This window comes from Aphelocoma coerulescens, chromosome 10 (genome assembly GCF_041296385.1).
Source record: "Aphelocoma coerulescens isolate FSJ_1873_10779 chromosome 10, UR_Acoe_1.0, whole genome shotgun sequence".
In the NCBI taxonomy this organism is placed as follows: Eukaryota; Metazoa; Chordata; class Aves; order Passeriformes; family Corvidae; genus Aphelocoma; species Aphelocoma coerulescens.
The window spans coordinates 4,685,597-4,973,954 of NC_091024.1; the positions used below are offsets into that span (position 1 = coordinate 4,685,597).

Sequence of the window (288,358 nt, forward strand, 5' to 3'; positions counted from 1 at the left end):
TGATCACAGCTATAAAACCAAGAGAGATTCCAGGCCAAGCTAGGTCCAAGGGTATCCATTAGAACATATCTGAAGAGTTTAAGGAATACTTCAGAGGGCAAGTGCTTTTCTTGTGGCTTCTGGCCCAAGTTCTGACTTAGCAAACTTCTCCTTCTGTGATAACTCAAGAGAGAGCTGCTTCTGTAGGGGCTGGAGGGTTTGTAGGAGCCCACAGTCCCAGGAGGGGTTTTCTTACTGTGCAGCAGTCTTTCATAATCCATGTCCCACAAAGAACTGTTGGGATATTCTGAAATAATCATAAATACAGTGAAACCTATTAAACATAAGCAGCAAAGAATCCCAGAGAGTTTGTTTCCTCAAAATATACGTATACATAACTACATTTAATACATAACTACATTTATGGATGTTCTGCTGCAGCCCTGGCTACAGATCACTGCACTACTTTGACAAACACTGAATGTTTCAACAGACCAATAGCTGTGTGATAGATAGATTTTTAGATACTACAATGTAATAATGATTATCTATAATTTTTCATTTAAACTACTGCTTTCTTTAATGCTCAGGAAAACTACCTTCGTTATTAACACAAACACTCAAAGAGTGCACAGATTTCCCCTCCAAAAAATAACCAACCCATTCCCCAACAGAAAATTTACTATTCCATATTAATTTTATGAAAAAAAAATAAAAATTAAGCTGTTAAAGTTGTTATTCTTGTAAAAGACTTTATTATACTTGATTAAGGAAGGAAACTTTTACACTCCCACTGAGCCATTTGCACTTTGGGTCCAGCCCCAGGGTCCAGCCCAGACTCTACTTTTCCAACAGATTAAGGTTGGGTTTAAGGCCCCGTTTTGCTTTCTAGCTGCTCCTTGTCTCTGCCTGCTGATTAAAGCCATTAGTCTGGTTTAACCAGGTGAAGCTGTGGCTGCTCAAAGGCCACAGCAACTTCATCCTACTGATAAAAAGGTGCTGGTAAGGGACAATTTGGACTCTATGGAGCTTGAATTTTCTTCTAAGGCAGTGCCCCTATCCAGCTCTCCTTCCTCCAGGCTGAGAACAAAGGTTCAATTCACACTCTGGGAATTGATCAATAAAACAATTACATGCAACACAAGTAGGCTGGGACTTCATGATAAGTAGGGCTGCAAACACTAAAGAAAGCCCTGATAATTAAAAGGGACAAGGAACCCAAAACTCAGCGGCATATTGCCAGAAGTGTTTGAAATGGTGAATGCTTTAATGCAAGAGCACACTGCTGAAGGCTGGAGGTCATGTCCTGGGAGCCCTGGAATGTGCCTGAAGCCTTCCCTTTCATTTCTAAGCAGAGAACAAAAATTTTTAGACTGTGTTTCTGTTTCCTAGAGGGGCATCCCAGACCAGCATGCTTGAGAAGCTTTAGGTTTGTTGTTTATTCATTTGATTCAAGATTAAAGTTACCAACTTCAAGTAGTTGTGACTTAGGGTCCAGGGGATTGCTTGCATATTCTAATAGCATTAGTTAAGTGTTCTACGATTATGTTGGAATTTCACATATCAAAATGCCCATTTATGGCTGCAACTGACCCCTGGAATATAACACTGTATTACTCAGCTTAGTCCTAGCAGTTATATTTTACAGATGGTCCACACAGAGGAGGACTTTAGGCACCACTGCCATCCCATTGGGTCCTGGTTTGAGCTAAAGGGAAAGGGTTTTGGGGCAGATCCAAAGCATTCCTAATGGCACCACTGCAGCAGAGTGACTAGAAATGAAAGTGATGTTAAATCTTTTAGCAGGTCTGCAAGTTCCAAGAATAAACTGCCATGAAAAACGTTATTTACAGTAAGCAAAACTTTGGACCGATGTCTTCTTAGTTTAAGGCAGCTCTTAAACTAAAAAAGGCCTAGAAACAAAAGGAGAAAACAAACGAAAGACCCTCTGCACGCAGTCACCTCCAAAGGCACAGCAAACCAAGCCACCTATGTTTGCCTCGAAGTCCAAGTGTAATCCAGAGGCGTGTGTTCCTTCCGCTGGTTCTCCTGATAAAGCAAGGCTCAGATCCAGCGGCTCCGCGCCTCCTCCTGCTGTCCCGGCCAGCCCGGGCTGGCAGCAGGGCGCGCATCCCGCGGGGCTCGGACCCGGGGCTGCAGCAGCGCCTCCGCCGCTCCGCCTGCCCGGCAACCCCGCTGACCGCAGCGCTCGCCACCATCGCCACCCTCACCAGCAGCCCCGCAGAGCCCCCTGCCCGCCCCCGCTGCCCCTGGGACAGCCCTGCCCAGCCCTGCCCAGCGCAGCCCGGCCGCCGCTGGGCGCCGAGCCCGGGGATCCCCCCACGGACACAACAAAGGCCGGGGCTGCCGCAGCCGCCGCGGGCAGCGGGGATGCTCCGGCCGCTGGAGCGAGGGAAGAGCAGCCCCGTCCCACGCAGGGCGAGCACAGCCCGCAGGGACAGCCGGCTATACGATTTTACTCTAGAAAGCGACGTGATGCGCTCCCAGCCCCGCAGCCCCGAGGACACCCGGACCAAAACACCTTTCCCCTTACAGGAATCAGAAGGCAATTTAAAATTGACCTACTAATGGTGTAGGGGTCTTCTTGGAGTTGTTGTTTTGTTTTTTTTTTTTTTTAAGACAGCAGGCATGTTACCTTTACACTTTCTGCAAAATTAATTTGATTACTGCAGAAACCCTCTTCAAAACCAGACATCGGCAGAGGCAAAGGAGCAGGGCTCACTCTCCTGCTGCAAGGAGCAGCTCCTGCTTTTTACTGTTGTACCAAAGTTATGAGAACCAAGTACAACCTCGTGCTTTGACATTCACACCCATCTGACCTCAGTATTACCACCGGACTTGGAAAGCAACACAGAGTGAGCAGGGAGTTTCTGTGCCTGACCTCATTCCCAACAGTGGAGCACCCACCATCAAAGAGCCACCCTACCCTTACCCAGTGCTGGGGTACAAACGACTGCATTTCCAACACGAGAAATTTTAGAGCTGAAATGCTTGGAGAGTTCCACATAGAAGGATATACAGAAATTAATTAAATGGGCTTAACTGAGATCATCAGTTTGCATTCACAAGAACGGACCTGGGGAAGAGAACATTTTCCGAACGAGAACAATCAAGGTTTACGGCTGAACGAATAACCAGAGGAAGCAAACACATTGGGTCTCTACTTCTATGTTTAGCACCATTTAGAAAAAGCAAATGCAATACAGAGTTTATAGATGTGTACAATGCTAAGCATAAATACAGGTTTGGGTATTTGGAGTTCCAGGGCCAGCACCCTGAGCAGAGCTGGCACAAGTTACAGGAGTGACATGGAAAAACAAGGAACAAAACCGCAGCAGAGGCAACACAGGTAACAGGCCTCCATGTGAGCACAAGTTAAATCTGTAACAGTTACATAAATCTTAAAAGGATACATATCAGACTCCTTGGAAAATGACACCTTTGAAGCTGTAACAAACATTCTTCTCTGGCTTTTTCAAAGTACAAACACTTGACAACTATGGATAGTAAACAGATGTACCACATCTTACCTTCCTGCAAGCAAGCCATACATCACCTGTGGCTGCACTACATGAACAAAAACAGTCAGTCACACAGGAAAAATGGACAGAGCATCCCCATCAACAACAAAACGTTAGTGATCACTCACACCTTCGGGAGACCCGTTGCATAATTTATCCAGGCACACAGAGCCATTTTTACAGTGACACCTTGATAGCACTAAAATATGCATTACAAGTTCTTGTAAAGGCCCACATTATACATTTAAATTACAGAATGTTAGCAGTTTGCTGGAACAGACTACTTTTTTAGCCCAGATTTGTTTTTCATAACTTCGCATCATCCCCTTTCCTATAATTTAAAAATTAAAATATTGGGGGAAAAAAATAAAAAAAACATTTTTTCCATTAAAAAAATGAGGACCTGAAATCCACTGTTGTCATGGATGAAACTGCATCTTCACAACTTGGCCACATTTTTTCAACTAATAGTTCCCAGGTTGACCAGAAGTATTTTGAAATGCTTGAAACTTTGACACAAGTTTATAATACAAAGCAGCTCACTATTAGCAATTATTTTATACAGAGCACACATCAGAAAATCGTAAAAATTTCAGAATTCACTTAAGAACTATTGGATGAGAATAGGGCTACAAGGAAAACTATTTAGGGGAACAAACAGGTTAACAAATTACTGAATTAAAAGAGAGGGAAGATGATCCATACCAGTGGATCAATGATAGGTCATTAACGTTTTAATTAAGAGCAAAACATCTGTGTTAGTTTAATGCAGATGAACTTCCCAAACCAAACCAGACAATGCAGAAGCCAGAAGAGGGAGGCCCCTCTGAGAATTAGTTAAGCAGGAATTCAGGCAAATAAAAGACAGTACAAGTGGAAATCCATGTTCAGTCAGAACACCATGAACTGGGGCTGCAAGTGCTGAGACCATGGGACATAAATTATGCTGAATTCATATTCAGGGTTCTCATTAACAGAGGAATACTGGCAAAAAATAAATTCAAATGCAAAGACAAGTCACAAAACGACTGGAGGACTTGGAAAAGTAGTAATCAAAAAATTGATTTATAGGGAAAAGGTTAGAAGAAGCAGTTTGTTAAAGTAAAAGGGTAGCTACAAGGGGTCATGAGGAGAAGAAACTTTCTGAAGTTTCAGAGCAACACAAAGATCAACGTGGGCACCAAAAAACAGAGCTAATTAGGTAAAAATCCCCCAAGTCACTCCATGGACAGGCTGACCCTTCCAACATTACCTTGAATACCTGTACCACACACAGCAGCTTGGTTTCCACAGGGCTACAGTCCCAGGGAGAACACAGGCAGGAATGGAAGAAAGCCACTGTGGATTTGTGAAAGTACAATAAATATATACAAAGTCAGACAAGTATCTGCCTATTTATTTAAAATACAGGAGGGAAGTGCTGAGCTTGAGGTCGTGATTAGGCAAAACCTGACAATTTTGGCTGGAAGAGTCACCAAGAGAACTGCTGGGGGACAGTTAAAACTCACAACTAGACAGTACAGATGCCCAGATCCAGAGTCTAAGCACCCAGGTGATGTGGATCAGGATGCATGTCCTCATGTCTCTGAAAGTGAAAAGACAAGTTTTTCCCCTTTTGCACTAACAGGGGCAAGGCAATAATCAAAGACAACACACACTTGCAGCACTGAAAATTAACTGCAGGCCTGTTATAAGAATTCCTAATAACTATGTTCCAATATTTCTTCCAGGCAATGAATCATAATTTTTCATTACTTAGAACCAGCTGAACACCACTTAAACATAATCTCTTCATATTTCAGTTACATACCCAGGTTACTCTACCAAGAAATCTGTTTTTACACTTTCCTCACTTATGAAAATTATGCACCAAATAAGATTCCAAACTTGAGCAAGCTCTAATCCATGCATCCTTTATTCCATTACAATCACTGTGTTGCTTTCTAGCAACAGGACACAAACTGCAATCAATCGCGATCAATTTATACAACAATCTGAGGCTTACAGTACATTTAAGGCCTTTAAATTTGGAAAAATTAGACCTATGCTAGTAGTGTAACAATTTTTAAGTGTTTTGCATTTCTGATGCATAATCTGTGCGATTCCAGTGTCAAAGAATCAAATTACTTCTAAACGAAAAAGATCAGCTCAATGAAAATTTAGTTACATAATTCATCAAAACATAAATGTGTAAATTTTTTTTTTTTTTTGTCCTGGAAACTTTATAAAACTTTAATAGCAAAATAATATAGGGATAAAAACATATTTTAACAAAATGTATTCAATCATATACAAACCAGAATTTTGCAGTTTATTGTAACTAGACTTAAATTAAAACTACCAATTAAGAATCTATGCACAATGTAAATTCAAATATGTACAGTACTTTTAAAAAGTCTACAGGAATGCTTTACAGAAGGAAATGTCTGTTATGGCTATTATTCAGACAATCTGAATATTAAAATGAGTTTTCTAGTAGTAAATTTACACATTTATTTTTAAACAAAAGCAGTTTTGTCCCTAGATCCTTTAAGAATATTCCAGTTATGTTTCTACACGTAATGGAGAGGTCATTACAGAGTTTAGCCCCATATAGTAGTTTGTTTATTTTCAGGTAAAAGTATATTTAAATAATTCACTTGGGAAGATCAGTAAGTTAACAAAAGAACACTAGAAGGGAGGAGGGGGAACTTCATCACAATAACTTTCCAGTTACAATACCACAGCTAGAAACTGCACAGAGAAAGTACTCCCTTAGATTGAACCCATGATTGTTCAGAACAAGCTGTAGCTCGTAACAGTTGTGTTCCCCACACTGAGAACACAGTGGGGAAAAAGTCTTTGTAGGACAGAATTATAAATGATCTGAAGTGAGACAGAGAAAACTGATCTTCGATTAATACAGCACTAGGTAAAAAGTGTCCCCATAAAGCAGCTAGGATTCCCACTTCCTTCAGGGCAATGAAGCTAAAAATTGTTGGAATTACAGTAGTTGACCATATTTGTGTGCATTAGTAGAATCATTTCCAGATATAAAAGACAAATTTCATCAGATGTTTGATTAGAACACCCTCAAGACAGGGTATTTCTTCATAGTATAAAGCTATTACAGCTATCCAGTTAAAGCATGTGCAAAAACAGGTAATTTCTTCCGTTCACAGTAACTGAGGTAAAATCAGGTAGGCTTCTTCAGGAGTTGGGAAGTTCATGAGATATGAACTGTTTTAGTCTCTCTAAGTACTGTGCATAAAGCTCTATGTCATTATGCCCAGCCCCTTCCACCCAGAGGGGCTCTACTGCTCGTGGACATCGCTCGTACATGGCCAGGCCATGGGAGAAATCGATCACCTCATCTTCGGTACCGTGGATGACCAGCACAGGAGAGGTCACTTTAGAGATCTTGTCAATGCTGGGGGAAGGAAAAGAAAGACACAGCTCAGCTTGGGGGTTTCTGTTTCATAACATTAGAGAAAGCAAGCTTAACTATTGACACAACCCAGTTAACACTTCATGTTTTTAAATGGCTGCGGACCATTGGAATTGTGCACAGCTGATATGAGACAAGGCTCATTCCCAAAAAAAACTACAAAAAGGAGCCTGCACTGCCATCACCACCATCCCACCAGTGCTAACAACTACAAGTTTGAGTGGGCAGCATGCAAATAAAGTTTGGCACCCAAAAAACCCCCACCAAAACAGTGACTGTATCCATCACCCAAAGCACTGTGAGGCAAGTAAGATTCCCTGGGACACTCTGCATACATGGACTCTTCTCAGATGACATTATTATCACCTTCCAATTTAACAGCTTAGGAACTAATTAACTACATTCCAGTAGTAAGATTTCATTAACAAACAAGCAAAAAAAAAAAAAGCCTTGGCTCACGGAACTTGAACCTGTCTTTAACCCCCAAATTAGGCAGACTCAGCTAAAGGAAATCAATCTAAATACTGATAGTTTAAGTTCAAACAATGAAATAGAAAACTGGGAGAAGAGCATTGCACAGGGATATTTAACTGCAAACCACAGAAATCACACAGGATTTTACTTTATGGAACCAGCCTCTCTGCCAGCTGTGACTGCAAAGTGGCCTTAGAGCAATATTTTTCCTTTTGCCCAGCTACCTGTAGCAGACCAATATAGCTTGAGACTACCTGTCACAGGAAAACGGGTTCTGAGGGAAGGGAAGAGTGACAAAGGCACCTTCCCACCTAAGAGGTCAGGCCAGCAAACCCCAGTTATGAAGCACCCTGGTAGCACAGGAACTTGCAAGCAGTGAACAGCAGCTTTCCCTGACTCTCCTCATGCAGGCGACAGCTTTTATTTCCAGACAGCCATTTCACGCTGGTAGTTACCAGTGATTCCAAATCTGGGTACAGACACCACGTCCTAATGAACTCTCAGCTTCCTACCAGCTCCACTTCCATCAACAAATGGAGGAATGTGGAAAAATGAGTTTTGGTAATACTCGATTTGGTGGGAGGACAAATCTATTTCTTCATGGTAGCTAATAAAAGGTGTTTGGATTTTCCTGCTCCTGAAGAACAAGCAGGCATGCAATTTTGGCATGACCATCGATTTTACTAAATGATCAAGACTGCCTAAAATGATTTAAAAAATAGAGATGCCAGCATACCCTGACTTAAACACAGGTTCAAAAAAGTTTTACAAAAATATAAAGTTAACTAGAAAGATGTAAACTGAAGCACTAAGCCTCACAGTTACAAACCTCAGCATTTAGTATTCTAGAGAACTGCCACTGGTATTCCAGTGAACAGCTGAGTGTAAACACATTTCTGTCTCTCTCTATACCTCTCAAAAAAACTCCACAGGTTTCATGCCATTTAAGGTGCTATTTAAAATTAAAATGCAGCCTATTTCACTTTTCCTGCCTGAAACTTCAGCTGTGTGCAACTATGATGAATGAAAAAAAAATCCCAACGTAAAAGAGGTATCAGAATAACACAAATTTCGTTTTTCCCCATAATTTTCATCCCAAAATTAGTATCATAGCCAAATGTAAATACTTTATAATCCACATGCTATATAAAGTGACGTTTCAAGCCCATGAAAGGTCTGCTGTGACAGACCTATCAGCTACATACAGCTACAGAGATGTTCATGCATGATTTTTGTGGCTAGACACTAAGTTCTCATTTATTGTAGGAAAGCCCTTTCACTTCAGTATCCATATAATGAAACCATTTTTTCCCCCATATATTCACAGACCATTAAGCCAGATAATATTTATATTTTGCACAAAATTGGAAGGCGTCCCATTGCCAACTCAGCGACTCATAAAGCAGTATTTAAACTGCACATTAGCCTTACTTAGTATTCTCAGCCACACAGCTCTGCAGCTAGAAGAATCTACAGAGACCAAATTCTCATGGAGTCCCCAACATAAAACGAACATAATAGCAACTCACTGTAGGTGCACACAGAACTGTTTTGTTTCCCACTGTGAAGACAGACAGTTGAGCTGCACACATTCATAAAGTGCACTGCTGTTTATTTTCACTGCTCCCAGTACCAGGGAAGTCAGAGTGACAGCAATGAACAGCTCAGTAGGGCAAGAACAAAATACTCAAGTGCTACAGCACATCTGCTGTCACTGTTCCCCTTCCCACTTGTCTTTTTTAAACTGTTATTTGATTTGGCTGGTAACAGCTAATCACTGTTACTTCTGTAATCAGAGCTATGTTTAAGGCTTTGTTTTTTCCTCTCTCGCAGAAGCATTTGTAAATATTGGATTTCAGGTTTGATGATGATGAATGAGCTGCAGTGTAAGTGCTTCAAATTCAGTCTGCACCTCCAACAAGTTAATTAATTAACTAATAATCTATTTCAAAGGATTCTAAACATGGGGACTGGGAGAGCCACTACTACTTCATCACCATTCCTTCTAGCTGTTCTGGCATACAGATTCATACCTACAGCCTCCCACAGCTGCTAAATTTAATCTGTTGTAACCAAAATAAAACAAACATAAGAAATGCAATGAATATTCCTTACTATACTTATCACAAGCATGACTTCTGAAGCAAAGCCAAGTTTTGCCCAAGACTTCAGTGTGTGTTTTATCTTCTCCCTTCCATGGACCACTACACTTTTTACCTGTGCTTCCCCCTGCCCTGCTATCAAGAGACTGGCTTCCCCTCTCATATTCTCCCATAATGTAAACTGGATCAAATGAGAAGTTCTAAGAGATTCCTAGAATATCTCCTCTTCCCATGACCTCTCCTACTCCCAAATACTTGGGTACTCTTAAGTCTGTTGCAATTGCTTTTCCAGTGAAAACTGCACTATAAAAGCAAACGTTTTGTCTTAAAACCAGTTGTATATAGCTTTCTAGAGCTTCTCAAAACAAGCTCAAAATCTTCTAAAAGATGGGACAGAGACTTTGTTTTGGTCACAAAATCAGGATCCTACAAGATCTCCACCAGAGAGGAACAAATACAAGTCTCAGTATCTACTTACACCACCAGTCCCTTTTAAACACCTACAGAGCATGGGTGACTATAGGAACCCCCCCTTGCAGCACTGATACATACCTTGGGAAAGCATCAAAGCAATAGGTTTTCCTGGTGTCAGGAAAAGCTACCCGTAATCCAGACATCAGGGGAGAATGGAGGATCACTGCTGCGCACTCGTACCGAGATGCCAGGTCTACTGTAGGGACAGTACCAATGCTCTGACCATACAGGATAATGTTCTCAGGACTAACACCATACCTGCAGAGAAAAGAAAGATCCCTTTAAAAAAAAAACAAAATGGCCAAAACACATTTCACATCACAGATGCAAAAACCAAACCAACCAAACAAAAGTAGAGGAGGATAAAACCCAAAGCATCCCTCCTATCCTTTGTGGGTCTTTATCGCTAGGAGACATGAAGTTTAAATTTTAAAACAGTCCAGCAAAGTAAACAACCCAAATATTACACAGGCTGGAGAGAGCTATCTTCAAAGAAGGAATGGCAGTTTGGTCATTAATTTTTATCTTCTTTAGGAACAGCTCTTGTTGTTCACTCCACAGCATAGCAAATTATAAATGAGACTTCCCCCCTATCCAGAGTCACTCTCAGGAATTTCAGCTGGATGTCCTAGAGGCTAACAGCCCTTCCACCATTAAACAAGACAGTTACTCCTCTGCCCACCTTTCATTCCATGCAGTTGGAATAAAAAGACAAAACTGCCTTGCTGGTGACACCAAGGACAACAGGTCTGTTCATTTTTCCAAATTCTGCTCAGTATAAAATATTCCTCATTTTCCTTTTCCAGTTTAAAACGTGTCAAGTTTATTTTGTAACTATAAAAATACATCATTCCATAAAATGCAGGGTTCATAGGGAGTCCTGGACGGCTCCCCAATATTCCCCTCCAGTCTATAAAACTGTCCCAGCCTGTGTGCTGCTTCACACTGCAAAAAAAGCTGAGAAAGAGACTAATTCAGTTTTCATTTAAAGTATGCAAAATAGAAAGGAATTTGGAAGGGGCACAGGAGGAGGTGACAGTGGATAGGAAGAAGTGAAGAGTATTTGCCCACCACAACTTGTTAGGAAAGCTGCAAATCAAAGCTGTTACTCAATTATAAAGTATTTACCCAGAATACTTCTCTCTGTGTAACTCCACCTCTCATTGCAAGCTGTATAATTGAACGCAGAAGAGAACACATATCTAATAGAAAATTATTTGTGTAAAACATGTCTTTTGGACAGCCTACACCATCTACAGTCCTGTGGTCACTGCTGTGACAATGAAAATCAAACCCTGCAGTTCAGGCTATACCCCATGTACACCTGAAAGGTTTCAATTTCCTTGCAAAGCTGCTTGCAAGGTGTATAGCAGGCCTGGAGAGTACTCGACTTTCAAGCAGCTAAATGATTTGGTATGTGCAAAAGAGAAAATTACAATGGAAGAAAGATCAATTAATAATTAAAATTAAGAATAATCCAGTAATAATCGTCCAATTACAGGTTGTCAAGATTGCCTCTTTTTATGATGAAGTATAACTAGACTGGATTGTAGCCTCTGTGAAACTGAAATTTTCTTAATATTTTTGTACAGCTGAGCGTAAGGGTGCTTTTGGCATCTACTGTTATATGAATAAGCAACTGTATAAAAATATCTCCTTGGAGTAGAATTTTATCCTCTTGGTAACCAAGCAGCAGCTCGTGCTGGCGGTCTGTCACCACAGCCACAGCCTGGTGCTTTTGAAGAGATGTTGTGCAGCTCTTTTAGCAGACTTTTTTCTCCCTTAGTGTTAGATATGGTCCAGCACACAGCAGGGCCTGGCTGGCTCGGTTAACAGGACCTTGGAACAAAGTCTTGTCCTCACAGCCTATTCCAGCTGCTGGGTGGGGAGGGCTGGAGGCATGCACCCCAAAGGCACCGCATGCATCCAGTCTATCTGCCAGCTGTTGCATGATATTAAAGACAGGCAGAAATGCATCAGCATCAGGGATTATATCCAAGAAAACAGGACTGGAATGTGATCATCTACATGGCACTTCAGTGGGAGTGGAATGACATTAATGCTGGTAGGTTTTGCAATGTCATCCTGAGCTGCGGTATCATGATAAATGTGACGTTCCCTTTCTAAAATGTTTACAATATAAGCAGAATCTGGAAACAGATGTTTGAATTAGAATCACAGGATAATAGGACAGCATAGGGTGGCAAGAGAATTCAACACATCCAATTGCCTTAGTATGGCAATCTTCTTCAACACTGATCTGGCTTTAGACTCACTCCTTTTGATGTTACTTTGTTTCTGAAAACATCTCACGTTGTAAGGGGACTGGGTACCTTGCTATTGGGGCAATAGGTACTCTAGAGAAAAATCTGTTTCATTGTATGCCAGTTAAAGTCAGATACAGTCTACAGCATCATTTAAAAAGCCCAGAGATATGTCTAAACTTAAAGTAGCTCTTCATCACCACAACTATTCAATATCTAACGCCAAAGAAAGGCAATGTGACAATTTGGACAAAATTAGTAACTGTAAAAGGGTATTAGGACACTGAGTTAGTGCACTCTTAGCCTATTAGAGCAAATGTCTTTTCTGCTTTACACTGCTACTGACTGACAACTAAAAGAATCTCTGGGCCTGTTTTATTTAGGGACACTTCCCCTTTCCAAGAAGGAAGAGTTACTGTAACAGATTTATCTTTTTAAGCCCTTTACCATCAGGTCATCACTCAGCAAGCGAGACATCGAGCTTACCGCAAACATCAGCGGAAACAGCTACATGTAATATTTATTTATTGTAAGGCCAAAGGACACAGGACAACTCATGAGCGAAGGCCATTAATAATCGAGCTGTGCAAAGTCCTCGGAGCTGAGGGCCAGGGCTTGGCTCCGTGGTCCTCTGCACCCTCAAAAACACTGCCCAGTGGTGACTCAGCAAGCACAGCTCAGCCCAGGTACAAACTCACCTGGGGGCTTTATCTTTAAAACACAACATTCTTAAAGCAGAGGCCGGGTGCCTCCCTCACTTTCTGCAAACTTCCTTGTATCAGATCCTTGCACAATAGAACAGAGATACAGAAAGTGAAAGAGAAGAGAGGAAGTGCAGACATGGGTAAGAAGGCGGCAATGAACGGGAAACTGGGTGACACAGAAAAAGGGAAAGAATATGGTAGAAAAAGGCAAAAGACAGTCTGGAAAAAGAGGAATCCTGTTACAGTCTGCTCTCCTATTAAGGAAGAAAGTCTTTCCACCAGCTAAACAGCAGCTCCTAAAAATAACTTCCCTGAAACACACAAGCTTTGGTCTCTGTGGTAACAGAGCTCCATCCGACAGAGCAGGAGAGCCAAGCAAAATTTCTGGATATGCTTGGACACTCCTCCTGTGGAGCCCATCAGAGAGTTCTAAACAAGCAGGGCAACACCGCAGTATGGAAACCAGCCTTCAGCAAAAGCCAAAGCAGGAAACAACTCAGTTACCATGGGCATATGCAAAACCCTGATTTGACAAAGGGGGGAAAAAAGAGAAGAAAAAAGGACAGGCATGCTTTTTTCCCCAGAGGGAACTCCATTACTGACAACTGCAGCTACTGCTGTATAAATGATGCAAACATTTCTGCTCCCCTTTACCCACAAATACTTCCAGGTGGCAAAGCTCAAAGCTCTCCAGCCTATTCCACTCTCAATAACCCACAAGTACACTCTGTGGCATACAGATTACATTTATTTGTGCAGAAAACCCCCAGCAACCTTCACAAGCAGTACAGCCCTCTGTACCTAGAGCTTCAGGCCAGGTCTAGCTAAGGCCCCAAAACACTCCACAGTCTATAGTAACAGTAGTTTGGGTTTTTTTTTTCCCCCATGTTACTGCCTCAGTTAATACAAATGAGGTTTACAAACAATTCTGGTCTCCCCATAAACTACGTGCACAGAAGCTGGTTATTAAGAACCCACACCCCAGACTCTTCTACTTATTCCTTCACAGCGTAATGAGAGACCTCAGTCACGCCAGCAGATCAGTGGGATACAGAAGACTGGCAATATTGCTGACAGAGAGCACAGCAGAGGATGAGACAGCTACTTCTGGTTCACCTACTTGGCTGCATGGCTTGGGCCATGTCCCTCCTCAATTTCCTCATACAACAGCAATGATGGCACCAACTGCCATGCAAAGTACCTCATACTTTCTGGCTGACAGCACCATGTGCAAACTATGTATTATCTCAAAGCATCTTTAATTATGAGCCCAAGATACTGAATCCCTCCTCCCCACAGGGCTCCAGCTTTGAGCCATAGAGCTGGAAAGTTTACCATTGCTATTTTTACTGTCTCCTTGCTCAGTGGAGAGTGCCAGTGGGATGCTGCTGCAGGGACTAGAGACGTGTCACAGGTGAAGCCCTGCAATGTTCATGGCCAAAGCATCAGCATCTGTGCCAGTCCTCAAAGGTGCCAAATACATATTCATTAACGAGGCCAGTCCTTTTTTCAGCCTTACTGAATCCATGAAGTTAACATCACCTTGCACTTTCAGTTTGAATTTTTGTATTTGCTGTCCCATTATCCCTTACCTGAACTGGAAGGCATAGAGAGCAGCATGTATTCAGCAACAAATTAGTTTTCAAGAATGGCCACAGAAACTGTCTATGCAGAGCATTTTGATGGCACAAACCCCATTTCATAATGCTGTTGAGACCTAGTGTTTAACTGCTACTAAACTAAGGCAGCGACTGATGGGCGAGTTCTTCCTTACAACACACAAAGTACATAAATTTACAAGGCCAGGAAAATGAGGTAATCAGCTCCTGCATTCTCACAAGGGGACTGAGGCTGAAACTGGGCACTCCCCTCTCCAGCAAACACTAATGAAATAAATCATTTTCAAGACACAAGAAAAACCAGCATATATCACGAATGAGACAAATCATGCCACAATTTGGAGGAAATAGTGACTTCTAGAGTACCTTTACTAGAATATACATGTGCTCAGCTCTTCATAACCTATTCAAGTTTCTGTTTACACAAACCCATTTGTCACAACATACTACTCATCACCTTTTCAAAATGCATTATCTCTAAGTTTAATAGTCCAGAGAAAGTTACATCACTTGTTAAGAACCACAGATAGATATTGTCCAGCATCATTATACACTTCCATAAGATACCCAATGTACATTTTCAGAAATAAGTGGCTATTTAATCCTGTATGAATCTAAAATTCTAATTTTGGGGGTAGAAAGAAAAACAAAAATCCACAATTAAATAAATCACACATGCAGACTGCATATCTTGACTATAATTTTATGTTGTGTGACTTTTACATTAAAATACATCAACACTAGCAACTCAGTCAATTATGATTATTGAAAGAAATTGACAATATCAGAACCAAACACAGAATTCTGCATTGTGCTTCAGCAAGTACCACTCCAGCACTTCAGCCAAAATACCAGAGAAATTACAGCAGATTTTCAGTCTAAATGCCAACATTAAATTGAGAGGAAGGCATTAGATTAAGGATTTTTCGAGTTAAACATAAAACGAGAAATGTCAAATGAGAAAAATCAGATTTCAAGATTCCCAGGAAACCCTGGCACACAGCAAGTGTCCCTGTGCCAGTTTCTTTGAATCCACACAAACATTGGTCTAAAATTCTTCACTGTTTTACTGACACTGACACTTTAAATCATGAGATTTCCTCCTTCTCTACCTTATTCCTCTCCAGGCCTACAAGTACTATGCAATTCAAGTTCAGGTACATCACACTCTCTTTCACTTCACGTTTCCATGGTGCTGAGAGCCAAAACCGGGTTGTACTCTGGGTTATGAAGCTGCAAAAAAGAGAGACCAATTTTTCTGGCATATGTCCCTGCACAATGTCACAGGAGCAGACAAGTAATTCCACAAATGTGTTCACTCTCAAAATAATTTAAATGGCTGACAGAGAAATTTAATCAAGGAATCCACCACAGTTTTATATCACTATTACTTTTACTACCACACCAGAGAGTCATTTGGTTATGCTATGGGGAAAGCCCAGTGCTAACCAATATAAGCTAAGTGACAGCAGAACTGCAGAATGAACCTATGACTCTTGAAAATGCCCTCCTAAAGGCAATTTTGGAAGTTATTAGCAAATACCACACTACTACAGGCTTGCTGGACTCTGTGACTGTAATGCTAATCCAGTGATGTACCAGCTCCTCTTTTCATATAAATAATAAATGGATCAAGTGGAAGCAACTTCTAGGTGCTTCTGAGGGTGATCATTTGCCCTGCAGTAACTTAATTATACCAAAGCATGAAATCCCTGCAAATGGTTCTTGACTGCTGTCCTGTGACAATCAGCAGTCTGTTATCAAACACTGAGAACTGTGCTCACAGTTCAACCAAGTCCTGACAAGGATACTGAGTATCACTGGAGATATTGAATATCACGGGAGAGCTCAAGCATCCATGACAAAAACAGGGATCTACACACTGCTGAGTGGTGAAGCCACTGCAAGTCTGCCCTGAACAACCAGGGTAGGTAAAGGTTAAGTGGTATTTCATGGCATTCCCCACTACAAACTGTAATGAGATTACATTTCAAATTAACTGAATTATGCTAATCTGCACTGAGTAGCTTTAGGGTGACAGGTGTATGACTTCTTTTTTAATCCAAATAATGCCAGTTTGACTAAAAAATTGCTCCTTTTTCAAATACAGCCTTAAGTTACCTGTTGTTCATCTGCCTCAAACATAGGCTCCTGAAGATGTCATGTTTCAAAGTGGGAAACACCTTCTCTGACTAAAGTAAAACTGCTCAGGACTCAGAGCCAAACCAAGTGCTCTTGAACAGTAAATCCACTCCCCTCCTTTTTTTTTCCCCCCCAGCTTCACCATTACAAGGAAGTTCCTTTTCCCCCAGGCAAAAAATAGGCAGTCTGTGTTTGCAGATCTATTTGTTTTAAGGAACTAAAAAGTAAAACCTCCTTTGTTTTCTCTTGTACTGAGGAACTTCAACTGTATTTATAACATGACTTTTCAGCACCACAATAACCCAGGATACTGATTTTGGTAGATGATAGATTGCTCATCTGTCTACCACATGAACTAGCAGTTTTATGTATAAACAACAAACAGATTTGGAGCAGTTGCTTCTGCCTGACAGTTTGTTGGGGTTTTTTTGTTTGGTTGTTTGGTTTTTTATTTCCCTAGATAGCAGGCAAACAGGAAACAGAGTTTTCATTAAATGTGCACTGAAATTTAAACTGGAACTTGTGCCACAGGCATGCTGATGTAATAGAATAACTTGGCCCCTAAAAGCATTAATTCTTTCATACTGAGTGAAAGCAAGAAGGCCACTGGCAAGCAAAAGGGACTCTCATAAAACATCCAAGACAAACGAGCAATGATGTGGCTGAGCCATCTGTTGAACTCCTACCTTCACCATTCCACTGCTTTATGACAAAAGGAGAATAACACTCCAAACTCAGTGCACACTCATCCAATGAGAGGGAGTGAGCACCTTCCTAAATTAATTCCTAAATAATCCCCTCTAAATGTTGGGGGGTTGTTTTATTTCTCTAATCACAGGGGCAAATACAAACCAAACCCACTGTAAGTTGAAATACAAGAAGCTAGTGGAAATAGGACCTAAACATAGATATATTCAAACATAATTCCCACTGCCCCCAACTTTCTTTGCTTTAGCACCCTTAAAAATCCACTGGGGTTCTGCAGTCAGCCCTGCCACAAGATTATAGTTTTGAACAAACATGGAAGATCTCTCCTCATAGTAGTTTCTTGCTTCTTCCAAAGTGCTTTCTTAGAGCAATCTTGATTCACACCATTTAGTCCCAAGACACAACAGGTAAATGGCATACAAAATGAATTTTTTACTCCAGTTATTTTAAAAATAGAGCACTGGAGTTAACTTTAATGAAGTATTTTGCATTAAGATGCTCTGTAGCAAATAAACCTGGAATACAGAAGACTGGAAACTTTTGCTGGCCACTGAGAACCATCTTTATGACCACAGCATCAATAATTCACAAAAACTCAGTCAGCTACATTCTAGTATATACTCTTTACTGCAAACAGTGTACAAAACCTATACAGTCATTCTCTGAGGTACATTTAAATAAACAGAGAGCAGAAGAAATTCAGCTACTTTCACAGAGAAGCTCAGTCTACAGTATCTTCTGAAGGAATCCATTATCTTCACCCTCACTGTCTATCTCATCTCTCTCCTGCTGGGGTGTTTTTACTTCAACTGCACACATATCCTATGTTCTAATACAGCAGAGGGAAGAGAGATGAGTATACTCCTCACAACACTTGATGTGACATTAAAATTTCAACCATTTTTTTACTGTTGTAAAAAGCCTGCACTTTCACATTGGACATCCTACACTCAAAACCTGAAAAATAATGTAAACTACTTCCTAAAATTGTGCTCCTAATAAGGGCTCTTATCAAAACCAAGAAAGGCTTGATGATACGCACTTCAGTTAAAACAAGTATGTGTCAACTAACACAGAAACTGATTCCCTAGGAGACATTAAGCAAACCTGAGTACAAATACTAATACTGATTATTAATTCCCACAAGTTTTGTGCCTTCATAGCTGTTTCTTCGATTTCAGCTACTTCCAAACTGGAGAGCCTTGCATTACTCCTGAGGCTGAAATTTCACAGTGAGCCAATGCATTTTGGCTCACCTCCCAAGCCCATCACATAACCCTCCTCACCAGCCTTGGCTCAGCACTGGGGAACTGAGGGTTTACAAGCCTGGAGGAAACAACCTTGTGGCTCTTCCACAGTTCTCAAAGCATTTTTGTTCAGAAGCACTGTATTATTCTTTTTCCAGCATTTCCATCTGTTCATTGAAGCCCCTCTGACACCTCTCTCAAGCACTGCTCTTGCCAGGATTCTTCACATCAAACTCCAACTTCCTGATGTACTTCCCTTACCCCTACACACCTGAAGCACCACACTGAGGTGAGGCCACCCTGCTGTGGCACTAATTGCCATGAGCTGCACCTATGCAAGGCCTAAACCTCTGACTCATGAGCTGGGATTATTTATGGGAGGAGCACAGTGGCTTTTGACCAGAGCTGCTGCCTGTTCCACCCATCTCCGACATTTCTCCCCTTCCACCCGCTACAGCCCAGCTGCCCATAAAGCAGGGAACAACTGCTCCAGTGCACAAACCAGGACAGTCAAGACAAAAAGAAATGTCCTTTTCTTTCAATGTACCACGCTGTATTAGCTGAAAATAGTTATCACTGTATAAGCATAGGATGAAACAAGACCAACCTAGAGGGTAATGGATCAAACTGCAAAGCTCATGCAAAAACATCACACCAGAAGGTTTGCACAGCTGGTTAGTTACACACACTGTAACTCATAAAAAAGGTATTCCTGACCTAAGGATCTTAAACAAGAAGTATATGTGTAAATTCTGCTGAAGGCAGTTAGTTGCCTGGATGCTGGAGAAGCATTAAATGGTTTGCTCATGCTGGAATTAACACGTTGGAGACTAATATTTGGAAGATTAGGTGAAAAAATTCAAAGCAGAGCACTCAGAAACTGGTATCTATAGATCTTGGCCCTTGAACTGCTCAGGTAATGAATCCCACCACTGTTTGAATGCAACTATTTTCTTTTGTGTGGGGGGTTTCTGTTTTGCAGTTGGTTTGTTGTTTGGGTTTCTTTCCATTCTTGCCTTCTGTTTGCATTCTCTTTCATCTGTTTATTGTTTACGATTCAATCTCTAAGTAAAAGCTATTTCATCTACAGGTTTTACTAAGAACTTCACATTTTCAAATATTAGCAGCATTAAATGACTTGGTTTTGCTATGATTATTTGATATAGCTGGCAAGGCATTAAATGTGAAATACGTAGCACCGATACAGCATTTTCCTTACATCACTTACAGACAACTGTAGCTGTATCTAAAACACAAGCTGGTAGAAAAAAGATTCAAGTGTTATCTCCATAATGCTAACAGAGGAGAACAAAGAAAAAATTGAACTGTCTACACAAACAGCAGGTGCTTGTAGCCAAAATCCTATTACAGCCGACATTTTCACACTGTTCTTCAAAGACCCCTGCAAATCTGAATGCTGTCTCTCCCACAGAGCACCAGAGCTGGAGTCCAAGAGGATTACATGGGAGCTGGAATGGATAAGGCCTTGCAAGAATGCAAGCAGACAAACTGGATGCAGCATTTCTTCAACCCAGAAGCATTAGTGCAGCTCAGGCAGTGATTTGAGTCTCCAACAGAAAAGAGGAGAGAGAGCAGAAAGGCAGGATTGAGAACAAGAATGGCAGAGAGGTCCTGATACAAAGTGGTCCATGACAGTGAACTGGTCCAGTGCTCCTAAAAAGAACCAACAGCAGATGAATGCATCTGTCCCCAGAACATGAGTCTTTCAGCAGCCAGCATTGCATGAAGATGACTCAGCTGGCAGTAGGACTTCTCTCTCCTTTATAGACTTACATTAATATGCTCAAGCACTGTAGAAGATATTAAGTAAGAATGAGCTTCTCTCAAAGAAATGCAATACCTCATAAACACTGAAGAGCTCTATAGAGAAGCCCAGTGAAGAAGTCTCATGGCCTGTGCTATCCAGGAGGCCGTACATCCCACTCAGATAGTCCTCTTCAATTCCCTGGAAACATTTCATGTCTCTTTGAGCTACTCTACCCATTTCCACAGACTTGAAGAAACGCAGTATTTTCTTTTGATTTAAGAATCAAAACAATAGGCGCTTCCTCTGCAATTACATGTCTCGTGAATTATAAATAGGAAGAAATCCTACTTGGCTAAGTGACACTGTAACCTCTATTTTTTCCCTACCCCATGGTAAGTGGAGAAAACACATACCAATTTTTTATTTGCTCAAAACACTGAGCTTTGTCACAGTGTGAATCTGCATACATTTAAACATCTGCTTTCAAAAAGTGCCAAATTCACAGCCTTACAGAGAAACACAGCTCTCTGATGAGTCTCTCCCGTCTCTCTCAATTATCCATTTTCAAGCAGATTCATTAAATATTCTAGCAAATACCAAGAATGGTAAGTGGCAAATGTAAGATGACAGTCATTTCATGAAAGTGATTTATTACCTGAAAAGATTCATCCAGCATCTTTTCAGAGAGAAGAAAACCTCAGTGTTCTGTCTTTTTCTTTGCATTTTTATATTGGCACTCTTGACTTTTAAATCAGACTCTTCTTTTCCTTTCTTCCCAAGCATTCTCATCTTGCACATGTTCCTTTAATGAACTTTTAGCACAATCAATGTTCAACCCCCAGTAACAGTCAATATAAACCTAAGATGATTAAAAAATATATAGCAATCACCAGGATTAACAGTACCAGATGTTTTAGAACAGCAGACCGCAGATAACTAGTTCAGAGCTTAAAAATCAAATTTCCTAGCCACAGCCTTTATCACCACAAACCCAGGGGCTAAATCCCTCTTCCCTCCTCCCAGTAAATACTACTTAGAATTGTGTACAATGAAATTTAGTACAAAGTTTCTGCTGTGTACTTCTGTTTGGTTGAAGTGCTCATAAAACCTGCCTTGTGCTCACTAAGGACCTGAAAAGATAGCACCAAAAAAAGTAATTTATTACAGAAACACACATCTGCATTTAATGATATGTAGAAACACTGCACATCAGTAAACTTAACCTGTCTTAAAGCAACAAATGCTATTCTAAAAAATGGGAAAGGCACTTCTGTACATTTAGAAAAGTACTAACTTTCCTATACTCAGATGAGAAAATTCATTCCCGGAACCAGGTCATACATACTTGTTCAGCTTATCCAGCTGTCTTATCTGGGATCATCTGAGTCTATGGAGTAAAAGACATTTTGCCCAGATTGTGTAAACCAAGAGGTTTTAACAATGATCAAAGAGCACACTTGCAGACTTTGTTTTCTGCCAACACACCTAGTTAACAGGGCCAATTGCTTTTGTAGTTTTTTCGGTGAAAGCTTTCTTGCTAGTCAGCTTTTTCCTCCCAAAAAAAGGATGCTTACCAAGCAATCACCAGCTATGCCACAAGAAGCAGAAGTACCTTGCAGTGGATCAAGGACAACTGTTAATGCAATCACTTAAGGTCATTATTTCAGAAGATGCTAAAGGTAGAAATTGATCTGCAGCTGCGTCTTAGAAATTTTAAAAAAATAAAAATGAGAAGAAAAGCAGCTTCCTGATGTTATTCACCCCCCTCTTTCCCTGAATCTCTGATGCAGCCCTTGTAAAGCATGCAGGCTCCCTACTTGACTGCAGTATCACCACAGAACAACTGGTTGTGCAGGAAGAAATGTTAGCAATTCCAGTCCGTGCCACACCGGCACTTAACTGCCTCCCAATAAACCAGCACAGCATAAAGAAGCCTTGTACTGCTGGAGTTTCTGTTTTTGAAATAACAGATAACAGCACAGAAGTGTATTAATGTCATGTAGGCTTTCTGCAGTTCACCATTCCACAACATGGCCACTTTCATTTATAACCTTCTACTCTTTCCTCCCCCAACACACATTTTTCCTATTTATGCACAGTTGTATTTTACAAATGGATATAGTGTTTCCCTTTGTGCTAATACCATAAAGCTTCCAAGAGAGAGGCAAAATAGAAATACTGAATGAGAATTTAAAAAAATATTTAAGGAGAAGTCTGGTCAGGGAACAACATGAAAGAACACAGTTCACTTGGCCCAGAAAAACTGGGAATAGTGGAAGGATAAAAACAGAGTAACAGACAACAAACGATGCCTGCTAAATCCTCCTCTCCCCCTCGAAATTTCAGTAATTAAATGAGCTAAGTTTAAGCTAACACTGCTACCTTTTATTTCAAATTAACACGCAAATCAATGTACTAAAAAAAGAAAAATTGAAAATTGCCATGAAAGTCAACCAAAGAGAATAATAAACTTTAGTGCAATTTCTCCTGCTGCTGAAATGCAACAAATTCAGAACTACATCCAGATAAGAAATATCTAAGATTCTTAGGTTTTATGTTCTTTATTATGAATATTAAAGTGGATTTTTGGATAGAAAGAGTAATTTCCTGAAATAATGGGAAGGTGCCAGATCCCATTTGTGTCAATAGTATCTGTTCAATGCTCTACACAAAATGATCTACAGATCTAAGATGAGCTTTGACAGAAGGACATCCAGTTTGGAAGGTGGGATATTTGGCACCAGGTTCCTTAATCTCAGGATAGAAAAGAACTCAACAAATCAAGGAGACTTTATAACCCACTCGCTCTCTATAAAACTCTATGAACATTCAGGATTTATGACACTATTATCTTTCAAGATCTATCAAAAATTCAGATCCAAATTATATTCAAGTACGTTCCGTCATCTTCATTTTTTATTAATGTAAATACAAATCAGAACAATTTCTTTTTTCTAAAAGCCAACTTTATGCCTGTATTCCTTTACAGATAGTCATTTCTGCATGATCATATTGATTTTTAGTACAAATTTCAAAGAGAGAATAAAGAACTAATTGTACTGGGCTTATGCACAGCAGGCTTTAGAAGTGAACATCACATTACATGAATAATTAGCAAGAGTTCAGGGGAGAGGGCAAAGGGTTTTGCTATCAGAGAAACAGAAGGCTGAAAGCTGGCAAAGATACAGCAAGCCAAAACCTTTTAGGCACACTGGACAGGCTTAAGGTTGAAACCCCACTTAATATCTTCAACTACTGTACTGACTCCTTAAAGGGAGCTGCTTCTTGTATCAGAAAGTGCTGCCTGCAACACATGGTAACTCCCAGTGTATTTATTAACCAGTGTGAGCAAAGGTTACACTTCATACACCCCTATGCATAAAAATAGCAAAACTGCAGCTGAAACATTACCCCGCCTCTTCCCACAACTCTGGTACTTTTACAGTTTGTTAAACTTGATGAGATGCTCATATCCAGACTGAAACAGTAACTTTTTCTGTACCTTAACACACATTAAAGCTCATGCTTTACCAGAAAAAGACAAGCTTTTTGCAGTAGGGAACTACAACAAAAAATACTACAGACAAAATGTGTGATACAACTTAAATATGCAAGTTGAGGTACATGTGAGTCTTAGGGGAAGGAAGAAACTGACTGACTCTTGAGTAGCTGCCTCAAGGTAAGAATTGTCCAGGGAACACCTCCAAAGTAAATATTATACAAAATTAGCTACTTCTTTCAAAAATAACCCAAAACGACACTTAAACATATGAACGCCTTTGTGAGAAATGAAGTTCTAAACAACAAATAGCATGCTGGAGAAGACTTTTGTAAATTTGCCCTGGAGAACATGCTCCAAAACCAAGACCATTTTCTTGAAAGATCCCACTTTTCCTAGGCTGTCCTACAGCCAAAATCCCACTTAAATAAGTTCATTAGATGCTGGGGAAGACTGTTCAGAGCTGGGACAATGATTAAGTTCTGCACAAATTGGTCCAATGCTCATGGCAGCAAATTAACTTCTCAAACTTTCCTTTAAAGTATAGATGGTTCCATACACCACTTTGGTTGCAAAGTGCTCAACAGAAGTTCACTTTGTATTACTACTTATTACTTCACATTATTATTGTCATCTTTTTTAGTTTGCATATTATTAAGGCTTGCAATTTATTGTATAGTGTAATAGTTGAGACGAAGGGTCTTGTTTATTTTAAGGAACTATTAAGATTCATGGGATAATGCTAAAATAATCTGAACCTTATCTCAGTTTATCTGCACACTGGAAAAATACACAGCTGGTTTTGCTTCTTTGCTGATGCTGAACACCATTTTTCCAGTTCTGTAATGACATTCATAACAAAGCTAACTAAAAGTTAGGAGGAATGTTTAGAAAGATTCTATAATCTGAACAAAACCCATTATAAACAACCTTATTAAAGGGGAAAACATTTCAAGTCATATTATTTAAAGGGTGCTTTCCTGAGAAATGTTTTGAAGTTGTTCTCAGAACTTTGAGACTTGTTAGCTCACATTATCCATTACTCCACAGTTGCTCTGCTGCACACAGAAAGAAATGGCCATACCATAGCACAAAGTTAATTGGTCTAACATACTGGGATCTTAAGAAATGTGGCAGTGTTCTGTAAAAAAAAAAAAATCATAAAAAAGAGTATCTTAAAAGCTTCTAGCTGGCACTGCATGCCTTGAGAAGGGTTACTTGCCAGACACTGAGCTATGCAGTTCATTTAGCAGCATGCCTTGGCTGATAAATAAGGCTGCCATGAGTCAAAGTTCTTAAAGCAGCATTTCTACATGCAAGCAGGATTTTTTAAAAAGGCACTGATCTTCCTAAAAGCATAGCCCAAACTGTCTAATCCAACAATCAATTCCAAATCAGCAGCTGAAAACAGAATTTTCATCTTGAAAGGTACACCTAGAAAGAACTTCAAGAGACTGTACCAATAAATAATGCTACTGTCAGGAAAGCATACGTGAAGTTTTTCCAACAAATTTGCAATACAAAATAAAAACCAGAGGCAATACTTTGAGATTACCTCTCATTTAAATTTTTTCCCTCTAGACTTTGAGGCAAGCATACTAACTGAAAACCTCATCTTCCACATCAACATCATTCTTCATTTGCTAACCCACACGGAATTCCCCTTTTGAAAGTTGAGAGGCTACAGATTTATTTCATGATTATAGGGATTTTCCCAAAGACATGCATGTGCTTATCAGGAGACATGAAACCAAGGGTGGGAAGGCAGGTGGGCATTGAGCCAGATCCTGCTGTTTAGCCCAATTTTGTGCCTGTGTATTATTTGGTCTCATAGTCAGCAAATCCAACCACAATGTTTCATTTTAACAGGAGAACCTTTGTTCTGTAAAGCTAACACAGTGGTTAAAAAATATAATGATATGGATACAGATAATGCCAGTATAACTCTGTCATTACACAACTGACCCATGCTTGCACCTTTCTGTGATTGTTTGCGGGCAGCAGAGCTTAATGTGCAAACAACAGTAACCCATTTTTCTCAAATTAGCCCTTGGAATAAAGAATGCAAAGATGTTCCTCTGTCCTTAAGCTGACACTGTGCACTATTCATCCATCCATCCCATTCTACATTCTTAGCCTCCTGCTAAAAGCATCTTTATTCCCCTGTGTTCATATGGCGTTTCCTGGGTTTACAATCCCACATTTCCCACTGCTCCCAAAACCTGACACACTGAAAAAAAACATTGCCAACACTCAGTTTTAGTCAGGAATGAAACCGAGCTTCATCATCAGATGTCAGGCTGAGCACGCAAGCCCAGTGTAAGTCATTCATCTAAAAACTGGAAAGCAGGGCAGTCAAGATGAAGCAGTAGCAAATGGGTCACTGCAGCTGCTTGTTCAGTTCACCAGTGCTCGTCTGCACCAATCTCAATTATCCACCACCAACTGACACAGGAGATACACGAGGTTTGCCTATCAGTTGGTTTGAGTTTGTATTTTAAGCCATACAAACCCAAGCTTTAAGAGTCAGACAAAAAACCCGATTCTTAAACACTTCATTTCAGACACCTAAGAGCCACCAGCATTTAAAAATTGTGAAAAGATTTCTTTTGTAGATTGAAGGACGCACAAGGAACTCCTCATCTTGTACACAGGTAAGCAGCTTCAATTCCTTGAATTTAAGTTCAGTGGCAACTGAAGCTATCTCCTAATCCACAGGAAAAGATTTCTGATCTTCTTAGGGGCTACTTGGCAAAAGCGAGCCTGAATGTGCACACGCATGTTAGGCACAACACATCTGCCCCTTATTTTATGACTCATTTCAACTGCTTCTAACGCAGCCTTGCAATTGATTTACATTTGTGAAGGAGGGCAGAATGGATTCTTAGTTATTCATTAAATTTATTATCAGCTTGGGGAAAAAAACAAACCCCTATGTTATTTGCTCATTTTCTTTACTACTGCTGCATAATTTTGAGATTATTGGCCTTAAAGCCAACAGAGATTACAACTGTGGAACTTAAAAGTGCGGTTGGGGCAGGGAGGAAAAGTCAGTATCATCACATTGGCCTCTCCACCAGGCACATCATATTAAAAGGAAATAGGAAATTCAGACCTTTGTTCCAGCAGTCAGGCTCCAAACAGCCAATACACGGCACTGCCCTTCTACGAGTCTATCTCCACATGAGGAAACATCACAGGAACAAAGAACCCCAGAAAACTGAAAAGGACCTGTTTTCTTCATTCAGTATTGAAACAGAAATATCCAATCACTAACTCAGCTTCTCCCACAAAGCCAACTGCTGGCAGATAACCACTTGCCCACCTTGAAATGGTTTCCACCTACCCATTCCCACAGCTATCTAAGAGCTACCAACAACGTGCACAGGTCAAACAGCCATGGCAGACAACCATCAGCTCAGCCTCAAGAGGTGACACTTCTCTATCCAGAGAAGGAGAAAAAGCTTGCCTTTCTCGTGCACTTCATGTAATTTAGTGCTAAAAAGCAGTTACTTCAGCATGGAGGATTTAACAACATGTTCCTCTAGAAATCTTTTATGTTCAATGCTCTGATGATGTTGAGAACCAAGTCCTACAGCCTTTGTACATCAGGGTAAACCAACATCTCCAGTTCAGGCAGTTGAATTTCAGGACTATCTACACTCAGGAGAGCAAGTACTGTTGGCCAAAGGCTCTTTGGCAGCTTATTTTTCTTCCCAAACAACACCAGTTGCAAAACATTCTTGACAGTGAAATTTTTCCTTTTTAAACAAGCTTTGATCTTGCAGTCCTGACAGAAACAGGGAAATGTTTAACAAAACTACTTTTACTTCAGTGACTAAAAGACGTAATACAACACCAAAGCTCAGTAAACACTTAGAATAACTTTGAACATCAGAGCACCTGTTTTGAACAGTTGTTGGTATTTGTCCCAGGGACGCTCATAATCTGAATTAATCTCTGCTCATTGCATAGACAACAACAGAAGAGGATTGTGTATGCTTCTATTTTTGCTCAAAGTTATATGTAGCCTTTCTCAAAGTATTGACCATGGCAGGTAGAATAAGCTAAGTTTTAGAGGACAGTACCTTTAAACAATCCTTTGGAGACACTGTAACAACGTTATTGAAAAGCTGGTATGACTGAAAAAATCTACCAGGTGATGCTCCATGAAGAAAGGAAACCCTATTACTCCAGGACTATTAATTGTGACTCTGCCAAGCACTGCCTTTGGTCACGTCAGGAGTTTAGGTGGTAACTTTCGATAAAAACCTTTAAGTATCCAATCTAAAGAATTTGGCACAGAAATATAGTGTTGGTGAAAGAAGATTCTGTTGCAAAGAAAACTGATGTAGAAATTGACTATTTTGATTAGGCAAGGTAAAAAAACCTGAAGCTGTTATTCACCTGGAAAGCTGTAACCACCTCATCACATCAGAATGGAGACGAACTAAACTGACACACTCTCAGAAGATTAGTTATCACTCTGGTCTAATCCAATTAGGGCTGTTTCCTGATTTTATTCAATATAAGACTTCTCCACCAGCTCCTACAAAGGAAACAGCAATAATCTCCTGCTAATCAGCACCACAAATAATAAAACCAAATTAAGCTGTATTTTGTTAAATGCAACAAGAACCCCTCTTCTAAGCTATTTATCAATTACATTTTCTTCACCTCCTTTATGGATGCAGAAGATGGACTAACAGCTCCTTGATACTTTTCTGCAGAAGCAAATGGAGTGGGGCAGCAGTGCCTTCTTTCTTTAGACTGGGATTTTAAAACATTTCACCAACCTTCTCCAAATTTTTAGGGACCATACAAATTGATTTTAATATAAATAGCATGTGATCGACAAAGCAGCCATGGTGTTGTGCTTGAGCACTGAACCCAAGCCCTGCATGTGCATCCTGTTTTTAAGTACTGTACATTGTCTTAATGTAAAAGTGTTAGAAAGTTCAACCTTCCCATGTGGAATTCAGGAAAGGGGGGGAAGAGGAGGACAATCAAGTCATTTTGCACAGATGTTGCATTAAGACAATCAGATATTAGGATGAGAGACACATCTGAACAAAAAGCAGCAACTTAAAACCACATGGACAATGAGAAAAGACAGTCTGATATACCATCTCTTCAATCTGGTTCTGATTTTGAAACAAACAGAACAAAACCAGACCAACCTGACTAAAATAAAACACAATAAATATGATCTGTATCGGTAAGATAGAAAATTCTTTTTGATAAACACTGAGATGCCAGATGGAAATTCGTTAATCAAGTGGAAATAAATATATGTAAAAGCCCAAATTAATTACTGATCAATACTTGATATTGGAACAAGAACAACCTCTATTGCTACAATTACAACCTCTGAAGAAAAATCTATGAAAATTCATTTTATGGGAATAAAATTATATGTCAGTATGTTTACTGGGCTGAAAGACAGTATTGAAAATTGGTAATTAGTAAAATTATCACTTAAGAGTATACTTTATTCATGAGGAGAAATACTAAATTCCTTTAAATTAAGGGAAATAAGTTTCCTTTACAAAGACTAAGAGAATGGAGAATAGTTGAGACTGATCTTACAAAGACAGGCTGATAACTGAAACAGAACAAAGGAATTTGATGATTTTCTTTTCTCATCCACTGTTCTCAGATAGTTTTATAACCATTTGTTATGTAAGGTTTGATTCCTAAATGTGCATGTGATAGCAAGATCCTTGTTTCAGGACCTTGAAAAAATACAAAAATCTGCAGCCATGATGGCAACCCCTGCCAGCTCACCATCATTTCTGAAATTTGACAGCTTCCTCCAAGCACAGGTTAATTCCCACCTTCTTTTCAAAACACACCGACAAATTAATGATTGCTAAGTACCAGCGGTACTTCAGAGGCAGATTTAAAAGGAAAAAAGAAGGAATCTCAGACTTCCAACAATTTAATGATTCCTTTCTGCTGCCAGGTGGAATGTCTGGTGGATTCAGAAGAGCAACAGCTTCCCACAGAACTTAGCACAGATGACTAAATGCTTTTGATGGCACAGTGAACCTCTATTTTAAGACTTAACTTTGCATTACAGTTCACTACCATATGACTGGAGGCCAAACGCCAGGAATTTGCATTAAGAATGAAAGCATACACAATCTCCTGGAGCTACCAAGGAACTGCTGCAGCAGGAATGCTGTAACATGACATTTTACCTCAAGAGGCATACTTGTATGTCTACTGCAGAATATTTCACTTAATTGTGAGCCACTTGGATTGAGGACTAGGAAATGATCAGCCTTGTGAAGTTCACACTGCTATTTGGAGAATTCATCAGCAGAAAGACTAAGGTTTCAGCTCATACCTGTTACAAACACAACAGTCACCTGTTAATAGAATTGATTAACTTTCTACTGAAATTACATTTTGCAGCGAGCGACTTCTTTACTGAACACCTAAAATACTGCAATCATAGAATCACAAAATCGTTAACTTTGGAAAAGACTTCAAAAGAGCATCGAGTCCAACCATTAACCCAGCACCACCATGTTCACCACTAAACCATACCCCAAGTGCCACACTCACATGGCCCTTTGAACTATTCCAAGGGTGGTGACGCCACCACTTCCCTGGGCATCCAATTCCAATGGTTTTTGGCTCCTAAAAACCTAACCAATGATAACTGCTTAAGTATACTCTCAAGGTACACTAAAAGGTTGGATTAATAAACACGGCAAAGTAAGAGTTGGGAAATTTTAACCCCTCAATTTAAGGTGGAAAGGAGAGCCTAGATCTTGTATAAACCACAGGAAAGGACACTAATGGAAAACTACAAACCTGTCCAGACACGCTTCTGTTGAAGAAGCCCGATCCTCTCAGAGCAAGGTGGGCATGTGTTGGCATCACCTACTGGATCAGGTTTCTTAAAAGACTCTAAAAAGTGAAGGAATCCCTTGTTTCTGGACCTACATAGAACTTAACCATGTACTAAATGCCTGTCAGCAGAAGAAGCACCTCCAGGCAGATGTGAAAGTGCTTTTTCAGAGCTTGAAAAGGTTTAAATAAAACAATATCATCAACTAAGTATCAAGTGAAACAGAGAGAAAACACAAAAACTGAAGGACAAACATTAACTAGACTTGGCTTAGACTTATCACTTTTCCTCCCCTGAATCTTATTTACATCACCCATATGTGTCATAGTGGCACTTAATAATTTATTACGCATACAGCATATCAAAATTACTTCTTTACATAAGACCACGTTATTTGAATTCAAGGACACAAATATTTTTTAAAGTCCTGGAAAACGAGCCCAGACTCTAGTCTTCTCACCAGACAGACAGAACACATGCTATGAAAGGATAACTTCTCCCTACACCTTTCTCCCCCCGCTCTTCGCTTGACTTAGGCAGAGCAATGTCAAAAGGCATTTGGACTCCACGACTAACCAATCCCTGGATTCTTGCAAAGCCAATTATCTAAATTAGTAACAACTCCTGTCACTATTTCTGAAGCTGGCATGTATCCCCAAGATAGACATTAAATACGCATTTCACGCAAGCCAAGTTCATCTACACAACGCCAGAGCCAAGAACTGAAAATGTTCATCACTTTTTTCTTCTCGGCTTACTACAATTTAAGCTTTTTAAAGCTCTCTCTTTCAGGACATGTTGTGCGAGGTCATACTTTAAGAACCACTTATGCAACAGCAAAAGGAGCTCATGGTTTCTGTGGACAATAGTGAGAGGCCCAGGGACGGCCATCAGTCGTAGCAAGGAGCCAGAGCCAGCAGCTCTGCTCAGGATTTTCTAGAGGCCAAGGGCTCACTGTTTCCACTCACCACGCTGCTTCTTGCCAAGCCTTCTCACTTGCTCCATCCCTTTGGATGCCACATACTTTGGCATCTCCTGGCAGAGTCCCCAGCTCTACTTCCAGATGTCAACACTTTTTCGTTCCAGTCCTCTACCATATCCATTGGGTAGCAGATTTTTGGAGGCCCAAAGAGAATGACACCTATGTTGCATGAGCTTGCATGAAACTCCAAACATGTCACACAACACCAGCAGTTTCCTGGTAGGCCCCAGCCAAGGCTACTGCCAAATTCAGTCAGAGCTTTGGCTTACCTGGGTTACCTCTAAGCGTAGACAGTGGCGGGCAAGTCTCAAACAACCAGTTTTTTGCAGTCTGCAAGCTCAAACTGTAACCAGTGCAACATATCCTACTCAAGATGGAGATTTTCAATGGTGAAGCAACGGCTAACACAAATTACATCTGAATAATCCTCTAAATCTAGAGAAAGCCAAAGGATGAAGGTTTGCCCATCATTTTAGCAAATGAAGCCATCCAGTAAATCACACTGTAGCTGTTCACGGAACATCTGGTGAGGCCACCAAAGCAACTGAAACCGTCTACAAACCCTTCCCTTCCTCTCAGCAAGGTTAACCGTGCAGACTTACTAGGATTACAGGGAGATACAGAAATACTTTGTCCCCAATATCCATTTACCTTGTCCTGAGGGCCTGCCAGGCTGCATCAATGTCTGCATACAGGTTTTTCTCAGAGGGCTTGCCGGTGCTCACCCCATAGCCGGAGTAGTCATAGGAGAAGACGTTGCAGTTGATGCGGGAGCCAAGGCCAATGTAGAAGCTGCACATCTGGCCCAGGTCCACAGCATTACCATGCGAGAAGAGCAGCGTGTACCGGCCAGTGGGGGCACAGCGAACGAACATGCAGCCCAGCCTGTTATCTCGGGCCGTGCGGGAGAAGAACACTTCCACGGCATCCAGTTCCCGCTGGGAATACTGCCAGTCGGCCCGCTCGCTCAGGTGCAGGCTGCAGGTGCCCGATCCCGTGGGGGTGCCCGCCCCGGCCGCCGCCCCGGGCTCCTGCTGCTGCTCGGGCTGCAGCACGGTGTAGGTGGGCTCCGGGGGCAGGAAGGCCAGCTTGGCAGCGATGCGGCTGGGGCAGGGCGGGCAGCAGAACAGCCAGCACAGCTCGCCCAGAGAGAAACCGTTCATTCTGGGGCCTTGTTCTGGCATCAGAGACGCCGGAGAAAAGCTAAACCTCTCCTGGAAAGAAGTCACACGGAACCGACCCAGAGCCCTCCTCCGACGCGACCTGCCGCCTTCCTGCGAGGCTACCAGCTGCCCTCCCAGAACGCAAACAATGGCAACCTTGGAGGAACTACAGCTCAGCAACAGCAGTGCAGCTCTTCAAAGCCTGGAAACTGCTTATACAAACCGAAAACACAACCCCACGAAATACAGATGGGCTACAGCCAGCCCTCAACCCCCTCCCCACAACAGCAAATTCAACTCTCTAAAACACGACCCTAAACCCCCCTCACAGCACGTGAGCCACACGTACACATTTACAAAATGAATTCCCCGATCCCACGGCTCAGTGCAGCGCTCCAGCACCGGAGCCGGCCCCCCGCAGGGAACATGCAGGATCCAGGGAAGCACCTTCCCGCACACACCGCACCACGCGCGGCTCCACCCGCTCCGCCCCGGCCCCCGGGACGCCCCGCAAGGCAGCGAGGGGCCCCCGCAGCGCCACCACCCCCGGCCCGGCCCCGGCAGCGTCCCCGGGAGGAGGAGGATGAGAAGGAAGAGGAGCACGAGGAGCAGGATGAGGAGGGTCCAAGGGGAAGGGGAAGGCAAGGTCGAAGCTCAGCCGCGCGCGGCCGCGGGCAGGGCCATGCCGGCTGCGGCGCGCAAGCAGGAGCGGGCAGCGGCCATGTCCCGGCTCCCCCTCCGCGCCGCCGCAGCGCTTCCGGGTTACGGGCGCGGAGCGGCGCCGCCGCAGGTGCCGGGGCGGGTGCGGGGCTGTGCCGGGCCGTGCCCGCAGCGCCGCCACCTGGGCGGGGCGCCGGGAGGTGCGGGAGGTGCGGGAGGTGCGGGAGCGGGTCCCGCAGCGCCGGGCAGTACGCGGCAGCCGCAGCCGGGCCCTTTAAGGGACCCCCCCCCAACCCCTCGGCCGGCCGCCCACCCTCGCGCGTGCGCGGCGGGGCCGGGGGCGAGGGGCGGGCGCGCGCAGGGGCCATTTCGCGCCCTCGGAGGGGTCTGTGAGGGGATCTCCGCTCGGGTCACCCTGAGCGCTCACACCTGAGGCAGGGCCAGCCCTCGGAACGGGGCACGGCGGGCCGGGTGAGGGGCTCCCCGTGGCCCTGAGCACCGCTCCTCGAGCCGCCCAAGTTGTGCAGCAATGCCAATGGAGATGCTCCTCCGCAGTGCCCGGCGCTCCGCTCCCCGGCTGCCGAGCGAGCTGCGCGTCCCAGAAGCTCTCCAGCATCTGTGGATTGGGGTGAAACTCGCCCGCAGGTTCAAGACATACCACGGAAAACTTAAAATGGTGCAATTGCAGAAGCTTAAATTCTTTAGAAAATCAGGGTGATGATCCGTATCCCAAACAATTCACTGAATAAATTAGCAAATTGCTTAGAGCATATGGCGGACCCGTGGATCAGTGGTACTGCATTTCTAACACATGCTTCGACCCTGGCAGCAGAGCGCAGAGATTGTGGCCAATTGATGACACGCGTATGTGTAACATTCTGCTGGTAACACAGGGTATAACTACACCCTTTAATGAACCAGCACTGCCTGCTTGCTGAAAAAAAAAGGTCACACAGCCCAAGTGAAAATATAAGGAAAATTACACCTCTGCAAATACACTTACCCTGCAGTTCTTGCGCTTCCAACCAGTGTCCTGACTTGAGACACGGTGAGCATGTTCGCCCCTTCGTGTTGCTCTCCTACTGTTTGACCATTACCCTACATGTTACCTATGAGGAACAAAGTTTCAAAAACTCAAGAACTGGGGTCATTTCATAAGTTACAAACCTGAGATGTCCTTCCCTTTCATGTTCATTGGGTAACACTTGCCAACTCGAAGAAAAAACCTGTGTACAAAAAGCTGGACATATGTGATATGGTTTGTCTTTGGAACATCCAAAATGAGCTCAGCCACCATCCACAGCAGTCTTTAGTTTTGCTAACAATGGGAATTTTAGAAATGCTAAAATCAGCCAGCAATAATTGTGTCTATGCTAACTGTTAAGGGAGAAAATGAAAGGGAGAAATGTATTATCTCCATCCAGCTTGAACTTGTGGCCTCTGGCATGGACAGCCTGTTCCTCTAGAGGACAGAGAATACCCAGTTAATTATGTGTGTCCCAGGCATGCCCCACTGGGAGAGTGACAGGGTCCAGAGATCAGACAGGGTATTGAAACGTGTCCCACCTACTTGATTGATGCTGGGCTCCTTTGGGTGGCAGAGACAGCCAACACAGCCGTGTATGGGTCGTGAAATGATGAAAGGGACTCCTACTCCACAGACTGTGATAGGAAAATCTGGATAAAGGCAACACAGACTACATAAATGAGGGACCCTGTGAAATTCCTTGGGGATGACAAACGCCCTCAAGCACCACCTCAGCTGTTACAAGAGACACTATTGATAATCTGTGGGAAGGCTGATACAACCCTGAGAAAACCCTGAATACACCCTGAGAAGTGATTTGGCTGAGGAGAGCTGTGAAGAGCCTGTCTAGTGCTGCCGCTACGCGTCCCCCTCACTGCACACACACTGAAACCAAGATAAGAGCTGGAATCTGGGCATTAGCACCAACTGAAACGTTTCTCAGAACCCTTTCAAAGGCTGTAAGACTCGCCCAGAGCCAGACAGCAGAAGTTGTTATATCCTAAGTAGATTGCTACTCCAAAGAATAGACAGGTAAAAGGACAGTATTTCCCATGCACCACCCTGGCCCTTCCTTAGGTCATGTTTGCAGTAGTGAAATTAAAGAATGGAAAGTGTCTCTTTGAATCAAAGGGGAAGTGTTATGAATTTGCTCCTTGGGCGAATGGGGCTGTGCAAACTTCATTACCTATGAAATTTTTACTACCTGCCTTTAAGTAATTTTTGATGGACCTAGAAAGATGCCTCAGGTGAGCAGGGAAGATCTTCAAATACCTACCAAAAAGGCAAATACAATAAACAGAACACACTGTAGTTGGTTATGTCTTGATTATTTCCCTGTTCTGTAGCCTCACCATGAAGAGCACTTCACACCGCACTTCCTTTTCCTGAACACTGGATAGACAAAAGAACAGGCCAGAAGACAGTGAGACTGAAGCCAAAGAAGACACCTGGCAGTAGCTCTGTGAAGATTATGTATCCTAAACATTAACCATGCCTGACTTCCTGCTGCCGCTGGCCGACTGTGTGGCTGTTACAGCTGGATAAACAGTCCACATCTCATACCTGCACACCTGCAACTATCATCTGCTTCAGGACTGGTTACGAACACCAGACTCAGACTAGGAAGTTCCTCAAAGCATTTTTGCTTATTTCCTGGACAAATAGTGCATAAAGAGTGCAAGTATTATTTCTGACTGCTCATGTAAGTTAGTAACTGTGTATCCCAGGCCTGTTCTAGGATCTGGTAAAGCAGTAGCAGCACTGACAGGCAATGCCTCTGTCAGCTGAAACACAAGGTGAGAGATCACACCGGAATCTACCAAACTCAGGTGCAGGCCAAATAATGAAGCACTGTTAATGAGCATTCTTGGCTGTGTTCTCATCAGCCATGTCCCTGACAAGTTCTTTGCAGTTTCTGGACAAAGGTATGCTGGAAGGAAGGATTTGAAATAGAAAAATTAATTTGCTTTGGGAGTGGAAGAAGACCCTCTCAAACACAAGGGAACCAAATGTAGTGGGAAGTGGTGTGTCTGGAAAAGAATGCATGGGCAACAGAGGGTGGCATCAAGAACTTACTGGAGACATACCACTCTGGTGCCAGTGAGAAGATCATAGAATCAGGGAGTCATTTAGGTTGGAAAAGGCCTTTAAGATCAGAGTCCAACCATTAACCCAGGACTGCCAAGTCCATCTCTAAAACATGTCCCTTAATGCCACGTCTACACATCTTCTAAATACCTGCAAGGATGGTGACTGAACCACTTCCCTGGGCAGTCTGTTCTAGTGCTTGACAACCATTCCAGTGAAGAAATTTTTACTAATATCCAATCTGAACCTCTCCTGGCACAACTGGAGGCCATTTCCTCTTGTCTTATCAGTTGTTAGTTGGGAGAAGAGGCCAAACCCCACCTGGCTACAACCTCCTGTCAGATAGTTGTAGAGAACAATAAAGTCTCTCCTGAGCCTCCTTTCCTCCAGGCTCTGGTCTCTGTGTAGTCAAAACTTGAAGATATAACACCTAAATTAATCACCCAGGGTAAGCAAGCTAAATACAGTCTTCAGTAGATGGCCCATACTTAATGTTTTTTCTACTGGGTGTATCCTTCCCTGCATTGTGCCAGCGGAAAGAACTTGGATTACTTATTTCTCTTTCTTCAGCTGAGCAAGACTGTAGCAATTTTCTGCCACATAAACCCACATAGCATTAAACTTATAGGTCTATATGGACAAAAACGTTTCAATTACTTTACCAGAATGAATAAATAAAAAGGAAAAATAGAAAATTCATGGAGCTTGAATGATCAATTTCTTCAGATAGATGAGTCTAAGACAAATGACACTCTTCAAGGTTTAAAACAGCTTTCTTCTAGGTCTGCAGGGTTTTATTCAAGACTCAGCTATCTTCAGATTTGCTGTGAATACAGTATGAGAAGAATGTGGAAAGGAAAACAAAGATGTACAAACATCAAAACTTATGGGAGGGATAGCAGGGGGAGGGTGAAGTGGCAGTTATGTGATAATATACAATGAGGGTTTAGAGTCTTGATTTGCAGTGACTGCATTTTATGCCTGTCACTGGCAAATTGACATTTTAAAGATATGTTCTTGACTGCTTTTTCATGTCAGTATCTTTGTTCAGGCTATATCTGGGCTGATGAAAGGAATTTCAATTAAGGATGAAATCCTTTCCATACTGTATTGAAATGCACAGGGTGGGAGCCGAGGGAGAATGGAGCAATGAAAGCTCTGTAGAGAGTTCTTTAAGGCATCTTGCTGACACAGGACAAGATAGTTTAGGAATGCCTGGAGCAGTGCACTCTGTAGTGGTTTACTGTGCCTTTACAAAGAAACAGTGTGCACTCACCTTAGTGCCTACTGCCTGAGGCCATATATCATTCAAACGGGGGGCTAAGCGTTTAATAAATCCCAACCTAGTTTAGTCCTCAAGGGAATAGCAGTCTGGAGTCATTCAGGAGTGGCAGGGAGGGTGGCCACATAAGCTGGCAGGAAAAGGCTGATTTTCACCCTGTGTATGTAAGCAGTATCCTGGGAATTGAAAGGGGTTATAAATCTGCATAGTGAAAGCCTTAGGAAAAAGAAGTGTGAAAAACAGTAAGACATGGATATGAAGACAGTCCATGAGAGAGAGAGGAAAAAAAGAGAAAGACAATAGAAAACTGAGAGCAGGGGGGAAAAAAAGGAATACTAATTGTAGGAAACCATATAAAATCCACTTTATCTATCTACCTTGCAATCACCTAATATTTGGGGTGAAAGACAAATTAGTTCCCACTGAGCACTTTCACAGAGATGTATTTCTCTTTGCATGCTTGTCCTTGTCCACCATTTTTCCAGCCCATGTCATGGTGAGAATTTTTAGTTTGCTGATACATCCAGAATGCTCACCCAGCCCTTCCAGGTGGGCTCCAGCTGTCGTGGTGACCTTCAGAGAGCAGCTGATCCACACTCCGCTCCCACCCGTGCATTCAGCGTGGGTGTAACAAGTGCACTCCAAAGACTCCTTAGGACCTATAAGTACCTATAAGTAGCGCCTTCATACAGGTCTGAAGCTGGGCATTGAGGCATTACTGCTCAACAAAATCTGGACAGAGGCAGAGCTCGGTGTCACTCTGGCCAGACCCATAATCAAGCTATCAATTAAAAGTCAATTTGTATATGTCTACAGCACTACAGAGTCATTAATGTGACTGAGGTATAGACATACATTTCATTCACTACAGTAATTCATCTATTAAGATGATGTGATTTATCAGCAAGAGCCAGAATGATGGTGCACATGGCTTACCCGTGTCCAGTTATTCAGGGATGAGGCTGTCATATATGAAATCCTGATGTGAGCATTTGCATACAACTGCCAAATCCCATGTATGTTACAGGAACTGAAGTGGAAAACTGCTAAATTCTCCTGCAATAATGTGGGAGGTCTGATGGTGTATCACACTGTTTCCTGAAAAAAATTAAAACTAGAACAACTGGTTTTTGTGTTTCCCCACTTTCCAGAAACCATCAGAAAACATACGCTTCATTTCATCATAAACCTCCAGGGCATTTTCAAGGTCAGTGCAGATGGAGTTCAGACTCCCATTCATGAGTAGTGGTCATATAATTAAAATAGAAAAACATATTTTGGCTTCTGCATGCTACTGCATGTCAGAAATCGGCAATGCTTTCTTGAAGCATGTGGACTCCTCCAGCTGTGTGTCAGTCTTCACATCCAAAGCCTGAACCGTATTCTTCAGCTGGAATAAATCTATGATAACCAACTTAAATTTCATTTTTAAAAAGCACAACACAGAAGGGCCAAGGGTGATTAATTAAAATCTATGGAGATCTATCAAATTTCCTTCAATTTTTTTTCTTCTCAACATCACTTAAACTTGGTTTTCTGAAATCATACAAACCAAAACCACCATTAGTCTGAGACCATCCCTCGACTCCCTGAGAGACATAAATTTGAAAAGCAGGACACATTTTTCACCTGAAACACACATTTGAGACTGGAAACCAGACAGCACAACTCTCAAGCATTACCTACTCCTCCCTTCCTTCTCTTCAAATTCTTATCTCCCCTATTCTCCCTAGAAAGCCTGGATAAAGCCTGTTGTTCTGTTAACATGCTTTTATCAGTGCAGGAGGAAGCAGAGAACTGAACTGTGGAATATATTCCCTCTTTGGTGGTGCTGCTGGGGGTTATTTTACCTGTCACTAGATCCTGGTGGCACTCTTTTTGTCTCCTATGGCAACAACAGCAAGGCATCAAGAAATGCCTGTCCCAAGCATGATCTTCGATTGTGTGGCACTCATCTGGAATTCTCCACCCTGATGTTCTGAAAGCAGATAGGGAAAACCTTGAATAGACACCCTGGCACAACGAATCTGAGGGAAGAGGTGAAGTTACCAAAACTGCTGCAGTAAACCAGTGTATACTCCACATGCAGCACTGGCTGAGAGGATCGGGCACGTGTGGCCAGTGGAAGAAGCAGGGTTAAGAGACAGATGAGCAGAGATGCTCCTCTCTGTGAAAGGAGTGGTAGGAGGCAGCAGAAATGACACATTCTGGCTTCAGTCCTCACCAACTGCCTACAATTGTTACTGTTACTTAAAACCAAATACTGTTCATTTTAGCTCAAGGACAAATTCTGAGAAGAAGAGGAGACAGTGAGCTGAGAGACCTCTGTGCTGTCTCAGAGTCATTTTGCGGGCAAACTCAATTCCTCCACATCGCCTTTTAGTCACTGTGGTTTCCAAAAGGTCAGACCCTGAAGTTCATAGTCTAGGGCAAAGTTCCTAGAAAAGTCTTCTGTGTTTGGTCCCTAATGTCTAAAAAAGCAGTACAATTACATCCAGGCACAGAAGCCCACCACTACTTTTCCTACAATCAACCTTAAGATTAATTTCTTTTCCTCTTTACTGTAGTTATTTACATATTTATTCCCCTATTCTGTCATTTCTTCACATTGTTGCAATTCATTCTAATTTTTCCTTCTTCTGTTTCTGAGTCATTCTTGTTCTTCATCTCTCTCAAGCTGACCCACAAGGATTCTCAAATGCTGCAGCTGGATATGGTACCTCAACTGTGGCCTTACTCATAGTAGGATGAGCTCACAGCTTATAGACTGCACTTTCACTGATCTATCTCAGTATGATGTTTGCCTTTTTTTCTTTTTTTCTTTCTTTTTTAAGTAAGATCTGCATGACACTGCTGGTTCCCATAGAGCCTGCAGTTCTCTCTAACCCCCATACCTTTTCAGCTAACTCATGCTTGCTCTGTTGGCTCTTTACTCCATTTCCTTGCAATTGATTATTCCTACCAGCACACAGACCATTACAGTTGTCCTTATCATGTTGCAAGTACCCACTTCTGACACAACCAACTCGGCACCTGCAGAGCTGCAAACAAACACAGCACTGACTACAGAGCCTTTGTCAGGTCAGCCCAGACTTTTTAGGAAGCACTTGATATTCTTATTATCAGACCTGTTGTCTATAAAGGACAAATGCTGCCAAGGCTGTTGGCCAGCCAGGATGACTGAGAGGGTCTCCCTGGGAGCCCCTTACGCTGCCAGGGGTGGGCAGGTGCTGTGGGGCAAAGTGCCAGCCAACCCATATCCCACAAGCCAGCCCTCTGCTCCTGAGATTTGAAACATGACAGGCAGGAGCAAAGTCTCACATTTCTCCAAGAGAACAAATATTTATTTTGGTTTTGACTCACAGTACCAGAAAATAAAAAAACATAAAAACTATTTACCATCTGATGAAAATATAACTATTTTCTCTTTTTTTTTGCTGAACCTGTGATGCAGTATCTGCTGATATATATGGGGTACTTCAGGGCATACGTGCTTACACAAAAGATAGTTTTTTTCTGATGTGTATAAAGCTTTCCACAAATTTTTCCCCAGTCTTCCAAAATCTCACACGGTTTTATATGTGATTATCAGACTGTACCCATGTGAGCGCTGGCAATACAGAACAAGCCTTGTCATTCTTCATACCTTTGTCTGACAGGGGTTTTTAAAGAGATGTGCTGCTACTTCTTCAATGATCCAAATGATCCAAGCTACTGTGATAGCAGATTGATGTTAAGTATGTAATTAGACAAGGAAAAATGAACGAAAAAGGAAACAGATGTAAACCAGCTTAATAGTTATTTTGTATCTATTTGCCAAATAGATCTTATTATGGTTCTGTTGCTGCTGCTTTTAAATCTCTGGTAACCAAAATGTATCAGATATGGAGAGCTATGACATTTTCCTTCAGGGTTACAACCCTGGCAGTTCTGCCCAGCTCAGCTCATTGCAATAACCTGCCAGGATGCTAAATAGTTAATGAGGTAACAACAACTACATTTATAAGAAAGAAAAAATGGTAGATGGTCAGTTCCTTTTGGCTGAAGTCTTTAGGTTTTAAAAATTAACAGCAAGGTACTGATAAAATACATGGTAATTTCCTGAGGAAAGATTAGAGGCTTGGGCTGAAGATAAAACCCAAAGCATATGTTTCCCTGCCTGGGCTTTCATGTATTAATCCTGTATGGATTGATGGTGTAATTAGAACAATTCTGTGAGAGTCACAATTTGATGAGCACCATCCTATAGCTAAGCACGCATTCCTTATTCTCCCAAGACAATGGGAATCTGAATATCTCACTGCTTTCACTTTGTTCAGTATTTAAAAGGGAGTTTGGTGCTCATGTCTGTCAGCAGGTAATAAAGACTGGATTCCACAAATGCCATAAGAGATGATGCCTCACAACCCTCCACTGCTGTGACCAGGCTGACAGATCTTTGTGCCCTGGTTATCAAGAGATGACCCTTCCTTCCCACAGCTCTCAGCCTGATTCACATCAGCAAGGCTTTCAGTGACTGCACTAATGACAGAGCTGCATCCTAGACCAACCTTGTGTCAGCTCTGAAGTGATTTCTGCAGTGAAGGCACTGTCAGTACGTGGTCCAAGACTGCTTCATTGCTCTGTGTATCTGCTGGTCCAACTGCACCATCTCTTTTCAGTCTGACCAAGGCCATTCTCAACTTGCAGGGCAAGAACTGCAGAGCTGGAAAGCAGAGGAGGAAGGTCTGACAAGTTCAGTAAGATTTGGGAAAACTTGCCTTGTGAAATGCAGCATTTTCCTCTTCCTGCACATTGGTCACTCAGGGAGAACAGAGGAAAAAACCCTTTTGTCTGAGTCATTCTCACTATACTAAGAAAAGCACTTGGAACTGTACTCCAGGGAGTAGCATTACACTAGGATAAAGGAGTACTTGGGTGAAGTCAGGTTCCTTCTTTTTACAGCAAATATCACTACCTGAATGCTGTTGTTCATTTCCAGGCATTTTGGTGATTCAGCCTGGGAGATGTCTGTGTTCACAAATTGCAATTACTGTCTATCTTTCGAAAGGGAAACTGATACAATGCACTGCTTTAGTTGTACTGAAATGGGATTGGTTGTTTTCTTACAGAAATTGGAAGAATTTTGGCTCTGAACTGATTAAGTACTTAATCTGGTGCTTAACTTGAAACAGTTCAGTACTTCCATTGACATGAATGAAATTGTCCACATCCAGCTAAGTAACTTTCCTGTTTTTCTGGACTATGTTCTTTTAGAACTGAACAGTTAGCTTAATAAATACTAGACTAAGCATAACTGTAGCCTGATCTAAAAAGAAAGGGGGTTTAAAGGGTAGATCCTGTGGCTCCTGTAATTTTTTTTTTTTTTTTAAGAGAAAGCTTTCTGCCTCCCACTTTGGGCCAAAATGCGATTTTTTGGAGGTATGGAATTCCACTCTCATGGTTCAAATTTCAACAGTGATGGCAACATTTGCAGTTTTGTTTGCAGTAATTTCTAACAGAAGGATTACTTCTCCCTCTTGGATACATTTGTTTCTTGTAGCGCTTGATGCGATGCATCCATTTGGCAATAAACCCCTCATTGGGGAGTTACAATCTGTTGGGTTTTTTTCTGTCTGAAGTTTCTCAAACAGAGGTAAGTCCCAAGTTAAATTTATCTGAACCAACGAACGCATGATTCACAGAGATTTTAAGTCACCAGACCCTCCTTTTACTCACAGCACCTCCCAGGTGTTCCTCCTACAGCAACCAACCATAACTCTGGTGAAATTGGGGTGAAAATGCAGCTTCACGTGTCAGCAAAAAAGGCTCCTCTCTTAAGAGGGGGTTGAGGCAACCTCCCGCTGAAGCCTCAGTGTACATGATGGATGGTGACCCACTTCTCCAGCTTGGAAGGCTTGGCCAGTCTTCACAGAAATCAGTGAAATCAGGTCAATTAACTGCAGTGAAAAAGCTGGCCAAAGGAACAAACAGGATGGAAAAGGGATAAAGTGATAAAGGAGCTAAACACAGCTTGAGCTGAAGTGTTCAGGGACCACAATTCAGGCGGCCAGAGGATAAAGGTGAAGTTCAATGACAAGGTTCCCTGGATCTTCTTTTATTCCCATCTGCGCACTCTTTAGTGTGACCCAGTTTCCCCTTGGCTGTTGGCACTGGGGAGAGCATGGTCCATTCTGATCAGGATTTTATTTCTAACCCCACTTCACTGAAAGGAGGATCCCACTTTACACTGACAAGGTAACTGGGCTCTTGGCGTTAGATGGGGGCTCAACACCCCCTTCCCCTTCCCAGCAGCAGATAGCTCAGCAGGAAAATGGTAAAACAATTGACTGGGCTGACAGATGTTCAGTCTGACTTCAGATGATATAGGAAAGCCTGGATCTGCAGATGTTGATAGTTTTCTGATTAAAAATCCTCCACTGACATACAGATAGATTAAAAAAATAATTCTTTAAAAGCACAGCACAGCCTTGATTTATCTATGCACACTCAAAAGTTGTCACCAGCTTTGATATGTGCTTCCTGCCCCAGAAACCCACCGATTGTGCGGGGCAGAGATCCGGCCTGTCCTCCACCATCAGGGAAATGCTGGGAATCTCATTACAGCCTCTCAGGTCGGGGCACGGGGCATTGCCTGTCAGCCGCGTTGCTTCAGCACCCTGACAGGAACTGCACTGCTGAAACCCAAAGATGATTGAAATGTTAATTGCTTCCAGGACAGTGTCAGCAGCCTTGCCTGGCTGAAAGAAAAGCCCCAGGGCATTTACCTGAGGGCAGATGAGGATCCTCCTTATCCCAGGTCAAAGAAGACCAACTCCATTAATTTCAGCCGAGTCTGGGCTTTTTTTCCCCTGGAAGAGCGAGAGCTCAGAATCTGTTCTCAGTTCATTAGTACAGCCTAACAGAGAGAAACCAACTGCAAGACGGGAAGTTAGCTGTAAAATACACTGTTAATATAAGTAAGGGAGCAATGACAGACTTCAGAATTACTCTGCTATCCTTATGTTCTGGGAGATGCAGAACCCCAGCAGATCATTAGCAGGGGGCAATGAAGAAGTCCTTAGGCAAAATTTTGCCATTGCTCCCAGTAATTGCTTTTTAAGCAACTGGGAGTTTTTAGGTGAAAGGTCTTGTACAACCAGAATGAGCAGTTCATGACTAAATTTTTCTGACTGTAAATCAGAAGCATTGAGACCCCAAATACTCACGGTTTTGCCAATGCTAACAGAGCAACATAGTCCTTATGTTGTACATCCAGTAGACAGATCACACCAGCTTATTGCAAAGATATATTTTCTTACACACAGATGGTATTAGAAAACAACTCTGTATATAAATTCTGCAAATACACTATGAATTAGTGATCTGATACACAATAAATTAGTTTTCTGTGCAATCCTCCCAACAGGAAGCGACGCATGTCCAGTGACTAAAACCAATATTATTACTTGCTTAAATAGAGCAATGCATCCTGTTGTTGTGAAGGATAAGCTTTGATTGAAAAGGGCTGTTTTTGCAGCTTCAAGTAATTCAAAACACTTTTTTTTTTCAAAAATGAAAAAAAAAGTAAAAAAAAGTTTTATTCACTTCTAAGCAGCAACTCCTGGCATATTTCCTTACAGAAGACACTGTTGTGTCCGGCTATTGCTCAACCACTAACATGAGAGACATTAAAGTTGCAGGAAACACAGTTCATCTTTTGCGTAGTTAGAAAGGAGTTGGCTTCCCAATGACCCTGGAAACTGGACTTGGTGCTGGGCAGAAAACCACAATCCACAGCGGAAAATAATAGCTGATATATGAATATCTATCTAAAGGCTAATTAGCAAAACAAACAACGTGTGAGGAAGATGACCCACATGACGTTGTTTGGAGGAAGTTAGTCATCAGTATTCTCTAGCTTCCTTTTGTTTTAAAACACTAAATCACTGCCCCTCACCAGTTTAGATAAGAATGGGTTAATACAATCTGTTGAGGATAAGAAATCAAGCTGTTTTCAAGGGCCAGGCTGTATTTTACAATCACCTGCTGTTGACCATGTGCCTGTCGACTTCCAAGGGTCAGTGCTCCAGGCTAGTCTGTAATTCCAGATGTTACTGCACATCATGGGGTGCTAAGGGTCCTAGCAAGCATTGCCACCATGAAAGAAAGACATGAGAAACTGGGGGTAGAGTTGGCTCAAGTTTGTGCACGGTCCCGACATACCTTCTGCAGTTTCCTGCTGTATTCAATGAGCACACCTTTAGAAGTTTTCTTTTCTCCCACTTCTGGCTTCATTGCACACTATTTAGGGAGGATAACCAGCTTAACAGTGCAGTGAGAGAAACCTCTCTGGATCTGAGGTAACTGCAGTGATTCTGATTTCCAGCTTAATTACGCCAATGCTCAACCAGGAGCAACGGTCCCTCTGAAGCCAGCTGTGTGATGTACAGGCAATAACTCTGAAAGGGTATGTTTGCTTCCTTCTCCATCAGGAGACTACGCAGAAAACATTCCAGAAACCAAGTACTACAGGACATGCTTACCAAACAAACAAAAAAATGCCATGAGTCCAGGACCTAGTGATGTCAGTGGGAGTTTTTGCTGTTCATTCCACCTTGGCCAGTGGTTTTCCTGTCCCCAGTCCACAGGCAAGACAGGGCAGAGTGAAGTTGGTGCTTGGAGCTTCCTGGATGGTGTGACTTCTCCTTCAAGGTGGTTAACTCCTGTTTATTTTCAAAAGCCAGTGCATCCCTTAGTTGTCAATGCATGCTGCTCTGAGGCTACCTGGTAGCCCCTTTGCCTCTTACATTTTAATTAGGCTCTAATCTCTAGCAAATTAGCTTGATTGCAGATGTCCACTTTTATTAGTCAAAGATTTAAGTAACATGTTGTATTTAGAGCTTTCTGGCCAAAAAAAGACCCAGACTCACCACTGTTTCACACTAGGCTTCCCCAGGTCAACACATAAGCTCTGGCGGCTTTAGGCAGCTTTGCCCTACATCCACTATAGTGCAAAGGCATATGGCTCACACTGACTTGGAAACTGCTGCCAAAACAGTCCATTTTGATGTGTAAACCAGAAGAAAGGTCACTGTGCTGAGGAGCAGACAGGCACCAACAGCAGTGATGTGTGCAGGAGCTGGAAAAAGCATCAGCCTCTGAGGGTGAGTATGATGACAAGACAGTCTGGAGCTGGGCTGCTTTGGCCAGTCTCACCCTCCACCCCGTACACTGCTTTGGGCTACCTGGTAAGGACAATCTGAGCAAAGAGCAACTCTGGCAGAAGTTTAGGGGTTGTCACCACTGGGTTTTGTTTTCATGCTTTTTAAAATGTAACTGTTTCAGTGAAAGAAAGAGAAGAACCAAAGAAAGAAAGAATCCTCAATCCAAATGCTAAAACTCTGTTTTAAAGCTTTGAGAAAAATGCTACTTTCTTCCCACCCCCTCTACACCAGGAAATGACTCAGTTCTAGAGAAACATCCAAAAAAAAAATCAGCTTGTCTGTTAGTGTAAAAATCAATTAAGAAACCCCAAAACACGAGATGTGCAGCTGGCTTGGCTGAATATGTCTCCTAGCAGTGGTCTTCCCTCGTCTTGCCTGTTTCTCCTCTGGCCTCCTACCCCACAGCTGCATCTGCTCCACTCCCTCTCCTTCCAACTGCTACTTCTTTGAACAAATCGGTGTTACTGAGTCATGAAAAGGCCAAGCTCCTACTCTTTCACCTCATCTCCTAGTGTCAGAAGCTCCTGTGGAGCTGCCTCTCCAAGCTCTTTCCTCAGCCACAGCCCCCAGCATTGGAACCACAGTCATCTCAGTCCTGCAGGAGTTCAGGTATGAGTCAGGGCTGCTGCCAGCAGACCTACTGGGAACAGGATCTTCTTCCCAGTTTGTCCTGAGGCCATGATTTGCCTGTCCCAGCAGCAGGCTCTCTTGAGCAACTACTTGCTGGTTGTACTCCATGGATATGTCCTTTAAACCCCATGATTTTCACGGCCTGATAAACAATGCAAATATTTCCTCTGATCACTACCCACCCAACATTTTCAGCCTTGGCCGTCCATCAGCCCCACACAGGCCTGGGCAGGATCACACCAGTCCCTATGGATCACCATGCTCCCACATCGTGCTGTGGCTGCCTGTGCAGGGATAGCTGTGTGTAACTCACGTAGCCACCACTGCTCCGCACGGGGCCCGGGGAAGGGGCTGCCCCGGCCCAAAAGAGACCTCTGGGAACGGGCTGGGTCCGTGCCAGGTTTGGCAGCTCCCCCAGCAGCTGTAGCTGCAGACCAGGGTAATGGTCGGGGTAATGAGCTTGTAGCAAAGTGTGAGTGTGCATCTGGTGTGGATCAAGGGCTGACTTCATTTCCTTCCTCCCGGCTCCCTTGTCATGCTCTGCCCGGCCATTTGGCCCAGGCCTGGCTGTGATCCAGAGGGTACCTAGTTTCATCAGGGCAGAGCCACAGATAGCACTGGCTTCCCAAGGTGTGGGACAGCTAGTAATCACTCCAGTGAGCCTTCATGAGCCTATTTTGTTTCTCAGGAGGCACCAGGTCTCCCCAATGGCATCTGGAGAACATCCAGAGCTGACAGAGCAGTAAACAGGCGCTTCCCTGTTGTACCTGCCTGAACCGGAGACCGCAACCAGTGAAACAGAGAGGAAGATTTCCAGTCCCTTGGCCCATGAGGCTCTCTTAAAAGCTGGAGACAGGAAACATTATCTGTTAGGGACTGATCAGTATTTGTACTGCAGTGGCTCTGAAGGCTCCCACTGACATCCTGCTCCTGTTATTCTGGGCACAGCCACCAGATTGAAAACAGTCCTGGCTGCAAAGACTTTGCAGTTGAGCTCACCTATGTGAATAAATCAGACCTGCCCTACCAACAGGCCTGCAGCTAAGGGCTTGGCTCTTCCTTTATAGCCGGGACCACCAGGGACCTGTGGAACCTGCCCAGCCTATTCCAAGCCCAATATACACATCCCCAGACTGGAGGATGCCACTGAGTACCTGCAGCAGCAAAGCTGAAGGAAATGCAGCTACTTTTGGCCCTCTTCCTCCCCAACAGCTCCTCATTTGATGGATGGTTTTACTCTTAACCCCACCACCTTTAGTAATTCCCACAGGTAACAAAGTAAGACCAACACCAGGGCGGGGAGAGAGACAAGGACCTTAACTCAAGGTCACAGCATGCAGGTCCACAGCACAGCCAAGGGCTATAGCCAGGTCATCTGAAACTCAACCCTGTGCCTAGTCAGCTGAGCAACACCACTTCTCATGCTTCTTTGTGTTTAAATGACAGGAAAATTGTTTTGTCAAAGTAATTTTCTGGGGTTTTCAACTTGGAATAAGAAACTTCCAAACTGTGCAGACCTGCCTATGTGGAACAGAGTGCTTCTTGTTCTTGAATGGTAAAAGATGAAGTTAATTGCCAGGAAGTGGAAACTGTGCTATAATATCTTGGCAAAAGTGTATATGATGAAGAGCTGTTTGCTCCACTGGACTTGTAGTGCTAATAACACACGTGTCTGCTGGACTCTGTGCCATCGGGAGTCAGCAGGAACTGGAGGACCTGCGTGGTATTGGATCAACCATTAATCAAAACCTGGCAGCCGAGCCTGGGATGGTGCAGGGAGGAGTCGGCTGGGACAGGCAGAGGGATATGCAGAGGCTCTCCCCAAAACAAGCACTGCCTGTGCTGATCCATCCCTGCAGGCAGCATCAGTGCAAGCCAGATCCTGCACACACACAGACCTGGGACTGCCTGGATCTGGCATCCTTCTGTGGACTGAACCAGGACACCAGGGCAGAAATACCTGACCTTGGGATCAGTCAAGTACATGCATCTTAATTAATAAACTGTAACAAAGTGCTTATCAGTCCCTCATTACTAAAGATTATTCTCCAATGTCTGCAGCACTTGCAAAACCTGGAACTGGCTGGGTTTGTTCCTCCCTTATTCTTCCCAGGAGGTATACGTGCAGTCAGCACTATTTAACCATTCCCAGGAAGAGATGAGCTTTCCTGAAAGGAAGTCAGTGTTTCATCTCCACCCAGAAAAATCAGCAGGACTGGATAAAATCCACAGTCCTGTAAGGAAGCCCAGGGGCATGGCTAGCAAGCAAGGCTTGTACAAGCACTTTTGGTCCAGATGAAAGGTTCATGAAAAAGGACTTAAGCCTCTGAGTTTCCGTACTTCCAGTGTGAAACAGAGGACGCCCGGCCTGGTTCTGCTCCCCCTGATCTCTTTCTTTCCCCTTGGCTTCCTGCCATTGTCTTTGGCAGAGCTGGGATGGCTGTGGGAGCCCAGGGAAAGGGGGCACTTTCTTCTCTTGCTCACCACAGCCATTATCTGTAGCCCTTTCAGGTATTTTCCACCCTTACATGTTTTGCTCGTGTCCACATACACACAGATATATATGTACACATTTATACATGCACACACACCTACTTTGGATATATATTCCTGCATGTGCACACACTTCTGCAGTGACCTTGGTCCTTCAGAAAGTGTGTCAGACTCACTTCTGCCATGCTCACATAATTCCATCAGCAAGCATTCAACTCACAACGTTTTTCCTGCAAAGCGATGACGCAGAAGGACAGGATGAACACACCATGGGAGCGTCGCCAGCCCAGTGCTGCCTTACACACTGGCACCACAACATGAAACTGGGGGGCAATGGGTGGCCAAACAGGCTTGATGGTTGTGTAACACAGCTTGTCCCAGCTCAGCTCCTAATTGCTGTCCCCATCCAGGAAGGACTCGGAACACCTACGTGACTTTTTGCAATAGCTGGCCTTCAGGCCAGGCTCTGGGCTCATCAGGGCTTTGCTTAGTGCACCTGAGTGCCCTGAAGCAGCTTTCAGCACCCTCCCTCCCCTTTTGGCAAATCCTGGAAGCAGTACAGCCCTTGGAAGCTGTTTTATTTGGTGGCAGCAGCTCCAGTCCCCTCCACTGCCTGTACATGTTTTGGTGTACCATGTTTTGGTGTCACAAACACATGTCCTTCCTGGGCTTTTCTATTGCTGGAGCAGGTTGCTGTAACTGCAGATTTTCAGGCTGCTGAGGTTGGTTTTTCCTCCCTTTCCTGTTCCTGGGACAGGCCAAGACACCTGGCTTTCATTAGTTTTGGTGCTCTACTCTAGGAAGCAAATTCTAGTTTGAGAAGGACTTTTTGCTTTTCACCTCTTGCTTTGAAGAAACTACTGTTTAAAGAAAAATGTTTTCTCATGCAATGTCATCACCGGTAATGCTGAAAAGCTGCTTTCAGCCTGCCGGAAACGGCCTCAGGGAGACCTCAGCACCTGCTAAAATCCTGCCCTGAGCTGAGGCCTCTACAAAAACCCTCCACCACAGTCCTCGTCAGCAGAATTCAGAGCCAGTCCATCACCTTGGACAGCTTACGAGGCATCTCTTCCTCCAGCCTCAGCATCAGGGAGAGTGGAGGAGCCTCATGTGAGAAATTCAGGTCTGAGGGACCCACCTGCAGCCTCACACAGCTGCCAACAGCTGCCTGGTAGGGACAGGGCTGGTGAAGCATCTCCTTGTGAGCCTGGCAGGACTCCCCAGCCCGTCTGCTCCGTGTGGGACTCCATTCCTGTGCACAGCTCATCCTCACTCCTTAAGTGTGGGAGAGACCCAGAACTGCCCACCCAGGGAGCAGAACACCTCTGCTGGTGCACTGAGGCCAGGTAAAAGGTTAACCCACCTCATTGCTATGGCTGTCAGCTCCAGATCTCTGTGTGTGGGGCAGGTACCACACTCAATACATCCACAGAGGCATTTTCTCACCCACCGGGTGGGGTCACCCCTGGAGACAAATCCAGCCCAGAGAGGGCTGTGGATGGGAAAGGGAAGGGCAAGGAAGAAGGGGGAAATCGTGGAAGCAGTGGTCCCAGCAGGAAACCCAGATAAGAAATTCATGAGAACTCCCTACCCATGATTTGCTCTGTGAGAAATATCCGCTGTCAGCATTGCCAACCTGGGCGTTTTCTTTAACATCCAACACTCAGACTTTCTTCCTGCCTGTACCAGGCATTCCTGATTCATTAGAACACCTGGAATTTCTGAATCATCTGTGATTTCTTTCACTGTGACAGAGAGTGCCTTTTGATTTCTATTATCCGCTGCCCAACATGATAGCATGAGTGGGGATCGCAGGCTCCAACACGAGCTCCTTGAACAAAGAATAAAATAATTCTTTATCGATGCTCAGACCCCCAGCCTGAGCTGAGCTGTGCCTTTTTGCAGTGCTTGGCTCATTACTTACTGCTGTCATTCAGACTCCAGCCCCTGAAAACCTCTGTGGACTTTGAAGATTGTCAGACAAGTTTGCTGCAGGTGACACAGCAGGTGAGTGTTTCTCTTTCCTGTTGTCACCACGCAGTCAGCAGCAGAGGAACAGTGTTGGCTCTCCAGCCCTGCATGGGTCCAGTTCCCTGGGGAACCAGCATGTAACTGCTGGAGAGGAACAGAGAAAAGTGCTACTGATAAACGCTGCAGAAACAACGGGATACGTATGTTAGAGCAAAGCTGAGAGCCAGAATCTGCTCCTGGGGCTAAAGCATTCCGGTGCTGTAGTGCAGTGGGATCAGGGAAATGCTGTCACTTAGCAACTGCATTAACACAAGAACCAGAACCAAACTGTCTGAAGTGAGAAATGTCACTATTTTTTTGGTGCAGCTGTGCCCACACGCTGGAGCAAAGGGAAGTGATTGGAGTCCTGGGATGCTGGTACCACCTACACAGCCAAGGGAAGGGCCCTTAACAGTGAACAAGGGAGTGAGTGCAGCAGTGGTTTTCCTTTTAAGATGTGAGTCCCACTACAACCTGAAACATTTTGTCAGAGGAATCAGCTCACGCAACTTCTGGGGCACTTGACTTACCCAAACCCATTGCTTTTTATCCTCAGACTGGTAGTAAATGGCAACCCACCCTCTGTTTTTTTTATAACAAAACCCAGCAAAAAATTCATTGTATTAGATGCTGCTACAACTGTGTTTGGGAGGATGGGTCACATTAGTGTTAAATACATCCCTTGTTCTTCTGTACCCTGCGATGCACAGACAGAAAAGAGGCATTTTAATAAAAGAATAAAGATCGCTTGTTGGGTGGCTGGCCATGTCCCACACCAGGCAGTGTTGTCTTCTCATAATACAGGCAAAATGAGACAACACTGAGCACTGAAGGTGCTCAGACTCATTAACTGATAGCTTTGATTCTTACAGCAATGGATTTTTAAGCAGGGGTGGATGGTCATCAGCTGAGGAAACCTCGTAAGGTGAACACAGGTTCCTTTCCTACCTGCTATATGGACACCAGCCCATCTGTCCCCAAAAACAGCTCTCAAACCAGGAACCAGGCTGGAAAGGAGAGTCTGGTTGAGAGGAAGAGGCTCACTGTTCCAGGGGAAATGTACTTTGTCCAATGTCACCCACGGCCCCAAGATCAACATTTTCTGTAATGCTTTTGTTTTTAATTTCCTTACTTTTTGTTTGTGAAAATATCATCCTAGAGGAGGGATTTAGGATTTGTGCTTACAAATAAAATAGACTATAACTTGCCTAATGGGAGCAGTTCAGTTTTACATGGTTGTCTCTTGACATGTTTGCACAGCTGGCCAGATACCATTAAAACATATTTTCTCAAGAGGCAGTGTGGTCTAGTGGAATGAGCACGGGCCTAGCAGGCAGGAACTCCCACGTTGTAATTTTGGGTCACCAGTGGTTTGGTTTGGTGCACAGAGTCATTTAACCCCCATGTATGACAGTGTCCCAAAACGAAACCTCCTCATCACAGTGTGATACAGAACATCCACATGTTAGGGAGAGGATCAGAGCCCTGATGTGGCACCCAGGGTCGGAAACACCCAAACAAAGACTGTGGAGGGATGGATTGGAGATGCTTTTCCATCTTCACCTCTGGTGAGTTTGTGCTAGGCAGTCCCTGAATCAGAAATGATGCATCTGACATGGTCCCGTGCAGGTTGTCCTGATCTGAACTGAGGTCATCCATGAGCACTCTGCAACAGCTTGTCCCTCTTCCCAGCAATGAGCACAATCTTCTTGGACAGACCCCCCAGAGCTCTGCAGATCCCTGGTGAAATGAAAAAGCCACCAAGCAGCAGTGCTACCTTTCAGCTCAGGAATGGCTAAAAAGCATCCATTTCCAAAAAGCTGACAAGCATATCCAGTATTACATCTGAACAGGAGCTTGCAGGACAACAGGATTTTAAGTACCATGGAATGACTGGCTCTAGTTCTAGCTCAGATGGTTAAAAATCAAATAAAACCTAAACTGATATAATTGATAGTTCAATGATACTGAACTAGGGCCTACACTGTGGCACCACTGACACTTAGAACCTTCCTTTTTAGATTACTTTAATCCAGGATACTTTTGCCACAGCACTGAGGTTACATTTGTCCTACAAACTGCATGGACACCAGTCCATAGTTCTGGGTGATGATGATGGAAATAATCCTATAGGAAAACATTTTAGCTGGCAGCTGAATTGTGATCTTACCCATTAAAGATCCTCCTTGTTTACTTCTCCCACTGGTCACGTCTGGTAACTGCTGTGTTTGTGTTTCACTCTGCTGTTAACAAGGGCTTTATTTGATGGGATATTGAAGATTCTCCAGCAAAACAACATTCCAAATCAGGCAACAGCTGTTGTGCTACATCAAGATGGTCTCTCTTTCTTGGTGTCTCAAGGCCTGTAATAAAAAGTTGCTTGCAGAATTCAGGGACTGCCTATGCTGATAGACTCTGTGTCTGGGCTTCTGTCAGCAACCTCAGGGAACTTCTGTCAACAGCTTGAGTCATTTTAGAGAACTGGTCTCCTCTTCAAAGGAGGATGGGTGTGAGAACAGCTCAGCAGCACAACATCTGACAGGCGGTGTGGTACAGAGCACTTTCTCAGGGCTTCTGGATATGGGGAAAGGATGAGTCAGTGGGTGAGGAGGTGGTCGCAGCCCAAGAGTCCTAGGTCCATGGATGTTCAGTCCTGGGGCTGCTGTGCCTGGCTGAGGAGGCCACACAGACCTTTTAACTGGCTCAGGGTCAGTGACCACGTCAGGTATTTGAGCCTTCTCTGACACTGTGGCTGTGCTGAGGGCTGGAGCTGACCCCAGCGAATTCCAGGAACGCCGATGGTACAGCACTTCCACGGACCTCCTGGGAAAGCAGGGCTCTCCCAGCTTGAGACATGGTCAACCAAGGCTCTGGCAAGCCAGGGATGGAGACAGCAGGACCTCTGGCAGCCTTTTCCCATGCTGCACAAACTCTCTGATAGAAGATGTCCAAACTGCACCTCCTGAGCCACGGCTGCGGCTGCAAAGCCCTGCTGTGACCTTCTCCTCCTCCACTGCCCAGCTCCGAGTCTGGTGAGGAGCACAGGAAGCTGGAAACCATTTCAGTGGCATTTCTGGGCACAGTTGAGAACAGTACAGTTTTTACCTCAATTTCATAGGTGACAGGGAATCAACAAATCTGACAAACGTGGCAGTTAGTGTGTACTCTCTCAGAGAAACAACTGAAATAACTAGAAGCTTTTTTTTTTGCTTTTTTTTTTTTTTTGAGAAACATTTTCTCTTCTGGATGGCAGACTTAAACAGCAAAGAAATTTGTGCCTTCAGGGTATCTTTAACCCAATTTTAGAACCTCCTGGAAGTCAGAGCTATTAATGGACTTGTTGCTGGAAGCTCAGCTCCAGTGTTTTAAATGGCTGTGAAACATGCTCCTGATGGGAGAACAAGCACAAAACCAAGAGGAGAACAGGAATCTGTTATCTAATATTCCCACCCCTGCTAATAAAGTTCTCTTTTTCAATGCTGGAATCTTGGCTGGTGTTAAAGAGAGTCTTGTAAAACTGCCTTGACACCTTATCAACATTAGTACAAAAACCCACCCACCCTTCACCGACACAGTGGTGGCAAGGGACAAAATGGGGATTTTACAAACCTGTCAAAGGAAATCTGTTGCCTGAGCTCGACACTCCTGTGATGAAGCATCATGTATCTGTAGTGATCTATAAATATCAAATGTTACCTATCACTGAATTAAGATTTTTGCCTTTTAGTAGCCTTATTTATATAATTGACACCTTCTTCAGTGCGTTTGCTCCAGTATTTCATTACCAGCTGATATATCCAGGTCAGCCTTGGCAGTTTAGTGCAGAACCCCACTCCCTCAGCAGGATCTGAAAATTTAGGTCAATTCGCAGAACTTTGATGAACCTTTATAACTAAAATGATTAAAGTGACAACTTCCATTGACTCCCTGCTGAGGTCTCCGACCTTAAATCACAGAGGTCGCAAAAAATATGTGAAGAATCTAAATAAACTCCAATTCAGAACTCCTTTAGATTAAACATCTCCATGCAGTGGGGGCATCAATATGGCTTAAAGGAAGTGCACAATGCTTTATAGTTTATCAATAATTAAACTTTTCATAGGAATTTCACAAATTTCAATGCATACTTTTTTTTCAATCCCACCAAATAAAGTTTTTAAACAGACAAAGGCAAAGAGAAGCACTTCAAGTTACCCAAGTCTCAGTTTTGCAAATTTTTCACAAAACTGCAACCATCTGCTTTCAGGGTTTTGTAGATTAAAATCCAGTCATTTTTCAGTCAAAAGGTTTGGTAGTTTTCCATGCCGTATCAGAATGGATGTAAACATGCAGTGTTTGAGCTTCATGGGTACAATGACAAAGATCCTTCCTACGTCACCAAATAAATCATCAGACAGGAACTTTTCCTGACTACACAAGACAACCATGATGACACATGGGCTTGGTATTAAAGAGGCCATGACTCCTTGACACTGCATAAAATCACTGTCCAACTCCAGACTTTCTTTCACTGTAGCATCATTTTTTCCATTTTGGAACAGGAGCCGTGCAGGAGCTCTGGTGGGCTGAGCAGCCACATACTGGAGAGCACTGGGAGGAACAGGGAGGTCCAGGAATGCAATCCCACCCCTGCAAGTGGTGCCAAGGGGACACTGGGAGGAGGTCACGAGCTGGTGTTTCCAGGTACCTCTTATGCAGGTGAGCCCCATGCTCACTCCCATTTCCCAGAGCAGAGCATGCTGGAGCAAGCTGACTCCATCTACCCCTCACATCTGGGGACCAGCCTGAATTACCTCAACCAGCTCTAAATTTTCAGAGTACTCTGCACTCTCTTGGAGAAAGCAGCAGCAGGTAACAGAAGGAGGATGAGACACATCCACTAACCGTCCCATCTTGAAATAAAATTTAATTCAGCAGCAGCAGCACTGTACAGTGTTGCCTCCTGATGACTTTTGCTCTCAATTACGTGAACCAGGAACAATGTAACATTTGTTTGAGTGTGATTTACATGAAGGAAGGAATCCCACAGCATTTACATCCCCTCTGTGAGTCACGCTTTGGTATCCCTGGTCCATCACATCCAGGACGTGTTGAAATGACAGGCAGGGAGAGGAGAGCTGCTTTTGAGACAGTTCCACAGGACAAACTCCTTCACTGAGTGGGAAGTATTATTATCCAGCCTTTGTCCCCTGCTACATGCACTGCAGTGAAGGCAGTGGGTCGTGTTTACAGCACCAGGGCAGCGTCTTCTCTTGTGTGTTCATTTAGCAAATTGGAGGCCTCAGACAACAAAGCAAACAGCACCTCAGGTCTTCAAAATCCTTGCTCCTCAGTGGCAATGGGTCTAACAGGCCAGTAATTCCAGTGCTAAATGGAAAATAACTATCCTGTGATTTTATTTTGTAGGCTGAAGCCGCTTCCCATCAGGGCCACACACAGAACTGCTCTGGGCTCCAAGGGAAGGGCCATTAGCCACAGCAGCCAGGGATGGGCAGTGACTGGGGGAGGCTCTGAGAGCCACCCAAAAGGTGTTTGGGATGACAGAGTGCACCACAGTAGTTCAACCTTGCACTGCTTCATGTTTTTAGAAATGCATTTAAGTATTTCAAACCTCCCCTTCCTCACTGAAAAGAGGTACTTGCTATTTCTAAGAGGCAGCAGGACACCGAAGTGTTGGGGGATTCAGTCTCCTCCAACAAGGGGTGTGTGCACTGGGGAAAGCTCCCAGGTGGGGCTGTCTCCAGACCCCAGGCTCTTGCAGTGGTGTGTGTACAGCACTTCTGCCTGCAAAAGCCATGGCAATGCACTTCTGCACTGCTGCATTGCCCAGGGGTGAGCCTAGCAGTGACATTTTTTTCAACTGGGTCCCAAATGGCACATTTTGTATATTGGTATTTAGAGCCGGTCTATAATTAGAAGATAATTTTTTCCAGAGCTAATGAAAAGATGCCCCAGCAACCTCTGGATCTGATCCCAAATCCATTAATACAACTCAAGTGATTCCACTTCATTTTATGTGGGACAGACCACGAACTTTGAAGAAAGATGCTGCCAAGTATTTTCAACCAGGAATATGTTGAAACTTGGTAAAAAAGGATGGAAGAATTCATCCTGTATCTGTCCCTGTTATATACAACTTGGCGAGAAAATGGGAAAATTTAATGAGTAATGCTTCCTGAGCCATGATGGTATTTTGATGGAAATGTGGCTAAGAAATAGCTCCCATGGAAAAATTAAGAAAAATGTATTTCTATCATCATAATGAAGACTTGACCTGTTGTTCTGAGTCATTAGTGTCAGCTGATAGAGGCAAAGATGGTGAGTGTAGGGACACAGTGAGCCTTAGCTGCAACTTTTCCCTGCCTGCCAGCCTGGGTGGATTTCTACCACGGCGTCCTGCTGAGATGCAGCGACCATCAGTCACCAAACACGTGGCTGCATTCCACATCCAGCATCTCCAAACCCAGATTCCACACCAAAATCAGTATCTCCCAGCACTCCCACACCCAGCTGTCACCACGGTGCCCAGAAGTGCACTTGATTTAGCACGTGAGAGCACAGCTAATGATGACCCGTATGAAAGGAGTGCTAGGAGGGATCTTAAAACAGCCCGACCACACTGTACCCTGCTTGGCATGGCTGCAACACCCATTCTGTGTGTGCCTTTCTGTTTGGATAATGTTCTTCAAAAGCAGCTACAAGCCTATTAAAATGCACCGGAAAAGCACCAAAGAGCTGCCAGGATGAAAGCGGCTGCACTTCCAAATGGGGCTCAAGGTCTGGCACGGGGCCCGTTCATCAGAGATGCTCACCCAGCACCTGAGCAAACGCCAAAAGAACATCACTGCGTTGAAAACCCCATCTTCACAGCAAAACAGCACGAATGGCCCATTTTCACTGAGCAGCCTGTGTCTCTGGGATGAGCACAGAGTGAGCAGAGCCCAGCAGAGCAGGGGGGGCTGGTGGCTTAAGCCCATCCCAGTGCCCCAGTTCCCGGCCGGGTCCCAGCAGAGCCCACGCCTGTTCTGCACAGGCAGAGCCCTGAAAATGGAGTATGAGCTGTGGAAACACCACCTACCCCGTGCCAGGAATGCAGGCCCTGGAGCACAGTGCCCTCAGCTCCTGCCATGGCCCAGTCACCAGCTTTTTGGATTTATGAGCAAGGTAAATCCCGCTCACAAAGTATCGAGTCGACAAAGAAATAACAACATAAATGCAATGCAGATCCACAGTGAAAGGCAAATGTGCCTTACATAGGCAATCTGAAAAGGTCAGCAGAATGTTTGTGGCAAGGATACAAGTATTTCTAACTTTGAACAATGAGACCAAAAGGTGGACAAGGAAACCACTCTGATAGCACCCCAGGGAGTGAATAAATACTGCCCCAGACCATGAATTAACTCTAAACCAATTGTGTTCTAATGAAACCCTCTACAATACAGACACCAATTCACACACCTCAGCATCATCAGTAGAACAGGCTGTTAATTAATGTTTTTCTGGAACGCTTTTAAAAGTTGAGCTCTCAAACTATCATTCCTCTCCTGCTCTCTCTGGACAGCCTTTACAAGACCGATGAAAGGGGAATATCCTGTCCCCAACCACACAGCACTGGAGGAGATTTCAAAGACAAAGATCAATGCCTCATCTTCTGATTTTTGGCATTAATCTTATAATTCAGGGTTATTTCTTACTTGACAATTCCCAACAGCATATTTTACTTATTTACAGAAAGACAGGAATTAACAACAGCTCATGACATTTTTATTTTAATGAAATTTAAAAAGGCAGTTATTAGTTATACATACACACAACTGATTCTGTACTTGTTAGTCATAAATATAGAACATTCAGAAGTACAAAATACACTTTATCCACAGCACAATTTCACATCAATATGAAGAGTTTAAACAGATACGTAGCCAAGTGCCTAACAATGACAGAAGCCCATTTTTGGAGTTGTTTTTTTTGTTTTTTTTTTTGTTCCCTCTCCCTTTTTTTTTTAAAGACCATTAATCTACACAAAGTAATCAGTGCCCACAGTCATCAGTTTCATGAAATTCACTCTGGTTTAGAGCAGGAAAAGACTGACCTTTTAAAGACAATTAGATGCCATCACCTTTTCTTTGCCCCATTAACAGCAACAAGCCCAAGCCCACATTCTCTTCTTCTCACAGTTAACAACTGTGAAAAATGGGGCTCTGGCAAAAATCACCTGAAGCCAAACTTGAGCACTGCCAGGAAAAGTGAAAATATCTGAACTAGAAATTAGTCCACTCGATACCTTGCAAACAAAGAGCAACAGCAGTATGACACCAATAAGGCATTAATGACAAAATGGCTGTATTATTCTCGAAAAAAGAGTACACCTATGTATAAAAATATATGTCATAGCAATTGGGTAAATCCAACACTATTTAACACTGTGCCAGAAGTAATTAAGAGTTAAAAAGGCAGTTCTGCAAGAAGTATTTACAGTTTCATACTGTACTTCAAAAGAAAAGAAAAGGCAACAAAGCTACAAATGGAACTATCTGGTTAAAGCATCACTGTAGGTACTGCCAGTAGCACTTGTACAAGTAATGTGATGGAGTCTTGGATTGTTTGTCTGAATAAATGAATAGAAATATTTTAGTATCTAAAATTGTCTCAGTCTACATGTCTGCTCCTTGAAATAACTCACCCAGACCATCACTATTTGCAGTTTCTTGCTCCATTAGTTTAAAACCCAAAAGACTCAGTTTCAAGAAACACTGTGTTTGCAACAGTTCGATCAGAATTCACAGCTTTATTTCCACCTTAGAAAAAAATAAAACCACGAAATAAATCAGAAATCCACCACCTATGAAATTCTGGAAGTTGGAAGCCAAAGTGCCAACAAAGCTACACTGACAGCACGTAATAAAAACATCAGCATTCCCAATGCACCTTATAACTGCAGCTATAGGATAAGTTAAGTCGCTTTAGTAACCAAACACAAGATACAGCACAGCCAAGGCTACACAGCTCTGTCAGCCACAAGACCTGGAGCAGCTGTTTGGGAGCAGCAGGCGCGGACACGGCGAGGGCAGTGCACGGCGCCCCGCAGCACGAGCAAAGCCTCACCTGCAGCGTTTGCTTGCTCAGAAGCACAAAGTTGCCAGCCTCATTGATTGCTCCCTCCTCGCTGGCTCTGGAATGGCAGCCCAACGCCTCCCACCCAGGGTGGGAGAGATGGGCTGGCCAGGAATGGGAGAGGAGCAGGGGAAGGGTGGAAATGCCGAGAATAAAGCGCTGGCTCGGGATGGCACAACAGAAACGGGGGATGGTAACGGCTGACAGGGAAAACCCAAACCTGGCACTATCCACACTGCCCTTAACAGAGCAGCCATCGCCTTTCCCAACCAGAAAGGCAGGAGGAGTCCACAAGGTGAGAAGCAGTCCATGCTCTGATCCCTCAGGCGTACTGACTTCAAAAAAACAACAAGAAAAAGAGAGATGTGCTTAAAATTCTAACAGTGCACTTCTAACTGCACAACCAAAATCTGTACACGGGAAGTCTTCTCCAGTAGTATAAAACCCACGACATGCTGAGGAAGTTATCGTTGCTGATGTCAGGAGAAAGAAAATTACTTTAAAAACCTGATTTTTAAATTGAATTCAGGAAGCAAAATAAACTGTAAATATACTTAGAGCAGTTTGTTGGGTAAAATAGAACAGAGGAACAGCACTTTTTCACTGAATTCATTACTCACTTTATGGAGAAATTTATAAAAATTTCAGAAGAACATCTTCTGTGCAGAGACAAACTGCTCCCCTACTGCTCCCTCCCTCACAATCAGCCCCTTTCAAAACCCTGCCCAGACACCAAGCACCTCACTCACTGGTGCAGCATCCAGGCACATCTTACAGACACCAGTGAATTTTACTCTGAGGCAGCAGAGCTTTGCCTATCCAATTCCATGAGCAGTCACTCATTTGAGCAGCGTGAGGGGAAAGGGAGATGGCTCCAAGAGAGTAAACATCCATGTATTTAAAAGAAGAGTGCGTAAGCACATGGCTTGCTCACCTAAGATGGTATTTTCCTGATCTCTGGGGGAGAAGAGATAGGAGGTTTTTTGTTTGTTCCCAGTGTGATTTGGTGAGGCAAGTGCAGACCAGGAGATCTGAGGCCTCTCCAGTACTTCATCTAGAAATATACAAAACTGTCCTAAAAAAAAAAAGACTCCCTAGCCCCACTTGCACATAGGGTAAGAGATTGGTCCCAGATTTAGTGAGAGAAATAGTAAGGACTCTTCCTGGCTACTGAACACTGCATGCTGATCTGGGAGGAGGCTGGGACAGCAGTGTCAGACGGGCACAGCCCCACCTGTGCCAGCCATGTCCCTGGGCCACGCTCGCCCGAAACCTGCATGGCCAGAGCGGGCTGTGGGGGCAGGGCCTGCCTGCTCTCCAGCACATTATCCCAAAAATATGGACTGTGGTGATATGCACCATGTCCCCCCTCCTCAGAGACACCCCAGAGAGGGGCTATGAGAAGGCAGAGCTTAATCCTGTGAAGTCTAAGAATCGCTGCACACACTGAGATCTTCTGGACGGGGGCTACGCCCTGGGGCTGCTCTTTCAAGGTCCGTGATGGCCCCTGAATGTCCAAAAGCTGAGGGAAGCTGCCCACTCCTCCTCTGCAGAGGCTGGCTACCACCACCCAACCTCAAGGTCATGAACAACCTGCATGCAGGAACTTGGGGCATCGTGAGCAATTCTTTCTCCTCCCATCCCAGAAGAAATGATCAAGATAAAATCCTTACAATCCAGCCTCTGTAAAGTCATCATGCATATGAAATACTGAACAAAAAGATTCCTACCACATCTCTGATGAAGACATAAGGCAGGTGACTTGCCCAAGAGGAAGGTGATTAACTTACCTCTCTGGAAAAGCATACGGCATTCAGAGCAGCCAAGAGTCCTCAACAAACTTGGTAAGCTGAAAATCCCATATTTAATGGAATAGGGTTAACAGGGTTTAACAGAAGCATTTGCTTGGGAATCCAAGCAAAAATTCAAGTTATCACTGTGTATGCAGTGGACAACAGTCCAATCAATATCTATTACCAACTCACTCTAAAAAAATTACACACTACAAAACCTTCTCATTGCTTGCAGCAAATGAGCTTGAATGATTTCCTAGTAACAGGCCACCACCCTGCACTGTTAAAATGTGAGGTTTCACAGTATAAAAAAGTACTTCACAGAAAGGAAATGCAGCTAATATAGAAAATGCAATCTCGATGTGTTTACAGTCATTTTTTAAGAGGCAACATTTTTGGGAAAGCAAGAACAATAATAGTTAAAGCAGCCAGTGAGAAATGTACAAGGTTATAGGCCTCAATTCAGTGCAAAACCAGACTAATAGCTTATGTAAGTAAATGTTTGTTCTGAAGAGAGAACCACCTGAATTAAAAGTAAGAACACCTATGTGAAGTGATGGAGACTTCCACGATATTCAAATCCTTCACATACATCATCAACCTTTTCAGTACACTCCAGAATGGACCCTTTGTAAAGGCAAAAGAAACCAGTACAGGAAATCACTTCATACAGCACAAGATATACATAAAGTACCAAAATGTACACACATTCAAGTTTAAGTTAGAAAAGGCAGAGCTGAATCTTCTGGTGAGAGAGGCCTACATTATGTTGCTTAATCTCAACATTTAAAGTGACCTAAAACCTACAAGAATCGAAGAAAACAGAATATTGTGTCTGCTTTCAGAAACTTAAGCTTAAAGCAAGGCATCGAAATTGAGCGGTAGGCACTGTAACGAGACATGAGCTTACCTTTTCTCTGTTAGTCTTTGTTACTTTGTTATCTATTGAAAAATTACCATTCAAAGGAAATATTATGTATCGTTCACATTCAAATATTTGAGACTCAGAGATTTTTTTTTTTTAAAAACAAGCAAAATTTTTATCTCTGAGGTAGACGACAATAAAATAAAATAAAAAACAATGGAGCTGTCAATGAACACTACCAAGTGCTGGAGCTCCTCTGTCGGCACTGATGTACCCCAAGGAGGAGAGAGCAAGCCCTACACCACTATCTGAAACATGAGAAATGTGTCTTCTGGTTTAGTAGCTTCTATAGAAATGCAACACAGAAAAAGCAGCGCCAAAATTACACTGAAATGGCCTTGGAGAAGAAGAACTTCCATTTCTGCTCCACAAGCTACTCGGAAAATGGTGGAAACATGCCCAGGTCAGCAAAATCTTCAATGTTGTAATTGCCAGTACCCTGTGTGGGATCCCCTGGCATCGGCAGCATGTCCTGCATGATAAGGAAAAATCAAAGTGAAGTGTCACTTGCCAGCACATTATCCAGACACAAACGGTTTCCTGTTCATCTTTTCAGTGTAAAACCAGAAAAGGCCAAGTTTAGATAAGTAAGGTGAAAACCAGACCTGTGCAGGGGGCTGGGCTAAGGTTTGTGTGCTACTTCTGTTTTGCTGCAGTGTTTTTGAACAAGAGGTGGGACTTAAGCAGGACAGAAGGTTTGGATTGCTCCTCTGAATAAAATATATTTGAGCTGCCTCCTACTCCTCCCAGACTGAAACAGCTCCCCTTGGAATGGGCAGCTACATACTGAGAGGAGCAAACACTCTGGTTTCACTGCATGGGGAGTATACAACATCTCACACACTGGATGTCAGGATGGCTTTGGGCAAGGTCTCATCTCCTCAGCAGCACTCTCTAGGTGAACACTGCTCTGTGGAACACCCAACACTGGACATCCACCCCAGCTAACAAGGTGCCCAAGCAGCCTTCATGAATGTACAGAGGCAGAGGAAATTAGGAGAATGGGATTTTGTGGTAATTGCTCTCAAGGGTCTTGAGCCAAGTGAGGTCTCTGCAGGAGCCTTCAAAAAACACTCAACCTTTCCTCTCAGCTGGAGACTGAAGCCACAGGGAAAAGATATCCCTTGCTGAGAAAACCCGAGTTTACACTTGCTTTTCCTGTCAGTCCTTACAATAATAAGCTCTTACCACAAAGCCAAGTCTTGTCAGGGATGGCTCATTATCCTTACAATAAAACAAAACCAAAAAAACAAGTAAGAAGGATCTGCTTTGTGAAAGAACAACCAAGAGCTGCTGCATGCTGTGAAGTTCCCCCAAAATAAAGACTGATCAAAATCCATCTGAAGTCTTCACAGCATCCCTGTCAACGTGGTGAGAGAGACGGTGAACACAACTGGCAGAGTCTGAGCTGCCAGGGTCAACCTTCATTTTCTGACCAAAACTTGCATTTATTTGCTGTTTTCCCACATTCCCTCCCAGCCAAAGGGAAGCTGTAGCTGCCCCCTCCTGTCTACATTTCCATCGCTGAAGGCATTTCTGCTGCTGGGGCCTCTGTGGCAAAGTCTCCTCAGGCACAGATTCAGCAAGGTCTCCTGTCAAGTCTGCCTCTCTCCTAAAGCCCAGCTAACCCATGGCTGGCTTTGGGCACAAACAATCCAAGCAACTTCTTGGAGGCCTTTAAACTCATCCAAGTTTCTTATCACATCCAGCTATTATCCTACTTCCCTCCAAATGCACGCTCGCCTCCAAGAGCTCTGCAGATGAGCCCAGTTCTCCTTTTATCCCACGGTTCTCCTTTCCACTAACTCCATGAGAAGTTTGTTAAGAAACAAGCAAGACACTGGCCATCAAACCATGCTGTCCTCAGCTCCACTGGAATTACCCTGCATATCCTCTTGGATAGCAACTAAACTTTGCTAACACAAAGAGATGCAACAGACCAATCCACCAATCCTGCCTGGGCCATGGCTTAGAGCACACAGACAGGCAGTTATTCCAGATGAAGTTGTTTGATCTTGTGTGGAAGCAATGGTTCATGCACACAGGAGTATTCCCATGCTCACATCTCTTCTGCAGCGTTCCTGCGAGCAGCTGCACACGAGCCCAATCCTGCAGGTGAATTTACTTTCCGAAAGATAAGGAGGTGCCCCACTTCTAAACCTTGCTTGGGGCTTGAACTGTCTTTCCTGCATTTATCTGCATTGTATTCTTGTAAACTGTCTTCTTCATCTAATTTAAAAACCAGTTAGGCAAGGACAGGTATGTTATTAGCCAACTTCTGAAAGCCTACTCTATAGTAGGACTTCACTATGTGTAGTCAAGGCTCAGAATTATAGCTAATTAGGTAGATGAAGACGACTGTTTACCACCTATCTGATATCTGACTGTGTTTAACCTTAAAAAATTATTGGTCACTATCTGCTATGCAGTATCAGACTCCTTTCCTGCATGAACTGTCGAAGAGAATGACATTGAGACCTAATCGAACCTGAGATGTCCGAGGCCAGCACCAGAATGAAAAAGACACTTCACTTGGGAATACTTCACGGGTTCTCTGCAAAAGATGTAAGCCCTAAGTATAGGGTGCAAAGAGAAGGGAAAACAGTGCTTTACATCAGCAAAGATGGTGTTGTGTGGCAGAAACCCAAGCCACCTCAGTAGCTAAGGGCAGCTAAGAGCAGTGCAGGCCTAGGGCAGCAGACAGCAGCAGGGAAGTGCTCCAGGCCCTGCTGCACCCTGATCCTTGAGGGCCACGGCTCTTCTCTCAGAACTGAAGGGTTCTCAGAGGGACTCTGGGCTCGCTGAACGCTCCTCACCTGGAACACCTCGGTCTGGCTGGGCTGCGGGTGCGAGTGCTGGTCGCCGCTCTGCTGGTTGTGGTGCTGGCTCTGCCACTGGGACCACACTTCAGAAGGTCTCCCCTGGAACTGCCCACTGCTCTGGCCACCTTCAGCTGCATGGGGGAGGAAAGGGCAGAAGTCAGAGAGCAGCTCCTCCAAAACATCTGCCAGCTTTGGTACGGCATCCATCAGTGCCTGGATATGCAAAGGAGCCTTGGAGAAAGGCCCTGAGTGACACCAGCCCTGTGAGGAGGAAGCTGGAGGGCATTTCAGCCCCAGAGCAAAGCTCAGGGCCATGGCTGCACAGCCATGAACTGCCCAGAGCAAAACACACAGTGACACGGTGAGCCAGGCACTGGAAGACAATTTTCAAGCATCTCCCTGTTGTTTTTTAATCAATAATAAGGAGTGTTTTCTCATTTCACTTAAAAACCAAACTTCACCATCCAAATGCTCTTTCTCTTCAAAAAAACTGAATTCTTGCAGAGCAGTGGGTGCACAGTTTGCTACTCATCTAAAAAGCATGTAAGCAAATCCAGGATTTTTTAAGCAGATGTAGAAATACTATGATCAACAGACAACAGCCTCACTGATTAAATACAGGCATGGCTGGACTGTCTTGTCCTCCAATGATACAGCTGCAAAGTGATTTATTTAATATGCATTTCATAGCAAATTATTATCCTGCCAGTATGGTGATACTTTCTTAGAAGTCTGAGGACATTTACATTTGACAGAGTAACAAGAATGGCAAGGCTTTATTGTAAATACACTTAAAGTGATGATTTCCAGGAGATTAATTTCTTCTAAATAGTCTACCAGAAAAAAACCATATTGCCACACATTAATTTGGTTACCTATTACACATACATTTTTCATGAGTACACAGTAAGAGATTACACTTAAGTTGGACTCATTTTACCTTGCATTTCTACAGACTGCCACTGAATTACAATATTTTTGGACAATTTTCCATTCACTAGTTACAGTATCTCCTTCTAAGAATTAGCATTTTAGAAAGCTTGCCACCAGGCTCATGCTTTTCTTCCAAACATTTCCTCCTCTTTCTTCTTGATATTTTTTTCTCTATAACTGCTCCAGCTATTTTTGCCTGTTTCCCTCTCACAGCAGAGGATCAAGCTGTGTATGTCTGGTCCTTCCTGATCACCAGCATCCTCTGCCAAGGGTGCCAAATTTCCTGTGCTGAACTTCCACACCTGTGCTGTGCCACACAAGTCTTTGACAGCCAGACTCAATCACGTCAAATCAGCCACTACTCACAGTCCCGACTTCAGAAAATACAACCACATGTGTTTAACCCCATCCCTTTGGGTACCAGCAAAGCCATGCAAAACTGATAAAGGGAAGGTTTTACAGGAAAGTAAACAGGCTGTAGTGATGCATTTCTATCCCATCCCAAGTAGATGACTACAGTTCTTCCCTTACTGACATTACCACAACCAGTAATTCAGCTGACTCAAAAACCCTGCAGACATTTTAAGGGCCAAAATACAATTCATCCAAGCTACTCCTTAAAAGAAAGCTGCAAGTTTGTTTTGGTTTTTTTTCCCCCCTCAGAACAACACTTTGAAATTAACTGAGGGAAGCAAATGATGCTTCTTTTCAGCAGAACAGCTCCTGCCAGCCGGCGGTCGAAGCCATTCGTCTCCGTGAGGGCTGTGTTATTAATAGCACCCAAACTGATGTAGGTCAGGAGATGTTTCTCATTAAGTGAAAGGGTTCTTGCCAAGTAGCTTAAGCCTGAAATACAAGGCTGTCTCATAAACAAATGTACAATGCCTGGTGCAAATGGAAATGGAGGCAGGAATAAGCTGTGTGGGAAGAACTCCATCTCAATGCCCTTTTTCTAGGCACCAGCAGGGCCCGTCTGCAACAGGTTTGTGCCAGAGCTGCTCCCCAGGGACAGGAGGAAACACCACACATTAGCACACTGCTACCTGTGCTTTTTTGGAATTGCACATTATTATCAGCCAGTGACATTTTTCACGGAATCCATTAAATTTTTTACTCTCGAATATTACTATTCTGGTGGAGTGCAAAAAACTTACCAAGGGGTCACCTACTGGGTCATGGTCTGAAAGCCACTAAATTAGCATGTAATAGGAAAAGAAAACCATTTCAAAATCTGGCACCTACTCTGAATAGGTTAGTAGCAGTGGGGGTACAAAATAAATCCCATTTCCAGCCAAACTCCAACACGCAATCTCTGTGCAAGAGGACATCACCATGAGAAAGAAGACAAAAAATGAAAAAAAATGCAAATTTGTGCCTTTTAAGTGTTCTCCTGAGAAGTAGAAAGAAATTGAAGAAGCTGACCACAATTTGGGAGGATGGTTACTAGTGATACAAACAACTTCTGAATCTTTCAGGACACCATTTACTGGGAAAAAATAAAAAAATTCCCTCATACCACAAAATGACACAATATTCTGAAGTGTATTGGAGTGGAGGAGATGCAGCGTGGAGGGAACAGGTCAGCTCTGTCCTCTCTGCTCAGCAGCAGAAAGCAAAACCCTTTCACCACCTGGGTTTCCCACCCAACCCCCCCCAAAAAACTGGCTGGAGGATTTTTAATGGAGTTAATGCTGAAGAGTTTTGTTTTTATGAGCACTTCTGTGTTACACCATTTAAAACTTACCAAAGCCTGCACTTCGGTTTGCTAAGCTGGAGTAGGCATTCCCACTTGGAGAAGAGGTGGCTGGGCTGGACAGGGGGCTGTAGGATGATGGATCAGCTGGGTAGGTGTGACTTGTTCCAATGCCAAAGGGAGATGACTGAGCCTTGCCAGACTGAGACGGAATTTGCTGCGGAGTAAAGGGTAAAAGAAGGAAAAAGTTTTATTGTTGAGGAACAGCACAGCAGAATCACCTTTTGCAACATAAAGCAAAGACTAAATAAACTCTGTGGATGCCAGCAGGCACGTTTTTCCTCTCTCAGCCATATTTCATTTCTGTCCAAGCCAGCTTACTGCTGCAGAAGGAATACAACAGACCATAAACCAACTCTTACAGCTCTCCTGCTGATTAGCTCACATGTACTCTATCAGAGGTATTTGGAAAACCAGGATTTCCTTCACCACTATTATGAGGATTAACCTCAAACGGAACAGGTATGAAGAATTCATCTTTATTTTCCAGGTGCATTGATTTTGCAGTGCCACAGTAAAATCAGTTGCCTGAATGTCTTGCAGGACACATGCAGGTCTCACATGACCAGAGTATTAGCTTGGGACTAAATGGCCAAAGAAGTTTCAAAACTAATGAGCTGCTTTCTCTCCCTGCCTATGAAATACAGGCTCCATCCCAAGTCATGTGCTTAATGCACAGACAGAATCTGCCTATAAACCATTTCCCACATTATGAGTAAGTCCAGCAGTCCCCAGAAAAACTCACTAACCAATCCCACAAACAGAAATTAAAGGTGATTACATCTCTGGATGCCTGTAATGATGTGCACTGTTACTGGCAATCAGTGCATGCAATTGAAGCTGGTTTTCCCTGGAAGAGAGGGACAGAATGAAGCCCCCACAATCCAAGGGGAAGAGGTCAGTGACCTGCTACACCACTCATATTACCACAGGCCTGGGCCCTAGGGTATATCACCATGTCCTGCAGCTGTAGAAGGAGGAGGAGAGAAGATCCAGCAGGTAGGAATTGTGCACCAAGATTGATTTATTTAATTATTTTACAAACTCTTTTATAGACTTTTTTCTTCATAATCTAATTGGACAAGGATCACCCACCCCTTGGGGGTGATTGGCTAAAATCCTAAAACATCCATTGTCAAAATATTTTTCTACTGTACCATAAACAAGACTTTTCAAGGCTGCAGGTGTTTGGTCGTTTACATTCCCTGCTACCTCTTCTGTGAGACAGAAAAGTCTCTCACAGACTTAGAAAATAGCAAGAAAATCCTTGCTAGCAGCATTTTTGTATCCACACACAAGTGCATGGGGTTGGGCAAGGTCCACCCAAGGGCACTGAGGGAGCTGGCAGAAGTGCTCACTGAGCCACTCCCCATCATTTCTTAGCAGGAGAAACTCCTTCACCAAAAGGGTTGTCAAGAACAGGAAGAGGCTGCCCAGGGAAGAGATTGAGTCACCATCCCTGGAGGTGTTTAAAGGATGTGCAGATGTGGCACGTGGGGATGTGGGTTAGTGGTGGAACTGGCAGCAGTGGGTTAATGGTTGGACTGGATGATCATAAAGGTCTTTTCCAAACTTAATGACTCTACGATTTTTGGGCAAATGCAGGGGAGCTGGGGGAGGAAAACAGATCCCAATAGGCATATAACGTGGAAGATGCTATTAAATCTTTAGCTCAGTTCCAAGCTAAGAAATTGTTCATTTCTGAAGGTTTCCACAATGGCAGTGGGCGCTCTGCATGTCACTTCTGCAAGGCCTAACTCTATTTTAGTTTATTTAAGATGGATGAATGAATTCCAATTTCTTTACACTCATATACAAACTCAGTTGACTTGGACAGAATTTGTGCAGTAAGAGGGGTGAGTAATTTGTTTTAGTCATTTTCAGCACCTTCCATATCATTTAAAGAAATGAGTTAATGTTATGACTGGATTTGATTAACCAGGTGTGACAGATAACCATGACACGCTGAGGGCTGGGAATAATCAGTGATTAATGTGGAAACACTTCAGTTACTGAAACATTATTTAGTGACCACCCCAACATGCCATTCTGACCTGCCAAACAATGGGAACTCAGGAGTGATTAGGAGCAGCATTATTAAGATCAAGCTTGATTATTTCATATTATTTGTCTTTCAATAGAGTTTCAAAGCATTTTTTAAATTGTTACACAGAAGAAGAAATGATTTCTGGGCTAACACTGACAAACACAGCACATCTGATGGAGGTATGTGCAGTTTCCTCCAGCACACAACGGTGTGAGCTACACTGGGCAGTGCTAACGGAGGGGCAACAGGCTGAGCAGCCTCTGCTCTGAATCCATGCCTGGATTTGTACGTGCCCCTTCTGCCCACCCTGATAACAGTGGGTAACATTGCTGGGCGCAAGGTGCTGGTCCAAGAAAGATTTAATTCACAGGCTTAATACTAAAGCAGAAGATTTGTCCTTTTTCCTTCATCCAGTGCACACATAAAACAAATGCAGGACAAGACCTTGCACTGGGGTTTGGGTCAGTGCAGCGACTGCCACCTCAATGAACACCGTCCCAAACCAAAGGTAGCTGCACGTGGGGCAGCTGTGTCATACATGAAATCCCTATTTGTGCTTGGTCTTTGCATATTAAGTGCTTTAATTAATTAATTTTCAGTAAAATATTTTTAAATTGAATGTTAAAATTAACCCATCAGCCCAGGTACCAAAAACCAAGTTCCATTAATCACTTGTACACCATAAGAGTTATCCTCCCTGTTGTTACTGTATACTTTTACAAGTGTTTTAAGATGCTGGATGTATTTTAGTACTTTTTTAGCTGTTTTTACTTGTACTTTGGTTCCAAGGCAGATTTCAAAACCCCACTTCCAACAAACAGCCCAGCCCCCATAGCCATTGCCCTGTCAGCTCCATGGCAACCTGAATTTTAATGATCCTTATCTCAACTAATACCACCCCTCTGACAAGGATGAGCCATTGGTGGACAGAGATAATCTGTCAAAGGGAAAGCACCAATCACTTCAAACCGAAGGGGTGGGCTGTGGGTGGGCTGTGGGTGGGCTGTGGGCGGAGCAAAGACACTATAAAAAAAGGGGTCAGAGAAAGACATACCCCCTTCTCCCCAGCCTTGCTGAGGTAGAGATGGGTGCTGGGATAGTCTACTCCTATTAAGGAGCCTTTAGAAATATTTTTTTTTGCTTTTGGACCAGCCAGAAGCCAGCCTAGCACTGTAAGCCCTTTTTCTCTACCTGAGGTCCAGTGCTGTCTCAGCCAGAAGATCCAAAATCCCTGCGCTCCTGGGGCATGCCATCTACCGAGCCATAGGATCCCAAATTTTTATATTTTGCTAATTTTTGTAATTTTTCAATTTTTCCGTTTTTAATAAATTATTTTAATTTTTAACTAAGAGTTGTCTCATTTCTCACAGCTGCTCACACCGCCACAACCTGCCAAGGAACAGAAGCAAGGGACCAGCTCCACCCCAACCACAAATTAATTACACTGACATTATAAATGGGTTTACTAAACACTTCTGTAAAAAGCACAGAGAGTGCAAATCTTTACTGACCATGAAAATTAAGCACTTGAAACCAGTACCTGTCCTGGAAATGGTGGGCGATTTCCTGTCCAGGCCACCTGGCTCTGGTTGAGCTGCCGGGATATCTGTGTCAGGTTCTGGCCTGTTGAGGAGGAAGACTGGATGTCGTTGACACCAGGCACGTGCACCACAGAGGAACTAAAGGGTTCAGAACACACACAGAGCCTCATTCGTAAGGAGCATTCTCAAGGCACAAACCCCAGATACAGAAATAGTGACAATACATTAAAACGAATTATTCAATACATTAAAATGAATTATTCAATCTATCCTGATGAAGGACTGAAAACCATCACAAAACTATGGAACATACTGGCATTCTAAAATGTCAGTTCTAATAGACACAGCAGGCAAAATTACTTTGATTTAGACTTTAGTACTCTCTTGGAAAGGGCTTCTAAGAATAAAAACAGTCTCACACACGGTGCATACACACTTAGCCCCACACCAGTTCAACATTTAATGCATTAAAAATCCTGCTTGCAGAGAGTATTAGAGCAGGTACTTCATCATAAATTTGTGCCTAAAGTCAACAGTATTTAAGCATTTGCTTAAATGCCATTTTAAATGAAGATGGGCACAAAAGACAATACTTACAAGCACTTCCTTATTTGTTTCCTGCCTGGGAAATGAAGTATGTGCTACATATTAAAAATAAGGGCTTTTAATTCCTTTTTTCACCAACTGATGCTAAAGAAGAACAGGCAGTTATATACCCAGGCAAAAGAATAATCAAGACAGGAAGTTAAACTCATGTAGTAACTTTAAAACACTAATAATAATAAAAAGTAATGTTTTTAAGGAACTTTTTTATATGTTAGCTGTTTCCTAATTACTGAATTTCATTAGAGAGAAATACCCATAAATTCCTAATTATAAGAAAAAATTTATGAAGGAACAGCTCCACATCACTATTTTATTCTCATGGAAGTCTTGAGCAACAGAATCTACACAACCACACATTGTGACTGTACTTTTATACATAAAAACATACTTTTTACATGTCATATATAGATGAATAAAAATGAAGACAGTACACAAAACCACTTTTGTGCATCCACTGAAACAGCTTGTTCTTTTCTCCAATCCCTTCCCTATTGTTTATTTTCACAATCTTACACAGAAAAAAGAGAGCAGATTGGGGAAAGAAGTAAACAAGGCTGAACAGAGAGAAAGCAGGAATCTGAATCCTCGGAGAAGGCTGACAGAATTCCTTCCAGAGTGTAAGCAAAACGTGGCAAGCATTTGAATACTGGAGTTGTTATTCTGGATTTCTTAAGCTGCCTAAAAGCGAAGTGTATGTTTAGAAATTCCTTGCAGAGTTTTTCTAATTTTTTTAAAATTTATTTTATTTTAATTTTTTTACTATCACAGAGTCTCCAAAGAGGGAAACATAGACCAGAAAGTCCATCTAAATCTGGCTGGAGCACACAGCAGCTGCAGCGGAGGGCTGGCCCTACTGCCAACATCTTCTCAGCTGGACTGGCAAGTCCCATCATCTAAGGAGTATGTGGAACACATACTTTGAGAGCAGGATTCTGCAGAATAGTGCCTAGAGACTGCCCAGGCTCAGTGACTGCACGGGCCAGGCTGGAGATTATTCAAAGAGGCCAGTTCATTGAGAGTGGAAGTGCTGGCAGAAATGCAAGCCATTACTTGATGTAACAGAATAGCAGTAGGAAAAAAGCTATAGTTAAACATCAGGAATTAACACAGGAAATGAAGAGAACACACACCAAACCCCACGATGGCAAGTCAGCCACCCAGTAGTACACAATAGCCAATTAAAAGACATTTTAGTTTACTGTCATATCTCCCCAAGTTATACTTGGCTTTAATTTGACAAAACACACTCACATGGATCTTACTTCTCCCCACTGAGATTATTAGCAATTATGACTTTAAGAGCACATTGGTTTAAATAAAGTCAGTGTTTGCCAATGTTTTCCAGTTCCTGGAACTGAGAGGCTCTGAATGGCTGCTCCCTCACTTTCAGAGCCTTGGCTGGTCTGAACAGGAGAATGAAACTCCAGTAAGACAGTGGTGGTATCACAAGGCACTAAGGTAAGTACAGTTGCTATTATCACACTCCAGAAGTGACCAGAAATGAAGACAAACTTCAGATTAGGCAAACCTGTACTGCCAGCTGGTAGGCAGTGACACACACTTACAGTAATCCAAAAAAGCCTTGGAACATGCCAGACCACCACCTTATGTGTATTTGGAAGCTGCCTTAGAAAAGCATTCATGCCTCTGTCCCAGTCCTCACCCGGGACTATGGATGCAGCATCCCTCTGTTCCCTTTGATGAGGTACCCACATCAATGCCCTTCAAGGCAGCCTGCAGGAGCAGTGACAGCTCTGAGTGCAAAGCAAATCTTTGCACCTTCCTAGGTTGGCTGAATGTTCCTCAGATCTCTGACCCTGTCACCTCTCAAGTTATTTCCCTTCAGGATTTGTTGATGCTTCTTAGCTTTTTTCCAATTACATTATCACAGCAAGAAATACCTACTTACCAGATAATATTTCTAAGAGAGACACCAAAATCGTCTCAGCTTGTAAGCCCAGAGTAAGTGATAAGATACCAGCAGCAGTGAAGTGTACACAGATTAAAATTCATTCATGTAAAGAAAGCTCTTGCACCTTGGGTTGGTTTTGTTTCCACCACACTGAAGGGAGACAGTCCCCCACTCTCAGACAGAAACTGATCCATTCAGGATCTGGACTAAATACCTGAAAGTCTTTCCTGAGTGTCCTGGCTGAAATGGGCTTCCCTGTGAGTAAAGCTGCTGGTTTCCAGCTGTGGATGCAGAGGCCATCATTTTTTTATCTGCTACAAGAGAAAAACAAATTACAGAAAAAGAATTTATTTAGGGGAGGAGATAATGAAGGAAAAATTATTTAAAGACAATTGCAATATATATATATGCAGCAGGAAGTTTTCTTTCCTTCTTCAAGCTCCATGAAGAAGCCCTGTGGAACACATTAGCAATGACACAAAGGGGCTGTATGACAATTCAGTGTGAAACCAGAGGCACAGCTGGTTTGTGTCTCCTCTATACCCTCCTCACAGGCTGTGCCTCGTTAATGCCATTGTTTGCATGGAACACTGTGCTGGTTGTGTCCTCTGGCCACACAGCCCAGACCTGCTGGAAGCTGCTCCTGACTGGACAGAGCACGGCTCTGGCCAGGGCAGGGAGTGAGTGGTGCATGGCCCCCAGCCACAGAGTGGAAGGGAAACAAAGCTTTTCTGGAAGAAAGGTGTGAGGGTCTGCCCAGGGGGATGGAGGGATGGCACATGAAACAAGCCTGGCCTGAGAAAGGGGTGATGCACGTGCACCTCCGTGGCTCAGGTGAGGGCACATCTCTGGCACCAGGAAAAGCCCTCCAGCCCCACTGCGGTTACCACAGACTGACACCCCACTGGCTCAGAGAACCCAAGGAAGGGTGTCCAAGAGCTCTCTCCTAACCAGGTGCTGATCTGCTTCCCTCGGGACAGCCCAAGCAGCACCCACCTCGCTGGCAGCCTGGTGGCACTGCCTGCTCATCTCGGGGTGACAACCTGCAGCCCCACCTGCATCGCAGTCCCACAGGTGGCTGGAGGCACTCTGCCTCTGAGTGTCACAAGACCTGCATACCTGAGCTGTGGCAAGGCAAAACACAAGTCTCTCGTGGAATGTGCTGTCCCTTTTGTGGCTTGGGGGAGCCATGAAATAGGATGGAAGCACCCCAGAGGGGTGGAAGACAAAGGAGCATAGTGAGTAACATGCACAAAGAGATGCCATTAACTTTTATAGTCTACCCTTAATGTGGCAACTGGAGATCAATCTCTGATTGAATGAAACAAGATTGGGTGAACAGCACCTTAATTTAATTTTCTGGCACTGGATTATTCCAAAGCCCAGGGAAATCTCACTATTAGTTTTCTTAAAATAATTCACACCACCCTTTATTCACTTTCTCCATCTCCCCTCCAAGTGCAAAACACCCTGCAACTCACTGATGGTTTGGGAACCATGTGTTGCTATGTACCTGACAGACCTAGAAATCAAGTCTGCCTCCTCATTTTCCCCTTTGCTCTTTTCAGATTCCCACTCATTTCACAAGATGCTCTCTTGGACAAAAGGCCCACTCAACTCATACGTAACAGAAGTATTTTTTAGGTGTTTAAAATTTTTTTAGCTTTCCCTAGCTTTTAGAGACCTCCTGAGCATGACTCACCAAAGGCCTCCAACACACACCAGCTCCTCTCTGTTACCTAAGTTGTTCTTACATTATGTTCCTAACAAGAATCTAAGCTTGCCTCCCAAAAGAAAAAAGTCACCTCAAATTCCCTCAGAGGAGCCTTGGGGAGGGATTGTGGATGCCACTGATGCAAGCTGTCATTGCTTGTCCTTTGTAATGCAGAAATTTGTAGAAATTCCTCCCTGGCTACCTACTGGCCAGCACAGAAACCAAGGCTGGGCTGCAAAACTGTGCTCTTGTATTAAAAAAAACAACAACGGGGAGAAATGGGCACAAGCCTAGAGAAGGTTGTGTATAGAGTAGGAAGAACTGAGAATGGGTTGGGATAGATCTTAGAAGAAGGACAGATGAATCTATCTTTTTCTGCAGTAATGTCATTCTTGCATGAGATGTCCCATTTTCTAAGGCCACCCTTTGCAGGGACACCAAACTCTCAGGGTTGGAAGAGACTGAGCCAAAATCCTGTGGGTGCTTTAGATATTTGACAACAACTCACCAGAGAAATTGAGAGTGCCCCAAATGAACTGGAATTCCTCAAGTGCAGCAGAGTTGCCATGGCAGCTACCAGGATCTGTGCCACAGGATGAGGCCAAGACAAAGGGAACAGCTAAACTAATAGCAAGCAGCTAATTCTCCTTCCTGAGTTACCCTGAATGCTCTTTACCCTGAATACCTCTGAATCCAGCCCACATCTCTCCCAGCTGTATTCCTACTCAGGATTTTACACACAATTCTCTGCTCTCACCTTTGGTACAGCACTGAACTTTTTTTTTTCCTTGGTATGTTTTACTTGTTTCTCTTTAAACCCTACCACTGTACTGGTCAGTGATGTCCCTTCTCCCAGCAGGACCAGTATTTCCAACATTTCTGCCCCTTGACTGAATCCCTCTCTAAGAACTGCATCATCCCTTGCTTCAAAGCACTTGCATGAATCAGTAAAGCCAGGCTTCCTCTTCCAGCTTTTGGGGTTTTAATTATGTGTGGCCACTACATGCAATTATGGCAGGAATCTCCCCGTGTCAGCCCATGTTCTTACAGAATGAGATCGGGTATCAACATAATGCAAATGTCTGGCAGGCAGCATGCAGTCCTGTCAATATTGGTTTTGGACAGGGTGTCTCATCCCTGACCGTGAACCATCCTTTATCATTCAGAGGAGACCTTGATCACAGCTCCCATGAGAAATTCAGAGAGGGAGAATGTCCCAAAAAAAGCACAGCCTGTAAATTGATAAGAATGAAAAGAGAAATGGCATTTCCAGGAACATAACCTCCCAGCTACCTCACAGCTTGTGACACCCTCAACCCTAACCCCTTCCCACAAACAGCTGAGAGCTGCCTGAAAAAAGAGCCAATAAGGCAGCCAAAAAGCAAGATGTTCTTGCTCGGAAAAACATATTCTGGTGTTTAGGGTTGGAGTCTTGCTACCTTCTAAGGGACCCCTTTTATGGCCTCAGCTATTGACTCCACTGTTGAACAGACAAGGATGAACAGGAACAGCAGACAAGTCCTGGCAACAGGAGGACAGAATATCAAGTATATATTGCAGTTACAATGTCTTCTCCATTTGAAAAAGCCAATCCATACATAAGAAACCAATGGAGTGAGGTCACTTTCCAACACCCCTGGAGTCAAACCCTGTGGGTTGTTTCCTCCCTGCACTGCATGACACTTGCACATTGATTTATTTAAAACAAATGTAAAAATTCCTCTTTTTCAGTGAGGACAGTTAAGAACAATAAACAGTCAATGAATTCTTCCACAAGCAGTGGAATTAATGAGCCTGGTTTCCTACAGATATATTTCAGATGATCCCTTCAGCTGCCAGCCTTAGTGATTTCTGTCTGTTAGGGCAACAGGCAGCACAGGCTGGGGCTACTTTGAGACAGCTCCATCTGTCTGACTGGCAATGGCTGTCAAGTTGGCTGTTTCCTCTTAGAACAGGGCTGGGAAATCCTTTGGTGAGGGCATTAGTAAGGACTCTGTCCTCACAGTAATTTCCAAGGAATACAGAACAACATACTGCTCCTGAGACTCCTATCTCTCCTAGAAGAACTTGCTAACAAGTTTAAAAGTTGTGGGAAAAAGAGTAGGGACTCCTCACAACCAGGTACCATGACTGGAGGTGCCTCAACTGACCAAACAAGTATATAATGACACTTCAAGGCACCATATGCCTCTGAAAGCACTGATAGAAAAGCTGGTGATTTGATAAAAAACTGCAGCCTATCTTAAGACTATATGTAAGTTTCTTGTCCCTATTTAGAGAAATAAATTTACATACTCTGTGTAAGAAGTCAAATCTACACTTAGAAATGGAAAGTTCTGCTCAGTATATTTAATATCTAAGAGCAGTGCCTAAGGTGTCCCTGTGAAGCCAAAAGAGAAACAAAACCAGGTGGCTCTGATGATACAAAAGCCATCCTTCCCTCCTTGAATTTGCTGCTATCATCTTTAGGGGAAACACCAACTAATGACAGATCCTAGGAAACGTCCCAAAGACTGATGGTGCTTAGAAAATCCCCTGCCATGTTGCAGTTCCTCTTCATTCTCTTGAAGTTGTGCTCTACATCATGTAACCAAGCTTAACACAGTATTAAAAATTAAACATCAAGGACATTCACTTACAAGCAGTTATTCCAGCAAACATCTCAGCAAATCTAGGATCTCTCTCTTGGGAGAAGATAGCATCAGGCTTTTCCACAGACTTTCCACCCTCGTGAACATTAGCTGGTATACTTGGAACAGGCACCTGTTGAGATACACAGAGGAAGGTAATTCCCTCTACTGTATTTGACTAAAAGGAATTCAGGGGCAGTCACAATGTACTTTCAGTATGGCTGAAATCTGCTATTGTTTTACATTTCAAATGATCAGAGGCACAAAGAGAAAAATCTGAGAAATTTCACCTGAGATAAGTCATAGGATGACAGCCCATCTCTTTGATGTACTTCAAGTTCTGCTTGCTGTTGCTGAAGTTGTCTGCAAGGGAGACAAAATGACTTTCTTACAAAAACCAATTAAGATACAAAAAGGAATAGTCACGGTCCCCTATTTTACACTCCCAGTGAAACGTCTCTCAGATGATTTACTAAATCCTTCCCTGTGAGATCCATCTGGTTTCACAGCTTTCTCATTGAGAAAGCCTGCACCACAGAAAGCAAAAGGGCACAGGAAGAATTTTGCTGAGAGAGCACAGAAAAGTACGTGGGTAATGGAGGATGGCACACAATCTCTTGAGAAAGGATTTAAAAATTCACTATTTTTAATTCATCGTCTTCCTCGTGTTAACGTCGAACACACCAGACCCCCTCTCTGACTCTGCTGAAGGAAACAGTAATCTTGCTCTCCAGGAAGATGCCTAATGACAGAACACCTCAGCAGCTGGAAAGTTATCCAGATGTTTTGCACCTCCCATTAACAGTCACTTTCTGCTGCTTGGTCACAACAAGCAAGAAAACTTCTGGCCTGGAGATGCACAGGTAGAACACTCATCTCGGCTCAATTAGCAAAGAACATATAAACCCCCCCAGTCATGCTAGAGCTCAGAGATGAGGATAAGATTGAACTGACCAAAATACTTGGATTTGATACTTGTAAATGATCCTTGACATTGCTCACAGTTTGTGTATGTTTCTGGCCTCTTTCTGGAGGAAAAATCACCCCAAAAAATGGGAATGACACACTATGTGCATCTTCCCCCAGAGAGACATGATACTTGTACAGCCAGGAATAGATGAGATTTTGCAAAACAGCAAGATTGTGGATTTGAAACTCTGGAAAACTGCAATATATTTTTAGCCACAGGCTTAAATTTTAGATTTTCATCCAAATCTTCTTTTAAATTTTAAAATTGATTCAAATGCCAAGGGATTGAGAGACAAATTTGCAGACAAAGTTAAATGACAAATTAGACACAAACTGATGGAAACGTAAGGAATCACTCAAACAAGTTAGGGAAGTAAGTAATAGATTTTGCCATCCCTTGAATCTATTCCAGAAGACACTTTGGTCAGTTACTATGCTTCATGGCACAAATCTGTGGTCTGCAACACACTGCAGGTTGGAGTAAGTGGCCAAAAGCCTTCTGCAGGCCCTACAAGTGTGAGAACACATAACACAAGGAATCTCTTTTGTCCTAGCAGTAACATGCAAAAAAAGGCAGTCCTCCAGGTCATTAGAGAGCCATGGATTTTCCCTATTATTTTAGCTAACAGAAAATTCCTAAAAATTACATCTGGAATGCAAAGACATTCTTTGTTCACAAGCATAAAATGCATACTTTTCCAACAGAACTATGGGAGGCAATTTAATCATGGGGAATCTATGGGGAAGTTTCTAAATACCACCCCGTGGACAATAAACACTCATTAAATCCCGTTGTTAACGTGAAAGCTAATTACACTGTTTCATTTGTTTTTATTACCACCGACTCGGTGCGTGTGTCAATAAACAGCACATTAGGTCTCCTCTGTTCCCTATAAAGAATGTTTTCTTGGTTCAGCCATATACATACAAATGAGCCAAACCAAACAGCACACTCACTCCTTATTTGTTTTGTAGGCACTTCTCTAACTTAGTGCTCCTTTACCCTTCTCTATCTTTCATCTCTAATACTCATTAAGCTGCAGTGCAATAAAAACACCACATTGTGTTAACAGCACTGAACTTTGGGAACAACCTCCCCAAATCCACTTCCTATAAAAACCACATAGTTGCATGTATCTTTACTGAACTCTGTGCAAGCTATGCTGCACTTAATTAAGACTGAAATGCAAAGCCAGGATAGCATCTTCTGTTGTTGTTGGCTGCTGCTGTATAAATAGTTTAAATGGTGCTTGAAACCTGAAAGGAAATGTGCAGCAAGTCATGGAGCAGCTGACCAGGGAGAGCTCAGTGCTGCTGCTGTGGCTGCTTCAGACCCTGCCCTTCTGACAGCCAACACAGGCAGGTCCCTTCAGTCACCCAACTGCTGGACAGTAAAAATGAAACAGAACAAGGGATTATCATCAGTTTGGGGCAAAACTCAAAGTGCCTTCTGACTTTGAACCCAAAAATTGTCCTTGGTTTCATTTTCAGTTTCAGGGGTTCAAGGAGTAAATGAAAAATTTCTTGGCTATACAGGATGGCCAACACAGCAAGTGAGGCATTGTCTGGGTCAACAGAGGATTCTGCAGGAACACACCCACAGGTAAGTATGAAACTGGAAAAGCCCCTGGCTTGGACAAGGAATGGTTCAGTAAATCAGAAGGCTTTTATAGTTGCTTCAAATTTACTTTAGTAAATACACGTGGAGGAAGAAGGAAGATACTGTGCAAGTTCTTTTTACATTCAAGATGATGTTAAGCCCTCTCTATAAAAACTGAAGTCACTGGTTCCCTTTTCAAGCATCAGAGTAAAGAAAAACAATTTGAACTTTAAAATTAACAGGCTTTTTGGTGGGAGATAAACAACACTACTGCATCCCTACCAAGCTATTTTTATGTAATACAGGACACGTGCTTCCTGTGGCTGGTTTGGACAAAAGCAGAGTAGTAAAAGCCTTGGGGCTGTGGTTGTAAAATCCTCTTTCAGAAATTCTCAGTATGTCCCTCTTTTAGCCTAGAGCTTCAACTCACTCCTGTGAAAGGGTCTGTCTAACAGACAGACCACAGATGGCACGAGAGCATGAGAAAGTCTTTACCACCACTACCACCAACTGGAATTTTATCAGGATAGTTGATCTCTTTAGTATTTTGGCCCACGAGAATCCAGACCAGAAAGCATCTCTCCCAGAGGCTGATTCATCCAGCAGGCTGCTTCCAGCAGTGACCTGTGCCAGCTCACTCCAACACAGAAAGTCTTAAGACTCAGGACAACCACAGGATTCATAAATTCACACAGTGCAGCACAGGATTTGGGGCTTCCAAAAATGAAAGATCAGATATTCCACAAAGGTCATAAAAGTATGTCTCTTCTTTATTTTGATGTATATACATATAAATATATAAATAAATAAATATCTATATAAAAGACCTTTATATAATCTGCCACCATGGCATTATCCTATTCAAACACTGTTCTATCTGTATATTAAATAAATGCTCATAACAATTATTTTCTCTCTTTGGAAATCAAACAGTCCCAACTACACAGGAAGACGTGGTCAAACAGGGGACTCTTCAGTCGAACACAGCACAAATGCAAAAAGTCAAATGCTTCATTTCTCCAGGAAGTTTCTTTTGGATGACTACACCCAAGTGAAACTGAGAGAAGTTTTCTTTTCTTTCTTTCTTTTTTTTTTTCGCAAAGAACTAAGTGAACATTTGAACCTAATGTTTCCTCATCCTTCTGTACCAAAAGCAAGTTTGGACATTTGACTGTGTGAAGCTCCAAAAGAGTATCTTTGTTTTAAAAAAAGGAAAAAAGAAAAAGAAACAAACAGAAAAAGAAACAGAACAACCAAACCAAGCCAACAAATAACAGCAAAAATCAATTAATCCCTCCACAACTGGAATCATCACTGCCCTCTACAGTCTTTTGGGAAAATGCTGTTCACTGACCAACTTGAGCTGTTCCATTAACAGACACACACAGATGTGTGTATGTTCTGTGGCTTTAGGCTATCCTAAGTTAAAAACTGATTTAAACCTAGATTTTTCAGCTACATTGTCTTTACAGTTCCATGCTGAATTTTTAACTGCCTCAAGCCTGTATTTTATGGGGCTGCCTCGGTTACCACAGTGATGGGCAGATCAAATCTGTCTCTGTGCCTTCAGCTGGGCAGAGCAAGGCAGCCCTGCCTGGTCTCCATGGGAAGCACCTCACTGGACTCAGAACACCTTCCAAGAACACACAGGGGTGGCCACACACACCTGGGCTGGTGCCAAACCCCCAGTCCCAGCAGCAGCTTAATGAGGAGTTGGAAATCACCAGCTACATCATGACGTACAACTCTTCAGGGCAGCTGGGAAATCAGAAGTCAAAACATGACCCCAACCTTGGGAAAAAAGAAAAGGCCAGAAACAGGCAGGAACTTCAGTAACAGGCAGGAACTTTACAGTAAGTCCTCTTTGGAAATCTGAGAAGGGGGAGAGAATAAGGGGAAAAACAAAACCAGTCTGAATGATGCATTCTTTCTACTATTCAAAAGCAGGAGTATAATGGGCTGTATCTTGCCCATTTCAGAACATTTTCAACATGACAGGAAAAAGGGAACATCCTCTGTCAAAGTAGCAGCAGGCAACTTCCATATTAGGTCAGCATTTCTGGGTTGTTATTCAAAGCTAGCAAGAGAGAGGGAAGCAGAGCCAGGAGCTGGCACAGTCCTACTCATCACAGTGAGTGCTGGGGTGCCAAGCTGAACTGTTACAGTGCAGGCTCAGGAAAAAGCATTCCCAGAGTCAACACAGCATAAGCCTCCAGCCCCACTTTTTCATCCGTGGCTTCTCGGGAACAAAGCACAATTAAGCCAGCCTGGGACAAACCTCAGAAGATGTTTTATACTTTGCAGGCCTGTTTTTGCATATACAAATTATTTGGGAAAGTATTATGGGACAGCAGAAATGTGGAAATAGCTATTTTGATGCACAGTGCAGACAAGCTGTCTGATTTCAAGACACAATTGCCTGTTTTTAATGAGCTTAACTATTCGGTTTAAGCCCAACTTTCTGGGTATGCAGAAAAAAGATGAGGAAAACAATCGTGATGCTGGGTTTCATGTAAGTGAATGCACAGCCCTTCCTTCCACTCCAGGTATGTGCCATGTCCAAAGAGGCAAGACAAGGAACGCCCAGAGGCACTTCCAAACTCCAGTGCCAAAGCCCCAGGGTTTGTTTTTGCAGTGGAGCTCTCAGCAGGCACCTCCACCAGCAGACTGCTCGTTCAGCATTTCTGATATATGGCCTAACAGGCTGAGATCTCAAACCCAATAACTTCCTCTCAGCTGAAGACCTCGCAAAAAATCTCTGGTCAGACCAGAAGCAGATTTAATTTTAGGAATAGATTAAGTTTATATTGGAAGGAAGGAATGTTTATTAAAAAACCCCACACTATAAAGCAATCAAGGCCAGATTAGCTTCTGCAGTTACTGGCTGAGAACTCAGCAGGCTCCAAAAGCATCTCTGCTCAGTCCACAGAGATGAACCTCCACCACACTCTGAGTGTTACCTCCTCCTAAGAGGCCAAATGAAAGATTTTTGAAAATACTAATTCCAAGACAGAATGATTTCATTTCTCTCTTAAGATAAGGAGTTGGATCACCCCCATACTTGGGGATATTCTATCAGATCTAAACTATCAGGAACCCTTCCCACTCAAACCTACTAGGAAATAATTTTGCCAGCTTCATTAGGTCCTAAGAGTAGACACAGCTCAAGCAGAAGAGCCCAGAACTACAGAATGGTATGGTCCCAATGAACATGGACACGGAATTTTCTTCTGGCTCAGGAGACAGGCTAACCTTCCTCCAGTATCAGGACAGCTGTTGTGCTGCTGGAAGCTCTGTGTTAGTTCAAGGCAGCCTGGATTGAGATCAATGGCCTTGTTTAATGACATAATAGATAAGTGACGTTTCCCCCCAGCACAGCCAGGTCCTGGAAGCATCACGGGATAACGACACAGAGGAACAGCTACACTGGGAGATGTCCTGATGCAGAAAAACCCTACAGAAACAAAGGTACCTGTTAAAAAATTGGGATGTGCTTCACAGCGGAAAAGAATGGTTACAATTCCCTCAAAACCACGGGGCTGAGCACCCAGGAAGGCACATACTTTACGTTAGTGTTGGTGCAGATGATGTACTCGATCTCATCCGAGTAAGGATTCTGGAACGTGAAGCTGCTGGTTCTGATCAGCATCCATTCCCGGTTCTTGGTGCGAAAACGGTACATCACAGACAGCACTTGACCTTTCAGTTTCACCACCTGCAAGGCCATTTGGAAAGGTTAATAACAGGAGATTGCTACCTGCTGTGCAAATGAACAGTCAACAGCAGCAACTGGTATGTTTTAAACTTGAATTACACAGCAGAGGAACTCTTAATTTGGAGAGAATATGCAAAATCCTATCCATGTTTACAGCTATTTCCTTCAGAATGAAATCCTCATGCTTTGTCATATAAATGCCAATTTCCAGCCTGCTTATTTAAAGAATACAGATTCAGGACAATCATCAGGTTGTGCTGTTATCCCAGCACAGAAACTTTAAGAATGTTTAAATGCAAAACACACATCGAGAGATTGACAGAAACCAAACTGAGGATCTTTTAAATGTTTATATGTAAACCATAAACCAATCACTGCAGCTGAACAAAAGCCTACAAGAAACACCATTTTGAGGTTGACTGCTTTTCTGCTTGGATACCCAGCTATACAATTAATACATGTGATAAATCAGCATCAAATTTTAGGACAATGCTGAAACACAATGGTGTTTATTTTTTGGTTTTTTAGAAACCATCAGGTTCCCCCTACCCCAAACATATAAAAAGACTCTCTAGGATAGCAAATTGCTAACAAGCAACACTTGGTTCTGGCTTTCAGAAGAAAAAAAGAGTGAGCCAGTGTTTGAATGGAGAGAACACTGGTAAGCCACTGTCCATTTTAACACTATGAATTCCTTGCTTGCACAGCCTATTTGTTTGTAACTAAGAATTCAGATGTCTGGGCTTGGTAGCTGAAGTTTTGTTCAGGTCAACAGTTGGGCACCAAGTGAGCATTAAGAAGCAGCCAACTGAAGCACATTCAGAGCAATCTCCACACACTGGCCCTGCAACTGCATTTTATGTGTCATCCAGCAATCTGGGGTTATGCCAGAAAGAAAATTTCATGGTTTTAAGTCATTCAGCTGGCACTTACCTGGCCTATCTCTGTTTATATTTTACAGCTTTCCCACCAAGCTATCTCAGGGCTGCCTCAAGGAAGGAAAGGGAAGGTCTACTGCAAATAAATGCCACATCTTGTGGATTCTTAATCCTTCACATCTGGAATTTACTTTTTATTAGCTATCTGCAGCCTGTATTCTCTAAAAGTAGAAGTCCCACTATTTACTTTCTGTCTTTATTGACAAGCAATTGGATTAAGAAAAATGTTCCAATCCTGTTTTCTTCAGAGGTTTGCACTTCACATTAATCAACTGGATATAGGATTAAATGGAAAGAATGCAAATAGAACGACAATTCAAATAGGAGACACAAAAAACTTTAGCAAAGCCCAGGAAAGTTCAAAATCATCCTGAAGTAAATTACTTTTGGTTGGTTTTGTTGGGAGTTTTTAAATGCTTTTATAGGGTTTTTCTGAGTTTACTGAGCGACATTCTTTTATCAGAAATTTTCTACTACCACACCCAGGGTAGAAACCACAGAGCTGGTGTAGAAGTGTGCAATCTGAATAGTATCCTACTGGGTATCCAACAGTCATATTCTGGACCCTTTGATATTAACCTGTATTTGTTGGCCTTAGCCTTGAGACTATCTTATTCTGGCCTGATTTTTCCCACCCTGATGAATGAATTTATCTTACCAAGGAAGTAAAGCCCTGAGATAGATACTGGCAATTGACCAAAAATTGCAAAACCCTCCCTCCCTTCTCTGTTATGCACCAGCCTGGTTCTGATACTGTCAGCAAATTAGAAGTGTCAAGTTTTCAGGTTTTAGAAAAAAAAAGAAGAGTTTATTCACAATCACAGTTACCTTTTTAATGAAGAGATTTTTAAGTCCAAAGTAATAATAATAAAACAAATGGCAGTGATCTATTACCCTGAAACCTCGATTAAGCAAACAGTAATTCTGTAATAATATATAAAGCAGAAAGATTGCTGCTGGGAAAATCCTGAACTGCCTTAAGACAGAGCACACAAACAAACCAGCACAAAAATTTTCAAAGCTAGTGATTAAACTCTACTTTCTTGTATTCTTTGGAAATAAAGACCACCTGGTGCAAAACTTAACTGTTTATTTCAGTCTTTTATTGCATGATGGGAGTAACAGCCCCAATCACACTGCTACCGTACCAAACAAAAATATACCAAAAAAGGCAGAGCCTGCTAAAGAAACAGCGCAGTATTGTCACAGACTGGACATAGACTGAGGGAGCAGGAACTTTCACTTCTAACTGCACTTTTTCCTGCTGTCTTCCTGTATGACCTTAAGCAGATCATGAAGGTCCCTGATCCAGCAAATCACTTATGCACATGCCTAGCAGGGAGTGGTGACAGTGGAGTCCCCAGCAGCCGAGCTCAGGGACACACTGGCAGCTCCTACAGCCTGATCTCCCTCCCGGTGAACACAGGGAGCCCCAAGTCATTAACTGCAATGCTCATTAGTCAGCCCTGCTGAGACCCAGGCAATCCCTGGATGGATTCACTGTAGGCAGATGTTTGATGGGCCATTATCCAGCAGCTCTCTGCCACTGTCTCTTGGACAGATGAGTGGAATCAATCATTTGGGCACCAGTGAAAAACAGCATATGTGTTCTCACTGCTCCCGCACCGCTGACGCCATCAGGCACCAGCTCAGGGAGCTGAACCAGCCGAAAGCTGAAAGATCCATGCAAAAGGAATTAGTGCCTTAGCCTTCCCAGCAAGTCCATCTGTGCCAGCACCAAGGCAGCAGAAAGGGTGGGGAGGAGGGCAGGCAGGAGAGAAGAGGGGAAGCAGGACCTGACTCCAGCTGACAGGTTGGGAAGGTTCAGCTGCAGTATCACACCCCCAACCAAGGTGGGGCAGAGGAGATGTCTGGGTGTGGTGACCTGTGTAAAGCATTGAACTCTCTCACAGCCTGTGAATCAACATTTTGAATTTTAAAAGGATGCTGTTTGTACTCAGTCTGTGCAAGGGAACAGCTCAGGAGCACTGGTATCTTACACTGTCTCCAACGCTTCTGCAGAGACCATAACCTCAGTTTCACAATCTGTTCTAGGGACACAGCATTTAGTTGTTTTTCCCCAAGAGGCTGTGTTTGTGCATGCCATGCCTGAACAAACAGTTGGCTATACGAATTATTTAGAAGTCACTTCATATTCACGTTTCACAGCTGAAAATACATCTCAGCATCCAACGCAAGGTGGATCAACACAACTTGGTTGAGCTATTGGCTGTTGTTAGAAAATCTGGAACCACTTAGATCAACTGAGCCTCAGCAGTTGGTTAAACATCCTGTGCTGGGCATTCTGGTGCAGCAGGAAAGGCACTGAAAAGCCCAGCAGAGGAGGCAGCTCAGGGAAAGCACTGCTCATGCATGTCCCAGCCCAAGCTGGAACAGTGAGCTCTGAACAGAATAAATGCCATGGATACAGCTGATGTAAATGTGGCCCACGGTAAAAACAAATCCAAACCAGTAGCTCTTCCTGTCTGTTGTATTTCTTTTGTTACTTCCCTCCACATTTCAATTTCTAATTGGGAAAAAGGGCCAAATTACACATTGATGTAAAGTGGCGTAACTCCGTGGAAGTACATGAAAAAGCAAATCACCTGTGCTAGCAGAGAACTCAGTTACAAACAATCCAGTGTCACAGAGGGATGTAACTACTTCCAGAACAACAGCACATCTTGGAAGGCAAATCATTTTGGTTACCACTTAGAATAGTGGGATCAATACAGGCATCTCCAAAACAGCTCACCCTGTGCAGCAAAAATCCCAATATATAACAAGAAGATTTATTTCTGAAAACACTGTCAACCCATGGTGCAGTTTCAACTACCATTTAATATGCAGCTTAACTGATTGCTAACTGACCAACAAATTGATTTGTATCTTGCCACTCCTTCTCCTGCATAACAGAAAAAAAATACCTTGAACTATAAGATAAAAACTACTTCTGTGGTCAAAATAATAACAAAATAATAAAGTGTGGAACAAAAGGAGCAGGACACAGCACCTGTTGGAAACTCTCTCGCAAATGGCTTTGATCTTCAGGATGGCAGAACTCTAAAATATCTTTCCCCAGAAGATCCTAGAATAAAACATAAAGCTATGTAAAAAACCCAAACCACAATACAAATCCACATGCAGACCTGCAAGTAATTCTTGCAAACACAAGATCTACCACCCTTAATGGGGCTACTCAGTTAATCAGGGATGAACCACACAAACAAGGTTTGTAAGCATCATGCCCCATGTTTTTACAAAAAAAGTTTAAGTGATTTTCTAACACCTGTGAAATGGGTGTCTTGAAAAGACTGACATCTGCTACTACAGCTCATTTTATGGCACTAATTTTTGTAAAAACATTTGTAAATCTAAAATAAAAAAGATATGGATTAGCAAATGAACAAGGAATTACTTTTGCCTCTAAACTGCAACTGTTGGGAGTTATCTGAGGGAGAGCTGTGGTTCATTTACTATTCTGCTCAGTTCTGCACTAGCCTCCTGTTCAGAGGAGCAGATGTAAGCCTAAAGGAAAATAGATGCTGTAAATTATGTTTGCTTACTGTTCAAGAGATTGGCAGAATCAAAGGTCTACAGGACTAAAACTCTCTCCAAGCACTGTTAACTTTCTATCACAGAAATGTCTTCATTGGAAAGCTGTGCAAGGTTCAGAACACTCTGCTGTTAGCATTTTAATCAGATCTAGAGGTATATATAAAGACACCCCACACAGAGGCATGGACAGCAAAGAAAAACGAACAGCATTTAGTGCATGATGCATGAACTACCAGCTACAAATAATTCATGTTTGCAAATGGGGTTTTCTTCATTAGCTCAACCCACTCTCCACATTCCCAGTGGTCACAGACCTGGGGCTGGTAGCCAATGACGCTGATGCACCTTGGGTCCACGAAGGTGATGACCCCATCAGAGTTGTGCCTGGACAGGAACTCCGTGGGGACCGACATGCCGTTCATGTCCATGCACACGGGAGAGCTGGTCACCTAGGGCCAAGCAAGTCCACACCACAGTCACCTACAGCCAGATCTGACTCCACAGCTAAGGAACAGAGTCTGCTGGCAGACTGCTAACTGCTAAAGGAGGTCATAAATAAAACAACAGCACAGATAAACGACAGAAAAGCCTTTAGGCAAGTTTGCAGGGCAAGTATCTCACCCTATGGCATCTATCAAGGCTTAACAGCACAGCAGAAAAACAAACACACCACAAGTTCCCAAGAAGGGGGGATATAGTGAGGACAGAAGTCCAGCTGGATTCACCTCACTTTGCAGCACATCAGGCATCATGGTTCCTATCTTTGTCAACCAAGAATGAAAGACTTGCAGAGGACAATACTGGCCACTCATTTTAGGATAGGAAGCCAACCCATTATCTGTAAACATAACCAACAGGACTGTTCAGACTAAACACTCATCTTTCAGGTGACATGAACCCCACCTGAAACACCTACAGAACATGAACCAAGTCCTCCAGAGGCTGAGGTAGGAGATACTAAACCAGCAAGCGGCTGCTCATAATGAAAAACACAGTTCTCTAAATATTTCTCAAATCTCACCAGAGAGAACAATGTGTTTTCAGCTCTCTGCCTGAAATCTGTGCTATCAGGCCACTTCATACCCATTCTTTCCTACTGGAGCTACAAAGGAGACCACTGATTTTCTTACAACTTCCAGAGCTATCTCTGCTAACAATGCAAAATGAGCAAAATCTCATGGTTTTGCTAACTTGGAGTTGATTAGCCAGTTAACTGTATGCAAGATTTCAAGTTGCTGTTACAGAACAAGAGTTTCTAATTTGTGCACCCTGACTCCTTTCTGATTTAACCCACCCACAGAGCTTCCTCCTGCCCTCCCTCACATACCCCAATGGCTCCTCTAAAGTAACAGACATTTTGACATCACTTGGAAATCATCTTTCTTTGGAAGCTGTAACACACAAACCCCCATAACTTCCTTTTTTCCATTAGTGGAATATATTACTCTTGATTGTGAAAGCATGATTAACCTAAAAACCATCCCAGAGTACTTCTGTAGCTCTTGCATGGCCATAGAGAGCCACTGTGCAGATGTGCTAACGCTTGCAGGCTGTTCACCTTGGGTAAGATGGGTTTGGCACCTGTGAAAGGGTCAATCCACCTTGTCAGGAGGAGTGATCCCCTCCTAGCAGATGGCAGCGAGTGCAGGGGATCATGCAAGAGGCTCAAACATGTTCACCCATGGCAGAATTCCCAGACCAGGAAGATAAAAACTGTCCTCCCTGCTGCGGTGGAGGAGATTCACCAAAACTCCTTTAGCTCAGAGCTCTGAACTCTGCTCAGCAATGCACAAAGGAAAGAAATGCACTACAACAATTGCAACTGTCTACACAAAAAGGAAGGAAAATTCTGTTCTCCCAGTTCCTTCAGCTCACATCTGATCTGAATGCACAACACAATACAGGCTGAGAATAAAGTTATGATTCCTGAAGTGCCTCTTGACTACCTTATCTTTACCATTTTCAGAATAACTCCTGCAATCACAGTTTTTCAAGTAGTTGATTAGCTGGAGAGAGAATGAACGGAAAAATGGCAGGGAGTGCATCACTGGCTTTGGGGGCCACTTTAACCCAGCACCTGCAGCACCTGTACTGCCACGTTTCTCACTACCCACAGTATCCCAGCCCTACACATCCTAAAGACTGGCAGGTCTGTACACACTCATCTTCAGGAGCATCCCTGCTGTTGTTACTGGATTAAGTACACATATGCACCAAAATCAGCTTCATTTTGCTCTGTTGACAAGTTCTAGGCAAGTCACTGACCACTCAGACATCAAGGCACTTCATAAACTGGAGGTATATTACAAGTTACAGTCTAGCAGCAAAACAGCGTGCAAATCTTTTACAACTACACCAGAACAATGATCATGCTTTCAGAAATAGTTTGTATATGGAAAGACTGGCATTACCTGAAGCCTTCCTATTGCCACGAGGCAGTATTTACTACCTTGTCCCACATCAGCATCTTCTTCTGGTATCGTCATTCCTGGAGTAAATGATAACAAATACTGTTATAATTAGGAAATTGTGATAAACAGAGATGCTGCTGTCCTGGCTCTGTACTTTTCTAGATGTTCTAACTCTTACACAATAACCTTATTTTCCCCTCTAAGATTCAGTCATTATTTCTGGGTTCAGATCAGATGATCCTTCTCAGTTGTGCTCAATCCTACATACCTCACATGTATATACACAGTACCCACAGCAGCAATTTTGATTGCTGCAGACAAAGCAGATGTTAAAATTCCATTATACACTGAGATGGCCAGTAACACTTCCACAAGTGCTGCTGCACCAGCATGAACCATGGGGTCACTTAATATGGTCAGTGAATGCACACTATGTTCAGTTTTCTTTGTGAATAATATCTTATAATGAGCCTTAAAAACAAGGCACAGCCTAAACTAATCATTAATTCTGTGCTCATATTTAACAGCTGGTTTTACTTTTTTCTACAATGGCCTAAACGTGCGTCGTTACGTTGAAAGACTGAAAAAATGTGGATGCTTTGCTGACACTGCTCGTTCCAGCTGTGTAACAGGAGTAACTACCATAAACACAGGAATAGTTTCAGAACATACATGTGTACTATTTTCCATCTCAGCATTTCACAAATAGGAACATTCAGATTAGCACTGTTTGCTTGCTTGTTGGCTAAGCCTTAAGGCTATTTCCCAACTCCAGTACTGAGATACCAAGTTCGTATGAAACACTTGAAAAAACATCCTCCGGGAGTGACACCACTGACCTATTTTAAATGATCTGTAAAACTCTTTCACAAGGGTTTTTAAGGAACTCAGTCATAACAGGCAGTGAATCATTTAAAAGGCACTTAAAAGCATTAATGGAATTAATTGCAAAGCAGCTACCATTTCTGAAACAACAGCCACTTCATTCTCTAAATGTATAATCCCCAATAGAAGTCAATCTTCGGACAGTGCAGAGGATGACAGCACACCACTTTCTTAAATGGCACCTCTAAAAACAGCTAAAAATGCTGCTGACTGAACTGAAGTCATATCTAAGGATGTTATTTTGTATCAAAACAGATGAATCTTATCTGACAGTTTCTTATCTATCTTATCTATCAGTTTCTAAATAGCACTTCACAGGTATTTTTTGGTCCTCTGATGCCATGAAGACTTTTTGCCTTTTTATACCCCTGTCATACCTTTTTACAACTTCTGTATTCTCAGTGCTTTTTGCCTACATTCTTGGACTTGTTTGTTCACCTAGGAGACTGAGCATTTTAGAAGCTTCACAGGTAGGGGTTAGTGTGCCCCAGAGCCCAAGGTCCTCTCCAGAACACATTCTGTAAACCAAGATAGAACCATCCAGGGGAAGGTTCCTTGGGGAGAGGGGCTCACTTGAGCCTCTCACTGGGGAATCTTTGATAGATGTGCTAATTAGTAAAACCTATAATGTTACACCAGATCTTTTGGGGGTGCATTGCAGTGTGGACTGAGCTGCATATGACCTGGATGTGTGCACCTAAGGATCCTTAAAATAAATACCAAGGTAAAATCCCTTTTCCCCTTCTAACCGTGTATGACTCTTGATTTTAAGACCAGGAAAAGGCATCACTCACTGAACTATAATAAAATAAAATACACCAAGTCTGAAAGAAAACCCCCCATGTTTTTGTATAATATATTGAAACTTGTTGTGCAATAATTTCACAGTCTGGGGGGCACAACATTATTTGCAGTCCCCTACTGGTAATCAGAATTTTATCAAGGGCTCTCAAGAGCTTTACAAAGGAGGAGCATTATTGTCCCATCTAACAAGTGCTGTGTTAAGGACGTAACTCCTGGCATTTTAGCTGGATAACCTTAACCAAAATATCCCTTTCAAATGGAGTTTTCCATTTGAGAAGGACAAATTTTAGGAATACTCCCTTAATTTCAAAAGCTTTTCCAATCATTTCTTTAGTGGCACAGAGTATTGCAAAGGACAGCAAAGATACAGCTGGACAGCTTCCACTTTGCATCATCTTTTTTTTCTCTGCAGCTTTCAACAATGCTTTCCTTTTTGGGAACTTGGTCCATGCTTGCTACTGCTCAAATAAAATCAAAGTAACATAAACAACCTCCAAAATTAAACCTAGCTAAGAAAAATTATTTCTGATGTCACTCTGTTGACAAAGGGAGGCTGTTGTCCTAATTTTCATCTTTTTTTTTTTCCCCTTTTGCCCAAGATGGATTACATTTGGTCGGTATAGCACACTGGAAAATGTATTAGCTGGGTTATGCCACAAGAGACTCTATGAATAAAAACCAATCTGCCTGGAATTAATCAATACCTGACCCAGTGGATTGCTAACCCCTTCCCAAAGTGCCTAGAGAAAAAATATGCAAAATAATTGTCTGCTTCTCTGCAATGTAGGTGCTATTACTGGCAGCATTCAATATAGAAAAATTATTTTCTTTACTCTTCAGCTGATATTTCCAAAGATTCAACTCTGGGTGTCTTTATATGGGAGGGTGCATTTGCAGTTGAGATTTACTTTTGCTTTAGTGCATTTCCTACTGAACACACTCCAGTATGGACAGGTAAGTAAAGATGTGCACTGCACTTAATACCAGTTTGTCCAGCTCTTAACACAACATAATATTGCTCCTTAACATCACCAAGTACCACCATTATCTCCAAAAAAAGTTGTAAGAGCTTGGTCCCCCAACAGCCACAAAACTGATCTTTAGGGGGTACCAACAAAATAAACATACTTCAGTTACTCACATTCTTTATGTGTAACCCTGCAAGAAGCTTTATTTCTCAACACCAAATATGCACCCCTCTTGAATAATAAATACAGCACTGTGCTTCCTGAGTTCATATCAACACTTGGCACAGCTAAGCAGCAACTGAGCATCACAAATAAAACGCTGTGCCGTCAGAGGCTATATTTAATTTCCAAGTGTCCTTCACACCAGCAAACAGTTTCCCACAGGGCAACAGCATGTGTTGGTGTGGACACAAGGAACTTTTTAGTTTTCCCAATGAGCTTCCAGTTGGCTCTAACAACAGAAAAGCTTCATTTTCTGCTTTCTTTCTCTACCCTTCTGCCCCAAATTTTCTGTGAGACACAGAACAGCGTTAGCTGATTTATAGTTTTATTTCACTACACTAAGAAAGAAATTATTTCTAATTCTTTAGAAAGATGGAATTTAAGTATCCAGTGGTCACTAGCAATCCCCTGTCTCCATTAGAACCATTTCTGATAGTTACTTGCCAGGGAAGGAACTACACTGCCTGACTTTATCTCCCATACAAAACAATGGAAAAAGGCTTTCACAAAAAAGGCTGTGGATAGCATACCAAGGACAAAAATGTCATGAAAAATCCCAATAAAAACTAAATTAATCACTCTTTCAAAAAAATAAATAAAGCCTTAAAAATGACAGCATTGCAAGCAATATTCAAGCAACTGTTTTGTTTTGTATTGGAAGAGGGAGTACTTTGCACAAATGTCCAGATTCTGGCCAAAACTTTAAAATAACCTAACAGCTTTGGCATGCTGTGGTTAAGATGTTACCGTAAGTCTGACTTGGAAGACTAAAATGTTTCTTTTTTAACTAAAGAAAAAAAAAAAAAAGGTTTCAACATTATCTGAATTTAACATTATTCTGTGACTTTTTATTTGAAGTTTCTGAAACATGTATCTATCTCTTTTCTTCACTATGTGCTTTCTGCAGATCCTTGCTTTGATTTACAGAAAACTACCAACATCCTGACAGAGTTTATCTTCTCTCTCCACCAAATCCTATGGCATGAAAAAAAAAGCAAAACAAACCTATTAGGAAAGTATCATATGGACCACAGAGGACTCATTTCCTTCCAGGAATGAGATCTTCAGAGGGGAGAAAAACACAGAAGAAAAGCAAATCTTGCTTAAGTTGAAAATGGGAAGAAAAACCCAGAAGAAGGTCAGCACTTCTCAGTTTTATGACTGGTTATGAACTTGAAGCACTGTCTAGGCTGAGGATCACAAGTTCTACCTGTGCTGCTTTGCTGGGAGCAGAGGGACAAAGGCTGGACTCGCTGCTCAGGCAGTTTCACACAAGGGGTCCTTTGACCTCATTCAGAATAACCCAACACCACGCTCTCATTATTTAACCAAACACACAACATGACTGGCTGGAACATCCATCTGAAATATCTGACTCCTTTTTCCTTGGACTTCCACACCAAGTTCACCCTGATTACTCGAGGCCAGCACATAACCCATGGGGATATAAGTCTGTAGGTATCTTATGCCAGGTTTTGCACTTGATCTTAATTTTACCTCTTTTTAGGCACAATGGAGGAAAATGAACAGACCATTAACACATAGCCTGAACGGAGGGCGAGGCATGATGCTCTTCCTGTGTGTTCTCTGCCTTTTCTCAGTGAAGAAGGGGCTGAGGACAGTCTGTCAGTACATGAGCCTTGCTGCTCCACACAGGTGAGAAAAAACACAAAGGTAGGCTGGATGTGCAAAAGTGTTTTCACGCTGAACACAGATCTGAACCACAACACAACAAACCCAGTCCTTAAAATATGCCACCAACTGTCTGTAGCTTATTAATTTTCACCTGTTTGAAGTACTCAGATGACTTCAGATTTGTACACACTCCTCACTGCAGCAGCACATAGTCTGTCACACCAATATGATCACAGAACAGTTCTTCTCTGGATACTTCTGTATCAACACTGATTGTTTTATTCAGTGCAGGACTAAAAAAACTGAACAGTGGCCACAGAAAATGCAATTCATCCCAGAAAGAGAAAATACCAAGTGCTAAAAAAATGAGACTAAGTACAGATTAAGGGCATTTGATAAGATTTGTTGTTTTGCTTATGAACAGGTTGTATCATGTATTAGCTATATAATGCACATGCCACACTGCATGTTTTGAAAGAAAAGGATCTGGAGTTTATATTAGAGTGTCCACTTGGCAATTGAAAAATAAATGCAAATTATCTTTTCAACTGCTGAATTTTTAAACAGCTGTGATTTAGCACAAACCCATTTATTCCCAAGAATCCAGAGATGATGCAGGGCTTGCTGATTTGAACAAAGTAATTTTATTACAGGGTAGAGAAGCCTTGGCAAATTCCATTAATGCTGTGGTTATCTCATTTGCTTTGCAGATTACGGTTGAATTACCACTGGAAATGAGAACAAATGCAGTGATGTTGTCACTTATTTACTCAAACATATAGGGGAACAATTCAGCCCATGGATATTCCCATTCAACTTTGAAAGTCAATGGATACATGACAATCACCAACACAAAGTGGGGAAGATTGGGAGGGCAAATAAACACTCCTGAAAAAGGCCTCGATTCAGTTCTATGTGCCCTGAAAAAGGCACTCAGACATGACTAATAGGAGTAACAATTTCGATGGTAACATAAAAGACCACTGAAATTCCACATAAGGCTGCCAAAATCAAAAACATCTCCTAGGATTGTGCTATAGTTTGGAGGCATGAACATTGTGAAGGAGCACTGGGATATCATAAGGGAGCACCATGTGATTTTGAGGAGTGGAGTAATAGAAATGGGATGAAATCCAACATTACTAAATGCATAAGCATGCACTTGGGGAACAGTAACAGTCATAAGCTAAAGCAACAGAAATAGGATGGAACTTGGTATTACTAATTGAAACATCACACAAATCAAAGCAAGATTTGCAGTTGAGAAGTGAGAAGAAGGCAGCCTGGAAGATATATATATTTATATCAGATGTCTTAGGATGCCTGCAGGATGCACCACACAAAAGAGAAGGATGCTGTATCCTACACTGCCAGGCAAGACAGAAATATTGTTTGTGTTATCCATCTCTACAATCTCATCTGAAACAGGAATGTATAGTGCCAGCGACCTACATTTTGAGAAGGGGAGTGAAAACAAGAACAATTGCAGAGAAAAGTCACAAAGGTAAAGAGAATGAATTTTGAGCATGTAAAGTACAAGTGGGCTGGATTGTCTTTGCAGAGTCCAGGCTGACAGGGTATAACCTCCTTCTGGAAATGCACCAGAACACTGGAGAGACACAGAGGCACAAGGCAGGAAAATTCCCATAAAGCAATGAGGATTGAAAATTAAAGAGGCTGTTAGGCATGGGAAAGCAGTGATGTTTTGGAAGAGATGAGATGGGGAAAAGACCTCACCAATGCCAGCTGGGATTTGCAATGTGATTGATACCTGGGCACTCAAAGACCCAGAAGAAGATCCTTTTAATCCCATGCTGCTGTCCTGCAGAACTGGTGGCTGAAGGGCACACACTGCCAACATCAGGACCTAATGCTGACATGAGCTCTTGCATCTGCAGCTCTGCACCAGCAACACACACCCCTGAAGAGTCAGATCTCTTTAAACATCCCACAACATGCAGCAAGATTCTCATTCAAGCTAAACAAAATCTTATTTGACCTCCACCTTCCTGAGGAGACATCCCATATATCAAGGTTGAAATTCCATTATGTTTGGAATTACCAATAGAAAAGTAAGTCTTTTTGTAGAAGAAAACAAAACAGAAAAAACCCATCCATTTTCAGAGCACTTTACAGACACTGTGCTCTCACACTTTTGAGATAGAAGCAAAATTGAAACATCTTGACTCCTATTAAATCCTATTAGCAGCAAGAGGGGAAGTTTTCCTCTGCTTCCGAAACCGCGTTGCAGCAGAAAACCAACAAGAAGATCACATCTGCATGCTGGTTGCACACATTTGGTACAAACCACCTCTCAGGACTCATAATCCCTGGATCAATGTGATTTATGGCTGTGGTGTACAACCACAAAAGGGCAGGACAGCTCCTGGTTAGATTCACGCCAGCAGGCGCTGTCACATTGCAAACAACCTCTTCAATTCCTGCCAATGCCAAGGTCAAGGAACCCTGCTCATAACGAGCTCTGGATGAGCTCCACTGTCTCCTCTTGGAATTTTTCAAAGGTAAATATTCCCACATGTAACACTGAGTTCCAGCAGGTAAATGTTTTTCTCCGTCGATCAAAGCAATATGCCAAGACTTGATTCCCACAAAAACAGCCTCAAACCAGAATTTATCACAAATACTGAACGTTCTCGAGTAACACCATCACTGTGAACATCCATGTGCCTAAACTGAAATGACATGTTTTCATAGAGAGGTGCTTGCAACTCAGCACTTAAGTACAAAAGCATTAACTGGTGTTTTCTAGAGGTACACATGCTTTGCATCCACCTTTTTAAAATCACACCCTTTCTATGTTGGTTTATCAACATAAACTGAAAACTTTTGGCCCCAGTTTCTGGAATCCTGCATTACTGGCAATTCCTACAGGTGCTCTGTGACAGTGAAATCGAGAAGGGTGCCACGTGGAAAAAGGGCACTGAGTAACATCAGCTGATTTCTTCTTACCAAAAGCTTCTCAAGGTAAGCTTTAATTGCTTACCACACTACAATTCTCCCTGTTTTTCTTGCAGCATGGAAACCTGAGCCAGGTTTTCAGCTGTCCTAAGGACAGTTTGGTGCACACTGCCTTCCACGAGGGATACAAACCTGCTGGTGGCCAAGCCTTGATATAGCCAGTGCAATGGACAACAGCATACTGTGCTTCACCTTCTTTCACCGGGCCCAGGCCATTCCTGAATGAACAAGAAACACAAAAACATCACATTGATTGATATGAAGAATAGCTTTATGCTTTCAAACTACAACTACTAAGGATTTACCAGTATTTGCAAGTTATGTTGGAACCACCCAAGCATCAGCCTAGGGTCCTGTACACTGCCAGCTCTGTTATGCTGCTATTCAAGCTGTACCTGTTTTCTTGTTATACTTCTCTGAGAAAGATATTGAAGACTGATTCAGAGATGGAGCTGGTGTAAGACAAAGAATTGAAGTGATACTTGCAAAGACATTTTGTTTGCAAAAAGATCCAGTGGGTGCAGGACCAGGTAACACTCCTGGAGTGGGCATTAACCCAGTGGCAAGTGAGAAGGCCGAGGGCAACTACAGCTGCTTTGTGGTAAATCAAATAATAGTACCTGTATCTTTTTCTCATGGTGGTTATTCTGTTCAGAGGTAAATGATCCAGAGGAGCATTTCCACACCTAAAAGTAAATTAATACTTTAAAAAGCTAAAAAATTAATATAAATACACACAATGAAAGTTTTGAGATCTTTATTACCATATGTAAGTAGGCAATTATGGATACTTATTTCTGGCAAAAAGTTGCATGTTCATGTTTTTTTAGAATGTGCTGCTTCCATAGGCTGAGCTTTTAAAGTGTGCTACAAATATTTTCTTTGTTTGAGAAAAATAAAAGAGACTAGGAAAAGATTTCCTTCCAAACTCCCCCAGCCTATAGACTATTTGAAATTGATATCCCACGTGTGGCTAAAGAATAGACACACTTCAAAATGCCATAAAACGAGTGTGAAAACTAGAGAAAAGTATGTCAGGTATCCCAAATATCCACACAGACCAATCTCAGTCTTCCTACAGCTTCCCTGAACAGAAAAATTCCACTGCCATCCACCAGCTACAATGTCTGTAGACATTAGGATAATGTTTGCAAGATCAAACTATTTACACTGTCAAGTAACTTTGCTGAACACTTGTTCATGTGTATTTTGTGATATTTGTAAGTATGCCTAACTGTATAATTTCAACAATCCATCTGGAGCTGAGCAAATAGTTTGAAGGGTAAAAGCAGTTCATTTTTAATGGAAAAATAATAACAATGAAAGAAGCAACCACAAGGAAAGTTCACATTATCTGAGGCTCATTCTTCCCAGAAGGTTTTCTTTTTATTCCTTGAATTTTTTTTGCTTAGCAGTCACTGCCAAGGAGAAGAAGTGAACAACTAAAATAAGATTTAGAAATACAAAAACAGTGGGGTTACTGGCACGTGTAAAATCACTCTCATGCACTGGAGTTTATAGAATCAGGGTGCTAGGAAATAACTGCAATCTGAATTGTTTTGAAAGCTGGGGAACAACTGCAAAGAGGACACTAAGCCTGGTTTTCTTTGCACAAACAAGTCCTCTTAACATGATGTGCAGCTTGGAGGAAGAAAAACCAGTGTTCTCAGTGCTGCTCTGCTGGGCTGTACTCCTTCCACCCCAGTTAAGAGGGGGAAAAGGTTCTATAGCTCTGAAGTCTGATCTTACAGATATAAAGCATATAAACACCTCAGAAAGGCACCCAGGAGCCAAACATTCAGCATCCTCACAGGACTGGAAAAAATCCACCATATAACCAGAGTACAGGTATCTGTACTTGAATATGTCAAGTATTTTGCTTCGTGTGTTTCATTCTGTCATGAATTTTGCATTTGCTGTTTTCAGCATTTATACTGGACATAGCCTACAGATGATGTACTTTCATCAGTCTGTAGTTGATGTACAACTGTGTACTTTCCCCACCTAACCACTGACAAAAATTTATTGCAATAGAAACAGGGGTTTTAGCCTGCTAGCACTAAAACAAAAGAAGTGCTCACGAGCACCCCCAGAAAAGCACTGGGACAGACAAATCTCTTAAAAGAAGCCCAAACAATGCAGAAGAAGTTGGAAAATTGCAAATTAAAAACCCTCTAAAAATTACTCATTTATCTAGCATCAGCCAGCTGACATCTGGTTAATTCATACCAGGCTTAGGTTAATTCCTACATAGCTGGCACGTTTGCAACTGAATTCCTGTTTATCTTCAGAATTCTTCTAATATTCTTGGTTTGCTGAACAAATACACAGAGCTGGGCATTCGTTACCCTTGCGAAAGCTTTGTTTCCAAATTGTCAATTTGAGTAACTTTACTAGAAAAGACAATGGCTAACAGTCCAGGGGTGAAGCTGTCATGAAGTTCCCTGGAAAAAGGAACCTACACCCCACACTGACAATACTAACTACAACAGAAATGACGAGCTGTTTCGCCTTTAACTGTAAAGGAAGACTAGGTTCAGTTTTACTCCAGTTCCTAAAGGAAGTATTCTAGAAATACATCATGGGAGCGTGTCATTCCAGCTTTAGCTTGTAATCAAGGTCAAATTAGTGCAACAAACTGTCTGAAGCTGAGGACTGGAACCATTATGGGAATACAGGGTAAATGCATACCTCATCCTGCAAATGAAAGAGCGCCTGGATCCCATGCACATTCTCATTGAGGACTGCTGACCCTCTTTCTTTACTGTCCCAGTCTTCAAGTCCAGGATTCGTCCTAGAAATGCCAGGGAGAGCAACTGGTGTTGAGTACATAAATTTAATTCCATTTACTAGAAACTAAGATAACAAAAGTTCATGAGCTGAATGCCATTATCCCAGTTAGGGGAAAAAATACCAACAAAAAAAAAAATCTTGATCCTGGTCCCACAGGGGAGGATCAGTTATGTGCTGGTTTAACTAAGGATTTCAGCAAGGCTGACTCTGAGTCACAAGAGTGATGGCTCTTTCCTTGGCTGGCCCAAGACCAACTTCCAGGGCAGAGTCAAATGCCTGGAGGCAAACAAGGCAATGACAGCAGGCACAGCTTTTGACTTGGTCCGCTTGCTCCACTCTTTACCAGAACTGTGGATAAAGCAATATTTATCAATCCCCTGACAGCTGCTCCTCTTTCCCTGTGCTTGTGCCTATCTAGAACACTCTCACCACAGCACCACCTCACAGTGGGAGCTGTCAGGATGGTGAGATGCACAAAAGACCAACCTTTTCTCCTTGTTGACAAGATACAGGATTTGTCACAACAGCACTTATGGTGGGGGCCTTTCAAAGCTGATAAAGAACTGACATGTCAACAGCATTTTTAATTTTCAGACAGATCAGTGAGATGATCTGATTCACCACACAGCAACACAAGCCTGTGCAAGGTCCAGGGCCAGACCCTGCTCCCTACAACCCTCAGAAGCACACACCACAGGCACAGCTTGGAAAAGGGACAACAGCCACCCAGCCAGCTCAAGAGAGGACAAGACAGAGGGAATGCAAAGGTAGGAAGGGGGTAACAGATTAATTTTTTCATTTAAAACAGAAGACTGATTACTACAGACAGGTTCAGATCAGGGACTTCAGGACACTGGGTATCACCCAGAATCCTTCTGCTTATCACCAAAGAACTAAGAAAATGGACTCTCACATCTACAGCTCAAATGCTAAGAGATGACTACAAAACCCAGCACAGACTAGAAATGAATCACTGGCCCAGATCCACATGCTCAAGGGCTGGATGCAGCCACAAAAGTGACAGTGGGCAAGAGAAATGCAGTGGGAACAGCTGCCAGGCAATTAAATGCCAGCCACCAGTGCTGACAGCACACGGCCGTGAGCAAACCCACATGTTTAAGGTGGGCATCTTTCAGTAACTGAAACTATACAAGCCTGAGTCTTCACTGTGGTGTAAGTAGCCAGGTTTACAGCAATAGAAGGTGCCTATTCTGTCTGTACTGAATTGAAGACAACATGCAGAATACATTCAAAGACTCCCTCACCAGACCGACCTAAAAGTCTCTGTCCAAAAATTCAGTTCTGAAATAAACCTTCTGCCAAACACTAAGTTCAGAATTATTCTACCTCTAAATATTTACTTCCATCCATGAATGGGAATGAAATCATTACATAATAGTTTAAAGATTAACATTTTACATAAGGAATTAGGCAGCAGCATTTTAGTTTTAAGGTATACTCCAGAAAACTCCTTCCTGAGGAAAGCCACCCCTGCCAACAGAAGGTCAGACCTCATTTGGTGTCATCTCCAAGGTGCATCTCAGATGGTTAAGAAGTCAGCCTGACTGGGGAACAATTCCTAAGGGTGCTTCAATTTAAAGCACTGGTCTATATATTAATCCTGGCCTATGATTCAGGTGTGAGCTGGGAAGAAATCACATCAGACTTCCCAGCTCAGCTGTGCTGACCCCACAGTGTAGGATGGATCTGAAGTTCTAACACTCTTCCCTTCCCTGCACTGGACAGTCTCTCTCTGTCTCTATGGCCAAAGTCACAGTCTATTTCCCCATCCCTTCAACTAATCAGACAATTGAGAGAAATAAAATACCATTGGGCAGGAGGCAAACTTGTTCTCAAACCATGGCAATATATGATAAAGCACATAAAGACAGAATATATGTGCAGGACCCAATGGCTGTCCATGTGAACAGGCCAGAGAAATAAAACCATTAAAAAGCAATTTTCTCTCAGGGCACAATAGCTTTGTCATACACACAAACAAAAGAAAAGTTGTTTGATGTGCACTTTCTTTTTTCATTCCAATACAAATTCTTGAAGAGACACTAATATTAATCAAAAAGCAGTGACAGTAAATGTAACTCAAACAGCTAATAGAAATTTCTGGTTTTATCATCCAAGAGCATCTATTAAAAAAAAAAAAAAAAGAAGGATATTTCACAATTACGTGGCCACTAACTCTAAAATTGCTGACACATGTTCCTTTGGCATGTCTGGAACCCCCAACAACAAGTGTCAGAGTTTTTAAATTTAGCTTTTTGTTTGGCAATGCCTTTGAAATATGTACCAGATAACAAATAGAGTTCTAAATTTTGCCCTGACTTACAAAATCACTGCAGGGGGTATGTGAGTCAGAGAAATGTTTGCTGTCCTGATATTATGACAAAGCTCTCTCAGCAGCTTGTTTCAATAGTCCAGTAACTATTAGTCCATGTGTCAACCTTGCAGAGCTCTAACAATGTGCTACAGATTTTTATACAGAACAAGCAGTTTGTGTCTCATTTGTTATTAGAATCTTATGATCACATTATATTAAAAAGAGGAAGAGTTATAAGATTGTAAGATTAATCATAGCTACATATAGACATATAGAATTATAATTAATTATAGATTAATAGACTAAATCAAGGAAACTGACATAAATTGCACCTCAGAGTCACACAGGCAGCTCAGTTCAAGGAGGTGGAATGTCCCAATGATACCTCTGTCACAGAACCATAAAATATTCCTATCTCTGTTTGTTCCAGCATCCTGAGTGATAAATGTTCATTTACGTTTCTCAATGGACAAACACAAAGCACATCTGATGTCAAACTTGGCAATTATATTCTTATTAATAAGAAATATTCCAGGATGCTCTGACAACTTCTGTTAACTGAACAGTGCATGTGTGTCTTTTTTTAATTTCTCCTTCTAGTTTTCTTCAGAAGAGCTGTTTAACAGCCCAGTGCCACCACCAGCTGGACCCCTTATGAGCTTCCCCATAAACTGCTAATTGCACGTAGCTCATTTTCGTGTTAAACTTTTCCCCTCACCAGCTCCAGACACAACCCTGTGTGCAGCAGCACTGCTGTGACTGACACTGCTGTCTTATTGCCCTTTACAGCAGCTGCACAACTCAGAGGAAACCAGAGTTTGCTCTGCTGAAAAGGAGAAAGCAAACAAATGAGCACAATGCTGATTAAAATGGGCACATAAATCTCTCTGGCTGGTCTGGGTAGAACTGATAATTTGCTGAAATCTCCCCACTACAGTCCCCATCCAGAAGGCAGTATTGATTCAACCTGTAATAAACCAGTTGTTCTCTGAGCAGGAAAACCACTGTGTGATCCAGGAACCTGATGTCAGCTGCTGTGACAGGCAAGGGCTGGCACACAGGGACACGGAGGTGAGGACAATGGGCAAGTTCATCATTTGGGCAGAATCAGAGAAGCCCCATAAAGCTCTTACCAGTAAAAAGATAAGTTGGTAACAGATTCAAGTACTGAGGACATATGCCAGAAACACTCCCTGCAGGGTGTTTGCAAAGATGCTCTAAAAACATTCTCATGATGATCAAGGGAGCAAATGTTCATGTTGGCACTGATGTGCCCCTTGCGTGTGCAAACACTGACTGGATTATGCACAAACCTTCCCCTTTTGGATCTCCAGTTGCTACTGAGAATGTTCAAACTTGTTTTCTGTGCTTGCAATGTTTTGAGATGAAGCTAAGCCAAGGATTGGCCTGGGCCTACTGAAGTTCATGGGGTTTCAAATCTGGGAGTTTGGCTCAGATCCACCTTCACACAATAGCACCAGCCTGTTAGAAGATTTGTTCCCCCACGTTTTATGCACTGCATGCTAAGGTTTATAGCTTGGTAATCAAACACAGTCTGCTCTTTTCACTTTTTTCAGTTTCTCTTTTTTTTTTTTTTTTTTTTTGTGGATTCAAAACTCCATAAACTTCAACACCTAATTTTACCACAAATGGATTTCTCTGCTGGATTTCCAGCTCCTAAGAATGCTGCAGTCTGCAGCTATAAAGAAGGGTGGTTACATAAGGGCATTCTTCTGCAAAAATTTCAGTGCAGGTTGAAATGGTTGGGTCTGAAACAAACATACAGTGCTCACATCCAGTTTGCAGCATGGAAACACCCAGCTCACAGATCTCAAAAGAAATTTGTTTTGGCCTCATGTACACAAATATACTGTTGGCAAAGTACATGATAAAATTTTCCTTCTAGCTCATCAGGAGATGGACTTTTGTCGTGCACAGAATCATGGGCCTGATAGGGAAAGAGTCTGAATTAATATATGGACTCTCACCTCGACCTCAACACCTTCACCAACCCAGCAAGTTTCACCTTTCAGATGATAACATCTTGTCTTAAAAAGTCAGGTATTTCATAATTATTCTCAGCCACCGATCGTTCAAGTATTTCTTTCCAGGCAAAATAAAATAAAGGATAAACTAAGTTTGGTTTGGACAAGGTAACAAAAGATGACTTTGTGCTCATCAAAAATACTCCACAGGCTGCTCAAGGAAGACAAACAGAACACAGGAATACTGCACCCAAAAATCCTTATGAAAACTAAAACCATCTTTATCTTACTATGAAACCGGAAAAAGCAAGACAGGGATGGAGGAAAACAAGAGGAAATAATTAAAAATAAAAACAAAGTGATGATCAAGGTACTGTTGCTGCTGAACACAGCTCCAAGTGTGAGCTCACCCTCAAACTAAAGGGTCAGGGAACAAAGGACTTCTGTGGCAATGCTCTGTATTAGTACATTAAGTCTTTAGAAATTAGCAGAAAAGATCAGCTTAAAAATCTGTGAGTGTTCTACAGTTTGTAGAGAATCCAGATACAGGTCACTGTTTGGGATAAACAGTCAAGTTCAACAAAACAAGGTGAAACTCTTCTTGAAACTGCCATTTATCAGTTTACACATATGCACTGACTACGCTGAGGTGCTCAGCTGACAGAGTTCCTCTTCAAAACAACAGATGCATTACAAATGCATAAACAAAATGTCTCCAATAAGATTAAGTAGCCTAAATTTGAGCAATTTATGTTAAATTACTCTTGATAAGCTTATGCCAGAGCAATTATTCTGCATTAATTCAACAAGTAAAACGAAATAAAAAAAACTTTACAATGTATGCCTTACTAATGTAAGGGATACAATTTTACCTCGTGTTTAGTGCAGCTCAGCAAGAGCTTTATGCTCTATTAATGTAATAAATATACATCCACCCTGTGGATTCCAATATAAAAAAAAAATTACAGAACACATTAGGAACCACAACTGCCATGCAAACACAGTATTGGAAGGCTCTCCTTCCAGGAACTCATGTTTACATAAACCAGAAGACGTTTGCAATATACAAATAGAACAATCTGAAAATGAGCATGGACAGTCTTTTTCTTAGCATTCTGGGATATTATTATTTACATAAAGGCAAGGCTTGTAAAAGCAAAGCTGTACCTACCATGCACATACCCACATCAGAGTACACACCAAAGAGTGCAATCCTAATAAAACTGTACTGACAAGAAGTGCATCTCTCTGCCCCCTCATCGAGAGGAAAGCAAACACATGAGCAACAGGAATAGCATCAATACTCAAACCACAGGTGAACTTAAGACCATCCTAACTTAAAATTACAAAGCTAGGGCAGAACCACAAGACTGGCATCAGTTACCCAGTGCACCCAGAACCAGCGCTGATTTTTACAGCCTGCCTCTCTTGCTCACATCAAGGTTACAGTGCAGCTCCCAAAGCAATACTCACTATCCTGCTGTTTACTGTAACATTCCTCTTTCACATTCCTCAGTGAGTAAATGGTCTGTTGTCCAGACTGTCTTCCCTGTGGTGCAGGAGCCCCTGGTTCTGCCTGGCAGGTGTCTGGTAGCACAGGTCATCCCTTACTGGTACCACAGCCTTTATGGACCAGAATCACCACCTCCATCCCTAGCTTGTGGGAAACTGAGGACCAGGCAGAGGGCAAGGTAGGGGGGACAACAACAAAAATGGACACATTCCTATCATGTGGAGATTGCTGATGCAATCTAAATCTTCCATGATATTAAAATCATGATCCTTTCAGAGGTTTCAAGGAGAAAGAACCACTGCAGGTGGAAATAAGGTCTCCCCATGCACACTTCCCACTCTTGCTTCCCAGCTGGCCTGACTCTACAGAGAGGATAGGACCTGCCCACGTGGGACTGCACCCTACCAACCTGCTGTACAGCAGCACATTTACACCTCTCTCCTCTGCCATACAGGATTTTGTGCCTGGCAAATCCTCCACACGAACAAAGCCAAGGGGACATTGGTACACTAATATCCATTGAGAATACAGTAGAACTGTAAAATCAGCCAGCCTCCCAGAGCCTGGAACAACATCAGGGACCACACAGGACTTCCCAGCTGTGATTATACTGCACACATACCAACCAAGACACTTGTGGGGTGGCAGGGATAAAATGCAGTTGCTCTTGCTCCAAAGCTGGCACTGCCTTCCAATCAAATGTTATGAGACTGCTTCAGCTCTTCCAGGCTGGGGCTTCCCTGCCCTCACATCCTTGTTTTGTCCTGCAGCAGGAAGCAGCCCCATAACCCTACCCCACTGCACACACCGCTCCATTGCAAAGCACTGTTAATACACTGATAAATAAATGTGTTGGCATACAAAATAGACAACTGGCTTGGAGCACGTATGTGCTGTCAGCAGACATCACAGCAACTTCCAGAGGACTTCTACACCTTTACTGTTATTTTGAACATGAGGACACTAAACCCAAAGGAATGGTTTCTCCTGCCTGCAGTCAGTCAGCAGCAGAGGTGCAGCTAGGAACAGGGTCCAAGCTCACATGACTAATATGAGTTCTCAACATGCTGTAGATAAAAATACTCAGTAATATAATGCACACTGATTCTCAGTAAGTCCATATAAATCTCATGACACCTATATGCTTAACAGGGCATAATCAGCTTAAATTTATGCTTCCAAGAGAAGACTACAGGCTGAGTGTCTTATTTATCTTTATATGCCATGGTAACCTCTGGATGTAGCAGTATAAAACCTGAAATAAATTAGCCCAAAGGTCACAAAGATGCTCAGAGGGCAGGAGCACCTCTGCAGTGCAGACAGGCTGGGAGAACTGGATTGTTCAGCCTGGAGAAAGCTCTGGGGTGACCTTGGAGCCCCTTCCAGTACCCAAAGGGAGCCTCCAGGACAGACGGAGAGAGATTTTTTACGAGGGCATTCAGCAAAAGGACAAGGACAAACGGCCTTCAGCTGAAGAAGGGCAGGTTTAGATTAGACATGAAGAAGAAATTCTTCACTCTGAGGGTGGTGAGGCCCTGGCACAGGCTGTTCAGAGAAGCTGCCCCTTCCGTGGAAGCATTCAAGGCCAGGTTGGATGGAGCTCTGAGAAACCTGGTCCAGTGGAAGGTGCCCCTGCCCACGCTGGGGGGGGAGTGTGGAACATAGAGATGATCTTTAAGGTCCTTTCCAAGCAAAACTATTCCATGATTATAAATACAAACCATCAAAGCTCACTCTCCTCACTAGCTTAGCTTCTCGGGGGGATTACTTGAACCTCTCTAAATATGTTAAGGTTTACATCATCTAATTGCAAAAGGCGTTGTATAAGCATTAGAGTCAAGTTATGACATTCCCACAATAGAATGAAGAGTTGATCCAATCAACAGCAAAGTTAAAAAAATAAAAAAGAAGTAATGCAATTGAAATGCACCTATTTTTAAATATCTGTCTGCTTCCTACTTACCAGCTGGAGACACTGACCCACAAGGGGGAAATTGAAAAGCTTTCTCACCCCCTCTTGTTTTTCAATAAGAAACCCCTCATGTTACACAGTTGTTTGCTTAATACAACTTGTTATTATAAAGCTCATGAGGCCAAAAGGTCCCTGCTGTGCCTGCCTTCATGTTTGACTAACCAGTCTGCATCATGTCATTCTCCACAGTGTTGGGCAAATATGCATCATTTTAATTAAATTAAAAAGGAAACTATGTGGGCTTTTGAGCCTTGCTATTCAGTTAATTTTAAGGGACTATCTGAAGGGATAGTGTTACAGATCACATGCAAGCCTCTCTGCTGATGGACCTGGAAAAACTGGACTTGAAACTGGAGCAAATAATTCAAAGCATATGTTAAATGTTAATTTATAACACAAAAAAAAACCCTCAAAAATCAACCCGTAAAACACTTTAACTAAATGTAGGTTGAACTCCCAAGAATGGTTACTTAAAGCATGGGACACTTTCAGAATACTAAATAAAATAGCTTATAGAAGCCCATACAGATGTGTAAGCTCTCCCTAGACATAAATACACAGCATCTATCTGTGATCTCTGCAGGTGTTTTTGGTACCTAAACAAGCACCTAAGACAAAGTTCATGGTTCCATGATTTGGGCATCTGGGGTAGCCCTTCTGTCACAAATATCAGATCTACCTGAAGGAAAGACTGAGCTGGAGAAAACCATCATAGTAAGGCCTGCCAGTGATCCAAGGTACAAACAGTTCCTCAAAAGACAGTTGGACTTTCTCTAACTAGAAAAAGGGATGGAAACCCCAGAAACTCCAAAGCACCATCAGCAGACACTCCCAGGACAGAACAGCTATCCAAATAACACTGGAATACATGATTTATTTTTCTACCATTCACAGCTGCATAATAAATCAATAGATAAAGGTTGTAAGTAGCTCCTAAATTAACCTATTTGCTTCACTTGAATGCTCAGCAAGAAGCTTTACTGAAAAACCCTTTTGCCAAAAAAGCTTCAGCTCCTGGCATTCTATATTATTTGTACTTCATTATCAAACTCAAGTAACTGGGATTTATGCTTTATTAGTAAATACTAGTATTGTCTGGTTCTGAAATCTGGCTGTGGTGACACACCATGGAATAGCTCATTAGAGGAAATAAATAATGACCACAAGATGACCTTGTAAGATATTTTGCTGTGCACAGAATTAAATTTAAACACATGAGAAGGGAAAGAGAGGGAGGAGAAAAAGGCTCAAGGATGCTGCCTGGTTGTTTTTACAGACTACTTCTTTAGTTCAATTAAAATAAGGTGTGAGGGGCAAAATATATCATTATAGTATAGTATTATATGTATGTATATATATACATCATTTAATTCTCTTTTCAAAGACTCAAGACACTTAAAAATCCCAGGCAAAAGTCTCCACACTGCGAAAATAGAAAGAAGAATGTTTGATGATGTAAGTTCACATCCCAGGGACTGCAATAAAACAGATCAAACTAAAGAACACTGCCCATGGGCCATGTTCCCACCCTGGTTGTGAGCTGCCACACAGGAGGCTTTTCCCTCCAGGGCTCCATGCAGGGTATCAGAGAGGAACAAGTGGGAGCTGTGGAAGGCCAGGGAAGGATCAAAGACCTAGAAGTGCTGCCTCTGCTGCCACAGAGCTGAGCCTCAGCTAAGGATGGAGAGATGACAGCAGCACAGGATAAATCAATTATGGGTGGAATACTACCACACACAAGGCACCCCTCCTCCCCACGCCTCCCTAGGCTGCTACTACAACTCATCACAAATAATAAAGTATTTTAGTGCCTTGTATTGACTTCACTGAGACAACACAACATTCAAAGCTCCTGTTCCACAAGGCAGATGTTAAGGCTGAGCTCTCCCAGCATCTGTTGCCATCAAAGCACAGAAGCACCTGAGAGGGTTGCAAGTTTGCCAGTGCCAAAACCCTCCAAGAGGCACACTTGGACTGTTTTATTGCCAATGTGTTAACTAAAGAAGTTGCTTGGGTATTTGAAAACACCAGTATTTTTGAAAGGGGGGAAAAAACCCCACTAACTCCATACATCTCATCGTGTTTAACGAAACAGAGCAGGTTGAACAAATACTGACCATTAAAGAAGTACCTACCACCCTTGAAATCCAGCAAGAGAAAGTGATCCAGTCCAACATCTGTGATAACAGACCCAAGTATGCAGCAGTTCCTGAGTGGGAAACTCAAGGTGAAGACGGAAAAGAAATGGTAACCACAAAACCCACTTGCACGTGCATGTCCAAACACCTGAAAATTCACCCTAGAAGCATTCCCTAATGCTAATCAGGTGTAGTAAGTTTGTCTCAGGAGTACTAGGCTAAAGTTCTTTCCCTGTTTTGGTAAAAGCATGTACTGACCTCTTTAAACCACCATCATAATTACCAAAGTAATTTTTAAAAAATGCCATTTATTATCACTGGTTTTCCTTCCAGTACTATCCACCCAAATGGAATGTGTGAGCAGCAGGGAGACCACTGGACCACTGTGTTTGTGTAGGAGTTGCTTTTGAACTCTTTTATACATAGTTGGCTTCTCCCAGCGTTTGGGATTTTTTTTTCCCCCCCAGAAACAGTCCTAGAGACCAAAGGAAAACAAAATTCTCTTGGAATGTTTGAGAGATTAAATGTACCATACATTTAAAATATGATCACTTGGAAGTACAAATTTTTTGAGGGCAGAACATGTGTTTTCTTTTTTCTGTGTTACCATCTAGTGTGTCAAAGGGCAGGAATGGCACCCGAGGATGCCCTACAGTCACAGGTTCCTCGTTTCCTGCACTCATTCATTTACTTGCAAACAGAATGGGGATGGAAGAAGCAGGACATTCATTTCCTCCAGTAAAAAACCTGCAGGCTGAACAGACTGAAGTTGGAAATCCACAAATTCCTATGCTTGGCACTGCCCAAGTTCTAAGGCCATCTCTGGCTGGCACTGTGACCCTCCTGCTATGAGAACAAACAGTCCACAAAAATGTGGGCAGGTCTTTTTCTCTGGAACAACGGCACAGCAATGGGCTGGTGTGGACGGAAAGTCTCACATCTGAAACATCCTCTTCCCTCTCTGCAATGCCAGTGGGACCACATAACTTTAACTGAAAAACAGGTATCACATGATGATTTGGTAGTTGTCAACAACAAGGCAAGTCTCTTTCCAGATTTCACACTTAAAAAGACAAAAAGATGCCTTGCCAAAATGGGCTTTTTCTACAGTAAAAACAGACTGGAACCTGATATATTCTGTTCACATCAATCACACATATATATTCTATACATGGCAGTATGTTTCAAAAATTGTCCCTTCTTATTCAGGGCAACCACAGTCTTGAAGCATCTATTTTCAAAAATCTCTCTGTTACCTTCCTTTGCAGGTACAATAATCCTGACACAGCTGCCTCCAGCCTCCACCCCTCCAAGGAATAAAGTGGGGGCTGTGTGGGTATGTGTGCGTGGGTGGAAAATCCCATAAAATACTGAGTCAAGTCTTGGACAGTTCTGCAGAGACATAAAAGAATTCAGGACATATCATGTCTATGGAAACTTTCTCTCCTTCCCATCCCACCAGCTTTGCTGTGTGTTGTTTACTGGGTGCCTTGCTTGTCTTCACTCTACAGGTTGTGGTGCTTTGTGGACATCCAGTGAAAACAGCTGATGAGGAACCTCTGTTTTTTCCTGGGATAAAAAGCATGAGTAGCTATTAACTCCCTATAAACAAAATATTATACAACTCATTCCCTACCTGCCCTGAGGCAACAGTCTTACTAGTCAGTCATTCTGTACTAAGATGTTAAAATCAAAAATACTGGGATCTGGTTTTAATTCTCTGTTCTCTGACTTCCTGATCTGCTGGGCTGGGCACGTTTCAGAGACAGATGGTTCTTTAGGATTCATGTACTTAAAAGAGCTCACAGACAGAAATAAAAAAAATAATAAAGAAATCAAGTGCTGTCAGTTGAAACAGCCCTTCACATGCAGAGTACCTTTCTGATGCATAAACCTCTGATAAATGTGCTCTTCAGAACCAAAGGCTACAGAACAAAGTCCCAAAGGAGCTCTACGACAGCTTCTTGTTTAGTCAACTGTCTCAGCAAGAACACACTTCCCTGAAAAAAGGGATTTTTTATTTCTTTTCATTTTTTTTCAAGGAGTGTTAAGAGCTCTGAGTAGAAAAGTATTAATCTTTGACAAGTCTACAAAAGACAGAGGAAAGACAGACCTTCTGACAATATATTTTTGGTATAGAACTTCTGGCACAAATACCTACAATAGACTTTCTTTGTCAAAAGAAAAGGTCAAAAACCTTTTTTGTTTTTTTAATAAATAGGCTGATCCAATTTGTAAGTGGATGTGGAGAAACTAATATGGTGATTTGCCAGTATAGTGCAGAACTCAACCCATACATTGTTTTGACAATATATTACTTTTCCATTAGACATAAGTTTTACTGTTACTGATGATGACATTTAAGGCAGGACAGAACTGTATTTGCCAGGGCTGTGTTTCTTGTCATGCCTCAACTCAGTCTTTGAATTTCTTTGGAGAATTTTATATGGGAAGCCAAATAGGAGTCTCATCCAGCTCTTCTCTGTATCAGCTGGAGTTCTAAATAATTCATGGAAAGTCAGAGTTCAAAACACATTTGCATTCCCTTGGCTGGTTGTCAATATGAGAACCACCCCCTTTCTTCTAAGAAAGATCACGCAGAAATCAGAGCTGGAAAACAGACATGGCAGTGAAAGGCAGCTCACAGACCAAAAAATCCTGTGCTGATCTTCAGGAAGAGTATGTGTTGAGGAGAAAAGTCATCCCTAATCTTCACTTTCACATGGTTATTTATCATCTGTTCAGTGCTGTGGAATGCTTTACTCTGCTTCTCCACTGGTGAGCCTCTGGTCTCTGGCACTTCCCTCTTTCGAGCTGAACACTAATTTTCTCATTTTTACAATTTGACTCTATCTACAACATCTGGATTTTGTGGCTGCTTGGTAACAAGGGTTTGCAGCTGGACAGAAAACTGCCTAAGCTGAAACCATCACTGCAAGACAACGTGTTATTAGAAGGTTCTGTGAGAAGGGTTCCCCAGTCCAAATCTCTGCATGTGTAACATGGAATGATGCTTCCATAACAGACACGAAGCACAGAAAATTGTCACACAATGCTCTTTTCTTCTCAAGGGATACCTATCAGCTCAACGTTTGCTGTGGTCAGTCACCATTTCCATCACGAAGCTCTACTTTGTCGCACTTATAAAATATGGTAATAAAAGATCACGCCAAGACTAAACTTGGCATACAAGTTCTGCCCAGAAGTAACCTCAACTAATCTTTTTCAGTTAGCAAGTGAAGTGACTTAGTCATTTTTGAATCACTTGAAAATGAAAGCTGTAGAGGTTCTGGTTCTCATCATTTTCTTGCAGCCGCTGCTATGCACTTTCAGCACCCCTTAAATGTTCAGCTGAAATGGTTTGCAAAGACTCCTGGGGAACCTGACTGTCCTGAGGAGCCTTTGTCGTGGGTGGGATTACATATCCTGCTGCCTGCCTCGTCTAAGCAGAGAGGGTGAGGCTGAAGGGAGATGTTATAGCTGGATTTCTATGTGCCATGCTGCCTGCAGGCCAGAATTGAAGGTGACAAACCTGGGTGCTTCCCACTTGCACCACTGGAGATGCTGGGTGCAGGAACAGGGATCTTACAGCCCTGACACATCTCAGACACATCATGGAATCACTTGGGGTATTTCCAGGCAACCATACAGAGGTGTCTGTATTCATCACTCTTCTCTTTCATGAACTACTTATGGAGAATTAGATTTGTAGAAATCAGTCTTGCAAAGTGCTCTGGAACACTGTATTTTAACAGATGGACAGTCTACAATACTTGCTCAGTTGTTTTTTTGGAAGTTAATGTAACAGGGGAATTCTTCAAAAGTGTTTTTTCTCTGCACTGAAATCTAAGTTCTGTCTGTTCCCTGCACCATTAGAGATTTGCTGTCTGCAAATGTTGAGGCTCTCACTTGCACTAGGACTGAGCCTGCACCTGAACCCAACATCCACCAAGTTCCACTGGTGCACCCTAAGTGCAAAGAGGTCTCTGTTAACAGATCCTCCTGTGGGATCTGATCTTCATCCGTATTTGAAGTGATTTATTTTGACATCTGCAGATTTTCAAGAACAAAGAAAAAGTGAAAGGAAAGAAAAGGAAAATGAATTATCACTCTGAATAACTGCCCCATTCTGATTAATCACGCACATGACGCACATAAAGACTTCTTGGGAGCGCTGTTTGTTGCCATCATCACGGCTCAGCTGCTCTTTTCTAGATCATTTCAAATCTTTCATACATTTCACAGTTGAGCTTTCCTGTTGCTACAATGTGTTAGCAATTAATGCACCATAAACAAGCAGACAATTGTTCCATTTCCAGGGAATAAAATCTCCAAGGACACACAATGAAATAGCAACTGTCCATCCTTCCCCATATCCTAAGACTTCAAAGAAGAGCAAGCAATGAACTCCCCAAACACACCACATGGTTGAGGCCATGATTAACAGGCACTTCAATCTGACACACATTTTACAACTCCTGAAGTCCTGTCTCCTCCTAACTATCCACTTCCTGCTTCTCCTTGGTGTTAGGACTCAGAAGACTTCAAGAAACCCCAGGATAAGGTGGGCCAAACAGTTGTCTCTACCAAAACCAAGAGGTTTTAGCTTAGTTTAGCTTTCAGCTGGATCAGGCCCTTGATGTGACTCATATGTAGTACCACATAAATGCCAAAGGAGGAGAGGGTGAAATGAGGTGAGGATTGCATAAGCTGTGTGACTGCCAAAGAAATGCTCATGTGAGCACAGCCCCTGTCCCAGTCTTATTCCTGGGGGCAGAAATGTGAGCAGGAGCCTGCTTCCTCCACTGGCTTGTTCTCTGTCGCTCCCCTTTGGCAGTGGCAGCCTCCCAAGTTCTCAGGGTCTGGAGCAGCATCTCTGCGTAGTAGGACTGCTAAGAGATGCTGGGAAAATCCCAGCAGCACAGCACTAGTGATCAGCACTGATAACAAGACAAATACAACCAAGGGACACTGCTCAGATCTGCCACAAGGCAAGTGAAGTTTCTCCTTTCTGTCACTGCTTCCCCAGCTCAAGGGCTGAAGGGGCAGGTTATGGCGCTGAGAAAATGGACCCTGAGAAATTAAGGAAGAGAGTAAAATTAAAAATCATAACATAGTGTTACACTTTCATCTGAAAACCTAGGCAGATCCTGTGCTCAACAGCCAGAGGTCACTAAAAGATGAGGATGTTCCTGATGCCTGAAGGAAACTTCACTTTGAGCAAAAACAATTTCACATGCAGATGACTGGCTTGTGGTTTCCATCACTTTCAAGCTCTACATTGCTCTTTGTTCTGCATGAAGCATGCCTTTAGAAAGCCAATGAAAACTTGGTTTAATAAACATCGAATCAGAGGATATGAATCTGCCTCCTTGACATCTTTTAAAATGTCACTAAGGCACACATTATTTCAGGTCACTGCAGTATTTCATTCAGGACCTGTTACAAAGCTGCTACTGTCAATGTGGCCTGTGTTACAGCAAGGGAAGTGTAACTGGCTGAACTGACTCTAGAATCACCTCTCTCCTAGAAAGGTATCTCAGAGGAGCAAGAGTGGAGTGATGGTGCTGAAGTCCTGCTGCATGCTGCTTATAAACAAATTGAGGCTGGACTGACAGTCCCTATAGAAGACTGCTTCTCTTCTTTAATGGTACCTTATGGAGCCAAGGAAATACAAGTTTAAAATTAAATCTAGAGCTTTCTGGTCATCTATATGCTCCACAGACTGACAGAACTACTTGTATACAAAATTACTGCACTTCACCAGCCACACCTTTAAAACAGAAGGACTCAAAAAGCTGAGCAGGCAACCCTGCTTTGCTCACACTGGGAAAATGTTCAGCTGTCCATGTACACCAGATTTACAGGCCTTCTGTGTCAATCTGACAACTCCAAAAGACTCAGGCAGGGAAAAGATTTCTCTCTATAAATACTATTGAACTTCTCTTTCCACTGGCTACAGATCAATTCAGTGCAGAAGAAAAGCCCATAGCTAAGGCTGGAAAAAATACAGAGCTGGGTTTTCAGAAGTGCTCTGCATTTGTCTAGTCCAGCTCTAGTTTGAGCAGGTTGAGTCCCATAACTGAGCACTTCTGGAAGTCAAAACATGACTGCTCACTGAGGCTCTGGAGTAATCACTTCTTGGACAAGACGGTACGTACGTTAAAATGTATTCCAGGCTACATAATAAAAACAGAGGCTGTGCTCTTTAGCAAGTCTTGTGGTATGAAACTCAGCTGTTCTGCCCTGCACAGGTTCCCCTATTAACTTGGTTTCTATCCATCTGGATTTTCACCACAGAATTTTGCTTTGAGCTTCCAATTTGAATACATGAGAGCTCTGCCAAAACCACATCACATTCAAACCACAGGAAATCATGAATTTGGCACTGTTTTGACATGGAAGCTGTAAACAGTGTGCAGGTTCACTCAAAACGGGATCACTGTCCTTTGAGTTATGAAACACAACAAAACTTCCAGCAAACCAGGTCAGAAATCTTAACTACTAAAGCAAAAAGAAATTATGTGACTTTTGTAAGGAACAGGGTTTTTTAATATTATCCCCTACATTTTTTCCTTCAGCTATAAGCATAATACATGAAGAATAAAAAGAGAAGTCAGGTTTCCTCCTTTCCAAGTCGAGTTACAACAGGATTTAGCTAATTCTCACAGCTCTAGCACACACATATCCTATTAAAGACAAGGTAGTTTCCTACTGGCAGCTTTGAGCATGCATAACTGTGAAAGCCAGAGTTGCAGAGGAGATATGAATATGGTTTAGTTTTACCTGCAACATGATAGGTAATCAACTTACAGGTAACTTACACTACTGCAGAGGAGCCTCATGATTAAAATCCAGTATATTTTCAGTTGCCAAACACTGGATTTTTTCCCCTCAAGACTCTGATTAGCAAACCACAAGGAACTTGTATGAAAACAGAAAAGTCTAAAGTATGATTTTTGACTTCAAATTAAACGCTGCCCTAAAGAAACACATACTTGTAAAGAAGTCACAAGTTCATTGAGGATGAAATGAAAACAATCTAGATTTCCAAACCAAGCCTGAGAACTATCCAGATTCCAAACCAGAGTTTGAATGTAGAGCTAGCATGAAGATGGTTTGACTGAAGTCAGATGAATAGGAAGCAAAATGCAGTCACTCAAAAGATTTATGTTACTGCATTGCCTGCAAGAAAACACAGTTTAATCTTGCTGAGTTTCACTTTAAGCAGATTTTTAAACCAGGCACTCCGAATGTCAGGAAAAGCTCTCCAGGGATGTTGAACACACAGAACCATACATCAGACACATCTGACCTGTCATAGAGTTTTCAGATGTACACAGTTGCTCTCGCAGCTTCTCCACGTCGTCTGGATGAACCTGTTCATACAAAGTGCTGCCAAACCACTCAGACTGAGGCTGGTTTAGCACAGGAGTCACAGAATCTGATACGTAGATCACTCTTCCCGTCTCAGCTGCAACTACAAACAGGAACCCATCTGCAGCCTCCAGGATAAGATGTTTCAGTTCCTTCCAAAGAAAGGATTTGATTAGAATGCCAGCAAGGAAAGGGAATTAAATATAACATTTGTCACTGTTACAGAATATTGTTTTCTTGTGATTTTAGTAGCTGATCAAAACCCAGACAGAAATTTTCACTGATGTAACAATACAACCAAACTCGCAGCAAGGCATAAATTGCCCATCTCAATAACAAACAACATTTTGTTTTCCCTCATTGCCTTTCATCTGGTGATCTCCATGCACTTTAGGAAAATAAACAACTAATACTCACTGCATATACTGTGATAGGCATCTAACATTAAAAAATAAAAAGATATTTCAGAGTACAACAGAGGAAATGAACAGCTCTAACTCATGGCAAACTCATCCCTTAATTAAAGGCACTGAATAATTTAATTGGAAAGAAACCAATAAGACTTTCTAGTTTGGTTCCCCCTGGCCCTGCTCAAGATGAGCTCTGTTTGTAAATCAGTCACTGGATAAAAGGCAGAAAACCTAATGGGAACAAGGAAAGAATCCCCAGGCTCTTCTTCCATTAGGGGGCCTGAGCCACTACACAGGAAGATTCCATCGCTTTTTGCTTTCTTTTTCCAGCCTGTGAGTACAAAGCCTCAGCATCACCCAGAAGTTCTACCTTTCCTTAACAGAGCTTGAAAACCTCTCACAGCAAAGGATGACAACTACCACTCCTGGAAAACAAGTGTGAACAGCCTTTGGTGGCTCCAGTGACCACCAGAGCTTGTTAAGATACTGCCCCTGGAACTCAAACACAGAGCTCTGGACAACCCCAGTCCCATTCCAGGTGAGAAAGCTCAGCAGGGTTAGTGTGCAAGTGGTAGGTATTAGCTGATAAAGTGAGGATAAAAACCTGGCAAGCTACTAAGAAATGGGTAACTCATCTCAATAATCAACAGATTGTCAACTTCTGCTGCTGTGCTATAGAGAAAGCACACTGATCCTGAACCACTGACTAAACCAAAAACTTCATAACACAGCTGGCCACACTATACTGAGGATAATATAAACAGTTTTGCACAAATTATTTAAAAAGAGGGAAAAAAACTCTGTAATTCTTCAAGAATTTATAAAATTTTAAAAAATAATTTAAAAAATTAAAAAAAAAAAAAAAAGAAATTGCAATGAGAAGTGACTAGGGTGTGCCACCAGCAAAGGCACAGTCCCTCCAGAAACACACTTCAGGAGAGCGGGAATAAACAGTTGTGAGCACGGAGAGGTCAGCAGCAGCTGCTGTTTATCTAAGAGAAAGAAGTATTGCCTCCAGCCATAACTTCCATGTGTAAGTGCTTAAATCACTTCAGACCACAAAAATGAACATTAGACCCATAGGACCTCAAAAACAATGGAGGTGGTAGGAATTTTCAATGCACTCAGTAAACACAGGTTTCCTTCAAGCACTGGGTGCATCTTCCTTCTTCCATCAAAAATGCAACCAAGTACAGCCAGCACAGATGGGATTCATCTCTGCCCAGTTCAGCTGCTGGGAACGCCAGCATTAAGACTAAACAAAGTTTTTAACCTTCCTCTAATCCCCAGAGGGAGAGGCAGGTCTTTCCAGACTCATTTTTACTTATTTTAGAGAATCTTTGTTAGGATGGGAAGAACCCAGATCTGGAGGTGAAAATTCCTTTCTGCGAGGCAGCGAGTGACTTGTTCCTCAGGTGGACAGACCATGATAAGAATGCCAATTTGATTCTCCTAAAAGAAAGATCTGTCACAGTCACAAAGATCAAACAGTAACAAAAAAACTATCTGTATTCACACCTTGGATATGTAACTGGTACCAGCTGCTACACTACAGGACGGATCAAGGCTCTACTCCTCTCAGCATTTCCTCACATCTTTTAAGACCAAAAAAAACAGACAAAACCAACATTTTTGTAAATTCTACCTGCTCTGTAAGAAAGGAAGGCTTGTAAGCTCCATCAGTAGATTTGTTTCCAGTGCCCCTCATGGATTTCATGTGGGAAACAGCCATCCGAAGAATGGTCAGCTTGTCAGGCTTACGAGCCAGGGCGCTGCACGTGGGCACCATGTCCGACAGCTCGGTGATGTACTGGGTCATCTTATTCCTCCTGCGCCTCTCAATCTCACTGTGATTCTCCCTGAGCATTTAAAGAAACACCAAAGCAACAGAAAAGAGACATGAGTGGTGTAAAAATCTGAATTGGAGGTAGTGAATCATAATGATTCGCATTTGTTTCGCTGCTTGCACCCCAGGAGAGCAAAGTGCTTTACAAAGCCAACCACTGTTATCTCTCAGTTTACTGACAGAAAATCCAGGCCACAGACAGATAAATATGATTTGCCCATAGCTGTGAAAAGAACCCATATTCCTACTTATTGGCTCGTGGCCTTAATCTCTTAACCAGTTTAATCTCCTTTGGTTTAAGGACAAAAATGAAGTAGAAATGTGTGAGGAACTGACATCTGCCAACTCCAGTCAAACTCCCAAATTTGCTGTGATGCATCTCTCAGCTGCTTATGAAAGGTGTGCTTTAGGGGGAACCTCTCACTAACAACTGGATCAGGTCAGCAGGAAGCATCAGCACTGACTTATGAAAAAAAAACCCACTCAACGACAACACAGATCCCCAACAATGCTGTTTGGAACATCCCATATCCCTGCAGGGAGTCACTACATGCCTGCAGGACCAGGATGCAGCGCTGGGACCATATATGGGATAACAGTACATACCAAAAAAAAAAAAAAAAAAAATCCCAGTAAGTAAATAAAGTGAGTACAAAAGACAGCAAGTAAACATCTGGCTCATCAGACATAGACTGGAATTTATGTTCAGGGACAATTTAGCACAGCAGGGAAGTAACAATGACAGTACTTGATGCTGCCCCAAGTTGGGCTGGGCTGCAATGTTGTCATCCTTTAGAGGAATCATATGGCTGAGGTGGTGAGTCAAATTTGAGAAATCCCAAAATGGACACCCACCAAAACCTTTCAGAAATAAAGATCTCAGAGTTCAGTTTTCCCATTCTGGACATCACCATTGCTTGACTGGCACTAAGGAATCACACCAATATATACATTTGAAATGGTCCAAATGGACCTAGAATGCTTCAGTGCCCAGCACTTATTCTTCTCATACTGTACCTGTCAGGTGGCAGCTAAATACAAGTACACGACAGGTAGATGATGCTTCAGTTGTCAAAGCAGCATCTTCCACTGATTTCAATGAGCTGTGCATGGCATTGTCTTGTGGGATCGCTGGCTGATCCAACAAGATGTGAGAGGTGATCACTTGGAGAGTCCACCAGCATTGACTGATGTGATAACACAACATTAAAAGAAACTGCAACATTCTTTGGAGCTGACTGCTATGAAGACTGACCATGAAAGCAGAAGCAGGGCTTGGCACACTTTTGGGACACTTTTAGGAATGAAGCCTTTTCTTAAAATGCAGGAAAGAATTGTATGCTGCTTCCTGAAACGAAGGAATGCATGGCTTGCCCTGCTTTGGGTATCCTGCCCCTGCACATACAGGTGTTACATGCATGAGGCACTGTCTGCAGAAATACCACTTGTTAGGGCTACATGCAGAGTTGTTATTACTGTGTGGTAAGCAGAAAATCCAGCTGTGACAGCCCATGGCTGCTCAGTAAATTACAGCCAAGCCTTGCCTATGGCACTGTAATAGTGAACCTTTCATTTCACCTGGCTGAGGAACAGCCCTTGTGGGGGTCTGCACAGATGTAGGAGGGAACAGGGCCTGTGGGTGTTGGATCATACACACACCATGCAGAACAGCTGGTGTCACAGCACACACAGCACACGTGTGCACATGTCAGCTGGGACACGCAGATAAAGATGGACACAGGGAAGAAAAAAGCGTTTTTACATGATGAAAGCTTGCTCTAAGTTCAGCATTCTCACAGAAGCGGTGATTAAGAAAAAAAGAGAGAGAGACAAAGAACAGACATATTCAACATACATTTTACACTTATAAGTACATATCACATTGTCTACCACTCAAGTATTTTAGTACTTCAGGATATTGAAAACAACCATTATAGAGAGTAAACAAAGAGACTGTAAAACTTCCTGAGAGAAAAAGAGTAGCCCAACAGTCCATTTCATTTATGATTTTAAAAGCTAGGAAGTAATAGCATGTTAATCTACTGGCTGTGAAAATGTTCAAGCAGACAACACCCCAAAAGCTTCCTGAAACTAGTTCAAATTTAAATCCTTAAAAGAGGGGCTGTGCTCCTCTTCCAAAGTGTGTGTCCTAGGAATCCTGGCATTCATAAATTTGAACAGAACAATGTCCTAATTCTGTCATTTCTGATTTTTTTTTTTTTAATATGGAAATTAATTTATATGGAAATGACGGAGGGACATAAAATTTTGGGATACTGGCGAGCTGATCCAAAACCACTTAGGGTTTGTATTTCTGATTTCAAGCAGTTTTGGAACAGCCAAAAGATTAGTATGAACAGCATCATATAAAAGAAAAATGGGGGCAAACCATGTTTGACTTCCCTTTTTCCTACCTGTCCCTTCTGTGTTAGCAATACTTTGATCATCCCACCTACAGCAAAATAACCATCTCTCTAAGCTAAGGCACACGTACTGAGATTTTTTGGACACGAACATCCCCCTCTTTTCTCTCAGCAGCAGAGCTCTACAGGACACGCCTACCTTGCAAACTTTTCCTTATCACCAGTGATTTGATCACCATCATACCTAGAAACAAAAGATAGTACATCAATCAACAAGGGTTATGCATTGCATGACAGCCAACACACAGCAGAAAGCAAAAAAAATCACAACTGCAAACAGTTACAAAGAGCAGCAAGAGAAACGAGGGAATGAGAATGATACAGCAAAGAAAACACAGAGTCTGATGATACTTCCAAGCCATGCCAATTCAGAAGCTTCATTTGTATATTTAAAAAAATAGAAGACACATTTCAGTGGATTTAAGCAAACACTTTGACATACACTGATTTCTTGGGAAACTTAACGAGCAGCACCAGTACAGAAAACACCAGTGAGCTTTAATCCACGGCAGCCCATGAAATATTCATTGCTGTGCTGGAAGTGAACGGGCTGTATCTGTTCCAGCTTGCAACCACAGCTCCCTCCATTCAGCAGAGGGCACTGATGGTCTACAGATAACACAGGAGGGCAGAGACACGGCTGAAGGGTGATGCCTTATGTAAGGGAGCCTTCAGGAAAAAGTTCTGTAGGTACAGACACTGTACTGACTGCTGTGGAGGCTGGCAAAAGGCAGGCGGGCAGGTGAAAATGCTGGGTAAATAGAAGTGAAATTTAAACTGGCTTAATTCCCTAGAAGTAAACAGGTACCTCATTCCTACACAACTCAACAGAAGCTGGATGCCCAGCCAGGTATGTGTGGTGTTTGAGCAGCACCTTCATGGAAGAAATCCAAACCAATGGCATTTTTGTCCTGTGGGACTAAAGCTTCACTGTTTCTGAAGCATTGTCCCAAAGACAGGCAGCAATGTGACATTTCAGTAAAAAATTACATGCTGCTTCTCTTTCTCTTTCCTAAAAAACACACTAATCATTTGAAATTAGATTTTGAGGAAGACTCATTTGTTTGAAACCAAACTGCTAGTTCCAAACCACAAAATGTACATTTTGGAAAACACAAAAATAAGGTAATGGCTTTTCTAGAAGTGAAGAGTGTAAGTGCTCAAGAACAGTTAAATGAGATGTTGCATTAGACTCACACCTTTCCAAAATGATGTAATTTATTACAACAGACAGCCTATGAAGGTCCCAGGTATTAGCTAAAAAAGTAGTACAGCCTAAACAAGCATGTTTTTCCTCTTCTAACAAATCAATAATGAACTTTTTCTTTATTTCTGTCTGAAACAAACTAAAACTTATCTTAAGTAATCCACCTACGCAAGTTCCTCATTCAAACACTGAAGACAAAGCTTAAACAAGTCTTGAGCCGTGTTTCTTTATGTTGTGTTTAAACACCAGCAGCCTCAAAACATTCAGGTGACAACACCACTTTACTCCCCTTAACTCTGCCAGGAGAACAGGCTGAATCCGAGTAATTTTCAGCAAAAAGACCAATTCAATAAGGAATGGGCACATTACAGGGGAAGCACATGCACAGGCTCCGTGTGAGGATGAGGTGCCATGCAGGGATACCTGAGCTGAGCTGGAAGCCCTGGGAAGCAGAGTGTGTTACCTCCTGTGGAGCACTGAGCTAACACCACTGCTCCTGTGCTCCCATGAGCCTGGAGCTTGTCTGCTCATCCATCTCTGCTTGACTGGGCTGAAGATGTTATTGCCTGCAACTACTGGTTTTTCCCTTCCAGTCTCCCAGCTGAGCTCGGCACACATGCTCCTTCAGGCACTCCAGTCAAAGCCAGCTGGGTTAGCTTCAACATTTAAACAGCAGTTCTTTGATAAATTTGACCGAATTATTATTATTAATCAAGTAATTTTGACCGAAACAAGCTAGGAATAAGTCATGGGAGCAGTGTGAAGAAGGGAGTAACTAGAAGAGGATGTCTGAACATAGCTCTGGGTGTCTCTGCATGGGTTTTCTGTACTCTCTAAAACCAGAACAATCTGGGGTCTATACAACATTTACAACGTAAATATCAGATTTTGATCTGACACCTAAAATCAGCTGTATCTAAGCATAGCACAGCATACCTCTCCATTAAAAGCAATGGCATTATTGGCTAAACACACCACCAAAGTTTGAAGGGCCAAAACCAGAATGGGGAAGGACCAATACACGTGTCCCCGTGTGCCCAGAAACCCTGATGCTTGTGCAGGCACAAATCAGGTTCCATTCCTCACACATCTTGTTCCCTTAACGTGTCTTCTAGCAAATACTAGGACTAAGCCCTCAAATCACCAGTTTTAACACCAGGGACTGGAACAGCCTTTCTGTAAATGATATCAACCAAACAGGAGTGCTGTTGGTATTGTCCAGTAAATTATGATATGGTGTCACAGTGTATCTTCAGCACACTTCTCTTTCGGACTGCCTGGGATAACCTTGTTAATAAACCCTACAGTGACAGCTGTGTTTCAACAGGGCTGCTGCTACAGAGCTGCAATTACAATTTGGATAATCAGCAGTTACCCACAGGCTTCAAAGTACCTACACCCCTCACTGCAGCTGCTTGGTTTCTAATGAACAAAATGCAAACAGTGTGACCAGAAAAAAAAAAAGGAAAGTGAAAAAATGGCAATGAGGCTTTACTGTTTATTTCTGGCTTTGAATATTCCGTGTGAATTAACATTTTTTGGTCAATTTTTACTATTCAGTTACATTTAACGGTACATAATGTAAAGCTCATTAACTTTAAAAAAACAATCCACCTCTAGGATCTGTCAAATTGTCTTAACAAGCAATTAACATCTGAAAAAACTTAGAAATGAAATTTCATTTTCAGTGGCCGAAAGACAACTTCAGCAATGTCAAATAACCAAAGTTCATCTATAGCAGTTGAAATAATAAGCTAAAAATCACAAATTTTCTCATTTGATATAGCTGCAGAGTGAAATTGTGACACACACACTGTCAGCTTTATAAGCCAATAACTACATTAGGCACATTTCTGCCAGAATGCCTAATCTTCAGAGGAAGCTGATAAAGAGTAACTAGTATTTGGGTCAAGATGTTGGCAAGTTTTTCACTCATATTTATATTGCTTTTAAAACATCAGTAATGAGACAGCTGTCTTTCCCCACCGAAAGAAGTCAGTGATTTGGCCAACTCTTTGTACATGCTCACCTTGAAAATTTGCTGGGCCCCTCCCCATCTTCATCATCAAAGTCCATTCTGTAAAAGCAAGATTTCCAAATCAGCAATCAAGTCGTTGGCAATGGTGGCATGAACATTCAAGCCAGCTGTTCTCAATATTGCTGGATTTGTGCTTTGACTAGAGGTGTTAACGACTGAGGAATCCAGTCTTGCTCACACTCTCCAGTCCTAGGAGCAGCTCATTAGCTGATTTATGTCCCAGACCTTCTTTAGGCAGTGGAAGAGAGGAGTCCTTCCTTGGGCCAAATCCCAGCCTGCCAGTTTGGCTCCTCCAGGGAGCCACAAAAAGCAGGAACCTCTTTCTTCACGCCTTACACAGACAGAGTAGGAAGATTATCTTCTTAATTTAGACATCTAAATTAGATTCCTGTATTAGGCAGTGTTATTGTCTCATTCTCATAGATATTATCACTACAAAGTTACACAACAGTATAATTTACAAAGCATTTTAGGCATTTTTATACCTCTAAAAAGAGGTGGATAAATATACATATCCCAAATTACAAGGCTGTAACTCTGCCATTTAAGTAGACAATCAAGCTGATATAAAACTATCATATACAGTTATTGTGTTAGTGTATTTAATAAAAAATACATTAGTATGATATACAGACCTTGATCAGTCACTTTTAATTTGTGTAGACAGGAAATCATAGTTTTGTTTTACAAACACTTTCTCAGATTTTTTCAACACTCTAAGCTTTCTAACCTTTCAGTGTAATAAAACTTCCTACAACTGCAGATTCCATGTCTCCAGCACTGTTCATATTAACAGGTGTAAGTCCTGTTAAAGGCAAAACCCCTTCAAAGTGACAATAATATTTATCTCAGTATTAAAAGAAGTCTTGCCGATTGCAAATTGAGATTTGTACGTCCAGAGTGCAGGAACAAAAATGCCAAAACATTCTCTGAAACTACATCAGCACAGAGAAGTATGAGTGCCAGTCAGGCATGGCCTTCCTTCCTAAATTCTGACAACCAAGACAGACTGGCCCATAAAAGATGTGTCTGAGTCACAGCAACCTCTGTACAATTGGGATGAGGGCAGCAAGTCAGCACAGGAACTGGACATGGCATTAGAAAAGTTACAATAATATTTTCCAGATGGTAACAGTGATTATTCATTTCTGGAGGAAGCAAGGAGAAGACCATTTTCCCAAAAGAGCTTTAAGAAAAGCTGTGTATTTAACTTGCTTAACTTTGATGCAATCAGCATTTTCACTACAAATTACGTCTTTGCTCACCTAATTACCACCAAATCTGGTTCCGAGGTCCGTGACCCCTCAGTTGCCTTGTGCAGAACACCACCGACCTCCAGTGGCCAGTGCCCCCACCTCTGCCACAGGGCTGCAGCTAAGACAGGACCCAGCTGCTGCTGGCACCCCAAATGCAGCCTCCAGTGCTGGCACCAGCAGCCTGGATCCCCCCTGACCTGCAGCACACGCAGCACTCCCAGGAATTTAACATTTACACACCATGGTCTAGCCCAGGGTCTCCTCTCACCTACCTGCTTCCTCCTCACATGTAACAATGTGCCTGCAGGTGACATTCCAGAACAAACTTCCCAGTTATTTTAACTGCAATGTTTCTACCTGCACTGAAAATGTGGAAGTCGGTGTTACAGGAAAGCTGTTGGTTTACAAGTGGAGGGCACTCACAAAAGCATCACATCCTTACTTGGTTTCACTGGCAACTGAAACACAACTGAGAGAAACCCAGTCTCAAACTGGGGGGAAAGGGCTGCAGAAAAAATTATACACCTGTGGGGGAAAGCCTTTACTTCAGGGATTTTATGAGACACTGCTTTAATCTGGGACAGATTAATTTTGTAACTCCTTCCCTTCTCCAGTACACTGAGATCTCATGCCTTGGTGGATATGGTTCTATGATTTACTTTGCTTCCAGCCAAATACTCTAGCTGAGTGCTAAGGGATGGATTTTCCCCAAAATCAAATATTAGCTGTACTGCATTTAATCTAGTTTATTATTACTGCAATACAATGCAGAGAATTAGAGAAGATGGGAGCAGTTTAAGGCTTGATCCTGCTGCCTGCACTGTATCCCCACCTCTGAAGGAATAAGGGGGACTAACACACCTATCTATTTAAATGGTTGGATATCAGCTTCTCACCTTAGGAGATCCTTGATGGGTTAAATCCACAGGTAACACCTCCCACATTAACTGTGGGCTCATCAGAGCAGAACCTGAATGCACAGGGTGTAACATCAGTCGGCACCAGACTAAGTCTTTAAATAACAGCTTTGCTGTGTCAAACTACCCAAACCCCTTTATTCCACGTGGAAATTGAACATAAATTTCATTAAAAATAGCAATACTTTTAAAAAATGCAACAGCAAATGCATCTCTGTCCCATCTTTGTTAATAAACACATTTCCTAATTTCACTGGGCAAAATGAGAAAACCCTTTGAAACATTTAAAAAAACCCCTCAGGTATAAAGTCATTGATTCCAATGTCCTGTCTGATCCACCGTGTCTGCTTTACAGCGAGGCAAAGACAGTGAATCAGTTGTAACCTTTAGCAGAACACAGCAGAACACATAAAAATAATATTCCATCAACCTCCTCATACCCTGACAGATAAGATCTTCTGTTTAGATAGAATATACTGCACATTAGCAAAACAGTAGAAGCAGCCTCCAAGAAGACAAATGACATCATTTCAGAAGATTCAGAAAGACTATCTTTTATGTTCATTTAAAATTCCCATTAAAAAGAGGCTTTAAAAAAGAGCTGCACTATGCTCTTTTGTTTTGAAGAGACAGCATAAATCTTGTTTTCCTCTTTCATACTGTTCACATCAATCGTAAAAAGGCCTGATGCATGAGGTACTTATTAAAATATATTTTCCTCAGAAGATGTGGGGCTACCATAAATACAGCGATAAAAATACTTCTTAAAATTTAATTATTCTCAATTACACACATTTCCATAAAAAACCTCAACAAACCAACAAGACGGACCTGCAAAGGTTAAAAAAATTGACATGCAAGTGGATTTCAACACTGCAACAAAATTAGTATGTAAAATTCCCAAGAAATGTCAAAAGATGCTTGCCGTGATTACACAGTGTAGGAAGGGGGCAGGCAGGAATGGTCAGGAGCAAATGCAGCTGAGAAGCAGATGGGGATCTGTATTACAGCCTTTTATTCAGCACAATATTGGGGGATAGAATGGTGGGATGAGGTCTCTTTTCCCCAGATCTTTTCTCTGGTTCAGAGAAAAGGCAAGACTACACAGTGAACCAAAACAAAACCAATGCAACTGAAACCAACTCATCCAAAAACCCCCAACTCTCCCTGCCCAAGTACAGACAGCCCAGGAAGGTGAAAGAGCCCCTTATCCTCTAATACAGCAAAGCCTAAATTAAAAACACATTAAATAAAGAACTGAGAGTGCATTAATCTAAGCTAGTCATTGACCACTGCAGTGCATTATCTTATGCTGTCACTTTTTTCTATGAAGTAGTTGGTATAATTTATAGAAAGGAAAAATATTTTTCCAAGCTGTCAATGAAGCCAAGTGCCGACACGGCAGAAACACCTTCTGGATAGTCAATGAGTTTAAACTGATCTACATTCAAGTCCACACAGCAATTATTCTGCCAGCTTGCCTCAGCAATTATGAGAAAAGAAACAATTTTCAGAGATAACCAAAACTGGGAAAGCTGGCTGTGTAGGCAAGCTCCACTCCTTTATGTTTGACACAAAACATTCACTTCTAAAATGCCCAAGGATTGAGGTGTACGAAGATGTATCACCAGCAATGAAAGGACCGAGTGTTAGCTGCAACTCTGTTCAAAGAGAAGCTCAGAGGAATTAGACACAGCAGGCATTCTTTCCCTCAAGGTCTGAATACACACACACACTGAACATAAAAAAAAAAAGCAGCACTCTCAGCTCAGGCTTGGAGAAGGGCTATTAGTTCAGAGCTATGCTGCACAGATGAAATACCAGGGTCCGGGTATAAAATGGAATCTGTACTAATTTACTCACTGAATTTACATGTTAAGTACATTTAAAATAATTTGATTTTATGTTCCTCCCACCCTCCCCTCACTTCACCTTCTCACAAATAGATGACAATATTTTAAATGCAACAGTTAAAGCATTTCAATTAATATCAAGTCAGTATTTAATATAATCAGAATATTTCACAGTCAGCAGCATCAACCCTTGGCAACAGTAAATTGCGAACTGATATTCAGAGTTGACATGGTTTATGATCAAAAAAGAGATCAAATATCCTGCAACTCAAGTACAAAACCTTATCTATGTTAGGTAGCAATGAAAAGATGTTAATGCTTTGTCTTTTCTTTTGAGCTCAAGTTTAAAAAGGTTTTCCCACTGAGCAGCTTGAAAATAAAAATGTGATGCCTGTCAAAGACAGATTTTAGGAGTTTCTCAAACCAATTTCATACAGTTAGCTCAGCATAAGAAGGGCACTTAGGGGGGGAGATATTCAAACTGTTCTGTCCAAAGGAACACCCCTCACAACAACCACCCAGAGCATTCAGTCACACCAACTTAGCTCCACGTTCGAGGCAAGGTCAACCTTCTCCCTTGTTAATTCACTCTGAGATTGAGACTCCAGCACTGACACTGGAGCAGACACAGAGAACTGGCAAGGTACCTTGCTGAACAACTCCCAGAGCAGCTCTTGCAAGGAATAATATCTTCCTTAGGTATTCGCCAGTGAAGGTTTTACTCACACTGTCGATCCTGTTAAGCCCTACCACTGTCTTATTTAGGGCTAAATATAAGACTAATCAATCTCTTTCGAAGACACTCTCAGATCAGGTATCTCTGAGAAAGCATCACCCAAAAACCATTATTATTTGTGATCAACCTTTGACAAAAACAGGGTGGTTGTCAACACTAGAGAGTCGTTCTCTGCTCTTCTCAAGCTCTTGCTACACTTTTCTTCTAACACAGAGAACTACTATGAGTTGCCACAGAGCAATCTGGTGTGGGAAACTCCCCCTACACCACATCAACCTCTGAAGCCAGGTAAAACAAATTTTCTTCTTTAGCAGAGCCCTCAAGCTTGTGTAAGGGCTGATTTTGATTCAGGCCCTTCTCCCAGAAGAAGACTGTGCTGCACTTCCAGTGAGACCTAGAATATCGTAGTCCACAAGCTCTGAAGAGTGGGTGCTCATGTTATTTCTGTACCTGGAACTATTAAGAATACATCTTTAACTAACAGGCCTATCTTTAAGAGATTCCAAGTGTAACCCCCAGAGGAAGTTGAGTAAGTCTGCACGTGCAATCTTGCTACCTTATTCACATGATAAATCAGTGTGAGGTTAAGCAGATGTAGGCAATATGCATTCATTGTATCTACAACAGCCACAGGATCCAAACTCCTTTCTGGATGCTTTGCCAAACCTAAAAGTCTTTTTGAAACAAGCAAAACAACAAGCCATACACTGATCAGCAAGTTTCATCTTGCAGAAAGAACAGATGCATTGAAGAGAAAAACAAAACATCAGTGACTAATATCATAACGCAGTTTTCATAAATAAAACATTACATAATAAACATACACATATATACTGGTACATTTGGAGTTTTACAGCACAAGTAATTTCAAGTTTTGGACCTGAAAAGAAGAAAAAAAAAAAGAGAAACAGCTTACCCAGAGCGACGCTTTCCTCCCCTGGAGGGCATGGATCCTGCCATCCTCACTTGTCCACTCGCCATTGGAGCCACTGGCAAGGCCACCGAGCCAGGAATATCTGATGCCATTTCTGTAAGGCAGAGGCAGGGGAAAAGGTGGGGGAAATCCTTTAATCCACTACCTTCAAGGAGAAACCTCCGCTGATAACATTAGAGACAGGTCCTTCCCAAAACAAACAGAGAAAGCTTTCCTTTTTATTTCTAAGGAAAAAAGCTCTCCTACTAAAGCCCCGCAGATTCACAGATCCTTTACAAGAAGCCTAGTTGGGTCAACAGCCATTACAGTGCCTGGGAGACAGAGAGAATTGCAGGTAGGTACCTCTGTAATTCCACTGACCTAATGGTTCTCACTTTAGGTCTCAAAGGGGCTTGTCAAATGAAGGCAAACAACTTTCTACAAGTTAAAGTGCCCTATACAGAAATGCAGAGCTGAATTCCCAAGGCAAATGAAGCTGCGGATCATGGTACCAGGGTACCAAGAAAAATAAAAGTTCAAGAACTCAGTTTGCCAGAGAGGCCAAGAGTTGAGAGCAGAGATGAATGATCAGGTGATACTGGTTTTTATTATTTATATTCTGGAGGCATTCAGAGGGCCAGACTGAACTTAGAAGAGCTCAAAGGCTTCCTGCATTTCTGTGTGGTGTCTTGCAGAACAGAACTGAGCCCAAAATCCCAAAAATTCATCCCTTTGCCAGGGCTCGAGGTATAGACACAGGTTAATGAGATCCTCAAACCTCTGATGTGAGGACTGCAAAAGCTCACCTTATGCAATGGTTTTCAGACTGCTAATGGCAAGTACTTCCAAAGTCTGTTAATAACAGTTCAGTACACGTCAAAAAAGAAAAGTGGAATATAACATATTTATACCCTTTTCTTCTATCCCATTATTAAACATGGGACTAAGAATGTTTTTCCTCTGTGTAACTCTCACAAACTATATGAGCAATTAAAACTTTTTTCTAATGCACATATACTTTATTCACTCTGGAGGCAAAATCTACAGTCAAAACATTTAATTATCTTGAAAGAAAATGCATCTTCCTTCCAACTTTTTTTTAAAAAAATCTTGGCAAGGTGTCTGAAGCTACAGCTAAATATAATTACTAATGGAAAGCAAATCTGTTTTAAAAATCTTGCTATTTTTTCCCCAACAGATAAGTATGAAATAACTTCAATTATGGAAACAGGAATCCATGCTCTTTCATTATGTCTGGAGAGCACTTCCATTTCTGCCACACTTTACATACATCCATTATGCAACATTATGTATTTCAAATAATAACATTTTATCTGTTCACTGATTTCATGAATTTCTTCTAGTACATTTAGTTTTATTAACTCCTTTTCCACTAAAAAGCAACAGAGCACAAAGTCTGCAAGGCCAAAAAATGAGACCTCTGCCTATGCCCCCACACCACAGAAAGTTCCACAGTGGCTAAAGCTGCAGCTGTGTGTGGAAACACAGCATTAATGCACATTAGCATATCTCCAGACAAATAAAAGCATCAGCATGCAAACAACTGGTAAATCACTATTTCCAGAATAAGTACCCTTAGCTGTCTAATGCCCATAATTCACTCAGAACATTCAAACTCATCTCTCATGGGTAGAACCGAAGGTCATTTTGAAATGCTCTGCTCACTCATTTATTAAAGCAGATGGTAAAAACCATAATAAATCTATCTGCAAAGTGTCCCTGTCACTCAGAAACACACTTCAGTATAGATCATCAAGGAGATCAGATTTTAAATCAGATCAGATTTACAGTAGTTACTGTAATACAAAACTGTATTTTAAGAGTAAGAACAATACCGTATTTGATACTGTGACGAGAAACTCTTGTAACCTCACTTTCCTCAATCTAAACCAAAGATGATGAAGGCCAAGGGTTGGATTCATCTACTCTTACAAGTCCAAGAGCCAAAGCTATTTAAGGTAACTTTACCAAAAAAAGGAAACAAAGCCCCCTTGCCCTCCTTTATGCATTCCATGCTTAGAGGTACATCCAAAATAGGTTGAGCAAACCTCTTTCTGTAGGGCCCTTGCTCTCACCACTGACAAGTCAGGGAGACCCAGACACATAGCTTTGATCATTGTCCAATTTAGGTGGTTGTGGATAGGCAGAAGGAGTTGTTTTTCTGCACTTACATTCAGCCTTCCTTGTATGAAGATGTAAGAGGCAAGGGCAGCTAGCAAGATTCAAGCAGGAAGGACAAACAGGACTGTGTATTTTTTATAAGGGGGGAAAAAAAGGGTTAAAGGAACGGCGAAACCAGAGGCATTTTACAACACACAAATCATCTGTCTAACAGGGTATAAGCTAAAGAATTACTGTGTAGATATCTGGAGTCTATAGAATGGCACATCCAAAACAGTGCAATATGGAAAGTAACTTCTTAGACAAATCAGCCTTCAGATACATCTTCACAGTCCTGGGAGAATGAAATCAAGCTCATTGTGCTGACTGCTCTAAAAGGGGGTCTTCAAAAATTTCCATTTCCAAGCTATGAGCACAAGAAGAAAACAAAATTTAATCAGGGGATGCACTGACACTCATCCACGTGAAAGCTCATCTAAGAGGGAGGAAAGGTTCAGGCCCTTCAAATCACAAGACTTTCCATTATGCAGCAGTGTGGTGAAGTTGTGACAGACCTGCACTCAGATCAGTGTGTAAGACACCCAATTTACCCTTCCATTTCAGAGCTTCCCATGCCAGGGACACCACCTATTCTGTGAGCTATTGCAGCTCTCGTGAGGTGCTCAAGGGTGGACATACACTGCTGAGAAAAGCAATCAGCTTTCCAGGCTCTCTCTCCTCACACTACAGAAATACGAGATCTGCAGATGGAGAAAAAAAGGGGCTTTGGTCTCTTTGAGGCCACACAGCAAAGAAAACAACTCCAAGGGCAACAGCACCATGGAGCACGAACACCCTGCAGCTGAACCGCCCCAGCCAGGACAGCAGCAGAGCTCCTCACACACTATCCTGGTGGGCCAACAGTGACACCAGAGCACTACAGGAGGACTTCAGAGATGACAAAGTGACCTCAGTGCTCACCTGCAGCCAGCTGGCTGTCAGCAGCCCTATCCAAGTTGTATGGCTGTGCAGAAATGTAAGCAATAGATTGTGGCTGTAAAGACTTAACTCACACGAGCTGAAGGCCGCAAGAACATCTGCAAAGATGAAGGAATGGAACTGAACTGCTTCCCAAATTACATTCCTCTCTACTCATTCATGAGAATATCAAAAAAAGAAGCAGATCTTGACGATATTTTTACATCTATAAAATATGCCTGGTGAGAAGCCAAAAGCAAAATCTGATGGAACAATCAGCTGCTTCTCTGACTAAGCATCTGTGAAGTTACCTGTCTGTGTGTGCTCTGGAAAGAAAACAAGAGAAAGAAGAAAAATAACACTCATAAACTGGAGTCTCAGATAGAAATACTGTGCTAGAGAGGCATTCCAGGGAGCCTATTAGCATAAACAAAACAAAAAGAAGCATACATCAGACACACACCAAAAGAAAAAAAATAACATGAAAAGTCTTGAGAGTAGCCCACAATTCTGTATAGTTACGTAAATTTAGGGCAGTCCCAGTTACTCCATTGGAGCATAAAATCATATGGAAGCCCAGACCTGCAGCATCAAGTTGGTTACAGATATATTTAAAAAAAAAAAAAAAAAAAAAAAAAAAAAAAAAAAAAAAAAAAAAAAAAAAGACATGCTGGGTCAACAATCATAAAGATCATGTTTTCAGGCATGAAAAATGCAGAACTAAACCCACATCCAAGATACACGTTAACACTGATGTTCACAGAAGTGTTTCAGCAGCAACAAGTGTTGGGAAACAAGCTGTGCTGTGCTCTGAGATTGAATGTTCAAAGAGTGGACTTCCCTTCTGCCAATGAAAATAAAACTAGTGTTGCTTACTTTACCCAAAATTAAAACACCAACATAAGGGTATAATTCTCAGGAAGTAAAACAAGGTCAGGCTGAACATTCATGAAAATCATCTGTAACCATCAAGGCAGCGTTCTGAACAAATTTCTTTAAAATCTTTAAAAGGTGTTCCTCAGTGTCAAATAGAATTTTTTTTTTTTTTTGCTGAAAAAATGCATGCAGTATTTCATCTGGAGGTTAGAAAGTTCCTAGAGATCTGCCAAAGAACACAGAAATGTTATTAGAACAAAACCCAGCACAAGACTCGCAATCTTTAGTGAACATTCGTCCAGCTGGACAACACTTAACAGCTCTTGTCTTATCACTGTCATGCCTGCAAGCAGGCCAGATCCTGCCACTAACATTCATGTTCATCTTGGGGATCCCTGAGGAGCTACACTAATCCAGAACCATGTCAGTGCTCAATGTAAAAGCAGAATTAGTCCCTCCATTTCTGCCCAGACTTAATTTCATTGCTGAACGTTCCAAGTTTGGACATTACACTTTACTTCAGTGCCACATGTAGGTCAACCCCAAAATATTCACGGATGTTTCTGAAATAAAAGACGATCTGCAAATGTACATTGACAATACTGGGATAAAATAGAGGCATTTATGCCCCAAAAATCGACGTTGATCTCAAGCTGTTACATAGATCTGCAAAAAAAATAGCTGCTTCACAAAGCAAAGCACAAAGAGCAAGCTAAATGCTGCACAAGGATACCATGAAACTGCACGAAAACCCAGATCATGGCAGAATTACTAAAAAGTGCAGCATGCCAGGATGAACCTGGACTTCTCTTTTATGGCAGGGAACTATTAAATCACAGCTCTTAAGCCCAAACCTTAAATCCTGAGCCCCACCCCAGATCCATTTCAGATGCCTGAAATGCAGCTCTGTCTTGCTTCTGACACAAATTTGGGACTTGCTGAGGTATCCCCCAGAGAAGGGCAGCTCTTGGGCCAGGTATCCTCACAGGGAGCATCACACAGCTCTGGAGATGGTGGCCCCTGCTCTGCTCCTCTCCACAAACCACAGCCATGCATCCCGCTGGGAAGCTTTGAAATACAACCAGATGCTGTGCACGACAAGACTTTCTGAGTCCATCTGACAAAAGGTCCTGTTAACTACACTGTTTTCAGCCACTCGAGCTATACTCCCCTCACCTAAATACAGCAGACACAGACAGGGCCAGGTTAAAAACCCAAAGTCTACTGGAGAAATGCTTTGGCTGACTCCCAGAGACTTTGAATCCCTGACATTAACTGTAAGGACCAATTCCAGGTTTGCTATTCCATGTCAGGTACCACTGAGCATGCTCTCCACAGGGCTCTTTTATCCTTCAGCATCTACTGTAATAAACAGGATTAAAGTCAGATATCAGCATCTGACTAAACGAGAGGAAATTCTACTTTTATCAATACAAATGTGACAGATTTCCAGCCACTAATCCATAGAACGATTGAGATGTCAATCACTTCCAAGTAAATGTGAATCTAAGGCTAAACACAGAATTATGAACATGCCCAATCCCATCAACAGCATCGTACACAGTGATTTCAAAATGTTCTTTTAAATATTCTAAGAAAGCAGATTTCAAAAACTTCTTTAGAAACTGTATTTTTCATTACCCTGAAGTCATACGGGAGTTAGATGCATCTCAGCTAAATGGTTTTGATTGCAGTCAGTTGCAAGGGGGATTTTCTGCCTAGCGCAGAGACATTTAAGAATATATCATAGCTCTTACTTTAGATATGCCAACAAAAATACAAAGCCATCATGTAGTCAAAAATATTTCACAGAAACACTAATGCTAAAAATCTAGCTGTATATTTAGTCATTGCTTTTACGTGTTAACTACAGAGATGATAAAACAGAGCTCACTCTCAATATAAAAAACCCACATTTTCATTGTTCCTGATAACTCTGTTAATACTGTTTTACTTGCATTCCTTTGCCAGACACTTTAAATAGACTCCACATCAAAAACATCTACTGTATAGAGAGGATATGCAGAAAAGCAAAAACATTCCTTTCCATGCTCTCGACAGAATTACGATTACAAAGAAATCACAAAATATAAGAAATCCCACCTTTAAGGAAGACTCTTACAAAGATGCTATTTCTTTCCTGCAAACAAAACCTTCTTGGAGAGAAATTTTATCCGCATATAAGAAGAGTCAGAAACCTCTGGGAAGAAATGTAGCAGCATTGGTATTCTGCTCAGAAAATGTCATCACAGATCTGTTTACCTTAACTGTGGACCATGATTCAGCCGGTGACAACCGTCTTGCATACTGATCAATTTATTTGCAGCAAAATTACTAACATTTTCTACTTTAACCATTTAGGTTCTGGAAAGAGCTACTAAGACAGGAATAATATAAAAATCCTAATTAACTAAAAACTTTCCCCTCCACCACAATACCCTGTGCTTTGGGGTGTCTCCACCCCTAATCCTGAAGATAAATTAGGGCATATGGTGAGCAGTTACTAGAGAAACGTTCTCTTTTTTAAAATGAAAATCAGAGCTTTACCCTCTGTCTGCATCACAGGTGAATGTTAAGCACACTTGAAGGCGGGGGGGAGATGATGTGATTGAGCTGCTCAGTTGAGGGGGCATGGTCTGTTCAGCAGGGATGGAGACCAAGCATTTAAGAGAGTGGCCTAACTGGTGTTCCAGAGGCCAAATCCAGTTACCTTGCTCCCTGCCTTCTCTGCTGTGACTCTGGAGGAGATGCCAGAGTCAGTGGTATTTATCACATGCCCCATCAGGAGACTGGAAGAGCAGGTTTCCAAGTCAAAGAAGTGAAATCCTCTATGGTGCCTCCACACTTGAATGTTGTGTTCACACAGGCCATCCATGTGGGATGCCCCAGGATCTCACCACAATCCAGACCTTTCTGTGTGCCCCATAGTTCAACAACACCACCTGGATGTGCAAAAGAAGGTAGGATGCAGACACCAAATTGGAAGTAAACTGTGACAAAAGAGAGTTTTGGTCTGCTTTAGGGGAATTCTTGCTGCAAGTGCTCAGCTTGAGGGACAAGGTGAGACCAATCACTGCTGGATAGCAGTCAGTGCTGAAAACCAGGATCCAATCCACTGGAGCATCCAAAATTAGACATGCCGTGCAGAAACCACAGTACCCAAAAAGCCCACTGTGGAAACATTAGTCTTATAATTTGTAAAACAAAAAAATTATTTCATACATTACTACATGATTTTGAATGGGTTTTTGACAGTACTTCTTATGTTTATTTCCAATTTTCATGTTAATCACCTTATTCATTCCAGTCATATTGGTAATTCCATTTATCCATACCTACCCTGTGGTCAAGGCACAAAAATTTCCAGAGACATCATGGAGTAAGGGAAGGATGTGGATATTCACTGCCAAAATGACCAACACAGCCCATATACAACTGAATAAACTCAGAATGCTCTTCAGCACAATCCAGAAGAAGACCTGGAGTCACATCTCTGCACCGACTGCACAGAATGTTATAGACTAAAAATTAAACCTGGAGCACAGACAAAAAGTGCACTTTGCTACTTAAAGTTGGGCTGGGAAGAAGGGAAAGGGTAGCTGCTTCTTCATTACTCCTATCTTCCTGACAAATGGCATGGCACCTGTGCCTCTGCATTTTTCCCTGGCTATTTTTCCACTTTTTATTCCTAATTCCTTATTATCTCTTCTTGACCTATTCAGCCTCTGACTGAGGTGAACTATTTCTTGTACTCTTTAATAAGCCAATACATCCAACTGCTGACAAGTCCTGCCAAGCTATGACCATTTCCCTCAAAAGAGGTTGCTGAAATTCAAAACAGAGAGCAAAGGTTAAAAAAGAAGCCTTAACAGCTCCTGTTCTGAAAGCATGTCTCTAGTCTTGGAAAACAACAAACCCTCTCAGAATTAAAACAAGGCTTGTATCTGCACTGAAGAATGAACATGAAAACTGACTTGAACCTAAGCCTACCCCTAAAATTTGATAATCTTTCCCACTGCAGATGTGGGGGCTTCATCTCAAGCAGAAGAGTACCCAGGTCTCCACCATGATTATGATGGATTGACACATTAGAAGAAAAGTACTTCTCACATCTGAAGTCTGGAAGTGCATGAAGGAGTGAGCCAGAAGCAAATCCAAGGACCTGGGGTAGACTCACGCTGAAAACACAACCTGAGCCTCCAACACTTGGCAAATGTCTCAGGTATAAATAGTCACAAGTGGGAAAGTGCACATGCAAATCGGGCAGGGAAGTAGGGCAGCTACTGTAAAAGGCCAGTTTACAGAGAGGATGAAAATCTGACTTTGAAAGGCTGTTTCAGGATTGATGTAAACATTACTAAAAGAAGAGAGGTGGGTGCTTAGCTTACGTGAAGGGTCACAGTAAAACAGCAGACAACAGCAGCAGGGCCATTTAAGGTGTCTGAATGTGACCCTACCTGGTCTTTGGCCATTATATACATGATAATGCACTCATACAATGTAATTCCACACATAATTGTCTCTGCATTAATTTGCCATGGTTTTATTGACATCATTTTGGCTGACATTACTGACATGTGGCAAAAGCACTAAGCAAATCACCAAAAAACAAGGCTCCCCAAACTGCATCATTTCCATTTGAAAAGAATGGTGATTCTCCCTCCTTCTCTGACATTTCATATTTGCCAAAAGTAACTGCATAATTACAAGTTATGTGCAAGAAACAGAAGGTAACATTCAATGTTATTTTCCATACTTTTTACTTAGCATCAGACCTAGCAAATAGCATATATGGCTGTTCTGTTACATACAACTGCCCACAGCTGACCCATTGATGAACTCACAAAAACTGTGCAAGCACACACCCAGCCTGGGCAAACAAGCACCAGGAAAAAATAATAAACTCCAATGACTTTCTTTTAAGTTTCTCAGACACAGATCATGCTCAGCTCATTAATTCTTCATTTAACAAGTCTGTTTCATTTAGCTTGTTTTGGTTGGCATTCAATTAGAAATTCATGTACAGGACAATTTTTTCCCTTTTTAAAACAGAACACTTGCTGTATTTCATCCAGTAAAACATCCGGAGGTAAAGTGAAAGCTTCAAGACCAGCTAAAGCTACACTAAAGCCAGGCACAATATTCCTGAATTAGGGAAAACACCTGCACATGGCCCTCTCCACAGGATTATCACTAATTGTTAAAAGGGCCTGGTAAAATTTGTTTCTCAGTAAATAAGCAAAGAGAACAAACTGAGAGTTACCCAGATGGCAACTGCAAGTTAAAAAACCATAACCCTCATGGCCATACTATCAGCTTTACTGTGATTTCAGTTATGGATGAGTTTTGTCATATCTGCCTCTACATTCTTAAGATTTATTGAGATCAGGACTTCTGTCTACACAGAAAGAAAAGCCCTCTCATCCAACCACTTCTCATTTCCTGCCTTGCAGACCATCAAGTCTTTTTCTGGCCACCCTCATGACTACATAGACATATATATATATGCATATATAAACCAGAAGAGTTAAGCCTGTATTCCTCCTCCCACTGCATTGCTTGTCCCCTCTTGGGAGTCACCCCAAGCCAGTCCACTCCTCAAAGGCAATGTCAAACTGCTTCAGCCACTGTCACACTATCCCACCACTTCCCCCTTCTCCATCTTTCTTACCTTCCCACACCTTTAGTGTTTTTGCCAAGCTTTCCAGACCAATCACAACTATCTCTGGATGCCCCAAACTCCCTGCAAGGGGCGACTGTGGATGCCAAAAAACTATATGGGTTCTATGCAGAGCCTATCCAAAACTGTGGAAAAGAAATTCACTGAGCTCTATAAATCAAACATCATGCCTGGCTCAGGAAACCTCTGAGTCACACATGGCTGGAGGGTGGGACAGTAGCCAGGGGAAGCACCACACATGCTTATTCTGATTTTTATACTCCTTCAAGCACCTGCTTTTGGTCAGTGCTAAAGTAGATATGCTGGGCTCAAAAAATTTTACTTTCAGGACAAGACAGCATGTTTTTACATCAGGAGCAGCAGACATGGCATTTCTTAAGGGTGTTTCTTCTATAAAGGTAAGAAAGAAAGGAAATTAGCCAATTACCGCTCATACTTTATTTCATTAACAATGAAATCAAGCATTTTCCATTGTATGCCCTTGCTCTAGATCACCAATTATAGTTTTATACCATCACTGCTACTTGTTCTTTCCTAAATTCATCTTCCTTTCCCTCTTCTATAATTATCAAAAAATATTTGCAAGCAAATTTCCTTTTAGAAATTCCTATGTAACTGTTTTACGATAAAGAAATAATAGTGACAGTAACTGCTCAATAGTTTATCTGCACTGTGTCACCATTTGAGGCTTCATTTTTGTTCATTCATCTTCAAACTATTTCTTTTAAAATAACATTTCTGCAATCTTCTATCAAGTAGTCTGGCTTCTTACTACCTATCTAGCACTTATTTTCCAGCAATAGAAGCTGGTTGAGATTTCAAGCAGTTTCAGTGCCTGATCACAAATCTACTTCGTTCATGTACAAGTTCAACTGCCAATTTGTGGAAATTATTTTGAAGCTGCTATTAAAATACTTGCAATGGTATACATAAGAAAAAAATTCCACTGAGATCAATACTCCAGAGTTTACATCATAACAAGATGACAGCACTCTAAACTCCTATCAACTACATAAAACAATAGCTGTATAAATGCAAAGAAATCAAGCTAATTGGTCATAAATCTGTCTAGAACATTCACCAAAATGGATTTTAACTAAATGCAGATCAGGGGCAGCCTAGCTTTCTCACAAACCCAATGTCTTCTCTCAACTATTTCATTTTTTCCTCTACCCAGAAATGCACAGAAAGTCATTGCCAACATCACTTGTCCATATTTTCTGTTAATTACAGGAGAAATCAGCTATCAGATTTCATGAGCATGCGAGGCAGTATTTATGACTATAACTTCTGGTTCACATCCGAAGAAATTTGACAAGATACTTCTTAAATAATGAGCAGAAATATTCATGTGAATTAATAAATTCTTGGTCCCCTCATGTAATCGTTTCATAAAAACATTCTTATACCACACTTTCATTGAGAAAGCACTGTCTAGGTTCACAGGTGCAAGTAGTTATACAAGTAGTTTATCCCAAATGCAGAAATTTGAAAATCCCCAGAGCCAGACCAAAGCAGAAGTGTTATCCTGCCCCTGACCTGTCCACTACAACAGAGCACGGGGCAATCACCAGGAGGAATCTTCTCTACAGACACTTTATTGAGCCAAGTCACCAAGGGGCTGGCGAGGAAGACCATGAAGGATTTGTACATCCTTTTTTCCAAGGAAGTGGCCACTGTCAAACTCCATCACACCAAACCCAGCACTACTGCTCTGGTAGTGGCCCACGAGCTGCCCTGCAAGCCACTGACCACGCTGGGGTCACAGACCTGAGCTCTTTGTGGTGTTCCCACACAGCCCAAGACATTTACTCCCCTTCAGCTGCAGAAAGCTCAGGAACAACACAGTCCAACTACAAAGATGTAAAACGTGGACCACTCTGATTCAAATTATTCATTGAAAATTACTGACTTGTGTCCTTCAAATGCCTTTATTATTTATTACAAAGATTTTTAAGTGTGCCTCAGAAGGGTATGTTAATTTTAAATTTCATTCAGAACAGCAACTTGCATTACCAAATACTTAATTATCAGTAAATTTACAGTGTCCTTGGGCACTGTTGGGTAATCAGAATGCTATTGTTTTCATTAAACAGCATTCTATTGATAGCACTAATGACTTCAGTTCTGCTTGATCAACAAGCAAATGATGCTTATTTGATGTTATGATAATTAATTGGCCTTTCAGGTGTTTTCACACCCCAATTCATTACTAAGAATAAGAATTTTAACATGAAACACCTTAAAAATAATATCAGCATTCATCAAAAACACATTCTAAAAAGTTTAGTACTTCTTCCTTTTCTCACGATTTCTAATACAACATTCTATGCCTAAAAACTGCAGGGGGAAAAAACCACACTTAACTCCATTTCAAAACCCAGGCTGAGCCTGAGCATTGTAAATGTTCAGTTCATTTTATGCCTGTCTGAAATTCCAATAAGTCTAAGGAGATTTTCTGATTGAAACTTTTGTTTTTTCTCCTCTAAAGATTGAAGAAAACAGCCAACCTCACTTTCCCATAGTAGCAAGAAGGATCAAAAAATATGACTTAAATGGATTGTAGAAGTGAACAGACTGCTTGTGCAACCCAGCCACTCCTTCTCCAAACTCCACACCTGGTGTAGGAAATACTGTAGTCCAGCCTTCAGACCACGGAAGAGGGCTGTGGGTAAGAAAATTCCAGATTCAAATTGAACTGCACCTTGAAAAGCCACCTGAAAAGAGTGCACCAGTCTTCCCACCTGTCACCAATGTGGATGTGTTCAGTTTAACCTCCCAACAAGGACAACCTTCAGAACATCTTCCCATGCCTTAACCAATCTGATATACCAACCCACATCAGCAGTTACCCTCTTCTTTGCAGATGAGTTTCTCAAACCCTGGATTTTTCTGCAAGCAAAAAAGCCCCAACACTTCCAATAAAGGTCTTAGTGATTTTTCTACTTTTCACTGCCCCTTCACGTCACTAAATATTTTTAGAACATTCTGCCTTTTAGGTCATTTCACAGATTATATCTTTCATGTCTGCAAATTAAAAAATAAATACTAGAAGTTCACAAGCTTTTGGGTGCTCAAAGGTAATTGTATTTGCTGCTGTTGTTGTTACTTTCTAGAATTTTTTGTTCCCACAAATGTTCCAAATGGCACACCCCAATGTTATGGCATAAGGGAAACCTTCATGGGCATGTAGAAAATACAGAATACTGCTAAGCTCTACTGAAGAATATCCCTTAGTGTTACTTCAGGTTTACTACACTCCCAAGAATTTGTCATGAATTTTTGGAACACTTTTTTTTCTGCTTCTTCCCAGAGCTACTTCTTGAAGATATCTCATAAAACTGAATCTCATGCTTCGCTTTTAAAAATTACCAGTTTTTAAAGAGAGAAAATGCTGTTTCCAGGTAGGCTGTGCTAGATTTTCTGACATGATCAGCTGTAATGGCCTTGCTCTTACTTGCTTTTTCAGAATTACAGAATTCAAGATTTGCTGGATGTTCTACCAGTGAACTATCAAACAACAACCAAAAAAAAAAAGCATACAACAACAACAAAGCATTATTTTTCTATGTCCCCATATTCATATTAAACATGATTTGACAGCCATTACAAGCCACTTGTTCCCAAAAGCATACAGACAGTTCTGTGGATATATCAAATGCAGAAGTGAAGAATGATACTGAAAAAAACCTCACTGTAAACAAACTGGATGTTTGTCAAAAAACAAGCTGATTGTTTGTCTGTAAATATTGACCAAACTAAGGTTTTAGCTTTGCTATTTGCTGACTGAAGAGCAGCACAGGCAAGTACACAGGACACACAAGATTAGTCTGAATTCCAAACTTGGCAATCAGGTTCCAGCTACTACAGGGACCCTATGCAACAAAGCAAACAACCAGTGGCAGCCACATGCATTTACCAAGAAATCACTACAAATATTTTATCATTACATTTCAACATTAGAAAGAATCATGATTTGGTTGCTGAGAATGTATTTACTTCCAGGGACAGCTCATTGATTTGATTTAAAGAGCAGTTTGAGTTAACCCACTAATCAAATACCCACATATGATACATTTTCCTGCTTTTTAAATTTAACTTGCAAATGCACAACGAACACTTCAAAACTACCTCATAATTTTCACTTAGTGTAACTGTGGTTTTCATATAGTCTGATCATCTCTTTGGTGTATGAAGCAATGTACATTTTGTTCTCAATCTTAATAGAAACTGTAACTGGATGAGAATGAACTAACACATTTTTAAAGGCAAATTTAAGCATCAAAAGCAACCGTAAGACAGCAAGACATAAGTTGTAAAACCCATACTAATACTTTAAAGCCAGGTGGATTGTTGCTAGTTCAGCACTGAAATAACTATCTATCGTGTATATTCTGCCGAGACACTTAAAAAGCACATTATCCAAATATCCTACCTACTCTGCAAAGAAAATACAAATTAATGGTTATTCATGTGCCCAGAATAAATAATAACTGCTGTTTCCGGAGAGAAAGGAGCTGTATATTTTCCTTTTGTCTCTCTGTTTCTTCCCAAAGGGAGAAAAATTTTTTGCTAACCCAACATAAACATGGTTGCAATAAAAGTCTATTAATAAAATATTATCAATTAGTACATCACAATGAAACACATTCCCTTCTTGTTCCAGCATAGGCATTTTACACTCTCTTACAAATATGCCATTTTTACAAAAGACATGTATGAGAAAAGTATCTCAAATTAAGCAGGCTTATAAACAGGATTTGCAAACTGGTGGTAAGATAAATAAAAACAAAATTCAGATGACTTAATTATGGCATGTGAATGTTATTTGTCAGAGATTCAGTAGAAAGCCTGTAGTAAACGTGAACCCTGTCCAGTGCCTGTACCACGAGCCTGCCTTCCTGCCCTGGTCAATTCTCAGACATGAGACAGCCAGGGATACACGAGAAATATGCAGCCAGCGTGCAACAGCCAGGAATTTTCCTGCACAGCGACAATTTACTGGTCTCTGAAATTCTTATTCATAATTACCACATTCATTTTAAATTCAGCAATGATGAAAGAGTATTTTGTCCTTAGGACCATCTTGAAAAACCAAGAGAGGGGCGTAGGTGGAGACACAATGAACTCCAGAGCCAAACTCGGATACAACATCATTAACCTCCACACGTAACACTCAGAGATGGAGCCAAGGCTCCTCAAACCCTGAACCATTTACCACATGCATGCCCTTCCTAGAGCAAAGTGAGGATTGGCATGCTGCCTGTGTCTCAGTTCTGCCAAGGGCAGAAAGGCTTTTGCACATCAGTAGATGAGGCAGAACCAATTCCTTAATGTCATATCAACCTTTTCATCAAAGTCGTCAGATACTACTTTAGAGAAGGAATAAAGAGGCATGTGCCAGCTATGAGACTAATGAATAGCTTTCCTCCAGCAAAACATAATTCAGCATGAACTTCACGTTACTGTTCTTTCCACCCACTCACACATCTCCAGCTGATACTACTCAACCACAATGCCAACAAGTAAAACCACACACCTTTTAATTCAGCTGTTGTACACCAGCACTAGGATTTCATTTTACAGTGCCATCCTACAGCTGCCTAACCTCCAACATTATTTACATATTTACGTGCCTCCTTTTTTTAAAACATGCATGGAACCTGGAGGGAGAAACACAAGTGACAAAAGAGAACACTTTGGAGAGCAAAGATACTGAGATTGGTAGCTTCCATTAAAACACTAAAGACCATTATAAGCCTCAGTCCCATTTATAGCTCAGAACCAAAGAGTTCTGAAGCAGAAGGAGGACACCACTAAAACAAAGTATGATTAAGTATTGAGTCAGGAAACGGTTTGGAAATGTATAATATTAGCTTGTCTGAAGAGTGAAAGAGTATCAAGATATATTTAAGCAAAAGACTAATACATCTCAGAAAGGCACATGTTCACTGAGTGTATCAGGAAGAGATCAGAGAGTACAGAAGGTCCAGGAACACTTGGGTTTTATTTAGAAGAAAAACAACCCAACATCTGTGATCATTCAAGAACCAAGCCTCAAGTATGCATAAACTATAAGGAGCCCAAAGACACATATACACCCAAGTACCTCACAGTGATCATCAACAACAATCACAAAATTCCCTACTGCTGTCTTACTCTATAAGTATCCACAATGGAAATGTTAAAGTGTCTGTAATGGGCTATTTTTGATAGGGATTCCATGTAGTCTGATCTAGAACATTTTGTTCTTAGTGAGCATCCAGCTCCAGAGAAATAGGTTCACTTGGACCGACCCTAACCCATAGATGGCAGGGAATATACAGAGTCATTACACATTTTTAAGGACTTGGTTTGGAAAACTGGGAAATTTGGACTCTGCACGCCTCCACACACAGCATTTGGGGAAGCTTGTTATGTTCACTTAAAACATTTTTAATTCCAGCAGTCCACTGTCCCCTTTGCTGGTGATGCAGCTAGAAAGTATTCTTATTTTCCAGTCCTCATAATAGAGTCTGGAAATCCTCCTGTACTTTGCTTAGTGATGGCTCATTTACTTTAATTTCAACAATGAAAATGCATATTTCAAACCTTCACTGGTAAGCAAAAACATACTGCAATGACTGCTCCCACAAACCTGATTGCACAGCAAAACAAAGTTACTTTCTTTCTCTTTTTTCCATAAACCAGAAATATTGCCTATTTTAGATGAAAACTAACAAAAATTAGCAGAGGAACTCTTATCTCTGAAACACTGAAATCTTTACATAGCTTCAATAATTTGCCATTATATTCCTACACTGAAACTCTCATTAAAATAAAGAGAAGTTTTTATTATGCAGCCTTACTTTCTACTGGTCAAACCACTACTTATTAGAGAAAGAGCAAAACATTCCCAGGATGAGACACCTATATGCACATGGCCAGGGGATCTCTTTATAGATGCTTTAAAAAAAAGAAAAATTTAAGACCAAGGAAAACATTGGTGTCCCCATATACTATGACATGAACATGACTCACAGGAGAAGACAACAGACTGACCACGTTTTTCCCAAACTTTCTCAAAGGGCAACCTCCACAGACTGATGCTAAATGAGCCACCTCTCAGTGACTGGGAACACAAGAACTCAGCATTTCAAACTAAGCTTTTCTAGCTATCACTACTTTCAGTATTTAAAGCTGGGCTCAAAATTGAGCTAGGAACTTGGCTAGTAACTTCACTGGACACAACACAACAGAAACCCAGCTCATCCATGGCCCTGCAGTATGAACAGCAGTACAAGTTTTTGTCCATGAAAGGATGAAACATGATGCAGAGGGCAGTGACACACAGCAGCTAGTGCGTTTTAATTGCTAATTTTACAGCTATAATCCACTTCCCACGGCTACTGTTACAATCAGCACCTCATTTCAGGAGCTGACTTCTGCTAGGTGTTGAGGGGTCACTGTGTGTTGGCTGATTAACCACCCTCCATGTGGCACAAGCTCAGCAAATTAAAATACCAGCCTCATACTCACACGCTGGTCCCAGCAAACTTGCCACATAACTTTAGCAGCCTGTCCTTCTTCAGGATGTTACTGAATGACTTGCAGGCACACCAGGTGCAGCCTGGTTTTACTTACTGTAGTAGTTCTGTGGAGATTGGGGATGCACTCTGCAAAGCACAGTCCAGGAAACACGAGACAATCTCTGCTCTCAAAAGAATTAGACAGTAAATTGAGTAAGACCTGAGACTACTGCTGTGATCTATTCATAAGAAGTTACTTTTAACTCTTCTTGCATTCAAAATAATCGGTTCTACCCCAAGTTTTAAAAGCATTTCCAGCTCAGTATGAATCTTCCATCCAGATATTACAGGCAATACAATTTTAAAATATATGCACTTCAAGGGCATTTAACAGTACCCAGATGTCCACCTACCTTCACTAATAGAAAGAGCCAGCAGTAACAAGTTCCTAAAATTACCTACTTGGACAGAATTGTGTTCTGGATTAGTACTGGGAAAGTATTAAAGACCATTTTTCAAAATCAGGCCTGCAGGTTCCTCAGAAACAGGTTTTACTTTTACCTCTGAGGAATACAAATATGCAGTGTTTTTGTTCTTTGCAGCTCAGTGATTTACTGGCATGCCTCTTCCCATAAAATATTTGCATATATCTGAGAGTCAAACTGTTCTGATACATTCTGCATTTGCCAGGAAGTGAACGCTTCAGTTCAGTGTAACTGAACATTTAAAGAACGACAGGCACCAGGACAAATGGCAGCATAATTAACATACCAATGAAGAGCCAGTTGTTAATTACTATCCATTTTAGGCATTTTGTATGAGCAACTTACCTGAAAAGCCTTTCCATCTGCATGCTGGCAAAGCCAGTAATTAAACAATTCAACACCCCTTTTGCTTGATTAGAGAAAAAATTACAATTATTTTATATTATTCTGCTTGTCACATGCAGTTGACATTTAGATGAGAAAAACCTGCAGCAGCCCAGATCCAGGCATTTGAAATGAATACTATGAGCTGTACTTGAACAAAACAGCAACACATCCAGGGCAGATGCAAGCTAACAGAGGCTCCTAAATTGACCCACCTGATTACACCTCACAGTACCTGCTGGGCTGCAGGGAAGGCAGCACAGTTGCTACTCCTAACAGAGAAAGTACCACTTTCCTCTAAGGGGGACTTCAGATGCTCCCTACAGAAAGGAATCTGAATTTATAAGCTGTTGAAAGACTTGGGAGTAGCACCAGCACAATGCCAGGATTCATTTACATTTCAACAACACTAACTGAGAAGTCAACACAAAGCTCAGCACAGCTCCACAGAGAAAACACAGTAGTTACAGGAGTTGTGAGAAAGGTAGAGGCACCTAGGTGTGAAAAACAGGATTGAAACCACGGGATAGAAATACTAAAGACAGGCAAAATGGAAACAAACGCTAACAAAAAAGAGAGAAGAAGCAGAAAGTTTAGAAACATTCATCAGTATGTAGAGTATCCAAAACAAAGGATTTCTCTTTCTCCCTGTGCAGATGGCTTTGCTCAAGGAAAACCAGCGTGCTTTGGGTACAAAAAAAAAAGGAAATTACATTTATCTTGAAAACAGCTTCTAATTCATTACACATCGCATGACTATGGCCACTAATCCATGTAAACAATAAAACTGAGATCCATTTGAAATTCTGACTATCCAAAATAAACTCTGAATCAGCCCTTGCTAAAAAATTGTCATTCCCCATTTCATCCTGCATTTTCAAACCATGTAATTTCTGCACATTAAAGGGCAGATCTTGCCAAAATCCTGTAACGTTTTGTGACAAAGTAGTCTTCCTGGAACAGACAAAAAGTGCATGGTCCATGGGGGTTTACTCAATCTATTAATTTTCATGGGGACTTTTATTTGAAACAATGGAAGACGATGAATTTTTTTTTTTTTTTTAAGTTTTTTCTTTAATAACAATGTGCATCTATCTCACTTGGGTTATAATCAGAAGGTAAATAAAATGTACAAATGCAGCCTCATAGAATTTTTCCTTTCCTCACTTGACAGAATGATTGATGCAGATGGGGTGACAGGAAATGCTTTAGAGCTGAACAAAGAAAACACTGTTAGCAAGAAGTAAACTGTACCAATGGTTTGTAGAGCAAGCATCCACCCACGATTTCTGGAATGTCACATTTTTAGCCTGTGCCGTCCAGCAAATGTGATGTTTTGCATGAAGTAAGTTACAGAATGGTGAAGGAGCACCTCTGACTCTGCAGATTTCTTTCTCACACAACCTTCACTGAGCACATCCCTACAGTCAGAGAAGTAGCTTGGGTTGCTATCTGCTATCTGCACCCAGGGCAGCATCTCTGCTCTCCCCAGAGCTGGCGAGACAGAACAGCTCATCCTGAGCTGATTCATCCATCTCTAAGTACTGCTGGCCAGCCAAAGACACTTTGCTATAGATAGACTGGAAAATCTGCCAGAGATCTACAAGAGCCGCACTCGAAATTCCCATCTCTTAAACTCAAGACCCCTCTTTCTCTTTTCTACTGCAAATTTTAATAACATTGTAATTTCTGCAGGTAGCACTGAATTAACATATTTTCCATTCCTGCTTGTCAGTTATGAAGCAGTAAGCCCCCCAAAATTACTCTGAACGACACACATATCTGATCTTCACAACCATTTAAGCATAATCTGTGAATACATCTTCATAATGACAGCCCCATTTCTGTCCTCTTAATAACAATAATCACTACATCAACAGGGTTATTTTGCCTTGACTATTTTGAAAAGGCTATTTTTTTTCTTTCCTACCTAATCTCTATTGCAATTTTCCTTACTGCTAAGAAATATCAGCAACACCATACGGTATTACAGAAATCAGCAATATCTCTTTTGTTTTGCGTTTTTATTTATTTTGCATGGGGAAACATCATTCTATTGAAAAAAATATTTGGAACTAACCACAAGCTACATATGCAAATTTTAAACAACTATTTTGTGATAGAAGAGATGAAATCTTTTGTATGCCCTATACCTATATATTAGAAATATAAAAATGACACTTTTTCAATGCCAATTACTGCTCAGTACACAGTCCTGAAGGACAAAACATAATCACAGAACAATTCAAGAGGAATTGGCATCTCATACCACAGTTTGACTGAATTAAGGACCAATTCTGCAGTACAAGAGCTATGAAAACACAAGAAGAAAAAGATCTGCAATGTACACCTCCCATTAGCTAATGAGTGTTCTAATTTTGAAACCTTTTTTTTTTAACTTTATCTTAGAATGATGACTACTTTTTTGCATACCAGAAACATCAGAGCTCATTATAACCTCCATCACTACAACACTCCATTTACTCCCCAGGATGCTGTTAAATTGATTTTTTAGTTGACTGGATAGTCTGTACTGTAATGAAGGGCAGAGCAGCAGCAATAAAACACAACTTTTGGGCTTTGAGTTGAACAATTCTGAAATCTGAAACACTGAAGTAGATTCTTTTTTTTTTTAATCATCAATTTCAAAGCTGGATAAAATCTAAAGAAAAGAATGGCCAGATTGTCAGAAAGCCAGTTCCTTTCGGGAATATGGACTGAGCAGCATCAAAAAAATTCTTCCACAGCACTTAATACCTTAGTAACTTCAGCCCAAATGTAAGAATGGGTAACAAATGATTTGGTTCTCAGAGTATCTAGTTCAAGTAGGAGAATGATTTATCTCCACTTAACTCCCAAGACAAACAAACACATAAAAACCAAAACCACCTCCCAGAACCCACTGCACTTGCCTAAACCAAGAGCCCAGATGCAGGGCTGAGTTACAAGTCTTCACAAATAGGATGGAAAATTGGCTGTTAACTCATTACAAACTGAAAGTAAAGAGAGCTTAATTAATAACCTTTCTTCAAGTTAAAACACCAGGGTTTTTTTATCTTGGATTAGCCACAGGCTGAAAGTACCCCTCATGAGCTGCTGTGGTTGCAGTAGTAACATCCTAAGCCCCAGCAACCCCTTTCTCTCGTGTCACAACACCTCTCTCTACACATTTCTAGCAGATGCCCTTTTGAGGACATGTTGCTCTCCATACCTTTGTATTTTGGGCTCTCTGCTTAAACAGAAATCTCTAAAAGGAGCTTCGGAGATTACAAGAACTAGTCAGTTACCTTTTTTTTTTTTCCAATTAAATATAAAAATACAACCCTAAGGATTCATAAAATCTTAAAACATAGCCAAAAATGCATCCTATGGGATCTTGTCTCTAAAGGAACTCCTGATAAACTCCAAAATCTCATGATACTTGACTTATGAGTTTGTGCCATTTTGGCAATACATCTGTGTGTACTACTTTCCATCTAGGGGTATCTCACTGGGAAGAGCTGAAAGGATGCCAACAGTTCATTTCACATCACCTGACCACAACAGAAAGTTGGGTCAGACTGGAACTCCTCACCCAAAACCAGGTAATGTCTCAGGAAAAAAAAAAATTCCTAAACTCATTAAGAGCTTTATGTTTTCATCCCACCCTGGCTAATACAAGAATCACCACTCCATGGATCACACTCAAGTTAAGTAAAAGCTGAACCCAGAGTAGCAACAGTTACGGACAAAGTTTGCATTCCAAAAATAATACATTTAAAACAGACATGGCACTAAGTTACTCTGCTGCAAGCAGTAATTTACGAAATGCTTGCTACACCTCCACAGTTTTTTTGTTCTTAAATCCCATTTAATATGCCAATCTTATTGCAGGAGGAAATAAATTAACTGTGATGCTTTGTGCCAATGCAGATGAGCTTCCCACACACCTGTATTGTGTTTCGCACTTCAGTTCGTCATCCAGAGTACGAGAAACCAAAAAGTGCTCCTAACCAGACCTGTTCCCAAGGCTGAGCATGCAGGAAGAGGAAGCAGCTTATCCCACACAGCCCCTCACTGTGTCAGGGTAATGTCCAGCTGCAGCTATGCACAAACATCCTTCACCAAAAAAGAACCATCAGTGTAGATCTAACGCAGCCCAGGAAACCCACAGAGGTGGCCTTACCCACACCACAAATTCGGTCCCTGACACCGCAGTTCCTGTGAGCTTCAGACGGGTAAGGATGCAAACTGCGCCCACTTCTATGAACTTCCCTAACTCAAACTCTCCATTAAAAAGAGGTCAGCAGGAAAACAGATAAATCTGCATCTAACACAACAGAGAAGATGCTGCCACAGAGCAGTGCATGGTTCTGTAGCAGGAGATCCCACACTGAAAGACCTTCACATGGTTAGAGAACACCCAGCTTTTCTCTCTCTCTGCTAATCCCCATTCCACCATCTAGAATATGACTAAAAGCACATATATTTGTATTGTGGTAGATGCAAGTTAATGTCCTGCCTAAATTACCAACTGTTATTAGAACCCCAGACAATTGCTTAATAAAAATTTAATCATATTGTAATTTCTAATCATCATTAAAGATGCTTAATAAGTTAATCTCTATTGTGCTCCCCTAACATTGCAGATCAGAAAGTCAACTGGTGCAAGGTGGCACAGCTTCACCAGTACTAACAGGGCTACTTTCATGTTACTCCAGCTGAGGATCTGTCCCCAAGAGAAAACAGCAGGATTAAAATCATTGCACTACAGATTTTGACTGGTTTCTCTGCATTGCTTTGCAGCTACTTAAAAAAAAAAAAAAAAATAAGAACAGCAACAAATTATGATTTTAAAAAGCCACAGTACAAGTCAAGGTATTTCACACAGCTCTATCTTCTGCTGGCCGTGGTAGAGCAGAGGCAGCATTATGCTACAGATCGAGGGTCCCCTTTCCTCACAGCTCCCCACTTCGACTTCGCCCCTGGTGTCTGACAACAACGCTCACGCATGGAAAACGTGGGAGGATCATTAACAGGCAGCGAGTTTGTCATTCAGCTCAGAGCCGCTCCAACCGCCCAGACAGGGAGCAGAATGATGCTCTGTAACCTCAGCCTTGCAGAAGGTGATCTTGGTTCACTTCAGGAAACCAACACGTCTCCTCATCCTTCCCACGGACTGGCAATCTGTGCTTCAGAGAGTTTGAGGACCACACTGCAAGTCAACTTTCACCGTGTCACATGCACAGAGATGCACACAGACAACACGCTTGGCTCTTCTTTCCCTTTTTTTTGTGTTTCCTCAATAACCCCATTACACTCCCTCAATTCACAAAGGGGTCACAGGAGAACAGCGGTGAAGCCCTACTCAGAGGCAGGAGCAGTCCGTGCATGCTGTACCTCCTGCAAACACATCTTTTTGTGGCTTCAGCTGCAGGCAGGTGGGTACAGAAAGTGGAAAAGGTTGGTGCAAAAGGGGCACTGGGCTCTGCTATAACTCAGCAGTTTCAGCACTGACCTCTAAGCGGACAGGGCCGTTCCTTCAGTGTGGAACTTGGAGAGCAGATGGGAGAATGGCAAACCAAACCCAAGTCAAAAATGTTGTTTGTATCCTTCTCTGTCTGCAAAACTGATTGTAGCTGAGAGTGCACACAGTGAAACTCTGTTATCAAGCACAACATGGCACCCTGAACGCTAAATAGTATTAATTTAATAACCTTCCATTAAATATTTATTTTCATTTAATATGTAGAATTCTGATATTAAAACTTAATCTGACTGACAAATATCAGTTTCTGCTTACTGTATTGGCGCCTACTGAACCAAATTCATTGTTTATATCATAATATTTACTTTCAAGCATGACAACTACACTACCAACTACAGCAGGATTTAATCTAATGAACAAGCTTTAAACATTAATTGGCATTTACTCAAATAAGCCTTTAATTGTCAGAACTCAATCTGACTCCACAAAAAAAAATGACACAATGCAAGCACATATTAAAACAAGTAAAACTGGAATTGACCTTTAATAGCAATATTCTTCCTTAGCATCGAGCCCAGTGTAAGATCTGTTGTTCCACTTATTTTTAGTGTCAGATACTTGTTGATCCACAACAGGTTGACCCAAGTACCTCTCCAAAGTATCACTCTGTCCTTTCATCCAAACTCACTTTATTCCATCACGCACTAATGTAAACAGATGTTGCATCTCACAGACACGTAACAAAACGTCGGTGAACGCATTCCCTCAGGAAAATTTCAATGGGAAAATGTTTGTAAGTTTCTTTTGTCAATTACTCTCGTACTAACAGCAAACATTTACTGCATCCTTTGGAAAGCAAACAAACCCAGAGCACGTGCCGAGGTGCCCTTGGTCAGTTTCAACACCCTGCCCTGGCTTCACGAGCCCACAATAACGCTGACAAACGCAGAGGCAGGGAAAGCCAGCTGCTACTCATCGCCAGGGCAGGCACGGCTCCGCACGGCGCCGCACTGCCCGTCCCCGCTGCTCTCCTGCCCTGTGCCCGCGAATGCTTATGCACAACTGTTCCTTTCTGCAGGGCTGCACCGAGCGCCGGCAGCCGGGGCGGCAGGGGCGGCGTGTCCCGAGGAACCCCCACGGGCTCCCGGCTATGCTGGCCCGGCTCTGCCCGGCCCGCGGCCCCGCGGGGGCGGCGGGAGGAGCGGCGGGACCGCCCCGGGGCTGCGGGGACTGCGCCGGGCCGGGCCGGGCCGGGCGGGGGGAGCGGCGGCGGGGGCGTGTTGTGCGGCGGGGCCACTTGGGGCGAGACGGCAGCTACTCACCGGGAGGGTTTACCGCCGCCGGCGTTGCCATCTTGTCTCTGAGAAGGATTAAGACAAATGCAAGAGGGGCGGAGGGATGCTCAGAGCAGCCCGGGGGAGGCGCGGGAGGGGGCAGGCAGCTGGCGCCAGGGCGGGCGGGCCGGGCGGCGCGGGGGCGGCGGCTGCTCCCGCCCCGGGACCGGCGGCGCTGCCCGCTCCGTGCCCAAGATGTCCGATGGCCCCGCGCCGCCTCTGCTCATGCGCCGCGCTCAGTGAGCATGTGCCGGGCGGCCGCACATGTGCGCTGGGCCCGCGGCCGCCGCTGCCCGCCCGGGACCCCCCGCAAGAACCGGCGGGAGCGGCTCCCGACACGGCCCCGGAGCGGCCGCCCCCGTCGGGGCTCGAACCCGCGGCCCCGGGGCGCGAACTTCCCTGAGGCGGGGGCAGCCGGCGCGGCCCGCGGGCGGTGGGGGCGCGGCGCCGTGGGCGGGTGCGGCCCGACGCTCCCGAAAGCCGCGGCGGAATGGGGCGCTGTCCGTGACCTCCGGCACTGAGGGGGAAGGTTGGGGTGCTGTCCGTGACCTCCGGCACTGAGGGGAAAGGTTGGGGTGCCGTGTATCACCCGTAAATTGAGGGAGAAGGTTGGGGTGCCGTGTATCACCCATAAATTGAGGGAGAAGGTTGGGGCGCTGTCCGTGACCTCCGGCACTGAGGGGAAAGGTTGGGGTGCCGTGTATCACCCTTAAATTGAGGGAGAAGGTTGGGGTGCCGTGTATCACCCATAAATTGAGGGAGAAGGTTGGGGCGCTGTCCGTGACCTCCGGCACTGAGGGGGAAGGTTGGGGTGCCGTGTATCACCCGTAAATTGAGGGAGAAGGTTGGGGTGCCGTGTATCACCCATAAATTGAGGGAGAAGGTTGGGGTGCTGTCCGTGACCTCCGGCACTGAGGGGGAAGGTTGGGGTGCCGTGTATCACCCTTAAATTGAGGGAGAAGGTTGGGGTGCTGTGTGTCACCCTTAAATTGAGGGAGAAGGTTGGGGTGCCGTGTATCACCCGTAAATTGAGGGAGAAGGTTGGGGCGCTGTCCGTGACCTCCGGCACTGAGGGGGAAGGTTGGGGTGCCGTGTATCACCCTTAAATTGAGGGAGAAGATTGGGGTGCTGTCCATGACCTCCAAAGCTGAGGGGAAAGGTTGGGGTGCTGTCACTCAGCCCCTAAATTGAGGGGAAAGGTTGGGGTGCTGCCAGCTGCCCCCTAAACCGAGGGGGAAGATTGTGGGGCAGGTCACCACCACCCAGAGCTGAGGGGATGCCAAAGGGAAGCTGTAGAACAGTGTTACCGCCATCCGTGGTGTTCCGAGACAATGACATCCCGTCTCCCCTGAGGTGATAATGTCTTTTGGGAGGTGGAAGGGGGATGGAGCCCCATGAGTTCACACTTACCAAGTATACAGAAGTATCCAGGAGTTCAGACATTCTGTGCCCTTCCAGGTGGAGTATATGAATGGTATCATATTCCTCTAAAAACCTTAGTTTGGCTCACAGTGTGCTTGCTCTCACACTATCAATTGCAATCAGTTTGTAACTCAGCTCACATTTCAAGGCTTTGCATCACAAACACAAGGACAAAAAATACGCTTTCAATGAAATTGGAGATTTTTCTCATAATCTCATAACTCAGGTCTTCGAGGGGAAAAAACTCCCAGAATTAAACGGCAAGATTTCTGAAAAGCCACTGGTGTGATAACTGCAGCAGTCGCGTGTAATGTGTGTGAAATACTGGAAAAAAAATAATGAATTTTGATGGCTTTGTCATCCCCCTGGAATGCCGCAAAGTCCTGTTAATCTTTAAATGCCTGCCCATGGCTGTGCTCAGTTGCCCTGAACAGCCCTGCAGAAGTTGATGGGAGCAGTCAAAATGAAAAGTTGCAAATCAATCCCTTGCTTTGCCAAATGAGTAACCTGAACCAGTTTATCCATTAAGATGTAAATTGGCAGAAAGAAGGGGAAAGCATGGAGGCTGTGTTTACTCATTTCCCGTAGAGGAGTTAATCAGAACGGCACTAAACGCCCCTGGTTATCTAGAAAGTTTACTTTATCTTTGATTTATTGTGCTTTTCCCTATCAGATGTGGAGCTGTTTTTCTAAGCATCTTACTGCTTTAGTGCCTGCTGATGCTGTCGAGTTTTGGATGCTCAGCAGGCAATCTTAATTCTTATCTCAAGGCATTTACCCTGCTAATACTAGACTGTTAATATCAGCAGTTTTGTAAATGCAACTTATTTCTGTTCAGATAAAACATCATAATTTGAGGGAATTTTGGTCACAGTTTTTCTAGACCCTCCCATTTTATGAGGAAGGCAACATTTGGAGTGACCCTGCTGCACAGCCATAGCTCAATTCCTTTAAGTTTCTGCAAAGTCTGGTGTTCAAATTGCCCAGGTAATGCTGGTCATGAAAGCTTTTCCATGACCTTCCATTATGTCAGGTTAGATATATGCATAAAGGTTAAAAGATCAAGCTCCTAATACTATAATGATAGTAAAATACCTTCTAAAACCAGAATTTATAGCATTAGGCACTTCTGAAGTGTCCTCCGAAGACCTTTACAAGTGTTCAGAGGTTAAACTTTATCTCTCTCTTACCAGAAAAGCACTAATATTTCTTATTTCGTTCCTATTTTAGAGATAAGGAAGCCACCCCAAAAACTCCGAGAGATATGACAGTGCACTATTGTAGCTTTCAACAGAGGGATGGAATGAGTCCTGCAAAGACTGAATATAAACCAACAAAACCACTCAAGTGCCTGTGCTGTCCCCTTGTGTGATATCCCGTCAGATGTTAGATTAGCCCAGAAAAAACACATTGCAATGTATTTGATACTGTGTTCTGCCTAAATAAGACCTTGGGGCTTAGAATAGAACAGGTTCTGTCAAACCTTCTGTGATTCAGACACAATTATGCAAAATAAAGCTGCTTTCCTTTTTTTGTTTGGTGTCAGCTTTGTTGACTCGCTCTGTTCGGTTTCACACACAATTCTTTGTTCGCTTAAATAGATTGAGAAATGAATTGATTTTCTCTCCTCCCCATCTTCTCTATCTTAAAAGCCAGTATTAGCAGATTCTTTCAGAATCCCTGAAACAATCCATAAATGGATGGAATTATTCTCTGTTTATCTGAAATACACTACTTCCTTGCTATCTCGTCCTGAGCCTTTCCAGATCTGTGGGGAGATCCATAACACTGGCAACTGGAGAGAGAAACCATCGCTGCTCTTAAAATTGTTTTCTAGCTATGGAGAAAGTGCACGCTCCGTGTTTTACTTGCACTGTAATTTCAGAAACACGTACACAGTAAAGCAGGAAACCAATTTAGTTACTGAATGAATTCATGTTGTGTTAAGTTCGTGCTGAGCTGTGTACCTTGAAAGCCTAATTCCTGTGGAATGGGGCTCCTCACAACAAAAGCAGGGACAATGTGACACTCTACCCTGGCACTTGCAGAGAGATTAAAGAGGGCTGTATCAATACCAAGCACAAAATATGATGGATATGCAAGAGAGCAATATGCAAACGTTTCACTGTTCCTGCGTCACGACAGGCGGGCGCGTCACCTTTTTAATAAAGTTACAAACAAGTGTTGACATCATGTGTAGCAACAGGAAAGTAAACGAATTAAGAGCAGTGATTTTTATCTCAATCTTGTTATTATGTACCAGAGAATGTCTGTTAGGTGTCTTTACAATGATTGCTTCCAATTTAGAGGGCTATTACCACTGATAGCAGTGCTCAGCACACATGTGTATTCTGTTTCTTGGCTGGAGAGGCAGAAATAAATCGGTACACTGAAACTGCTCCCCATTAATGCCTTTCCTTGGAATGCTCATCACTGCTCTTCCAGTTGCAAAAAACTGGACTTTGTACCTATGTGTTCATCCCATGCTATAAACTAGTAATTTCTAAATGTTTTTCTTTTAAATAGAGGAAAAGTAGGGGGTTTTAACTTACTATTTCCTTTGGAAACCTGAAGTCTTTCCAAGATGGATGTGAATGAGTAAAAGCCAGAAACAAAAATAATAAAAAAAAAAAAGGAAACAAATTGAAACAAATGAGATTATATATTCAGTGTCAAAAATAGATTAAAAAAATCTTTGGTGTTTTTTACCAATTTATGAAAAGTCCACTTTAATAACAACACTGAAAAACAAGGTCGGAAACCTTGAACTTACAGTTACCCAGTAGAATTTTCTTTTCTGGGAACATGAAGAAGTTAAGTGAAATTTCAGACACTTTAATCCAGTGTAATCAAAACCAGTGACATTTTAATGAAGTCTCATACTTTAATAAGACCTCCCAGCTACATTCTTTGATCTGTGTTTCCATTGTAATTGAGTTAATATATTGTACCCAATTCATCCAAAGGTCTTTGATAGTTTGGAAGAGCATGATATATGTATATTAAGCAACCCCATCCACCCAAGTACTTGAAACTGGAACATTATGTGCCCTTTTTAATTTGTTTCGTCACATATGGGTGACCACACTTGCCTAAATAAGCTATAGAAAAAATGATGAAATTTAAAACATGAACTATCACAGGAAGGTCTTAAAAGCATTTGTTAAGGAAATTACAACCTTGTTCTTTAAACTATCCCATATAATTTAAGAGAAAATTGTATTCTTCCTATAAAATGCAATAAAACACCTCGATAGGAATGTGCAAGTTATATTAATCTCTCTTCAGTCCTGCAGGTATAGAAATGTAATTTCTATTATGTTCTCTACAGCTATTGCTGTTAAATTCTGCAGTGGCTTTCCTTTAGGGAAAATGACATTGAGTATTAGAGGAAACCCTTCTAAAGGTGAAATGTGTGTGGCAGGTGTCTCTTCCCTAGGAAATGTAACTGAGATCAGACAAGTGTTCCTATGCTAGTGGAAGCATGGACTAGGAGCCAAACACCTGACAGACATCTTTTATCTCTTAAACTCAGCTCTATCATTTCAAGCTTCTTCAAATTTTGTATAAATTTAACCCTGTGTGAACAGCCAAAATTTAAACAACAAAACTTGAAAATAAAGCCTCAGAGAGGAATAGCTGGTGCAAGCACATTAACACCTAACCTGTTTTCTTTACAGTGTTTACTAAGCAGATTTTATTTTATTTCCTGACATTAACCTCACTCTCTGGCAGAACCACTGCCAACAGTAGACATCATTAAGCTGATAGAGGCTGTTGGTGGTTACCTCAGGCAGAACTGACCACAAAGCGTCTGGGAATACACTTTCCACAGTGCATACCTAATTATATCCCTGAAACCATTCTCTAAAGCAAATGGGTAAAAAACCAAAATGTTATAAACAATACTGGTTTACTTACATAAACCCAAGACATGAGCAAAAAGATACATCCCAGAAACAGCACTGAATCAGCAACTGAGATCAGAACTATGCAAGTCAAGCCTTTTTCCCCCAAATGCCATATATCTCGTTTTGAACTAAAAGCTTTTCCTTCTGAAGGGATGTGTGGCTGGTATGTTTTAATTTGGATATAATGATTTAAAGCACGACGTGAGTGAGACCTGTTGGATTGGAGACACAGAAATGGAGTTCCACATCAGTAGAGAGTCCTGAATGTCTTTATCTCTTTTGACCTTCAGAAATAAGAAACTAAATTCTGCAGAAACAAACATGCACCTCAGTCGTAGCTGCAATAAGGTGAAGGCTTTTTCTTCAACAATTTTTCCACTGTGTGACATCACTCTACTCTCTAGTGCTGTAGTACTAGCTGGAGTAAAAGATCAGCCAGTTTAGTAAAAATGAGCAGTAAAACCAGAGCTGGTCTTTTGCAGGGAAAAGGGCCTTTTTCTCTCACTGCTCAGGTGGCACCAAAATGCCATTTTCCCAGCTTCCTGCTGCCCCATCTGCTGTACTGCAAAGTCTATGAGTGTAGTAAAATATAAAGACTCAAGTAGTGCAGTGTCCACACTACTCATCTTGAAAAAAGAGTTTCATTCCTTGGTTCGTGATTTCTAGTTTTACAATATTTCTAGACTTGACCTATTTGTAACCAACAAAACATTGTAAGTTGTGACATATAATAAAGCCAGTGGTAGGACCAGGACACGTTTACATTTATGGCAATGCAGTTTAAAAAGCATACTTTAAGAACATGGTACATTAGTAAAATACTGCTGCTAACTAAAGGGGTGCCTTTGCCTTGTTTGAAATGAGAATTTATGAAGAGTGTTTTGGTAAGTTTTATAAACTATATTCTACCGTCTTTACAGGGTTTTCTTTACCTGATCAGAGAGATTTACTGAGTATTGTAAGCTGCAAAGAGACTAAAATAGCAGGAAACCTCTCACAGTTAATTGCAGCAAAACCATTTGAGTCCCATGAGACATAGAAAGCAACCTCTGTCCTAAGGAAAATAAGAAATTCTGAGGAATGTGGAGCATGCTGTGCTATTTCAGTTGAGCTCAGGACAGCTAGAAAAAACAAATATGTGAAGGAAGTGACTGTCTGATATTTGCCCTCTGTTCTAATGCTAATTCTTCTAATTCTTCTCTGCTTTCTTTAGCCTACTTTCTCCAGCTATGCAAGATAATGATTTCCAAGGACCATAAAAGAGAAACACATGCATTTAATTGTCTTATAAATTGAATTATGATTTATGACAGTTTTTACATTTCACAAGTAAGATATTATGCAAATTTTCAGCAGACCCTTCTATTCAAAGAGCTTGCACAAAATATTTTTGGTAGCTTGCTACTTGATTTTATTTCTGAAAACAAGCTGAACACATGTACCTGTGTCTCAAAGACCAGGCAGTACATGCTTAATTATGTTCAAAAATCTAATCCCTGAATGATGGAATGCAGCATAAGTCATTTCTACATTAGCTAAAGTATGCTTTAGAAATGATGGAGCATCCCTTGCCATATGCTGTATGGTTCTTGCATTTGCATTAAAAAGAAGGAACAACCATCTTGAATAGCTGGATATATAGCCATAGATAATTCTTCTTTCTTATCTCTTCTTCCAAATCACCTTGAATATGACACAATTCTTTTACCGTATCTGCTAACATATAAAAATAAGATTGTGTTAGTATGTACTTATATTAAAAACAGTTGCCAACATGTAACAACTAATCAGACCCAAGGTCCACCTGGCTGAGCATTTTGTTTCTGTCAATGTCCACTAACTCTGCAACAATTGAGGAAAGAAGGCAGAGACAAGGCAAATACTGAGCTATACTTCCCTCTGCTGTACTCTTGCAGCTTCCAGCAAACTGCAACTACAAGAATTCATGCAGTAGGAGGTTTCATTTGCAAAATAAATCCACTCTGAGCATTAGCCCAGTGCTCTGAATTTATTGTAAAATGTCACATTGATTAATTTCTATCTATCCAAGTCGGATCCTGTATTGATTCCCCTCAAACAGGAGGCTGTCAGGATTTTAAGCAGTGCAGTGATAGAGTTGGCACACAGATTCCTGTTTGGTAGCTGCATCTTTTGAGGTAGGAAGTAATGGTACAGTGCAGATAGCACTGCAAGACAGCTGAGATGAATGCTTGTAAAGAAAAGACAAGCAAATAGCAATGCCTGAGGTGTGTGCTTGAACTGGACAAAATACTGAGGAAATTTCTCACTAAATGTCCTGGGTATCCAGAGGTTGAAATGCATTTTCACTGTGTTCATCTCATCTGAATTCACAACATCAGAGTATTCACATCCACAGAGTTTTGAGGATAAGGCTTCCAGACAATATTAGGCAAATTAATTTGGGGTGTTTGGAAGCTGGAAAATCAGCGTCTTCTTTTCCCACTCATCCTGGTCTAAGAAAACAAGAATAAAAAGTAGTTAGCTGTTTCACAGTTGTCACCATATTGCAAAAAGGAATGTGATGAGAGCTGAGATGTTATGTTGGGCTTCTCCTGTTTGGCTCATGGGACAATTCACACTTTTGGAAGAGCCACTTACTGCCACTCCAGAGGAACATGTTTCCCTGAGTACACATGGATTTCACTCCAGGGCTGCATGCTCACAGCTAAGTTGGAAAAGACATAGCTTTAAAGCTTTGTTGGTAGAGGGTAAGCAGGGCACAGTTTATTTCATACTGCCTCTTTCATGATGTATTTTATTCTGCCCATTGGTGTGAGGCAGAAAGACAAAGCCAAAAAGACCAGAAGAATGGTGGGTTGTGGACTGATTCCTCAGAGCCTGAGCTACCCTTCTGTAATGTGATGTTTACAGGTTTTGTCAGGGATTTCCCATTCTAAGCACGTTGTGCTTCACCTCAAAGTTACCATCTATCAATTAGAGTATTGAGCGGTGATGGAAGGCAAAATCAGAGAACAGGATTTTCCAGAAATGCCCTTGCTGCATCGGAGCCACAGAGGACCACAGAGATTATGCTAATTCCCAACCCCCAGCAGGGAGGATGTTAAGGTTCTGCAGCTCTGTCTGGACAGGGCCACACATTTCCCCCCATGTTACAATTATGTGGGCAGGGTGCACGATGGAGACAGAGCAGAGCACTGAGCAAGTGCAGGTGGGAGCGGTGTGAAATGGGATTAGTCAGGGCATAAGCAATAATATGGGATCACAGGAAGGGACTTCCCCCAGTGCTTCCTGGAATGGTGCTGGACACAGCTGGTCCTTGTCTAAATTTGCCTTTAATCATTCTCAGCATCAGGGTAATGTTTCCTTCTGCTGCTCCTGTTGCCTGAAACAGATTATTTCCAGGGAGAACAGTAAGACTTCCCAGTCATTATCTGACTGCCTGAAAGCTGCTGAATTTTACAGAGGCACGTGGGTAGAGTCACCTCTGGAATGGGCAAGGTCTGGGAATGAGAAACATGTACACGGTTTAGACATTTTCCAGTGCCAAAATGTGGATTGGTTAAGTTCTGCAACCCCCTGTTTACCCTCAGCCACCTTACTGAATTTGCAATCTTCAAGAGGCCTCAGCAAATCAGGTCTTTGGGATTCTCCTCCTGAAATGAAAGGTAGTAATTAAAAATAGGATGGAATACTCTGTGTCTCATTCCCAATGAACACAATCTTCAGTATGTGTTTGAGGTATTTGTTGTACCTCTCACTGCCTTACCCCTGAGCACAGGTGATTGAATAGTAGGAATGTGTCCTGAAGACCAGAATCTGCAAAATGCATCTTTTCTTGCAGTATTTTCCATGGAAAAAATATTGACACGATGTTTTCATATGACCATGACTAATATCAAGTGCTGTTCTCAGACATTTTTCAAATACTTTAAAAAAAAGAAATGAACTTCTATTACTACCATATGGAATCAGATTAGCCCTGCTGTTAAGGTATACACAAGGAAGGCAAATCCTTCTATTTTCTCCTGCCCAAAGCAATAGCAAAATAGAAATAAGCTGTGTGATTACCAGTCTGTGGGTGATGGAATTCAAGGTCATGTTTTATTACTAATCATCTAAGCATCACTTGGAGCACAAAGCTGCACATGCAAAGCCAACTCTGTGCTACAACAGCATGGAGGTAACAGGGAAGAAAAAGAATTTCTTAAAATACCAATGATTTTTCTGGCACTCACACTGTATGTACCCCACATTTTTATCTACAAATTAACCTTCATCTTTCTGCTTTTCTGTATTGTGTTTTCAGAAACAAAACTCTGCCGCCGACAAATGAAGGTTCAAGTACCCACAATTAAATGGCATGATTCAGTGTTTTTAAATTCTTAAGTGTGGTGCTGTGGGTCATGTCACAGGATTTAAATAGAGGAGAAGAACTCATCAGTAACTGCTCATTTATTCCTGTCTTCACTGCCAGGCAGCAGAAATAACACTCAGAAAATTCCTGTCTTTCCCTCACCACGGGATCACTTGGGGCTGGAGCTTCACTCCCAAACCGCCTGACATCCATTGCATAGCTCATCATCATTTTCATCCAGAGGAGCACAGGAACATGTTCTCTACCCACCTGGGCTTTCTGCTAATGCTTGGGGCTGTTACAGCCTAAGATTAATGAACTCTGAGCTTCTGTTCTACCAGGATTTGGATGTTAGACATCTGCCTCTTGCTAGTGAGGTGTGACCATTAGTAGGAATGGTTTTAAGGGGCTCCTTTAGCATCCAGTCCTGCATAGAGCTTCCCTGGGTTCATCACTTTTCAGGCATACATGCCCACATAAAGAATGAGAATTTGAGTGCCAATTAACAGCTAATATCAAGTACTTGGCACGATGCCACAGACATCCTACAGTGTTAGAGTTCTAGTGTTTTCCAAAATTAATTTCCCTTTAAAAAATGTATCACCAGTCCTTCTTGATTACAAGTGTTAGCTTTTGTATTCATTAAATTGCCTGAATGAGCCCCGAGATAGAGGTTGATGACATTTCTTCAGTGCAACAGCTTTTTCCAGAATCTGCAGTTTGATCAAAGTGTTCCTTTGGAACATAGTGCCTTTTTTTTTTTTCCCTACCCCGAAAAAAGGTTTTTGCTAAAAGGTGGAAGCCTTTTTTACTTACAAATTTTATTTCAGTCATCTCAAAATCATTAATTTCAAAAGTCAGCATTGAATATTTCTGTCCTGTTAAATGAAGCAAGTCATGGCAGCTTTCTGGACTTGAATGCATTGTTGCCACACCAGCCCCTCACCTACAAGTTAGGGGTTTTAAACACATACCAAGGAAAGTCCTAGAGATGCTATAATACCCTAAGGAACTGCAAATTTATTTTATGATCAGCTTTTTGAAAATAATATTTTGGCTATCTTTCCAAATGCCTCTATTTGGAATTGGTGGTGTTATTGAATTGTTGACAATATTGACATTTTTAATTAGTGCCACTAGGTTTCAGAGTGAACAATTAAATTGCTGTTATTTTCAACATGTTTACCTGGCTGCTCTGCTTGTCCAATGGTCCCAAGTGCCTCCAAACTCTGTCTATTGCAGAAAAACAGCAGACATACCTGAGACAACAGCCAGAGGGTCTCCAGAAATTACCAATATGAAAACCTGCACGATAATGAAATGCTGAGATCGTGGCTATAGCTGTAAAATATTAAAAAAGGAAAATGGAAGTACATACAAGTGCAGTGTACACATTGCATCATTCATCTGCATTCAGTGAGATTCTCAGTTTTAAATACATGTATTAAGCTGCTGCACAATTTCCTTTTTACCAGACCAGATTGTGAAAGAACGTCTAAATTCTTCTGCAAAATTTATGTTTCATTCCACTGCAGAGCATGAGGTGCTCTAATGCACAGCACACAAATTGTCATGTTCTTGTCTGGGGAGCAGTCTTGAACTCATTAGTCAGTTTGCCAGCATAAGGAACATAACACAGAACCTGTGAGATGCATATGGTAACAACTTAAGAGTCTTATGACCAATCTGGTTCTTATAACAGTTTGTGAATACCTCTAAAGTGAATTAGATCTATTAATCTATCTGATTTTGGGTGGTTTTTTTAATCTCATGTCAAATGTTTCTTTGCAGATTTGGATGTTCTCCATTTTGAATGTGTGTGCTGTGATTAGAATACCAGAGTGATATGGATCATTAAAATAACATTTATCATCTCAAACTGTTATTGTTGGGTTTGGTACATATCTGGCCATTTTAATGGGTTCTTCTTAAAGAAGGGAAACAAATTACTTCATTTTCCTGGGATAGTCCAATCTGGTTGTGCAAAAGCCTTGCTTCAAGGCTGCCTGGACTGTCTGCTTGGTTCTCATAATCCTTTTTGTTGCTGTGTTTTGGTTTGGCACTGTCCATCTCCAGGAAGCAAGTTTTGCCTCTGGAAGAAGCCTGGCACGTGGCACTCTGCAGGGAAATGTGCTCCTTGCCAGAAAGGCTGAGTCCCACAAGAAAAATTGTTTGTGTAAAAGTGGGCAGCACAGCTTTCATTTGCTCTAATTAAAGCATAAATGTCATTGTTCTCAGGTTCTGTAAATTAGGTTTATTTGGGTCTATGCCACATTTTGGAATGCAATTAATGCGTGCCTCAGCTTTCCGTTCCCTTTAATGTCACAGGGGATGTATTTGATATGATGCTATTAATATTTTAACAGAAGCTAAAGAAACTGAGATTAGGCAAGTTTGTTATAAATTAAAAGCTAAATAGAACTCAGTGAATCAATCTTTTTTTCTGGCAAGAGTAATTTCTTCTGCATGTTATATTCCTTCTATATATAACTTACATTTCAGAATCCTATCCCTGACATCAAGGATTTATACACAGTTCACCCAGTTATGGGCAAGATAATTTTTGTTGGTAATTACATGAACACTAGCATTCACACAAGGGTCATGGGAGGTTATTTAAATTATACAAATGTCATACAGATGTATATGAATGCCCAGATACTGCTTTCATTGTGCAGGGTGGACTGTTTATTAGTCCATCAGCTGAGCACTGGAATCGAGGTATTACTCTGAACACAAGGTGTAAATGCTTAAGTAGAAGAATCAGGTCCCAGAAAATTGCTTAGATTTGTCATTTTAAAGGGCTAACTAAGAAGAATTCACAGACCAGTTTTAAAGCAGGTTAGCACAAGTTCTTGCAGAATCCCATGCCGTGAAATGCTTTCATTAAAAAAGAAAATGCAAGGATGAAATGCCAAACTGCACCGTGACAGTTTGGGGTGTGGCTCTCCCAAGGTTCCCACTCACCTGTGGATGGAAGCAGCAGGATGGAAATGGAGTTCATAGAAGCACTGGACAGACTCCAAGTCCCTCAGTGATGGGAACAAGTAGATCTTCAGGATTAATTCCTTTGGACCTCCAGGAGTTCTGAGAAAACCAAATTACCCAAAGATAATAATACATCAATTTTTGTACCCTTGGTACCAAGGATGAAGACAAGGCAAATAAAAGAACTAAGATGCAAAGGTAAATACAGTCCCAGTGCAAAGATTTCTGACTGATCACTAATTCATATTTGTGATGAAAAAGGAGTTTTAGATCCACAAAAGTAAAGTCTGGCATTGGTTATGTCACCTCTCATATGCTTCTTGGAGACAAATTAGCAGCCTGTTAGTTATAAGAGCTTGCTGAACCAGTGATCCCTAAATAAGAGGAATGCAGAGACAGTGGTATTGCTGTATCACTGTCTTATCTGGGAAAAGGAGGAAATAATGTCTCCCCAGACATGAATTTGGCTTTGACACAGAACTGCACAAAGTCAAAAACTATTTTTTACAGTCCGGTGGAATTACATCTGACCAGCATTTCCAGAAATGCCTTCTAAAAATCCCCTAATAAGCTCAGTGGGTTATGAAGTAATGTTGGTTAGCAGACCCAGAACAGCAAGAACTAATAATATATGTTGTTGGATTTATTTACTTACCACACAAGATTACTGAAATATGTGCTGGGAGAAGAAAAGGCAAGGACAGATAGAGAGACACCACGTTTCTATCCTGTGGATCATGTTAGAACAATCTGGGGATAAAACAGGGAGCCAGATTGTCAAAATAGGGTAAGTGGATGAAAGCAATTGCTTTCTGTGAGGACCTTCTTTGAGAGTGACTGTCAGGAGACAGAGCAAATACAATTTTACCTTGATATTCAATGAGTGTGAGTAGTATTAGATAACTGTGTGAAAAGATATTTTAGAATTTCATTGGAGCAGCTTTCCATAGCCTTCCTTCTGTCCTGCAGTAAAAGCAGAGATCAAAATGAAGAAATTTTTGTTTCATACATATTAAGGTGCTGTGTTTAGTGAGGTAAAGAAACATAAAAGTAGACCCTCCTGATCATGTACTGTCTCCTGGACAATATATTGTTCCTCTTGTCAAAATCTGAAATTAAATTTTTGAGTGGATTGTTAGTCTTAAATATCTTCATCAAGCTGTTTTGAAGTTCCTGATATCTTATCTATTTAAGCACATTACCATTATTTTATCTATTCAGATAATTATTTAACCTTTATCTCTGCCTCCCATGTTCTATGTCACTTCTCAACAAGGCACAGATTTTCAAAAAATGTATATTAACCATTGTGCATAACTTCTTGTCCATTGTCCAGCTATAAATGACACCAGTGTCAATGGGAAGACTCCAAGTGACATCAGTGAGAGATGCTGAGCATTTTTGATGATTAAGAGTGTTTCATTATTTATTTGTAATCCTTTTTTCCCCAAGAAAGAAAGTGGTGAGTTTGAACAATTAGTTACATTTTAAAACAAAACACAATTCCTGTTATGCAGAAGAAGAGTAGAAAAAAACCAAGAGAATTCGTGGGAAAGGGTCAAGAGCTGGAGCCAAAACAAAATTGCAGCAGAAATCCTGAAAATCACTATTGAGAGAACACAACGAACTGCCCTGAAACCAGATGTGCTGCTCCCAGTTCCCACACCCCTGAACTGACATCCACTGGTGCTGCAAAGGAGATCCCCATGTTTGCAGCCCCTGCACAAATGTCTGTCTTGGTGGGCAAAGGTGCCTGAGCCTCACAGCTGCTTCAGGGCATTTGAGTATTGAGGTACCAAAGTCACAGGTGACTCCCCAGCCCTACCCCTGCTCACTGGATGCACTGGGCAGGTGCCAGAGAAGGCTCTCTCTGGGTACTCTGCAGAGCCACAACCATCTCTTTGTTTCAGTCACACTTCAAGGCTCACTTTTTCCTAGCCCACGTTTCTTCCAGCGAGGATCCTGTTGAGTAACAAATCAAAGCTGTAAATCTGTGATGATTTAAGACCTGGCCTTCCCGTGGGTTTCAGGAGGCTGTCAATGCCTCCACTGTGATGGCAGTTTCTTGGGAGCAGTCTGAGCCTTTCTTTTCCCTGCCTTGGGCTGAGCACATGCTTGGCCCTTAGCCAAGATGCAGCGAGTTGCTCAGGTGGATGTTAATTTTGGGGAGGCAGATGAACAAGGATAGTGCATCGCTCTGAAAACTCAGTGGCACACGATTTCTAATAGACTTTATAATCCCCTGCTGCAGGAGCTGCGTGGTTTTATCATCAGTGGAAGCTTTAGGCTGCTTCTCTACAGAGGTGGAAAAACCCAAGCCCCTGCACTGCTCAGTATTCCATGCTAACATTAATCCCTGGGTGGACCTAGACATGGAGACCACACTGGCACAAACTGTTTGGCTCTGACACAACATCCATTTCACTGAGGAGAGGGGGAATGGACTCAGCTACACCATAAGGGCCTGCAAGCAACTGCACAGCAAACTGGGTTATTGGTAAGGTCCACTAGCAGAACTTTAAGCACCCATAAAAAAAACAATATTTATTCCAATGTTCATCAAATATTCAATATAAAATGCTGATCATTTTTACACAGTTTAGGAGCACATTTACAGTTTTATTTTCCAAGAGCACAACGTGGAATTCACTATCTAGTAGTCCCTGTTCTGCTGTGGGCTATGGATGTTTACTGCAGAGGAATTTCCTCTCAGAAAACGTAATATTTTCCTGAAGATCTGAATAATAAATACCAAATTCAAAAGCAATAACTCAATACTTAAGTGAATACCACTTGGATGAGCTGTTATTACTATTTTATAGCAAATATCTTTGTAGCATGTAGTGGCCAGCTCATTGAAACATGAAGATAATGACAATCCACAGAGCCTGAAGCTTGGCTGGCAAGCCACAGCAGACAGACAACACAAATCTGTGGGATGGGGTGGGAGGCAGGCACAACGAGATTTCAAAAAAAATCCCAAACAAACCCCAGTCAGGGAAACAGCTTCCAAAATATTTATTAAGGTTTTCAAGGCTTCAAAGATAAAAGAGTCATTCCAAACATAAACTCTCATCCCACACAGACAGTGCTTGCACTTACACGCTGTTGTCTCAGCAAGGTTTTGTTTTCAGTAGAAAACCTTACTGTTTCTGAATATAACTGCCAGGAGATGAATTTGGAGACGTGGCATTGGCTGCAGGGAAGTGCTGCACGTGGATGATCACAAGTTACCAAAGGGCTGAGTGTGGCTGTCCTGTGGCACAGGAGCAGTGTTAGAGGAAAGAAAGAAGGAGAAAGAGGAGAAAGGGAGGGGGAAACAAAGTATGTCACAATCATGTGCAAACAAAATGCGTTATCCAGAGATGTTCAACTTAAAGGCACTCACTTCCCAAACAGTTTCAATGAAATATGCTTAAATGAAGTAAGTAAAATAATGTATCTTGAAGACTTTTTTTTCCAATAATGGATAGAAACACCAGCTCAGCCAACACGTGGTGGTTGATGAGCATTACTTGATGAACAAAGATATTAACACTCTACAGATCCTTTTCAGTAGAGCTGACAAGAAGTTTCTCCACTGTGTAGAAAGAACAGTCTTGCTAATTCAGAGAAATATTAGCACAAGAAGGGTGAATTCCAAACTACAAGGGAATTCCAGCTCCAAAGTCCAGTTTCAGTTTGCCTTCTTCCACTGAAAACCAAACTCCACCAAAACCCTGGTTATCAGTGCAAGTTCCTGTGGTAATCAGGTGTTTCTGGTTACTGTGTGCCCAGGTGCACTAGGACTTACTTCCACCTGCTGCTGAGCTAAGTTCTCTGCAGGAGTGAGGTTTCAGCCCACATTTGCCCAGTCTGTTCAGTTATCTCCATCTTTGGGCTCAGCTGCATTCCCTTCCTTTTTCAGACCCTTCCTCTCATGCCCAGGCAGCTGCTCACAGCTCACTCCTCCCTTTCTTGTTCCAACACAGTCCTTTTAAGATTCATTTTCTTTTTGATCTCCAGGCTCTCAGACTTGGCAAGCCAGCTGTGTAACTGCCTGGGGCCTGGAAAACAGCATTTTCCCAACTGATTATTGAATTATTGCTGTTTTAACTCCCTTGAAGTTGTTTATCCCAGGTATCATGTCTCGATCACTGCTTTGTTGCCCATTGGTTTCCATCTTCTCCCAGACTAAACAGCTTTCTTGGACTTAACTCTATAAATAATCTTCACATGCACAGGCTGAAGCACATAAACTCTTCATGAAAGCAGTACACTTAATTCCCCCGGTTCTCCAAACCACAGGAGTTAGGATTAGCTATCTAGAACGTTATACTAACAATTCCCAGATTTATAGCTTAGGTCAGCGGTGGAAAAGGCTCCTGTGCTGCAGTCTCCAACTCCTGAATTTGCTTTCCTTTGTAGCTTTTCTCAGCTATTCACATGAATAGGGAGGTGAGGGGATAGGTGAGTTGCCACCTGAGGTATTGTATGAACAAGTATCTTCCTTCCAAAAAATTCCTAGCAACCAGATCTGTCATGCTTTGTACATTCACTTGCTAAAATTGTTCCTTTGTTTAATATTTTCTAGTTTTCCAAAACTTCTGTTTCCTTACCTTTCTTTTCTCCTCCCCTCCAACTCATATTTTCATGCCCCTTCTTTTTATAAACCATTTTATACGAAGAATGTTTTTGCAATATAGCCTGAGGTTTCTTAATTTGTTTGTATTCCTTTTAAAAAGTGGTGGGAACTCCTAGGAGAAAACAGAAAATATTTTTCAAGGCTTCCTAAAATATACTGTTTGTGGGTAGAGTGATGCACTGAAAACAGAAAACACTGCATCCTACTTGTTTGCCTAATTCCCCACTTCTGCTAGTTACAATTAAGATGGCATGCACTTAAAACCTCAGGAAATGAGCATCAATGCCTGGAAGAAGAAAAATAACTTTCAAATGTATTTCCAGTTTTCTGGAAAGATTTAGCTTCAGCCAGTGTGTGTGTCATATTTATCAGCTGTCATGTACCCAGAGCCAGCCCGTATGGTGAACACCTCTGACATGATGCCACAGAAAGCTGTGGTGGGAAGGAAAGAGGAGATAGAACTGCCCCAATTGTCATTGATTCCATCCTGTCCAGGTCCACACAACGCAGTGTTAAAATCTCCTGTGTGTCTTGAAACCTCGAATATGCCTGTGTCCCCAGTCTCTGCTAACAGGGTGATACTGAGAGAAAGTCTTCCTTAAGTAGCTTGGATCCATCTGGAGTCAACTTCTACTAATGCCTGGGGCTCTCTTCATACTTGGGGCAAGGGTAACACTTTTCTCCAATTTTAGCACCAAGCTGGAATTGCAACAGCAGGAGTTTTGTGGTACTCTGTGAGAAACTTTTGGAGCCACTGCAAAATCCACCCAGACAAAACATCCAACTGCTAGATAAAATGTAGTATCCCATTGCAGAATTAGGAAATGTTCCTTTGCAATGCAGGAAAAGCATTCAGCATGCTGGTATTTGTAAACAGCCACACATCACAGTCATGAGCTTCTGGAAAATGCATTGTTTCCAAGAGGAATGTCAGTGTTAATCCACTGAGGAGCGAGTGGGTGAGTGTGAGACACAGTGGGAACATGTGAGCACAGCGGCATTCAGAGGGATGAAGCCTGACTGTCCTGTTGGAGAAGGAGTGAAATTTGGCTCGTCACACAGCCAGCTGTCAGGGCTTGCTCATCCCCTAGCCCCCATGAGGTCCAGCAGCTGAACCCCTGGCACTGGTAGAGTCGGAAGCCTCAGGCATTTGATGAACTGTTCCATCTTGATACAAAAGAGATGGATGAGAACTGCAGCACTTAGGGAGTTTCAGAACCATTTCTGTGCACTGATGCTAGGGCAGGGGAAAGTCCTCTTCCAGCCTTTGAAGGCTTTCATTTGAGAAACGTTTGGGATAGGATGTGGTAACAGATTTTGGAATGCCCTTAAGTCTATCCTATGTCTCCAGATTATCCTAGACAAAGGGACTCATTGAGAAGAATTCATTCTCTTTTCCGTGGCAGATGATGAAAAAAAATCCATCAGTGTGGGATGAGTAGCAGAAAGAAAGAAAAGTTGTTATTATCAATGAGAAAGACTCCTCAGGAAAGGTCAGAACAAGCTCTGATTCCCTTTTTAGCTGAATAGTGAATGAGAAAGTCTGTGAAGGGATTCCCATGAATATTTCCATCAGTCACACTGGGATGGCTACTCTGGTGCAAACTCAACTGAGAAAGGACTCAGATTTTCTGGACTCTGTATTTTCATTATACTGAAATATTTAGCAGCACTAAATAAATAACAAACATCACTTATATTTTCAAATGTGCAAAAAGATTGCAGGTCACTAAAAAAACTAAAAGCTCAAAAGCCTAAAAGACATTGTATTACAATTACAAGGCTGAGGTCTTTTGGCAGAGATCTAAAAGCTGTTTCAGTAAAGGACAGATAATTCCAATATGAGCAAAAATTAAAAGAAATTTGTTCGGTACTGAGCCATTCACAGACACTTGGTCATAAAACAGCAAACAACTCGTCATTCTTAATGTTATTTTTCTCTGGGGAACTGAGTTTTTTGTTTGCTGTAATGAACTGTTATAATTGAGCTCAGTTTTACTGGAGTAGAGCTTTTTTCTAAAACAGCTGAGAGATAGAGATTTATTTTGATTTAAAAAGATGGTTGCAGCAGAATAAATATACAGGCAATATAACCAGGACCTTCTAAGTATGAAAAACCCCCTACATTCAGTTAATTTTATTTTCTGTTTTATTTTTCAGGGAAAGGCATTTAATTTTCATGGCTGATATATGCTGGCATAGAAGATCAGCTGGCAGATATTATAATGAAGCGTTCTTTGTTTACAGAAAAAAAATTGTGTTCATGATTTTTTAATAATGTTTGACAGTCTGATCAGAAAGAAATGGAGGTCTCAACTGGAATTGTTGTTCATCACATGCCTGAGGCCTGAGGTTGATTTATTTTGTCCCCAAGCTGAGCTGATTTTATTTGAACTAGTAACTGAAAGTTTTCTGTGCATCTTTTGCTATGACAGTGCAATGAATGAAGTCCTAATGAATGAGCTGCATTTCTCAGAAAACTCCTCATTATCTTGATGCAGCTTTTCCCTACACTGCCTGGTAATTTTTAAGGCTGTCCTGTTTTATAAGGAGACAGAGGTAGTAGGTAAATCAAGATGCAGAGGTAACTTTGCTCTTCCTTCTACATCTGCAGCTCTAATCAGAGCTGATCATTTGTGCCAAATCGAGCACTGACTTATGGAACAGACTAATACATAATGGGTACAAGAGTGAAATGAAAATCCTATTCCTGCAGCTTCATCTCAGGCCCACAGTGAGGTTTGTGGTGTGGCTGGATAATAAGCCCACAGGTGCAATTTAAGTATCTTACCAAGCACATCAGCAGGAAAACCTCAGAGATAATAGTTCTTATCTAAATTGGGCTTGGCATACTGTTTTACTGCACCCCTTGGAAATCACAGAGGATGAGCCTGGAAAATTATTTTGTCTAATCAACAAAGCTGGGAGCATTAAGTGATGCCTTTTATAGAACTAAAAAATGCTCTGCAGAAGAAACAGGACTATGACAGCAAAACACAGACATGTCCCACCCAAAGCCCATCACCTCTCAGGTAACTAACTCAAGGCCAGTTCCTGGCTTCATTCCACTTCCAGAGCAGCATCAGCTCCACTGAAGGGCATTCCAAAGCAACCAGTCAGTTTGGGGTTTTCTCCATTTGGATCCTAGGTTTTTACATAATCCCTTTGGCAATAGGGCATACTGGAAGGTTTCTGTCTGAAGATATTTTCCCTGCAGTTCTCCGACCTGTATCAAGATGCCTGCTTCCTGCACAGAAACCCCAAAGCATCCATGGCAGGAATGCATGATTTGCTCTCGAGAAAAAAATCAAAAACCAAACAACTTTCATTTGGCATGATGAACCATTTTGTGTTCCAAGTCCATATTTTCATTTTGGTTCTCCTGGTCATAAACGTCTTGTGATGCTGAGTAACAACAACATAATCTGAAAATTATGCCCAGCTGAATGAGATCATTCGTAGCTGTTATTCCTCATCTATGACTTACACATTCCAGATATGATTCATTTTTTACCTGCATGCTGTTCCAAGGAATACATGCCATGGACAATGGCAAACACTTGAAGGGAGCCTGGCATAATGTATGACCCTATTACCCACAGTCTTATGATCCATCCTTTAATAACCCATTTTTGGTTTGAGATTCTTCCCATCTCTTAAGAAGGTCTAACTTGCTGTAATTATATTTTGATTTAGTTTTGTTCCCTTGACATCTTAATTCACAAGTTTTAAGTTGTTGCTTAATACAAAGCATTAAAAACAGATTCACACCCAACTATTAACTGCTTGATGTATTCAGACATTAGCTAATAAGCTAAAATTCATGTGTTGAAACAAATTCTAGTAGTCAGTGTCTGCCCACAGACACCATCTGAGATGACAGATGAGTCCTTCCCATCACTGTAACATCAAGTCCCAGGTCACCAACCTCCCAGAGTAGGACCCCCAGTCATTTTGACTGTTCCACTGAGAGACTGAGCACAGGTTCTGCAAAGCAGCAGGGGCTCTCAGCTTTCATAAGGGCTCATTAACTCTCTGCTCAGCACTCGCAGCCCCACCACACACAGACTGTAAAGACAGGAGCAGTCCCCTTCTGCCCTGGATCAACACTGGGCTGTGAATGTCACTCACAGGTGTTGCTTCTAAATATTTCTTAGTAGATTCTTCAAAGCATTACTGGCACAAGACCACCATCAGCCATGTCAGACAGCTTCAGAGAGCATCATGGACCCTCAGACCCAAATTCCTCTCTCATCCCAGCTCCTGATTAAATTAAGTCAGAAGAACATTAACGGGACAGCACAGGCACTGCACTTGCCTTTCTCTTTGTAGAAGCTGGCTGCATAAAAGACCCATTTTGCTAACTCCTTCATTTTCAGCCAGATTGCTTTCTCTGCTACTGCAATTCTTTTGACCCAGCCTTTTGAGTGTTTGACTTCATCTCTGAGGAGAATAAGAATAAAGATGCACAGATAAGGAGGTCATCAGATCATACAGTTCCCCAAAGACACAGAAGAAAGAGAAAAAAAAATTTCTCAGAAGATCCCATTCAATTTTTATTCTCTTGGAGGCTTTTGGGAACTGGCTACATAAAATAATTTGTTTTATTCCTCTGAATTTTCAATACCAAATGAAGTTTGATAGGTGGAATTAATACTGTTCAAATGGGGAAGGAACTTCATTTTCTCTCACTGCTGTGCAATGAATAACTATCACAGAAGAACAGTAAGAGACCAGTGGCCTGTCCCAGCTCCATCCCACAGCCTATATCAGGGCTGTGAATTCCCAGCCTCTGTCCTGGCATAATCTGGGATAGCTGGGGTTTGTTCACAGACTCCAGGTCTTGCTTTCTTTTTTATTTCAGCATATCGAAGGGGCAGCTAAGCCACTCTCTCCCACATCCCCAGCCCTCTCCTCAGCTGCTGTTCTGGGCTCTCAGTAGCTCCAGTCTCTTGCCACAACCACCTCAAGTTCTCCTCCCCAAGCTGGCAAAATCAAACCTGCACCACGTAACCTACTCTTCAGCCTGTGACTGTCTCGTTTCAAGTTGAAACCACCTCCAAAATGAACACATGAGCCTTCAGGGTCAGTTCCCCAAAAATTCCAGTGGCAAGATGTTGGGAAATAGAATTATTGGGATCAATAAAAGAACTGTGCAAGCAATAGGCCTGGAAGCTAACGGCTTGTGTGTGAGAAAATTCTCCGTGGGAAAGTCCCTGTGTGAAAAGTAACAAGCAGGGCTGGGAACAAAGAGGGAGTTTTGAAACGGTGCAGCTGTACTATCCGGGAGTGAACGAGGGAGATGGACACTGAATTCTTTTAATTATAACAAGACTATGGAAGCTTGCCAATGTAAGTCCAATTATGTAGAAATAGAAATGTGTTTTGATAAGCTTTAAGCCACTTAGGAGTTAACAAGCTGGTATACTGTATAAGTGCCTTTGGACTGCTAATAAACGGAGTTTGCTCTTATCAATCATAATGGTTGGACTGCTTCTCTCTCCCCCTGCCGGGGGCCCGGGCTTCTCGTCTTGCTAAGCTTCTAACATCTGAGTTTTCTCACACACAAGCCTTTAGCTTCCAGGCCTATTGCTTGCACAGTTCTTTTATTGATCCCAATAATTCTATTTCCCAACAGCAAGATCCAAATGCAAAATGTGTTTGGAGAAAAGACACTCTCTGATCTCATGGACAATCAGGGCTTTCTGCATACCTCTCTGTTCACATCATCTGCTTTCCTTGGTAACATTCTGCTCTTTCTCCTCTCATCCTGAAATTCAAAACCACAGCTTCCCATGGCTCCAGAGCACATCCTCTCAGAGCACATACCTTCGCCAAACTGAAGGATTTTTTAGGGCTGGGCTTCTCATCAACTGTGAAGGTTCTAATGCATTTTTGGGCACAGAGACTACAATTTATGTAAATCGATCTTAAATATTCTATTAGATGAAGTTCAAATTCCATGATCCCACTTTCAGTTTTACTGAGGACTGGATTTTCCCATGTGACAGGAGAATTTCCCCTCATTCTTGACCTGAGAGAGAACAACTGTGTAGAAAGGGTAAGGAAAGTAAAGTTGAACTCATGGGTTTATCTGGAAAACATTATGGATGAAAATTTGTTAATTAAATAATGCATTTTATTTGTACAGTAGGAGTAAGAGCATCCAGAGAAGCTAAAGAAGAAAAGCTGAAACAGATTATAGAAGAGTATGGCATCTGTTAATTTAAGAGAAAAATATAAGCTAATTAAGATATTGATCCCCACAGTTAAGTGTCCCATTAAATTAGAAAGCACGTCTCTAATTCAAATGAGATGCTTTGCTGGCTAAATACTCAGTTCCTTTTTCTCCTCATCTTCAAGAACTGTAATATTTCAAAAGGAATACAGTGAAATCAGTTTAAGAAAGATTTGGGAATGTCCTGCTAGAGAAGACAAACATAATTCCCATCCATCCACTTTTACAGGGTCTGACTATGTAGACATATTCAGGAAAATTCATCTGAAATAAGTAGATTCCTAAATGATTAGTTTGTAGCTAAATGCTTATGTTGAAAATTAGGGTGTTTGTCATTCATCTTAGGTTAAATTATTCTGGAATAACAACATACAGATCATCAGCACTAAAGGTAGGGAACAGTGTCTCTCTCACACATTAAACACAATTTAACTGTGACAACTTAATTCAGTGTGGATGCACATCTATCTTACACATAAAAGAGACTAAGATTGTCCTAACTCTTAATGTGCAAATGTCTATTTTTTATAACTACTTTTCTTCTAGGACACAATATCAGGCAGATTCTCCTCTAATTACCATCATGAGATGATGTGTAGTAAGGAAGTCCTTTTCCTAGTCCTTGATTTCTATAGGTTGCAGTGAGCAGCTGATCACAGAGCCAGCTGAAAGATGACGAAGCAACAAAATAATTCAAATTTGAATTACACAGTTTATTTAAATATCTAAGGAAAAAGGATGATCTTTTGCCTAACTTTGGAAGGAAGCACAGAACACCCTTGGCTTTTTGTAACCTGAAGCTGTGCTCTCTGAGTCCTCTGAAGCCTCAAGTGACTTGAGCAGCCTTTGCTCAGTGTCTTTCTCCCCATTTTTGTCTTGCCCAGCTGAAAGAGGAGTGACAAGGTGCTCTTCCTGCAGACACTGGCCTGCAGCTCAGCTTCCCACTGTGCAGGCCAAGCTCCTCACCCTGCTGCACAGTAACTACCACAAGTTATGCCAGGATGTTCCATGGGCTACTGAATGCAGCCACAATTAACCTGTAACACTAATTCAGGCTGCTCCCAAATTTTTTTAAGCGTTGGAGCCTGTTGTTGACACAGCTATGCTGTTACTATATAAATATTTATATATTTATGACAAATAAATAAATAAATTTACAACAAGCGTAAATTCGTACCTGAACTGGTTTACTTTTCTCACAGAGAAGCACTCTGCACTATATGGCTCTCTTCAATAGTACACATCCAGAGTCAATTATAAACCCTTTATATTTCTCAAGCAGGAAGGTTAAAATTCAATTCTCCTTTATTGCAGTTTGCAAATACAATACACTCTCCAGCTGGCGTGGAAAATCTCCTCAGTTAAATCATCTTGTGCAAAGCTGCTTCTTAGTCACTGGTACCTCCCTACACAACAACAACCTGACAGCCCCACGCTTCCAGGCTATTTATTGGTCTGTCCTCAAGTGGGAGAGTTATTTTACAACATATTTGGTTTTTTATTGAAGTGACTGCAAAGACAGTTTTGGGTTTCTTTTTGTTTTGTGGGGTTTTTGGTTAAGGCTCAAGTGTGCTTTTAGGCTTTCCATGTCTCCTAGAGGCTTTGAGTCCATGCTGTCATCCTTTGTGCCTCTCCCCAGTAAATCAGTTACCTGGTTCTTTGTTTCAGGGTTTAAAATACTGTTACCAGCAGAAAGTGAAGTGATGTGTTAGCATAGCAGAGTTCCTGTGTTATTGAACTGAGGCAAGGAGCCCAGAAAACCAAAGGAAAATGATCCACTGAAATCTATAATCCTTCCCTAACCACAGCTCCAGAACATGAGATTATTATGCTTGTTAGAATAATTACTTATCTGCCCGTGGCCAGGGCTGCTGTTTCCTGGAATGTTGAAAAGGTCCATACCTAATTATGGTCCTGACTTGATTATTTTTGTCCAACTCATACTTTAAATAAATCCATTATATCTTATCTCCAACCAAGGAAAGTAAATGGACTTACTCTAAGGATCAATACACTCCAAAAGGGTGAGGCACAAAGAGGAAAATTGGAGTGCCTTTCTGCAGGGTCCTGTAAAAGCTGAGAACCTTCAGTGTGAGTTCATTGTTTCTGCTACCAATACTGCAGCTCCCAGATCCATCCAGGTTTTCCTGCTTTGCTTGCAACAAGGCTGTCACCTGGCAATCCTGGTTGTTACAAGTCTGCATCATTTTATCTGGCCTGACTGGATGCTCCCTGGGACAGGGACCGTGCCTTGTCTGCATTTTAAAAGTAAAGATGCACGCATAACGCATAATTACTATATAAAACAAACTTAAAATTCAAGGCAGCTTTGTTGGTTTTTGCTTTCTATGACTCAACAAATTTGTTACCTTGAGGTGCTAAACACAGTTGTGAGCACAAGAGTGAGAAAAGAAGGTCAGTTTTGCTACTATAGAAATGTCTTCTCATTTCATAGGAACCCACTGGTGCTGACACTGATATGTGCTGGTTTCCCATCTCCTCCGAGGTGTTATTTTTGTGAAAGTGCAAAGCAGCACCTTTCCAGCAACATCTGTCAGCCAGGAAGACTGAGTATTTTTGGCATTTTCACAGGCAGAAATTATAGCACAGAAAACAATAGGTACAGGACCAACGATGCTGACAGGTATCACAGAAAGCTGCGTTTATATAGAAATTCCAGAAGAAACTGAAGTCCAGCTAATAAAACACATTTCAAAGAGGAAATGGGCTCTTTCTAGATGCCTGTCCTTGACTGCCCTTTTTCTAAAGAATCCAATTAATAATCCTGAAAAATTTATTAGCCACACTGGTTTGGTGGCTGGGATTTCCCCGTGCTATCTGAAAGGATAATCAGCCCCTGGGGATGCTCAAAACCTTTGCTAAGGGGGTCAAAACCTTCCCTCACCAACCAAAAGCTGCTGCTCTTCTCATGATATCTTAATGCCCCCATCAGTGGCAGACAAAATCTCCCCTGCCCAAGAGCCCTGGGGGATGAGTGAATCACACTTTACACAGTACCTGGTCTCAGGAAATATTTATTAATGATGCCTGTGTTATCTACTGGGGGTGCCTATGTGGAAAAAATATCCCCATTTTTGCCCACAGCACTGCAATATATTTGTTTTCACGGATTTGCCACACATGGTTAGGCACAATTAGCAATTGCAGGAGGTAACAAGTAACAGGTAAGCACAGCCCCAGAATGGGGCTTTTCTCCTGAGAGTCCCTTTGAAGGTCAGGGTTGGGGCAGGCGGTGGTTCGGCTTCACAAATCCACCCTCCCGTACCCCAGCTGGTTATGGCAATTCCCCACAGCTTCCCAAAGGCACAGAGTCAAACATCTCAGTACAGTGAAAAAATTAGGGCCCCTAGCAGGAACTGAGTGGCACTGTGGCTCTTGGTCATTCTGCCTTTTCATTATTACTGCTCGTTAATTCTGCCCCATCTGCATGCAGGAGCCCCCGTAAATGACAGACACTGCAGAAAAAAGGACAAGGGTGACAGTCCCTCCTTCAAGACTAGAGCAGTGCTTGGAGCCTGTGAAATGTGAGATGTTAATCCATGAAGTTTTAGGCTACTACTTTTTGACTGTAGCCAGCAGGGCTGGTACAGTGCGTTTCAGAGCTAGGAAACCCCTCCCATTCACTTGTACTTCTGAAAACCAGAAAATTCAGTTCAATTGCCAGAGCTCGTTCCTCAACATTTCAAAATGCATTGGCTTGAATTTGTATTCTTAACTTGAGGTCTCTCTGAAACGTATAAATTAGCCTTTGGCTGAGAATTCCACTGTAATTTGCAGAATACAACAACTTGCACGACACAGAACTGTGAAGCAAGATGAAGCATCCCCAGCCCCTTTGCCTTTAAAATGCCATGGAAGCACAGAGGCTCTCGGCAGAACACCTTATCTGCTCTCGAAAGCTGTGACTCTTCATCCTTTCCTTATGAAGACCCAGGGGATTGCTTACTTAGCATACACCAGAGGCAATGGGTAGGGTGAGCAGCCACTGCAGCCAGAAACCCCCAGTACCGAGCACAGGCAATTCCCCTCCACATGCAGAGACTTTGGAGCTGAATTGTGCTGAATAGAGAACCCTCCGGCTGAGCGAGCCATGTGTGCCCGGGAGGAGCAGCCACTTTCGCTCCGCTGAAAAGCAATGCAGTAAGTGCTGGGATATTGCAGCAGGCACCGCTTCCCCGGGCTAATCAGGAGCTGAAGCCTTTGCCGCTTCTGCTGGGAGAGACACAACCTCCAGTCCGGGAGCAGTGTCAGGGCTGCATGATTTTTGTTGCTGTTTCTAAACGAAGTGAGGGGATGGAGTGGATTTGCAGTGACAGGGACTGTATGGTTTGCTTTGTGTGGCTGTGTGGGTGTTGCAGGGGAGTGCTTGCTCTGTGTCCTGTGCTGAACTAGGACTGCTCGCTTTGGGGGGGTTTTCTGTAGTCATGTTTGACAGTGTTTGAACAGAGATGGGGCTTAATAACTTAATGTCAGCGGGCATTTGTGTTCTCCTTAATCATGCAGCATGTTTCCTGTGCCTGGGTGCAAACTATTTTCTGTACTAGTACTAGGTACTCTGATGCTGGGTTTACAGGGGCTGTGCCTTTGGGTAATGATGAATTGTAGATGGAAACTATGTGAATGAGTGCCCTGATGGTGGGTATTACTTTTATTTCACTTCAGCAGATATGGCTGATTTCTAGTTTGTGGTAAATTCTTCACTGTGGTCTGAAATTGCAGATGCTTTTTTTGGTAGATAAATGTTTGTAAGCAGCACTTTATCATAGGATAGCTGTGGCTTTCTTCAGATTCAGATGCTCTGTTTCTGTACTCTGCAGTAGAAGCTTTCTGTTTGTACTGAGTAGGAGAGGGAAAGCATGAGTTAAAGTTTGCTTTGTATGAAGAGGGATTTTTACATAGTTTGAAAGTGTTTGCAAAATTAGCATTTGGGCAGTAATTGCAGGCCTTTGGAAAGATCTGTGCAGCATTTAAAGCAAATTTAACCATACGGTTTTTGTTCTGTTACTTAGGAACTACTACCAAGCTTCATTCCTCTGGTTTCTTGGTACAGCTTCCTCAGTGACTTACAAGCTCTGGCTTTAGGCTCTGGCACTGCCATTTTCGGCTTCAGGCATGTTTTACTCTTTAAGGCAATGTATGGTGATTTTTTTAAAGAGAGCAGTACATGCGACTGCCGAAACTTAGGGATTCTGTTTTTGCTGCTCAGTCAAATGTCGATAATAAATAGCCATTGGTCTCTTGTAAAGGAGCACTAATGAAAGAATTCCTTGGTTCTCCCACTCAATTTTTGTTTAAAAGTTGGGGGTTTTGTTTAGTTATTGCAAAATACTGGGAAACATATTGGAAGTCTTCACATACTGAAGAAAGAAAAATTCCTCTGATTTATCTGTCATTTTAGGTTTGAGCAAAATTTGTAGCGTCACTATATTTGAAGGGATAATTCTCAAAAATTAGACAAATGAAGTTCAGTTTTTTCTGAAAGAGTTTTTGCAGAGATGCTGCTGAAGATCTGTGTAATGTTTAGTCCCAGGCACAGCTGATAACACCAAGAAATACCATAGAAGTTATGGCACCTTTTAATTCCTATGCAACATGCGTGTCTTGGAGAGTTTTCTCCTTGAGATTAATGCTCAGATGCTGAAAAGAGCTGTTTCCTCTTACACTGCAGTCAAGAGGATTTTCTCTTTTTCATCTAAGAGAAGCCTTGTGACATATGGTGCTATTGAGCTGCAATTTCCAAGATAATGCAACATTAATAAGTGATAATTATTCTTCATTAGCCGTACAACTTTGAAGATGGACAAATCTACAACGAGGGTGGATCACATCTGAATCTGAATCTGCTCCCCCCATCCCTTTCTCTCCAATCCCAACTTCTCCCCTTCTGTTTATGAGCACTTGATAGGTGCTACAGTTGCTCTCATTTAAGGACCTGACCCTAAGATCAGTGCAATTTTTCCAGTCACAGGCTCACAATCTGCGTATGTCTCATCTATCCCTGTTTTCTCCATCCAGATTTCCAGCAAAGCCAGTAGCAAACTTGGAACATATGAGGATTTATTATAAGATATATCTCTGACTGAGCATTATAAAGCCAGTGTTGGTGTATCTGTCATGAGGAGAGAGCAGGCGTTTTAGCTGTAACTGGAAGGTGCTCAGAACGCACAGTTTTGATGACATTATCATCAGATATTTTCAGGTAAACTAACTCTGGTAATTTAACAAGCTGCTGTTTTCAAATTATTTTCTCTGAGGAACAAAATGGGGGAGGGAAAGAAATGCAAATAAAGATTTAGATGTTGGAAAGTCACTGGATTCATAATGAGAATCGCAAGACAAAAAGAAAGATTATGTCTGGTGTTATGCTTTCATGCAATTCTGAGTCTCTAATCAAAATGTGTTTCCTGAACTGGAACCTCAGAATTATTTGCCAAATATTATTGTTCACGTCAAAGCTAAAATGGAGAACACTAGGTATAAAATCTAATTTCTCAGTCTAGAATAAGCATATTAGAAAAGAAACATTTTCACCTCATCTTGTCTGTAAGTAACCCTGGCAGGAGCCTTGCCTCAGAAGTCAAGTTCACTTTATTGCATTGCAACCTGAGAGAGAAACACGCAAAAGGAAGTTTACTAATTTTGTCCTACACTGCCAGTAATGAGCTGCAAGTCAATTTAATTAATGAAGAGTAGCTGCTCAACATCTGTAGTCACCTGAACTACTTTAATTTGCATCAGTGTATTTCCATCAGCTTTTGACGTGTAGAAGCACGGACAGCATTCCCTGCCAGTAAGAAATACGACTGTCATCTAAGCACCAGAGACAAAACTTCCAGTCCAAAACTGTATAAAAGGATATACAGTGGGTGGATAAACATGCTGCATAATTTCAAAGCCCAGTGAAAGTGTGTGTCGTAGTTGCACCAGGAACCAATGGCGCAGATGATGTCACATTAAAAGACACAACATTCAGCACATTCTCAAAGAGATAAGTTTAGCTGTGTTCCTACAACAGCAGGGAATTTTTGTACCATGCTTAGTAGAACTGTCATGTTTATAGAAAAATATATCCTACAGCTAGTGACATCCAAAATGTGCCACATGCATAGTCAATGCTTTCTTTCTGACTACAAAAGAAAGGACATTTTCTTCCTTTCTTGTTTTTCAAGGGTAGACTTCTGATGGCGTCAACTACTTAGATATGCTGCATAGTAATTATTTTATTCGTATGTATGAAAGAAAATCTCATAGAATCTTCATTGTACTTATCTGTTGAGAGCATCAGGATTGAATTTAATCGGGATTTTCAGATATATGCTTAGACAGTCCATTTTCAACAACAAAATGAATATGCTATTATTTTCTACTATCACTTCTTACCAAGGGCAATTACTTAATACTGTGTAATAGCTGCAATTCAGGATACTTCATTTGCCACAGTGACTCTCCTCTCTGCACCCACACAAACCCCAGAAACTACTGTGAGTAAAGCAGCAGTGCAGTAGCATTCAAGGAGGATTAAAGGACTAAGATTGAGTATTTCCTAAAGCCTGCTGCCTGAGCTGTCATTTAAAACAGGAGCAAAAATGATGTGCCTGCCTTTCCCAAGTGTTATTCAAAAGGTGTAGATATGCACACAAAACCCACAAAGAAGTAGAAAGATCACACGCTGTGTTTGGCAAAGTATCTTCAAAGTGCACCTGCTAAGGCAGGTCGACCTTCAGAAAGTGCAGAAGAACTGGTCCAGGATCCCATCACCTTCTGTATCCATTCCTTAAAGCTTTAGGCAAGAATTCTGGCATCTGGCTTTTTGAACATGATTCAAGACATTGAGCTTTAAACGAAGGCTGTGGAAGTATGTATTCTAGCACATAGTCAAGAGCAACAAACTGCAAATCAGTATCTGATTTTCAGTGGAACATCTGGAAGAAGCTCCAAATGCTGTGTGCTCAGCTCTGAATCTTCATGAGTTTGTGGAACCTTCAGTGATCTTTTCATTCCTTTTGGACACAAATAGAAAGGAAATACGGGAACTAAACAAGGGTTTGCTTGCACAGTGGCTGCAGAGACACACACCTCTTCTCTGCATTATTTTAGCATTTGAGTTTCAAATCTATTTCATCCAGCCCTGGGGAGATTAAGCCTCTGGGGATCCTATCCATGGGTACTCAGAATTCATAGTAGTCAGCCAGAGGGATTCCTAGACAGGAGGAGCATTGTATCCCCCAGTGTCAGCCAGGGCTTTGTTCAGAGGGGAAGATGAGGAAATGAGACAGAAGGTTGCTGAAAACACAGATGCTCACATTTCTTCTGCTAGAAACGGGGAATGATTTATTTCTTTTTATCATAAATCACAGGTTTTCCTTCAAGGCTTTGCTTTAGACTTTCAATCAGCACTGATGGCTGTGAAGAATCACATGCCCAAGCAAATCTAAACTACCTGGTGGAAAAGCCTTTCATTTTTCTCCCTGCCCCATCTGATTGATTTCATGATTACTGGAGAATTTGCTGCTTCACACATTTAGTTTGTCTTATAAACCAGTCCAAGGCAGCCAATGTCACCCATCAAATTTTGTCTCCATATTCAAATTCAAGCTCCCACTCCCTCTGTCAGCATCACCAATATATCTATGCCTTCTTAGCAAATAACCATATCACACCATACGCTGCAGAATTGTTTTGGATTTTCATCAGTTTAGTTTAGAATTCAGCCCTCAGTCTGAGCATAATTCAGCTGGGAGGAGATCAATTATAGAATCACAGAATGGATTTGGTTGGAAGGGGCCCTAAAGCTCATCTCATTCCAACTCCCTGCCCTGGGCAAGGAGCCTTCACTAGACCAGGATGCTCAGAGCTCCATCCAGCCTCTCCTAGAACACTCCCAGGGAAGTGATTTTTAAAAAGCCTGGTGAGACCCATGAGCCAAAAGCCACGTCAGAGACTATGAAAAATAGTAGGAATGAAAACAAGAGGAAACCTCAGCTTTCAACACAGAGGGAGCCAATTTTTGTCAGTAAGATCTTGTCAGGAAGGTGTCTCCCATTATTAGAAGTCCAAATAATGATAAGTCATGATTACTCAAAGTCAAGAAACTCAAAGTAACCAAACCAAAATTACTGAACTCTGAAAAAATAAACATTGCATTCATCTTGTCTTCCATTTTGAAATATTCTTTAGGATTTATGCTTCAAAGCTTTCATCTTCAAGCATATGAGAGCATTTTTGAATAAAGTATTTTATATCCTTGCACAGTAACCTTAGCAGAGCTTCAAAAGCATCACCGCATATGAAAATCACACAAGGTTAAAATTTAAATAATCCCTATATTTAGAATCACAATTTTACAAAACATTGCTTGCTTTTGGTTTGTTTTGTTTTTTTTTACAACCTTACATGACCATCTTTGTGTCTTACAGCCAGCAGAAAAGTTTCCCAGGAAGAAAAACTGAGAGATTTTCTGCCATCTGCATCAGCAAACCACCAGAAAATGGTGTTTTCTGGATTATATTCTGCCTGTGAGTTCACTGTATCATCACTGCAGTTTTGCAAGTTGCAAGCAAAAGGCAGCCAGAAAGGAAATACCCAAGTAAAGCTGATCTAATTCTTGTTCAGCTGCAGAAGTATTCAGAAATCTCTCTCCTTACTCTTTTCATGTGCTATATTTGGTCAGCACACTGAAGATGGCTCGCATTATATCCTGCCCCATTCAGACTCTGTCACACCATTACAGCATTGACAGTTCTCATCTCCATGTTCACTATGGGTGTTTTCTGGAAAGAAGCAGATTCTCCTGTTTGGAAACACCTGCTTTCACTTCATATCATTTTCCTTCTGCCACATCTTAGTAATGAGCTCTTTTAAGAATTGCCTGGAGAATGGGAACAGGTTGGTAATAGCAAGCAAAAAAACAAACAAAAAACAGAACAAACTCAGAATTGCATCTGTGAAGGAGTTTTTCCCCAGCTGCCTTCTGCTTTGGGTCTTCATCCCATATCCATGGAAGGCAGTGAGGAGACTCCCACTGACTTTGCATCAGAGCCCAAGAGACTTCTGTGGAAGGTATATTGGGAGTATTTTTGGTGATGTTTATGATGCAGAAAAAAAGAAGTGCAGGAGATTGTGACCTTGCAAACCCTGGCCATGGTGAGCAGCCCCTCCTGGGCAAACACCCAGCTCCCATCAGGGCCTTTATTTGCCTAAATCCCACACACATTAAACATTCATAGCTGGACTGTTATAGACAATTAAGTTTTGTGCCATCCTCTTGTTTTCTAATATTGTCTTGATTTAAATTATGTGTGGAACAAAGGAGATAATATTTTAGAAGAGGAATGAAAGCATAATGCAGGCACAAATAAAATTCGGTTACAGATAGAATTAAAGTAGATGGAGTAACTTTTCTTATGCAAAAATGCTGCACCTAGGGAGGGTGTTTTGTATAATACTTCATAGCTTGGGATTTGATTTAAAAAGCCTTTTGGACGTCCTTAGATCTCAAAATGTAGAGAAAACCAGCAAGAGAATGTGTCTCTTTTTTTAATATATTTAAAGCATTTCCTTCATATAATCCTTGTAAAACTGAGATTTTGGTGAGAAACAGTAAGTTCATACAAACGAAGTAGATTCTCTGAAAGAAGCAAAACCCCAAAAAACCCCATCAAATCAAGATCTGGCAAGAAAATGCAAGCAGCATATATTCCACAGTAAGTTTCCTGAAGCAATATTTAGTGCTGAGGCATTTTCTGTCTCTAATCTAAGAGCAAAAGCAGTGGGTCCCAGCTGGATACACCTGTCTGTCTTGATGAAGCAGCTGAACATTTCAGCAAGCAGCCAAGGAAGGGGTGTATGTTCCTGTGCTGCTTCATTCCAAGCTCACTGGACTGACTTGTACAGCAACCTGTCAGGGAATGGCTGACATCAGTACTTGTCTCCAAAACTACCCTGTGACACTGTGATTGACTTAAAAGGACACTATCTAGCTGTTAGGAAGCACAATCTGTGCAGGAAACATCACTGTCCATGAAAGCAAGAGGCTGAATAGTGGTAAAGTACAGAGAAGGCATTTAATTTATAATTGTGTACGAGTACATACACACAGATGCAAACCTCGGGGTTCATCTTTGGGGTTTCCACCAGCTGCCCACTAAAAAGGGCTGCTGAGAAGGACTTGAGAGCCACTGGAATCCACAAACAGCACAAAAATTTTGTAGCGTTTGTCTACGTTATGAAGACAATATACTGAGTTTCTCATGAACAAAGGAAGCTCAGAGCTCTTCTATTCCTCTTTTTTTTGTTGTTTTTAACGCTCCTAGTTTCCTTCCTTGAGCCTGTAGACCTGAAGGAATAGCACCTTACGAGCACTGCTCCTTAGCCCTGCCCATGGGCAAGGGAGGCATGGATTAAACACAGCAGAGGTCGAGCTAAACGTGCTGTCTGACTCCACAGAAGAGCCTTCTGCTTCCCCCACCCCTGGCATCCTGCTTTAAAAGCAATGTTATGTTTTCAGGTGATATTTAATCAGTTGCCATCCATAAGAAAACACCTCAGCTGACTGCTTTTCTTTTGTTTAACACTGAAGTATGCCTGTAATGAGCATGGAACAAACTCTTCTGTGATACTTCCCTGGGTTTCAAATGCCTGGACGTGCTGCATGTGTGGTAGGTGAAACTTATCAGCCTGCACATTGCAAATACAAAGGATCAGTCTCACCCTTTATCTGCACTGCAGTTACCATTGCTGTCAGAGCAACTTGGCCTCATATATTTGAAATTAAAGAGTGGGTGTAAACCTGCTGCCCTCAAAACCATTTCTGTGTGCTCCAGTGACTTCACTGGGCAGTTTGGCAGCAGAGGACACATTGAATTCTTAGTTAAAATTCACAGGAGTTATAGTTTAACACTGAAAGGGACAGACTGGCTGTGTAAGGGAACCACAGGAGCAACCGATCTAGGTGGAGGTTTTTTATGAACTCTGATTTCATGATTTAAACTTATTTGGTTTCCTGAGATGGTTTAGAGCTCATAGGCAGTCTATTACTCTGTCTTGGCTGACGAGAGGTAACTTCTAAAGATACATGACCTTGGTTTCTTACTGTCTTGGAAATACAGTAATAACCCTAACACACTGGAAGTAATACTTTTTATTAAAGTTCCCTACCCCATCTGCAGTTATGGCCACGTTATGTGCTATGCCACAGTAATAACTGAAACACATCGACGTGGACTTTGCTGGAAATAGCTCTAGCACAGCTTTGAAAGCCATTTTTTCAGGTGAATGAAGTAAAGAGAAACTTTTCATCTCCAGGAACGTATGAGCCTTTCTAGTGCACTTCGAAGCTTGGCCAACTGGAAGCAGGAGCTGTAGCAAACTGCTGTGGAGTCTGCTTGGAAGCTGACTCCAGCACAGGAATTGAAATAAATGAATTTGGCATCTAAAAGGAGGTTTTGTGGAGTCAACGCTTTCCAAGCAGAGGACAGAGAGAGATTTGGCAAGGTTGGTGCATACATTATTGACATTTTAATGTCACAAAGGGGTAATCCCAGGTCTAAGTCTGAGCCAGATGAACTTGTCGTGGTCTTGAAGCCCACCCTTCTCAGGTGGAGGGCTGAAGTGATGCTGAAGTGACAGCCTGTGTGGGTAGGGGAGTGTTAGAGACTGTCAGAAAACACACACATGCCAAATAAACACCCCACCCTTTTTGTACTAACCTGTGATTTTCTGCATCCCCTACTACCCACCCACCAAGGATAAAGCTTTTATGTGAATAGTTGTCAGAGAATGAGCATGGGAACGTTGAGAAAGGAAATAATTTATGGCTGCTTTTGGTTGTTCAAACCGAAACACTTTTGTAAAGGAATCATTCTGAAATGGAAATCAATGATGGTTGGCATCATTCTCAGAACATTGCCTTGGGACACTGAAGTGCACAAATGCTTTGCTGATATTTTGGACACAGTGCAGAAGAATTTTCCAAGTGATTTTCCATCTCCCAGGAAAAAAAAATATTGTATTTTCCTGTTTGCATTTGGACAATTATTTGTATCTTAAAGCAAGTATCTGCAAAACATTCATGCCTGCAGAATTTTTAAAATTAATAGCAGAGAAGGAAATAACACTGGCAGTCTAGCAGAATTTTATCTGTTGGATTTGGTAAGAACGGGATACTCTGTGTAAAGAAAGTCTTGTTTCCTTATTTGTATAGGGATCAGAACAGTTGTCTTTAGCTTTCTTTTCTCCTGACAATTTGTTCCTGTAATCTCCTTATGTTCCTACATTAAAACCTTAGGCTAAATTGAGAGGTAGCTTAACTGACAATTTAAGCTACACATCAGTAAACATAACAGGAGGCAATGGAACAAGTCACCCCACAAAGAGAGAAAAAGAGTGAACAACAGGAATCTGTGCTGCCTCACCTACTTTTTATTCATTTTTAAAAAAAAAAAAAAAAAAAAAAGTGTCCTGCAACATCTTTCTTCCTCCATTTGCAAGTTACATCTGCTCACACAAAGTTCATGATGTACAAAATAGTTTGTACCATGGTTAGGTCTGTTCTAGGGAGATAATAAATGGATATCAATCAGTGGCAAGCATGGGAGCTGCATGTCTGGAGGACAGTGAGAGTCTGAGCACACCCAGGGGAGTGAAACGGCAAGATTTGAGATGGCCCAAGTGACCTTGTCTGGGGGCACATAGAGCTCCTCAAAATGGCTCAGCATTGGCTGAAAGCATCTTCTCCAAGTGCAAGGTGTGTGGTGTTACAAACGCCTAACTCCAAAATCACACAGCAGGTAATTCCAGGCCGCCCCTTCTCAGAAATGGAGAAGAGGCAGAAGAGGTCAGGGAACCTCTCAAAGAGCATTGCCATCACTGTTTCTCTGAGAAAAGATCGTGGCCTGTAACCAACACAGCTGATACTGTTCTTCAAGCCTGCTTGCTGCAAGAAAACCAGGATTGCCTCCCTTGGAGCTAGAGCCATACCACCAAGGTGCTCTGTTCTTCAGGGAGGAAGGGGCTTGGGGAAGGAATAATTCTAAATCCCCAAACTAGAGCCCCAGCTCCCTGGTCAGGACATTTTCCTTGCTTTTCCCCCTCTTCCTCACACGATCCAACAGTGTCTCACCCATTGTCTGGAAAATGTGATAAGTTTGATCAGGAAAAGAAAAATTTCTCCCCCAGCTCTATTAAATTCTGTGGGTGTCCTGAGAGAAGATGATCTTTGGACAGCAGCAGAATATATGATTGCAAGCAGACAGTAATTTTATTACACAGCTTCCCAATAGCACTTCTCTGAAATATTTTGAAGTTCAATGGCATAGAGGAAGTCAGCATTTTTTTAAAGCAGTTTAAACCATAAAACAGAGTAGCAACCAGCAGGGGAAAAAAAGAAGAGCTGTTCCTTCAGAATTTTTGAGCGATTAGCCTAATTTCCAACCTTTTCTGTACATGATCTATTATTTAATCTCCCACCTTACTTCATAGCAGCAAACAACAATCTAATCTAAACTTCTGTTTTTCCGCCATTATTAGAGCATCACTCTCTAAAAGAATGGATTTTTGCAAAATGCTACTGTAAGAGAGTGGAGAAAGCAGGAGCAGCTGCAAAAAAGCTTCAGATGGCTGTGCCAGTCCTTCTGCTGTGCCATGTCACTGCTGCTGTCAAGAATATTCCTCACCTTGAAAGCCAAATCAAAGAGAATTTTAAAATAAGGAATGAAATTAGAACACTAAGCATGTAGAGATGAGGAAAGTGGGATCTGGTCCACTACTTACTATATTCTTTCCTGTATTTGTGTTACCGTGACATAAAAATCAGTAAATGCTCTAACTGCAATTTATGTCAGAGTAAAAAGGAGAGGAACAATCAAGCTTCTACAATTTTTTGACTTTTATCACATAACATGGGGTAACTACTGCGCTTTTTTCCCCCACTTGATCTCTTTGTAAGGTCATCTTAAGGAGTTTCCTCCCCCTTTATTTGAAGAACGGAATACAAAGGATGAATTCTATTTCTAAACAGATTTGCTCAGCAAAATTTTCTGATTTCTGTTCTTATAGTTTCTTTTCATTGTATTAGCACTTTCTTTTCCTGCACAGTTCTTGCTAATATAAACTTGCATTAACATGTTGCTCATTGGACCCATAAGCAAATTGACATGCAGGGTGTTGAATAACTACTAAAGGTCTTGTAAAAATACATTTAGCGGGCGAGAATGTGTTTGAATGAATAATAACCACATCAAAATAGCAAAGGTGATTCTATATTCCTCTTTCTTTCACATCTATTTTTAGATCTCGGTAACTTTCTGAGAAGCTGTGCTTAAAACACTGGTGGGACTACAGAGCAGAAAATCTGGAGTAATTTACTTCCAGTCCTTCTCAAAAATACGCTGCATTTGCTTGTACAGCAGAACAACTCTGGGGACGCTGAAAGGGTGCTGTGAAAATCACTGCCCCGTAAAGTCCTTGCTGGCTGCTGTTTAGAAAAGGAATTTGTGAAGGAATAAAAGCACTTTTTCACCAGGTTACAAAGAAGGAGAGGGAAGAAATAGTTTCCAGTTGCTGGAACTAAAAAAGGCGAGGAAGTGCAAAGCATGCAAAGAGGGAAAACCACAGTTGTCCTTTGCAAAAAGGAAGGGATGATGAGTAAAGGCATTCAAGAAAATACCTCTACGCCAGCCACAGGAAAGATTTGTATATAATCAACTTGTGTTTGCTGCAGAGCAGTTGTCGATGTATTTTCATGCAAGCTGAAGTTGTTTTCTCTGCTTGAGTGGCATAGCAATAACAAATACATTTATTATTCATTAAATGCCTTCAAAATATTTTAATATGCCTCAGCATTTCCAAGGTGTTCAAATCACAGCAGTACAACACCCTGCTCACATAATTTGCTGCCTTAACAACCGAGTATTACAGTTTGTAGTTTAAAGTTTCTGAGTGAACATTTTCAGACAGAGTGGAGAATCACTTTAGGTATCTGGAGTCAAACCCTTAAAAAGAAGATTTTCTCTTAAAAATGACACCCCACCCACCCATCCCCCCTCAAAAAAAAAAAAAAAGCTGGCATTATACACAACTCAGTTGTCCCATATTTTAAAACAGGATTCATAAAATTCACCAAGCTCAGAGGGTGGAAAATGAGGAAAAGGATGTTTTTAAGGTAAAGGCAGATCAATAGATAGGTGCTGTGCTGTGTGCATGCATTTTTTTGTGTGATTTGGTTTGATTCTTTTTCTTTTATATGCACAGAAAAAGAGAACAGGAAAGGAACAATGAATCAAGATTCAGTCTGGTGGTTTTCTTTGTTTGCTGTTAGGAAGCAAGTCTTCACACTGCTGACTTCACTGGCCACAGGGTCCCAGCCTATATTTGCATGATGGAGAGCTCTGCATAGCATTTCCTGAGTGCCACTGCATGCCAAAGCAGATGGAAGGTGATTTATGGACTTCATTGTTTATGGGGATAAATGAGGAGAGAATTATGCCTAGATCTCTGTGTCCCAAATAATTCCTTAAGGTTATCAAGTTTGCACAGCTCTGTCTTATGTTAAGTTTATGCCAGAAAAAAAAAAAAAAATCAAAATAAGGGGAAGTGAAGCACTGAAGCAGAATGCACAGGGAATGTACCAAAGCACACAGTGCTTATTTATCTACAGCTGAACCACATCAACCAGGGAGAAGTTTTATTCCCAGTCACTGCTCAGAGCTTCCAGTGAAACACTTCCAGAATATATCATTGTCACCAAGTCCAGCATTTGGTGAACTTTATCTACAGTTAGAGTCTGGCAACATGTAGGGCATAAGCAAATGAATCTGAAAGCTAAATAGTTTTTCTTCTTAAAAGATTAGCACTTGAAACATCTAACAGCGGTTACCAATGTTGTGGCCTGTGAAATACAAAGAGAGAAATCATTCAGAGACCTAAGAGCAGCCTGTGATACAATGAGCAATATAAATGAGATACTCAGCTCTTTCAGCAGCCTGCAGATGACTGCTGCTGCTCTTGAAAAGGGTTCAGAGACACTGGAGACATGATCCTGCATGACTGAAACTGGCAGTAACCTCTACCAAGATGCGAAATGAGGCTAAAAATGAATAGGTAAGTCCATTGGTATTGGTGTTATTTACTACATCTCCCAGATAAGACTAGGGAACTCCAGGTATCCAGAAGATGTTTCCCAGAGGTCTGGCCTGTGCTGTCTTCTGAGTTCTGGCAGTGACAGAACTGCCATTCATGAACTTCAGCACATCCCAGGAGCCAGGGCTGGTTTTGTCATTTGCGAACATCACTGCAGTCTGAAACTTAAAATGGAGCTTGTTACCACCCTGGCCAAAGACTTATCACAGGGAGCTCTCTTTGTGCTACAAGAACTCTTGCTTTCATACTAATAAAGTCAGGCATTGACAAATTTGCTGTTGTTGAGGGCAAATGCTGCTGAAGGGGTTGTGTGAGGCTGTGGTCTCAGTCAGTGTGGGACAGGATTCACCATTCAGTTCCAAAATGGAAAGGTGCAGTTAAATGCTCTTGAAAACGTCCCGTGCTAAGAAGAAAAGCCTTCCAAAAGAGATTTCTATCTACTTGGTCCAAGCCCATGGTTCTTTAATGTTTCTGTAAGCAGAAGTGGTTTTGTCCTGCGAGACAAATTCCCATTGATTTGAGTTTCTAATGACTGCTAGGTCAGGCTTGCTATATATTTGCTTAATTAATTTCTCTGACCTTCCATCCCTTTAATACTTGGGATGACAAACTTCCATTTTAGCAGCTGTGTGGATGTTAATCTGAAGCACCTATGATGTCAAAGACTTTGTATTCATTTACTAAGCAAGTTATTTTGAGCCTTTTTTAAAATAATATGCACAGTCAGCACAGATTTATGATTTGTTTTTTCCAGCTTAATCTCGTATCACTTATCACATGGATTGAAATTAATTCATACCCCTTAACCTACAGGAAAGAGATGGTTACTGTCTCTTGAGATATGAGGAAACCAACTGAATTCCAGGGAGGATTTCAGTTAAATGCATTAATTTTTAAAGTTGAGAAGTTCCTTCCTACTTTAATTAGCAATGCTTCAATTTTCTGCCTCAACATTCAATGACAAAGGTGGAGAAGTGCCATGTCCAGTACAGAGACTGCAATGTACAGGCAATTCCTGGTGCCATCCAGCAAACCAAGCACATACTTTAAACCTGACAGTACTAGCTGGACTTAGGTTAAGAGTCAAAGGCATAGGAGTGAGTAAATTGGTTCTTGAATCCTTCCTAGAAACCCCTGTTCTCATTCAAGTCTTAGCTGGTTTGAGCAGGGTGCTGCCAGCACCAAGCTTGTGGGTTCCATCCCCATATGGACCATTTACTCAAGAGCTGGACTCAATAATCCTCGTGGGTCCCTTCCAACTCAGAACATTCTGTCAATCTGTGAAGTGTTAAACAAGTCTACAAGAAGTTAGGAACCTAAATGCAGTTATGAATCTTGTCCTCACTGCTTTATTCTCAGGACTGCCCTTAGTACCTATTTAAAGCCAGGCATGTGCTTCAATCCTTGTGTGAAAATTGCATTCAGATAAGTGATCTAAAATTAAAGTATCAGCCCATCTCTTGTATATTTGCAAATCAAATTTATTTTGACAACAGGTTAACATAGGACACAGATGGGACATGGAGCCTGGAGCAAGATGGGTCGTGTGTTTTAAGGCTCTGCAATTAAAAGACAAGGCCCAGAGATGCTGCCTTTCAAATGTGGGTGTTCAAGTTCTGCCAGGACTCTGCTGTCTGCCTGCCTGCCAGTGAACTGGAGCAGTTGCCATGCTACTTCATGGAAAATTATTTATTAAGTCAGTGATTTATTTAGTCTATTTAAAGAAGGTGGGATAAAACACTGGGCTGGCCATAATGATTGTGCTGTTGTTATTTCTTTTTTAATTAATATTGGGCAACCTGTACTGCAGCCAGCTTCAAGACACTTCAGAAGTGCACTCCACATTCTCTGGCTGGGGAACAAAAGCCTTGGTAGGATAAATAATGTTTTCATTCTAGGACCCTACAGAAAACTCCTTTTCCTAGTATCTTCCTTGCACAGAGAGAAGAGACTCTTGATTTTCCTACCTTATCTTACAGGGAGAATACTCACCTTTTTTCCACCATCTCTGAGATATGAAATATAAGACTCAGCAAAGATGCAGTCCCAGGTCTGAAGTTCCCACAGAGGAGAAACTCAATTCCTGTCTCACCATGCTCCTTTCACTCAATGCAATATTTACCAGGACAGAGCCAGGCATGGTCCCCCCTCACCCTGCTGACCTGGGATAAATGTTTTGGGTTTTTTTCCACCTGTCCATCCCAAACCATTCATCACTCTCCCCTCCCTGCAGTTTGCCAGGGTGGCTGATCCTGTGCTCACTCCCAGACTTGCTCTGGGTTATTGAGGGGGAAGTTAATATTAACACTTTCAAACTCAGGTGAAACCCCACCCAGTTTTATATCAGAGGCTTGCCATTGGGATAGAGGGAAAGAAATAAAGAAGAGAGCAGCTGGGCACAATGCCCCCAGCTTGGCACGTCTGGCCACCAGTCTCTGCTTTCTAGAAGCTGAACTTTACATTAACCACTGGAAAAGACTCTTCCAGCTTGCATGGGAGACAGCAGGCTTTTGGTGCTGATATATTGCAGTTGCCCCTCTACTGAGGTCAGTGGGACAGAGGCAGGTGGCTGTCAGTACCAAGTGATACGCTCTGGACTGTGGAAAACTCTCTGACCCAGAGAAGAGACACGTAGCTGACCACAAGCTCATCCTGGTGCAATGGTGTAACATCATGTTGTGTTAGATCCACAACAGAACCGCCTTCAGAAGCTATTTTAATCAATTAAGAACAGTTGGACCCTTTAGCACATGCTTACCATCGTCTACTTATTATGCACTTAAAATGCAATTATAGACAGGAAAATAATGTTCGTTTTCTATTGGCCTCGTTTTCCTTGAGTGAATTAAGTCTGCTTCTCATCTGCATTCACAGTCCCAGCTGCTTCCTGACTGAAGCAGATCCTGTAGGCTTTTTATATCCAGTAGCAATGCAGCAACACCATATGTAAGGTCAGGGTGTGTGGGGGAGCTAGGATGTCTCCTGGCTCCTGAACTCTTGGGCTGTTCCAAGTTCCAGTGAGGAATCATTCCCTGGGTGGTGATTTGTGAGGTGCCAAAGAACCTAGATCCAGTTCCCAGGCTATGTTTTTAGGGTCAGAAAAGCGATGTTGCTTCTCAAGCTTAAAAAAAAAAAATAACAGAAGGGAAGATAGTTTTTAGAGTCCCTGCCTATAACAGAGCCGGTCTCTGAGGCTGTTAATTATCCAAGACTGGTGGTAAAGTAGAAAAGGTGAATGTCTAGTGAAGGAGTTTTTCTAAACATAAATAAATAGCAAACCATTACACTTTCACTGGAAGAAGAAAAATTTGCAGACAGGGCAATGCTCAAGAGCTCCCAAGCCCACAAATGCTTGTGTTCCCTGAATGTCATTGATGCAAGTCACTTGCTGCCATAATTAGCTTTGTCAGAAACCTGAAATAGAAGGGGGTGGAGAGGAGTCCCTGCAGCAGAAACTGACGGGGCCCTGTACCAGGCTGGTGTGCAGTGAGAATACCCCCAATTTCTTAAAAGCAGATCTGCTTTCCTTCCTAACCATGGCATTTACAGTGTCATTTGATGGACAGATAAGCATAGGCTGGCCACATTTCATCAGTAGTCTGCTCCACAGTTTCAAGGTTATATTTATAAGAAACCTGCCAAATGCTTTAATTGGTGTGCACTGCAGCAGGTCACCAAGGGAAAAACAAAAGAAAAATCAAACAAACCCACCCCAGGGAAGCATTCAGGAAACTACTTCATAGAAGTTGTGACAAGACAACCTATCAGACTTCTGGAAGACTTACTTTAAACTGTACCTTCAGTAGATGCCAAAGGAATCATTTGGACATCGTTCTTTGTGGTCAAGTGTAGGATTTTATGCTGCTACTATAATATTTAAACACTTCCTATTAAATATTGCATATCAATAGAACTGGCTCTATCAAATGGCAGATAATTGCTGGTACTTATTTTTCAAAGTCAAAACTCTGCTTGAACTTCCCTTTGAGAAAATTAGGGTTTTATTAGCTGGCAGAGAAGGGGAAGTGATTCCAAGGGCAATTTGTCTTGGGAATGCAGTGTTCCCATCAGAGCACCCTTTCTGGCAGTAAGGCTTTCCTCAGAGACAAAATTCAGCAGGGTTTCCCAAGGCTGTTTAACTCTCAGACCTGATTTTCTGGAAGGCTTGGAAGATGCTGAGATGGTACCTTCAGACAAACAGACCCAGCAATGCACAAACCCCACTGTCTTTCTCACTGCATAGTCAGTAGTGAGTCAGGGCATGGAATAAAAAAGGTTGAGGGGGAGGAGATCTAAAGTCTGTGTTTGTCATACCCCTGCAAAATACGGGAAATGCCAAGTGTAGGCTGCCAGCCCATACATCCCACTGATTTCACAGAGGTGTCTTGGAAGCACAAAGTTTACTCACTGAGTATCACACTCTCCTCAGCCCTGACCCACCAGATGTCCAAGTAAATGCTGCCCTTGATTTTCGTGCTCATGAGGGACATTTACCCCAACCAGGATGACATTGGTGTGTTGGTTAGCCCCAAAGCACTGGGTTAAAGTGAAGCAGTCAGAACTTTCTAGCTGCCCACAGTCTGCCTGGTTGAAGTCAATGCAGTTTTTATGAGGCATTTTATTATTAAAATAATTTCTCTAGAAATCAACCCTCCCACTGCCAGTCCAGCATTTACAAAACTAATTTAGTTCAAGGGTGCTCGCAGTCATGTAGATAGAAGCCAGACATTTTTCTCTGCTAGGGGAAAGTCATTCAAAGAGAGGTACCCAGCCATGCACAGGCCATATTTTAGCATGCCCATAAAGAGCTCTTTTCTAGCTGAGTGCTGTATATCTCACTGCTTTCAAATGGTTTGCAGTTGCAGTGTTCCTTCAGCCCAGGAAATGTGCCGGAGGCAGCTCTGCCGCACGGGCCCCATTATTTACTCCACGTATCACTCCAGGGTTGCCGACCTTGTTAACACCACATGCATCAGGCTGTGTGTGAGCAGGCTCTCCACCTCCTTCCCGCTCTCCATCTGCTTTAGCCACCAGCCTATACATGACTTTCCTACTTGAGTCTTGGCATTCTTACAAGAAGTCGATTTTATAACAATCTCGGGCTGCTTTCCATTGCTGCCCCACCTCAGAGCTGCGGGGGCAGTTGGGACAGTGATGTACACGGATAGAGATGCTGGAGGAAATCTCCATTTGCAAAGTTCAGCTTGCAGAGCAGACCAAGAGGAGGCAGAGCACAGACTTACAGACTGTGGGGCAGGGTTGGAGGTTTCTGCTGTTAGAAGAGCGCCCTTGTATCGTTGCTTAACGTATTATTCTCAGTTAATAATTAGTTTCAGTAATTCAGAAAAATTGAAAAAGTCAGGATTTTATTTGCCTTCCTTTGGAAGTGTTAACTCCTGGACTCAGCTAGAACTGAGGTCTGTGCTTTCCTGTTACCGGCGACTTGAACAATCCTGCTCTAAACAGACAACTTGAAACCAAACCTGGCTCCTTGCCTTGTCCTGCCATAGATAATCCCTGTGACTGTGTTCGCTGCCCCTCCACAAACCCCGAGCATCTCACACACCTCTGTGTGCCAGCCTGTACCTACACAGAGGCTTCCACCCTAAAGAGAATGTCAGGGGTCTTTAGAATAGAGGGAACCATTTTCCCCCAGCCACTGCATCCAGGTAATTCTTTGTGCTAACCTGCAGTGACATGGGAGAAGATCTGAGGCTTTGTTATTTCTGTGAATCAGAAACACTGCAGAACTGGGCAAAACCAGGTACCCTTGTTTGCCTTCTAAGAGAAGGCCGATGCTGAAGCATGATGGAATTATAAATCTCCTTCTTCCACTTCGCTCCCCCCCTCCTCAATCAAACCCCTGTTTTAAGAAGTCTGACTGTTGCTGGAATATGAGCACTAACATCTTCTGAGCACAGCCCTGATGGAACAGCACCAGGCAGAACTGCAGCTGAGCAACTGAAAAGCAAGGGCTGCTTTTGAGCTGTGTCCTGTCCTTCCAGATGCTCCAGTCTCAGCTGCAGCACACTGAACCTGTGGGAGATCTGGAGTCATTCCGTACCATGAGGCTCAGCAGTAGGATCATCTAGAAGACCTTGCAGGGAAAACAGTCCAAGGGGAAAGAAAGATCACAGCTAAAAAAAAAAAAAAATCAGTTCCAGCTCTGCATTTGCACATATATAAAAATTTGCCTTAGAAAAAGCTAGTTCTGTATTGAGTCACGACTGCAGTCCTGTTAGTTCCTGTCCTAACATAAATCTTCACACAGAAGTACACCAAATGAGGTAGGAAAATACAGTTAATCCTAATGGTGTCATCATGTTGTGCTCCCTGCACAGTTTCAAAGATCCCTGGCTGGATGCTCTGTACTGAGCTGCGTGCCTGGCGAGATGGTGCTCAAGGGTAATTGTCTCTCTTTCAGCCCACACAGACATGGGGATGGAATTCCTACATCTTAGATGTATACTTGCTTCTGGCCCAAAGTCTACTCTACTGCAAAGCACCTCTCCATCACCTGAATTTGCAATTAATTAAACTTCCAAGAGTGTGGGCATAAAATGAGCTTGTGACAATAAAGAAATAGCAGCCATGGACAGGCAGAGACCCACTGGGACACATCTCACCTTATTATTCATAGGATTGAGCTGTTTGAGTTTAGTTTCTTTTCATGCATGAAAAGCTTTTGAGGAATCTCCTTATTGCACTGAATATAAATATATTCAGTAAATATAAAGAGACAGAGTTAAACTAGAAGCAAAGATCAGTGCCTGGTTTTAAAAGTATTAGATCTATATTACTTACAGATACAAATAGAGGTTGAAGCTGAAATTGGATCAGATCTTAAATATCTTCTCATTTCTTAAGGGGACTTTTCAGAGGCAGCCCAAAAGCATTATCAATCCAAGAAATAGGAACATAAAAACCTGTTGCTGGGGCAGCCCAGTGGTCTGAGGGGAGATGCTCATTGGGGACACTGTGTTAGCCTGGCCACATTTTGCAGCCCATCCTCCAACACCCACAATTGCTCTATTAGGAAGTCATAGGGAAGATCTCTGGTTCGTGGTTTCAGGGTCTGTTTCTGGACCTGTTTTCTGTAATTCATCCAGTTCAAAAAGCCTGCTGGTACTCTCCACAGGCCCCTGTGGTAGCAAGTTTGGGAAGTCACTACCTGCTGAATAAAGAATCCTGTTTTCAATTACAAGCTGGTTGTCTACTAGTTCATTGAATGCCCCCCTGTTTACCTATTTTAAAAAACTGGTAGGTTTTCTTTTTTAATTGTGAGGAAACAATTTTCCCATTCACCTGGTCTATGATTTTTGTGTGGCTCAAACATGATTCCTCAGCCACTTTTTTCCCATCTTCTTCAGACACTTATAAGTGCCCCTTTGACCATTTTAGTTATCCTGCAGAAAACTCCCCTATGTCAGGTATCTATTCCTCAAACCACAGTGATCCCAGTCCATGAAAACTAAAATAATAAAGGCAGCTACAAGGGAGAAAAGAGCACTTAGGTTTGAGACATCTGAGCACATTCAGAAGTCAGTGTGATCCCTTCAAGGGAGAAAAGAACTTCCAAACTGCTGAGTCAGTCCAGGCAAGCCCTCGTGGCTCCCTGTACATTAGGTTCACTTAAAAATGTTCCTTGTGGCTAATGGTGCATTAATAAGGTATTGGCTGTCTGGGACTGTTGGGTGCTGTGCCAAAACCAGTCTTTTATAAATTGAACATGTACAAAGGTTCTGGCAGTCTGATTCCCAGTGACCCACTGACAAGCTACTGATCTAGCTGAAGATGTGGAGATGGAATGTAATTGCCCACAATCTTTTTAATCAAGGACTACACTTACAGTAATCTGCTGCAGTGACAGAGAAAACAACATCAGGCTGTAACACACGTCTGGAATCAAAGCTCTTTTCAGTACAGTCTTAATTAAAGAGTGTTTCTGACTACAAGTTTTACAGAAAAGTCAACGAGCTTCCAGCTGAGGAAAGGACCTTTCTTGATGTGATGAAAAAGCTGCACGTATACTTAGAGTGTGTACATGAGTACATGACCAGAAAAAAATCTGTGTAGAAACACAGGTAGCACTCAGGCTGTGGGTTATACTTGGGAATATCATCAATACAGATTGGGATGAGAGGGAAGGAGAGAATGAAAAGGCATCAGTCACCCCCAAAACCCCAAGCACAAACAAAGCTCTGGCCAAAGCCATCACCAGCACGGATCAGAGCTGCTGCAGGGAGGCTGCATTGGAGCCTGGCCTGGAGCACTCCCAGGGCATGGGTGCCTGAGGATTCACCTAAAGGTGATCCAGGGAACATGCCCCAGAAATGACAACCAGGGTAATAATCATTGGGTGACTTTTCACTACTTGGACAGTCTTCACTGTCAGGCTGTGCTGGTGATCACTAAATTGGTGCTCTGCCCACCTCCTGCTGCCAAAGCCCAGTCACAAACAGGCCCATTTTTTCACCATTCTCAGAGATCATTTTTGTCTGTTCTCTGTCTTTGATTATACATAAACTGCATTTTACACCCATCCATCTGGCACTTCTCATAAATATGTTCTATAGCTAAAAGATACTTTAAGTTTACAGGTTTAATTTGTCATCCCTCTGTATAATCACATTATAACAACCTGCCACAGAGGCCTAATTTAACAGGATTTCATAGAATCACAGAATGGTTTGGTTTGGAAGGGACTTTTATAGGTCATCAAGTTCCAAGCACCCTGCAATGAGTTGGGACATCTTTAATTAGATCAAGTTGCTCAGAGCCCTGTTCAACCTTACTTTGAATATTTCCAGAGATGGGGCATCCATTACCCTCTCTGGGTAAGTTGTACCAGTGTTTTACCACCCTCATTGTAAAGATTTTCTTCCTTGTATCTAATCTAAAAAGACCCTATTTTAGTTTAAAACCATTACCCCTTACCCTAACACCACAGGCCCTGCTAAAAAGCTGGTCCCCATTTGCACAGGCAGCTCTTTACCAGCCAGCCTTGATGCCAAAAACCAGCCTTGGGCACATTTGATTTACTGCAATAGATGTTGCCCACATGTCCTAGGGAAGGACAAGAGGCAGAGAGCATGAGCAGCTGGGGCTCAGGCTCAGGGTCCTGACTGATCCTCACTCATCAAAAGGCCATTTATCCTTTCACCCAGCCTCTCCTGGTGACACGCCAAATTTGGAGGCTGCTATATTTGTAACCTACCTACAGAGCTATAGACTAGAGCTCAATTATCCTTCAATTCTTATCAGGATCCTTCACTCCAGCCAGGGCTGTCATGGAAAATGTAATGCATGTCCTGACTCAAGGTTTTGGTTCATTTGTAATAAAAATCATCTGGCCTCTCTCTGAAGGTAGATGCAATCCATCCCTGCTGGGAGACAGTGGAAAATATAGTTTATGTGGGTGCCAACTGGATCTTCATCAGAAAGAATCTTTGTGCAGTGTTCACGTGCAGAGCTGTACAGAAAGGGGGGTCTGAAAACAGGAAGGTTTTCTGTGCTGTTGAGCTGTTTGGCTGCTCACACTGGTTCCAGATGGTGCTGGAGGCACTCAGTGCCTCTGAAAACAGGCCAACTTTCATTCTCCCAGTTCTTATAGTAGCAAGGGAAAAACTGTTCTCTTGAGAAAAGAAAACAGGGAAAAACTAGTAACGATGTTTCTGCTTCTCCTGTTGGCAAATTATAGCTGAAATTAGATAACATGCTGCAACAATTCTGGCTTTCCAGCTGGAGAGAGAGAAGCAGCGAGCTGCTGTGGGTGTTCCACGTAGCACAAGGCTCTGCACCCTGAAATGGCCCTAACCCAAACTCATTTGGATCACCTGGGGCCCTTAACTTTTCATTTCAGACCTTCAGTCATTCTTTCTTCCTATTCCTTGTACCAGTGAGGAGAGATAAATCTGTTTAAGTAGGCCTGGTTTTGCCATTGTTTTCTAGGGGTTTCTCATCCTTACCCAATAACAACTCTGGGCTCTGGGGCTGCTCCTCCTGGGGATCCATTTTTGCCCAGTGACCTAGAAAGAGATGCTGACAGTGTTTAACCTCATGTCCTGCTTTGCAGTCAAGTCCTTATTTCTGCTGCATCTCAGGCTTATTCATTCAGTCTTTAAGATTCCTTTGCCAGCCTTTTTTGTTTTGTTTTGTTTTTCCAGTTTAAGATAGGGTGTGGTTCAGCTGGCATCACAGCCCTGGTTACATCACCACGAAGAATCAGAGCAATAGCACAGCAGGATTTGTGCATGTGCACAAGCTACAGACATCCATCCTTCACCATCCCCTGCAGACCAAAGCAGTTCAGAAAAGGAACAGACAGGAGCAGTGCCTCTGATGGGAGCTCTGTGTGGAGCCTGGGTCAGTTTGTCTTGTTTTGAGCCAAAAGACGCTCCAGACTTTGAGCTTTATTTTTGCTTATGTTTAATTGATCAAAGCCCTCTCCCCACAAATTTCTGAAGTACCTGAGAAAAGTCTGTATTTAAAAAAGTGTATGAATTAATTATCAGTATGGATTAATGTGTACCTGCAGTTATTACAATGGCAAAGCCACCTGTAACTATTTTGGATGTTTTGCCACTGACTTATTAATTTAAAACTTTCTTGACTAGGAGTTACCTTCATTAGCAAGAATTTAACTTTTCATTTGACATAAGTGATTCAGAGATGAAGCAGAGCTAAATGATTTCTTTCTGCCTATATTTGTGGCAGTTCTACAGGTATAACCCAGCTATGTTGGCAAGAATTCATCCACAATACTTTTCCTCAATTGGAAAAACATTGATACAGCCTCAATCTGATCTGTATGTAGCTTTTCAAGATGAAAGGGCAAAAGATGTCTCTCAGAGGTATCCTGCAAGTTAGAGAATACTGGACATCACCACCACAAGTTAATATTTATGTAACAAGGGGTTGCTCTTCTACCTTGAGTTGAGCCTTTTGTTTTTGTAAAACAAAAAATAACAATAAACAAATTCAGAGCAGTACAGAAAAATGTGGGTCTTTTTTACTGCTTGTCAGCTTTGCTGCAGTGAAAAGTTTCTCCATAGCTTTGCTTATAATTCTCCTGGCTAAAAGTCATTGTTTAATTTATAAAATAACTGCCAGGACCAACAGGCATGTTTGTCTCCTTTCAGAGGATTTAAATAGCAGAGAGTTTAAAAAGCAGATACTCCATTAAAATGAGTTTATATCATATCTATTCAGACCTTACAAGCCTCGGCTTTAAAGCCTAAATCCATTTGTTTCTCTAAGGCTCCTTTGCATTTGCCACTTGCCTTGATGAAAGGGGATGCACACACTGCATCACAGCAGTGATAAGGAAAGCAGCTTCAGCCCCCTTATCAAAATACACGTTGAGTGAAGGATGGTCCTGCTGCAGACAGATGTTCCTTCTCATCTAAACTTTTCATATCACAGGTATTGCTTTGCATTTTCCAGGCATTATCTGCTAAAGGATGAATCAGTGTTCCCAACAGCCCCAGGGTAGAAGCCAGTGCTGCAAGGAGGATGGGTTGGACCACTTTGCAAAATCCCTGCAGCTCTCACATCGCAGCAGAGACACAAGCAGGGAACCACAGGAATGTGCCTGCAGCCCACACAGGAGACACAGAGCTCCCTTCCCCAGGGATGAGCCTGGCCAGCCCAGGACAGTGCCAGGGAGGGGGAGCAAAATCCCTGAGCTGGGGTCTGAGAGAGCCCCGGATTTCCTTCCTCCTGCTGCCCTTTGGGTTGTAAAGCAGCTGATACAAAGACAACCCCATCCCGGATATCTCGCCCTTGTTTGTGTTACTTGAGTCCTATCACTTCCCACCCTCGTGTCCAGCCAGCAACCCATAAAGTCCATCACTGATCCTACCCCTCTTTTTTGCCTCTGAACCACCACTTCCAGCCTCTGAGAAAAATTCCCAGATGTTCTCACCTCGGCAAAGTTTAATCGAGGATTTTCCACACAAGTTGAGTTCTGGGGAGCTGAAAGCACTTTTTACTCCAAATCTACCTGTCCAGCAGTTCACTCAAAGCAGTGACTTGCTCCCAACCACAACCTTCTACTTTTTTATCTTTTGTTAATGAGTAATTCCACGTGCTCCTTGAAGTGAGTGAGAAATGGTTATTTGATTCAGGATGCTCTCAAATTATAAGAAGCCCACAGTTATTTTAAGTGTGTGCTGCATCTTTTTTCTCAATGAAGATCAATGTTATTCTTGCCATGGGCTGTGTAGGAAGGAAACATTTGTGCAACAGCAATTTTTAAAACCTTCCCCAGCTTGATTTATGTGTTTATTTGTTTTCAACTTTTGGGCACTTGCAAATGATGTCTTTAGTCTTCTGATGGAATGCTGGCATCCAGTGATTTACAACTGGCTAAAAGCAAGTGTGTGGAGGGAAGACTATTTGTCTCTTGACCATAACCAAGGGCTAGATTGAATAGAGGAGTTTGCATAAGCTAAGCTGAACATAAAGATTTAAAGTCATTATGTAAAGCAAGAAATAAAATAGTCCAACAACCAAAACAAAATGCCAAACAGTGAGTTAAAAACAAAGATTAAACCTGCCTTCAGGAATGCAGGAGAAATCATGCTTATAGGAAGGCAGAGTTACTGAAATGAAGTATCGATTTTCTGCTGAAAGAATTGTAAGTATAAAAGGACAATTAATTTTTAAACTAAGCTAACGGCCCTATTATTGCTCTCAGGGTGTAGCAGGAAGCTCATCTGTCTGTATCTATCTACAGCATTTCACTCCTGTGCTCAGAGGCAGTGAGTTTTTAATCAAAACTAGATTGTTAAGAATATTAGAGTATGATCAAGCGTCCAGGCTATTCCTTTATAGATTTGAACTTCAAATTGAAGGTGACTTTGTTTGACAAACACACACAATACCTATCTGAAGCAGCATTTCACCTCCCTGCCTGACCAGTCACCTCCAGCCCCTTGCCTGAGCAGCAGCCTGTCCTGCTGAGTCCCCTCACGAGGGATTGGGGCTCATCTTTTGCCTTGTTCTTCTCAGCCTTCCCATCCTACACCTTAGAACTCCTTTCCACAACAATGTGTAAAAAACCAGGTTTGTCATCCATCACGTTTTAAAAGTTTTTCTGGTTGAAATTATTTTGTGTGCATGTAAAAAAGAATATTATCCCAAACCAGACTGAAAAAAAAAGCAAATTATTAGTTTTTCGGTGCTGGTGTGTCAGTTCAGATAAATCAAGTAGTTTTGTTTAAACAAATAATCCAGGCCCCAACTAAATATGCAGACTCCTGAGCAGGATCAATTCAAACCTGGCTGATCTTTCACTATGACTTAAAAACAGGATTTTTTGCTCGTTTAAGAAGAAATATTGATATGACTTCAGGCTTGAACATTGCTCTTCCTATCATAAATGTTCTTCTAGGGAATGCCTGAGAAATGAATCCCTCTTGTGCATGAGTGTATCCGACTGCCTCAGGCTGTTCCCAAGCGCTGAACGAGTCCGTCACGCCCACATCCTGCGTGAGGAGCAATTGTCAATTATTATTTTTTTTTCAGAGCACCCCGGTGAGAACTGCTTCCAGGTCTGGGTAGAGGTGAACCTGAGCGGAGCCCGGACGCCGTTAAAGCCCCACTGACTGAGAAAACTTTTAAAATATGACTGCAGGGAGGATTTTATCTCCACAATGCTGCTATGCTGGGATGTGACAGGCTTCCTACCCAGGTCTGGAAGGTATGGATCTGCTTGCATAAATGAAATCTCATCATTTCCCTTCCCTTCCTTCCCTGTACAGCTGTTGTTTTGGGAAATGAGTATAGAAGGAAAAAAAACAAAAAACAACCAAGAAACCAGAAACAGAGAATGTTTTGAAATAAATCCTAAGGGTTGAGCTGAGTTGAAACATGATTAACCAGCACAGGAACCAGCTCTCTGCAATGTATGTGGTACATTATTAGTTTATATTTAAAGTGACAGTGCCAAGATTGTCAGGTCAGGAAAAAAAAATAAACCCATATCTTCTAAAGTATCTTGGAACTGGAATCAGGTGGGGCGGATTGCAAAATGCAGGCACACTGGTGAGCACAAGTGTTACAGAGAGCCTGTAACAGAGCTGGTACACTAATGAGGGTGCCAATGTCGTGCATGAGGTCATAAAAACTCAATACAATCTCTCTTCTGTGGCAATCCCTCCTGAAAAGGGCACTGGGACACAAAAGAGCCAGCCAAGAGCAAATGCTCAGGATGGAGTCTTCAGTGAGGTACCAGGGTTCTTGATCCTTGGGCCATGCACCTGACCCAGCTCCAGGATCTCCTGACTGCCAGAACAGAGGCACAAAAACAAGTCAGGGGAGCAGGGCACCAAAACTCAAGGATTCCAACCCTTCTGAAGAGACACAGCTGCTGCCTGGTCCTGGCCCTCTGCAACCCTCAAGGAGCCAAGTGCACAGAGTCACTTTTGGTGCTGAATTACTCCGCCAGCACAGCTCCACCCCTGGGTGAGCCTGCCTGCGGCACCCACCTACTCTCAGAGGAGTTAGAGGGGGAGAGACCACACTGAGACACCTGGGGGTGTACAGCAAGACAGGACTCAGGACTGCTAAGCTGCCTAGCTTGAACCAGGGATTGTCCTCCTTCATCTTTTGGCTTTGTTTAGACCAAATCACATTTTCAACAAATCTGAAAAAAAATTTAAAAATACAATTCTACAGCTCATTGCTGTCAAGCTAGGAAAAAAAAGTAATTTTCTACAATTCAGCTATTCAGAGAAAACTTGATTATTCAAGTGTGAAACTTTATAATTGTTTCTACAGATCTTTTTTTTTTTTTTTCCCACACATACAAAGCTGTCAACATCAACCCTGCTGGTAAACAACAGCAAACATTCAGCCAACCAGCCTGTAGCTGGAGAGAGAGCTAATTTCAACAGTACTGATGGATTCCACAAGCCAGACCAAGAAAAACTGACTGCAAAACCCTTCTGCTCACCTGCACAGCACATCCCCCCGGGGCTGGGATACGGGGCAGGACATGCAGGTAGAGCATCCAGCATGGACCCAATCTGCCTCAACCTGTGAGACACTTGCACAGCCCACTCCAAGGCTGGCTGTACTGCTGGGCACCAAGGAAGTGAGAAAGGGGAGTGGAGGTGCTGGCCAAGGAAATAGAAGTTAAGCAGGACAAGCTGTGCAGCTGTTACAGAGATGGAGAGCCACAAGCACCTGGCAGAGAGCAGGACACAGCACGTCCATGGCAATACCTGGGAGCTGGACTTTCCCAAGAGGAAACAGCCCTGGTGAACACATGCAAATAACTCCTTTTGCATTTGGGGACTGTCCCTTGCCGGTCCCCAGATGCCTGATCTAGAACAGCGATGTGTTCCAGGCACAATAAATGAATCTGGAGACAGCTGCCTCAGGCACAGCCCCATTCCAGCACCCAGCTCTGTTCAGCACTAAGGACTCCCTGCACTGCCAAGCCTGCTGGAATGCAGTTGCAGTGACTAACAGCATGGAACACCACCAAATGCCTCCTGGCCCCCAACCCTCCCGTGAGCACTTTGACAGGCCAGAGCTGCAGAGGAGGTTTCCCACTCTGACAGTGCTGGTGCACCGAGGGATGTGGGTCAGCAGCCAAGCTGAGAGTGAGGACAGCCTCCTGGAAAGGCAGATCCTTCTGGTCAGCCTTTAGAAACACATTGGCCATCAGCAGTGACTTAATGCAGAATAGTGCCAAGCATCAAAACATTAACAAGTTCGTGGGGAGACCAGAAGGAGGGAAAACATGTGGTTTATACAGCATCAAAAATACAGCTTTTTGGAAAAAAATATTTCTAGTCCCACTGAAAATGCCTACTTTTTGCCAAAACAGATCAATATAAACATGGAACCATCAGGGTCAAGCTGTCACCATAAATTACTGTGCAAACTACAGCTCAGATGCCGCAGCCTTTCACTCTGCTCTCCAGGTAAAGCCTTCTGCCTGGCCTATCCTTTCCATAATGTGCTTTTCCCTTCCAGCAGGAGAGAAGCATCCTCCCGGCACAGTCCTGGGGGCAGAAGGAAGCAGAGGGATGCAGCACTTAAACCAAACTCCCATGAGATTGGGTGATGCCATTTTGAAGAGAAAAATCCCCAAGGGACAGATCTCTACTTGAAACCTCTGATCATTTTCTGAGTAAATGATTCATCTTTCCAAAGAAAGTACATTTGAGTGGAAATGCAGTTTTCCCTCCAAGATCAGTACTGATGGAAATTACCAGGTAGTTCTGATATTCTGCAGGAGGTAACTTAGGGTAAAATAACCCCACATGATACAACAGCCAGAATATCAGGAAGGAAAAAAAAAAAATTAAAAAATCCCACCCATCTTTGCAGGACATTCACAAGAGCACTGCAGGAGAACATTGGGATACATTAGCAGTTTTGATAACACTTTTTTTCTTTCGCATTCATAAAGTATTCATACTTAATACTCAGCTTTGCTGACAAACCCTTTTTTCATCAAATGAAGTTATAAACTGCAATGTAAGATCTTTTGGCTGGTGAAATAGAGGGGTAACAGAGTCTTCTGGGAATATTAGACCTCTGACCAGGCAAGGTGAGCATTACAAGCCTGACCTCACTCCTCAGAGATTTCCTCATGAGCTCCTAAGGATGTGACTGGTAAATACATGAGATCATGAGATGTCTGCTTGGTTTCATTCGCTTTGTGTCATCAGCTTCTTTCATTCCCCTGCTGCAGGACCGGCTGTCGCAGTAATTTCTATGCTTTCAGGAAATTAAAAAAAAACAAACAACTGACATCCTTGTGCTTAAAATAAACTCAAGAGCCCAGCTGATTTGTACTTGCCTTGTGGGATCCAGGAGGTTGTGAAGCTAGAAAGCCACTTGAAAAGGAGAAAATTATGAGACAGGGAAGAAACTGTGCACTTTTAAAATAAAAGGTCTTCGGTTCACCCTGAGGAAGATTCACAGGGCATAGGAGTTCAGGAGTCTCTGGGACATCACTGGCAGCTGGCACAGCACAATGCTGCAGGAACACGATGCTCCAGCCAGATGTGAAGCACCACTGCAACAGCCCTGCCAGCAGCATCAGCTCACTGGAAACATAGCCAGGAAAACTTGTCTGTGTAACAAAACCTGGGAGTTCCTCCCTGTATTGATGTAGAAATAGAGAGCAGCTGAGCTGTTTGATACCCCAGTTTCACCCAGTCCTCCCTATGGCTCAACATCTCCTTGTTCCCATCTCTCCTCTCCAGTAAAAGCAGGGACTGGCTCTCAGATGGATTATTGCATTTGATGGGAACGGCTCCGTTGTTTTGCTTGTTGTAAAGAGGCATTCCGTATTCCTGATTTTCAACACTGTGATCTTCAACTCTTCTCCCTCCCACCTTGGCCAAGCATGGATGTCAGGAGAAGCCCCCCCATCCCTGGGCAGTGACTCAGTTCTGTGTAAGGTCAGTTCCTCTCCTTCAGCACAATTGTGCAAAGCAGTTTGTGTTATCAGCTGATGAACTCTCCAGAATCGAACTTGCAGAGGGATTCAGTCACTGCTGAAGCCATTTTGGTTATGGATTCAGGAAGGCCAGAGGAGACCTTCAGCTGTGCAGACATCTGCAATGAATAAGATAATCCTTGTTCTGATCACATAATCACCTGTACCTCTCTGGATGATAAAACATCCACTTAAAAATGATATTGCTCCTAAAAAAATCTACTGCCTGGAGAACCTTGAGTACCGGAGATTAAAAGATTATGGAAAATAAGTATGCATAATTTCCACTTTGCTTTGCACCAGTGAAAGACAGAGAATGTTTGGACAGAGAGTAAAATTGGGATAGAAACAGTCTGCTCTGCCATGTGTCTGATCTTTCACACTAGCAGAGGAATGGAAATATTTTTCTGATTAGGAAATGCTGAGACAAGAACAGTGTCTGTGCCTCTTTTAAGAGATGATATTTCAAGTGGATAGTGCTCATTCACCACTGCTTCTCTTTTCCTTGTTAACATCTTTTTTAGTGTCTAATATTTTAGCAAGAAGCATTTGTGGGCTAAATTAAGGCAGGGATGAGGTTTCTTCTTCTCGCAGCTCTCAGTTACCTGAGCTACAACATTTTCATTGGGTTTATTCCCCTGCAAGAATTTATCAGGGCTACAACAAGTATCTGTGTCCAGTACAACCCCTGATTTTCCCCATGTGCAGGAGCTGCAATCACCTGTGCCTGACACCGTCTTTGTTTTGCAGGTGGTTGATGATGTTAGGAGTAAATGCAAACCCAGATGAGGAGCGGCCTAAGCAATGGAGGGACCAACCCCAGAGCCCGTGTACGTTGACGTGGACAAGGGACTGACATTAGCATGTTTTGTCTTCCTCTGCCTCTTCCTGATTGTGATGATCATTCGCTGTGCAAAAGTCATCATGGACCCTTACAGCGCCATCCCGACGTCCACGTGGGAGGAGCAGCATCTCGACGACTGACAGGGATTCCCCAGACAGAGCCATAGAATGCTGAGCTCCAGGAGGCCTTTACCCACAGGGAAGGCTGGCACATGAACAGCCACTTTTAGATATGCAGGGCAAAGGCACTATCTCCAAGAGCACATAGGGTAAATTATTTTTGCTCAACAGGTCAAGATATCAGCAAGCCATCGTGGCAGCAGAGTTTACTACTATGCAGCAACTCTTATTTTACAGTTGTCATTGTAACTCAAGTAGCACAAGATTCTCCAGACTTTTCCTGACATAACTCTTGATCTAGCACAGTTTGTCCCACCCTCAATGTCACCCACAAACCCAGGGTAACCATCAATACCATGAAAAAGCAACAAAGGTATTCTGCCCTTCCTGGAAACAGATTCCCTCAGATATCAATTGCTTTCTCAGTCATTATAGTTGCACTTTGGGAACGGCCCAGATTTTATATACCAGAGCATCACTAAGTAGAAGTGCTGAAGTACCTCTGGTTAATAGAGTTACACGAGCAGATTTATTCTTGGCTCGCTTGGTTCTGTGCATGCACTCCCTACCCCACTGCAGCCATATTTCCAGTGACCAGGATACAGGAGCACTCAGACTGAGGGGGTCTGCACTGCTGTTGACCCCATAGCACCACCTTGCTCTACCCTACTCATACAAAACCCCTGCATATCCTCTGCCATGGACCCTTGGATTAGCCAGGCCACTGACTGTGAGTTTGGTAGGCACCAAAAGTCCCTGGAGCAGAGCCTGGACACTGCTGGTGTCAACTACATAGAACCTGCTGTGATTTTCAAAGAGTGATTCCACAGGCAATTTCACCCATCTTTTGCTTCAGGTGTACTTCAGTGGGATGAGACAGGACTAGAATGACAAGGACAGTAAGCAGAGAGACTTTTCTCCCAGCTTTGTCACTCAGACTCCTCAGCATAACATTTACAGTAACACACAATAATAAGCATTCTACCTCAGAGAAATTCAGCTCCTTCAAAGGAAGATTTTTCCCCACAGACTTGTAAGGTACATTTCCTTCTCTCAATCCATTAAGACAGCCATTATGCAAGAAGGCATAAGGGAACATGGGAGCTCTGGAAATTTATTATTTACTTTTGAAGAGTGGGGACTGCAGGATTCCAAAGTCCTCTACTCCTCAAATTCTAAGGTTTGCTCATGGCTGCCTTTTCTTCATGGCTACATGTTCAGCTTATGGGACTGAAAGGAAGCAATTCAGAGCAGGTACTGCAACGACTGCAAGCACCATGAACCGACAAGACTTGAAAGCACAAAACTTCAAGAAGGGCATTTCTGCATTTCTCCTCCTCACCATCCTACCTGACCCCCAGGTTCTTGCCATAAGACAACGCACAGTGGGTGAGAAAGGTGGAAGCAAAGGCTGTGACAAGGAATTGGGACACAGACTTTGTGAAGCACTGTTCTAGCTCCGAAACATTTGTTTGATAATCTCACAAGTCAATTCTTTACGTGCCTCAGTCTACTCATCAGTGAAATGGGTGCAACAACATCATCTTGTCACACGTCCTTTTGTCTATCTAATAATACCAGAAAGCACCTGGAGAGCCTTAGATAGGGACACAGAAATGAGGTTCTTACTTACAACCCTTCCTGCTGAAACCAACAGGGAAGTTCTGGATCTTGTTATACTGCAGGGGAAGTTCTCCCCAGGCAGAGGACTTGTCCAGACCCCCGTTTACTCTCTCATTGCAGCATTTTGAGCCAAGCCAAATGGCACCTGGCTTTTTTACACAGCCCACTGATTTCTGAGGATGCAAGGTGCTCAACATTGCAAATACAGAGATCCCAAAATAGCAGGCTATGAGGCATATGGAGACTTTTGCATGGATCTTTTGAACCACACAATTTTTGCTGATCTCCGTTGTAGGAGATCCCATTCATAGGCAGGAACTTCGAAGAGTAGCTTTCACCCTGATATCCTCCCCTGCTTCCATTACCCACTGCAGAGTGCTCCTCAGGCTGTTATTTAGCCTCAGCTTCTGCTAGCCAGGTAATCACCAGTAACAGCACACTTTTTCAGGCTTGAATGTTAAATATTCATCATCCTTGGAGCAAACCCACTGTTCTTGTATTTGTGGGTGAGGCTACCTGTACCACAGGAATGGGTGTCCTAGCTCAAAGAAGGACACTTCTGTTCCCTGGGCTAAAGTTTGGAACCTGGTTTTTGTCATTAAATCTTGTATCCCACTTGTGGGGCTACTTACAAATTCAGCAAAATAACAAAATAATGTCCAGGCTAGGGACACTTTGTTTTCAGGTCACCTGGCTGCGTTCACAGCTGATGCAGAGCAAGGACAGAGCTTGTCCTCACACCTCTCAGTGCCAATACTTCACTTGGCGTTTATCTGCATGCAGGACTCTTTGGCATTGTCACATGTCACTGATAAGCCCCAGTTCAGCTAAGGACTTATTCAGGTGCTTAAGTTTAAGCCTCTGAGCAGGCTGCCCAACTACAGAGACCAGGGTCAGTCCCGTGCCATGTCCCTGGCGGGGCAGGGACAGCAACACACAGTCCTTGCAGGAGCAGAGCCTGTATGAGAATGAAGAGTTACAAATGCTAAGGAAGCAAATTGATAAATTTGCTTTGCAAGAATGTTTGCCACTTTTTTCTCTCTTTGGCCAGCTGAACAAACCATTTTATGGATTTTCCTGAAAATCCTAATGAAAAGGCCCCTCTGGGTAGCTCTATTTTCTAATAAAAAGGCACTTGTCCTCCTGGCATAGCCTGTCAAGTCCATCCTTCTCTTGACAAGAAATGTCTTCATAAAACTTTGAATATTCACTTACATGACTGCATGAAAGTCAACGAGATTGGTTTTTTAGAGATAATGTCAATCTATTGATCTCTTCACTCTTGTGACCATTGACAGGACTCGAGCCTGTCTGAGTTCAAGGAGCCTTTGGACAACACTCTCAGGCACATGGTGGCATTCTTGGGGTGTTCTGTGCCGGGCCAGGAGTTGGACTCCTTGATCCTGATGGGTCCCTTCCAACTCAGCATCTTCTATGTTTCCTTCTAATTTCTGCCTTTCCCCACTGGTTACAATCACACAACCTCACTACTCTTTAACCAAAAGCAATACTGAGCATCATGCCTAAGCCAGACATTTTATGCTCCTTCCCCTGGGAGCCAGGGCTCTCCCACCCAAGGGGCATCGCTGCAGCTCCGGCTGGTGCCGACCCCGCCGGCAAATCCGTGCTCACAGCCAGGGAATGTCTCTTTCAGCAGGAGCTGCATCACCAGGCTCGGTAGTAATTTCAGCTGCATGCAACAAGTGCCTCTGCTAGTTTTGGTTCTTTTTTAATCATTGTGCCATACTACCAGCAACTGCGCTCAGAGGATAGAACTCAAACTTGTTGCAAGTGTATTTATCTAACATAATAAACAGCTTCAACATGGAAAAGCTCCTTGCTGCCTCTGTTGTGGTTTTCTTCCAGTTGCCAGGACATCTTTAAAAACATTCACAACATAACATGACTTACAAGAAGTGTGTGCATTCATGACAGCTCTCCTTGGAGAGTGAAAGCAGAGAACAACTCCCTGTGTAGCTGCACCACTACGGATTCCTGGGAGCTCAGGAAAGAGCTGATGGAGCCCCAGGTGTTCCTGTGGCTCTGCAGAAAATCAGCTTTTCCAAAGGGGCTATTTCACGTTACTCCCTTGGTCAGGAAGAGCACTCAGCTGAGCTTCAGCTCAGTGGGGGACTGCAGCATCTGTATTTCAGCAATTCATTATCAGTAACAAATTGCATACCAAAAGAAACAGGGCCACTGAGACCAGAATCCCTCCTGCTAGCAACTGAAAATGAAGAGCATGGAGCCTCCGTGGGGGTCCCTTTGAAGAAGCCACAGAGTGTGGCATATGCAGGGTAAAAAGCACCCAGGGAACTCCTCCTCTTGGAAAACATGAAGAGATGAATTGCTAATTCTTTCATCTTGAAAAAAGGCTCTGTTGCCTGAAAGCTGGCTGCTTTATAGATCTGCTTGTCCCTGCAGCAAGTCCTCTGGCAGAAGGATCTTTGTGCCTAGAACCCAGTTTGCCACAAAGACTAAACCCCACTGATAAATCACTACCTCTCTCCTAGTCAGAAGCAGAGGCTGGAGTCTTCACTCTGTTTTCAGTACAGCTACTCTGGCTAAGCTAAGAGCAGACCTGAACCGAGGCCAGCAGCAGCTGAATTTGAGCAGACACCCTGGAAACGTTTTTTCTGAAAGAAACAGGGACTGATGGCAAGCCAGGGACCCACATGAGCGATGCTGCTGCAGCCTGTTCTGGCCAAAGGTGTCCCCAGCTTGCTGGGTCATTACAGCCTCAGCAGGCAGCTTCAGCCCAGATGCCAACACATGACTCAGATGGGGAAATGCTGTGCTCAGACTTCAGCCATCTCCTTTGCACCTTTTGTTTTTTTTAAAACCATTTTCATTAAAAATGGTCAATACCTTGCTAACCAGGAGGAGAACTCTGCTCACACACACATTTTTAAAGCAACAAACAATTTCAAATTCCTGGTATTCTCAGGTCATCGTATATAATTCAATCCCCAGCGGTGTTAAGAAATATTGAATGACAGTTCTTAGTTACAAAGCTCCATGTTTCATACTGGAACCTGGCCAGGAAGCCCACACAAGGAAACCAGAAATCAAAAACGTATTAAAATTGCATTAAGTGTGCCAAAGCCATAAGGAATGCAAAGTTTTTCAAAACTTATTTATATTTAAGATGAATTGGACTTCTCCAGCAGCAGCCGACTTGCCTCTGCAGATCAAAGGGAATACCTGGCAGGGGTGAGCAGGCAGCAGAGCTGGGCACACTTCAGCCCCTGCAGCAGATCCCAGAGCCCCCCCAAAACAGGGTCCCAGGACACGACAGCTCCAGGGCATCCAATGCTCTGCAGGGCAGTGGCGGTGCCAGCTGGAAGTGCTGAGCCCTGAGCACACCTGTCCTGGATCCAGCACACAGGGAAACCCTCCCTGTGCTTGCAGCTCCCAGCCAGTCCCTCAGTATTCGTGGACCAAGGTGTTGATCCTCCAGGCTGACCCAAGGGATGCCCAGCTGCCACCAGGGACTTCTGCTCCTGCAGCGTTTCCCTTGGATGTTCATTAATGGTGTTAACACCTTCTCTGTTTCAGCTGCTCATGGAGCAAACAAGAAAACAGAGCAAAAATCAGAAAGCACAGGTCTGTTGTTAAAACTTCATGGAAAACCAAACACGTGTGCAACAGAGAAAGAGTTGAGGTGAGGAAGGTCTTGGGAATGAGGGAAGATGAGAAGGAAAAGCAGCTCACAGCAGATTTGTATGGAGCAGCATGGTGCCAGTACCTCAGCATGTCCCTCACGTACTTCCAAAGCCCTCAATCAATTTTAAAATCCCAGAAATGATCTCCTTCTTTCTCACTAAGCAGCACCTGTGTAGGCATTCTGAACAGAAGCAGCAATCAAACCTGAGAAATGGTCTCCTGCCTCACTGCTTAACACCAAAAGCCATGTGAATATCACCTACCAGCTCTGTCCCTCTTCACAAAGCCACTACCTTGACCCTGAACACCTACTGAGAGAGTGTTTGACTCGTTACTGCCTGGGTAATGGAAGAATTATGAATATTGCTGACCCAAACACATCAAAATGAATTTTTTTTTCCAAAATACCGCATCCATTTCTACTTAGAATCTCTGCAGAAAATGACTTCAGGTGAAGAGTGCCTGCATTTCACAGCAAAAAGCCAGTAGTTCCTTTAAATTCTGAAATACATTTTAGGGGTTTATTCCATGCTTCTTTTTTTTTTTTTTTTTTTTTTGACACTTAATTATACCAACAGCTCCGTTATAAATTACACCCAGCTTTTTTGCTACGCACCAAGCAGATGACGCTTTGATCTGTAAAAAAATGCATCTCAAAGTACCAAACTGCCCTCAGTTTTGCTGCTGGCAAAATAAGAAAATCAGGTGGCATGTTCTCAGGCAGGATGATTTATTGCCTCTCTGCCCACCCTGTGATAAAGCAGCGGAACCCAGAAGCAGCTCCAAGACCTCTCACCCCACACCCCAGCACTACTCACCCCCGGGATCGCTGTGCTCCGGCACGGATTGCTGCTGGGAACTGCTGAGCTCTGCTGAGAGGGAAGCACCAGGCAGGAGAAGGATGCTCCAGGCCTGCACAAGAGCTGGGGTTTCCACTTAGACACACATTTTCATTCCCTCTGATCAGGAATGCAGGGTCTGTCTCCCCACACAGCATTGCATGAATGAGGCCTCTCGGGTGGTTGACACAGCAGAAAGGTTTTATGTTTTTCTCCAGGCTTCTGAAGATCCAGGAAGGATTTTCTTGTTCTACACATGGGTTACTAACCCACAAACCTGGTGCTATGACAGGCTGGTGGAAAAGGAGGTTTGGGTTTGTTTGTGGGCTTTTTCCACTCTTGTTGGAAGCCAGATTGTAAGCAAACTAAGAAAAACAGATCTAAACCAAATGAAAATTAATAAGCTCTAGAAGCAGAGACAGCCATGCTCAACCCTAACTGCAACAAAAGCTTCCCAAAGTGCATGAGAAGCTCTTGTAGAGGAAATCAACCCAATTGAAACTGGCACAAACAAACTTCTTCCAAGCAGCCAGTCAGCCTGTTGACCTGAGAGCACCCTCTTGTTCCAAGAGCCTGTTCTTTTCACCCCTATTCAGCTTCCCCCAAAACCAGAAGAAAGCTCCATGACCTTCAGTTTAAAGGACAAGGGTGCAAAGTGGTCCCAGCTGCCCCAGGGGAGGTGGAGGAAGCGGGAGGTGCCCAGAACACCTGTGTGTTTCCCAAAATCTGGGTCAGAGGCTGCTTCCCCCCCAGGCAGTGGGTGCTGCTGGTCCCAGGCCAAAGCTATTTTGTGGGCAGCACTGCACATTGCAGCACAGATGTGCCCTTCACTCTCCCCTTGACACAGGGCACCCAGCAGGGAGGGGAAGCAGCAGTGCTGGTGGCTCCGGGCTCGCTGCATTGGGCAAGGGCAGCGTGGCCATGGGCCCCCCTTCTCCACAGTGCCCACCCAAACAGAAGCCAGCTGCCTTCTTTGGGGGTGAAAAGAAAGTGGCCTTCTGTGGGCACACAGAAAAGTTTGTCTCGTTTTTTATCATCTCCTGGCATTTTGGCCCCCATCCATGCAGCAGGCGGCAGATGACTCTGAGCTCTGTCCTGAGAGAGGTTTTGGACTTTGGCCAGCTCACCTCTGAAACGTGCTGTGTCTGAGGTCCTTTCCAGAAATTACCCACCTTCTGGGAATCTGGGACTTCTCCAGATGTCCCTGGGCTAGAGAAGCTCAGCTCAGCCACCCTGGGGCCACAGGGGGCCCTTCCACCTCCCGCCCATCCCCAGCATGGTGCAGGGGTGCTTGGCCCAGGGATGTACAGAGTGGCCACTGCAAAGCCACCCTCCTCCCTCAGGGCTGGGGCATGGCAGGTTGGCTCTGGAGCAGGAGCCAGTTTGGAAGGGTCTGTGGCTGTGTGCCTCCATCCTGGCCAGGTTTGGGGTCTCAGCACCACTGACTTTCTGCCTGACCAGGCAGTGAGCCCAGTTCCCACTTGCTGGCAGGAATTGCAGCATCCAGTTGGCTCTTTGGGAGGGGAACTCATTGACTGTGTACAGGACTCGCCTTTACCTTGCCCAGAGTTCTGGAAGAGCACTATGGATTTACAGCTCCCCTAAGGATTCCTGCACCCAGAAGGCCTTGACACCATGGTCCTTCTTGGCTGTGAAGTGTCTTACATCAAGGTCACAGCTGATGGCTGATGACATATTGCCCTGACATCAGCTCCTGGCTCTCTGTATAGGTGCACCCCTCCCCTCAGACATTTCATTTCCAGAACATCAGATATGCCAAGGTGCACCGTGGATGTTGCTTCTGCAGACAAATTTCTCTCCTGGATAAACGCTTTGTGTGTCCTGCTGCTGCCAGCAGCAAAGCTGGGCTGTGCTCAGAGGAACAGGATGGGTTATTTCTAAATCCAAGAGGGAAGTGTCAACTCACAATTGTCCTTTGAGGTCAAAAGAGAGCACAAAGCATCTATAAATTGATGACCCAGTCAGAGTACATTAAATAAATATCTGCCTATTAGTTCAGCTCCAAGAGCCTGAAGGCAAAATAGCTTTTCCTTGATAAACAACAGTGAGCCAATGTTTTCCTGGCCAGGTCATCCTTGATTTGGGGATGAACCTCCCAGTATCATTCTTTAAAGAACCATTATTGTTGCACACTAGAAGAGAGCCCATTTCAGTGCACATGCCCCATTAGCAGTGATTTATCTGCATTGGCACTTTAATTTTCATTTCAAATTCATTTTCCTCTTCTGCATGGCCATAAGGTTCAGATTCCTGGTCAGCCCCTGGTGCTCCTCAGGATGACATCAAACACCCTCATGACCCACATCAGCAAAACTACCTGGTTTGGGAGGCCTTGGGAGCAGTGATGGGCCATCCTGGAAAAGCAGCAGCCTGGGCTCATCCTGCTGTCACCACATGGAGCCAGCAGCCTCATCAGGTTCTTCACTTTGAGGACCAAGCAAATATTTAACAAGTTCCCCTTGCACTATACCAGAGTTCATTATCCGGTCTCCCGAGCTCCTTCAGTCAGTAATATCCTCTAATTGATGTGATTTGGCACTTGGCCATGGAGTTAAATTGATTTGTAGGCCAGCAGGAGACAGCAGATGCCCTTTACACTTGAGGAAAGTGGCATGTGGCTTTGTTTACTGGCTGCTGCAAGGGGATACCATGGCACAAGATGCCTTCTAGGGGTGGAGGAAGGGGGTTGGCCTCCTTGGTGTCCTCTATCCACAGCCCCTGTTGGGTGGCAAGGTGTGACTGCCACCAGTGAGTGCCTGGGGATCACTCCAGTGATGAAATTCCACCCCCCTCACCCTGACCCCAGGGATGCTGGTGCACAGGGTGAGAGAGAAATAGGGAATTCCCTTCTCTAAACCAGGGCAGGAGGCAGGAGGGATCTCCACGACCTTTTGAGGGGTGCCTCAACACAGGCTCCCATCTTTGGACTGGAATCAATCTCTTTCTGGGGCAGGAGAGTTGTTTCTGGTTATGTAAGGGCAGGAGGAGCAGGGACCTCCTGCCTGTTGCCTTCAGTTGTGTTGATTATCACATTCCCAAATTGCTTTGTTGCAAATTATTTTAGGGCATAGTCACGTAACTCTTACTCAGGAAAGTCTACAAGTTTTAACATCCATATGCAACTCGCCTTCAGGATTTCACCTCCAGCATATTAACACTTAGAAAAAGGAAGTCAGCATGGAATCTCAGCTCTTATCATCAGCCTAGTACTCTGAATATTTAAGCTTACTTGAAAGCCTCTTTTTATAATTATGAAAAAAACATTAATATGGTAGAAGAGTTAAGAATCTCACTTTCCATTTCAATCATCTTATTCATATTCTGAGAATTTCAAGCTAGCGTTGAAAAATCCTTTTCTTATCACACCAGAGAGCCACATTCACCTTTCAGGTATTTATTGATACTTAAAAGTAGTAAGATTCCAATCACTCATATAAAAATAATAAACCTGAATAAAGCAGAATGACTGGTAGAGCTGGGAGGAGGGTTCCTCCTTGGATGTTAGATTATTCTCATGGATAATCCTCATGGATTCGACATGGCTGGAAGGATTTTTCCCGAGCACTGGCCAAATCCCACACGGAAGCCGTTGCCCTGGCAGTAACCTAGGGACAGAAAACAACACACAGCTTGTTCTGTAAGGATTTTACCAGGAATAAAAGTGCATAAAGGCATAAAGAGACCAAAACCGAGTGAAAACATTTCAGACATGCAATGAGGGCTAAAAAAAAAGAGCACCTGGAAGAGTTCAAGTAGCCCAGGAATATGAGAAAAAAAGAAGCACAAGCTGTTAAACACAGCAGTATGCAAGTTCAGTGAACTGATCAAAGAACAAACAAGATGTGCCTGCAATATTTCTGTTTTCAAACCTAACCTGCAGCACCATCAATCTTACCTGGCAAACTGATTCGCTGCCTGGCCCAGCCCTGCAATTAATCAAGTAAATCTGGATTCTCTTTCTGCAGCATCAGGGCTGCTCTTGGGATATCAGGATGCTGACAGCCAGAGAGGCAGTCATTAAACCCCTCAGACAGCAGAACCTACCCTTGCAGAAGCTGTTTTGCTTGCTAAAGTCAAGTGGTTTAGTTCCATGAGAAATTCGGCATCTGACTCCAAGTTCTCATTAATCCTCTGTTATATAAGAGGGTGTGGAAGGTCTGCTGGCTGCTGCTGCAGAACTCACGGGGCTGTGACAGCATCTCTGACTACAGGACAACTCCATCTCTCCCTACTCCTGCGTGATGGAGGAGATGACGCTGGGACAGGGATGCTGCAGCTCCTCTTGCTGCCATGGGCCAGCCAAGCTGCTCCACAAACAGCAGCCACCAGCAAAGCTGCAGGCAGAGCGGGGAGGGGACACACCCAGGGCTCTCTGGCCTGTCTGGGAAGTCTATTCTGGGAAGAAACAGCTGAGGAGACCTACTGTAGCCTTCTGCTACAGCAGCTGATCAAAGGAAGGACAAGTGGCATATGCTGCATTTTAAGGACTGGTTTCATAGCTAGAGATGGATTTTCCTGATGAAAAATCACCTGCATGTGATAAAAAACAGCTGCCTTCAAGAAGCTAAGAAGTAGCTCAAGAGAACAGACCCGAATTCCCATCCTTAGCACAGATCAGTGGAAACCTCCTCTGAGGAAGAGAAAGGGTGGGCTCAGGCTGCAGGGCAGCCAAAGTTACTGCAGCACAAAGAGAGACCCTGCCAGCTCTAACCCACAGTGCTGCTCTCACAGCCAGGCTGAAATGAAGCTTTCCAAGGACAGTGGTGTCTCTACGTGCTTGTGTAAAGCCACAGACACCGTCCTGGTGTCTGCCAGGTAATCCTCATCCATAAGTAAGGCACTGTAAGGCTCAGCTCAGCTTCCATTTGACTCATTAGGCTTCACTGCCAGCTTTCCTTTGAGCAGCAGCTGATTATTTCAGTCCAGTTTGGTTATCCCTGCTGTCAGGCACAATTTAGAGCAGCACCAAGGAGCAGCACACTGAACAAAGCGAGCCCTGTGCTGCCAGCAGCCCTGGCCTGAGCTCTGTGTGTGCCAAGGAGTTACTGAGAGGGCTTTGCAGGCAGCTGCCAACACCACAAGCAGCTCTTCCCCTGCAATGCTCCCTCCCTGAGACACTCCTTGGGAGAAATATATTTCTCTCATTTTATGCGTTAGGTCTCTGAAATAGGTCCCACATGGGGCGTAAGAATACAAAGCTGAAACAGGAAACTAGAAATGATGTGTTGAGCACTTGGCAAGAGCTTATGGCAGCGCCTTGGGAGAGGATGGAATAGCACCAGCCCTGCCCCAAGGGTGCCTTAAGGCACTGGGCCTGCTGTACATCAGGAAATAGGAGCAGCTCCCAAAGTGCCCCAGCAGCACCGGGCTCCTTGCAATGCCCTGGCGTGCACAGCCACAAGCTGTGCTGGTGTAAAACAGCCCAGCAGATCAATGAACACGGGACTGTCTCACTGCCTTCACCCAGCTCTGCAGCAAGGCCACCATGCCATCTTTAAAGGCTAAAGACATTCAGGATTCAAAGTATTTAATTAATTAACATAGCTTGTCCTGGGTGTGAAGAACAATATGGCTCAGGCACCAGTCCCATTTTTTCTTGAGCTGGCTCCCCATGCCAGCAGCCCCCAAATTGTGAGGTGCTCCTTGCCAATAGGGATATCAGGGTGCAACTCCACAGGGATGTTCATCACTGTACCCTAATTTAGGGCTCCTGGCATAGTTGCTGGAGGGAGATTGGCAACTCTGGAGGGCAGTGTGGCACTTTGAATTGCTGGGGGAGTGTCCCTGGGTATATGGGGAGCCTGTAGAGAGCACTGTCAGATATCTCCACGTTGCAGCATGAGCAGTCACTGGGCTGCTGGGAGGCTGAAGGATGTCAGAGGCATTTGGGAATCCTCGGGTTCATCACCTATGGCTCTCTCCAGTACCTCTCAATCTCCAGTTGTGTCAGCATCTTCCTCTGTCCAACTGGCAGCACCTCACAGGAACACGATTTTCAAGGCTACTGGATGGGCTGCCAGGCAGGAGCCACGGGGGCTCTGGCTGCAGCACCACCAAAACCACTAAGGAGTCATTACCAGGGGACTGGAATACATACATTACTTTCTTTTTTTTTTTTTTTTACCACAGAATATTCTTGGCTTTTGTTAAATTTTTGCCAGGAAAAAAAAAAAAAAAAAAGAGAGATCACAATTTGAAACTGTTTTGTCAAAAATCCTGAGAGTCCTGGCTGGATTGAGCAGGTACACAGGCACATATGAGCATCACACCCTGAGGCAGCTGCCCGGGTGTTTGGCACTCGCATTTTCTCTGCCCTCAGCCACGCCTGTGAAGTGTTTTCCCATCGCTTGAGCCATTTGTTCCTGTGCAGATATCTCTGATCACATCAGCAGGATGGAGCTGCTCAGAGCCAGGTGTGGCACTGGCTGGGCCTCAGCTGGTGACGCACAACATCCCACAGGACATTCCCTAAAATCTCAGTAGATGACATAGCAAAGACATTGCAGGCTTGAACCAAAAGTTTCTCATGGCTGTTCTTGCCAAATATTTGCTGCCACAAAGATGAGAGGAAAGGAAAAAAATAGATTTGTTTTGCACTAGGCTTTGGGTTAAAAAGAAGCAGGAGTGGGATTTAGATCACAAAACACTGTGGTAGATTGTAATTCATAAAATCCTTAGATTATCAAGATGAAAGATAAAACAGGTCTCAGCATGAAGCAGCTCTCAAGCAGAGCCCTTTTCAGAGGGGAGCTGGTCAGCTGTTCCAGCAGGCTTCATGCTGTTTCCCACATACTGCATTTGCAACACACTCCATTGAATATGCCTAGGTTACAAATGAAATATTATTTGAAAAATAACTTTTTTTCAGCATTTTCCAAGCTCTGCTCCACATGCAAACTTGGACTGGGGTGGAAGCAATACATCAACTCCTCCTAGTCCCAGGGTAATTTTTAGGCAAACCTACCTCCATCATCTCCTTGGTGCTCACACAGTGGCATAGCAAGAGCATTAAGGACTTAGCAAAGCAAATAATCTCATCTAGAAAGCATTTATGGCAGGGAAATTTCCATCCACCTTCTTTATCCTCCTGACAGGTAGGATGGAAACAACTGTGCTTGCGTAGCAGGTATGTATAGAGTAGCCCAGCTCCACACCAGGTGCTTGTCCTGCTGGGATCAACCTATGGAAATGTGTCCTTGCTGCAGTGTAAGAGCAGTTATCCAGCCATTACCTGTCAGAATTACTTCGTCTCCATCCTGCAGGAATTTACGAGACTGTCCACTGCCAAGGGGGATTTCTTTTGTTCCATTCCAGGACAGCTCCAGCATGGAGCCAAAGCTCTCTGGCTCCTGCAGCAAGAGTTCATAAACAAATAAACAATTTTTTAGTATCTTTCCTGCCGTTCAGCTTCTTGCTGCTGGGAGCAGACACACAAGTATGTTACCTCTACAGAACTGAGTTTTGCCGTTGATTTAATTCATTGATATATTTGATTGGTCCTTTTCCTGACTTTGTATTTTAATTGCTGGCTGGCTATTAGCAGTGATGCTTACAGCTGTTATCTAGTGTATTTAACACAGTGTTCAACCTGTTAAAGCAGTTTGGGTCTGCCACAGCAAGAATGGAAGCAAGTGGAGGAAACTTCTACAAATCCAGTGCTTTTATGTTGTCACGTTTAAGATTTTTAATTACATTTTGTTCTTCAAAAGAACAAAAAGCTGGTGAGTGTTTGTGAGTCTTTAATGTCATTCTGCAGTACAATAATTTGAAGATTCAAAAAGCACCTCAGAAATGCTCAAAGGATAAGTACAGGCAGCCCAGCTTGCAAACAGCTCACCTGAGGCTGTCTTTGCAACACCGTGTACAGGATTTGTATTTGGTGTTCCAGAAAGTGAGAGCTGGCCATATATTGCAGCCACTGTCCATATGGCAGCTCAAGGGGAGTAACAGCTTGTGAAGCTGGCTCCAACTTCATTGCAGAAACTAAAAGTTATACCCAGGCACCTTTCACATTCTTTTCAGAAATAAAAAGCTGCGCTTCATAGAGGGTAAATGGATTGGGAGGATGCTTCCACACAGAAGTTAATCTGCATTTGTTGTAAAATAGTTCTTAGGGAAAGAAGTAGGAGAGATCAAAACCCCAAAACTCAACCACATAAAAAACCAGCCAAACAAAATCCCTACCCAAACCAAACCACTTCTCAGGGTGATTTTGGGGCTACGAAAGCAGCAGCCCAGCGTGCCAGGGAAAGAATTGCAAATGGTTTTGTGGTGCTCAGGTCAGGCAGGGCTTAGACCCAAGCCCTGCTCAGTTGGTTTCGAGTTGCTGACCAGTGGCTGTCATTGTTTCAACACTTACAGGTCCACTGATGGTGCCAGAGGCCAGGAGGTCTCCAGGTCTGAGGTTGCAGCCATTGATGGAATGATGAGCCAGCTGCTGTTTCATGGTCCAGTACATGTGCTGGAGGAAGGAGGAAGAGGAGGCTAAAGCAAGGAGGCAACAAAGGATGAACCTCTCTGGTGGGCCATTAGGCTGTGCAGAATGGAGTCATGTGGCCTGGCCTATGGCATTTATAAAACCCACACTTTAACATGCAATTTAAAAATCCCTTACAATTTTTCTTATTTCAGCTGGATGTCATTTTTCCTCTTCTTCCTCTCTAAGGCCAGTACTGCTGACCCAGGCTCCATGATTACACCCAGTATTTTAACAGCCTTATAGGAAAATCTACTTATTACTGATTTGCTGACTACTGATTTACTGATTAAGGTAATTACCATGCAAAGAGCCAAATGTGAATATGAAATTGATTGAGAATTGCTGCAGCTGGCACATAAATCTCCTGGCTTCAATCAGGGGGTGGAGGCAGAGCCACCATGCTGCCCGCAGAGGGGATGGGGCAGACCCAGGCTGGCAGCAGCGAGTGGCATCTAAATTAGAGCTGTGGCTGCAGAGCTGTACTGCAAGAGGCATTTCCCTCTTCCTGTAGTCCTCTGTCCTCACAGCTCCCCACCAAATGGGCACAGAGCTAAGGATGCTCTGAGCACCCCAAACCCAGCAGCAGGAAGAGGTGGCCCCCTCATCGAGCATTCAGGTGTTTCCACCTCACAGGGGGGAACTATCACCATCTTCCAATTTTTTCCCTCTCTGTCTCCTATGCAGACTCAGATCTGATCTTCAGCTGCACCGGAACAGGCTACTCATGGAAGTGGTGGATTCACCATCCCTGGAAGTGTTCAAAAGCTGTGTGGATGTGAGGGACATGGTTTAGTCGTGGGCTTGGCGGTGCTGGGTTAACATTTGGACTCGATGATCTTGGAGGTCTTTTCCAACCTTAGTGGTTCAGTGATTCTGTTCTATGACTCTAATGCAAAGAGCAGTGTTTGAAATTGCCTAGGGCTGGAGCTGATGGCATCAGCAAGATTGCAAATAAACAAAAGGTACTGGAGTCTTACCTTGAAATTGGATCTGCATACAGTAGTTGGTGTGCTCATTCCTTCTCCTGCAGAAAATAAAGGATAAGAAAGAGAGAAGCAATTTCTTTGTGTTGGATGAATGATGTTGGAGTCTTTTTATTTTACAGATGGATGGAAACTTCTTTTATCATTGTAATCCCCAGTGAGAAGCCAGTAATAACATTTTTTATTGCTATGAAGACCAGGATTTCATAGAGAACAAGCGTGGGGATTGCACTGCAGTAGCATCAAGCTGCCCATTTCCTACTCTCTGCTCTCCTGTAGGTCAAACACCTGGACCTAGTTGTCAGCAGGGCCATAAGGTGGGGGCTGAGCTGGATTAACATCTGGATCCCACACAAACCTGCTTATTCCACACCCTGATGACCCCTGCCGATGCAAGGAGACCCCTCAGGGACCCTCCTCAAGGGGAGCTGACCACCTGGGGGCATTCCCTGCTTGGCACAGCAGGGAGCAGGAGGAGCTCTGCCTCTTTCTGTGACAGAGGCAATCTGGGCAAAGAGGGAGAAGAAGGAGGGCAGAGCCCAGAGCAAAGTGCCTGAAAGGTGTGGTGGTGCCACAATATTTAATTGGCAATTTCAGCTTTGCAACCCACTCAGCTTTGCCCTACCTTTAATAGCAACAAAGAGCTTGATGTCGAAAGTGTAGGGCTCTTTATCCTGAAGGTAGGGCAGCGGCTTAGGATCCTAAAAGCATATAAAACACATCATAGTCTGAACAAAAAGAAAGGAAAAAATCCACAAGCCATTCCAGTGAGTATTTGTGTACCCAGCCTGTGCTGCACAACCCATTCACTTCACCCTTCCTACTGCTCAGATTATCACTGTGTTTGGCCTCATGCACACACTTTTAAAGTTCTTCCTGAACAGATATGATATCCATATAATCCAATTCCTTTTTCTGCACAAGGTTTGCAAAAGCCACGTCCATCATTTCAGCGTGGATGTTAATCCAACACAAATAGAGTGCCAGCACATCTTTGCTCTGTGCCTACACAGAAAAGATGGTGAGGTCTCTGCAAGACTCTGTTATCTTTTCTAGTTTTAACCACCTACATAATGTAGACAACTGGAAATGCTTGAACAAAATGTTCTGGCTTGACTCCACCCTCCCTCCACCACTTGCTGGCTGCTAAGTGCTACCAGAGACCCAGAAGAAGCTCTGATTAGTTTATTTTCCAGGTGTTTTAGAGACGATTTTTCTGCCCTGCTCAAGCAGGATGACAGCACACCATGTGCCAGGGCCAGTGACACCAGTGAGCACTTGAACTCAGAGGCCTTCATCTGCTCAGAAGCAGAATCACAGCTGTAAATTCCATGGAGACAATCCTTGGCATGGATACAGCTCAGTGATTTCTACTGATGGGATCTTCCAGCTCTGCTGACATTTTCCCAGCACTGCTTTTCCTTTATTTCAGCCCTTTCCCTTGCTGACCTGGACAGGGTTTGGCAACACAAATGGCATGAGAGCTTCCATGGTGACAACCCACGGAGAGATGGTTGTGCCAAGGCTCTTGCTCAGGAAAGGACCCAGAGGAACATATTCCCACTTCTGGATGTCACGGGCTGGGAAGAGAACATCCAAAGCAATGCAGGTAAATATATCCCAGGAACTGCACATCCATCAGACTCGTGAAGCAGTAACATGAATTGAAAATGTTATCCCCGCCCTTTTCCAGCTGTTGTGCCCAAATCCTAATTTAAATCCATCCATTTCAAAGCTTCAACCCAATTTTCTTACATCAGATAGATTAGGAAGACAAACCAGCAATAAGTAAAACAAACCAGGCCCTATTTAACCAGTATGTTTACCCCCAGTTTAATTAATGCTTTTATACCCAGCTAATTGTCTTTGCCACTCATAGGAAGAATTTCAACAAGTCCTTGCAGAGACTGAGGGGTTTGTGATTGCCAAATCCTTTTCCTGACACTGAAATCAATCACCATCCTTGGTATCACCATTCTTAGGACTCCTCCATCCCCACCCAGAAGAAACTAGACTGATATTAGCTCTTCCATAAGTAAATAAATCTTTGTTAGGCAGAAATTCCTGGTTCTACTAATTGATCGAAGCCGGATTGATACAGGCACTGAAAAATACAGGCAACACTTTATTTTCATCCCTTTCAATCGTACCCAGTGGTTTCAGGGATCAGTGTTCTACTACTAAAATATGGAATTTATCCCTCTCCAGGGCTTCCCATGGTGCTGTAACCCCCTCTCCAGGCAGATCCCCACAGCACCGGTTACCGCTCCAGTCGTTCATCAGGACCATCCCAAAGATGTGCTCCTGGGCTCTGCTGATGGGAATGGGCTCCCCATACTTGTTTCCAGGGCCTACAAAGAATGCCTGAAATCAAAAAGCAACATGTTGATTATGTTTTTGAACTTAAAAATCTTTACTGCACAGAGAGTTACAGACAGCAGCAACAGAGGCTGGACGGGATGGGTTTTGCACCATTTCCCACACACATTTGGACAAAACCCATGGCCTACTCCCCTTTTCTTCCCCTCCATGAAGCTGGCAGGCTTGAATTACTTAAGAGCTCTGCGTTGCTAAGAGACAGACATTAAACAAGGACACGATATTGTCAAAATGCAGGAGGAGAAATGGTCCCTCCTAATTACAGTCCGGATTCAGGACAGGTTTGCCCACTGAAGGGACTGATTGCTGCAGGCAGTGAACAGGAAGGAGTTTAAAGTCATCCAAGGGGATACTGAGTGTGGCTGGAGCCTGGTGAGACAGTGGGGAAGAACAGGCAGGGGGAGAAATGTGCCCAACTAAGTAAAGCAGGCCATGAACTGGGTGCCTGCACCGGCTCCGTTAAGAATCTACAAACTGCACATGCAGAGGATTCCACAAGGAATCTCAGCTGTCTCTTTCTGTCTACAATGTGGAAGTTTTTCCTTTTTCTTTCACAGCAGGCAGCAGTAGAACTCAGGCTGGGAAGCAGAGCTATGGCAGCACCACAGGAACCCCACTTCCTGGGACTTTATCCCCCCCTTATAGCACTGATGGGCAAAGCACACAGCATTAAAGACTTTCACTTCATTTTTATAACCATTTTCATCAATAATACACTTCTTCCCCCTTTTTTTTTTTTAAGGGGAAAGATTGGGAATAAATCATTAAAAAATTATATAAGCCATTAAAATGATATAAATCTTAATGAGCAATCCTATGAAGCTCCCCCTTCTGGATCACACTAAGCCACAGCATGATGTGCCTTCCCAGCATGTTTTTTTACAACACCCACAGCACAGGTTTCAGCTTTCCAGGCGGAATGAGGAGTTTGAATCCCACTCCCAAGAACTCAGGGCTTCCTCTGCTCTAGCTCAAGGTCCAGACAGCCTGTACTTCCAAACCCCCAGCTGTCCACTGGAAGATCCTGGCTGCAGTGCAGAGGTAACTGCTAACCAGGAAACAGGCTGTGGTGGCTGATGGAAAGAATTCTGCTGCCTGACTGCACCACGGGTGCTCAGCTTTGGCCAGGTGAGCTTTTTCCAGCCTGAGAGCTGCATGAACAAACCTCCCAATGAGCTAAGGCACCCTGCTCCTCATCCCGAGGGAAGGTTTGCTCCACAGAAATCTTTACTGCCTGTAGCACTGACAGCTCAGAGAGGAACACAGGAATGGACCCTATGGGACATTCTGTTTAGAAGAAGCTAAAACCACCCTTTCTTCCCCATTTCTATTTTAATGTTTTTCAAGTCATAAGGAGAAAAAAAAAAAGACCCACTCACCATTTCTAACTCAATATCCAGACGTTTACAAGCACCAAACACTGGAGGTTTATCTGGGGGTAGAAGAAAGAATATTTTACATCAGGGGCACAGGTAGGAAAATAGATGTCCAGCAGAAACAGCAGCTGGTGCTGTTTGGCATGGAACAGAAAATGGGCTTAAACCAGGGCTTTCTCTTGCCCTGACCCCAGGCTGGGCTTTAGGCAAGGAATCCCAGACCCTTCCACTTCACTAATTTATGATGTGGAGTAAAATTCAAAACCAAAGTAAGTAATAATCCACATTAAAATCCTCCCACAGACTCACCATTGTCAGGTTTCGTTTGCCCCACAGGTCTCCGGATGGGCGTCCCAGACACCACAACAGACGATGCCCGGCCGTGATAACCCACAGGTAGGTGCAGCCTTGAGAAAGAGCACCACAGTGCCTGGGTTAGCTGTGAGCCAGAGCAGCTTTTTGGGGTGGAAGCACCAAGGGAGTGCGAGGTACAAGGAGAGGGAGCTCTGTATAGATGGGCACAGACCCCAGCACCTCACTGATACAAGGATGGAAGTGAAATGTAATCCAGAGCTGTGTTGCAGTCTTAATGCACTTCTGTGCCACTTCTCCAATTAATTCCTTGGATCTTAAACTCTGCTTTCTTGTCACTCAGCAAAACCTATTTTTTTTAGGTATATTTGTCTTTGAGCTGGGGGGCTGCACAGTAACTGTGTTGGGGGGTAATGAAGGGCAGTGCAGATTCAGCTGAGGCTGGGGACATGCGGGGTTGGGTTCTGGTATTGAACTCTGGACAACATTGATTCTCATCTGCTGTGAACTGAAACCAGTGTGATCCTGAAAAAATACTCAGACCTTTAAAACATCCCATATATGTACAGATAAGCCTGCAAAATAACGCTGCACTAGGGAATAATCCAAGCCACCCACCAATTTGGCATCAGAGCGTTCTCCTTCCCCCTGAACATGATCCCAACGTTTGTGGCATGCTGGCGTGAAGAATAGAAGTCAGTGTAATCTCCTGCAGGAGGAAAAAAGCCATAAAATAGGGATCAGTGGCAGGAAAGTCCCTCATCTGCGGGGGCTAAAGCACATCATACGCTCCTGGCAAAGAAAAGAGCAGGAAAGGAGACAGCGAGAGCGCTCGGGGGATGTCATTAATAGCATAAAGGGGTGATTAACAGTTCACCTATAAATTATGCAGGCAAAAATGTCTTTTTTTTTTTTTTTTTCCTTAAGTCTCCGGTAGAGAAGAGGAGGGAAAACGCAGGACATAAAGCAGCAGCCCCCTTTCCAGAGACAAGGCAATTCCCGCTGCTTTTCCTCTTGCCAGCGGTACCCGGCGCGGGGACTCGGCAGATACTCAGGACATCTGCTGCCCTCTGCTGCCATCCCTGCAAACAGCTCCCACCCTCCGCATCCACGGGAAAACCCAGGCAATGAGGGGGAAAGCTCAAATTGGGAAGATGGATTTGCATTTTGCTTGTTGGTGAGCTCAGGAAGTTATCCGGCAGCGCCAGGAGGATCCAGCAGTAAGGTATCCCCTGGATTCCCAGCCTCCCAGAGGAGGATCCAGCCACTCAGGAGAAGCAGGAACCGCACACAGGACAGAGCTGCTCCTGAGTGCTGTGGAATCCTGAATGCTTTGTGTCTGTGTGATACAGCTCCGTCACACCACGGCAGGTGTTCCCAGCACTCGTGGGAGCCGGGAGCCAGCAATTTTCCGACATGTTCAACCTGGAACTATTTTCAGGAAGGTATCACACCTATGGGAACTCCTCATGGTTCCTCTGGAACAGGCTAGACTTTGTCCCAAAGCAGGGCTGTGCCCCGTGGAAGGCAAAAGCCAGCTCAGAACAGAGTTTGGATGGAAAATGGGCGAGTTCACATCCCTGCCCCTGTGAAGGGTCTGCCCTCAAGTGACTTTGATCAAGTTGGTTTGGGTCCAAATACAAACTCCTGTTGAAAACAGAAAATGCTTATGTATCTATATGAACATATTGATCCCAAAGCTGTCCATGGCCTCATGGGAGTGGAGGCAAGATCTGGGATGCAGAGTAATGGTCAGGGAGTGGAAACTCATGCTTGTTTGTGTGCTGGAGTATCTGCCTTGGAAACTTCGCAACCCCTGAATTATTTTCTGATGGCAAAAGGGGAAATTTTTGGAAACTGAACAAGTGTTTCTTGCCTGGCTCTAGTCACAAAGGCCTTCAGTGATGCCAACCTGATGACAGGAGTTATGTACCACCAGACAGCCCTGATTTAGTGGAAATTGCATCCAGGAGTGTTCTGGCTGCTATTGAGCTTCCCCAGGCTTTTATTCTTGTGCCACGGACAGCACCTACCTTTCATTATGTACAATAATCTACTTCTGGCTGCTGAAAAACACATTCCCTGTCACAGCTATGATCTGTCTGTCTGAGCAGGCTGGAAATAAAGCAGCTGCTCCGTGTGGGAGCAAAGGGCAGTGCTGAGGAGCCCCTGGCTGCGGGGGACTCACCGATGTGGGCGGGCAGGTGCATCGTCGCAGAAGCTTGAGGTACAAATGCTCTGAAATGAAAAGCGATGCCTTCAGATCTCAGAAAACTTGCAGCTCCCACCCGTAAGAAGTGTGGAAGAGGCTGGCTCGCTCTCCCAGCTCCTTCCTTAATTTAGTTTGCAAAGCCTTGCAGCAAAAAGACCTTGCAGAAAAGCTGGTGACTGCACAGGCTGCTGTTACCGGGATGGTTACACCAAAAGGAGCAGCTGTCGGGGTGTGAGTGGGGAGGGGGCATCCCTGGGGCTGGCTGGATTCCCAAGGGGTGCAGAGAACCCCCCAGTGCCCATGCCCAGGACACCACCACCTCTGCTGCATGGGAAGGATGAGTTCATGGCATGTGGCTCTTGGGGTGTCTGATGTGAACTGCTGGCCCTGCTCAGGGAAGATCCATGTGGCAAGCAGCAGTTCAACCCCTCTCCTGCACAGGGGAGCCTAAATCCTCCCAATCTCCCTGGCAGGACAGGGAGGAACACCTCCTGCTCACTGCCAGGGCAGGCACTTGGGGTGTTAAAAGCATCACTCTGGACAAACAAGAGGTGTGGGATTAATGGACACACACGCTTTCCACCAGCACAGCACAGAGCACAGTCCTCCTCTCCTGCCCCTAATCCTTATGTGGGATTAATGGACACACACGCTTTCCACCAGCACAGCACAGAGCACAGTCCTCCTCTCCTGCCCCTACACCACTGCACTGCCCCAAATCTGAAGCTGATTCGTGACCACATACTCAGTTTTAGCAAAGTCGAGTGGTTGCTGAGGACAAACTGGGGGGGTCTCCCCATGGCTGCTCCAGGTGGGACAGGCAGGGAGGGAGGCACAGGGGGAGGTGGGAGAGGTGGGGACCCTTGAAGCTGTGTCTCCATGGAAGGCCATGGTGAAGGGGCCGTGGTCAGAGGACCAGCCCAGCCCACGCAGCAGGTCTGGACACACCCCAGGGCAGAGCTCGCTGTTTCCAGGTGGAGGGTGACACCCTGGATCTGCGGGCAGTCACAGGATTAATCAGAGATTAATCTTTACGTAATTAAGAGAAGGAAGCACTCAATGTGCACAAACACCAGTTAACTCCCATGTAGGAGGCAGGTGGCCACGTCAGTCGGTTTTGGTGCCCTGTCACTCAGGTGACACAGGTGACATCTCACTGTGCCTGCAGCCACTCTTTGCTCCCTCACCTTCTCCTCAGCTCCACGTTGTCCCTCAGGGTGGGCTCTCCAGCTGACAGCAGCCTCTGCAGGAAAGCCCTGGCTTCACTCCATGCCGGCCGGCCCAGCCCCATGAAGGCGTTCAGGGTGGGCTGACAGCGACGCAGAGGTGGGGGGAGAGAAAAGACCACATTTTGCTTATTCTTCACATGCAGGAAGATGTTCCACACTTTCACTCTGGTGGTGGAAGCCCATAGCCAGGGTTATGCAGCTGCCTGCACCCCCATCCACACACCACAAGCCCTCTGCAGCAGGACCTGCCGCATGTTTGCATCACCCCATCCTAACACACCACTGCAGGCCCTGGTGGCTTTGATATCTCAACCAGCTGCAGCCAGAGGTCATTTGTATTCGCCTTTATCCTTAACATAACCTCCCTGTCATTAATATCCCATCCGTGGAGTGTTGAAGGCACAAACAGGAGCGAATTAACATTTAGGGCTTCATGTCAGACCCCTGCACTGCCAAAGGCTGACGACACTTTCCTGGGAAATGACCTTTGGACTCCTAACGCCCCTGCTCTCCTTGCTATGACACCTGTGATGGTTTTTGCTCTACCAGAACCCGCCTGACAACATATCTCCAGTTCATGTTCCTTATCTCACCACAAGTTGCTAAAGCCCCTTATGGAATATTTCTAAAATGCGTGTGGAAATTAGAACAGGCTCTGATAAATACCTGGTCAAAGATGTGCTGGTGTTTGGCAAGAGCTGGTCCATTGAAAAGATGTTTAATGACGCTGAGATCCAAAATCTGGTCTCCAATTGCTACCCCAAGCCTGTGCCGAGGCTGCAAAGCAGCGAGAGAAGGGGGGAAGAGAAGAAGAGTTTATGCTTGTACCCAAAAATGCCCCAAAGAGGGCATAGAGTAAGACAGTGACCACAGAGGGTTTAACCCATCCAGGACAAAGGTCTGGTACCTCAGCAATAGACCACCAAGAGCCAGCCTGAGTCTGGCTGCTGAAAAATGCTCAGACCCATGGGCAAAGCAGCACTGGCAGACCTTGAGAGGTGGAAAAGAGCTCATCCCCACCTTTTGGGGAAAGGACAGCACAACAAGCAGAAGTTTCTTTCCCTGCCCTCTTTCCCCCAGAAGTATTTGTGACAAGCATTGCAGAGCAAGCTCATAAATCTGGAACAAGCTGTGAAGTAGGAAAACGCTCCTGCTCCTTCTATAAGCAGGGAGGGGCTATGGGCAGGATGGATCCCATCCCTCTGGACATGCCATTGGAGAAACAGGCATTTCTGCACCCCAGCTCCTCCCCAAAAGACTGAGGATGCTCTGGACTCCTCTGGTGACACCAGGAAGGCAGCACATCATGCTCGGGCACATGATTCCTGTGCCACATCGGACGAGGCTGCCCTACATCACCCATCCTCACACCATGCCAGGAGCCCAGCACCCGCATCCCAAAGCCCAGCCTGGATCCCTGCTGGATCCTCGCTGCAGGAACAGCATCCCACACACACGGGGGAATGTGGCTGCAGCCCCTGACAGATGCAGCCCAGGACACAAAGCTCCTGTTCATGTCCCGGGCGCGTGCGGAGCCGGCGGCGACGGCGGGGCAGCAGCACCGACAGACCCACGGCAGCTGCACAGGGCAAGAACACACCACAGCCCCCGTTTATTTGTGTCTAGGACACAAATAGAGACAAACTATCGCAGCCACTCTGAAAAGCAGCTCACCAAGGTAACCATTTTCAGAGATCCATGCTATTAAACCTATTTTTTAACCTTTAATTTCCAAACAAGGTTCCAAAAGTGGTAGTAAGTATTTATTCAGCAAACATTCCTGCAGAAAAAAACTAAAGGTCACGTCAGGTTAATCTGTAACTGGGATCGTCAGGAATGACACCAATTGTTTGAGCCTGAAATCATTAAAACATTCAGCTACTATCAGAACATTATTCTCCTAAATAATTTCTCTAAGTCTTGCCTGTCATTTCATAGGGTATGAGTGAAGATTTTTTTTCAGAGAACAGTAACTGAGGAAGGCAGAAAAATAATCCAAACTTGCCAGATAACAGCACGCACATCTAGGAATAGATTAAACACCATCTCAGCTTTATCTTTGGAAAATACCTATCAGAAAACACAATCTTGTGGTTTAAATTTTTTTTAAATCTACACGGATAAGCAGTAAAAACCAGGAGATAATCATGAAGTTTCCATAAGCAATGACAAATAAATTCTCCACTTTTTCCTTCTGAGAAGCAGCTCTTGGCTTGTTCCCCTTTCTCCAGGAGGACACACCTCTGGAGCTCCATCCCATCAGGCACTCGGAGGTGTGAGGTTCAGCCTAGCTGGGCTCAGTTCTCATGAAAATTGGGAATTGGGAGCTACCTCCTTGGCAGAAAGGTTGAGCCATGTTTTCTTATGTGCTCATAAAATAGAAGGCCTGGAGCTGGCTCAACCTGCAGGCTTTGGGCCCAGCCTTAAATATGACACATTTGTACACATTTATGCAATGCTGCATTAAACATATGAGGCAATAAAACAACGGGTCAGCTGCAAAAACAGGTAAAAAACACATTTGGTGTCCTGCTTTAATGCTTTGGTAGCCACCAACAAACTCCCCAAGAGCAGTAGTTAATGGGGCTTCTTTAGGGTCATGGTGTGATTACAGTCACAAAGAAAATGGACTGAGTTAAAAACCAAAAAAATTGAGTGGGAAATGCACTGTGCCTCCATGTAGGGAGTGAAAGGGTCAAACACAGATCTAATGATGTCACAAAAATGGTCAAAACCACACAACAACAAATACTGTACTCATTAACCAAAGTACTTCTCAGCAGTGGCAACACTTCTGATTTCTCTTATGCAGTTTCAAAGAAGCTGACATCAAAACAACCACCCTAAGGAAACAGTGTGGCAGCCACAGTTTTGCCATCAAGTCAGGAAGTCTGTGTCAGGCTGGGAAGTCTTCCTTTATCCCACATTGCTGGCAGATTCTGCTCCCTCATAGCCCTGAACAATTACACCACCCCAAGAACAAAGTTTGCTGTTACTCACCTCCTCCTTCGTGGAGAAAACCCCATAGGGGAGATTTTGGAGAGGAAAATCTGAGTCCTTGTCTACCTGGATGAAAGACATGCTGAACCCCAAGCAGTCCCTGCTTACACACAGCTCCCACCTCCCAGGTGCTACACACCTTCCAAGGAAGAAGATCCTCTCCAGGTGGTGTAACCCAGAGCAGAGAAGCATCAAATCCCACCCTCTGTCCTCAGACACAAACCAATCGCTGCTCTCTCACCATCCCACCCCTCTGCCTGGTCCCTGGCCATGGTTAATCAGTGCCAGAGATTTGCCTGAGTCAGCAGCTGTTAATTGTTCCCAGCCAGGCAGTGACCCTGGTGAAATGGGGTCTTCCTGCTCACAGTTACCTCTCCTGGAGGTATTTAGAAGATGGGTAGATGTGGCACTTAAGTTAGGGGTGGACTTGGCAGCACTGGGTTAGCAGTTGGGCTTGATGTTCTTGGAGGCCTTTTCCAACCTTAACACTTCCATGATTTTACAAACCCTCACATGAAACCAAGGCCTTCCCATGACAGGGGAACCTCGCCGCGGGTGAAGGATCCAACAGCTCCAAGACAGAGGCAACTGCCCTCGTTCACCTTCAGAGGGGTCACTTATATGCCAGGGCCCTGGTGAAATGATTCCATCCACCCTGATTCTCTCCCACCATGAGCTCAGGGGCCCTTGAAGTTGCACAATTCACACCTGAAACTGCACTGTGTGTGGTTTTCAGTTTTGCAATGCTGCTGCACCTCACTGTTTCTCCATGTTAAAACCAAAGACACATGCGCAGCCAACCATAAAGAGCAGGGAGGCTGGTACTTCTGCTCCCAGTCCCAGCTTTCTCCTACCTGCAGGAGAAAATTCACTCATTTTCCAAAGCAGAAACCAATGAGGAAACATCCTTGAAATTAGAACTAAATAGCAAAGACCACCTCTCTCCAATAAAAAGAGGAAGATGCTTGTGAATGCCAAGCCAAAGAATTGGTTTGCTGCTCAACCTTTTTTTTTTTTTTGGCAGAAGAGGCCTTAGAAAAAAATGCAGCAAATTGTACAGCCAGGGATTCAGTGCACGATAACCTAACAGCATCATCTGTGACAGCTGCTCACTTGCTGAGACACAAGCTCACAAGGTGCTGTTTAAAAAGGGGTCTTATTTAAACAACACAATGCCTAGCATGAACTTGTGGAGGATTTCCTGTAAAATTTCCCCTGACTGTTGGAAATGCTTTAAACACAGCGAAGATGTTTTGTGGCCAGATTGTAGGATCTGGGTTATAGAACCTGCTTATTCCAAAACTGAAACAAAACCACATTGAAAGCCTGTTCCACAATACAGTGTCCAACGTGAGGAGACAGATCTACTCAAGCGTTTTGTAGTGCTGTGAATGTGCTAGTGTTAATTAAAAGGTTAATCTGCTAACCTCAAGCTGATGACACAAAATACAGATTGAAGTGCAGATCAACCACCAGGATAAACGCAGAGCCACTGCCAAAGCAAATAAACATGACATGCAATTCTCAGGTGTCATGGAAAGGTGGATATCCAGTCTAAATGTAAGCTCAGACAACAGGACCATAAACTCCTTCAATACTAACTCTGAGCCCCTGAACAAGCCAGCCCAAAGGAGGTTTATTAGATTGCTTGGAGAAGGACAGGTGTGGAAGCAGTGTGGGTTCTGCCTCGCTGTGGGCAGTGCCAGGTGAGGATCCCACTGAGTAATCAAGAGCCAGAGGAGCAGTTGCTTCGTAACTGGTGGTGGTAAAGGGAAAATGTGAATACTTTTCTTGTACCTTTCCTTTTTTCAGATACCAGAAAACACGAACTAACAGGTTTTCCCACCCCCCTTGGGAAATCTATGGTGTCTCCTCTCTGCCTGGCCCAGAAGCATCACTATCAGGTCGGGAGGGCACAGAGGAGAGAGAAAAGGACATGCTTAGGAAAAGAGAAACCAGAAATAGGGAACAGGGAAGAATCAAAGTGAGAAGGACAAGAGAATATGGAAGTAGCAGCAAAGAGGAAAGCAAACAAACACTCACCAAAGGTGATGCTGCTGCTCTTCCACGCTCTGAGCTGGGCAAGAGGAAGTTTAGCAAATGCTCTGAGGAAATACAGGATTCTCTGAGCTGTGCTAAGGCAGTAAGAGTTATTTATTCCTTCCTTCACTACAAACTCCATGTGCTTCGTAGATTGTGGTTAGGCCATTTGTGCAAGCACAAGCTACTTCATTTATTATTGGGTCTTGCAGATTACTTTCTGTAACTACCAGAGAAAGCTCCTTCTGCTGCACAGTTTATATCCTAAATGTAGTGCTTTATCTACTAATTGCCAGCCGTAGCTTTTAAAGAGCATTCCAAATTTTAAAGAATGGAGCCAGCTTTGATTAAAAATTTAATGTTTTAAATAAAGCTGTGCAATCACATTTGTTTCACAAATGCAGCAGCAAGTCACCCAGTGAGACTTCAACTGCACATCAGGACCACCTGGAGAGGAGCTGGTGCTACTTTATTAGTGTACAGTTAGATCTGGTGACAACCAGCACTGGCTGAAGTTTCCATGGCACTACATAAACCACCTTTAAGTGATGGAGATGACCAGGATTGAGGCACAGACTTCTATCTCAGGACAGGCAGCCTTGAAGAAAGAAACTTACTGAGCACCCTCACAAGACAAGAACAATTCCTCCAACACTGCTGTCAGACAGTAGATCCCAAACCCACAGCACCATTTCCTAGAATCACACACATGACTTCACAGCCTACTCATGGCCACATCTGTTTTACCTTTAGGTCTGGCCCAACTGAAGTACATCGTAACAATGTCACAAATGCCCCAAACTCCTGCACAGGAAACACGGAGAGCTCCCTGGGCAGAATCAACAGACAAGGTGTGGAAACTGCAGTGTCTCTGGTAGTTACAGGTGAAAAGACTTTAAAAAAACCACCAGAATTCAGCTGGCATTGGGATACACATGGTCACTGAATAAATACACTTTAAGTAAAGGAACCACCAATGGAAGGTCCCCGTTAAAATAAAGCAAGAGAAATCCAACTTACATATTCCAGTGACAGCCACAGGGGCTCGGATTTTTTTAAATTTTATTTAATCAAAGTTAAGACGTGGATAAACATAAATACAGCACAGGTACTTCAGATCATTCTTCATATTTGTGTACAGACAAACTGATGGATGTAATCCCAATGAAAACTGCAGTCAATGAAGTGCATACAGCCTTCCCCCCACACACACAAAAACAAACCCCAATTAAAAAAAAAAAAAGAAAACAACAAAAAAAACCCACACACAATCTCAGCACACACTCTCATTACAAATGATTCATACATAAATAGGTAGAGGGTGCAAACAAGCTAATATGCGAACATGTATAACCTCTCGTTAATGGGAAAAAAAACCAGAAGCAGCCATAATGATTAAAATACATTCAGTTACTGATAACTAGTTGTGCCATACAAGGCATTATCAAAAAAAAAAAAAAAAAAAAGGAAATTGTGCTGCAGAGAAAAGCTATATACAACAAGAAAATAAACTGCAAAGTTAATGCATGCATGTTTTATCCTGGAAAAGCACAGCCCTCCAATATTTTCTCCACGTTTGTTATAAAAGCCCTCTGCACTCAACTAAAATTAAGATGATCTTAAAGGATAATACTTTTAAAGTTTACTTAAGTCTTCAGCCACAGAAAACTGCAATGAAAATAATGTTCAGAGTCATTTTCAAAACAAAAAAAAACCAAAAACAAAAAAAAAATCTATTCATCTGATGACATGCATGATTAAAAGGTCTAGGCAAGATACACTGCTCTACGTTCCTGATGACTAAGGAAAAAAGCTCAAGTCAATTTAATCTGCAGATGGTCAGAAGATTTTTGTATTCCAGCAGAAGCAGCAGTTCAGATCTTCTGGATCTTTTCCCCAACAACTACAGGATTCTCTTTTCTGATTTTCTCAGCAGCATCAGCTTTGTAATTGTAAGAGCAACTGTGTACATCTGAGTAACGGTGCATTCCACAGTAAACGTTCCCACACCGACATTCGAACCCTGTGGACAGAAAGAGCAGCTCAGACATTTCAACATTCTTAATTACATTGGTTTGCTTTAAATCCTGAATGTGTTCACTCACTAGCAATAAATCTCAGTCACCAGTGTCAATCAATCAGCCAAAGAGCCTCTGCTGCAGAAAGCAGAAGAATCACAAATAATACGTTTTTAAGTGATTACAGCAAGATTTGACTTCACCATCCCTCTTTTTGCATGACACTCTAGCACAGAACATTCCTAGAAAACTCCTGCTCTTTTGCTAGTGTTTATGAACCCTGAAGAACTCAGGCCCTTTCATTGGACCACTGCAAAGGTGGCTAGTGAATGGCAGCAAACTATCAACCAATTCCTCAGCTAAGCAGACTTCCAAAAGGAAGTACTTGGAATTATGAATTTCACTTTAAGACAGGAGGCCGAAAAACAAAATGATACATGAATGACTAATCTAGTAAGATTCAGCTGAAAGCACCTTTTACTGTTACTTCAAATCAACATCAAATGACCATGGCCCCATTTTCCCTTTAAGATAACATTTCAAAGGTCCAAAGCCTAAACAAGCATAAGGAAACTGAAATCAGTATTTCTTACCAGTAAGTCCAACCTTCTTCCTGCACATGAAACAACGATTCTTTTTCTGTTTTGGTTTGTCAAGCGACTTGTCCTGTTCTTCAGGTGTAGGCTCTGCATTCTCTGACACTGAAGCTGACATTAAAAAAGTTAGTAAAAACAGTGGAGAAAGAAAAAGTCTGTCTCTTCCCTTTTAAGTCCTACAACAATCTAAATCCCATGTTGTACATTTGGCCATTTTGCTGCAGCTTCCATGTCTGAAGTGTACTGGTCTCTGCAGTGACTGAACTCTCTCCTTTCTAGACCTTCAATATAATTTAAGGAAAGAACTCACCAAATGCTTGAAAATACCACAAAAAACCAGAGTAATAAACATTAGGTTTAACAGTAAGATTCAGCACTGTCAGATCTGGGAAGAAAATCCAGCAGCCAAGTGCTTCCCCACAGTGTTACTCGCCAAGTTCCCAAAATCAGCTTGTAAGAAGCACTCTGTGTAACAGCATCAGCTGAGCCAAACACCCCCTTTCAGATCCTGAATCAACATTATTTTTGCTGAAGGCTGCAACACAGAGGCCACAGAAAACACAGCATTTCAGAACAATCTCTGCCACTGTGACGCTGTTGCTCTTGCACACCTGGAAAAAGCCTACACAGAACAGTCACTACCTGGGGTGAGAAACACCAGCTCAAGAGACCCAGACTTACAGGTTGGAACTACATTGTCCTGGAGCCCAGAAGGAAGCAGGTAAAGACCTAATTTTAAAGACATTTCTCCTAAGGCAACTTTCAACCTACTTTAGTGTTCTCTCACATCTAAAAGAAACAGGTACGGGTTGTGTGGGAGAGTACAAACAAGTAATGGTAGTATTTGCCTGACTCAGGTAAAAATAGAAGTTGGCTGGTTTCCTCAAGTATTTCCACATTCCTTACATTACAAAACAGAAATAGAAACAAAAAAAACCCAACTTCATTTCAAGAAGGGCAAAGAGCCAACCTCTGCCTACCAGACATAGCTAGACCACAGCAGGACAAGTCTCCAGGGAGTAAGAGACACAGAAGCTGGGAGTATCTGCAGCAAAGAACAAAAGCAAGCTCCAGCTGGGAGGAGTGTGGATGGAAGCAGAGCTAGAACCAGTGCTGTAAGGAAGGGAATACAACAGCAAGCTCAGACATTTGTCAGGGAAAAAGCTGCAGGCATCTCTGTGCAGCTGGACTTTTGTTTGTCAGAGAGTGTCAGATGCAGTTCTGTGCTAGTTCTACACCAATTGACAGCTCTTCTGCATGACAAATCCAGTGGGGTTTTTCATGTGCTGCTATTCTGATCTTTTTTTTTTTAAAGGAAAGGGCACTCATCACTTTTGCTATGTATCAAAACATTATACTAAGCAACATCAATGGATAGCAAGATACCTGATAACCAGCAAAGACTTTGCCTGAGGGGATAGTATATTCCACAGGTTAATCTAGCAAAGATACTATTATACACAGTCTATTAAGTCCTTCTAAGTCACCGCCTATGTTACAAGCAGAGCTTCTCTTTGTCCTGAAATGTATAAAAATTCATAGTTTGGAGAAAAAAAAAAAACAAACGAGGTTTAATGGCTTTAAATGGCTGTTATAGGGCACATTTCTGACTGGGGATAGTATCAAAAGGACTGCAAGTTAAGAACCATAATCAGGAAGGACTAGAAGAGGTGAGACAAATAGCAGAAGGGGTAAGACTTACTCAAATGAACTTCTGCAGTTTTATACAGAACAGACATTGCAGTCTTAATTCATTAAGACATTGTCATGCCATGAGCTAACATTCTCCAGTTTGCATTTCCTGTTGTAGCAAAATCCAGTTACCTCAATGTACATTTCACTAAGAGCCTCTGTAACTATTAGCTAAATTTAGGAAAAACTGGCACTCTTCCCTGCATAACAAGGCTCTCAAACACCCTTACTTACATTTTCTTTGTGCGTATGGCTCTCACATTAAAAAAGTTTAAAAATACTTAAGAGCTGCTGCTCAGTGTAGAACCGAGTGGGAAGATTCTTCTACTGCACCACAAGTCACTCTGTATCTACTGTTGTAACCATAAATTTTAGGTCTCAATTTGCTTTTGAATAGAAGCCAGAGATTTGAACCAAAATCCTCTATGATAATCACAAATATCCCAACCATGAGTTTCATTTTACGTCATCTTTAAGGGTATGTTCATGGTATTTAAGAACACTAAACTTAAAAAAAATTCTATTAGTCCCAATCTTAGGGCATCTGGGCTTTTTGCAGTGTTCCACAAGTCTAGACTTATTAACATACTCTAGAGTTTTCCTCTATTTCTTCTGCAATGCATAAGTCCAACAAAGACAACTCTGAACTGCTCTTTGGGAACTTTATCCCTCTGTAGTTTTAGCTTGACTGCAAACAGCAAGGACTGTGTTGCACACAGCTCAAGTCCCATTTATCTGTCTGCTTTAGAAAAGTAATAACAGTAATCTAAGAAAGATTAATTATTCACCCAGTCTTTCGTTCAATGTTGTTGCAGCCTGGTAATTTTTGTTACATGGCAAGTTAAGGAGACCTCAGCTGAACACAATACATTAAGTTACACCAGCAGCATAGAACAATTCTCCTCAGAACAGACATTCCCACAAGGCAAGATTTTATCTAAATAAATACTGACATTATTTCTCCTTTTGTTCCCCTACATCAACAGAAATACTATTAGACACTTCACTCTGGGATCAACTAGCACATTGCTGGGACTTTTAGCTTTTTCTAAATGTTAGAAACTTAGGCAGTACTAAAAAAAAACCACTTGGATTCACATGTTTGTATTACATTCTTGTCAGCAACCTAAAATTCAAATTCCAAAATAAAGAGAAACTTTAGGATGCACAACTGTTAGAGAAATTCTCTCAGCATCCATTCTAAGCTGCTTTCCTTCCAAACTTATATTTTCAAATCAAAATGCTTTAAAACTGGAAACACTACATTTCCTATGATTTTCAGTTAAGGGGCAACACAGAAGGAACTCTTAAGGAAATAAGGCTGACCCTGCCAGAGAGTTATAAATAGGGATGGTAATTTAGAACTGCAACTATATGCTGGTGATGTTCTTAGTTTAGAAACGAGGGTACAAAGAAAAGGACAGAGGACACAGCTGAGTAATCTAAACACCTGATATAGGTTGATCCTTGAAAAACATACTGTAAAATGCAGATATGTCCCTAAATTCAAAGCTTCTGGTTGAGAAACCTATTTTCTTCTTGTAAGGAGAATGAGCTTGAGAGGTAGAGAGTCAGAAGGAGCACAGATTTACCCAAATGGTAAAGGAGAAAGACATGCCTCTGAAAAACCTGCTGGAAAAAGTCTTTTCCACAGGCCCAAGTCACCTCACAGTGTAAGGGTCAATAAAGTAAAGTACTCCCTCTGCCTCCCAGTGAAAAGCCAGTAGAGGCACTGTCAAAACTGAGACAAGAGCTCTCAGCTCCAGAACACAAACTCCCTAACAGGAATTAGAGCATATCTCTAGAATGTATATTTCCAAGAGTAAACATGTTTCTAATAATTAACACCTCAAAGGTTAGTGAAAATGGTAAAAAAAATACAACATAAAATCTTTTCTCACGAGTTTATGTAACCAAGGAGATGGCCTTACTCGGCACAGTAGCTGAATAATGACTGTTATATTCCACCCTACAAAAAGGGATGGGTCAGGTTTAGAAAAGTATCTGAGAAGCATAACTTTGATACCAGAGGTACAGTAGAAGAACTAATATTTAGAATGTTTAAGTGGAATTACATGTTGTATCTGTGAAAAACCTAAACTTCTGTGTTTAGACTAGTCCACAAAAAAATAATCCTCCCCACTAAAGCCTAAACTGTCTCAGTAGAAGGCAGAATATTTACTGTCTTACCTTTAAATACCTTTCATAATGTCTACAGGTTACCAGTCTGAGCACATTTTGTACACTATCTGGCATTTCTGCATTTCCTAAGAAATACTACTGATTTTTTTTTTTTTTTTTTTAGTCTTAAGCTCTTAAAGTCTGCATATAGAAAGAAAAACAGAAAAGGAAACTTTACTTGTACCAGCAAGAAGAATTTTAGGCCAATATAGTTAAAATAACCCACTCAGCCATTTTCCTTCAAGCAAACATAACCTGTGGTTTGGTAATTTTATACTTGATAAAGTGAATTTCAGCAGTTCAAAATATTACAACCACTACAGTTCCTAAGTGAAAGGTTCTTTTATAGATATTTCCTGTTTATAAAAAATACTCACCCTGTTCTTGCAATGGCTGTGTCAAACACCCTCTATCACAAATATGCTTATAAACTTCTGATATGTGCTGTAAATAGTTACTCAGAGTAACAGATACTCAAAAGTCTACTTACATGTAATAGCCATGGCATACAACAGGATGTCCATTTACAATGTGCATTTCCAACACCAACTAACACACTTGTTTATGGCAGACACTGACCAATCACCAATTAAACATAAACATGAGGTTTCAGCTTGACTTGCCGTTCAAGAAAAGAAACTTTATCCTTATTTTGCCTTCTGACTTCACACAATATTTGGGTTTGAGAATCAGCCATCTCAAACAGGAGTGTATTAAGAACAGTCAAAGTTTAAAAAACATTATTCATAAATTCTGCCTCTGAAAACTAGGCACCAACCTTGCAACTCTTCTGTCTCAGGTACTGTTTTGTCCACAGCCGTACTATCCGGTTGGGATGATGCTACAGATTCTGTTAAAAGTGACTGACTTGACACAGGGCTGGGGGGGGCAAAAGAAGAAAGTTACAATTTTTATGATGCATTTCCACATTCTTTTCCTGTAAGAGATACAATAGGGCACCTCCTGATGAAGTATCCCAGAACTTTTCACTCTGAAGCTGTTTCTGTAGCCACTTAGAACTGCCACAATCTGAACTGACATTAAAGGTAAACTTTTTTTTTAATTCATATTGAATGCAATGAGACAGTTCTACTACAAAAAAGGAAGAACATTTTGGGTGGTTTGGCATACCATCATTCCACACAGAAGCAACAATGCAACACTCAATATGCAAGGATCTTTATAACATAAGTCAGCAAGATAATTGTAGAGGAGCTACTTTCAGTGTTCTGGTGATATGAACAAGAAAATTGCAGCATGTCAATGTTTCCAGTAATAAAAAGCTGCAGCAGCTGCACACAGAACCCCTTGGATTTTCACAGTGTAAAGTGGTGCAGGCAAAACTTCCCAATCCTTTGGCCATACTGCTAAATAGCATGGCTGAACACTCACCAATGAACACCCCGAGCAGCTGAGAGAGAGCAATTCAACACTAGCAGTCGCTCCCTGCCAAGCTGCTCATCCAGCAGCTCTCCTAGGGAACAAGACAGAGCTCAAGCCCCAAGCAAGAGGTAGCACCATCTCATTTGCATTACTCTTTTCTTCCTTTTCACTGAGGGATTCACTCTGAAGGCAAAGCCCAGCAGCCCATGAACCAGCACTCCATGGCACAACCAGAGCACTGGAGTCACAAATTTAATTGTCAAGAACTGCATGCAGGTCTTGAGCTGCATGTCTGGCCACCTGCAAAAGGACACTGTCAATTTAATAGATCTCTCCTTAGAGCACCATAATTCTGAGGTATTTACAGAGACTGAAGTTGAATTCCTGCTTTTTTATTTTGGAAAAAAACCCCAAGCAAGTGACACTGATTTTTCTGAAGTGCAAGTCCAAGAGCACTCAGTTTTCCTGCAGCCAGTAATCAAGCCAGTGATCAGTGAGGTACTTCTGTTCTTGCACGGTTTTATTGAAGTTGTGAGAGAACAAAGGCAAGGCACTGTAATTGGTTCACATCTGTGCATTGACCTGGATGAACTTTTTTTTTTTAACACATGCCAGAAGAGTTGTTTCAGGGTAAGATATGTATTTTCTAGCCCAACTAGAAACCTCAGAATGGAAAGACTAAATATAGCATCAAGCATGGCACCTAGCTCTCAGTTCATATGCAGGATCCAAGCATGAGATAACACCTCCCATAAAAAGATAGAGAGCAGAAAACAGTCTGAGCAGAATCAGTCAGCAGTAACTGATAAAATCGCCCTCAGCCTGGGTTTTGCTACATTCATTTTTCTAAAGAAAAGTTGAAATGAGTATTACTGCAAGTTAGCTTCCATGGTATGTAACACACTAACACTTTTCACTCAAAAAATTTCCAAAGCACTTAAGTTGCTGTTGGTTGTGTCATTCTAAACTGGAGCACTAAATATAAACAAATACTTAGCTTTTACAAATGGAGAACACTTAGTAAGTCTGAGTGATTTACAAGAGGACATTATGTATCCTTGAATAATCCTGATGGAAATTACTTGCTTAAATAAGAGATCAGTTCAGTAGCACAACTTGTACCAAGACTTGTATCTTTCCCCTGTTCTAGTACTCTCCACTCTTTGTGAAGTAACTGGCTTGTTAACACATTATCATACATTTATTTATGAGAGCTCTAGTAAACAGCTCTCTGCCATTTTACAAAATCCTCAAATTTCTAAGATGAAAAGAGTTCTCCTTTGGTAAATGTACAACTACAACTTGTGGAATCAGAAGAGCAGCCAGATAAATCTCTGTAGAACAGAAGCTGGCAACTTCTATTTGAGGCTAAATTCTAAAGACAAATTTCCATTTGAATGCCAGATGAAGCCCTGAGATCCCATGCTTTAAAGTTAGCACTGAAATCTTACACCTTTTCCTAATCCTGGTTCCAGCATTTAATTATGCAGGATCAGTACCCTTCATTTAATCATTTTGACACAGATTTTTCTGTAAAGACACAGAGCACACCGAAGTGTCTTACCTTGGCTGCATAGATGGAGTCGATGTAGAATCTAAAGTGGACTGAGTTTCCTGGGCACTGCCCTCTGTGCACTGGACCGGTAAGGACTCGGTGATACTACTGACAGAGGCTGCTGCAAGACACACACACCCATGGAAAATGTGTTATGCTACTTCCTGGGACTACCACAGTTACACACAGCAATCACTCTTCAACCCCTGTGACACCAGTCAGGAAAGTAATTGGATCTCTGCCTACACCATAATGAAATGTGATTTAAAAGAAAAAAACAAAAACATTATGTTTGGCCATATTTTGATCTCATTCCAGCCCCAGGCCCCCAGAACTTACACTGAAGCTGGAGTTTTAAAATAGTTATTATTTTTGCTAATTAAAGCATCTGCAAGCAGCTTTCTCAGCATAAACTGCAGTATTCTGACACAAGAAGTTGGTGTTTTGTTTAAAAAACCAAGATGGATCTGTGAGAACACCAGAATAACATCCTAATGCCAACTCCAGATGCATTTTGAAGGTGTAGAACCCAGATCCTCAGATTTCAATAGCAGCTATTGCTTCAATTTAAAAGGTCAGGTTGTAGGAAAGGCGACAGTACACGGGGCACTGGGCCAAAAAGAACAGAAAGTATCTGAAGTTAAGGAGAAACTATCAAGTGTTTACAGGTTAATCCTTCAGCATGAGGCTACAGAGACAAAATACCTGTACTTTAAATCTTTTCACAAACATTCCCCAAGATCAATCCTATCTCTACAGTCAGTAATTCCAGGAAAAATATGTTGGCATAGTGTTTTTTCTGCATTTTTCCATCTTCAAATCAGAAACACTCGAATACAAAAGGTATTAGTGAGAGTCTGCTTCTGAGCAGATTAGTGGCAGCACAATTACATTATGAGCATTCCATCCAAGCTCATTCTGCAAGGTAAGATGCTGCAATGAAATGGTTTGCACTAATGCTCCAACAATCAGTGTTTGGACATGGCCAGGAAGCTGCTGCCTGCTGTGTGTCAGGTTGAGCTGTTCACACACATGTACAGACGGTGTTACTTACCAGGAGGGCTAATTCTACCATTACTGTTCTGCCTTTGAAGGTGCTCTTTGTAGCACACTGAACACATGCCATTCGTGCGAGGATTCCCATAAAATCCGCAGCCAGTGGAACAAAGCATAGGCACTTGGCTACGGTTAGTTTCTTGAGCCATTTTCCCTTCTTCTATAAACCTGAAATTGATACAGACAACCGAATATTAGAGGCCTGAGAAAACCCTTCTTTTACAGCTGACATTTGAAAATCTGGAATTTCCTATAGCTCAGCAAAAAGACCTTCCAGAAAAAATGCCTTGTGGGTAACTCGGTGCCCTTTCCCAGAAAGTCTATAAAGTCTGCCCAATAACACAAATACAGTCATATGTAGGCTTTGCACGACCCACCCTCAGCCCCACCAATTTATTTTTGGTATAAACCCCACAAAGAAGAGTAATTATAGCAAATATTGGAACTATTACTGCTTCTGGCAGTCAGGTAAGGGGAAGAGGGGAGGGGGACACTTATGCTGAAACGTGAACACCTGACACTGTGCATGAGAACTGTAAAATAAAAGACAAGCATAGTAACACAGACTTACTTGCTGCATAGTAATTATAATTAACAACAGTCACATGAATTCACATGTCACTGTGTCATTAGTGAAAGACAACATAACTGCTTACCACAAACCCTGTATTACGATTTTTCACACACTGAGAAAATCACCCTTTCAGTCAAAAATATTAGACCAGGTACACATAACCATCTATTTATAAATTATGTGTGAAAATATAATAAAAATGAGAAGTAAAAGATACATGAGTCACGTCATTATTTAACATCATCAAATTTGGTTTTCATAAAAACTGTGTATTTTTTCCCCTGGCTTGTATTAAAGTAAGTTTACAGATACTTGCAAGATATTACAAGAAAATTACAACAAATTACCATTTCCATCAGTGTTCTGAGGTTCCTAACTATTATCAAGTGGTCTAACTCGCAAATCTTTTTTGTCACGTCACTGCATGAGATAAAATCAGTTTCCATTTTTCCCACATCCATAAATATACAACTGCCCTTTTTTTACCAATTTTGAAAGAAAAAACAGCTTCTCATTAAGAAACTAGGTATATCAAGGTATCAATTATTTAACTCCAGATCAACTTAGGTCTACCATTTCCTGATTAGAAAGTAAGCTGAAGCATAGGTAATTTTAATTCTTGCAAGTCAAGCCAAAGATAACCAATATTACTGAAAGAAAAAAAAAAAAAATCAATCTTGCAAGTAACATCAGTATACATTTCAAAAAAAAAAACAGAGGGAAAGGGCTTTCAAGATAGTTGAATACTTCACCAAATGCCATGTTATAAAACTAGATTAAACCACAGTAAGAAGTACCACAGTAAAAAGTACTTCCTTTTACATAAGAGGTATTTGAAGCCAAACACAAACAACTTTCCCATTATTTTGTTTCCAGAGAAATCTCCTCATCTCCTCTCACACCCACATCCACCCCATTTTGTTTTTATTTCCCCAAAACATATGAAATTGACACCAAGAGCAAACCTCTGGGTTGCAAAGCCAACAGCCACACAGAAACAAGTCACGTCTTCTGTTCACAGCAATAAGGTACTCTATGGATGAGGAAGTATTCAAGATTTAAGACAAGGAAGATGTACAGGCAGGAAGACAACCAAAATCTGATAGCATCTTTTTCAGCTTCAACTGGCAATTAAGCTTATTTCAGCTGTTGACTGCACTCCCCCACCCAGACAGAGAAGCACTTGCTTTTGACAATCAAAGCCCCCATTGACCTCACAGGACAGCTAAATTTGATTTTTGCTGAAGTACTGTACTTGTAGTTGAAAGAACACTTTCATTCCTGCCTTTCTCCAGACAGTCTTTCAGAATGAAACTGCAAGTAGTGCATGTGGAATTTAATTCTTATGTTGGGCCCAACATTCAGAGAAGCCATTTCAGGGGAGAGCAAATGAACACAAGTTTTCTGTGCTTTGGGAACCAGAACCAATTTAAAGCTGAAACCTTATGCATGTCATTCTTGGGATAGAATGTTTAAGACTGAAAGAATAATTAAAAATACTTTTGACTGAGTATTTCAAGAGCTAATAGAGATTCAGTATTAATCCTTTTAATTTTAGGCAGCAGCATATTAAAGAACCCTATGCTAACTTTCAGCAGGCACCATGATTGCCCTTCTGTTCAATATTAGTTTCAAGCAGCACACAGGAACTCAGTACCAGCCACTGCTAATATTCCCCAAGAGAACGCTGCTGAAGGGACCAGGTGCTAATGCAAACACAGAGTAACAATCTCTAACATGGATATAAAGGAAGAAGTTTGGGTCCAATTCAATAAACAAACTGTGAAAGGTGCCCAAAGATGCCCAGACGAAAAACAAGAAAAGCTGGCCTGAGTTCCAGCTAAGCCAGTTCCCAAGCTCATTAACCAGTGCATCCTGTCACCAGTCAAAGCACAAGCCACTGGCATGAGGCTCCAGAACACTTCAATCTCCAAGGGGAAGTGCCAGGGATTCTTCTGAAGAGTTTTAATAAGGGCCACAGGAAGTGGAAGATCTTTCATTGGTTTCTAATATTCGAGAAATACAGTGAATAAGAGATAGGATCAAACTGATGCAATGTTATGAAGTCAAATGAGAACGTGCACCCAGACAACAAGTTCGAAGAGGGCAGTCGGCTATAATCCCCCTCACCCCCACTATTAGTGCTGTGAGCTACCAAAAAACCCACCAGGAAAAAAGGACCATCACCAACACAAAGTTTTCTGACAGTTCAGTGAGCTCAATCAGTTCACATGCAAAAACCCAAGTAGAAAGTCCAACACAAAGGAGAGCCTCTGGAACTGATGTGAGGGAGGACATGTGACCAGGAGGGACAACACGTGTTTTAGCTGCCTGTAAGCTGCTGGAATGGTTGAACTCATCTATTTGAACCCTAAAGCCACAAAATGCCAAACCAGTATAATAAGCTCTCCCATCCTTAGCCCTCCCTTTCAGTGCTCGGATGCACCAAAATGAAACAAGGAAGTGATCAAACTTTAAAAAAAAAAAAAATAAAAATCAACCACTCTTCCTTCTGCCAATTAGTTTCAACACAGGTTGGTTTCTGAGCTCATTTGTCACGGGTGTGCTGTTTGGGCAGGAGAGAGGGTCTAGCTATAAAGACAAGAGTGGAAATGCCTGTTTCAGCAGCAGAGCAGGCTTGAAGAATTAAGAGAACCACTAGCCAAAAACAGGCATTGCAAACAGAATGAAAGAGACCCAAGTACTGGCAGTGCCTGCCAGTGCCACTGCACTTGAGCCATGGCTCTCCTGCACACATGCACTCCCGCAGGAGGGCCAGGGCCGGATGACACAGCACTGCCACAGGGACTGCTCCTCCTCCCGCCTGGGCAGCGGGCAAACAGCGCGAGCAGAGCAGCCGGACTCTGCCCCATCGCAGCAAACATGAACAGCGAGAGATCATGGAACAGATGTTTTTGGGGGAGGGAAGGACCTCCCATCAGCCCAGTTCTTGGCTCAGCTTCAGATGATGTTTGTTTCAAAACTGCCCATAATTCTTCACCCAGGAAGACCGGCAGTATCACCGAGCCCAAACATCCCATAAAGCAGTAAAGGCGAGCAGTCACTGCTGGAACAGTGCTGTGAGAGGGGCGAGCCTGCTCCCACAGCTCCAGCCACTGCTGCCCCCCTGCTCCTGCCTCCAGCCACATCAGCTCAGCCATCTGATGGAAACAACACAAATATTTGTTCTAGTGCACTGGAGAGCTTGCTGATCTGATAGAAGATCAACTCCAGAGAAATGACATACGCTGCACAGGAAGTGACATGGCTAAAAATAAGACAACCCTTTTTAGGGGCAGCAAGCCCTTGCTGAGCATCAAGCCTACTGTAAAATAAATCCCAAGTGCATACACTATGCACATTTCAAAAATGGTCTCCTAAGCTTGGCTTCGGTATGACACTTGAAGCAGCTTCATAGATGAAGTGACAACAAGGTCTTGGGATCAACGTGACTACATGTATGTCCCCCTTGGTTTGAGGTGTCACAAAAAAAACGTGGACCTTGTCAAGCTCCTGGATATGCCTCTGGGCTCTGCCTGTTCCCCCAGAGCTGTGCCTGCACAGCATTCACAGGGTAATGCTATGAATTCTGAAGGTTATTCTGAATGCAGATTTGATTTACCTTAACGAAAAAAAAACCCTAAACAACAGAGCTCTTTACAGTATTTTAAGCACATTCCCTGCTTTGCTTTACACTATAGTTGTATAACCAGTTGTACGAGCACTAATGAGAAGGAACAGACTAGAGGGAAGTGCAAGAGCCTTAAAGAACTCCTCTCAGTGCAACCCCAAAACCTCCACTTGGTTGAAGATTATGGAATAAACAGCTTCTTTTTGTATTAGCTAAAAATTGCTAAATTTCAGCTGAAATTACCTCTAACTGTTTTCTAAAATATATTTATTGCCACCAGAAGCATGGCAGTACATAGCTCTGCAAGCTAAGTCCTCCTTTTCCTACAAATAAGGTGCTTAAAAAGTCTACCTGTTCCTGTTACTCCTGCAATACATAACTTCATGCATCTAATCGTGCCCTCTTACAGCTGCTTACAAGTCCTACCTTTCCTCCCTCACCACAGCACATCCTCAGAGTAAATTCCTCTCTGTACCAAGGAAAAAAATATGCAAAGGACATTCCTACAAAATGTATAGAGGTGAAGCTGTAGAAACACGAGAGCAGTGCAAATCTTTCGGACATCAAGTTCTCTGGAGAAAGACACACGTCTTCCAATACTCTGTAAAGCAAGTAACAAAATACTTGTGGATCTCCCTTCCCCACAGAGTGGGCACTGTGATACCAGTCTTCCTCCCCACCCAGCTTTCTTCATTTCTTTTACTTAAAATTTGTATATGCCACTAGTTTCAAATAACCAATACCCTAACTTTATAGGCTTCAAATGTTAATCAGTAAGATCACAGAGAGCAGCATTTAGCAGGATTAAACACACAAGGTTTAGTAATAATCTCTTTTACCCCCCCATTCTCAACAAGAAAAAAAAAAATCCAGCACAGAAGCCAGCTTTCTCTTCATCTGTCTTCCCCAAAGAAAAAGATCTCCTGCACACCAGTTATCATCATACTTCAAGTTGTGGCAAGGAAAACGAACAGCTCCTTACATCCTGCAGTACAGTCCTGAGTTCTGCAAACACTTCTAAAATCTGTGACTGGTATGGGAAGGATCCCTCCCAAAAGCTAATGCTGAGACCACCCAAACAGCATTGTGCCTCAGCACCACAGCAGACGCCCTTTGAACCGTTCTGATGCCAGCTTTGAAACCGCTGCTCAAAGAGAAAGCAGAGTGCTGAGTGTGAGCTACTCCTCCCTGTCAAAATCAGCACACTGACAGTTTTACCTGACACTCACCTCAAATGATAAATCCAATTTTAACAAGTGATTATTCCCTCCTCTGTCATAATCACCTTTATAAGGAAGCAGTTTAGCACTGAGTGAAGTAGCACCAATACTAATGGTCATTTTCTCTTTGCACTAATGAAGCGAGGAAGAAACTGCAGAAGTGGTAATGTGTTCTGCTTAAACATACAAAGCTTCATTCCAGGCACAAATAAAGCAAGACACAAAGTTGGGCACACAAAAATACATTTCACTTTAGAGCACATACTGGCACAGATACCCAATACCACCTGTACCACCATATGAAAAGGCATGCTGGTACAAAAAGCAATAAATAGGAAATGCATTTCCCTACAGTCGTATCAAAACAAAAGGGCAAATAAAGGCTCAAGAGCAGAGTTCTGCTCCATCTTGCTGCAGAAGCTCCCAAAGCACTGGCTGTGATCGAGGATACCGCTTCATAGTGGGGAATTTACTGCTCAGATGTCCTGCTGGAAGCAGGACACTACTCAGGGTAAAAAGCACTAGACTCACAAATTAATAGCAAGTTACAGAACAGTCCTGTTTTCTTTTACTCCATTGCTGTCTCCCAGAAAGCTCCAATTTACATTCACTGAGCAGTCATTTGTAGCTGCTTTAAGGCATTATCATGTCCCAGCAACTTGCTATGGAGCCAAGAAGAACTGGCAGATTTGAATAGGGGCCTCAGTCATTACAGCTCAGTGCAGCTTGCTGGTTGCAGTCAGACATGTCATTGCATCTTACAGCTCACCCTGGCTAAAGCACTGCAGCTGGTTCACATTTGCCAGCACAGCTACATGTGTAGCTACACTCTGACCCAGTTTCATCAGAATGCTTTGAGTTAAAAAAAGTGAATATGGTTAAGGACCAGCTATGCAAGCAGATCTGTAAGGGCAGCGACCTCTGTTCCTGTAGCAGCAGAACACACAGCTGCTGCATTTTTCAAAACATGGGAGTTCCAACTTCCTCAGCACCAAGAGAATCCATACATTTTAAAACCTTTCCACTCATTCCACCGAGCCTCCAGTTTTCTTCCTGCTCACAACAAAGTTTTAAATTGTAATTTGAAGTAGAATTTATACAATGACTTCATAACAAAAACAAAATACTCAACACTAGTGACCAAAGACTCACACAAGATGTTCTCCTAACTCACTTGACAAGTCATTTAATATCTACTACATTCCTGTCTATTCCTGTTGAGCAGCTTTTTATTTTTGTTTCATGCACAGACTTATTTTAGGCCAAAATCAAGTACTTATACTAGACACTCCTAGCAGAAACTTTACAAGAAGATGGAAAGAGTTACAGAAGTCTTTTCTTCACTTCGAATTTTTAGTAGTTAGCAAGTTTAAATCCTTCCATACAAAAATCAAAATATAAATAAAATTTGGACTCTTAAGAAAGCTGTATCTCAGATTTTAGTTGTCAGACTGTGAAACAATCAGACTAGTGGAAGAGACACACAGATGAGAGAAAGTGCCAACTCAGAAGTGGCAGATGGACATAAAAGAGACAAAAGTTCAGGTCTTAGGAAGGGAAGGAATATTAGCAACTTTCATAACTAATCTGAGCCAGAATATCATAAATCCAGGAGCACCTGGTACAGACAAAGCCTCCAGTGTTAAAGTGTGTATGCTGCTAAGTACAGCTGACTGCTCCTGCACTCAACGTTACACGAGGAACAAGAGAACATTTCACTACAACCTCTTCACTCGTACTAAGCAAGAACAAAGATGCACAGATTCTACACTGGTATCAAGGAGATCACTGATAATAAGGACTCAGCTTTCCATGCTTGTCTACATACACTATTAATAGATGTTACTTTGAAACTGTAATTACTACTTGTGACCACGCTTAACCTTTGCAAAGCACTGATTACTAGAGCCAAAGATTAACTTCTGTAAAAAGAGGTGGTACTACAGACTCTCATTCACCTCATGCAAATGCATCTAATTGCTTGCAGTGACCACTTAAAGTCTACAAACAAAACCAAGAAGTATAAACAAATTTTTCATATTTAATTTCCAAACTTTCTCGTATACCCAACACACCAAACCAAAGGGCCAATTCCACAAAGTCCACTGTTTTACTGAAAATTAATTCTAAAAAAACCCCAATCATTAACAAGCAATGTAAGAGGTACATTTTATTACCTAACAGGAGGAATCATATTTTATTTATTCTGGATTTCAAAGAGGCAGAGTACAGGTAACAGGATTTTCATGGAAGTGTTGGAATTCCAGAAAGCTGCCACATAGAGCTACTAGTCTGATGATGGGTTTTTTGCAAGAATGACCACTGCTTTATGCTGGAGCATCTGCTAACTGCTGAGACACCTAAAAGATTAAGTGCAGCCTGTGTAAAAGACTGTATAAAGCCTTAAACACACCTATTTATCATGCATTTCAATTTGAGTCTAAACCAGCAAAATGCAAGTAAAGATGGCAAGAGTTGTAGCTGTTTATACAGTTAAGCCTGTACATTGGGACTTCCTAGTTCTAGGCTAACACTGCAGCACCACTAGAATTACACCCCTACATATGACAGTATCCAAACTTCCTGAGATTCAAAGAAACATCATTTTTTCCTCTGGCTTAGAAAACTTAAATACCTCTTATTTCCCAACAGCATAATACATTTGTAGGCAACCCAGTTCACTCAGCAAACTCCAGTCCAGAGCAGCACAGAAATGCTTTCAGAAAGAGCACCACCAGCATGTTCTAAGTTTCTGCCTCTTCAGTGATGACTATCAGAAAATCCAAGCTGACAAAGCTACCTTTTTGGAGAAGTCAACCTGAATGCAAGTGAAAACAACAAAACAAAACCCATCCACAGCACAAAAGTCACTTCTTGGCTTCAAGAATAAAAAACAGCAAATAACCCTTGGAGCTGGACATGCTTGTTTACAGCGAGCCACTACAGGGACCTTCAATAAAGATAACTAGTTAAACATTAAAAGCACTGAAAACAACACATAACTATAGTTGTTCTGTACAAAGTAAAGACAATGTCTAATGAGTTATAGACAAAGAAAAGTGAACACAAGAAAAGGGTATCTCATGTGTTTTGGGAGGCTGGTTTTGATCTGGTATCCCTGGGAGAGGCATGGTGAGAGAAGTTCAAGAGGTGTATCTGAGGAACACAGAGAGGACACTGGCCAGCCACTCCACTTGTCACACTGTCCTACCCAAAGCACTCCATGTCCATATACAAGCCAGAGAAGAGTGTTCTCCCCCACAAATATGAAGATGTACTTATGCAGTTTAGCCTCCCCAGATCACCCAAGATTTAAGGCAGACAAGCTGAGCAGGCCCATTTCTGGAAGATGGCTGTCTCTGAGACAAGACTGCCAAAGAAACCTTACATGAAGTTACACTTGTGACAGAATGTGCAGCTACTTTTAAAAGAGCACCCTTTTAGGGAGTGCTTGCTCTGGCATCTCTGCTCAAGAGGAATAAAAATCAAGCCATGTCAGTAATTGCTCATCAGCAGCTGGCTATGTCAGCTCACGTGGTTTCCATCATGTGTGGCTGAACTGGTGTCAAGCCACACAAGTCACAGATAATTGCTTGAGGAGCCCTTTTCTTTCCTCTGGAGTTTGTCCCATCTCATACCTGTATTTTGGCATTCAGGTCCTGCAGGAATCCTTGAGTTGCCCTTCATATTTCTACACAGCTTCATAAATGTAGACCCCAAGACAAAGGTTTACTTGAAATCTGTCAGATTACAGAAATGCCTTCTTTTAAAATGCTCTACAAAAGGTAAGAAAGCTCCTCTGAAACAGACCAGACAGGGCTGCATTCTGCTTTCTTTGGCATCAGATGTTGAAGCTGGCCATTTCAGCAATCAGAGGTTGTATAAAATCAGAATCAGGATATTCTAGAATTCTCTAAATTCCTTTAAAATACCAGGCCAAAAGGGATGCAGGAGAGCAACTCTATAAACTATCTTTGGTGCTGTATTTTAAAACAGGTTTGACTTTACACACTGATGAGAAATAATCTGTAAGAAGGATTCAAACACTTACAAGATTACCCTCATAATTACTGGAAGAATAGATACAGATTCAGTAATCGCTTCTTTTGAGCTTCAGTGAATAAGTAATCTTCTCTCAATACAGCATAAGTTTCACTTATTTTAAGCATATCAAACCCAGAAGAGATAAAAGCCGCTTTAACACGAGTTCCCAAAATAGACAGCTTCTTGTTAACAAAACACCTGTTGCTGAGAACTGACAGTAAGCACAAAACATATTATAATTTGTTTTTATAAACAGCACTATGTAGAATTTTAATTAGCTTATAATGCCACAGTTCTATGTGGGCCTAATGCTAAGGGAGCTCCTGCCCTAATATCGGGGCTCCTATGCGTTAATAAATAAAATTATCATCACTTCTGGCTAGGGCATCTTCAATTCAGCTTAACTTCCAAAAACACTGTGATTATCATGCATGATGTGTAGTTCTATTTAGAATTACACACTATGTCTAATTTAAGTGTGCAAAATTATACAATACCCTTACTGTGGTTTGATGGGGAACTCAACCTAAAGCTAGAGCCTGACCAAAGAAAGAGGGTATGTAAGGACAAGTTTTGAGCAGAAGAGGTGTAAGTACAACGTTCCCTTTGGCAAAGCTGCATTCCTCATCTCTTGCAATACACTTAAATTTAGTCAAGGGACTCAAAGGTATTACTTTGTTTTAACCCCAATACTATTCTAGGGGGTTTTTTTGCTGCTTTTTTTATCCCTTAATTATTATTTCAATCACTGGGGAAGCCAGCTTACATGATCCCAAACAAATTACATGTAGTGTGTAGATGTCTACATTCTAAAACTCACCACCCTGCACAAAGCATAGGAAAATATTACACAGGTGATCAGCAGCTGCCATGTTGAGACAACTGGTATTTAACCATCACTTTAATATACTGTCAAGTTTCACTGAAGATACGAATAGACCAAGTGGTCACACTCTGAAGTTTTGCATCTTTCCTTAGCTTCCTCTCAGCTATCCCTTTACACTGCCTGAAACAATGGAGCATGTAAACATCCAACTTCAACCCATACTTGTCCATTCAGTATCTATTTATATGCAACTAATGCAATAGTTTCGTGATACATGTAATTTAGGCTTTAGATACCTCACAGCGTTGCTGGGACAGAACTGATCTGCCCTGAAGACTTCATTCTTCAAAAGCTTGGACTGGCTCTCATATCTGGTTTATGGTGCAGCTCTGTGCCAGAAGAGTCAAAGGTAACAGCACACTGCAGGAGGAAGGTGAACCTACCAGGTCAGTAACAGAACTGAAATTTAAGGCATAGCCTCATTTAGAGCTTAAGCCAAGGAAAAATGCACACATCACCAGGAGGTCAAAGTGAGAATTAGTAAGAGTTGCCTTAACTATCCAAGCACTAAGTTAATAGATAAGGGGCAAGGAAATTATCAGAAATTTGCAACGAGACACTCTCCCTTCTGAAGGTTTCCAAAAGTACACCACCTACTCAGATGGAGAGGTCACTGCTTAAGAAAAGCTTAAAAAAATACTGGAAGTAACTTGATTGAGGACAACTGGCATTTCTTCCCCCACTGCCATCATGGAACAAAAAATAGTTTTTTACACTTCTTCCCTAAGCCCATACAGAACAGACTGTACATATTTCAGTTTCTCATCTGAGGAGAAAGCCAGAGCTGACAGCTTTCAAGTAAGAGTCTGCATTGCAAACATTGTGCTTTAATCACTAGGGCATCCTTTTTACCTACAAATACTCCAGTTACAACTCTGTGAACTGCCCTCCTGATAACCAAGTCTGTTATTCATTCTGTTTCCAAACAAGATTCCCCTATGTGAGCACACATTTGTAGTACAATGTCTCCCCCACACACTGTCCAGAACAGTTAGATCAGCAAGTTAAGAACACAATTACCTAAAAATAGCATGGCTGGATGCCACTGTCTCCCCACTTATTACTATGCTACCTTTGTACAGAGTTTTTGTCTACAATTCTACATGGAAAAATAAAGCCATAAATGGCTTTACAGGCGGGACTTGTAACCAAAAAGGCCAAGCTGTTAAGTAGTGCCATGGGATTTCCCCTTTTTCCTCAAGCCACATAAACAGATTTACATTTTTAGAAGCATTTTGAACAGTAACTCCTGAAGTAGATCAAATTTCTATTTTTATTCTCTTGCCATAGTGATTGTATTCTGCCAGAGAACAGACTGACACATGACAAAGTAACAGCACTTTCTAGAGAAAGAAAAGTTCATGATATAAAGGAAAAGTACACAAACAGAAAAATGCAGGCCAGATCTCCAATTATTTTGCTTGGCATATTAAAGCCAGTATCACACTTCAGAATGGATAAAAAGGGGGGGGGGGGGGGGGAAACCCTGCTCACAGGATACTGAGCTTCAACTGTCAACGATGTGTAGCTTTCTATCATGATGCTCATTCCCTTCCATTCACAAACCATGGCCTAAAGGGCTTCTATCAGGAAACAATGGAAAAAAGAACAAAGTATTTTCCTTTTTATTATGGTACCAGGTCAGAAACAGGAGGGCCATCAGCAAGAACAAGGCCCTTTAGCTTGGCCTAAGGATGCCGGCACAAGCACAGCAGCTTAAGTTACTCTGATTCCACAAGTACAGAAATCCCTTCTGTCTCAGACTACTTCTGTGAAGGCAAAAATCCACACACAACTGTTGAAGAATATTTGTATCCCTTACATTAAAAAAAAAAAAAAAATCACTAATTTTAACCTATAACCCTGGGTTTAAAAAACCAACTGTCCCATTTTAAAACTAATTTGATGCTGCTCAAGAAAACCCAGTAACACTGCAATGCACATTTTACACTGCATATGCCACCCTGTGTAAGGTCACCAGGCTGAGCTTTCAGGCCACACAGAAACATTTCGATAAATTCTTCATTTCAGGCCTTGACAGTCTGAGAAATTAAAGTGTCAGAGCTGCAGGAAGGACACAGGTACTATTCAGAGCAGACTGATGTTCCAACCATTCTGACTGTGTAGTGTGGGATCTGAGGATGAAGACAGAAGGATAAGTAGGTAGCAACTAATCAGGGATTTATTTATATACAGAATGACTAGGTATAAACTTAAGACCATGGGTCACAGTCACATTATGACTTTGCAGAATAACAAGCTAATTCCTGCAGAAAGAGACAAGGCAACAGCCAGAACTTTACAGATACCAAGTAAGAAAAAAGCAAATGCAGAAAGGCAACAAAATCAACCAAGTGACCTGAGTGTGAAATTAGATTTTTTTGTTGTTATACCGAAGAAAAAAATTAAAGCCAATTAATCCATTGCTATGCACAGAAGTTTTAAATCACTTTTAAATACACTCAAAGCACCAAATTTGAGTGGACTTACTAAGAAGGCAGCAAAGTCATGCCCAGCTGCCAGACCATTCTGCAACAAATCAAACACTCCTTTATCTCGGCACTAGCCTTAGCCCCTGCATGGTTTGTCACACACAGCTGACAATTTGTTTGTTATGTAACTAATAATAATACACTTACCTTGACCTATTGTTACTAATGCTGCATTCCTCCTCTCCCAGGATACTTTAAACAAACCCCATGAAAATATGCTGATACTCAAAACAATTCTACTGAGCAATTCTAAAGTCTCTTCCCTGAAAAGCATTTCAGGTAAGTCCTTCCGTGTTATCACAATTTTTTCCCTTTCTTTGCAAGTTAGTAATCAAGTGCTTTGGTACTGTAGAACACTAAAATAAATACTTTTCTTGTCACTTTTCACCTGGAGAACAACATTTGTTTGATAACTAAGTAATACCTACAAAATCACTTTACTTAAGGACTTGACACCAATATCCAACAGCATATCATACTAGTACAGTATTTGGATAGCATAATCCCAACACGAGAAGTCTGGTGAAATTCACTTAGAAAACTCTCCTGTATCAGCAACTAAAGCTACCTCATAAGCATCTTACCTGATTCTGAAGGAACTGGGCAAGGAGAGCAATCTCCAAACCTTTCAGTTTAACAGCCACAATCACTTCTTTTGCCCCACCTTGATAATGATGCAGATCCCAACCCAAGGTCATCCTGCTGCATAGAAAACATTCTGATACATGACAACATTGCATTACGGCCTTGATTATAAATGATTTTAGAATAACATGTTAAATTCATACAAGGGATAGTAGAGAAAAAAATCTTATCCTTCTTTGCAGTCTCGTATCTCCCCTGCCACCTCATCCTTGAAACCAGCATGATCAACAACTCATTGAATGTTTTCTTCTGACAATCTAAATTAGAGATAGCCTTCTGTATAAAATGCATTAATGTGTCCAATTTAGGTACAAAATGCTCCATTTTTGCCTGAAGAATCAGTGGTTCTCTTGCCCCAAACGTCACTTAAAACTTTACATAGGAAATACCTGCCTTCCTCATGCAATATTCTGCTTTCATCAGTGTAATTACATTCCACAGCACACACACAAAAGTTGTCTGGCCTCCTATCTTTTTTCAGGCTGATGGTGAAAACTTCAGGCCTTAATAAAAAAACCCATGCAATGCAAAATGTTTCAATGAGCCCAAACACCTCACTTCCATCTCACAAATACCTCTCTTAAGCTCCCATTCCAATTTGATTATTAAGTTTATATTTGTCTCCCTAATCCTTCAGATAGATAAAGATGCATTAGCATCATGAATTACAGGACACACTGGTGCACTGCTGTCTTAAACCCTGGGCTAGTTAAACTGCTGGGGTGGCTGCCAGGGCCTGCCAAGCCAGCCACACTGTTTATAGTTTAGTTCTCCAGATACAGGATTATTACATTTCAGACTGACAAATACCATATCCTGAAGGTTAGAGTACTGTGACACAAATACATCCTGGCAGGGCAGAGCAGCTGAGCCAGGGTGGTCTTCAGCACAGTCTGAGCTCCTGCAAGATTGCTGAAGCATTAAGTTAAAGGAAGAACTGTGAGTTTATAAAACTGCTGCTTAAAAAGGAGCTATTTTTAGGAAATACTCAAACGAGTGCGTTCATTTGTCTAAGTAATACTCAAAATACTGTCTTAAGTTGATCTGAATGGAGCAGAAGATGGATCAGGTTAGGATTTAACTCAGTTTATCTCTTAATGCATAATTTAATAGCCAAAAAAAGTTACTTTTCAAATGAAAAAAAAGCCTCAGTTCCTTTCAACAACTGGAGAATGAGCAAAAAACCCAACATGACTGAGAACAAACAGTTTTTGCACTGTCAAAGCTTTGTTTTAGCTAATCTCTGTTTAGCTCAAAAGCCCTATAAACACACTTGGAAAAAGGGATCTGTTAAAAATATATCACCCCACCCCTTCAATTAAGGGCTGAAGCTTATGACACATCTGAGAGATCCAACAAGAACAGGGAAGACAGACTTAATGCTCCTGATACTTCTAAAGGTAGAAAAAAAAAAAGCAAAGCAAGTTTAAAAATCCCAAACATGTTTCATGCTTCTGTTAAATGGATTTTAAACCAAGAACAGATCCCAACTATTTTTATTCCTTTGTAGGTCATGTGTAATTAACTGCTTATTTTCACAAAACCTTATTACAGTGTAAACATCACTGGGCAGATGATCTGCCCCACCCAGAGTGAGCTCCACACCACAGGAGGATACACAACTATCTCCTGTGGAGCCCTTGTATCTGCAGGAGAGGGCCGGTCCTCGGCACCAATCTGCCCTGCAACAGCACCCTAGTGCTGATCACACCTCTTCAGCTCACCCCTTTCCTAGAAACTGCAAGAAAACCAGTTAAGAGGCCAAACCTCACAGCTAAAACCATGGGCAGGTGTCCCTTTTTGGGTATCACTGACATGTTCTAGGATGACATTATTCTTCTCCCCCCTCCCTTCTGCCTTGGGCACAGGGCAATTAGCAGAAATGATCACTAAACCACTTGGGAAACGGGGGGAAAGAGAAGAGGAAAAGAGCCAATTGGGTTGGCTCCAGCCACCAGCTCAGAACAGTTTGAGCCAGCCTAGTTGACTTTGCCTGCAGTGCTCACAGAACCCACTCTGCGGGGAGCAGGCAGGAGGCCCTGCGTGTGGCAGAGAGGGCCCAACAAACAGCAGGAGGGGGATCCAAAGCCCAGGTCCCTGTTTTCAGGGTGAACTTCTGCCCTACCTAAGGCTCGGGGGTATTTTACAGAGATCAGCCCATGGCAGGTGCAAGTAGCCTGAACAGAACCAGAGTGCAGGGTCACCATCCCAGCTTATGCTTGGCCACCCACCTCACAACACTGGGCAGTGCCACCAGCAGTCAGTGGACTGTAGGGCACAGATGTCCTTTGTCTCATAAAGAGGGGAGATAAAATTTGGTCCTGCATTTTGTACACAGGGTTACTGTGGATTTGAAGAATCTCTTATTCGCATCAGAGATGTATATTCCATTCTGGCACAAGAAGCAGACACATAAATCCCACAGCACACAACACATTCACAGTGTTTAAGATCTGCAGATGGAGCATGTGCAGGAGAAGGTTTTATGAACAAGAAATGCTGGAACAACCAATCATCATGCAGGGACAACACAGGTCCTGCCAGCAACGGCTTTGAATGCAGGCAAGAAACATTTGCTGTAGCCTGAATACAGAAGTTGTACAGCTGTGCCAGCAAAGTGGTATGTTTATCCTTTAGGGCAGATTTGCTTTCTACAAACAGCCTGCATTAGAACTGTATACATGTGGCAAGAGAGTTGAGCATTTCACTCCTGTGTTGAATAAATCAGGAAAATTGGTCCCAGATAATACATCTTTCCTAACTAAGTTGGGGGGCAGAGGGGGCCCAAGAAACACAGCTGCTCAGTGATCACTTGTATGAACCAAGTTGCCTCACACATTCAGCTTTTATCTTGTTCAAAGCAAAACCAGGTTTTGGCTAAATGTAATATTTAATAGCACACAAATACTTCAGTTGGCTGCCTTTAGTTTCAGCAACTCTAATACACATACTCCCAAGTTTAGAGGAATTCCAGCTAACTCTACTATTCTTCTTGCCCTCACCTCGTACACCTGATCTAGTCACTTAGTCTTAGGCCTAGCATCACATGGAAGTTAAGAAATCAATACCCAGGTATTTAAACACTTACATATCCTGGTCTTAAACCCAGTACAGGAAACCTATCCCAACTGTCAGCTAAAAGACCATATATAGTCACTGCCCATTATAAAACAGTGTTTCCAGGATTTAAGTACAACGCAGGACATAGAAAAAATGCCATGAGCAGATAAAGACAACAAGAACAATTAGTAATTCAGACCTATAAGCCACTGGCCCATGGCAAGACACCAGTGTGTCAATAGATAGATAGATAGATCTATGAATGCAATCTGTACCCAGCATTTTGGGAGAAAACAGTGTGGTCCAATGTAAAACTGAAAGAGTGAGCTATACTTTCAAAATAACACTTGTTTACATTTGGTGAAGGTCTAAGCCACTGCTTTCCACGGTCATTTGAAAGACTGTTGCTCAATTTTTCACATCCATTCTTCTATCACCATGACTAATCATACAAAACCCATCCAGCTTCTTAGACTCAACAAGTATTAGGGACATGAGTATTTCTTTCCAATTCCCAGGAGCAGCTGTGTATCAACCCAAGTGATTTTATAAAAAACAGGAAATATTTAGGGAAGTAAGAAAATAGATTTCCCAATCTGAAAGCCTTATTCTGTATGTGGCCTCATCTAATACAGAAAGGGTAACAATTAAAAGAAAGTCTTCATTCTCATTAGAACCCCTCTGTTTCCTGCCTCACCACTTCCTGCTCTCCTCCCTCTCACCCTATCCCATGCCACCCATGGCAATTCATACTTTTCCTGTTCCTGAAACCCTTTCAGACGCATAAAGTGTCACTAAAAATACCATATATGATATAACTAGTACAGAAACTGAAAATAATCTTTCCTCAAATAAAACACCTGCTATCATTAGGCAATACAGGTTTCCAAAGAGACTCAGAGCAATTCCAAAGGAAAAAAAAAATCCCCCCCCCTTTTTATTTCCCTTGGCTGGAAGGGTAATACCTGCAACAGAGAGCAGTAATACTTAATTTTTCCTGCCGGTGTTTGTAATCAGAGCTCTGACAGACCCAGACACCCTACAAAACTGATTAAAATTGAGAAAAATTGCCATGTTTTACATAGTTTTTACATATCTTTGTTCTAAACGCTAAAGACCTGCGAGACATTCTTCTCATCAAGAACAAACACACAGACAACAGCACAGCAGCCTTCAGTGATACAACAAAGGACAATTTAAGACAAATGACTTGGAGCAAATGCTATCACTGAATAATCCCACAGCAGCTGTCATAATTAGTTACCTCCAATCTCATCAGAATCAGGGAAGTTAGAGTTAAAATCGAGCTCTCTTCCTGTAACATTGTGTAACTCCAGAGCAGCAGCATTATCCTCGCTATTTCAGAATTAACATTTCTCCATAAGATAATGTGGAACCGCTCGATTCTTCCACATCAGAACACCCGGTGAAAGCCGAGAGATGACAAAAGAAACTCGGTCAAGTTTGAGCCTCTCAGCACCTTATTTCCTGTCTAAAGAGCCCTTTTGTTCTGCTTCCCTGCATAAATGTTAATATCCTGCCATCATTAGAGAGCGAAACGACGAAGGAAAGCCCCACGCACATGAACTCCACTGCCCCGGAGGGCGGAACGACGCCACACGACGCGATTAGAACGGCAAAATTCCTACCAACACGGTCTCCACAATTTTCTGTTCGCTTCACCCCAGATTAACTTCACTTGGAGCTGCACTTCGGCGCAACCTACCCTGGGCACGGGGCCCGCCCTCCCGCTCCTATTGGCCGAGACGGCGGAGGCCGGCCCCGCCGGCCGGGCCGCGCCCGCTGATTGGCGGAGCGGCCTGTCCGTCACGTAAAGAACTTTTCCTTGCTAGCAGGTTAGGCTGGGCGGGCTCGGGCACCCCGGGCGCCGCGCTCTTAAAGGGACCGTGCCCCGCTCCCGCCGTGACAAACGCGAGCCGCGGGCGGGCGCACCCCGGGACTGATGGCCGGGATGGACCCCGGTCCCCGCGGGGCACCCACCGCTCCCGGCACCTCGCTCCCGGCCGGGGGGTCGGGGGTGGAAGAGAGGATAACACCCGAGCAGGCTGGGAACGCTTCTCCCGCGGCAATTACACAACTGCCGCTTGCTCCACTTACGGGATAAAATTAGCTGTGGGTTTGGAGCCCATCCGCGCTTTAAGGGTGACTGGAGTTACCCTGGGAGGCCGAGCACACTATATAAATTAGTAACCCCGGCTAAAAATACATCGGGTCGCCGGTTCCAAAGACTTCCACCCATTTAAAGCATGAGTCAGCAGGAGCTCCGCAGGAAGTGACTGTCTCCATCCCACAAGGTACCACGGTTTCTGCCAGAAACTTTTTGTGCTTATTCAGGCTTCGCTTGACTGAACAAATTTCCAAGATCCTGGTCACGTTATGACAACAGCGTTTCTCACAGCACAGATTCCTCTCAGCACTACACAAAATCCTGTCCCTTTAGATTAAAAGTGGTCCTTTTTCCTTTGTGCAAACATAAATGTGGTTCCCTACCCATCTATCCAGTGACAAGATGAGTAAAAACAAAACAAGGATTAATATGTATTTCACAAGTGCAGATATGACACCTGGTTCAAGACAAACCTTGCCCCATTCCTATCAAGCAACACAGGGAAGATCCAGAACACAGTCAGTGTTCCCTCCTGCACCCACAAGTATCATCATAGTTACACAAGACTTATCTGGGTAGCATGGTTGCCTTACATAAAATATTTTCATGTGTTTAGTGTAAAATCACTAAAAATATTAAGCTAGAGGAAGATAAAGCACTTGCCAGCACAAGCACATTTGGGTTGTTTCTGTCATGTGCGAAGGCAGAGACGAAAATCTTATTTCTGGTTCTTGCCACCTTTCCTCTCCCAATGCTGGAGCTGCCTGCCTTCCCTTACTTCACCCACTACCAACACAACAAAATGGGGATATTTTAACTTCCCTAATAGAGATTAATAAAGTCCAAGGCAGTCCAGCACGCTGCTTTACTGCAAATACCATGCAATGCCAGGAAAATATTTACAGCTAAGTACTCCCTTGAGCTGTGATACACCAAAAAGAGCATAAAAAACACCTTCAGGAAGGACATTTACTTCTGCTAAAATGATGAAATAGCACATTTTGTGTTACCTATTTTAGAGCAACCTATCATGCCACAAATCCAAGTAGGACTGAAAAGCAGCAATCGGTTGTAAGTTGATATGTATGAAACACTACAAGAACAGAATTAACAATGTTCACATAACTTCCCCCAAAATACCTATATAAGCTGAAAGAACCTTAATCCTTGCATCTGAATTCAGTGCCCTGAGAGAGCCAGCACTGCTGGAAGTTGATTTGGGGTCCCCTGAGGATAACTCATACTTGCATGACACTTTTTTTGACCAACCTTTATCTAAGCAATCAAAACCAAGAACACAGTTCACACAAACAAAACAGACCAGTAAAGTGTCCCTCAAGTATCTCAGTAACCAATCTTGGAAAGCTTCAATTTAGAGCACATTAACTTTAGGCCCATAAAAACAGCAGCACAAGTCACAAATCATATCAACCAAACTGCCAAGTGCTAGAAGACACGACAACCCTGAAGTCAGCATTGTTGTTAGGGTACTTTAAAAAGGAGAGGGGAAAAAAAACCCAAACCAAACATACTACTCCAAAAGTCTCCAGCTATATTTGCTACCACAGCAGTCCCACCACCTTGTAACAGCAATGAAAAAATTTTTATCATCAAACATCCCACACTTCAGCTCATGCTTCTGTCACACAGGCAACTAGCAGCTCTTATCACTAGAAGTTTCATCCCTTTTCCTCCCCACCTCTTCCCCCCCAAGCCCTGTAGTCTGGCCAACTCCTGAAACCAGCTCTGGTGCTCATCAGCCCCTTCCACCTGCCTCGAGTCTCTGAGCTGGCAGAAGTTTGGCCAGCCTCTGATAAGCAAGAGTATGGCTTACCCCAGAAGGGGGATGGCAAAGCAAACTCTCCTCTGCTCAGCACAGGCCTCCCAGATTTGTTTACCTCATCTCATTTAAAACCAAAACAAACACACACACAACAAAACTGTCGTATTAAGAAAGCCCCAGGAGTAATTTGTTATCCTCATAAAAGTGAAGATCCCCACATCATTGTGAAGTAGGGTATCCAAACTGGATTCATGGTTGACACTAGGTCACTGAACTAGAAATCATGGGTAAACACGTCTGTATCTAAATGTTGGGAATCCATGCATTAAAAAATTGTTATTCATTATCCCATGCTGAAGGAAATGTAATGAAAGTAGACATTAGAAAGCCTTATTTTTAGCCTCAGTTTCTGCAAAAAGCCATCTATTTTCCCTCTAAACACACATACACTGGAAAAATGGCACAGGCACATTTTAAGGTTCAGGCTCAAGTTAAGCCTTTGCTACTCTTACAATATCAGTAACAATGCAGAAAGAAATGAAAATAGAAGATTGCAGCTACAAGAACACTAAGCAGAGAAGCTTTCACAGCAGTGTTAAAAAAAAAATCACTTTGCTGCCACCCAACTTTTCATTTGGACAGTAAGAGAGCACCTAACTCTCATTTGACTACTGTAATCATGGAACAGCTAAAAGGCCATTTGTCCTGTAATCTTACACATGCAGAAGACAGCAAGTTTGGAAGACTTCACAGCTCAAGAGATCAAGGAACAGAGCCTTTCATCTTTAAGTCACCCGTTCAACAGAGACAAGAATAGCAGTGATCAAAAGCTACATGTGATGGCTGTTCAGGGATTAGATGAAGAGATGGTTACTCAACGTCCAGGTCCCAACAGATCAGTGTGAACCACAAGAGCTTTCTTCACTATTTTGCACCTGGTTTTCAGTCCTGAATCCATTATAGCTCCTGTACATGTTAATAAGTAGCAAAGAAACTGATCTGCTGCATACACACACTGAACAGGCACCGGAGAAAGGGACTTCACCCTCTGGTTGTCAATTATGTCTGTCTGCACTACAGCATGTGCTGAATTGTTTATTAATAATTATTATAGTTCTGAGTTTTAGCTTTTCTTATTACTAGAGACAGCTTTCAAAGCAGTGTTTAGCTTCCCATGCCTTTCACACCCTCAGATGCTGTAATCCTGTTTATAAACAGTAGTTCTCAAACTTGCTGTGTATTTTCTAAAATGTATCAATTTTAAAAGCACATAGCATAGGAATTTCAGAACTTTGGCATCTGAGAAATGACTCTGAGACAACATTATTAATTTTTTTATCAAACCTAAAAGAACCATTAACTTAATTAGGGCCATAACTACATAAAGGCAGTGGAAAAAAATTACCTATGTGAAGAAACAAACATTCCTTTTCATATTATGCATTCTTCAATACATCAGTGTGCAGTCTCTGCAAAGTCTGCTAGCAATAGCTCCTTTCCAGCCTGACTATAGTTTTGAAAGTGTGCAAAAGTACCTGGAATTTCCAGGCTGGATAAGCAAGATGAAAACAAGTTCAGAGTGTATGTTGACTGAAGGTCCCCAGAGCATGGGTTCATTGTCCTGCTTCAAACACTACCAAAAACAATCTTCTACACAAACCCAACAATGCACAGTTCATAGCTCTTAGTAGCACATTACTTCCCGAGAATGAAATTGCTGATGAAAAGCCAAGATCCTAGAAACCTAGCAGGAAACTTATCCTTAGCTGTAACTAAGGAGGCCCCCACATACAAAGAATTCAACTTGCTATTCCAGGGGTTTGAAGAGAACATACCAGACTGATGAGTTTTCAGTAGTCTTGAACTTCTGAGATTCCTCTCGCTGTTTTCAATCCCAGATGTACTACTGCACTGCAATAATCAGATCTGGAAACAACAAAGAGGCGCACGTGGTAAATACAGAGAGGCCTGCTGCGCTGTCTGGACAGCAGTACAGATACACCAGACACACACATTTCCCTGGATGTTTTAGCAGTTATCTTCAAACCACCCAAAGCTTAGCTGGTCTGATATATTATTAAAGTTCCAGAATGTTGAATCCCAACTCTTTCTATATAGGGAATAAGCCCTTAACAGAATCATCTGTCCCTGCCCCAAAAGGCTGGACATCCCTAAGAGGTCTCAATCTCTCAGCAGCTGCCATATTGGTTTGCTTTGGGGTGGTTGGGGTTTTTTGAGGGTGTGTGATTTGGTTGGGTGTTTTTTGTTTGTTTTTTTTTTTTTTAAATCAGAACATGGAATTGCATCTTGTACAGCTGCACAACCAAGGTCTCTGGTGACAAAGGGCCACATCACTTGCTTCAGCCAAAGTCCTTGAAAAAGGATCTAGACATTTTAAAAGACACTTCCTTGATATCAGGTATCTCTTGGGTGGAGCAAAAATAAGTACACTGAATTCAATGGAAACTGTAGTATAGTCCAAGTGCATTTATTTGTAATCTATAATAGTCTTTGTAGGTCAAATCACATATCTTGAATGCAAGTCATAGCTCATTCAGTATTTAAAAAAAAGGCTGCATAGCAATTAACTGCCAAGAAAATGGAGCCAGAAGTTTGTACACTTCCAATTCTCTCAGAAATCAGACTGATTAATATAGCTGTTACAAAACGACACACTTTCACAGAAACAGGGATTACCTTTATCTGTAACCATAGCAACTTTTCAGTAGTTTGTGTTAATGCTACTCTCCCTCTTGATAACTTGCCACTATCTCTTTCAAGCTATTTGTGTAAGGTTTTGAATGTGCCATCTGAGACCAGGAAGTATCAAGAAGTTGAAATATAAACTTACATTCTTCAATCACACCCCTGTAAGTATACTATGTCGTATACAATGTTGTTAATTTTTGCCATAAATTCATGATTAGTCAAGAAGTAAAACAGTAACAGATTAAAATAAATTTAACATGATTCACAGGTTTTTAAGACAAGCATTTTAAGAAGTATTCTATGAAATACATACAGGAGACAGTTTCTCCAGCAGTGAAGAGTATCTTCTCCCCTATCTGCAAAGTAATAAACCCAAGGAATTATGCCACTGACATGTCACAGACTTTGTTATTCAGTATCATAAGGAATAAAAGTCTTCCCAATATACATTTATTTTGACCTGAACAAACGCAAGACAGATCAGAAAAGAGCCAGTCCCCTTGTTTTAAGTTAGGTGATAATAAAGAACAGGTGTAGGTACCTCAGCACTACAAAAACAAATCAGATAAAATTCAAAGAGTAAAGCTGTAAAAGTTAAGAGGACAGACAAGAAAGAGACAAAGGAAGGAATTGACATATTTACTTCCTCAATTGTTGACTTACCATCATCCACAACTCAGAAGAGGATTAGCACTCTGTACAAAAAATTACTTAACACAAGACAAACAAAACCATTTGCTTGTAAGTAGGAGGAAGAAGAGAATAATTTCTTCTCTTTTTTTTCCCCCCTGAAGTTCACAGGGCAGCTTACCAAGCTGTACCCTTCTCTTTTCAGTGTAGCGTTTGGCACAGTTAAGATGTGAGCACAGAACCTTAGAAGAGTGAAAGAAACTCGGCACGCTCTTTGCTCCCTGTAGCTCTTATGCAATGACACCTATTATAGGACAAGCCTGGACAAACACTCGGGGAATGGACTTCAGAACACAACAGTGCACTTGAAGTCAATCCATGCAGGGGGTGAAGTAACTACCACGGTTTTGCTGAATGCCTCCACATTACATCAGCACATATGGTGGAAGCTTCTGTATTTCGTTGTTGCTGCTGTTGTTATTATTAGCAGTAAGATAACAGCCCTTTTTATTTCCTAAGGTTACCCAATCCTAACATCCTGTGGAAACACGAGTGGATGTTCACACCCCTTATCTATCACTCCAGGCTTTTGGCAAAGCCTAGGAGGTAAGATGGGTTAAATCTCACAGGGTTCCTGGGCAAACACCAAAACAACAACAGTAACTTTCAGAAAGCAAAACGCGAAAGTACGACGAACGGCGTGAGCGTTAACCCTTGGTTTAACCAGAAGAATGGCACAACACAGACTGCATGCTGATTCCCGAGCACCCCTGTCCCCACACCAGCCAAACCCGCTGCCCTGGGCTCACCCGGGGGGCAGCGGGGCCCGGCCCGCAGCGGGGGAACCCTCGGGCCCACAGGGCACCGCCGCCGGCTCCAGCCGGTCCCAAAACCCCCGCGGTCCGCGCGGAGGACGCGGGGCCGGAGCAGCGCTGGCGGCGGGCCGGCTCTGCCTCTCCCTTCCACCCAAGGACACGAGTACAAACACCTCTGCCCCGGGATGGCTCCTGCGCACGCAGCCGCCCGCCGGGGGTGGGGAGAGGAGGACGGAACCACCAAAAAAGGCAGAGAAAGAGCCGCGGGCCCCGCGCCCGCGTCGCCCCGCAGCCCCTCGCCCGTAGGGTGCGGGAGTCAGGGGTACGAAGGGGGGAACCTTCCCCACAGCCCCTCCGCCGCTCCCGGGGGCCGGTGGGCGGGCGACCGCCGTCCCCCCGCCCCGCCGCGGTGCGGGGCCGCTGCCGCGGCCCCGGCCCGGCCGCCCCGGCCCCACCGCGCTCCCTCACCTGCGCCGGCCCCGCCGCGCCCGCCGGCCCCGCTCGCTCCTCACCAAACTTTTTTTACCCCTTTCTCCGTGTTTCGTTGCCCTCAGAGTGACGCGGGCGGGCGCTGATTGGCGGAGCCCAGGAAGGGAGGCCGCAGGGAGCGGGAGGCGGCGCTACGGCCCGCGAGTACTTATTACACGGCGACGGCGGCGACGTGAACCACCGAATGTTATTTAAAGGGACAGCGGCCCGCCCCATGCGCCCCCTCACCCGCAGGGGTGACGTGAGGCGAACGCGGCGGCGGGAGGGCGAGCGGGCGGCAGCTGCTGGGCACGGTGGCGTCCGCCCTCCTGCCCCACAAATAAATTCATTTTGCTGTAAATACTGACCGTGGAGGAGAGGGTGTCTCCGAGCGAGGTCGCCTGGGGGGTTCAGGGCGCTGTGTGAGGTCGGTGCCTCACAGCCCCCTCGCCTTCTGTGCCCTGTGGGAAGGCAGCGGTGGGCTTAGAGTCTCTTGTTCTCTATAATGTCACCTGGTTGTTTCTGTTTTCTTCTCTCTGTGTGGGGCTCTGAGGCAATCCACTACAGCTTCTTCACATGCACAGCATTTCCACCTCACACCCGATATATATGTATACATACACTTTTTTTTATATATACACTCTCCCCACTCGTCACAGCCAGTTGTAGCCCATACGATGCAGGGAGGTTTTAAAGGTGAGCTTTAAGGATGATGAGTGACTTGATGGCTTGAAGCAGATAGGAAGGGAGTATGGGATTCCAGGGAGATGAAAGAAACCAAATAAAAGCAGAATTTTCTCTGTGGATAGGGGAGAGGAGCAGGCCAAGACCGGAGGAGCTGCCAGGAGGTGAGTGGAGTTTGCAGAGAGTTTTGGAGGAAGGAAGGAAAAGTGTGCAGTTGTGAAGCCTGAGAAGCTGAGGCTGGGTAAAACACATTTCCATTTCATACAATCACAGAATATACTGAGCTGGAATGGACCCATCAGGATCATTGATTTCCTAGGGGTACTGTGAAGAGATTTAAAATTTGGGGTCTTGCAAGGGGACACATAAAGACTTCAGCAAAGATAAAGTCCAAGCAGAGACTTCCCATTGCCAGGAGCTTGGTATCATCCACATTGAGCTGAGTAGGTAGATCCGCAAACCTGGAAAAAGCACTTAATGGGAAGAAAACACCTAGTTTGTTTGTTTGTTTTGAATATCTGAGCTTGGATCAACACTAGAAAATGCTGGTGCAACCAGCATGGAAGTGCTAGCATAGTTTTACAGCTATTTTGGTAGAGATTATTCAGTCTTGGCTGTCTCTGCTGATGCAATAGGTTTTCCAAATGCCAGGCTGCATGAGCAGAAGATGACCTGCATTGCATGTGGGTATCACAGCATTCACCACAACATTATTTGGAGCACTTTCATGGTCTTGGCAGTAATCATAAGGAGCTGTGGGGAGTGATGATCACATTCCTCCCAGCCTCTCCATGATCACCTCTTTTTAATTTGATTTTTTTAAACCTTAAATTCCCTCTGCTTGTTCTCAGACTGCTTTCTTTGTGTCAAGTTTCATCTCATCATTGGAAATATAAATGCAGAATAGCAGGGCACAACATCCTCAGCGTTTAGGAAAAGGCCAATTGATTGTTCTGCAGTTGTGAGCGACCAGCACAACAGCTGGCAGAACAGCAGCGTAAATACAAGGGAAATGCAAACAGAGAACAAGGCAGACACCTCCTGCCAGGAGTTACTGACCAGCAACACATGGTGCAACAAATGTTAAGTTGTGGCATCAGATGTCAAGGGGGAGCAGCAGAATGTTCAAATGTGATCTTACTTAAGTTGCGGATGACGCTCGTCAGTTCTCATGTGACCGAAATGAGAAAACTCAGTTACAATAATGCTGGAGTAAGTGGGTTTCTTGGAGCATTCAGAGTCACTGTGTTTGGTACAGTCAGAAGCTGCCACAGTTCAGAAGAGGCAAACAACCTCTAGGAAAATAGAGAACACAAAGTTTATGCCATTTGTATTAAAAAAAAGCCAGTAGCCTCTGAAGAAGAAAATTCCCAAACAAGATGTCCAGGCTTATTCTTGGGGTAGAATAAAGGATGCATTTAAAAATTAAATGTACATATTGGTCCACTGTGAATGGAAAGCATAATATTGAAGAAATAGTGAAAGGTTTCCCAGCTGTGCTAGTGATTTGATGATGTATGGCAAAATGGTGAGTGGTAATCAGTGAACATTACTTCCTCTTCTATAACGTCACAACTGGAATGGTGTTTATTCTCCTTGACCTGCATTACTCGGATCTGCTTTCACATATTAATGCTCCCATCACCTTCATTCCCCAGCACAAATTATTTTCATGATTTTAAGGACTATCTATTCATATACCTCTGTGGAAAAATATGGGCAAAATTTTTCTGAAAGATGTTTCTTCTGATTTTTACTCCCTTCTCCCAAATCCATTTAATCCATCTGCTAACACAGAGGACCTTTTCCTTTGGCTCCTTTTATGTTTGCTTCTGCTATAGTGGCTTGTTATTTCTTTTGCTAAAGCTTTGGAAATCACTAGAGGAATCTTAGTAATGTATTCATTTTGAGGTAAATTTATCTCCAGAGCTGGTAAATGGGAAGTCTCTTCTTCACCTCAGTGGGCTTTGGATCTGATGTTTAGTGCTAACATCATTTCAGTTCTAATCTTGTTGTTTGGGGCCCAGTGTGCAGCTCCTGACACTGCTGAGATTTTTACCATAGACTTTATCGTGAGCAGAATCAGCCCCTGCTTCCTGAGAGACAACCTATAAAAATACAGAAGAAAAAAGCACATGGTTCTCTTGAACAAATGCATTTCAAATTTTATTTGATTCTGAGTCTCACTGTTTGTTTTTTTTTTTATCCACAGGTACTTTGACCTCTGTTCTATGCCTTATCCTAACAGGATGAGCTGGAGTTTCAGCTGCCCAGGCCTACTGGAAATTGGGCCCAGCAGTTATTTGGCAGTGGCCTTCATGAGCAGCAATGCCAGCTTTCCATTGCAATGCCCACATTCAGAGATTTGCAGAATTAGAGTCCAAATTCTGCTTGTATTTGCAAGCCCACAATGCCACTGACTTCAAGGGGGTTGTAGGATTTTAGCCAAGAGCAGAAATTGGCCCAGGATTTTTTCAGACTCCCTCATGCTTCTGTTTATATGGTATTACCATCAGGCTCTATTAGCATGCTCTGTGATGCATTTTACTTTTAAATTACATAAAGGATATTTACTGTGCTGATGCTACATAGTTTGCAAGAAAGATGCACATATGGAAATGAAAAAACATCAATTACCATCAGGATTTCCAGCTTTCAGCATTCATTTTCCAAAACAACCCAGGGACTATTTCTCATCAAAAAAAAAAGCAGAAATGAAAATCTGATTTCTTGGCATTTATGTATGGCATTCTGGAGCCTTGCTCATCAAGTCTGTTGTGAAAATGGTTGGAATAAAAAAGCCTCGTATTGTACAAAACTTTAATACACTGCTTTTATTTTCTGTATGCTGGTTTCCCAATCAGAGACATGAGTCCACCCCTAAAAATAACTAAATGGTTTTTTGCCTCTCAGAGAATGGGAGAAGAGATCATCTGGGGAAAACTGAGAATGACGGGTACCACCAAGAATGCCAGGTAAAAACACAGGCAGAGTTTGAGAATTAATGGATGAAACCTGTGAAAACAGGTGAGATGCCAGGCGGAGCACGTCGGACAATGCCCACCGAAGGCGGGCAGTGGAGCCCGGTCAGTGCTGCCCTGCCCAGAGGGAGGGATGGCACCGCTTCAGGGCCAGCAGCTCCGGGGTGCCCTTGGAGCTGCACAAGCTGGGACCAAACCAGCTGCTCGGTGTCCTTCCTGAGCAGGGGGCAGCGAAGGGGAGAGGGATTCCCCAGGGCAGCGCTGCTCTGGTTCGAGTCGGAGCCAACGGGCAGCTCAGCATCTTTCAAAATGAGGCAGATTGTGTTGCCACGTGGTTACAAATCTGGGAGCTTCCTTCTAGATAGCCTTGTTTAGAAATCTGGGCTGGGGCCTTTTAAAGCCCTAATGACTCCCTGCTTAAGCTTTTAATATCCGTATTAAATAGTTCATTGAGCGCGGCCTGGTATTCAGGAGAACAGTGTGCCATTGTCGGCTGATGAGTAACTTTAGGCAAAGAAGTTATTCTGTACCTCTGTGCTTTTCCTTCTCCCGCATCTGCTTTGTCTGGGTAGATAGTAAAGTCTTTCAGGGCAGGAGTGGCTGGAGCTGTGCGTGTCTAGTCATCAGCACAGCAACTCCAGCCTCACTGGGAGCCTCTCTGCGCTCCCCAGTCTCCTGCCCATAACACAGCCCTCTGAACACGTCGGCTTCTGCCTATGCTTTGTATATGCTATAGGGTTTTAGTATTAATTACTATTAATTACTATTTAAAACCTGGACTCCAAAATCCTGTAACATTAAAGTAGCCATATACCATATGCATAAACCCTTCCACAAATAGGTCACTGTACAGAAAGCCCAGAGGCTACCAACTGCTCTGGCGACCAAGTGCTTAATTGTGAGGACACCGGAGATGCTCTAACAGGATGGCTTCAGCCACTGAAAAGTCTCCATGTACTCAAGAAAGCTGGCCCTACCTGTTTCTGCTCTAGTCCTTGAAATTTAAGGGGAGCAAAGATCCCATTGTGAGGGCAGCAGTGCTTGGTGATCCTTAATAGCAGCACTGCCTCAGACACCTCTAAATCCAGCAGAATTTAGTGCACCCCTGAAGGTACTCTGAGCCAATTTTTCTTTTGCTACTTTTTGTTGTCTCCACTGCATGTAGGAGAGCTCTTAGCTCATATTGTGTCACCGGATTCTTGGATTTAGAGGGTTGCTCTGTGTGAATAAACTCAGTGCCTGGACACATCCTGGTGTCTAGAAAGCAAACAAATGCCCGATGTGCCTGTCAAGGATCCAGATACAAACGTTCCAAATGACAAAAATGTTTGTTCATCCCTCTCCCCACCTGCTTAGGAATGCCAGGAGCACCAGACTTCTACGGGTTTGGCACTCTTGTTTGTTCTGTTCCTGTCCATCTGACCTTGCTAGCTCAGATAGGCTATTTGTCAATGCCAGGGAAATCTGCTGCAACAACAGAGGGAGTATCTGGTGTCAGTATTCTCCAGCTCCTTGAGGGAACTACCTCATTAGGGAAGCTAAAACATCTCTTTGATTGCTTAGAAGCAAACCATTTGTTTTGCAAAACTCTCCAAGCAGTTACTCACTTATTGTAAAATTCTAGTGCCTGAAGTCTTTTTCTAAAGCACTCTTGGCTACTTGAACGGCTGGAAATTTGCAGCTGATAAAAAGTTTTACAGAAAAGCAGATTTGATCAGTGTTTCCTTAAATGAGACAATTATTATTCTCTGTCAAAATGTCATTAGATTTTGATGGATTTAAAAGAAATAAAATGTTCTACTGGAGAAAGTTATAACACAGGACATTTCTATAGCTTCACAGATCCTCAAAATGCGTATGAGATTTTGTTTGCTTTCTTTAGGAAATTTGAAGCTGAGACTTTTAACATACCTACAGCACATATTTTTGTCCCACAATATCCAAGTATTGTGTCATGATCAGCTTCAAGCTCTCTCGTAAACTTTGGCATGGGCCATCAAGCTGAGATGGAATGACTGCTGTCCTGGTATTCTCCCTCAGAAAAGGAGCCTTTTGGAAGATTGATAGCTGGGGCTGCCTTTGGGCAGTACCTTTCATTCAAGGATCTGAAAGCAATCACAGAAATCCTCAAGTCCTCCTAGCCAGAAATTTGGCACAGCCTTCCTGCTTTTCTGCAGTGTACTTTGCTCATTCTATCACATCAGAAGGGACAGAGTCTATCCATCTCTCACCTCTGTGCTGGCAGTTTCCCAGGGTATTGCTTGTGAACACAGACTACAGACCATGCTCCCTGCACTCCACATAGGGAGAAGGAAGGTCCAGAGAGGGAGAGGTATCGTGTTCCTGTTCTCCTGTAACAGATGGAAATCCCTTGGGTGGTATCACATTTGGGCAGCTCCTGCACAGCTGTAGCATATGTGAGGACCACAGTGACAGAGAATCAGAGCAGAGGCCTGTCCATCCTCATTCCTACCCTATCCCTGATACATTT

The 288,358-nt window shown here is 42.6% G+C and overlaps 5 protein-coding genes and 3 long non-coding RNA genes across 20 annotated transcripts; 3 read left to right on the plus strand and 5 right to left on the minus strand.

Annotated features, from left to right (window-relative positions):
- Positions 1 to 5,418: 5,418 nt before the first annotated feature.
- Positions 5,419 to 33,850, minus strand: ABHD17C (abhydrolase domain containing 17C, depalmitoylase). The gene is made up of 3 exons (XM_069025246.1): positions 32,445 to 33,850; positions 10,077 to 10,256; positions 5,419 to 6,930 (listed from the first exon to the last, which is right to left on the minus strand). The coding sequence occupies exons 1-3, from the start codon at positions 32,975 to 32,977 to the stop codon at positions 6,711 to 6,713; spliced, it is 933 nt and encodes a 310-aa protein (XP_068881347.1). The 5' UTR covers positions 32,978 to 33,850; the 3' UTR covers positions 5,419 to 6,710.
- Positions 33,851 to 51,333: 17,483 nt separating this feature from the next.
- Positions 51,334 to 53,708, plus strand: LOC138116507 (uncharacterized). The gene is made up of 3 exons (XR_011154179.1): positions 51,334 to 51,688; positions 52,248 to 52,349; positions 52,680 to 53,708. It is a non-coding gene; the product is annotated as an uncharacterized lncRNA (long non-coding RNA).
- A 6,386-nt stretch (positions 53,709 to 60,094) lies between these two features.
- ARNT2 (aryl hydrocarbon receptor nuclear translocator 2) lies at positions 60,095 to 159,478 on the minus strand. 6 transcript variants are annotated; one of them, XM_069025591.1, is made up of 20 exons: positions 159,360 to 159,478; positions 134,542 to 134,653; positions 128,855 to 128,902; positions 125,758 to 125,802; positions 122,995 to 123,208; positions 120,878 to 121,091; positions 103,518 to 103,620; positions 101,447 to 101,512; positions 100,959 to 101,044; positions 93,334 to 93,410; positions 91,237 to 91,371; positions 90,378 to 90,452; positions 86,275 to 86,426; positions 80,433 to 80,505; positions 80,152 to 80,275; positions 76,013 to 76,109; positions 73,280 to 73,418; positions 69,684 to 69,849; positions 67,001 to 67,137; positions 60,095 to 64,656 (listed from the first exon to the last, which is right to left on the minus strand). In XM_069025591.1, the coding sequence occupies exons 1-20, from the start codon at positions 159,388 to 159,390 to the stop codon at positions 64,558 to 64,560; spliced, it is 2,193 nt and encodes a 730-aa protein (XP_068881692.1). In that variant the 5' UTR covers positions 159,391 to 159,478; the 3' UTR covers positions 60,095 to 64,557. The 6 variants fall into 6 exon arrangements, with proteins under 6 accessions (XP_068881692.1, XP_068881691.1, XP_068881693.1 ...); XM_069025590.1 differs by having other exon boundaries at positions 76,013 to 76,112; XM_069025592.1 differs by lacking the exon at positions 125,758 to 125,802 and having other exon boundaries at positions 76,013 to 76,112.
- A 483-nt stretch (positions 159,479 to 159,961) lies between these two features.
- LOC138116472 (uncharacterized) lies at positions 159,962 to 162,326 on the plus strand. Its single transcript, XR_011154161.1, has 2 exons — positions 159,962 to 160,058; positions 162,024 to 162,326. It is a non-coding gene; the product is annotated as an uncharacterized lncRNA (long non-coding RNA).
- Positions 162,327 to 164,255: 1,929 nt separating this feature from the next.
- Positions 164,256 to 175,278, minus strand: LOC138116386 (uncharacterized). 3 transcript variants are annotated; one of them, XR_011154132.1, is made up of 6 exons: positions 175,131 to 175,278; positions 172,008 to 172,127; positions 170,227 to 170,381; positions 168,453 to 168,612; positions 168,169 to 168,339; positions 164,256 to 167,178 (listed from the first exon to the last, which is right to left on the minus strand). It is a non-coding gene; the product is annotated as an uncharacterized lncRNA (long non-coding RNA). The 3 variants fall into 3 exon arrangements; XR_011154133.1 differs by having other exon boundaries at positions 164,256 to 166,420; positions 166,993 to 168,339; XR_011154131.1 differs by having other exon boundaries at positions 164,256 to 168,339.
- Positions 175,279 to 218,318: 43,040 nt separating this feature from the next.
- On the plus strand, positions 218,319 to 218,498 carry CTXND1 (cortexin domain containing 1). Its single transcript, XM_069025224.1, has one exon. It carries the CDS (start codon positions 218,319 to 218,321, stop codon positions 218,496 to 218,498), a length of 180 nt encoding a protein of 59 aa, XP_068881325.1.
- Positions 218,499 to 228,004: 9,506 nt separating this feature from the next.
- Positions 228,005 to 244,776, minus strand: FAH (fumarylacetoacetate hydrolase). The gene is made up of 14 exons (XM_069025350.1): positions 244,597 to 244,776; positions 242,263 to 242,373; positions 241,555 to 241,676; positions 240,344 to 240,393; positions 238,774 to 238,864; positions 238,153 to 238,250; positions 237,847 to 237,899; positions 236,353 to 236,452; positions 235,538 to 235,668; positions 234,714 to 234,789; positions 234,083 to 234,129; positions 232,986 to 233,087; positions 231,858 to 231,975; positions 228,005 to 228,231 (listed from the first exon to the last, which is right to left on the minus strand). Exons 1-14 carry the CDS (start codon positions 244,675 to 244,677, stop codon positions 228,152 to 228,154), a joined length of 1,260 nt encoding a protein of 419 aa, XP_068881451.1. The 5' UTR covers positions 244,678 to 244,776; the 3' UTR covers positions 228,005 to 228,151.
- Positions 244,777 to 247,652: 2,876 nt separating this feature from the next.
- ZFAND6 (zinc finger AN1-type containing 6) lies at positions 247,653 to 282,286 on the minus strand. Of its 6 annotated transcripts, none has more exons than XM_069025307.1 (7): positions 282,203 to 282,286; positions 279,416 to 279,506; positions 257,116 to 257,285; positions 256,071 to 256,182; positions 253,902 to 254,002; positions 249,248 to 249,361; positions 247,653 to 248,659 (listed from the first exon to the last, which is right to left on the minus strand). In XM_069025307.1, exons 3-7 carry the CDS (start codon positions 257,264 to 257,266, stop codon positions 248,511 to 248,513), a joined length of 627 nt encoding a protein of 208 aa, XP_068881408.1. In that variant the 5' UTR covers positions 257,267 to 257,285; positions 279,416 to 279,506; positions 282,203 to 282,286; the 3' UTR covers positions 247,653 to 248,510. The 6 variants fall into 6 exon arrangements, with proteins under 6 accessions (XP_068881408.1, XP_068881410.1, XP_068881409.1 ...); XM_069025309.1 differs by lacking the exon at positions 282,203 to 282,286 and adding an exon at positions 280,953 to 281,661; XM_069025308.1 differs by lacking the exon at positions 282,203 to 282,286 and adding an exon at positions 280,603 to 280,872.
- Positions 282,287 to 288,358: the final 6,072 nt, after the last annotated feature.

Coding starts and splice junctions, on each gene's coding strand:
- ABHD17C (XM_069025246.1), bottom strand. CDS start 32,977: ATGCCAGAACAAGGCCCCAGAATGAACGGTTTCTCTCTGGGCGAGCTG. Junction 10,257..32,444: donor TGGCAGGCCCTCAGGACAAG/GTAAATGGATAT, acceptor TTTTCTCTGCAG/GTATGGTGTTAGTCCTGAGA. Junction 6,931..10,076: donor TGCTTTGATGCTTTCCCAAG/GTATGTATCAGT, acceptor TCCTTCCCCCAG/CATTGACAAGATCTCTAAAG.
- ARNT2 (XM_069025590.1), bottom strand. CDS start 159,390: ATGGCAACGCCGGCGGCGGTAAACCCTCCCG. Junction 103,621..120,877: donor ATCTGAAAACTCTATGACAG/GTCAGATGTGTC, acceptor TGGCATTTCTAG/GACGAATCCTGGACTTGAAG. Junction 86,427..90,377: donor TGCGAGAGAGTTTCCAACAG/GTGCTGTGTCCT, acceptor ATGGCCTTGCAG/GTGGTGAAACTGAAAGGTCA.
- CTXND1 (XM_069025224.1), top strand. CDS start 218,319: ATGGAGGGACCAACCCCAGAGCCCGTGTACGTTGACGTGGACAAGGGA.
- FAH (XM_069025350.1), bottom strand. CDS start 244,677: ATGTCTTTCATCCAGGTAGACAAGGACTCAGATTTTCCTCTCCAAAAT. Junction 234,790..235,537: donor TGTTGCCAAACCCTGTCCAG/GTCAGCAAGGGA, acceptor ATATGCTTTTAG/GATCCTAAGCCGCTGCCCTA. Junction 233,088..234,082: donor TATGCAGATCCAATTTCAAG/GTAAGACTCCAG, acceptor TCCTTCCTCCAG/CACATGTACTGGACCATGAA.
- ZFAND6 (XM_069025305.1), bottom strand. Junction 256,183..257,115: donor TGGTAGAATTAGCCCTCCTG/GTAAGTAACACC, acceptor TGTGTCTTGCAG/CAGCCTCTGTCAGTAGTATC. Junction 254,003..256,070: donor ACTCCATCTATGCAGCCAAG/GTAAGACACTTC, acceptor TGCCCCCCCCAG/CCCTGTGTCAAGTCAGTCAC.